General features: G+C 51.4%; 2 protein-coding genes across 8 annotated transcripts; one reads left to right on the forward strand and one right to left on the reverse strand.

Annotated features, from left to right (window-relative positions):
• Positions 1 to 36,459: 36,459 nt before the first annotated feature.
• GRIP2 (glutamate receptor interacting protein 2) lies at positions 36,460 to 128,578 on the forward strand. Of its 5 annotated transcripts, none has more exons than XM_059161839.1 (24): positions 36,460 to 36,558; positions 100,214 to 100,294; positions 100,553 to 100,688; positions 101,588 to 101,733; positions 102,352 to 102,438; positions 102,958 to 103,033; positions 104,207 to 104,352; positions 105,216 to 105,363; positions 105,480 to 105,649; positions 107,815 to 107,940; positions 108,276 to 108,425; positions 110,803 to 110,989; positions 111,481 to 111,626; positions 112,426 to 112,506; positions 113,924 to 113,990; positions 114,083 to 114,228; positions 115,078 to 115,222; positions 116,712 to 116,851; positions 117,525 to 117,704; positions 118,720 to 118,891; positions 120,579 to 120,684; positions 124,310 to 124,453; positions 124,896 to 125,042; positions 126,071 to 128,578. In XM_059161839.1, exons 1-24 carry the CDS (start codon positions 36,504 to 36,506, stop codon positions 126,227 to 126,229), a joined length of 3,141 nt encoding a protein of 1,046 aa, XP_059017822.1. In that variant the 5' UTR covers positions 36,460 to 36,503; the 3' UTR covers positions 126,230 to 128,578. The 5 variants fall into 5 exon arrangements, with proteins under 5 accessions (XP_059017822.1, XP_059017825.1, XP_059017827.1 ...); XM_059161840.1 differs by lacking the exon at positions 36,460 to 36,558 and adding an exon at positions 87,937 to 88,040; XM_059161842.1 differs by lacking the exon at positions 107,815 to 107,940.
• Positions 128,579 to 130,117: 1,539 nt separating this feature from the next.
• SLC6A6 (solute carrier family 6 member 6) lies at positions 130,118 to 213,050 on the reverse strand. Of its 3 annotated transcripts, XM_059161845.1 has the most exons (15): positions 212,777 to 212,914; positions 200,082 to 200,118; positions 172,172 to 172,414; positions 170,113 to 170,247; positions 168,883 to 169,117; positions 158,962 to 159,094; positions 151,470 to 151,604; positions 150,157 to 150,260; positions 149,902 to 150,026; positions 146,083 to 146,195; positions 142,349 to 142,486; positions 140,997 to 141,099; positions 140,319 to 140,419; positions 137,518 to 137,688; positions 130,118 to 134,675 (listed from the first exon to the last, which is right to left on the reverse strand). In XM_059161845.1, exons 3-15 carry the CDS (start codon positions 172,398 to 172,400, stop codon positions 134,535 to 134,537), a joined length of 1,863 nt encoding a protein of 620 aa, XP_059017828.1. In that variant the 5' UTR covers positions 172,401 to 172,414; positions 200,082 to 200,118; positions 212,777 to 212,914; the 3' UTR covers positions 130,118 to 134,534. The 3 variants fall into 3 exon arrangements, with proteins under 3 accessions (XP_059017828.1, XP_059017829.1, XP_059017830.1); XM_059161846.1 differs by lacking the exon at positions 200,082 to 200,118 and having other exon boundaries at positions 212,777 to 213,050; XM_059161847.1 differs by lacking the exons at positions 130,118 to 134,675; positions 137,518 to 137,688; positions 140,319 to 140,419; ... (5 more) ...; positions 151,470 to 151,604; positions 158,962 to 159,094 and having other exon boundaries at positions 168,879 to 169,117.
• Between the last annotated feature and the right edge of the window lie 71,990 nt (positions 213,051 to 285,040).

A 285,040-nucleotide genomic window follows, 5' to 3' on the forward strand; every position in this document is an offset into this window, starting at 1 on the left:
ATAATAGGTAACATGAATATAGTACTTACTATGTGCCACTTTACATATTTCAGCTGGTAAGAACATGAACTCCAGAGGCGAGTTTCCTGGTTTCCAATTGCACTTACTGGCTATGTGACTTTGGGAAAGTTACTTAACTTTTCTGTGCCTCAATTTCCAAATGGGAATAAAACAGTATCTACTTCATGGGACTTAATGAGAATGAAATAAGTTAAATGAGCTAGTGTTGGTAAAAATATTAATGATTGTATTAGACAGCCTAATGACCCCTGGTCAAAGGTGTCCATCTTCTAATGTCCAAAACCTCTGAATATGTTACCTCTGTGGCAAAAGGGAATTTGCAGCCATGATTAAATTAAATATCTTAGGATAGGGAGATTATCTGGATGGGCCCAATGTAATCAAAAGGGTCCTTATAAAGGAGGCAGAAGGATCAAAGACCACATGCTAGGGAAAACAGGCAGCCTCTAGAAGGAAAAGAAGTCCTCTTCCAGAACTTCTAGGAGTATAGCACCATGACCCCTAGGTTCTAGCCTTGCAGCGATTCCGCACCCCAGTTCAATGTGTGCAGGTCTTCCCACCACCAAGCAATTCTCCAGTGGCATCTTGTGTCCTACAATTCAACTCAATTCTGACATTATCTAACTGGAGATAGCCTCAGATCCTATAGGTTAAGGGCTCAGTCCTACAAGGGTGCCTTCACTTCAGATACTGATTCCATGTCCTGGCTGTCACCTATGCTTCTAAATTGGAGGTTCCAATGAACCCCTCCTTGGGTTTGATTGATTTATTAGAGCAGCACACAGGGCTCAGAGAAACATTACTAGATTACTGGTTTGTATTATAAAAGGATGTAATTCAAGAACAGCCAGATGGAAAAGATAAACTAAGGCAAGGTATGTGGGAAGGGGGATGGAGATCCCTTGCCCTCTTTGAGAAAGCTACAAATCTCCACAAATCTTTACATGCTCACAAACCTGGAAGCTCTCCGAAATTTGTCTTTTTTAGAGGATTTTATGGAGGCTTCGTTACATAGGCATGACTGATTAAATCATTGGCCATTAGTGATTGAACTCAATCTCTACATTTTACTGTAGAGACCTACATTTTACTGTAGAGACCTCCACCGAGGTCAGAGGTGGGACTGAGCATCCCAACCCTCTAATCATACCTGGGTTATGATTCTCCAAGCAACCAGCCCCTGTCTTTCAGTGCTTTCCAAAAGTCACTCATCAACAAAACAAGACTCCTTTATTGCTGTCTTCCCTTAGGAAATTCCAAGGGTTTAGGAGATCTGGGTCAGGAAGTGGGCTGAAGACCAAATGTAGATTTATTATAATTCATAATATCACACTTTGTAAGGCTCATTTCAGACTTCCGACCTCCAGAACCATAGGAGAATTTATGTTGTTTTAAGCCACTAAATCTGTGGTAATTCATTATGAAATGGTTTAAAAGCACAAAATTGAACAAAAATCAAAATAGCTGCACTAATGCTTCAGCCAGGCTTAATTTTAAACTAAACAACCTTTTTTCTCTTCCCCAAACCTCCCCTCCTCCCTTCTTAGCTTTTTTCTTTCAGGAACTCCATATCACCCCCAAAGACATGACAAATGAGGCTGGCGGCACATACACAATTCCTGTCAAAACCAGCTAGATCCTGATTTCCCTAGAAAACACCTCAGCCCAGATCCTTTGGGAGGGCTTGCAGTTTTGAAGGCCTTAGCCTGCTGCAGCCTCCTTTGCCTGGCAAAGCAATAAAGCTGTCGTTCCTCTTAACCCCAAACTCTCCATGCGTTCTATTTTGGCTCTGAGGCACTGAGGTCAGTTTTTGACAACAGCTACCATAGGAATCTGATAGAAATGATGAGTTTAGCAGTAGCACTAGTGGATGTCAGGCATGTGTGTAACTCTTTTCATGCGTTATCTATCTGGCTTAATCCTTAGAATAACCCCAGAGATGGTAGCTATTATCCCCATTTTACAGTGGAGAAAAACAAGACCCAAGAGGTTAAGTGACATGCCAGAGGGCCTTTGCCAGCTAGCTTGTGCTGGAGCCTAGAGTCAAAGAATAACTCAAAGACACTGGATTAATTTTGTGCACATTACTCCTTGTCAAGAGGGGAACCATCTGAAAATGGCTAGAAAGGAATTACATAAAAGAAAGAGGGAAAGGGGGAGAAGGAGAAGACAAAGACGGACTGGAAATCATGAACTTTAATTTTCTTGCCCAGCTGACCGCTGGCAATGATGCCATTCAAGGGGTTCTGATCTTGGACAGCTGGAAAGAAAGTTTAGTTGTTTATGGATGCCCAGAAGACCCCAAGGGTTTAGCTTTCTCTGTGTAATGCCTGTCATGGTCCTTTGCTGTCATCCTCATGCTCGTTAGGCAGGTTTATACCATCACCTTTACCAGAAGTTCTCACCAGAGTGGCATCCAGCTGACTTTAATTCCTACCAAGCCACTGAAATTACTAAGAAAAAAAACAAGGAACCTCCGTTATTTCCCTCAGCCTCACACACTTCAAGGTCTGGAGAAGCAGAGAAAGCTTCATCTTGGACTGATCGAAATGCCCTCTGAACACACCCGTGATTTTTCCCATATCCTGTTTCCTCAAATTCTTCCTTCGATGCTTTCCAAACGTCTGGGTCCATCTGGAATTGCCTTCTGCTACCAAATATGAAAATTGAGGCCACAGCCCCTTATGTTCTTTACCAGGTCATTCTCTTCCTAGGGTGTCATCTTCTCAACTGGATGCCAGACCACACACCACAGACCTGGGTTTGTTCTAGAGGAAAAGAGGTACTCCAGCCTGGTGAGAGAGAGCACAGGTTGTCCTCCAAGGAGCCTGGGATTGGTCCCAGCTGCACCCCTTCAGTTACCTCGAGAACGTCGCCTCACCCCTCTGTGCCTCAGCTCTTGCACCCGGCTGGACCCAAAGGATGTTGGAGATCCAGGGTACAGAAACGGTTTGCCAGCTGACGGGCGCTGTGCATGCATCACTTGGAGAATACAGAAGTTTTTGCACAGTGCTGGTTTTCTCACAGCAGAAGGCACACACTTGAAGACAGTCTGTGTTATGACGCTGCATATTTTGCAGCGTTCTGAGGTCCATTTTGTCCCCCTGCTGGGTCCCCAGGGGGTGGGACTGGGTGGGAGACCAATTATCTTCTTCCTGCTCATCTCTTAAGTGGATTTTGTCAAATCTCCTAGGTGCTTTAAAGAAGGGAGAGAGAGGATACTTTCTGAAACACACAGCAGCTAGTTCCCTGTGGACACGGCCACCAAACCACGCTCTTCTTTTTAAAGGGGGTCCTGGAGTCATTTTTTCCAACACAAAGTCTCAGAGCCGCTTAGTTGCAGGCTGCCACCTGTGTTGCTATCTGAGGCTTTAATGGGCAGTTAAGAGGTTCTTCATCCCAGCCCCCTTTTGGCATGTGTACCATTTTTCTACATATCCGTTTCCTCAGACTAAAAATGTGCCTCTCCCCCATGAGTCTAGCCCATAGCATCTTAACCTTTGGTCTGTCTCCAGAGCACTGCCTGTGATAATAAATTACTCAGCACTGGATGAATTAGCTGAACCCAGTGGGTGGAAAAAGATTAGGCTGGACCTAAGGAAATTAGGTTCTAAGCACAGACACAGGATGAGGCAGAAAGATACCGAGACTTGGGCCCTGGATGACGAAGAAGCTAACCTTTATTGGCATCAGGCCCCAAATCGGTTGTTGGCAAGATCTCACTGAATCCCCACAATGACTTCAAGAGTATGTATTGTTATTATCCTTATTTTGTAGATGAGGAAACTGAGAGCCAGAGATGTTAAGTAACTTGACTAAGGTCACACAGCTAGTCTTGGTCCCAGGATTCGAACCCAGGCAGTCTAATTCCGGAACATCACACTGTCTTCCCGCAGTGCATTTCCATTCATTCATTTATTCATTCATCCATTTAACTCTACTGAGGAAGGGAGAAAATGTTATATAAGAGCAGACCCCAGAATATTTCTGAAGGAGGCACCTGTCGTTAGGTCACTGTGGGTGCAAGGGGCCCAGCAGGTGAATACCAGCAGAAGCCTGAAGGTACAGCTGGGGTGGGACAAGGATTATCTGGTGGTCTGGAAAACCCACCTGAGCTTGCAAATCTGGGGTAAAGGGATGGTGAGTGGGGCTTGTCCTGCCACCTGGGAAATTGGTGCTTGAGGCCACAGTTGAACACAAAGGGTACAAAGAATTCTATACCTGGAGAAAAAGGCCCATCATGGGATCCCGAGTGTTGCCCCCTACCTCAACCAGTGCCTCTGAGGAGAAGAGCAGGGGAAGATGCTTTACCACACTCAACCCCACCCCCACACCATCCCCACTGGTGGGAGGGAACAGGGAGGCCTGAAGCCAAATGAGGGGCTCCAGAGAGGGGGCACAGAAGGCAAGTCAGGGACCTGGCAATGTTTGGATCGGGGTATACCTCTGAGGATGGTAAAGGCCATGAAGTGGGGCAAAGCAGACCCTTCCTTCTGGCCCCATGGTAGTTTCCCAGGCCCAGACTTGGTGGCTTAAAACAACAGATACTGTCTCACAGTTCTGGGGGATGGAAGTCTGAAATCAAGGTGACAGCAGGGCTACAGCCCTACGGTCTGTTGGGGAGTCATTCCTTACCTCCTCTTAGCTTCTGGTGGTTTGCTGGCAATCTTTGGTGTCCCTTGGCTTGTGGAAGCATCACTCCAATCCTCCATCTTTGGTTGGTCTTCTCCCCGTGTCTGTCTTCACAAGGCCTTTGTAAGCCTTTGTAAGTCTGCTACGCATATTGGATTAGGGGGCCCAGCTTCTTCCATATGACTTCATTTTAACTAATTACATATGTTAATGACCATATTTCCAAATAAGGCCACATTTGGAGATAATGGGGTTCAGACTTCAATACACCATTTGATGGAGGAGACAGATTTCAACCCAGAACAGGCTCCATGGCCAGTCTGGAAAAGGACAGCTGATGGAGCCAAGGTGCTGGTTGGGAGGAGAGACTGTAAAATCTCCACCCCAGAGAGCCTGGGGTTGTAAACTGCCTGGGGCTTCATTAAGAAGTGCCAAAGGAGGGCCGGAGAGCCTGGCTGCAGAGATGGGACAAGAGAAAGCTTGTTTGTGTGTATCCCCCCGTCCAGCTCAGGCTGCTCAGAGGCCAGCTTGTGAAGCCTGCTGGGGACTGCTGAAGTCACTCATCACTGAGGTTAACTTTGTTCACCTGGCTTGAGGCTCGATTTGCAGGTTTCTCTACTAATAAGGCATCTTTAACCCTTGGCACACCTACTCTTTGGAAGCAAGTCACCCGGGTCAGCCCACAGTCAAATGGAGCTATGCAAGTTTTACCTCATTTGATTTTCACAATAACCTAACCTGGCAGGGCCTATTGCCATTTCATTTTACAGCTGAGGGCAATAAGGCTCAGAGAGGTTCCATGTCCACGCTGAGACCATGTGGGAGCTCCTAACCTCACACGCCTGTCTGTCTCACAAGGTGGGGTTCCTGCACCCACCTCTCCAATTCACCCCTTCTCTGCATCCTGCCTGCTGTCCTCACTCTTCAGAATTCCTTTATGGCCCCAAGTTTGCTATGAAACTGTACTTGAAAGAAAGAGGCCCCGAATCACATTCCTTTTTGCAGACATCACAGGGTGTTATGGAGCTCTTTATTGCAAAGGATGGCTGCCTACTTTCATTTCCTGCATGGTCTAGATGGATGCAGATAGAGGCAGGGACTGGGAGGTACCCACAGGGAGGGGCTGTGACTCTCACTAGAGGGACCCTAGTGTTGGCTGCCTTGCTCCTGGATCTTGCAAAGGAGAGGCAGACTGCAGGGAAACCGGGCTTCAGGCTGGGTCCTGTGACTTTGGGCAGACTAGGATGAGGGTCATGGTCTTACAGGAAGGGGTGGGGTACAGAATAGGGTCATTGAGGAAGAGAGAAGCAGAAGCCGCTGGATAAACTGGGCTCTGGCATTCCAACTCCATTTCCTTCCTCCCTTCCCAGTGTTCATCCTCAAAATGAGAGCACACAGGGAAGTGTGTTTATCCATGTACCTGATATTCACTGCACATCTTACAAGTGTCTGTTCTGTGCTGGGAATCATGCCGGCACTCTGCATACACTGTTCTCCTATATCCTCATAGCAGCCTGGGAGATGGGATTCTTAATGTCCATTTTACAGATGAGCAGATGGGAGGTTTGGAGATGGAAGATGACTCACAGCTGGTGGAAGAGCCAGAATTCAATCCAGGGGTGGCTGACTGCAAAGACTCTGCTCTCTCTACCCATTACTCATCTACTCATTCATTCAACACATTTATTTTTTACCTTGCACGGGCACCAGCTGTTGTGCCAGAAATAATTGACACAGGCATGGCACTCTCCTCGTGTCCTCACGTTCCACAGGGAAAACAAATCCGTCCCCTCCCGGGTAACCAGCACGTTCCTGCACTGTAGATCGGGTTTGTCGTGATCACCAATAATGGTGATATGGTGGGATAATGGAGAATCATGAGGTGGTGGAAGGGAATCTCAAACAGACTGTGTGATCAGGGAAGGTGTCTCTGAATAGGTGACCTGTAACTTGTACCTGCATAATTGGAAGAGCAGGGGGAAATGCATTTAAGACAGAGGGAACAGCAGGTACAAAGGCCTTGAGGTCTAAAAGAGGTCAGGTCAGATGAAGCAAAGGTGCTTGGCATCGAGTGAGGGATGGGGAGAGGACAGGATGTGAGGTAGGAGGGTCGGGGCAGGATCCCAGACCTACAGGGCCTTATAGATCAAGGTAGGGAGGGTCCAGAATTGTTCCTGGGTGTGATAGAAGCTGTTAGAGGGTTCTAAATAGGGCCATAACAAATCTTTTCTCTCAAGGTGTCCATATTTTAAGGCAGGGTTTCTTAACCCTGGTGCTATTGACATTTGGGGCCAAGTAATTCTCTGCGGTGGCCTGTCCTGGGTACTGTAGGGTGTTTAGCAGCATCCCTGACCTCTACCCACTAGATGCCATTTCCTCACCCCACCCCACTTCTCAACAGAGACCAAAATGTCTCCAGATATTATCAAATGCCCCCCCCCCACTTGGAGAACTACTGATGTAACATATCAAAGGTTTGGTTGTTGCTTTCACAAAGTCCCATGTACCTGGGGCCAGTTCATCTCCTGGGGGGGGCTTGCCTCCACACAGTGACTGAGGTATTAGTGCTGGTTCGGAAGGCAGCTTCAGTTTCTGGTGGAGCACTTTGCTTCCACCAGATGGGCAGTGGAGAGAGGCAGCATGGAAGGCAGCCAGGCCTGGACATGAGTATGTATGCCATTCCCACCGACAGCCCATTGGCCAGAACTCAGCCCCAAGGCCCCGATCTCCCTGCAGGGAGGCAGAGACGTTCTTTCCTCCTGCATCCCAGAGATGGAAATAACCTTGGTGGCATAAAGCACTGCCTCCAAACAATGAGCTAAGTAAGCATTTAATTACATAACCCCATTGATCACTCACAACACCCAAGCCGGTACTTTAATTTCATTTTCCCAACACTTTCTGAGCCATGGACCTGTGGTCAGAGCAGGGACACTGGGTCCCAGGGGAGTGCACCAATGAGAAGGCTCAATGCTGAGCCCCTTGGACCACAGCTTCAGGCTGAAACAGGTAGTAGATGGTTGCAGTGTGTCTTGCCAGCATCCTACGCTCCTTGACGAGCAAGAACCCTCAAGTTTTCTTTGGGGAGGTAACTTTGCACACTGTCTTCCTGCCCGGTGTCATCAGCCTGTGAGTGGGATGCATTCCTTGGACACGGTGCCTAGTTCCTTCTCTCCTCATCTTGCTTGGTCAAAGTATGTCTCGAGATTTTGCTAAGAATGCTGGGACAGAGACTTACATTTTTCAGGCTAAGTATGAACCAATGTTGCCGGCAGCCATCTTGTGGCCATGAGGAAAATCTTGAGAATGAAGCCAACCTGGAGAAAGTGGAGAAGACAGAGACAGGGTAAAATCAAGTTCAGATGGCGTGTTTGTGCCTCGTGTCTAACCTCAGGAAGTCGGATAGACCCTTGAACTTTCTCATTACACAAATCAGTAAGTTCCCATTTTCCATCACTTGCAACCAGCAAAGTACTGAGCAACATAATACATTTTCCCTTCAAGGCCTGGGAAGGGGCTGGATCTGCAGGGGAGTGGACCTGTGGAACCACCCCCACGACACACAGGAATGCGAGAGCTGGGGACAGGAAGCTGAGAACCAGAGCCAACTAGAAAAGGTTCATAGTATCTCTAGTATCAGGACAAAGTTGCCCTGACATGCCACTCTTAACTTAGCAGCTCAAATAAAGAAAATAATATCCAGCATTGCATCCAGCTTATGAATCACTAACCTAGTGGCCTTGACCACAATCCTGAGGGGTAAATACCTTTAAGAGATCAGGTGAGGAGGCTCAGAGAAGCTAAACAACTGACCTAAGCTCACCCATTAAGTTAAATGGTAGAGTTGGAACTCAAAGTCAGGGTTCTCTGACTCCACAGCCCATGTGTTGTTTGGGTCCCCCCCCCCCTATAATAAACTCTAACATCTCCCTGAGCTTGTTTTAAAAAAATAAAACCAGGATAGCCTTTTGTTTTTATCCAAGCCTGGGATTTAACAGGCTACCCACCCAGGTCACTCAGACATAGACTTGGGGAAGCCAGAGCAATGCCCCCCGGCAGCTCCTCCTCCCTCTGGTCCTGTGTTTGGATAACAAACGCCTTCGTTACAGTACATATTTAAGCATTCCCAGGGCACACAACATCTGCTCCAAGCACGCTCGTGCTCCCTTCTGCAGGTGCATGGTTCAGTGTGGGCGAGACGAAGCGCAGAGAAGACGCGCTAGAAATGTCAGACGATATTCACACCCCGCCATCTAAGAATTAACAAGCCTTTGCAGAAAGGCTTCTGTCGGCAGCCCCAGGCGTGGGGGACACACCCACTTCAAGCATGGCGTGTTTTTGCCCCTAGCAGGTGTTTGTGTGCATGTGTGTGTGCGTGTGTGTGTGTGTGCCCGTGGTTTGTGAGCGTGCACACACACTGGCATGCGCACCACCCCTAACCAGAACTGAGTGGCAGCGCCTCCTGGAGCCAAGCAAGTGAGTCAACCACCCAGGAAAGAGAGGCATCATGATGATTTTTTTCAGATGGAATGATGCTTCCTGCCACTTAAAGAAAAAAAAGTCTTCCTGGTAATTTAGAACAAACAAAAAGCCAAATCAAACCCCAATTTGTAAAGACTCTAGGGAGACTCATTAGTGTGAGAGGTATTTTATCATAAAGAAATTGGGTTTCTCTTCATGTAAGCAAGTCAACACAGAAGCTAGTTTATTTTTTCACAACCAGTTCTGGACAAAGCCAAAGTGAGTTGCAGGAAGGCTTCTGGTTATTCTTCCCCTGGACCCATAGGAGGGCCAACTCTTCACTTCTGTTCACTGCCCTCACCTGAAGCGTCTGGCCAGTTGTGCTTGACCCTAACTGGCCAGTCCTAACTGGTAGAATCTCATGGTTGATTAGTAATGTCTGCCTTGGGTGCTGAGCAGTGAGCAGAGTCTTAAGTCAGATACTTCCCATTCCTGCCTAAGAGTTTAAGACACTGAACATGTCTTATGATTAACATTCTTTGGTTTTTTAAGATTTTATTTATTTGAGAGAGAGAGAGAAAGAGAGAGCGTGAGCATGAGCACCTGGGGAGAGGGCAGAGGAAGAAGATGGCTCCCATGGGGCTCAATCCCAGGACTCTGGGATCATGACTTGGGCCAAAGACAGACTCATGATCAACTGAGCCACCCAGGTGCCCCTCATGACTAATATTCTTAAAGCAATGAGACTATTACTTATCAATCCATTAATAAACATTTATTGAGCCCATACACACCCCCAGTCCTATGCTAGGTGCTAGGGGGCCATAACATGAGAAGGGTGAACAGAGTTAGCATGGAGCACCTTCCACAGTCTGGTTGCTTTCTGTCCATGTTCTCAAATTTCATTTCACCATAAAAATGCCAGGGCTGAAAGATTTTATTATCCCCATTTTATCAATATTGAATTGAGGATCAGAGCTAGTCAGGGACACATCCTGGATTCAAATCCAAACCTTAGGTCTTTGATCTGAGCCTTTTCCCACCACATCACTCGCTCATTCTGTATAAGTTGATTCTGGTTACTTGCAACATAACACCATGACCAATAACGGTGGCAAATGCTTACACAGTCTTTACTACATGTCAGGTAGGGCTTTGCATAGTTAATTCACTTTCCACTTCCTTTGTTAAATAGAAGGGCAGAATAATAAATGAATAAAATGTGTATCCTGATCACAAGAAGCTTGTAGTTCTGCCAATGAGACAAAGACTTAGGTGAGTAATTAATAATTTTATGTTCATGTTCACACTCTCAACCCAATAAAGGTCAAGACTCAGCTCAAACATCATCTGCTCCACGAGGTCTCCCCTGGGAGCCCGTAGCCTCTAGGTGCTTAAGAGCCCATCTGGTCCATCTCTGACATCTGGTTTCCAGCAGAAGACTTTCCTAGGGTATGTGTGGGGGAGTATTTGCTTCGTGCATGTGCACATGGAAGTCTCCGGGGATGTATGGATGGGGGAACTCATCCAAGAGGATGCTGCCTCTTCTGGGTCAATGAAAATAAATCTTTGGGGCCTCTCAGAGCCAACGGACTCTGGGCCATTTCCATGTTCGGGGGCTCCTATAGAGCAAATAATGAAGAAATGGTGTCACAAAGTGGTATATTTTAAATGGCACAAATCAACAAATGAATGCATTGAACAAGACAACAAGGGGTATGTGAGGGAAGTGTTCCTAAAGACCTTGCATAATTCAACACTCAGAATTAGAGGCCAACAAGGACAGGAAAGAGGCAACTTCTGTCTGTGGCTGGCGTGGCGCCATCGTGTGGCAGCAGCGCAGGGCAACTTAAAATTCTTTTGGCCTGCCCTCTATGAAAGTGTTTGACTCTTGAATTTCCTTCCACTTACTGGTGTGTGTGTGTGTAAAGGGAAATATTTGTATTATTTCCAGTTTTGCATTTAAAATTAGACTTCATTAATGCTTTTACAAAGCACTGACTAAAAATTCACACAGAATGTGACCTTCCTGGACTGTCTCAATTCTGAATGTGAGAGGCCCTTGGTGAGGATGGGACGAATTGCCACTCCCCAACCTGTGACAGGTCCTATGAGTCGCCATGTTCACTTGTTCACACCCCTCTCTCATTGGGTCCCATCCCGGGGACAGGGAGGAGGCATGAAGCCAGGGTGGCTGTGTTTGACCATTCAAGCAGGGTGCCCCCCAACCCTAGGGGGCGCCATCCACACTGTAGCAATGAGTTCCTGCAGAGGCAAGCCCTTTGCTCCCACGCTCTGGAGAGGCCCCACACCAGTGTTTAGTTTGGGATCCAAGACATCTCAGACCATCGAATCACACATGAATAAATACTTAGTGAGCATTTACAACATGTGTAGAGCTCCCTCCCTCCCACTATCCAGGGGGCTGCTTTTCCACCTGATCCCTTTCTTGACATGCTGTATCTCGCGCCAGGTATTCATACAACCCATTTGGGCAGTATTAAGGCAATTCTAAGGTTTTGCACTTTCTAGGAAGTGAAGAGACAGCATTCAACGTTGAACAATATTGCGTGAGCACCTCCCAGGTGCTGGGCAGTGCCCTGTGTGCCAAGGACCCAGCACTGAACAAAACAGGCAAAGATCCTCTGTCATTCAGTGAGGAGAACAGAAAAGAAACCACCTAAATAAGTAAAATACATCATATTTCATCAATTCTATGACAGGGATTTTTTCCTCACATTTAACATGTCTGAAATCAGAGTATATCCTGCCTTCAATGGTGTCTTCGCATTGTTCTACGGTTTAATTGGTGGTATTTTTTTCTCCTATGTGGTACAAAACTAATGGCTCCTTTTGCTTTTGACGATGTGTGAATGTGATGAACTGTGGAGTAAATTATACAGTGCTAAGTAATGAGGAGAAAAATCAAGCAGGGAAGCTGGATGGGGAGTGTCGCAAAGTTCTCTAGACAGACCTGGCAGACAGGGAGAAGGTGAGTTTCAGCAAAGGCAGGAAGGGTGTGAGGGAGAGAGTCATGTGGCTGTCTTGGGGGAATGGCATGTTTAAGAGCCCCCAGGAAGCAGCCTGCCTGGAAGAGCAAGGAGGCTCATGTAGCCAGAGGAAAATGAGTGAGAGGTTGCTGAATAGCGGAAGAGTTCAGGGAGGGAACAGGGGCCAGATTATTCAACCTTTGCCATCTTTGACTCTGAGTGAACCTCTTTTACTCTGAGTGAACCTCACCAGCAATCTGGATCATCTAATGCCCATTTTCCAGATGAGAAAGCTGAGTTTCAGTGAGGTTTTTAAAAATGTCCCGAAGCAACTCAGAAGAACAGTGGAGCCCAGATTTGGAGCCAAATCTAACTCCCAGGGCTGCTGTCACCCAAGTCAGGCAGACAAGTGATTGGCATGGGGGATGACAACGGACGGTTGAGTGCCCAGCCAGGGACAAGGCAGAAGCTGGTGGGGAAGCTGGCATGGAGGAGACTCTGAAGTCCACAGGATGGTCAGTGAGACTGGAGGGATACCGCCTTTAAATCCCTCTGATGGAGTCCCCTAAAGCTCAGGCACCCCGAATTAAGACAAGGAACACCCTTTAACATACGGTTCTTGAAAGAGGGATTAATGAACATGATCATCATGGCAGCAATGACAGTGGAACAGACTGCATGTGTTTATCTTGTTGCTTAAAGACGTGGGTAAATATGCTAAACAATTAGTTGCTAGTTTATGCACCAGTAATGCCCTATTAAACCAACTTACAGCACTGTCTCAGGGATTCACTAAGTATTAGGAACTCCAAATTGGATGCCTGGAACACTCAGTGCCAGAGTGAATCCCTCCCAGACCCTTGGCTGTTGGCGAGGATGGGGAGGGGACATAGTGTTACCAAGATCCCAGTCCTCTCTTCCTTCTTCCCTCCTTCCCTCCCTTCTTCCCTGGAGCAAGGCTGAACCTGCCAATTTGAAGACCCACATGCCTCAGCTGTGGGTAGTGGCAAAGGAGATAGGCTGACCATTCCAGAACGCTTCCCTTTTGTAGTAGGTTCTTTGTTTTAATGGCCTCCCTGTCCTCATGTCCCTTTGCAATATGACTTTGCAGCCCTTCTCATTGAGAGATGAGTCTATTTCTCTACCACTTTGAAAGTGAGCTGAACTCATGACTTGTTCTGGCCAGAATGTGGCAGAAATGATGGTGTGAGTGGTGTAAATTGTGAGTACTTGCACACTTCCTCTCTCTCTCATACCATGTGAACAAAGGAGGTTAGTCTGCTGGATGTAAAAGCACTTGGAGACGAGCCCTGATGTCCCAGCTTACATCCTGGACCAGCTTCCAGCCATCTGACCCCCAAAAGTACAAGAGGGCCCAGAGCAGATCAAAAAGCTCCTTACAGGACTCTCAGTTGACCTCAGACATGTGAGTGAGCCCAGCTGAGACTAGAAGTATCACCCAGCTTTAACCTGTAGTCTCAGGAGCAACAGTGTTCATTGTTTTAAGCCATTGAGACTGTAGTGTTTGTTACACAGCAGTAGCTAACTGATGCCCCTCTGTTCTGAAGTTGTTCTTGAAGGGCCCGGGGTGTGTGACTTAGAATGTAAGGTCTTTTTATCTCTTTTTTCTTGGCAGTAAGAAGAAAATAAAAACTGGAGGATTTTTGAAGGGATGTCAGGATATTTGGATATTACTATAACAGGATAAAAATGACCCAAAATTAGCCATGACAGGAAAAAAATGTAACCAGATAAAAGTGTGTCAGGGGACAGTATCCACTGACACGAAGTTCATGCACATGTTTTGCCCCCCACACGCACACCTGCATAAGCAAATAAGTGAATATTTACTGGAACAGACCCATACTCACTCATGAGCTAACCTATGTGACCCCCTCCTAGAATAGCAAAAAGTATATATATCCTTGTACTTGCTTGCTGACAAGACTTGAGAAATGGCCAGCCTTGCCTATACTCATTTTTCACTAAGAACTCTATTGTGCTACCAACATCATGAGTGAAGATTGCAGCCATTGAAGAAGGAAAAAAGATGAAGACTTCTCAGGCTTATCAAGAAATCAATGAAACATTTCACCAGAACAAAAGGCACCGACTGCCTATGTTTCCTCATTAGCTTGTTCTCCCCTTAAGGTAGGTTCTGCCATGATCCCCATTTCATAGAAAAGGAAACTGAGACTCAATGAAATGAACCTGTAAGACCACAGCCGAGAAGGGCAGAGTGGAGCCTGGAAGCTCGGGCTCCTGCCTCCACCCCTCTAATGGTGGTTCTTGAAAAGATGGAATCAACTTGAAATGGTCTAGCTCTAAAGCTTGTGGGTGGGTACATGGGTTTCTGCGACGTTTCTGTTCTTCCACTTTGTCTAAAATATTTGATCATTTTTTTCTTAGAAGAAATGAAAAAGAATCAACCTGTGTTGTTTACCGAACCCCAGGACCACATTTCAAACCCTCCAGACACTCTTCAGGAGGCTCTTTGTGTGACACTCATTAAAACTTGAGGGAAACAGTAAGAAAAGTGAAGGGAGAACAGGAAGAAGCAACAGCCTAGGGGAAACACTGGTTCTTCCAGCACCTCCCCCTCAGGCTTTCCCAGGCTCTGGGGGATGAGGTGAGCGCCTGATGTGCTCCACTGTTGGGGGACTGGAGCAGCCCCGATTTAAAATATCTTGGTCTGTTTTTCTGTTGAAGAGCCACTTCCAGCTTGGGAGGACGAGGGTGGCAGCAGCTTCTGTCAGTGCCCCCCGTGAGGCCCCTGGCCTGTCCATCTGGTGTGGCGAGGCCTTTTTCTAGCCTTGGGCAGCCTGGCAAAGCATTGTCCCAGGGAGCAGCCCCAACCAATGGCTGAAGAGAGTCAGGGTAAAACAGGCCAGATCCCTTGCCCCTGGGGTGGGACAGCTCTGAGCTCTTCCCTGGCCCTCAGCTGGTCTCCACGGCCTTCCGCTCCAGTTTTTCACAGCGGTGTCCATGCCTGGCACTTGCACCACTGGCTGCCTTCCCCTCTCGGGTTCCCTCAAACACTCTCGAACACTCTTCTCAGCAGCGTACCCTGGATCCCCTCCCAAGTGAAGCACGGACACTTCAATCTTCATCTCGGGGTTTGCCTCTGAGGGAACCCAAACGAAGGGAAATATTTCCAAAAAGCCCCAGAAGGTGCTTCTGAGATCTTTCTCTCTCTGTGTCCCCCTGAATTGATAACCCCTTCAGCAAGCCGTCAGCCAGGCCTGGAAAGTCAGCCTGGGTGGGATTAACTCCCACCAATTCCACTGTGTTACCTCAGATAATCTACTTAGTGATTTGGGCCCCTCAGTTTTCGCGCCTGTTGAGGACAGAGGGTGCCCTGCTTTCTCCAGCATCCGGAGGATTCCACGAGAGACCCACGGACTCGCCCAGTATGGGCACTGACACTGAGCAAAAAACTCACTTTATAATTTTAAAAAATTGTCAGGAAGCATTATCTTAATATACATATCACAAAACTCGTTGTCAAAACCTGTTCTGATTTACTTGCTATGTAGGTCACACCACAAGGCAATGTCTAAAATGACAATTTAATAGCCATTTATTAAGCTCCTTGCCCCTTAGGCTGGAATGCTGTTCCGGAATTAGAAATTAGAAAGACCCTCATTCCCAACTAGCTGGAGGAGAGAGGTATAAACAAATAATACAATGTGAAAAGTGCTCTAAGACATCCAAGGTGGGCACTTAACGGGTTTGGGCTGCCTGGCGCCTACTTGGCCTCTGGTTCCAGAGCTCCGATTTCCCTCCAAAAACGGCCCCTCCCTATTCTAGTACCTATTGCTTCGGGGATGGCTACGTCACTCAGGCTGGGCCAATGAGAGCCCTTGATTCCCCCGGCCACAGTGATTGGTTCAAGGATCAGCACGTGACCAAGCCAGACACTGAGACTTGATTCTGGGGCTTTTGCAGGGCTACTGGGAGAGTGAAGTCTTTCCCGGAACTTAGAGGTAAGAGGCGGTGTGTGCGATTGTGAGAGACTTCGTGAGGAAGAAACCCACACAAAGGAAGGCAGAGCCAATCCACAGCTAGAAGCAGGGTTCCAGGGGCACAGTTTAATCCTTTGTCTCAGCTGTGTCTGAAACCAGCTCTACCACCAGGACTTTTCCCATAGGCAAACCAATGAATCCTCCCCCTCGTTTTTTCCTAAGCCACCTGGTATCAAGAGTTGTGCCCCGTGTCAGGTCCGTGCACGAAGACACGTCACGAAGGTCAAGACACGGCACGAAGGAGGCTCGGGGCAAGAGGTCAGCCACTGCATGAGAGGTTCTGGAAGGCTTCTAAAGGAGACTTGTGACAGGTTCCGAGGGATAAACTGAAGCTCGTTCTTCGATGATCAAGGTAGGGAAGGGCATTTGATGCAGAGGAAGTAACACGGCAGTGGCATGGAAGTTGGGCTTGGGAACCTTTCAGTGTGGCTAGAGTGTGGGGCAGAAGAAAATGAGGCAGGAAAGCTACAAGGGATCAGATCATAGACCGTCAAGCGCCAGGCTATGAGGGGGCGCTTTTCTGCTGTGGGATGCTGGGGAGAGGAGCAGATGTTGTGTGTGGTAGGCATAAGGGAGATGATCAGCTCTCCCTAGAACTGTGGAGACTTAACACACATCTCTTGTTGAAAGTGGCCCCCTCCCAACCAGACACCTTAGGGTTTAATAAACTAAGATTTTAGCTGGGAACACATCCAGTGGACAGGGGCAAGGCTGAGACTGAAATCATCTGTCTCACTTCAGCAGCCAAGATTAATGAAATCTGTGTGACCTTCGTGTGGCAGAGGGGCGGGCATGGTAGGAGGATGGAGAATGGGAGATGTGGGTGGCAGCTTCTGCCTCCGCTCCACACCCTGAGCAGTTCCACTCTGGCCCCAGTAAGACAGAGCCCTGAAGTTACTGGTTCACCCTCCTTAGAGCTTCCCTCTGGAGTGGGCTCCTCAGGAATCTCATTCCTACCTCAGTGGCTCCTCAAACCCACATAGTCCTCCCAGTGACATTTTGGCAGTGCTTAGTCATGGGTGCCTTGGACGTCTCTTACCGTCAATGGCAGACCCCCCCCCCCCCCAAGAACCAGGACTTAGGAACTGGAGCTGAAAGGCTGAGTGGGTTGCCTAAAACCACACAGCCTGGGGTTTACCCCAGCTCTGTGTGATTCAGCGTGTGGTCCAGGACCAGCAGTGACATCACCTGTGAGTTTATTAAAATTCCCTGGCCCTGCCTCTGACCTACTGAGTCAGAATTGGCATTTTAACAAATCCTTAGGTGATCTGCTGGTATATCAGAGTTTGAAAAGCGCTGGGCTACACACTACATGGAACTAGTCAAACAAAAGGAAGAAAAACACCAAAGAAACTAACTTTGGTTGAGTGGAAATGAGGGGATTATAAAGAATTGGGTTTTTTTTCTCTTCTGCATATCCCAAAATGTGGTTATATTACTTTCATAATGAAAAAAACTAACACTTAAAAATTTAAAAAATCTGAAACACAAAATTACACTGTGTTATAAAACTGGCAAATTAAGAAATGGTTATTTGCATTTGAAACAGGCCCCATTTTCGGTCTGTTATTACTTTTTATTTTAATTTCCTCCTCCCTTTAAAAAAATACTTCCTGCCTCCAAAGCCAGAAGGAGAGAAGCTTCAAAGGCATGCCTGGGCTTTGCCCTCTTGGGAATGGCCAGTGCAGGGAAGGGCATCTTTCTGTCTGCAAAAGGAACTCGTTGTTATAACGTAGGTAGGTCTTATCAAAAGTGAATAGAGATGAGCATTTCTGTCCCTATTGGAACAAAAGACAATGTGTTATTGAAGCGTTAGGTGTGATTTGTGATTTGCCTTTTCCCCACGATGATCTCCCTTTGTGAATGCCTTTTCTGCACACAGGATGAGGGCCCTCCCCTTTCCTGTATTTCTTAAGGTCTTCAAGGTCCAAAACTCCTGATTTCAGACTTGGCCTCTTTGCCTAGTTTACTCTTACTTGTCCTTCAGCACTCAGTCTGAATGTCACTTTTCAGGGAAGTCTTCCAAGATCCTTTGGTCCTGTACTAGGCAGAGCTCTCAATTGCAAGTGGTGGAAAGGCAAACTTAAATTGACTTAAGCCAAAAACAGTGACTGTTGGTTCAGTTAACAGAAAAGCCTAGGGATAATGGCTTCAGATAGAGCTGGACCTCGGGTCTCAGATGACACGGGAAGCTGCCTAATGACAAATCTCTCAACTTTCTTTTGTGGGACTCCACGCTTAGGTAGTCTGTCCCGGGGGCGTGGGGTTCCCATGGCAGACCCAGATTTTCTACCTTTCTAAATTTAGAAACCCCAGTACAGAGAGAACTTACTTTCCCTAATTGTCCTTTAAAAAGTCCCAGAGTTTAATCTCATTGGCCAGACTTAGGTCACATGCAAATCTTTGACCAATCATTGAAGTGGTGAGGAAGTGGAATGTTCTGACTGGTTGGCATTATGTGTCTACTTTCAGCTCATACCCATCTGAATCACATGGGCTGATGAGAGAGAAACATGGGTCCCCAAATGAAAATTGAGAAAATGAGGGAATGAGGCTGGTGGGTAATAACAACAGCAGTTTACAACAGATGTCCTGTTACAAATTTTTGTAGTACCCTGCAATTTGCCTTTGCAACATTTGCTAGAGTTGAAAAAATATACATTAATTTGAGTGGTTACTTGATCAATGTCTGTTTTCCTAACCAGACTGAAACTCTAAGGGCAAGGATTATGCATGCTCATAGAAAATGGTATTCACAATGCCTGACATGTGGCAGGTGTTCATCAAATATTTATTGAACGAATGGACTCTCTCTAACTGCTTTAATGACAGCTATGTTTACTCACATTTGCCAGAGGTGATTCTGGAATGCTGGCAATCAGGGTCCCCATTTTAAATCAGATTTGGCTATTGACACAGCCAGGACCTCTGTTCTAGCTGTGATCTGGGATAATCTGTGCCTTGGAAACATTGCTCTGCAGAACTGGGGACATCTGCCATGCAGCCAATGGCAACTACAGACTGTTGCTAGATAGTAGAGCCCTGGGGTGGGTTGGCATCAGACAGGATGATGATAGAGGGGGGAGATTTTAAATTCTGCTGCACTTAGCACTTGACATTGAAAAGTGGACTTTCTCAAGCCTCATGGCCTCCTTGTATGGTAGTGTAATTACATCCACTTATTTCTAGGGAGAGACTGAGGTTCACAATAGCCCACAAGACCTGCCAGCTTGTACCCAACAGATCAGCACTTAATTTTTTTTAAAGATTTTTATTTATGTATTTATTTTTTTGACAGACAGAGGTCACAAGTAGGCAGAGAGGCAGGCAGAGAGAGAGGTGGAAGCAGGCTCCCCGCTGAGCAGAGAGCCCGACGTAGAGCTTGATCCCAGGACCCCGAGATCACAACCTGAGCCAAAGGCAGAGGCCTCAACCCACTGAGCCACCCAGGCACCCCAAGAGATCAGCACTTAAATCTGATGTTAGCTCTGCCATTTGTTTTCTGCATGGCCTTCAGCAAGTCTCTACCTCTGGGAGTCTCAGTCTCCTAATCTATAAAACAAGCATGATTATCCTCACCTGAATGGAGTGATGTGAGATGATATGAAGTCTTATACAGTATGTTGAAGTCCTAAGCCAGTAGTGAGCATTGCCTTCCCCTCCTTTAGATGTTGCTCTAGCTAAGTTAACTATTCCAAGTGCTTCGCTAGCTGTAACTGAAGCAGAGACATGAGCTAACGGAGGAAGTCTATGGGGGGAGGCGTCTTCTTTGAATTCATGGAAACAATGAAATTCATACCTGACCATAGGACCTGCCTGTTGCAGTCCAAGAATAGCCTGCTTAAGGGTAGCATCAGGACTTTCCTATTCCCAGGAGTCTCCACAGCAGTCCAAGAGCTAGTCATGTTTGGTCCCCAGGTGACGACTTTGGCCCAGGAAATGAGATGTACATTGGGCCAGTGTGGGTATCCAGACTCATGCCATAGTAGCCTATGTCTCTTGTAACAGCAGCTCCATATCAAAGCTTCTAGGGTGCCTGCAAGGACACACCCAGTTCTAGGAGTCTTTGTACACAAGAAAGCTCAACATTATGGCATCCCTCTTAGGCACTTATAATTCATTCATTCATTGTCCTTCTAGTCTAGATGTAATTCACCGGTCAAGAGCCATTTTTAACATAAGCAATGTTGCCTGGCAACACAGCCAACATTCCACCTTTTTTTCTGGTTTCTAGGGTTGACAGAGCTAGTACGTTAACCCAAGGTCAAATCTATTTTTAAGAGAAGGAAAAGGTTTTGTTAACCTTTCATCCACAAATATTTACTGATGTTTCCCCCATACATGTGAACACACACACACACATACACACACACACACACACCCTACCCTATCCCTGAATCCTTGGTCCTCTCCCTGTCTCCCAGCACCACCCATTCCATTTTGAAAGCCTAGACTTTGGAGTTTCAAATGCCAGGAACTCTCAATTCCAAGGCGAGGATTGGTAAGTTTCAAATGCCATTTTGATTTTTCTGAGTCTGGCCTTTTGGGTTTGAAACCCTGAGTCAGAGCATAGGTTCATGTTCTAATCAATAGACTTGGGAAGAACAGTCAAAGAGCCAGGTGTCCTGGGCCTCAGAATATTGAACAGTTTTCTGAATTGAGGAAGAGGGGAAGTGAGGCCATGATGAGGGATGAGGTCAGCAGAGTCTACACAAGGAGCCGGAGGCTGAAAGGGTCTGGTTGTTTTCACTGGTACCCTATGAGGACCATTGCTTGACAGAGAAGCAGGAAGGACACTGTCTGAGCCCTGAGGCATCTCTTGGCTCTGACTTAGTGGGTACACAGCCCCCTACTTGCCCACTCCATCTGTGGTGGTGAAAGTGCCCGGAGCCTGCAATCTGCTCATGTCCTGAAGGGAAGCCAGCAGCCTTGCACTTGGGTGGTTCTGAGCAGAATCCACCTGTGGTCCAGAGGGAGCAGTGGGGAAACCTAACCCCCCCACCCCCGAAGTCCATACCCCACAAAGATGACAGCAGAGGAAGCCTGCCACTGTTGTATGAAGGAGGGGGATGGGAGGTCCTAGTGAGGAACACAGTTTTTCTGTGTGTCAGGGGCAGGGTCATTGATTCATTCAATAAATTGTCTTACTGCTCTGAGCCCAGGTTCTGGAGCCAGACTGCCTGGGATCACCAGTTCCGCTACTTCTTAGGCAGGCTATTTCATCTCTTCGTGCTCAGCTTCCTCACCTGTAAAACAGGGACAAAACAATATCCACTTCCTGGAGTCATGTTGAAGTCTAAGAGAAGTAAGACATGCAAAGCATTTACCAAAGTGCCAGGCAGCTAGGAACCACCCCGCAAATGCTAAGTGCTGTTCTTATTCCACATCAGACGTTTCTCGATGCACGAGGGGTGCAGGAGTGAACAAAGGATCAGCTTCGTGGAATTCTAGTGAGGAGATGGAGGATACCAGATGCAAAACCAGTATATTCCTTTGAAAGAAAGCTAAAGCTTGGATGCCACTTCTTCTCTCTGAGCGCTGGCCCCTTTGGGATAAATAATGGTTCCTACACAAAGGCAAGTGCCTCAGCACAGGCCTGGCATCCAGTCAGTGCTCACTGAAAGGGACTCCGTTCCCCTCTGCCAGCTCTCCTCTCTGCTGCCCGCAGGACTGGCCGTGAGCCGCCACGCTGCCTCGTTGGAGAACCCTGGAGCACCGGGAGAATCAATAGAGTCACAGATACAAAGGAGATTCCCAGAAGCACTGTTCCCACCAACCAGATGTTCCCACGCCTTTCTCAAAGAGATTAGTGTCCTAGCAACTGGAAAAGGGAGGATATGGTCTGTTTCTCTCCGGGAACAAAATGGACAAAAGACATTTGTTGAAGTTCAGCCTTCTGGGAAAGTCCCACAGCAGGGAAGGCATTTAGTGAAGAGAGCATCCCCTTCGTCACTGTCACCAGGTCACTGTCCTGCCTGGAGAGCCCTCAATGACTCTCTGTTGTCAGAGCAAATAGAATGGGACTTTTGATCTTCTCCATCAGACCTGTGCTCTTGCTAGCCTCCTGGACTCTTTCTTCCTTGTTGAGATTTAGGGGACCCTGTACACCCAGAAACCTTGGGGTCCTCCTTGACCTCTCCCCAACTCTCACTCTCACAAGCAAACCATCAGCATCCTCTGTTGACTCTGCCTTCAGTGTACTCCAACCTATTTCCTTCTGTATCAGCTTCCTTGTATAGTGATACTGCTGTGTAACTCCCCACCTTCTCTGTCCCTAATGCCACTGCTTTGCCCCAGGCCACTAGCTCAGTTCTAGACCTCAACCCGGCCTCCATCTGCCACCCCACTTTCATCCCTCTTGAAGTCTACTCCCTTGCAGAATGGAGCCCACCCAAAACCTCAAAGGAACTTCTAGAAATATAAATCTGACCATACCTCTCCCCTGCCTAAACCCCCTTTGTGGTTTCCAGTTGCCCTTAGAGTGAAATCTAAATGCCTTATGGGGGCCTCCAGAGCCTGTGGGATCAGGTTCTGCCATTTTTTCTGACCTCATTGTTGACTGCCATCTCTTGCCTCCCGATCTTCCAGTTGCTGGGGCCGTTCCTCAGGGCTCCATGTGTCCCATGATGGCCTTCTCACCACTCAAATCTCTCCTTAAACACTAGCCCCGCATTGTCCCCCCCCCCCCCGATTTATGTTCTCCTCATCACTCATTGTATCTCATATATATTTTAACTTTTCTCCCATTTTTTTCTCCCTTTCCAGCTAGAATGTAAGCTCCACAAGGGCAGGGACTATGTCTCTCTTGTTGACTTTTTATGCCCTGAGCCAACACATAGTAGATGGGGGCTGTGGACTGAATTGTGTCCCCCCCAGCCTCTCTCCACAATTCTCAAGCTGAAGCCCTAACCCCAGTGTGATGGTATTTGGAGGTGGGGACTTAGAGAGGTGATTAGAGTTGGATGAGGTCATGAGGATGGGTCCTCATGATGAGAAGAGGTAGAGACAGCAGAGCACTCTCTCTTCAGGGGAGCCATTAAGGATGGCCATTAAGGATGCGTGAGAAGGTAGCCATCTGCACACCAGGCAGAGAGCTCTTGCCAGACACTGACCCTGATGGCACCTTCATCCTGGACTTCCGGTCTTCAGAACTGTGAGAAAATAAATTTTGGTGGTTTAAGTCACCTAGTCTTTGGCATTCTGTTGAGGCAGCCCCAGCTGACAAAGATAATGATTACAGTGGATGAAGAACCAAAGTAACATTTTTTTATCCTGTTCCTGCAAAGACATGAGGAAGAGGATGGGGAGTGGAGAGCAGCTGGGTTCTGGCAATAGGCCTGTCCACTGGAGTGGGGGCCACAGACAGTTGGGCAGCTCTGGGGTCTGAACAGACACGTTCAACTCAACATCCAGCTTAGCCAGGACAGATGAGTGATCAGAAAGCATAGTAAGTTCTGAGCCCCAAACCAACCCCAGGGACAGCCGTTCTACAGATTTCCTTGAGCAGACTACTCCATGCCAGGGACTGAGCCAGTCCTTGGGGACCTCTTCTCCTTCATTCAGTGAACACCTAGCATCTGTTCTGCTCAAGAGAAATTTGAGCACGGGGCCAAGTGCAGGGGACGCCTTTGGGGGCATTTCTCCACCAGTTTGTCTTGTGGTGACCCACTTACCTAGCTGTCTGTGTCCCTCACTGGCTCCCCAGCTCCTTGGGAACTCGTGTGAGAGATTCTGGCACCTGTGGGCCTGTCATATAGCGTGGAGCTGGAGAAAGGAGCATTGACTGAAAGTGAAATAGACCCAAAGTTGCCCTCAAGAGGTCACAGTTGAGGCCGTGAGAGTCTGATCCTTAACATACAGTATGACAAGGCTAGCCTAGGGACAAAATGAGCTCAGATGTGTGGAGAGCACTTATCTCACAGTAGGTATCAATACTGAGGAGTTCCCACTCTTAGAAAACTCTGGCTTATCTTTCATGACCCTGGTCCTCTGCTCTCTGCGGTAGAAGCTTTTTCTCTCTCTCCTGTTGCTGTAGACGCTGCTGGTGCTCCACCCAGATCCCCATCACCAAAGTGGCGCACCGCCTCCCGGCTTCTGCAAATGTTGGCTGCGAACAGCTCCCAGCTGCACCTTTCCATGGAGAATGGCTTTCAGCCAACAGGAGCGTCCCTGGGGAATTTCTGGGATGCTACACTCTTCCTGTGGGACGATAAAACATCCCCTCTAGTATTGCTCATGTTCCAGGGCAACTTGTGGGACCAGGCTGAGGCTAGACCTTTCCAGAAACCACTTCTTTGTGTGATTTCTTTCCTGCCTCATCCTGCTGCCCTACCCCCTCCCCCAAACACACTCTTTCTAGTGACAATCGAACTCTCCATAAGTAAATACATGCATAACAGTCTGACTAAGGTTTTGTCTTGAGGAAACCTAACCTAAGACCATGCATTGTCTCTCTACATATATACACTTCATGGGACGGAAGGAAGCCTCTTCCAGGCCTGGGCTCCAAAGCCCTTTGAGACCTTCCTGCCTCCCATTTTCCTTCTCACCAGCATAATGTAGATGACCATGGTGAAATGGTGGGGTCACAACATGGAAGAAACTCCATTTCTGAATCACTGCTTAGAGGAGGTGATTTTGAACTTCACATGAGTGGGAAATTAACAGAGATCATATTTGATAAAGCAGGAGATGTTACTGTAACTAACACATGTGGGTTTCAGTCATTTGTATGCCCTGGCAGATGCTGTGGAAGGAATGTGAGCTTTGGAGTTAGACAAACTTTGAGTTCCAGCTCTGCTACACTTTACATCTCTGAGACTCAGTTCCCTCATCTCTAAAGGGAAAAAAAAAATGTAGACCCTCATCTGAGGACGATTTTTGATCATTAACTAAGATCATGCTTTAGCCCTGTGTTTAGCCTGGCACAAACTTGCCAAGGATTGATACATGCTAGTTCCTTTTCCCAGGAGGTTCACAAGATCATCATCCCAAGCTCTAGGGGGTGCTTTCACACTGCATGTTCTAGGCCTAGGCCAGGGCCTCTCCCTGAGCATGTTGGCTAGAGGTCCTATAGCTAACATGGCATGATGGCTAATGTCATCCATCAACATGATTGGCCATGGGGTGTCCACATATGAGGGTGTTTCTGAATGAGATTAACATTTGAATCAGTAGACTCAGTAAAGCAGCTTGTCTTCCCCAATGTAGTGGGCCTCATCTAACCTGTTGAAGGTCTAAATAGAATAATAGGCTGAGTAAGAAAGAATTCTTTTTCTCTGCCTGTCTTTGATCTGGGACATTGCTCTTTGGTCTCAGACTGGAATTCACATCATTGGCTCTCCTTGGTCTGGACTTAGGCTTCATAACCACATGAGTCAATTTCTTATTCATATGTATATATAATCACACACACACACACACACACACACACACACACACACACACACACACACATCCTCTTTGTTCTGTTTCTCTGGAGAACCCTGACTCACATACATGGAGTTTTTTAGCCAGCCTTCATTGCTGGAGCACAGCTACATCACACAATGTCACCCCTATGAGCCTACAGCTCTCTCTCTCTCTGGTCATTGCCCCAGGACAGGACTTCTTTTGCGCACTAGGACCATCACACAAACCTCCTCGTTGGTCTCCCCATTTCTGATCTTGCCTCTCCAATCCATCCTCACCAAAGGCCACAAGAATGTGGTTTCTAAAACCCACATCAGTCCATGTTATGCATGTACTAAAAAAGTTTCTTTAGCTTACAAGTCCCAATTTTCTCATCCATATAATGGGAGCATTGAGACTATGACTCCTTCTAGATATTTGCTTTTGTGATACGGAATATGATCTTCATTCCTTGGGTTAGCAGCAAAGGGATGATTCTCCTCTGGCCCAACAGACCTCCATTATTCTTCTCCTGTGACTTGTATGTGCCAATATTCTGTTCCATTTAAACTGCTGTGCTCTCCTGACCTCTGGCCATTTGGTTATATTGCCCATATCCTCCTAGCAGGCCAGTTCCACCTCCTGTGAAAATCTTTCCCATTCTTAAGGGTCTGGCTCAAATATTACTCCCTCATGAAGCCTCACTTGAATTTCAATAGGATATAACAAGATTTCTCCCTCTCCTTCAAATCCCTACTAAATGATAAGGTACAAGGGACTGTGACCCCCTTATATGTATATTATGCATTAAGCATTTTCTCTGCACTTAGTAGGGAGTTTAAAAATATTTACTGAATTGGGGGCCCTGGGTGGCTCAGTCGGTTAAGCGACTGCCTTTGGCTTGGGTCATGATTCCTTGCTCCTGGGATCGAGCCCCGCGTCGGGCTCCCGGCTCAGCAGAGAGCCTGATTTTCCCTCCCCTCCTTTCCCTGCCTGCCTATCTACCTACTTGTGCTCTCTCTGTCAAAAAAATAAATAAATAAATCTTTAAAAAAATTTATTGAATTGATTCCATTTTATATTTACAAACTTATTCTTTGTTTCCCATCTGTACCAAGTTATATATTCTGTTTCCTGTTCTCTTTCCTTTTTATTATTTCATTTCCCCCTCTGCTAGTTTATTAGTTTTACTCTCTGATAATTTAGTGGTTACTTAATATTACAACATGCTTTTATCACATGACAGACAATGCTAGGACCTTATACTCCTTTAACTCCTTATCTGTACTTCCCTTGTTGTCATGCATTTTAATGATATATAATTTTGAATCCCCAGAAGACATCACTATTGTTTTTTGTAGGATCAAGGTTCATTTCAGTTTATTCCAAATATACCCTTCATTCCTTCCTGCATGTTCATATTTCCTTCCAGGGTTAACCTGCTGGAGAACTCTTTATAGAATATCTTTTTATGTGGTCTGTTGGCCATGTTTCTCTAAGTTGTCTGTAAACATCTTTATTTTACCTTCACAGTTGGAGGATTTCTTTTCCCCTTGGTCCAGTATTTGGGATTGGCAGTTGTTTTCTTTCAGTACTTTAAAAGATGCTGTCTGTTGTTTTCCACCTTACAGTGTTTCTACCAAGAAGTTCACTGTCTGTATGAATGTTGTTCCTTTGAAGGTCAAGTATCTTTTTTCCTCTGACTGCTTTTAAGTTATTTATTTATTTGCCTTTGGATTTTAGCAGTTTTACTCTTACAGGCATATGGGTGTGGTTTTCTTTATATTTCTCCTGCTTCAGGTTTATGTGAACTGTGGTTTGATGTGTTTTTACCGATTTTGGGAGATTCATGGTTGTTATCAGAATTACTGCTTCTGTTCCATGCTGCCTCTTCACTACACCCCATGCGTCTCTTTCCTGTATTTTCCATTATTTCTCCTCTTTATTTTGGAGATGTTTTTCTGCATAAATTTTACTGACCTAACTTCCAGTTCACAGATCTCTCTTCAGATGTGCAAAGTCACCTGTAAACCCACTGATTGAGCTCTCAATTTCAGTGATGGTATTTTTCAGCTCTTGAATTTCCAATTGGTTATTTCTTACAGATCCCAGGTCTCTGATAAAATTCTTCATTTGGTGCATCTTCTTGGACATATAAATCCCAGTTGTCTTAAAGTCCACATCTGATAACACTCATATTTGGGTCATCTTTGGATCTATTTCTATCAGGGTTTTTTTTTTTTTTTTTTTTTTTTTTTTTGATACTGTTTATTTATGTGTTTGGTGAAAAAAGTTTTTTTTTTTTTTTTTTCTAAATTGAATGCCAGATATTGTACATGAGAAGTAGAAAGGGATCTTTCTGTTGTTACCTTTCTCCAGATAAGACTTTGCCCTTTCATTTGACATAGCTGCAGTTGGGGCCTAACATCTTAATCCAATCAGAAGCTGAGCTGATTCAAGTGTGGGTTGCAACTTTTGTTAAGTCTAGGTTTGCCTGTGGGGTCCCCCTTATTTCTGGGCTATAACCCACAGTCATCTGAACTAAAAGCTTGGGATATATCCCAAGACTCTTGGGAGTAGAGACCCCTGTGGATTCAATGAAATCATCCTTTGGTGAGCCCCTGTAGCTGGAGGAAGGGTGAGACTTCTCCCAGTGTGCCTACTAAATGGTCTTTTAACAAAAGGGTGGGGCAGGGATCAGGGTTTTCCTTTGCTGCGTGAGATGTGCAGGCTTGTAGCTAGAGACAAGCTTCTGGAGATAAGAAAAGGAAGACTGGGGGCGCCTGGGTGGCTCAGTGGGTTAAAGCCTCTGCCTTCGGTCCAGGTCATGATCCTGGGGTCCTGGGGTCCTGGGATTGAGCCCCACATCGAGCTCTCTGCTCAGCAGGAATCCTGCTTCCCTTCCTCTCTCTCTGCCTACCTCTCTGCCTAATTGTGATTTCTGTCAAATAAATAAATAAAATCTTAAAAAAAAAAAGAAAAGGAAGACTGATTCTTGCCCCTGCTTGCTTCTCCTCACCCTTTCCCCATGTTGTGCTGGGCCTTTCCCTGAATGTCTGTGACCAAACTGGATAGGTATTTAAAGAAGAGTCATTTATACTGGACTCAGATGCTGGGCTGACTGGGCCTCCAGGCATGAGACTGGACTCTAGCCCAGACTCTAGATGCTGCTGTTCCTTTCTTTTTTTCTTTTATTATTATGTTATTTTTATTTTGTTTATCATGTTGGTCACCATATAGTACCTCATTAGTTTTTTTTTTTAAGATTTTATTTATTTATTTGATAGAGATTACAAGTAGGCAGAGAGGCAGGCAGAGAGAGGGGGAAGCAGGCTTCCTGCTGAGCAGAGAGCCTGATGCAGGGCTCAGTCCCAGGATCCTGAGATCATGACCCAAGCCGAAGGCAGAGATTTAACCCACTGAGCCACCCAGGCGCCCCAATACATCATTAGTTTTTGATGTAGTGTTCCATCATTAGTTTTTGATGTCAGTGCTCCATGCAATACATGTTTTCTTTAATACCCATCACCAGACTCACCCATCCTCCCACTCCCCTCTCCTCTAAAACCCTCAGTTTGTTTCCCGGAGTCCATAGTCTTTCATGGTTCGTCTCCCCCTCTGACTCCCCCCCCTTCATTTTTTCTTCCTTCTCCTAATGTCCTCTGTGCTATTCCTTATGATCCACAAGTAAGTGAAACCATATCATAACTGACTTTCTCTGCTTGACTTATTTCACTTAGCACATTCCCCTCCAGTTCCGTCCATGTGGATGCAAAAGTTGGGTATTCATTCTTTCTGATGGCTGAGTCATATTCCATTATATATATGGACCACATCTTCTTTATCCATTAATCTCTTGAAGGGTATCTTGGCTCTTTCCATGGTTTGGCTGTTGTGGCCATTGCTGCTATGAACATTGGGATGCATGTGGCCCTTCTTTTCACTACATCTGTGCCTTATGAGGTAACTACCCAGTAGTGCAATTGCAGGGTCATAGGGTAGCTCTATTTTTAATTTTTTGAGGAATCTTCACACTACTTTCCAAAGTGGCTGCACCAACTTTTTCATGTGTCCATTGGCCATTTGTATGTCTTCTTTGGAGAAGTGTCTGTTCATGTCTTCTGCCCATCTTTTGACTTATTTGTTTTTTGGGTGTTGAGGGTTTTTTTTTTTTTTTAAGATTTTATTTTTATTTATTTATTTGACAGAGAGAGTGAGAGAGCACAAGAAAGGGGAGCAGAGGGGGAGTGAGAAGCAGACTCCCCACTGAGCAGAGAGCCTGATGCAGAACTCAATCCTAGGACCCTGGAATCATGACCTGAACTGAAGGCAGACGCTTAACTGTCTGAGCTACCCAGGCACCCTTGGGTGTTGAGTTTGAAGAGTTCTTTATAGATCTTGGATATCAGCCCTTTGTCTATAGCGACATTTGCAAATATCTTCTCCTATTCTGTGGGTTACCTGTTTTGACTGTTTCATTTGCTGTGCAGAAGCTTATTATCCTGATGAAGTCCTGAAAGTTCATTTTCACTTTTGTTTCCCTTGCCTTTGGAGATGTATCTTGAAAGAAGTTGCTGTGGCCGATGTTGAAGAGGTTACTGCCTATGTTCTCCTCTAGGACTCTAAATGGATAAAAGACTTCAGTGTGATACAGGAATCCATGAAAGTCCTAGAGGAGACTACAGATACTGCTGTTTCTCAAAGGGAACTGGGGATGTTTCCCCGCAATGACCACTTGGTGGTGAAGTGAGGGGGAAAGGTTGGCTTCGGATTTTGAAGGCTGGCACAAGGTGAAAGCTGTCTCTGGACCACAGAGACAGCTTCAGACTCAGAGAAAGAGGAACAAGAGAAGATCTCTGGACTCCAGCTCTTGCTCTGCCCCACCTTGGATGAGTGACCTTGGACAAGTCTTTGCCCCTCTCTCGACTCCGTTTGTCAAGAGCTGCAGAATAAGGGGGTTGGGCTGAGGTCCCTTCCAGGAACCCAGGCACCTGGGATGCCTCCCATCAAATGCCCCAGGCCCCAGACCTCCTCTCATCACAGCTGTCCTGCAAGGTTGGAGGTTATGAGCCCCGCTTCACAGATAGGTAAATGACACTCAGAGAGGTACACTGACCCCCTGAGGTCATGCAGCAAATAAGCTGTCCCCATAGGATATAAGCTGCATAAGAGCAAGGAATTTGTGTCATGCCTCACATGTAGTAGATGCTGAACAAATAACCAGTGAGTGGATGAAGGCAGCAGCGCAGCAGAGACTTGAAGCTAGGCCTGAGGGACTGTGAAGCTGTCCTCCTTTCCAGTGCTCAATGCTGCTTCCGCACAGTCTCTTTGGGATTATTTGGATAATGTTCTTGGAGGGGCAAGGACGTATTAAAAACGAGGATTACCGGTTGTTTGATAACAATAATCAGGGGAGGAGTGGAATAAAAGCTCAGGGATGATATGGAAGCCAGTCCCAGACTCAAATTTGAAAAAGAGAAGCAGAGTTGTGAGGTCCTGTTCAGGAGTCAAACCAGAACACACTGGCTTTCTGGAGCCCTGGTGGGGTCCTGCAGTCATTACAGCGCAATTGTTAGTGGGTGATTGCACGTAACCTTCCCCTGACAGGCTGGATTGCACAGTGTGATTATCTTTGCCAGGGTTCTCTGAACTTCTGTGGTCTCACACACTTTTGGGAAAACAGTTGGGGAGCGTGTACCCCCAAAATGTGCACATACTTACAAATGAAATATATGTATGACACTCAAATCATATATTAAATACCAGTAAAGCTTGCTTTCTTTATTAACAGGGAGAAATAGAAGTCTTATTTGTTCCTTTCTGCACCCCAGTGGTTTGCTCAGCTCCCACATGTCATCAGATTGGGTTGTGCTTGCTGCCCTCCCAACCAAAGGCTGTGAGGTTCCCATGAAATGCAGTCAGAGTTGGGAGTCAAGAAGGTTCTAGTGTGGGGCGCCTGGATGGCTCAGTGGGTTAAGCCGCTGCCTTCGGCTCAGGTCATGATCTCAGGGTCCTGGGATCGAGTCCTGCATCGGGCTCTCTGCTCAGCAGGGAGCCTGCTTCCCTCTCTCTCTCTCTCTGCCTGCCTCTCCATCTACTTGTGATTTCTCTCTGTCAAATAAATAAATAAAATCTTTAAAAGAAAAAAAAAAAAAAGAAGGTTCTAGTGTACCAGCCCTGACCACCTGGAACCAAGCACACAGGTGCCCTTTCTCCTCTGAGGGCCTTGGGAGGGGGAGCCTGGAAGCCTGGGTGCACCCCGGGTCCTGCCATGCCTTGGTGAGTGACCTTGGCTGAGTTCTATCCCTGCTTTGGTTCTTGGTTCCTGCCTACGGCAGGGTTTACAGTCCTCCCCCTACCTCCTGCCCCGGGAGCTGCTCAGAGGCCATGGGGTGGGGGCACCATGAACCAAGTGTGCTGGGTGGCACCTTGAAACAAGTGTGCTGGGTGGCGAGCTAGGCTGTTGAGGAGGGGCCATACCCTGGTCATCAGAGATTCAGCAACAGGCCAGGTAGGCCTTTGAGTCAGCAGGACTTACTTCGCCAACAGGCAGCCCCTGCTGCTTCTGTTGCTCAGGGAACCTCTCCCATTTCTAGGGTATTAATAGAACTAGGAATGGCATCTAATGCTTACATTGGCCCCACTCTGAGTCAGGCACTAAATGCTTCAAACTCACCGTCCCTTGTGACAACCTTATCAGGGAGCTATGATTGGGATTGCCATCCCCATTTTACAGATACGAAGACCGAGACACAGCTCAGAAACTCACCAGAGATGCAGCTTGGGATGGATTTGAAAGCAGGTACAAGGTTCTGGAGTGTTCCAGGTCCTAAACCACTCTGCCACATACCCTCCTATTACTCCAATTCCCGCTCTCATTCATTAATTCACATCTCCCCCATTCTTGCTCCTTTTCCTTTTTCTGTTCCTCTGATTACATCCCCCTGCTGCTCACTTGCTAACATTTTTACTTTTTACTTCCTGTTATTCCCCAAATACTGTTCTTCATATTTGCACACTGTCTCTCTCTCCTCTCCCTACTGTAGAAGGGCCTCTCCCATTCCTACTGCCCTTCTTCCTGGCCAGGCTGCTGTTAATGTTTCTTGCTACTATTCTTTTTTTTTTATGATTTTATTTATTTATTTGTCAGAGAAACAGAGAGATCAAGAGAGCAAGCACAAACTGGGAGAACAGTAGGCAGAGGCCGAAGCAGGCACCCTGCTGAGCAGGGAGCCCAATGTGGGACTCTATCCCAGGACCCTGGGATCATGACGAGAGCCGAAGGCAGACACTTAACTGACTGAGCCACCCAGGGACCCCTCTTGCTACTATTCTTATGTTACCTCCCCACCCATCGAATCACAGCTTGGCTTTGCTTCCCTTCCGCTTTCCCCTTCCCTTCCCGTTCCTTCCTTCCCTTCCCTTCCCTTTTCTTCCTACTACTATGACTCCTTTCATCTCTCCTCCCAGTAAGGGATTTCATCTCTTCCACATGACCATTTTCTCTTACTTCTTCTCCAGTGGACAGGGCTTGCTCTGTTATCCTCCCTCCTCTTCTTTCCTCTCACATATCCTCCCTTCTGTAGGTTTCAAAAATACTTGGATCCTTCAACTTTCCTCCCACAAGAGATGGTCCATGTCAACTCCCTGGAATTTGGGAGGCTTGTGACTGCCTCAAGGAGAACAGGTGGTGATGCTCGATGATTTCCGAGGCTAGCCTATGAACGGGAACGAGGCTTCCCCCTTGAGCAGCGGCACACCTGCTCTGGTATACCTTGCTGTGAGCCCCTAGGTTGCCATGCTGTGAGGAAGCCCAGACCACATGGAGAGGCCATTGGCAGACCCTTGGGGCGACCATCTCCGTGGAGCTCAGCCTTTGAGCCATTCCCGCTCAGGCACCAGAGAGTGTGAAGCAATAGATGATTCCATCCCCGGCCTTTGCATCTTCCCAGCTGAGGCCCCGATATCATGGAGCTGAGACAGCCCCTCTGCCATGCCCAAATTCCTGACCCTTAGAGTTTATGGCCATTGTACAATGGTTGTTTTACGTCCCTGATGTTTAGAGTGGCCTGGTTTGCAACAATGGATAACTGGAACACCCTCCTCTCAATCACGCTGTCCATCCTCCTCATGCCCCTTCTTACTCTCTCCTGCCACCGCAGCACCTCTCCTGTGCCCTGCCCTTCTCATTGCCCTCCTCTGCCGGCATCTCTTGACCTTGGTGCTGGTATGTTTACCTCCCTCTCTTCAGCCATCCCTGCCCTGTCATCCTCTGAGCAGCAGGCCGCGAGGCTGTGGAGCTCATCAATCTGGGTGCAGACAGCAGTGATTCACAATTCTGCTGCCGGGGAGGCTCACTCCCTTGTCAGATTCTCACAGCCATTAAGACAAGTTCTGGAGTCAGCACTCCGCAGACTGGGGCCTGAGTGCAGATCTGCCCCTCCCTTGCCCTAACCCCCGGGCCTGCGCCGTACTTAGTGAAGTGATTAATAATTGAGAATTCATACGGGGCTGGGATATGACCCATCTGAGGGTATTAGGGGCACAAACAGGGGATAAATATATCCCCTGTCTCTGTGGGCAGCGCTGTCTGTGGGTGCTTGGAGCTGGGCAGATCTCGGTTTAAATGCCAGTTCTGACAATTCCTGGCTGTGTGACCTTGGGTAAGACAGTTAACCTCTTTGAACCCCAGTGCCCTCCTTTGTAAAATAGGGCTAATTATACCAACACTGCTGAAGTATTAGGGATCTAAGATCACATAAAAATCTTACCCTTGGGGCGCCTGGGTGGCTCAGTGAGTTAAAGCCTCTGCCTTCGGTTCAGGTCATGATCTCAGGGTCCTGGGATTGAGCCCCGCATCAGGCTCTCTGCTCAGCAGGGAGCCTGCTTCTCTCTCTCTCACTGCCTGCCTCTCTGCCTACTTGTGATCTCTGTCTGTCAAATAAATTAAAAAAAAAAAAAAAAAAAAAGCTTACCCTGGGTGGCTCAGTCAGTTAAGCGTCTGCCTTCAGCTCAGGTCATGATCCCAGTGTCCTAGGATAGAGCCCCACATCAGGCTGCCTGCTCAGTGGGGAGTCTCCTTCTCTCTTTCCCTCTGCTCCTCCCTTCTGCTCCTGCTCACTCTCTCTCTCTCAAATAAATAAAATCTTAAAAAAAAAAAAGGTTACCCTCACCTTACAAAAGGGGTACCTCTGAAGGCCAAAGGTTAGGTGGCTTTACTGATAGGGTCAAGGTGCCTGGGGTTGCATCATTGAACTACCTTTTGGAATACAAGTACCTGACCCCAGCCTTACCAGACTCTAGAAGAATAATATGATGGCCTCTGGTTTGCAGGTGGGGAATGTGAGGTTCAAAAAAAAAGAGGTAAGTTGCCCAAAGATACATAGCTAAAAACTGACAAACCCAGAATTCAAATAGAGGATGTTTGTTTTCCTCCCAACATTCACAAAGGGTAGAAGGTGCTCTGCACTGACCACCATATTCATATTTGGCTCTGCTGATGACCATGAAGGCCCTCTCCCTCTCTGAGCTAGATGTGGGAGAAAGGATATCCAGGCAAATAGGCTGACTTGTTTGGCCAGGGAGGAAACAGCTTTTACTGAGGGATAGATATTTTAAAAAATATTGTTGTGAAACTTTATTTAAAAATTTAGCTTATTTTTTGGCTACATAATGCATTTCCAGGGTTCAAAATTTCAAGAGGCACAGTGAAAAGTGAGTCTCTCCCACCTGCTCTTGGTCATGTGATTCCCATTCTGGAAGGGACCACTGTTTCCACTAGAGATAATTTTCCCCATACTTGAGCAAGTATGAGTGTAGAGCCTTCCTTCTTGTTTTCTGCACATATTATAAATACTGTTCTTCATTTTGTCATCTTTGAAAGAATGTTCTCCTTTTTATGGCAGTGTAGTACTCCTTTGCCTGGATTGCACACCCACCTTTCCCTTCCCCTCCTCCCCATTCCCATACAGGAAGCAAATCTGACTTCTGAGGATAGGACCCTCTTGTGCCCCTTCCCTGGCTGTTCTTTCCAGAATCTCTGAGACCTGGTGAGCTCAACGGCTGCCAGGTAGATGGAGGGCAACTGTAATTGTGTCCAGTAGACAAAGCCTGCACACAGACTGACCTTCCTGTTGGCCTCAGCCTTTGCTCTGAGTCCAGGGACAGGCCCTGCCCTCACGGGGCCTCCTCTGCCTCCTTTGCAAGATGCCACCCAAAGGCCTCCCTCCCAGGGCAGGGGTGAGGCCTTCTGTGAAGCGTCTCACCGGTTTGACGCCAAGATGCACTCAGTCACTCATTGATTCACTGATTCATTCATTTATTCCCTTAGTCACTTATTTACATATTCCTTCACCCATTTATTTGGTCATTAATTTTCTCATTCATCAGTGCACTAACTCATTCATTCATTCAGGCACTCATTTTCTTGCTCATCTATACACCCGATTCTTCACTCATCCACGCACTTTTCCATTTATTTAACGCATTCATTGTTTCACTCATTTATTCATCGGCTAATTGGCGGTGATTAGCGTTGTTAGGCTGTGACTTGGAGAGCGCAGGGGTGGGGAGCCTGGAAATGCTGGCGGTGGGACCCGTGGGAGGGGAGCGGCGGGGGCGAGAGCGCTCGCGCCCCGCCGGGTCCCCCTCCAGCCTGGTTCTCCGCTCCCGCCTCCGCCCCCCGCCCCCCGTCCGCCGCCAACCCGCCCGTCGCCCGCCGCCCCGCCCCCCAGCGCCGAGGAAAGCGCGCGCTCTCGGGGAGCGTCGCTGCTCAGCCGCGGGCTAGCGAGCCGAGCGGAGCGCCTGGCGGCCGCCTGGGCACCCCCCGACCCTCGGCGGCCGCCCATGCCCGCCGCGCCCCGGGCCCGCGGCCCTCCCCAGCGCTGCGCTGCGCCGCCTGGCCCGGCGGGGGCGGGGCCGGGGCCGGGGCCGGGGCCGGGGCCGGGCTGGCGAGGCCGGGCCGGGCCGCAGGGCGGCCGCGGGGATGCGAGGCTGGCGGAGGAACCTTGCGCTCTGCCTGCAGCGGCTGCCGGACGAAGGTAGGACGCGGCCGCTGCCCAGGCCGGTGACCACCGGCGCGGCGCGAGGCAAGGAGGGCGGGCCGAGCGCCAAGCTGGCCGGGGGCGGAGGGGCGCCGGCTGAGGGTCTCCGCGGGAGGCGAAGGGCAGGCGGCCGCGTTCGAGGCGCCGAGCTTGCGGGGTCACCGCAGGACACGAGGTGCGGAGCGGAGCCCGGCCGGGGAAACCTGCGGGGGCGCTCCGCAGGGCGCGCGGAGGTGGGACCCGGGGCAGGGCGGCCGCTTGAGACTGGAGCGCAGACTCTGAACCCTCGAGGGCGCAGCCCCGGACCCACTCGCGAGTCCGGTTTCCGGAGCGAGCCCTGACTGGCGCGGCCACCACGTGCCTTCCTGCGCCCGGCGAGTTTGCCGGGGTCGGAATGTGCGGGTGCTCTCGGCGGGGGACACTTCGGATCCCATCGCTGCAGTCGCCGGGACCCAACTTTCCTTCATACCCCCGGCAGGACCCCCGCGCCGACCCCATGGTCTGCAGTTCGTCAAAGTTGCAAAGAGGCGAGAGGCTGGAAAGGGTGCGGGGGTTGGGGGTAGATCTGGCCGCACTGACCCGAACCCCGGCCCCGGCCTGGCCCTGCCGCAGCGCTGCGGCGCAGCCCCCTCCGCCAGGGCGCCTCCGGGGCTGCTCCAACCCTGTACCTGTTGTCGGAACCGCGGTGGTGGAGCGAGGAGGAAGGACCCGCGCCCAAGCCCTGGCACTGCTGAGGAAAGTTCGGATTCGGTGCTAGTTAGGAATTGCTAGTACTGTGAGTCAGGGTTAGAGTGAGGTGGGAACGGCAGCCGCCCACCCTCTGCTCACTTAGGGGGGCATAATGGCGGATCTGCTGGCACCCTGGAGCGCATCTGCTCCCGTGTTTAACCTTCACAGCCACCCCCTCAGGAGGGCGCTGTCATTCTTTCCACTTTCCAGGTGAGGACACTGAGCCTCAGAGGGACGAAGCCTCCTGCCCAAGGTCACAGGGCCAGTAGGTGGTGAAGCTGGGATATGAACCTAGGTCTTTGTTACCAACAAGATTTTGGTGGTGTCCGATACGCCCCTCCCCCCAAATCGCTTTCTGTCTGCCCCCTAAGTTGGGCCCTGCTCAGTTCATAGGAAAGGATCCATTTCCAGCCCAGGTCAGAAGCTCCTGTGTGGGGTCTGGGGGAGGGGAAGAGGAGGGTGACAGCAATGTCATGTTCACAGAGTTAAGTCAGGTCTGTAACCTCTACTCCACGTGGCCCTAGGTTCAGAGGACTTGAAAGCAGAGCCGGTGGAGTCTTGTTTAGACCCTCCTCAGGCCTTAGCTGGTGCCCGCAAGACCCTGGCAGGCTGCTACCTCTGCCCAGCAAAGGGGCAGACCTTCCTCTCCTCCTCCAACCTGAGTCAGTACTGATGGGACAGCTGTAGGGCACAGAGGGTTCCCGGGTTTCCTTCCCTGGGGCTGAGGGAAGAGGAAGATGGAAAAGGCTACCTTGCAAAGCCAGATGCCCATGACCAATGTTTAGTCTGAGCTTGGCCCTTCAGAAAACCACAGGCATGGTCTGTGATCTTGGACAAGTCATTCTTTCTCTCTGTATCTGTAAGGGGAGAGCCTAACACTTGTCCTGTGGGGTTCCTAGGGGGATGAAACGAGGTCTTGGGCCTGGCCTTGCTCATAGCCCAGAGTAGGCTCTGAAGTGGGAGCTGTGATGTCCTGGGACAGAGGATGTTCCTTTTTTGCTCCTGGTTCACACTCCCCACCCCCACCACATGTGTATATGTTGTGTGGGGGGGCATGGGTGAGGCATGTGGGTGGTATGTGTGTGTGAGGGAGGTGGGTGTCATGTTTGAGATGCATTCGGGTATCCATGAGGCTCACATAGGACATGTGAGAGGCATGTGGGTCTTGGGATATCTACAATCATTTTGCCTGTTACTGACCACATCTTATGAGAGGAGGCTACTTCTCCCTTCGTCAGTGCCAGAAGGTACCCAGCATTTGAGTTTTCCTTGGAAAATCTTAATGAGATTGATCCTTGAGCTCAGCACTAAATCAAAGGGTGGCTGGTGCACCCACCCGCGCTGGCAGGAAATTACTATTTTAAAAAGACAAAATCCCTGGCTTTCTCTGGGCCACAGGAACACTGGTTCCTGTGGGCTGGATCTCAAATGAGAAGCTTTGATATGTGTGTCCAGCTTGATAAGAGGCTCATGGTGGGAGGTCAGTAAAGCCTAAGTGTGACAGAGAGAGAGAGACTCAGAGACAGGGATACGGACTTGGTATCCTCAGCGAAGAGTCAGTGGGAGGGACATTTCAGATAAAAGCCGCTTACCTGCTTATTCTGTGGTATCATTTAAGGCCCTGGGTAAAGAAGACCAGACTCCTATCCTGGACTTAGGCCTCTCCACTTGCCAGCTTTGTGACCTTAGGCATACTACTTAATTCTTCTGGGCTTCAGTCCTCCCCACCCCCATCTAGTCCATAAAGTGGGAAGCATAACCTTGCAGGGAGGTCTTGAGGAATCAGTGTTAACAGATTTTAGTATAAAGCCTAGTACATAGTAGATACTCAAGAAACGGGAATCCTGCTGTTCCTTTCTTGATCTTTACATCTGCTTTAACTTTATATTTGAGGAAATGAGCTGGTGCATTGGTCATTGGAGTAACTCTGGACTCAGGGTGGATTTCTGGGTTATGAGCAGCCACCTTCAGGATCTCCCAAGCTAGGGTTGGGGGATCCAATCGGGTATGTGGCTTCTTGAATCCACCATCCGGCCTTCCCCAAGGAGGCTGACCCCAAGTGTGGTTTTGCTCCCCATTGTGCTCCCTGCACACTTGCACAGCACACGTGTCCAGATCACTCTGCAGTTTTTGGAACCTGAAGTAGTCATGTCCATTGAAGAGTGACTCAGGCAGCCAGTGGGATTGGGGAACTCTGATTCTAGCTTCATGATGTTTCTGAGTTTGTGTGTGTGTACATGTGCAACTTGTGTTCTAATGACATTCCACCTTGATGTTTGTGGTCCTGTAGACGGTGACACATTTTTTTCCCTCTCTTCACTGCAGTAAATGCTTCCAGAGGACTCCCCCGCACCCCCCCCCCCCAATTCCCAGGCTCTTGCTGGTTCCTGTGTGGGATCCAAAAAATGAAATCCAGTCCTCAGCTTTGAGTTGCCCCCAGTCCCTCAGATAGCAGAAGTTCAAGGTGCCCAGTGCTTGAAGAATGTGAAGTCAAAGGCACCGACAATTCTGAGTGGGCAGGCTGCTCAGAGGAGGGGGCTGTGGCAGCACGGGGCAGGTCAGCTCTCCACTGGCAGATCCTTCCCGTGGTGTGGCCTGATTAATTTTCCTCCTTATGCCAGTCCTTTCTGCTCTCTAATGGACTCTTGGAATGTGAGCCAGGAGGGTTAATAGAAGTCATTTCGTCTTATTAGAGAGATGGGGAAATACAGGAGCAGTGAGGAGGAAATCACTTTTTATTCATTCAACAAATATTTATTGGGCCCTGTTCTGGGGCCTGGGGATATGGCCATGAACAAGACAAAGACAGTGCTGTAACAGACTACACATTCTAGGGAGGGGAGTCAGAGGACAAGAAAATATAAATAGGAATGGGACAGTTCTAGAGTCTCAGGTGAGATGAGGGTTACAGAAGAGCAAAGGGTAGATCATGAAAGGCCTGATCTCTGTAGGGGAAGGAGTGTAGATTTTATTCTGTGTTGGGAACCTTTGGAATTCTTGACCAAGGACTTGGGCTGGCTCTGAAGAAGAGCAAGGTTTTGACTGATGGAGATGGCAGTGGGGAGAGGCACGCCAGGCAGAGGAATGGCACGAGTAAAGGAGCGGAGGTGGGAAAGCTGTAGGGGCTGAGGCTGCCAGACAGGCAGGGACCAAAGGCATTGAATGCCGCTCTGGGGAGCTGTCTAGGGTTCTGACAGGCACATCCGGTGTCCCTGCAATTATGGACTTGTGCGTGCGTGCGTGTGTGTGTGTGTGTGTGTGTGTGTGTCTGTGGTACCCAGCTAGCTAATGTGTCCCTGTGCCGGTTACCTAGGAGACAACAGAAAGACGATGGGGCAGGATCTGATTGGCTACTCACTCCCGCTGCTCCTCTCTCTGTCAGAACTGCAGGCAGAGGTTACAAATGGTCCATGCGGGCATGCCAAGTGCTGGAAGGGGAGCTTGTGAATGTTTGTTGCCCTGAGTACTATGTGTGTGTGTGCACGCGTGCGTGTGTGTGTGTGTTTGTTTGCCAGTGCATTTGTGTGCCCGTCTTGAACAAAGCGGCGGCATCTGGAGCTAATGGACTTCCTGCTGTGAAACATCTGCTCATTGCCTTAAATCAGGTAGTGAGGGCCTGGATAAATTTAAGAAGAAACAGCCAGACTTGGGAAAGTCTCTTTTGTTTGGTTTTAATAACTGCAATGTCAACCTTGGAGCCGATTGCCAACGTTTCCCTGTATCTCTAAAAATGCAAATAAAGCTTTGAGTGGCGGAAGTTCTGTCCCGTGACATGGGCTGTGATGTCGGTTGGCAGAATTGCCTCCCCCACCCCAGTCCAGAAGGTTGGTAGAAGACTGTGGGTCTGTTTTTCCCTCGCCTTTCCTTCTTTAGAGCAATAATGCCCTCCTTTTCTTCTACTCTGTGGGTAAAGAGACAAGGAATCGACACTTTAATTTTGCTTAGGAAGGGGACAACAAGGAAAACCCACCAAAGTGTTTCCTTTGCAGTTGACTTTCTAAAGCAGCAGCCCAGGTTGGCTTGGGGAAAAAAACAAAATACGGCAGTAACAACAACAACAACAACAACCAGCTTCAGGATTGTGGAAGCTTGAGCATTCTTATTCTTTCTCCCCCAACTCTGGCCTCTCACTGTGCGGGACTTGGCCAATGAGGCAGCTGGTGAAGAAGGAAATGAGGATTTCCCTGCTCCTACCCTTGGTTTCTCTGTCCTGTGCTCAGGTTTTAATGTTTCATGTATGAAGCAAATTGCCTTCCTATTGGAGACAAATCAAACCATGTCTTCCATTCATTGTCTCTATTTCCTCTGTCTCTCTCACCACTGGTCAGAGGTATTTTATCTGAAACGTGTATTGGGGGTAGTTGCCATTTGTTTATACATTTCTCATGTGCTCCATTGCTTACAGGAGGGGTCTTACACTTACATGCCCAAAGGGGCAAGGCAAGTAACCCGAAGGATGAGTGAAGAAGGCCCCAGGGCCTTTGCCCTTGCTGTTCCTTCTGCTGGATCTTGCCTGTGCACGACTCACTCACTTCATTTAGATCTATGCAATGGTCTCCTCCTCAGAGAGGCCTTCCCTGACCCTCCCATCTGAAATGGCAGTTTTTTAGCCCCATAACTTTCTTTTCCTTTCTAGCATTTTGCACTGCCTGATCTTATGTTCTATCCTTGTGTGTTGCCCTTCTCTCTCACTACTATGCAAGTGCCATGAGGGCTGTGGCTGTGTCTTTCTTATTCTCCATTTTATCCCCAGTAACCAGTACATTGCCTAACACATAGTAGTTGCTCAGTAAATATTTATGGATGAAGGGAGTGAAATGAGTCTGGGGAACAGAGAATGTAGACTTTATAGGCGCTCTGGATCAGCATCCCAGATCTGATTTTTCTAGAGAAGCTAAAAACCCAGAGTTTTACATGCTACCTCCCAACTCCAGAATGTTAAACACTGATCCAAACAAAGATCCCAAGGGTCAAGCAGTGTTTCTTTTGGAGTTGGAGGCCTCTGGTATTCAAGGCCTTTTGCCATCTGGTTCTAATAACCTTTCTTCCCTCCTCAGTCATTTGCTCAGGGTGCCACTCTGCCTGGGGTGCCTCTCCTCCACCCTCCCCTCCATCTGGCAAAATATTGTTTCCTTTTGTTCCAACCCCAGGCCAGGCCAAGGGCCAGCTTCCTCTTGTCTCCCTCCCCTCAACATAGCAGAATTAGGATCTCCCACCATGTTTCTGTCCTGGCCCCTTCCCTTCTGGAGCACAACTATGTCCACTCATCTGTCTCCTCTGCTACACAGAGCTCCAAGGGCAAGAGCCTTGTCTAGGCCATCTGTCGGTCAGCAACACCCAGCTTATGGGCCAGTATACAGTAGGTGCCCACTAAGTGAGTGGTGCATGAAATAGAGAAAGGAAGGGGAAGGAAGAACACAACTTTCTGAGCATCTCCTGTGAACGGGCTCTGGGCTGACCGTGTTCACAGCCTTCACTCACAGTGGCCTAGTGGCGAGGATGTTGGGGCTCAGATGGCTGTGACTTGGCCTGAGATCTTGGTGTGCACAGGGTTCCCCGTGGAGTGGAACAGCATCTCCCTGCCTACTGGGCAGTCCCCACTTCATTCCATTCTTTTTTTCTTAAAGATTTTATTTATTTATTCGAGGGAGAGAGAAAGGCTGAGCTGGGTGTCTGTGACATGGACCCCAAGACCCCAAGATCACAACCTGAGCTGAAGGCAGATGCTTAGCCGACTGAGCCACCCAGGAGTCCTCATTCTATTCTCTAAACAAACCTCTATGCTTTGCCCTTCTGAGCTTCACTTTTCTTCTCTATCAAATGGGAGTATTACCTTTCTCCAGGAGAGCTGTCATGAGGCTCCAGAGATGACAGATGGGGAAGGGCTTTGCCAGCTGTGCAGTAGGCTGTGCTTGTGGGACGGCGACGGGCATGGTGGGGGCAGTGCCTCATTACTCACTGAGCAGGACCATGCCTCACCGGTGTGTTCAAGCATTCTGAGGAAATATTTATACTTTTCATTCATTCCTTCATCCTTCAATTTCATTATTAAGCCCCATACTACATGCTAGCTACTTCTCTTATACCCTTTCAGTTTATATTCCTGGAAACCTGATCTGCATGTAGGTCTTGTTATCTCCATCTCACATTTGGGAACCTGAGGCACAGAGGTTAACTCACTTGCCCAAGGATGCACTCCTAGGAAGTGGCAAAGCAGGATTTTTACCCCAGGAGTGCCTTTCTCCCAAACTAGGGTTCCTTCTGTGACGCCTGGCTGCTTCTTTTGGAATTCTGGTTCCAGGAGTCATAGGCAATGGGGCACTCAGGGAAGGGGTGTGGAATTCTGCCTGGGGTTGGGGAATTGGTGATAACCTGTGACCTGAGTTTAAAAGAGCAAGTGTGAGTGGCCAGGAAGAGAAGGGCACTTAAGGCCAAGACATCAGTGTGTGCAAAAGCGCAGAGTTGGGAAGAACCTGGTGTGGACACAGTTGTACAATGTGGCTGGCATGTCGGCTGCATGCTCTGTGTGTGTGTGGGGGCGGTGGGGGGTGATGGGCACGATTCAGGCTGCAGACACATTGTGAGGGGAGAGATGGCCACACCCTGGTCACACATGGGTCTTGCTTGACGTGACAGTGGCATAAAGAAATTGGTTGTCTTTAAATTTTGAGTGTCTGTGTGTTGGGCGGTGTTGGGGGGGTGGGATTTGATATTAAAAAAATGAATAGATCTGCAGCTTTCTTCAGAGGATCTGGTAACCCTGGACTTGTATTTTTGCTATCGCCTGCAGGCTGAGGGTATGTTTGTGGCTCTCCCTGTCTAGCCACTGATGCCTTCACTCACTTGCTCAACCTTAGTGGTGTTTGTGTTTACGACCTTGAACTCAGCCCCTAAAGGAGTCTGAACTTCGTCCTCTTTAGGAAGCTGAAGTGTTTTTAAGCAGGAGCGGGGCGTGTTCTGTAAGCTACTTCTGGTTGTTAGGGTATGGAAGGCAAGGTGAGGCAGGGAGACCCCCAAAGTGACCAGATTAGGAGGGTCTGCTCCATACTGTGGGGTACCTTATTCACACTGTCTCCACTCCCCCTAACAATCCTGCAAGGTTGGGTTATCAGCCTTATCAGAGGACCTTGAAACTATAAAAGTAGATACTATGAAAGAAAGGATTGAAAAATTGAACTACATAAAAATGTAGAAGTTATATATGACCAAAGGCACTGTTCCTAAGATTCCAAGACAAGCCACAGATCAGGAGGGAAAGTATTTACAGCATACATCACAGGTAAAGATTAATGTTGAGTGTATATATCAGGATCTCCTGTAAGTCAGTAAGAAAAGATAACACAGTCTAGGAGGAATGTCATGGATTCAAGCAGGAAGTTACTAGAAGATACACAAATGGCCAGAAAGTGAATGGAAAGATAGCCAACCTCGACATTTTAGGGGATTATTCTGTTAGCATGAGGAAAATCCTCAGAGAAACAACAGCACAGTATCCATTTTAAGAGGGAGTTAAAAAATCCATAGCGTCTAGTGTTGGTGAGATCACGGGGGACGGAGAAACTGACCTTCAGGAAGGGGAGGCAAATAGGAGGACAGTTTGACAAATTATCTAGCAATTTGAAAAGCCCTTACCCCCTTTGACCCAGCTATTCCTTTTCTAAGTGTGATGAGTATTTTCTAGTCTAGAGAAACAAATCTAGCACAGATGCATAAAGCATCATGGACAGGGACATTTCGCTGTGGTGGTCATGGAGGGAGAAGGAAATAAAACCAACTGTCCATCAGGGGCAGACTGGCATGAGGACTCAGGGGTCACGTGGCTCAGATGAAAAACTTATGACCACATCAGTGGTCTTTCTCAAACCTCTGCTCCCATTTGCTGAACCCCCACCCCTTCGGCCAAAGGGAACTCGGTCACCTGTTCCTAGCACTTTGCCTACATACCCTTTTCCTTCTTTATGCACAAATAGCGGCATACCATCACATACTTCTGCACCTTGCTCTTTTATCATGAGATCTGCTGTCCCTAACGAGGAGGGATTAAAACATTCGTAATTATTTTTTTTAGATTTTATTTATTTATTTGACACAGAGAGAGATCACAAGTAGGCAGAGAGGCAGGCAGAGAGAGGGGGAAGCAGGCTCCCTGCAGAGCAGAGCCTGATGTGGGGCTTGAACCCAGGATCCCAGGATCATGACCTGAGCCGAAGGCAGAGGCTTTAACTCACTGAGCCATCCAGGCGCCCCCAAAACATTTGTACTTTTTGAAGAGGAACTTAAGGCCCCAAGACCCCGGGGTTGAGAAACAAACGGTTCTCAGCACCCGGTGCCACCCAGCTCTCCAAAATGGCTGTTCAGATTTGTACTGCCCTTTGGGATTCGTGTAATTTTGCAAAAGAGGAAAACAAAATTTGAGGTGGGTTGGCATTTTCAAGGTCCCAGGGCTAGATGGTGGCTTTCGTTTGGCCTGTGGCCTGCTGCTCCACAGAGGGGAGACTGCAAGCCCAGAGCAGAGGGACATATGTGGCAGAATGGATGTGGCAGTGGACAGATGTGGAAGCCTGGGCCTCAATGGCACTCAGAGTTTCCTGGCTGGGGTTCTGCCTGGCCTGGGGGGTTATGCTGGTGCCCTTCCCTGAGCTAGGGAGCTGGCAGGGGTGGATTGTAGGGGGATGAGTATGAGAGATCTGCTGAGAGGTGTCTGTGCTGGAGACCCCTGGATGGATAGCCCTGGGAGCTGGCAGCCCAGCTGGGGAACCCATATAGGGGTGCTCTTCAAACAACCATTTTTCAACTATATGAACAAAATGCTTCCCCTCTCTAGTCCAGCAAGGATAATTTATCCTAGGGTGAAAGATGTATTCTCCCAGGAAGCTTCACTGTCAGAGACCCGGGGGCCTCAAATTTACTGCTTGCCTTTTGTGCTGATGGAACTGGGCCTCAAGGTTTATGTGTGGGGGTTCATGGGCAGCTGGCTGTGGTTGGCAGGAGTCCTAGGGGACAAGCAGGGTGGGGACAGCTGTATTTTATAGTGAGGCTTGGCCCTGGGAGGGTATAAATCACTGTGGCCTCCCAGCCTCCTGGGAGAGGCTGCCTCCCTCATGTGGGTGGGAAGGGGCTCTAGGGGCTAATGCCTAAGGACAGCAGAGAGAAGCCTCCCTGAGCAGCCAGTTGGTCCAGCTCCCTCAGATTCTAGGTGGGGAGACTGTCCAGAGAGAGGGAGAGCGCAGAGTCCCACAGGAGGTCAGGGTTCCTCAGACCCGAGCGGTCAGACTCTGGTTTGAGTGGTTTTCCTTTGACTGTTTTGTTTCTTGAGGAGTTAAACCAGCCTGAACCACAGACGTCCCTCAGAAACTCTTGACTAAGTGCTGGCGGTTTGTGGACACTATATGCTAACAGAGACCTCAAGGGTCTCTGCCATCCAGGGGCTCAGCTGGTGGTCTCCAGAGTGGGCTGGGGGTTCCTCACCCAGGACGGTCTCTTGGGGAAAGAGATGGAAAAAATTAATAAGAGCTTCAGTTTACATTTGTTTTCTAACACATTTTAGTTTTTTTCTAGTTTTGTCTGTGTTTATAATGTGAGTGATACATAGACATGGTAACACATGGGTAAGTCATAAATAATGTGTATTTTATTGCAGAAGAATGCACAGGCATTTTGATACACATAGGATACGAGATCAAAAGGATTTGAGGACTAGTCTCTGCCCGCCTGTTAAGCTAAAGTAGTTGGAAGGACCCTGGGACCCTGGGTTGGGATCTCCCTTACTTGGAGGGCAGAAGGCACCATTTACTGAGCATCTACTAAGTGCTGGGCACAGGTGCACCCTTTTCTATCGAGGCTTGGGTTCTACAACAACAATGGGGTAGTTGATGCCATCTTACAGTCTGGGAGACCTAGGCCCAGAGAGAAGAGCTTTGCCCCACTCAATGCCTGAGCTAGCACTCATTTCTTAGCCCTCCTGTTGACCAGTTTCAGGGTTCATCCTTCTTCTGTCTCCAGTTAAAAGAGATAACACTTATAAAATGTTCACTGGGTGTTTGAACTAGTTTAAATAATTAAACACAGCAATATCAGTTAAAAAACAATTTTGCAAAGCCCCTCCTTCTCCATACAGCACTAATATGTACACATTTCTCTAGCTTCTTGCTATCATTAAAAAGAGTATCATTTTTTTTTAAGGTTTTATTTTATTTATTTGAGAGAGAAAGAGAGCTAGCACAAGCAGGGGGAGGGGCAGAGGGAGAGGGAGAGGGACTCTCGAGTACATTCCATATCCAGCGTAGAGCCTGATAGGGGGCTAGATCTCACTGCCCCGAAGTCATGACCTGAGCTGAAATCAAGAGTCAGACACCTAACCTACTGAGCCACCCAGGCACACACCGAGAGTATCCTTTTAGAGTAAGTTATTTTCTCTCTGATTAAATATGCAATTATTTTTAAATGTAAGCTATTTTGGAAAGAAAAACCAAGAAGAAAATGAAAATCATCCTCCATCGGCCCGCTGTCCAGGGATAACTTGGGTGTATTTCCTTCCAGTCTTTTTTCCCACTATTTTTGTTGAGATCATCTGACATACACCATTTTATGGTTGTTTGTTTGGTTGGTTTTTGCTTTGCTTAGTTTTATAGGATCAGTTGCAGAATGTCCCCTGGGATGTCTGTACCAGGCAGTTTATTTACCTGCTCCCCATGGCTGGGTAGCCAGGTTGTTTCTACTGTTGTATCAGTGAGGCTGCGGTAAGACTCCGCTTTCCTGTGGTTGTCATCAGCCTTGATGTAATTCTGCGTGGGCTTTTCCCCCCTGCAGATGTTGTTTCTTACACTTGTCATTTTTAATGGCTGTGTAGTCTCCTGGAGGGTTGCTGTTCCTTCCGTTCCAGGCCATTTCTCCCTTTCCGTATCCCACCAGGCTTCCCCACTCCCTCTGGGAATCCACCTTCTCCCGTAACCCCTCTCCCCCAGCACTTTCCATGGAGGAAACCAACTTCTGGTGGGGAGGGGAGGGCTGTCATCCTCTTGCCCAAACCACAGGCACTTGCTGCCTCCCTCCTGCCCTTGTCTTGGCCCTGGCATTCAGACCCCGTGTAGCGTGATTCCTTCCTTTCTCCTTTCATTCTGTGGTTGTTTAACTATGACCTACCATGTGCCAGCCAGTGTTCTGAGTGTCGGGATACAGTAGTAAATAAGACAGGTTTTGTCCTAATGGAACAGGGGAGAAAGCTGTGAGCTTGTAGAGAAATAAATAAGAGATAAATCAGAGTCCCTGGGGAAAAGAGCTACCCCTGTGACAAGAAGAGGGACTGAGATGAAAGAGGGTGATGGGTGGTCACGGAGGGCCTTCTGGAGGAGATAACCTGTGTTGGGACCAGTTAAGGGAGGAGCTGGGAGAGGAAGATTCCAGGTGGAAGGAACAGTGAGGGCAAAGGCCTTGGGCACGCTCTGCATGTTTGAGGGCTGGAGGCCAGTGTGGCGGCATTGCAGGGGGAGAGCGGGAGAGTGGAATGGGGTGAGGCCAGCAGTCCTGGCACGTGGAGGGGAGATGTTTGGATCTCTTGAGAGTCATGGGAAGCCTTTGCAGTGCCTGGCACACAGTAGGTGCCTGGTTGAACTAGCTGCTCTGACTGCTGCTCCCCCTTATGAAGAAAGTCAAAAGGTGAGATTTGCTTGTTCTAGAATGCCCCGGAGCTGCTGCCTGGCAACCTGTCTCCTTTCTGGGGCTCCCACCTGTTCCCTCTGACAGCGGCCCTAGGACAGGCTGAGTCTACACATCACCAGTTCCCCCCACCACACTCGGCCCCAGATTTGGGGGTCTGATGGGCCCGTGTTTGCTCTGAACTATCCTTCTGTGTGACGTGGGCTGATTCTGCCTCCTGGGGCTATTTGGAGGTTTTGCTGGCACCTAGTAGGGGCTTACTAGTCAGCTCTGAAGATAGAAAATCAGCTTAAAAAATAGTATTTTATCTAGAAATCTCTATGACGTTTGTATGGGGGTGTGTGCGAGCACCCTGCAGCAGCTCTGGCCCCATAGGCTCCCTGGAGGGAGGTGGCCAGTGGCCCCTCAGGGAAAATCAAAAGCAATTGTGTCGGATTCTGCACTTAATTTAATGAAAAGTCCCTGCAGGGAGGCAGAGGCAGTGAGGCAGGGCTTGCGGGCTTGGGCAGGAGCGATTCCAGGAGATTTATGAGGCTTCATAAAAGATTCAGATCTAGGCTGAGCTTGGGAGATGCAGAGCTCAGTGCTCTGGGCTCTGTCTCCGTGACGTGGGAGACGGATGGTCTGAGGCTCATGAGGGCCATGACTGCTGTGCTGTGACCCTGGGCAACAACCCCTCTCTGGGCTTTGTAGCACCATTTGGCATTCTGGGTTCCTTCCTCCCCAGGGTCCCTGACCCTAGCCCACTGCCTACCTCCCACCAGACCTGCATTTTACAAGCCTTTCCACACCTGTGAGATCCTCTTCCTCACAGCCTGCACCCTTCCCTGCCCAGTGGTTTTTCCATTTTGCGGAGGAGAAGGCCAAGGCTCTGAGAGTTCCTTGGTGTTCCCAGAGTCACATGGCAGACTGGGGCAGGGGTAGGGTCTGTCTGAGCCCCTCAGCAGGGGAGTCGGAGCTTCCATGGTGGGCACGAAGGCCCCTCAGGTTGGGTGGCAATTTGATCCTCCACACAGCCCTGTGTTTTACTTTCTGTTTGTCCTATTGTATTTTACTTTCCCATCTGACAGAGAAGGGTCAGGAAAGTGAAGGGACCAGTGTGAGTCCTGGGGCAACTGTCTCCAGAGCCGGGAACGTAGTCACCTCCTGCTCTGGCCTTTCTCCCCTGCACACTGTGGAACTCTTTGGAGCTCCCTGGCTTGAGCTCAGCCTCTCCACTCACTTGCTCTGTAACCCTAGGCAAGTGACCTAATGTCTCTGAGTTTCCTTGTCTTCATCTATAAAATGAGGATGAAAATATGCCCACCTCCCAGGCTTGCTGGGGTCAGGGGGTGTGTGGAGATCAGCTATTGGGAAATGGCCTACAGTAGTACCCTGTGTCCATTTTCTCAGAAAAATTGTAATTCCAGGGTGGCTCCAACCCTGGAGAAAATCATTCTGAGAAAGGAGCCCATTTTTTGCCAGGACCAGGGCTTTGCTGGTATGGCCCCTCCCAAGGTGGCAGAGGAGGGAAGAAACTTAGCGTAGGCTGGTGGTTGCAGATGGCAGGGTGCTAATTTATTTACCTCTCCTTAATAAATATGCACGACATATAAATAAAATATTGCCCTTGTACTGTTCCACCTGGATCCAGGCAGGCAGTGACAGTCGGCTATGTAGCTCTGAAGCAGGCTGTGTGTGTGTGTGTGTGTGTGGAGTCTGGTGAGCAGGTTCATGAGCTGACGATTCCTTCTTGAACCTAATTTCTTGTCCCAGATCCAGCAACACTGAGTTCCCTGTTCTGGAGGTGCTGGGCTTCCCCCTTTAGACCTGCCAGCCAGGCCCTAGGATCTTTGTCTTCCCTTGAAGCCAGGCAAGACTGGACTGAACTGGACTGTCCCAGGAGGTATTGAGCTCCCCATCAAGGCTGCTGTCAAAAGGGTTCCTGCTCAAAAAAAAAAAAAAAAAAAAAAAAAAAAAAAAAAAAGGGTTCCTGCTCTGCGGGAGTGTTTGGACTTGGGGACTCTCAGGACATCTCTGAAGATGGGCTGACCATGGTGGGGGGCCATGGTGGGGGGCCTCGTGTTTTCCGGTTTGTGCGCTGGCAACTTGGCAAGGGTCCCAGCCTCCACACCATCCCTTCCGCAGTCCGTTCTCCCCAGCGCCTCTGACCTGGCTCATCTGGTTCTAAGACAGAATTCCGATTCATGGAACTACCACACCCCCCAAGCTGCAGGAAAACCTAGAGTGGGGCAGGAGGGCAGGGCCAGCCTTCCGTGCAGTGAGAAGCACCAGGTTCCACTCCTGCTCTGTCACGTTTTTGAAGCCCATGGCCAAGTTACCTCACTTCTTTGAGTCTTATCTGTGAAATGGAAAAGTGTTGATGTTTACTTGTTGGGGTTATTGTGAGGCTCATTCATTCATTCATTTGATAAATGTTTACTGAGCCACTGCTAGGTGACAGGCACTGCCTTGGGCCCTGGGGATATGGTGGTGAACAAGACAGACTAGTACATTGTCCTGACAGATGTTATATTCTATGTGCGGTTCAGCAAAGCACCATGCCAGCAGGTAGATGTGCGCTCTAACAACAGTCCATTGGAAGAAAATCAGTGACGCAGAGTCGGGTCACAGAGATGGTGGAGATGCTTTCTCAGTTGCAGTGCTCAGGGAAGCCTTCTCTAGGGAGGTGACATTTGAGCATGCACTTGAATGAAAAGAAGGAGGCAGTTCTGCAAAGAACTGCACAGGCAGAGGGGATGGCACACACAATGGCCCTGAGGTGCCGACAAGTCTGGCATGTTCCGGGAAGGCCAGGACAGCAGGAGGAGTGAGATGAAGCAAGTGACGCATCTGGCACAGGTCTTGGCGTATGGCAAATCCTTGTTGGCTCTGTCATCCTCCTTCCCACTTCCTTCCTGCTTCTTTGCTGTCGCCGGCTTGCGCTTGAATACTCCATGTAATCTAGAAGTGAGGGTCAGAGATTCCTAGAGCATCCAAGCCGGAAAAACTTCATGACCTGTCCAAAGATCTCTTTTAGACCCATCCCAGATAAACCTAAGTCCCACGAGTACCCTATGGTCTCTGTGTCCAACCTGTAGCCAGATTTAGCATATATGTCCTATCAGCAAAGGGTTTATATCCTAAATATATAAAGAGCTCCTATAAATCAATAAAAAAAAAAAACCCAGACAACCCAATAGCAAATTGAACAAGAGACTTGAATAGGTGATTTACAAAGTAGATCTCAATGACCAGTAAACATGTGAAAAGGTACTCAACAGCATTTCACAAAGGGAAATGGAAGTTAAAACCACAGGAAGATACCCACCAGAAGGGCTGACATTAAAAAGACTGACAATACTGAGTGTTCGTGTGGAGGTGGAATAGCAGGACTTTCATGCACTGAGAGTGGGAGTGTAAATGTCACTTTACTAAAGATTCCCTGGAGGGACAAGGAGCAGCTTACATGACACCCCATAGAGCAACATGACGTCACATTCACCCGACCATCCTTTCTTCTCTCTTCCAGCCTGTGCCCTGGCAGCCCTGGTGCTCAGTCCCTTCTCCCACTCTTTCTCCCTCCCTTTCACAGCCTTTCCTCTGTTGCCCTGCTCATCAACTTTGCTTCTAAGCTTGCACACGAGTGTCCAAAACAGAAGCTAGGTTCAAGCTTGCTGCAGGAGGTGGTACCAGGTTTTAAAGTTCAGAAACCCAATCCCAACAGGCCCAAGCCAGGGAGAAACCTTAAATACTCACATCAACTTCAAGGAGGGTTGAATCCAGGGACTCAAAGGATGACCTCACGGCTTGATCTTTCCATTCCTTGCCTCTCTTTCTCTGTTCTGCTGGCTTTGCTCCAGATACTGTCATTTTACATTCCTTTTTTTTTTTTTTTTAAGATTTTATTTATTTATTTGTCAGAGAGAGAGAGAGCACAAGCAGGCAGAGTGTCAGGCGAGGAAGAGAGAGAAGCAGGCTCCCTGCTGAGCAAAGAACCCAATGCATGACTCGATCCCAGCACCCTGGAATCGACCTGAGCTGAAGGCAGCCACTTAACTGACTGAGCCACCCAGGTATCCCATCATTTTACATTCTGATGGGGGAAAGAATGCACAGAGAGCTCCAACTAAAGTCCAGGGGCTGTGTCCCATTGAACAGTATTGGGTCATGTATTCTATTCCTTAGCGAGTCACTGTGGCTTAGAGAATGGACTGCTCTGATTGACTAAACCTGGCTATACCCACCTCAGAAGCAAGGTCAGCCCCATGAAGTATATGGACCGAGGGTGGAGGAGGGCTTCTCTCCACCCAGAGCAAAATCGAGGGGTTGTTACCGGAAGAAGGACACCTGGATTTTAGATGGGTAGAAAAACTGATGTCCACAATGGACACCTCCATTCACTTGGATGAGGAAAGTGGATTCAGAGTTTATCAGTCAGGGTTCTCTAGAGAAACAGAATCAGTAGGAGTTCTATATCTTTATGTATCTATCTAGTGAAGGAGATTTTATTTTAAAGAATTGGTTCATGTGATTGTTGAACTGGCAGACAGGAATCTGTAGTGCAGCTTAGGTAGGCCAGAAACTCAAGTAGGGTTTCCATTCTGAAGTCTTGAGGCAGAATTCTCTTTCTTCTTGGGGGAACCTGTCTTTGCTCTTAAGACCTTCAACTGATCAGATGAGGCCCACCCACAACATGGAGAATAATCTGTTTCACCCAAAGTCAACTGATCGTTAGTGTTAATCATATCTACAAAAATACCTTCACAGCAACTTCTAGAGTGGTATTTGACAAAACAACTGGGTCCCATAGTCTAACCAACTTGGCACATAAAATGAATAGTCACAGAGCAACGAAAGTGTGTATTTAAGTATTATAGGATAATGTAAAAGTGTGTTTGTCCCCTTCCCAGCTAAGGCTAGGAGAACCACTCAGGGAAGGACAAGAGAGGCCACATGGCCTCAGCACTGGGAGAGGGGAGGAGAACCTCTGGGGCTACCAGGACCTCGATGTGGTTTTCACTCACTATCATAGAGTGTTGGCTCAGCATCTGCTCTAGGAGGTGGAGCTCAGGGGTGGCCAGAACAAGCCTCTGTCCTGCAAGGTCTTCAGGCTGTTGAGTTTGGCACTGGTCTCCCCATCAGTGGGATTCTGGAGAAGTCCACATTTGATGAGGGCCGATTGCATGCCTGGTGTTCAGCCCAGAGCTGGGAGTTTTGCTGACTTTGAATGAGAGGAATAATCTGAAAGCTGAGACTCTGGAAGGGAAACCATTCCTTTGCCCCAGGTTGCATAGTGGGTTACGGAAGGGGGGAGGCTGAGTTCCAGTCCTGGTCAGCCTGGCTCCAGAGCCATGATATTCTTACATTTGTGGAGGAAGGAATCCCAATGGAAGGTGCATTGCTGGGCTCTTGTTTTTGGTACCACCCATAGAAATAACCACAATTTTGGTAGTGCCCATAGAAATAACCACTTGTAAAGTACTCTCCAGTCTGATAGAGTTCCTGCATGTCTATTGCTGTGTGAGATCTCATCCCAGACCAGCTCTGGGAAGTTTGCAGCACCCCACCCCAGCCCAAAAAACTATCAAGGTGTAACTTATGCACAATAAAGTGCGTGCATTTTCAGTGTAGAGTCTGATCTGTTTTTGACAGAGATATATACCTGTGTAACCACTGCTACAATCCATGTATCATTAGAACATTCCCATCACCCCCCAGAGTTCTCCTGTGCCCTTCTCAAATAGTTCCTGCCACCCTCTGTTCCTGCCAGACCCAGGCAACTACTCATCTGCTTTTTGTCCATTTTTCTTAGATTTGTCTTTTTTGGAGTTTCATATAAATGGACTCCTGCAGCATTTAGTTTTTGTCTCTGCCAAGTTCAGCACATTCAGTGTGTTTTAAGATTGATCTAGGCTGTTGCATGTGTCAGCACCTTGTTCTTTTTCCTGCTGAGTGTATCCAGGGAGTGGGTACAGCTCAGTGTCTTTATCTGGTCTCTTGTTCCTGGACATTTGGGTGGATTCTAGTTTGGGGCCCCTGTGAGTAAAGCTGCTGTGAACACCCACATACAAGTGTTTACATGAACACATTTCCATTTCTCTGGGATAATTCCCCAGGAGTGGGACACTGCGTTTGCATGCTAAATATATGCTCAACATTTTGTAAGAAGTAGGCCCATTTTATGGATAAGGAAAATAAATCGAGATTAAAGGAAAGTAGCTGGCCTGGGTCACCTAATACAAAAAAACAATCCAGTCCGGAGCTCTTTTACTTCACTTTTGACTCACCTAATAAGGAAGAATGGAAAAAACCTCATTCGTTCATAAAATGTTATCACTACCTACAAATACACCATTTCACTTCATCCTCACAACAGTCCTGTGAGACGAATCACAATATTCTCCCCATTTCTCCAGTGAAAGACTGAGGCTCAAGGAGTTAACTGGATTTGTCCAAGGTCACCAGCATGCAGTGGTGTAGCTGAATCTCAAACCCAGTCATTTGTGCCCTGTGTCTTTGCTCTGCACCAGCTAAAGATGAAGAAAACAAAAAGTCAGGCTCTCCAACCCAAGGCCGAGGCGGATATTACTAATTGATTGCCGCGCTGTCTCCTGCTGACTCAGCCTCAGAGGCTTTTTTAACACCTAGCCTCATGCAAGCAACCACTCGTGATGGACTGGAGACAGCAGGCAAGAGAAGAGCAGTCAACACCAGCACAGGGTCCAGCTCACCCTGCAGCAGGGCCGCTCACCAGCCTGAAGGTGCGCCTGAAGAGGGGGAGGGATCCCCCAAGCTCAGATCCTCTTCACCCCACAGGTCCAGGGGTGAGGATCGGGCCTTTGCTCTGTTGCAAGTAGTTAGCGCTGAGAGCCAGAGTGCCATCCTTAGCCAGCCCAGTGGCGTGGGGACCACAGATGCCATTGGGACACAGGGACCTGTTAGGTGCTTCTCACGTGGAACCCCAGCCTCACATGCACCCTTGCAAGCTGGCTGTTTTCCCCCAGTTCTCAGATGAGGAAGCTGAGATCTGATGTGGACAAACTGACAGAGCTAGAACTTGAACCCAGCCTGCCCGGCCCCAGTCCCCACGCTCCCTCTGCCGCGTCGGCTGTTCTCCTTTCACTGGGATTTCCCTGGCTCTAGGCTGAGGGCTGGAACTGGTCTGACTGGGGCTTGGGATAGTGGTAGCTGGTCAGTATCTGTCCAGAGGCCCTGTCTCCCAGGACACAATCTGAGTGACTTTTTTTTTTTTTCTTATTTTGGTAAACCTTTCCTGAGTAATGGAATGAGCAAACCCCCAGCTGAATGTCAAGAAGGGAAGGGGCTTCTGGGCCAGGAGGTGGGAACATTTAGACTTCCACTGGAGAGGAGGCAGGGCCCACCAGTTTGGACATTGATCTTTGACTCCTGAGTGGTTGGGAGTTCATGGGGCTCCTTCCTCCCCACCCATATGTCTCTTTGTCTCTGTTTCTGTGTTTTCCTATCTCTCCCTGTCAGTCTGTCTCTGTATCTCGCTAACTTATTTTTTTAAGATTTTATTTATTTATTTGAGAGACAGTGAGAGAGAGCATGAGAGGGGAGAAGGTCAGAGGGAGAAGCAGAGTCCCTGTGGAGCTGGGAGCCCGATGTGGGACTCCATCCCAGGAATCCGGGATCATGACCTGAGCTGAAGGCAGTCGCTCAACCAACTGAGCCACCAGGCGCCCTGGATCTCGCTATCTTTAGTAGTCTTTTATTTTTCTGCTCACAAACATGTTTCAATTTTTCATGGATTTCCTAAGAAAGAAACACAAACCATTTGTCTCTGATCCAATCTGTCATGAGCATCGCTGGTAGAAATAATCAACACAAAATAAAACTGACATTGGATAAAACTGTGCACAGTAAGAATAGTTATTGACCTAAAAATTGACAGGAGAAGCAAATCTCCATGCCGACAGGAAGTTCTGCAAGAATCTGACCCAAGAGAATTGGGGTTGACAGGAGTCCGGGCTGGAATGGGACATCCCTGGTGGAGGTTGTCCCCAGTTGGTAGTACGTGCGGTGTGCAAAGAAAGTGATTGATCAGTGAACTCTTCATTACACATTTTAATTAGGAAGGACTTGATCGCAATGAAATCGACCTCAATAAAGCAAAAATGGGAACGAAACAACGTGGAAGTGATTTGGCAGTCTTTTGCAGGGAAGTCATTCGTGGTTTAAGTGGGGGTCTTTGGGCACATGCCAGAAAGTGCTTTCTCCCGTTCAAAGTCAGTAGAGCTCTTGTGCTTATATTGGAGATGTCCTTGCCATCAACTGGGGAGTCCAAATGGACCTCACAGAATATTGTGGTGCTTGAGCTGCTCAGTAAAAGCTGAGTAACTGAGGGGGTGCTTGAGCTGCTCAGTAAAAGCTGAGTAACTGAGGGGGTGCTTTTTTTTGGTAGTCCTGTATTGCTCGACTCCTCACCCAGGCCAGACAGCATCTTTAAAAGACCTATCTGATGATACAACTTCCCCCTACCAATTGGTCCTCCAGGACCAATTCATCATCCTCCTGGGTGGCCTGACGCTGCTGGCCCTCCGCTTCTTCCCTCTCGGGTCTCCCCTGTGCTGTTTGGGCTCCAGCCACACTGGCCTCCTTTCCTTCCTTGGGGGAAAACAAGCTGAATGAGAGGCAGTGTAGTGCGGTGGGTTCACATCCCATCTCTGCTACTTAGGAGCTGTGTGACCTTGTACAGGTTACTTAACCTCTCTAAAGCTTGGTTTCTTCATCTGTAAAATGGGAATAATAGCACCCGTGTCATCTGAGGATAAACTGAGTTAGTGCTGGAAAACCTGCTGTGTGGGAGCCCTCAGGGCTGTTCAGTCTTTTTCCTGCCTCAGGACCCTTGCCCATGCTGCTCTTTTAACCTTGGCTGGTTAACTCCCACTCATCCTGCAGACCTCGTCCCAAGCATTTTTCCTTCAGGGAAGCCTCTCAGAGCTCCCTGTTATATAGATCAGGGGTTGCTGGGGGGTAGCACCCTCCCTCCCATGATGACCTGTGGGTTCAAGATACTGTGCCAGCCTGTCCTGGCCATGACATCCACACAGCTCCCTGTCTTTTATGGCTTGTCACATACAGGGTGGTCCTGATGGCTCCCCAGTCCCGTTTCCCCCGCCTGGGCTGTGGGGAGACAGAACAGTCTTAGCAGATGCCTGAGCAGGTGCCAGCTGGCTCCCTGATGACAGACCCTTAATTGCTTCCTCAGATTCTTTTCGTTTTCCTTAAGGGGCTGTCGGCCTGGCCTGGCATCCAGGGTGGGCACAGTGAGCCGCCCTCCCTGCTACGATGGGAATTCAGGGACCCAGGAACTCCAACTCCCCCTCCCTCCCAGTTTCCCTTGAGATGCAGGACCTGCGTCAGTTGGGGGCTGGCTGTCTGGGCTCCTTAGTCCAACGTGTACTAAGCTCCTGTGGCCCCAGAGCCTTAGAAATCAGAATCTCCTGGGAATGGATATGGGGGCATGTTTAAGATGCTCATTCCAAGACCTCAACCGAGGCTGGAGGTTCAGCATTGCTGGGAGTGACAGAGACCCCCTTTCCCCCCCTTTTATTTAAAATCATTAAATATACATGTGGGTATAACCTGGAGGTGTACTATAATGAATGATGAAAAGTGAACACCCTTTAGCCCCCCTGGTTAAGAAATAGAATGTTCCCCTTGGGTTCATCTCAAATTGTGTCCTCCTCTCTCCTCTACCGAGAGGGACCATCTTGACTACTTGATCCTTCTCTTTGTTGTCTTTATGGTGATACCACCTTGTATCTATCACTACACAATGAAGTTGGTTTTCATCTGTTCTTGAACTTAATGTAAATGAACTCTTATAGTGTTCATTTTTTCTGTCCAGCTTTTGTCACTCAGTGTCAAGTTTCTGAGTCCCATCCATTGTGTTGTGTGTAGTGACGGTTTATCCTTTTCCACTGCTGTGTGGTATTCCATTTCAGGAATATGCCACCATCTTTATTCATCTCTTCTATTGTGGATGGACTACCAGGTTGTTTCCAATTTTGACTCTTAGGGGGAATGCTGCTGTGGATATTTTGGAACGTGTCTTTTGGTAACCATGTGTACCTGTTCCTGTTGGGTACATACCTTCAAATGCAGTTGCTGGGCCATAGCACAGACATGTGTTTTTTTGCTAAGATTTTTTTTTTTAAGATTTTATTTATTTATTTGACAGACAGAGATCACAAGTAGGCAGAGAGGTAGGCAGAGCGAGAGGAGGAAGCAGGCTCCCTGTCGAACAGAGGCTCGATCCCAGGACCCTGGGATCATGACCTGAGAAGGCAGAGGCTTTAACCCACTCAGCCACCCAGGTGCCCCCCACCCTTTTAAAAGATTTTTTTTTTAAGATTTTATTTATTTATTTGACAGAGAGAAATCACAAGTAGATGGAGAGGCAGGTAGAGAGAGAGAGAGGGAAGCAGGCCCCCTGCCAAGCAGAGAGCCTGATGCGGGACTCGATCCCAGGACCCTGAGATCATGACCCGAGCCCAAGGCAGCAGCTTAACCCACCAAGCCACCCAGGCGCCCCTAAAAGATTTTTTTAAAAAGAGAAAGAGATCACAAGTAGGCAGAAAAGCAAGCAGAGAAAGTGGAGGAAGCAGGCTCCCCACTGAGCAAAGAGTCTGACCCTGGGCACTTGGGTGGCTTAGTTGTTAGGCGTCTGCCTTTGGCTCAAGTCGTGATTCTAGGGTCCTGGGGTCAAGCTCTGCATTGGGCTCCCTGCTCAGCGGGAAGCCTGCTTCTCCCTCTCCCACTCCCGCTGCTTGTGTTCCCTCTTTTGTTGTCCCACTGGCTGTCAAATAAATAAAATCTTAAGAAAAAAAATCCAGACCCTGAGGCCCTGCCAGGTCATTCTGAATCAGCATCCTCCCAGCACTGGGGTGCAAATACCTGGTGGTTTGAACAAGCTCAGTGCCCCCTGGTGTCTCCTATTTGGAGCTTCAGCACCACCCTCCTCCTCACCAACTCTGTTGACCTGAGGTTCTCTGTCAGGCACTGAGCCCCTTTCTTCTGGCTGGCCACTGTGGTTTCTGTCCACCTGCTGATCTTGTCTACTGCTCCTGGTGCTCTGGGAGTTGGAGGTGGGAGGTAGGTAGGAGGCATTGAAGGCAGCTTCACCCCTGCATGGACTGCAGCTCTGAGAGCCCTGGTTCCCATGGCAACCTCCTTAGACTCATCCTCAGTGTTAGCTTTGTCCCTTCTCTGGGCCAGCTTTAGGGAGGGGAAATCCAGCAGGCACCTCTGAAGAGTAATGAATGACACCAGAGTTTGCAAACTACAGATGTCTGGCCATGTGAGTGAGAAAGGTGGGTAAGGGATAACACACACACACACACACACACACACACACCACCACCCCCCCCCCCCCCCCCAGTCAGACCATCGAAGCCAGCAGTTCTCAACTGGGGGTGATTTCGCCCCCTAGAGGCAAATGGGGACACTTCTGGTTGTCACCACTGGGGAGGGGACCTGCTGGCATCTAGTGGCAGAGTACAGGGGTGCTGTCAAATATCCCCCGTAGCAAAGTATTTTCCAAAGTCCAGAATGTCAGTAGTGCTGGAGGCCAAGAAACCGTCTGCTAAAAAAAGTGATTTCCGCTTCCGCACACATAAAAATGTAGTGTCCTTTTGGAAGCTCAGCTTTTACATCCCAGCTTTTTTTTTGTTTTGTTTTTTGTTTTTTAAAGATTTTATTTATTTACTGGACAGACAGAGGTCACAGTAGGCAAAGAGGCAGGCAGAGAGAGAGAGGAAGGGGAGCAGGCTCCCCGCTGAGCAGAGAGCCCGACGTGGGGCTTGATCTCAGGACCCTGAGATCGAGCAGAGAGCCCGACGTGGGGCTCGATCTCAGGACCCTGAGATTATGACCCGAGCTGAAGGCAGAGGCTTTTTTAATCCACTGAGCCACCCAGGTGCGTTCCAGCTTTATTTTACATTGACCTGCATATTGGGCCAGGTACAGCTTCCAGTCACCAGTTAGCTCCTCTAAAGCAGGGCTTCTCAGACTTTCTGGTGCGAGGCCAGTATTCTCTGTTTAGTTTCAGTCTCTTGGAGACAGATACGTGTGGGAACTACACTGGCAATATTGCAAAATGAAATAAAATGACAGAGGCATGAAAAACAGAAGCCATGGGCTGGACGCTTGGATGCTGTAGCAAAGTAAAATTGCTGTACCCATTGCTAACCGTTTATTCTGAGTCTGAGTTTACCTATTGCTGTCCATTGAAAAATGGCTCCAGAAAGGCACAGGTCCACAGGTTGCCACGTTGTGTAGCTCTGCTCTTCATATGGCTGAGGCTGTAATTGCCTCACACTCCCTAATCCAGGCCCCAAGCAGCTCAGGACCCCCACCCCCGCAATGTCAGCATTTCTTTGTACCCCAGGGGTGGCCCCCACACCCTCTGACTTTTTCAGCCAGCCCCCCCCCCCTCGCTGCCATCACATGCTCCCTGCAGGGGACGTCTGCTCCCTGTGGGGACATCTGGAGCCACCTGTTAGGCTGGGCTGATTTTGCTCCCCAAACATGTAGAGGAAGAGCCTGCCACCTGGGAGGCAGTGCTCTGGAGAGGGAGGCCCTAACGTAAAGGCTAGAGCAGCAAGAGGTCAGGCTTTGCTGTCAGACAGTCCTGGGCTCAGCTTTCAGCTCTGCCGCTTACAGGCTATGGACCTTGTGCAGGTCACTTCTCTGGGACTGAGGGTCATTTCCTTAATACTGTCTTCTTCCAACCTCACAGGGTAGTTGTGAGGATCTGGAGGGACTATGCATGTAAAGGTTGCATCTTGGAGCCAGATTCTAGGAAGGAACTTCACACATGGAGGAGGAGGAAGGGGGAGAGGAAGCCCCCCAGGCCTTGCCGGAGTATGGCTGGGTATGAAAATGATGAAGTATTTCCACATTGATCTGGGAACAGCTGCTTCCCCAAGCCCTCCTCCCTCAGGGTGTCTCAAGGCCTCTCCCCCAAGACCGCTGGTTCTTCCCTGATCACGCAAACAGACGGTGAATGCGTGGCCCCACAGGGTCCTGTCTGTCCTTACCAGCCACCACCATCACCCTGCCCAGACGGTGAATGCGTGGCCCCACAGGGTCCTGTCTGTCCTTACCAGCCACCACCATCACCCTGCCTGGGTCCCCTGTGTCTCTGGGAGTTTGGTGGCTCAGGAAACATCCCCTCCCTCCTAGGCCTCAGTCTTCCTTGTGTAAAATGGGTGGAGTGCAGTTTGGACCAGGAGTTCTCTCTGGCACAGGATGATGCCAAGAATCCGAACTTCGCCTATGTCATTTAGTCAATCTCCTCATTTCAGAAAAGGCGTTCATCTTTTTCTTCTCCAGAAGTCATAATCCTGGGCAAGCAGGCATGACACGGTCATGGCTGTCACTCCTGAGTTAGTGGCAGGGGATGGGCCTGAGTCACTCTAAAGGATGGAAGAAGGTGTGAGGCAAAGCTCCAAAGGAGGCAGCAGTGGGGACAGCCAGCGGTGGGATGAAGAGGCTCTTTTGTGTCCCCTCCCTGGGATCCTGAGGGCCTCTTTGCTGTCTGAGCACTTACCATGTGTTTCCCCCACAGCAGCCCCATTTAGTAGGTGAGGCGCTGAGGCACAGAGAGGCTTAGTGATAGGCTGCAGGTCCCACAGCTAGTGAAGGCAGAGTTGGGATGGGAACCCGGGTCCTCTGATTGTACCCTGCCTCTCGGGAGGTGTTTCAGGAGTACTCCCCAGATGTCCCGTGCTGTGCTCCCCTTGTCCTTCACAAACAGACCTGGGGAGCTGGAGATTTATCCCAGGCTGCCTCTTCTCTTACTCACCTGTCTGATCTCCCCCCTCTCTCCCTCCCTCCCGCATAAATGTCCCTCTGATCCTCTTCCCAACTATGCTTTGCAGTGGACCTGGGAGCTAGTGATGATATAGGGATGCTTCTCTTCTGATCTCAGACCTGGGACCTCTTGCTGTGTGAGTCAACCATGGGCCCTGAGAAGAATCGTCAGTCATGATGGAAAAAGCACAGGCTTTGGAGCCAGAGGGCTGAGTTATAATCCCAGCTCTGACACTTCCTCACCGTACGACGCTGGGCAAGGGACTTAACCTCTCTGAGCCTTGGTTTACTTTCCTGTAAAGAGGATGTATGTCTCCTGGCTCAAGGATTATGTGTGTTTGTAATGAGTTAGCTGTTTTCTTTAAAAATACTGTGGTCTTAAAAAGTAAAAAAAAAAAATTTTTAATTTTAAAAATTAAAAAAAAAACCAAACATACCTTGGGTTCCCCACATCTCACCGCCCCCCCAACCCCATCCCAAGCCCCAGCGTCTCTTCCCTGTCTGGTTGCAGTGGCCTCCTTACTGGTTTCCCTGCCTCCGTCCTCACCACCCAGCATCTATTCTTCCCCAGCAGCCAGAGGGATCCTGTTAAAACCTGAGTCGGATCATAGTCCTCTGTTCGACATCCTCCCATAGTTCCCACCTCCCTCAGAGGGAAAGCCCAGGTCCTCACTGCACGCAGTCTGGTCCTCTGTCCTCTGCCTCTGTAAACCCTTTGACATTCTCTGAGACATCTACTCACTCAGCTCCAGCCACAATGGCTTCCTTGATCATCTCCAAATAGGCTAGGCATATTCCTGCCTCAGGGCCTTTGCTTTGGCTGCATCTTCTGCCTGGCTTGGAGCTTTGCAGGGCTGGATCCCCCAGTTCTTCCATTTGTCTAAAGACTTGCTCAAAGAAGTCTCCCCCACACACAATTCTCCCAGCCCACTTTATTTTTCTTCATTGTGCTTTATTTCAATGTATATTCTGTTGCATATTCTGTTTATTGTCTGTTTCTGCTAGTAGAATGTAAGTGTTACACGTTTTATTCTCTTCTGGAGCACAAAAGCTGCTCAGAAACTATTTGGTCGGGAGTGAATGAATAATGGGGTATAGTTGAATGTGTGGGGTCTGGAAATAAATGGTACCAGACTGTCACTGCTCTCATCATTATTATATTTGTCTCAGTGCCTCTGCTGCCCAAGCCCCAGGCAGACCCTGGTTTGGGGACAAGAAGATCCCCTTCCCCTGACAAGCATAGTGACCCCACTCTGACCCCAAGTTTTCCTTTTTTCTGGAGTGGCATCAGCCTGAAACTCTTGGTGTCTCTCAATCCCTGGATGCCACGTGACACAGCAGCCCAGAGGCCTGCAGTGTCCCCAGGGAAGGTGGTGGCACTTAATAAACTCGTTTAATCTAGCCATGATGGATGGTTGGCCTTACTCCACGGGAGCACACGTGGTGGCCAGGACTTCAGATGACTTGTGGTCAGGAATCCTTATGGGGGCCTGCCGCCTTCTTCCCTGTAAATATTTTGTCAGGGTCCCGGAACAGATCAAAAGCGTACTTGGAACCAAAGGTCCTGGGTTCTAATCCCAGCCCTGTCTCGTTGCTGCGTGACTTTGAGCACATATCTGCCCCACGTGGAGGGGGCATCAAGAGGAATGAATCTCCCATCCTAAAGTGTGCAGCTGGCCTCAGGCGGGCCCAACAGCCAGCAAAGAGCAGGAGAATGCCTCACTGAACAAATCATTGTCGAGCACCTGCTCTGTGCTGGGACCGAGCCCACAATGGAGGTGGTCTCTGGTGTGGGAGAGAAAGGCAATAAATAAATACAAGGGAAAGAGGTTTGTCACATGAGAAATGCTAAGGCAAAAACAAACAAACAAACAAATAAATAAATAAAACAGGGAGGGGTGCTGAGGACTGGGGTCTGTACCTTTCCCTAGTCACAGAGAAGGAACTTTCTGGGGCCTCTTTTTTAAGGACACTAATCCCATTCATGGGGGCTCCACCCTTCTGACCTAATCACTGCCCAGAGGCCCCATCTCCTAATACCATCTCCTTGGGCCTTAGATTTTCAACACAAGAATTTTGGGAGGACCCAAACATTCCATCTATAGTCACTGCTGATAGCCAGCCATGTGCCCCCAGGTCCCCTCCTTTCTCTCCCTCTGCTTGAAGTCTGGCTTTGGAGCAGGAACTGCCTGGCATGATAAGGTTTGTGCTGGTGATGAGGTCAGGTGCGGGGGCTAGTTCCCCATCGTGTGTACACCCAGTCTTCTCTTCGCCAGGATGGGGGACATAGACCTGCTGACCTCTGGGGACATCACTCCCTCCCCGGGCCTCATACCTACCTGCTCTCTCTCCCAGGGCACTGCCATGATATCATCCACTTATAGCCCAGGATATGAGGCCCAGAGCAGCTAAGCGTTACATGGCCCCTTCTGTGTGGGGGCCGTGACCTTGAAGTTGTTCCTTCCCCACTGTGGGCCTCAGTTTCCTCACATGCCAAATGGAGACAAGAGCCCCTCGTGTGGCACTGTGTATCCCCAAGGATGGACCCAATCTTTGCCCCCTTCCTTTGATTCTTGCCTCAGTTTCCCAGGTGTGTGTTTCACTGGCTGGTGCCAAGGAAAGAGAGTGGATGTTATACCAGCTCCCACATCTGACCCGGATGAACCTTAGCAACCCCCTGATATGCCAGGAGGATGCCGCCACAGAGGGAGAGCCGAGGGTCAGGGAGGGGTCCCGCCCCATCTGCCTCTAAGTCCAGGCACCTTGGCTGTTCGGCCCGCAGGGACAGCCACGCGGTAGGAAACAAGGTGGAGGGGCCCACAGGCCAGCATTGCCAGAAGCTTGCTGGAACTCGGCCGTGGGCGGGTGCTGTGCCCCCAGTGCTCATTTCGCCACATTTGCTGTATTTAATCACACCCACCCACAGGCTCGCGCGGAGACCGTAACAGAGGAGTCTGTGTTTAGAAAGAACAGCAGAGTGGTTTGGAGGGTGGGCTTGGGGCCAGCCTGCCTGGGTTCAGGCTCTGAGCTGTGTGACCTTGGCCCTTTGTCCCACTCCATGCGCCTTGGTCTTCGCGGTCATAACATGAGGCTGATCACAGTCCCCACCTCGTGGGGTGACAGAGGGGGTTATTGTTGCAAAAGCTGGAACAGTGTCTACCACAGAGTAATACTTAATAAATGCTAGTTATTTTTATCCCCATTTTTCAGACAGGAAACTGTAATCTGAAAGCAAACGCCCAGCACATAATTAGAAGATAGGTCTTGTGCACACAGAGCCCTCCCAGGCCTCAGATTTGCATTATAGCATGAAGCTGGCTCATCCACCAGGTGTACCCCCTTTCTGGACACACAAGCGCCGGGGCCAAGCAGTGCAGGATTAGAACCCAGTGCTGTTGGACTCTAAACCTCCCCACCAGGCCATCCTCTCCCTAGGACTTCGTGGGCAGGTGTGGGGAGTGAGGCCCAGGAATCAGGATGGGAAGGGGTAGCTGGTGCTGGCACAGCCTGACACAAGGACCCCCTATAGGGCCAAGATGGCGGCATTTCTGTAACCTCTCCCCGAGTGCCCCACGGCTTAATCTGTAGCCTTGTTAATGGTGCCTGCCCAAGCATTTGCTCCTAATTATTGTGCTGTGAAGGCAGAGCCAGGAATATTAACAGGCAAGCCACCTGTTTCCTGGCAGGTGGCCCTGTTGGTGCACCTGTCAGCCAGCCGCCCTGGCCCATGCCGAAAATGCTTGGTGGCGTTTTATGTCTTGGCTCGGGGATGTCTCAGAACTCTCAGACAGATGAACCACTTCCCCTGGCAAGCTTTGAGCCTCCTGTGGGGTTGCATTCTGGCTCTTGGCCTTGGAGGGGGGTCTGGTGAAAGTGAGGGGGTCTGGAGAAGGGAAGGGGAGCTGGGCTCTGTTGGAAATCTTTCCTCTGCCACTTGGAGAGGCTGTGTGACGCTGGAGCAGTCACTTTGCCTCTCTGAACGTCAGTGCCCCATCTGTTGCAGAGCAGCAAGGAAACAGTGATTCCCCACCCTCATACCCGCAAAGCTTCTGATTCAGCCGTAGTTGTTTTAAGCTCCCCAGGGGATATCACCTGTGGTAGGGTAAGACTTGATGCCTATAGAACCCTGAGCTCTGCACCTGAGCTAAGCAGCCCGTAAAGGCTGTTTCCCTCTTGTGACACAAGCCCAGCCCTTACCAGTTTGTGGGACATTCTCCTCTCTGTTGTCTCCACAGAGCAGCCTGATGATTGTCCGAGTTCTTAATCATTATCCTCATTTTACCAATGGGGAAACTGAGGCCCAGAGTGGGGAAGGGACACACAGAGAGCAGGGGCCAGCATCTCAGCTAGCCTAGGCTTTCTCGATCCCAAGGCTCTTGCTCCTGACCAAAGAAAAGTCTGTCTGCCATTCTGCCAACATTTAACCTTGGCAGAGGAAGGGGGCTGGACCTTTAGGAGGAACTGGGTTCTGCCTGTGTCATCACTGCTTATATCCCCCACCCCCCACCCTGGTCCAGTGGCCATTGTTGCTCCTGGGCCTCCAGTAGTGGTTTCCTCCCTGTCTCCCCGCCTCTCCCCTCCCCCGCCAGCAGCCAGAGTACGGTGCTAAATCACAGTTAGACGTCCTCCCCCTCTGCTCCAAATGCTGCATTGGCTCCCACCTCCCTCAGAGGAAAGCCAGAGACCTTAGGAGACCCTTCATTCTACCCCCTCTCCCACCCCTCACACCCCTCCCCTTACTCCAGGCCTGTTCTGCCCTCTCTGTCCTGGAGCAGTCCCTCCATGGCTCCCTCCTTTTCAGACTTTTTTCAAATGCCACCTTCTCAATGAGCCCTTTTATGCCCCCCCATTTATTTTTATTTGATTTGAAATAATTGACAATTTTACTTCATTTGTAAATGGCACATATAACACAGGAATACTCCTGGGGCATTTTTAAGGCACAATCTCAGTCTTTTTTTGTTCCAACTGTATCTTCAGCAGATAGACTTTTCCCTAAATAAAATTACAAGAACAGGATCAAGCCAGCAGAATTAAGCAGGATTGGCCCCTATCAGTTGATACTCCATCCTTGCGCACTTTCCCCCCATCGGCTCCCAAACGTCTTGTCAAACTTGCTATTCAGATCAGGGTCCAGCTAAGCTCCCCGGATTGTATTTGGTTGATGGATTTCTTAATTCTCCCTTAATCTGTAGCAACCACATCCACGCCCCACCACCTACTTTGTTGTTGTTGTTGTTATTGTTCTTGTAGTTGTTTTGTTTTTACCCTAATTACTTGTTAAGGAAACCGGGTTGTTTGTCTTGTAGAAAGGCCTCGTGGTGTCATTTCATACATTCTTCTGTCCCCTGTACTCGCTTGTCAGCTGGTATTTGAGTCTAAAGCTGGATTTAATTCAGGTCTAATTTTGTAGGCAGGAATATGTCACGGATGGTTTTGTGGGCTTCCTTCCACATCCTATCAGGAGGCACATAATGCCAGAATGTTCCACTTTTGGTGATGCTAAGATTGGTCCAGGGGTTCAAGGGCTGTCTGTTTGGCTTTCTGTAATAGGATCTCTTTCAGCCTTCCACTGATGGTCAGTGCTACATCCTTTATCTCCTTCGGATTGCAAAGAGGCAGTTTTCTAATTCTCTTACTTCTTCTACACTTATTTGCTGTGGTTTTTCTGCAAAGAATGACTTTTCCTTAGTAGGTTCCCCCCTATACTCTTCATACAAGAGGACAGAATAAATGCTTCATTTTTTACCTTCATTTTTTGTGTTATAGAATAAGGATCTGGTGCCATCAATACCTCCAAAGGGGCAGATTGTTTTTTCCTTCTGAGAATCATGAGCACTTGGATTTTTACAGTTTTGCAGTCGTTATTTTTTCCGATGCTCAAAGTGACCCAGAGTTGACCAGTGGGAGCCCCTCAAGCTGGTTTCTGTGTCCTGTCAACCTTTCCCCATCAGTTTAAGCATTTCCTTACTTTCCTGGTGGTTCAAAGATGTTCCAGGATCATCTTGTCACTTTTCCTGCCCCAGTCCTGGAATCAGCTGCTTCTCTGAGGAGTCCTGGGGGCCCTTTTAGTGGGACAAGGTGTTTAGAGACTACAGTCTGGGCTCTAGGGAGACCACCCCTTTATGATCAGCAGCATCTCCTCTCTACTCGGATACTCCCCCCCTTCTCTATTTATTTCTAGCATGTTTCAGCTCTAACATGTTGCAGCATTTACCTAATTATTACATTGGTCATTTCTTCTCTGCCTCCCTCACTAGAATATCCTTGATTTTGTTCATGGCTGTACCTCTCGGCCTGACACACAGAAGGTGCTTAATAGATGTCCATTGAATGAGTGAACGTGTGGATAGATGGCCCTCATCCTCTCCCTCCCCTAGCCTGGAGAAGTGATGAAGAGGGGTCTCCCCCACCACACACACCCCGTCCCCTGCATGCAGGACCTGGGGGCCTCTGTCTTACTTAGATCCGCAGAGCTGGGTGGCAGAAATGTCACCACTTGGCCCACAGGGTAGAAAGGGCCGGCCCTGAGAAGATTAAAGGCATGTCTGATGAGATGCTAATTTGTTTCTGGAAGCAGGGAGGGGTGGTAGCAACCCCAGCTTCTGGGGCTTTGTGAGGCTGAGGCAGGAATGGGTAAAGCAGAATCTGAGGACTAGAGGCTGATCTCCATCCCTCTGTGATGGGTGTCCTTCTCTTAGCCCATCCTTGGGTTTTGTCAGCTCATTTTTGAGAGGAGTCCAATGACCCTGTGTTTGAATCCCAACCTGGCTGGCTCAGCGGCAGCCATAGGAGGAACCTCTCTGGGCCTTGGGAACGAGGAAGCAAGATGGCACCTGTAGGGTGAGCACAGCAGGGGTTCTGGAGTATAACCCAGGGTGGGGCTAGAAGACAACAGAGACTTGCCCAGGGCCACAGTGTAGTCTAGGGCTGGGCTGGACCTGAACTCAGGCCTCCTGGCTCTTCCTCTGGGCTGAGCTGCTGTTCACCCCGGTCACATTTCCTTTAAGAGGTTCTGTGCTCTCCCACCCTCTCCCTGGGGCTGCCATTTTTGTAAAAGGAGCCCTGTGAAAATCTGGGGACCACGGAAGGGCGGCACGTGGCAGGCTGTGGCCAAGATAACAGACGAGCGGTATGTGCCTGGAAACCAGAAACCCCACATCTCCATTCCTGTCTGCTGACTCTGTTGTCTGGCCGGGCCTGCCAGGCAGATCGCTCAGGGGCATCTAGGAATTCATCATCCAGCTGTGGCCTCTTTTGTCTGAGGTGCAGGGCCCAGAGGCTTCCGCAGAAGGCCACCTGGGGAGTGTGTCCATCTGTGTTCTGTTCATCATTCATTAATTCATTCATTGTGCACTTGCTGAAGCTCTGGTTTGTGCTGGAATCTGGGGCTCTGAGATGAGGAAGGCACTGGACGAGCCAGAACTCTTCGGGGTCCAAGTTACCAAAAATCCAACCCAAACTGGCTTAAGCACAGAAAGGAATTTATTGGCTAAAGCAGCTGGAAAGGAATGTTACCGACTTCAGGTGTGGTGGGTTCCAGGTGCCAGGAGGACCTGCTCATCAGGGCCCTTGATGAGGAGAGCCTCAATCCTCCCTCTCCTCTTTCTCCACCACGAGTGGCTCCAGACTGACACCGTTTCTCTGCATTTCTGCCCTCCCTCCCCCAGAGGAAGGAGTTTCCCCGAGTCTCAGAATAGCCTCTCATTGGATTGACTTGGGTCATGTGCTCATCCCTGAGCCAGTCACTGTGGGCGACGTGGGAGGCTTCTCTCAGCAAGCTCTGGGTCAAGGACTCTTCCTGGAGCTGGGGGGCAAGTTCTACCCAGACTGAGCACGGGAGGGGAGCAGCTCCCCAGGGATAACAGGAGGGAAGAGGAACAGAATGTCGAACAACAACCCCCTCCAGGGATCTGTGCAGAGGCCAGCTGTCAGAGAGCTCACCACCTGGAGAAGTTGGCCTGCACTGGGGAAGGAGGTACATATTGAGCACCTACTGCATACAGATGCTCTGACATGTGGGATCGTCTGTCTCCCTGCAGCCCCGTGAGGTGCAGAATGGGGAAAGAGACTCGGGGAGAAGCAGCATCTTCGGTTAGGAGCTCTTAGAGCCCAGGGATCATGTCCTCCAGGCATCCAGCCCAGTGCCAGGGAGCTGCTCAGCAGGACCTGGGTCTTCTGGGCCCCATGGAGCCACCTTCCAAATTAGCTCCGAGGAGCTGGGCCTGCATGACTTCTCGGTGTCTCCTGTGCCTCTAGGCGGGGGCGACCCATTACGCCTCGAACTTGGGGAGAGAGCAGTAAACCTCCTCCTTTCCACAGTCCTCCCTCTAGAGCCCCCACCACGCGCAGGGGCCTACTCATTGGGACTCTGGGGTTGTGCCCATCTCCCTTGATTCCTTTGAAGGATCAGTTCTTTCCCGGGACACCTGGGCAGCTCAGTGGGCCTGCTCATTCGCCTGAGGCACCAAGGTCTGCCTGAATTCCACTAAACCAAAGTTGGAGACTCCCTGCCCCTCCCAACAGCCCTCTTAATAATAGCGCCTACTGAGAGCCTGGTACTGTGCCAGGAGCTTTATCTTTGTGTTCGCCCATTTCATCCTCACGATGTGTAAGGTACGCGTCATAATTATCTCCATTTTATAGGTAAGGAAACTGAGGCTCAGGAAGGTTAAGTGACCCACCCAGTTATGCAGCCTGAAAGTGGGGGAGCTGGGATTTGAACCCGGGTGGGCTGGTTCCACAGTGCATGGCCTTCAGCACCCCCGTGACTGTGCTCTGTGGCATTTGCTGCCCTCAGGCCCTCTGTCTGTGCCAGGTGTCATGGATAGCCCCCATCGCCCTTTGAGGCTCCCTTTCTTCATTTGACCTAGGACAGTCCTGGGGGAGAGTGAAGCGAATTACTGTGTCCATTTCACTGCTGAGGAAACCAAAGGAAACTTCCCAAAGGCCACACGGTGGGGAGTGTCCGAGCTGGGTTCCATCCCCAGGTGTGTGTGTGTGTGTGTGACCCAAGTCTCAAGGCTCCAGCTGTGGGCCCTTCAGCCTGTGAGGGGGCTTTGGGGTGAGCAGAGTGGGACCTCTAGCTGGGCCGACCCACCTCTTTTTTTTTTTTTCGACCCACCTCTTTATCCATGTGTGAATCTGGCCTGAGACATCCTCCCCTGTGGGGCCTGTGACATTTGCTAAGCATCCTTCAGGAGATACTGGGGACTGGAACCCCTCCCGGGCCAGGCCACTGGATCTCTCCCCACCCTGGGGCCCAGTGCCACCTCTCTGCACATCCTTATTTATTGCTATCCTTTCCTCGTGTCCATCTCAACTGGTCCCGGAGACTGCTGGGGCCATTTGCCTTCTCACCAAAGGCAGGGATGCAGGCGGGAAGCAGCCTTGTTCTTGGCTAGAGTTCTTGCTCTGGGCTCAGACCATGTGGGCTCCTGCCCCAGCTCCGCTGCTCAACAGTGTGCATGACTCCGGCCTGAGACCTCACTCCCTGGGCTGAGCTGGCAGGGGGCTCCACACAGAGCCTGGCACACAGCAGGGGCTTAACAAGAGATTTGTTATGGCCTGGAGGTGGAGGTGGCGTAGTCTGGTGTCTGGTCTCAGACCCTGCTTTGCCCCTTGCCTGCTGGGTGAGCCCAGGGCTATCTTCTACCTCTCTCAGCCTCAGTTTCCTCATCTGGAAAATGCAGACGACCCTAGGACCACCCTGGTGCACTGTGATGTTCGTGGAAAGCACTGGATTCCTGACTTCCTTGTCTGACTTCAGCCAGGCCATCTCCTCCATGGATTTCCCATCTGTACTGGGGACTCCATGCAGAATTATTACAATATTAATAGCCGCTACTTATTATTTATTAAGCACCTACTGTGTGCCAGACTCAACTAAGTGCTCTTTGCACAGGATTTCATAAGGTCCCACCAGATCAGAGACGGACTGTTAGCCCCATTAGATGAGCAAACAGGCTTCGTGGGGCACATGGAGTCAGGATTCAAACTCGGGTGTGCCCATCTCCAAAAACTTGCGTTCTGTGAGGCTTCCCCTCACTCTCTGTTTGGTAGATTGGCACTTTTCTGTCCAGTAAGAGGAAGGGATGCCAGATGCATTTACAGTTCTCGCTGAATGCCTGGAGCACTCACCAGTCCTGCCCTCTCCACGCAGTCAGCTGGGTGGATTTTCTCCTTATCCCATGTTTCCAACAAGAGTCCCTGGTGATTAAAGGAGTGAAGAGGCAGGGCCTCGGTCTCATCATTGTACACTGATGACCCCAGTAAATGTCTGTGCTGACTGTAGGGAAGACCGGAGAAGTGGACCCTGTCCTTGTTTCTGGGAGCTCCAGGTTTCAGGAGCGATGGACAACCTCCAGGGGGTCTGAAAAGCATTATCAAGACCCAGCAGGCTAGGGCTTCCAGCGAGGAGGGATCTCTGAAGGCAGAGCAGACATTCCCAGGCAGAGAATTCCAATGGAGCCAAGCCAGACAGGACAAGTGTCCCAGGTGGAGGGCCTTGCAAATGCAAAGGCGTGGGGGCATCAAATAGCACAGCCTGGGGAGGGCAGGATCGAGTATTGGCAGATTTGGGTGGAAGAAGGGGTGGACGGGGTGAGCGCTGGGAAGGAAGAGGCTGTGGCGGGTTGGGGGAGGTGCTGGGGAGTGGGGGGCGGTGGCGAGTGCCCCAGGAAGGTTTGTCGCAGTGTTTGGAACATCCTGGTGCTTCACTCCCCAGGCTGGGGCTGTGGTTGGAGGAAAGAACTTGCTGCCACAGATGCCACCGCCGATGCCACCACTGCTGGCTCTGGGGAGGATTATCTATTTTAACAACTCAGGAGGGTGGAGGCTGGGAGCGCCCAGCTTCTGCCAGTTAGCACAAGCGGCTCACAAGCGAGCGCACAGAGAAGCGCACAGAGGAGCGCTGGGCTCCCGGAGAGCAGCCGGCTTGGGCGGGTCACGTCCCTGGCCCTGGGCCCCAAGGGCCTGAGGGGGCAATGCTGGCTGTGTCGCTCAAGTGGCGGCTGGGCGTGGTGAGGCGGCGTCCCAAAGGTACGGGGGTGGGTGGGGCACGGAGCAGCCCTGCTGCCTGCCCAGGGGCTGGGTGGCTAGATCTGGATCTGGTTGGGAGGCAGAGGCTGGGCACCCCCCACCTGGGGATCTGGGGCTTCCTGCCCTGCCCTGTCTCTGCCTCCTGCCCCATCTCTTCTGGTGCCGTTTGGGTTTTGCTTCAGTTCTAGGGCTCTTACTGAATCTGTATGTGTGTCTGGCCTCTTTCTGCCACCTTCCACATCTCTCAATCTCTCTCTGCTTTGTGCTCTCTGCCCCCCCACCATCTCTTTGTCTCCCTGAGTCTCTCTAACTCTCTGTCCATCTTTTTTTTTTCCCCCCAATCGTTCATCTAATTTAATGGACTCTTGTTTTCTGATTGTGCCCTCTGTCTCTCCATCTTTCTCTTTGCCTCTGTCTCTTTCTCCGTCTCTCTTTGTTTGGTTCTCTCTCTCATATCTGGTTCTCTCTGCCCCAACCTGTTTTTCCCTGTCTTTCTCTCCCGCTCTGTGTTGCTCTTGTCTGTCCCTCTCCCTCTTTGTCTCTGTCATGGTCCCTCTCTGCATCTGAGTGTCCCCTTCTCTCTCTGCCTTCCTGTGCCACAGTACCCTTCGTCGCCCCTCTCACATGGCATGTCCCTAATAGCCTCTCCTTTCCCCTCCGTTTGGGCCGTGAAGTTGTCCTGGTCAAGCTGGGCGGGCAGGGGTGCTCTGTGTATGCGTTTAGGGCCAACTGGCTGTGTGCAGGCATTCAGGATAGGAGGGTCATGGATAAAGGCAGGACATGACCCTGGGTGAGATGGAGTGTAGGCGGAGCCCCTTTGTATTCAAGATCCCACCCTGCACAGGCAGCCCTGGGAGGAGACTAAGGATGGGGGAAAGGCTGGGGTGGGAGTCAGGGCAGGAGGAGCATCGAGCTGGGAATCAAGCTGCCCAGGCTGGAAGACCCTGTGTTTCATCGATGGGTTCCGTGGGCGGCCATTTCTCCATCTACAACAGGGAGGGGAGGTGGGAGATGGTGGGTTCACACTTCTATGCTGCAGCCTAGAGCTAAGAATAATCATGCTGTTCATATGAACAACAGTGACTGACTTTAATTCAGCGCCACTGTGTGCCAGGCAGTACGTTCACTTATTAAGTCCTTGCGGCAACTCTGCAAAGTTGGTGATTGTGCAGATGGGGAAACAGGCACAGGGAGGTTAAGTAACTTTCCCAAGGCTACACACACAGGTGACACACAGAGGCTCTCTCGAGCCGGCTCTCATAACTGCCATGAGCATTTTCTAGACTCAGGAACCTGCATAAGGAGGAGCTGCCCCAGGAATGGTCAAGGGGTAGCAGCATCCTTGGGGGCCACAGAAGCCCGTTAGGCTCCGCCCTGGTGGTCTGACACCCTAGAGGTCTTCGAAAGCCCCTTCCACACAATGGAGCAATTGAAACTTCCCAGGGACTCCGGTGTTGGGATCACCTCCAGGGGACAAGCCCCTCCCGCTTTGAGGCTATTGTCCTCTTGAGGTCCACAGACCCTGAGAACCTGGTGGGATCCTCCCAGGCTGGAGGGATAGACAGATACATCAAGGGCTGCTCCAGATCTGAGCTTCCCCAGGATTATTATTTAGCCAACTGAATTCTGTGGCTCAGGTTCTGTGCCTTTGGAGAGGAACTATTGTATTGTCTCCAGCAGACCTGGATTCACATCCTACCCCGGCTCTTACTTCCTGTGTGGCCCACTCAGGACCTCCGTTTCCTCATCTGTATGTGTCACTGACCCCAGGGTGGTGGTGTCTGGGACCAGCGAACCTCTAACAAAACAGAGGGGAGTATACCCTGATGGGGGGGCACACCGTGCCTGGCGTGTGCCCGGCTCCTGTCTGGCATCTCCACTTCCTTATGGGGTAAAGGGGAGGGGCTCTGTTGGCGGCACAGGGAACTTGTTTGTCCTTGCAGTGAGGCTTTGCATCCATTTGTGAAAATATAAAAGCTTAAGGGAGAAGGATTTAAGAGATTGGGGGAAGGGGAGGTGTTTCTTCAGTCTTCATTTCCAAAATAGTGTTGTGTTGTGTTTTGTTTTTTTAAGATTTATTTATTTATTTCAGAGAGAGAGAGAGAAAGCACAAAAGCAGTGGGGAGAGACAGAGGGAGAGGGAGAGGGCGAAAGAGTCTCTAGCAGACTCCATCCTGAGTGCAGAGCCTGACATAGGGCTCAATCCCAGAACCCTGAGATCATGACTGAGCCGAAACCAAGAGTCTGACACTCAACCGACTGAGCCACCCAGGTGCCCCAAATATTGTTTTGGATGTCTGAGGACATAGCTTCCCATTTCCAGCCCATATTTTCAGCCCATATTTTCTAACAGGCCTTTCTGTTTCCCATTTTTTTCTGGGTAAGACCCTTATGTTCCTTTCCCTGTGATTGCTTAAGAGGGGGTCCCTGGGCCATCTGGCCAGATGAGACCCCTCCTGGGTCCCTCCAACTGGGATTTGAGGTTTTACTCAAACTTGGGAGCTGTACTCCCCACCCGGGCTGGGGTTGGGAGAAGGAGGTGTTCAGTCCTGACTCAGCTTCCCTGATTTCAGTCAGAGAGGAGGGGAAATAGCTACTGTGGATACGTGGATAGGAGCACACCCCTGCATGGTCTTAGACACTCCCAATAGTGTCAGTGTGCCCACATCTGGACCATGAGGAAACTGAGGCCTGGGAAGGGTAGGGGCCTGTAGTGCTGGCCTGACTCTGATGTGCGTGTGCTGGACTTCAGTGCCCACAGAGAACACAGATATTCCTAGGCCATTGTGCCCTCCTTCCTAGCCTGGGCAGAATGACAGCCCCCACCCAGGAGAATTCTGGGAGATCAGATCAGCGAGATTTCCTTTGGGGCTCTGCTTGGGCCTCTGGGAGCATAAAATGGGCTGTTCAATTTTAAAGAATGAGGGATTTAATTTGATGTGTGTTGATGTGAGGGAGGCAGGATATACAGAGCACAGGCCTTGGGGCCAACTGCCAGGTATAAATCTAACTGCAGCTGGGACAAGTGCCTTCATCTTTCTGAGCCTCACTTTTCTCATCTGTAAAATGGAGTTTATATTAGAACCTTCCTTGCTGGATGGCTGCAAGGACAACTGAGATGAAACTTTCAAAGTGCTAAGTGTTAGGGACCCAGAAGGGGATTACTTGCGGTTTCTGACCCAGGGGGCTTGTGAGGAGGGGGAAATGATATGTAGATGATGTCAGCACTTCCGGTGGTGGGGGTGTGGTTGGGTCCACTTGGTACGTGGAGAAGAAAACAATGCTTGTGCTTGAGGGAGGTCAAGGAAATCTCCCAGAAGGTTTTTGTTTTTGTTTTTGTTTTCTTTTGACAGAAAGAGATCACAGGGAGGCAGAGAGGCAGGCAGAGAAAGGGGGGGAAGCAGGCTCCCTGCTCAGCAGGGAACCCAATGCGGGGCTCCACCCCAGGACCCTGAGATCATGACCTGAGCAGAAGGCAGAGGCTTAACCCACTGAGCCACCCAGGTGCCCTCCAGAGTGGGGGTTTTTGAGGATGAGTAGGAGTTGGCTAGGCAAAGGGACTAGCTTGTACAATACCTCGAAACTTCAAAGATCTGCCTCAGGGAACTGAGAGCTTTAGTCAGTGTGAAAAGTATAAAGAGAGAAGAGAGGCAGGGCGGAGGAGGCAGGAGACTGTGGAGCTCAGACTCTGTCCTGAGGTCAGTGGGAGCCATGGGAGGTCCCTGAGCAGGAGAGAGGGGAGGACAGCTTTGAGTGTTAGCACAGGCTCTGGCTACTGTGCAGACTGCAAGGGAGGATGCAGGGAGGAGGCTGGGGTAGGGTCCAGGTGAGAGGCAAGGGGCTAGGGCTACAGAGGGCAGAATCAATGGATGTTGAGGCAGCAGAATATCCTTTGCCATTCTCTCATTCAGCAGATATCTATTAGCACCTGTAATGGGCTGGGTACTATTCTAGGCCCTGGGGTGACTGTAGGGAACAAAACTAACCAAGTCCCTGCCCTTGTGGAGCTAACATTCTAAGAGTGATAGCAGGGGAACAAGATAAATGTATGACAGTGATGCATGCTGTGGGGAAAAATAAAGCAGAAAGAGGGGATGGGGTGTGTGGATAGTAGCGTGCAGTTTTAAGTGGGGTATTCAGGGAAGACCACACTGAGAAAGTGACATTAGAGCAAAGTCCTTATGGAATGAGGGAGATCATGTGGCTACCCAGTGGAAGAATGTGGCTGGCAGAAGCCACAGCCAGTGCAAAGGTCCTGAGGTATGAACATGTTGGGTGTTCATACCCAGGTGGGCAAAGCTAGAGCAGAAGGGCTGAAGGGGGAGGATGGAGGAGATGCACTCAGCGAGGTTCTGGGCAAGGCTGTGTCATCTGGCCTCCCAGGCCAGTGGATGTATTAGAGGAAAAATGGGCAATTTTAGGGATAATAAGGTTATCCCAAGGTTAAGGATAGTAGTCTGCTGACTAGAGGGCACCTCCTGAACAAAGGGCGGGGCTGTGCCATGCCCTCCTGAGCTTTGACTGCCTGTGCCCTCTCCATGGTGCACATCTGTGATTAATTATTTACCCCTTCCTTCCCCTCTGTGATGAGGCTCTCTAGCTTGCCTCCACATCTGGCTCCGGGCATTTCTCACAGCGCAGCAGCTGCACTGGGGTCTCACATCTGACTCCTGGAAATCAGCCCCCACCCCCCAGTGCCTGAATAGCAACCGGCTCCTAGGCCTCTGGCATTCTCCGTTTCTGGGTGGGAGAGGGCACCAGAGGTTCAGATCAACTACGCTGTCTCAGAGACCATGGGGTTTCTTTTTTTATCAGGAAGATAAGGGATAAACTTCTGGACCTGTTCTTTGTTCCCCAAACATTTATTGAGCACTTACTGTACGCCATGCCACCTATTTCACATGTGCTTTCTTATCCTCACAACAGCCCTGTGAGTAGTGAACTAGGTTGCCCCATTTTGCAGGTGAGGAAACTGAGGCCCAAAGAAGTGACTTTCCAAGGTTGCTTCGCTAGGAAGGAAATGGAATATGTGGCCTCCCGCCCCCTGCCTCCCCTTGTAGTCTGACTTCCAATCCCGTTTCTGGAGCATTTCTAAGTGGTCAGTTCTCTGGTGGCCCTGCTGGCATCAGGGGACCCTTCTGTTGCATGCCCAGCATGTGGCTGCTGGTCTGTCTTCCCCAGGCTCCCTCAGGGTTTCTCCACCCTCCCTCTGCTCCCCTCCCTCAAGACAGCCCTGCAGAGACAGCAGTGGAGCCCCCAAATTGCCTCTCCCAGCTGAGCAGACCCCTTTCTCAGGGTGTCACCAACTCTGTCCATGGGTCCCTCTCACAGGGAAGAGCCCAGAGTTGAGCCAAGGGTCTGGGGAAGTCTGAGTTGGCAGAATAGCTGGGCCCCTCCCTGACTCTGGGCAGTGGACAGTCCCGATGGCACATTCGCCTTGCCGTGTCACCCATCCGCCGGAACTAGTGCTGATCTTGTCAGCTAACGTCCCAGCATTGTCTCCGTTTGTCAGCTTGAATGTTCGGTCCAGCGGGACCATCTGCCTGTCTTAATTGCCTGGATAATTGTGAAAGCTGTGGGCCCTGCCTTCTTCCCTGAGGAAATGGCCCGATGAAGCAGAATGAACGTCCATTAGACAGGAGACTGAGGCTGCCCCCACTTTCTGTGGTCCTTGAGTGGGTGGCTGCTCCTTCTGGCCTCAGTTTCCCTTCTGCGCCCCCCACTGTGCTCCCCAGCAGCTGGAAGCCTCCCCTCATTCACCCATTTGCTCTCCTTGGGCTGACTTTCTCTCTGTAGCCCCCGCATTTTGCTGTCTTGGCCGAGGTGACGGTGACTCATAAGCAGATGTGTGGGCAGGTGGGCGGGCCGGGGAGGGGGCACATTCTCGGCAACCTCTCATTGCCACACAGCTGGGGCAGCTAAGGGTCCCTGCCTCTCTCTGTGGCTTGGTGCCCTGTTTGCAGAATGGATCTGTCAAGGAGGGTTTTTGGAAAAGGCTGAGGATCATTTAGAGCCTCAGTCAGAGACAAGGTGAGGGGCCGCAGATTAGTTGAGGTTGGAGCTGAATGGCCCCCCAGAGACCACAGGTCTGACTCTGGCTCCAGCCCACACGTGTACCCCTATTTTATATCAGAGAAGGTTGAGGCCCCTTTTGCTCAAGGTCACCCAACCAGTCGGAGGTAGAGTCAGGACTTGAACCCAGGGCTCCACTAAGGGTCCCATGGCATTGCTTACTGCAGGAGGAGGTGTTAACAGGCTGGGAGGGGACAGTCTAGAATGTTCCTCACCACTCTGGCGTCAGGCTTATCTGTAGGCAGATGGGCAAAGAAGAGGATAGGATGTCTGGTGAGTTGACATAACTGGGACTGAGAGGCGCCCAAAGATGTTGGGGACCAGATGAGGCATCAGCCAGCCAAAGGATCAGGGAAGGCTTCCTGGGGGAAGAGATAGTGGGGACTTGCTGGATTTGGCCAGGCAGGCAAGGGATGAGGGAGGGGTGTTCCTGTGGGACCATGAGGAGGTGGAAATGGCTCCAGAGTACCTGGTGCTGGGGATTGGGGTAGAGGAGGCGACACTGGAGAGGGGGGTAGCCAGTTCCGGACACGGGTTGGCAACTTCCCAATGGTTCTTCCCAAACAGTGCTGAGGGGCTGTGGGACATGGGAGGCCTCAGCTGGCAGGCAGCAGGCACTGGCCCAGAAATCTCAGGGTCAAATCTCATCCTCAAACAAGTGTCCTCTGCCAGGTCCCATCCCCAACCCTGCAGCCCCCCACCCCCACCCCACAGCTCCAACTGTGGGAGACCCGCCCCCTGGCTTTCTTGGTATACCTCATGGGCTGTGCGGGACCCTTGGGTGGACCTTCCCAAATTACCACCCTTCCTGAGGTTCCACATCCGCCCCTGACTCTTGGGATTCTCCTCTAGTATTCAGGTCTCCCAGGAGGGCACGGAAGAGAATGAAGCTCTCACACAAAGCCCTTTTGAGAACATGTGTCTGTCTACTGGACTGTGATTAAGGCTTTGGAGCCAGACCCCTGAGTTCCTCTTTCTCTTGCCCCTCTGGACTCCAGTTTTCCTATCTGTAAAAAGACATGATTATCCCAGCCTCATGGGCCTGGTCTGGATACCCTGGAGGTGAAAGCATGCTGAAATCCACTGGGATTAAAGACACATGTGTGAGCATGGCCCCAGACTCCTGAGGTGCCTAGCCCCCCACCCCTTCTTCCAGCCATACTTCCAGGAGAGGCCCTCGGAATGAGAGGGGAACTGGCAGGACCCATGGTGGAGGCCACGTCCAGACTCTGGGCTCTTCTCCTGGGGCTCAGAGGCCATCACCTGGGTCCAGACATGGCATCTAACTCTAGGCAGGGCAGTCCTGGGGCAGGGGGTCCTGGGGCCCTGGGGCCCTGGGGTGGTGAGCTCCCCATTTGTGGAGGTATACTAGCCATGTCCGAAAGCAGCAAGGTTTTCTATGTTTGATTGAAGTGTTAGAGGGGATAAATTATGGGTTTCTTTCCAACATAGCAACCTAGAGATTATGTGTATCTATTATCATTCATTTCCCATTCATTCATCCTCACATCTACTGTCTACAAGGCCGCCCCTGGATATAGGGTTGAAATCAATGAGCAAGATAGTCAAGGGTCCCCTGTTTAGTGGAAAAGAACAGGTGAGCAAATGCATTAACGGAAAGACAGGAAAGAGGTGTGGTCAGGGTGGGCTTCTTGGTAGAGACAGCATTTAGCTTGGGCTCTACGGATTTTTATCCGTAGATGGGGCAGGGTGGGGGAGAGTTCCAGAAGGAGGGAAAAGGACCCAAGGAGGGGTGCCTGTGTAGCTCAGTTGGTTAAGAGTCTGCCTTCGGCTCAGATCTTGGGGTCCTGAGATCGAGTCCTGCATTGGCCTCCCTGCTCAGGGAGGAGCCTACTTCTCCCTCTGCCTGCTACTCCCCTTTCTTGTGCTCATGCTCTCTCTCCCTCTCTCTGACAAACCAATAAATAAAATCTTTAAAAAAATAAAAAAAAAAAAGGCCCAAGGAGGGAACACCTGATTCTGAAATCTGACCCTTGGCCAAGTTTCTTCTCCGCTCCAGACTGTCAGTTTCTCCTTGTGAAATGGGGAGCAGCAGGACTTGAAAGATCCAGGAGACACTAAACATCAAGTCCTAGGGACCCAGCAGGCACTTCAGACACGTGAGCCCTTTCTCTTTCTCTGGGACATATGTATTTGGACAAAGGTAATTCCTGACCTAGAGGCTAGAAGGTGGGGCTCCAGGCATAGTGTTTGCCCCAAGGCTGAACCTGGAACCCAAGGCCTGTCTCTTGTTCCACTGAGTCCCTCGAGGGCACAGCTTGAGGACTGTGCCTATCCTTCCCAAAACCTCATCCACTGCCAGCTGCACTGGGGCGTCGTCGTAATCAGGCTCCACTGTGCAGAGGCTCCAGCTGCCGCTCTTGACTGCTTGGTCCTGGGTGGCTGCCCTCTGTGTCCATCCCCTGAAGCATCTCGTTGAAGGGAGCTCAGGAGAGCCCACTCTAATCTCATGTCATGCACATGGTGGCCACAGTGCCAGAATTGCCCCCTTCTGTGCATTTCCTCCTCCAGAACAGGTCCTGACTCCTCCTCTGAGCAGCCCTGACTCTTTGGCCCCCTTTGTTGTGTTTGGGCTTACAGCAGATCCTCTTTGGGTATGGTTCCTTCTGCAATAGATGCTGATGTTCTGACATCATATGTGATGTTCTTGGCATGGAGGAGGTCCTGGGTAAGCAGTTGCTGGGCATTGAACCTGGTCTCTGGACACTCAGCCCAGGGTTCTCTCCGGGGCAGGATAGGGAGGGGCTGCTGCCAGTGGGGGCACTGACATCCTGAGATTGGAATGCATAGTGCTGCTCTTTCCCAGGGCTGAGCCCTGACAACTTGCCCATTTATTTTCATGTTTTGCTCTTTTCGTTTGAAAGGCAGTGAGAAGGCAGGTGGGCAGAGCCTGAGCAGCAGACCCCTCCCCCCGCCCCCTGCACACACCCCGGAGAAGCATGGCTAAGGGTTGACTGAGGTTTGCTGGAGCCCTTGCCTCCATGGAGGGACTCTCTTAGCACCCACTCAAGTTAATTTTCTAGAGCACTTATCCCTCTCTCCCTCTAATCTCTTCCATAGTTCCCCAGTGTCCTCAGGAGAGAGCTCCAACTGCTTAACGTGCCACTTGAGGTACCTGTTAAATTTTTTGTTTTTACGCGAGTCCAGCACCTACTCTGGCTCTGTTTTATCCAGTTTTTTTTTCTCCTTCGTGTCCTGTCCCCATGCCCAATCACTCTGTGAGACAGGTTTTTACACACGTGTACACCCTCACAGTGCTTTCTGTGAGAAAAAGCTACAGAGATGAAGTGACAGGTTTCCTTCCCTCTCCCTCCCCACTTCTCCCCTTCCTCCTTCTTCCTCCCCCTTTTCCGAAGCCTTCCTTCCTTTCTTTAACTGGACGGTTCACTTCCTAAATCCATCCTCTGTGTTCCTAACTGCTGTGTCATACTCTGTGGGGAGTGGCTGCCATGTGTTACCTGTCCCCTCCCGCCGGATGGAGACAGGGCAGCTTCACCAACAACATTCCCATTCCCGTTCCTGTGAGCAGTGGCGGAGATGGGGTACTCTTGAATAACCACCAGGAGTGAAGGTGCTGGGTGACTGCATTCACCCACGCCTCATCTCTCTGTGGCTGCCTCAGCAGCTGCCTCTCATCCCTTTCCAGTCATAAGATTCCCAGAGACTCCCGAGGAGCAGCAGCTTGGCCCTCCCCCTCCCCCCATAGACCTTTTGTCCTTTCTGAATCTGCAGGTTTCTGAGAGGGCTTCTGAGTGTGCCTTTCTCAGGGGGTGTTAGTGTGGATGGTATTAGGAGGACCTGGATTCAAATCGCAGTTCAATCCTCACCCCCTGTGTGGCTAAGAGCAAGTGGCTTCACCTCTCTGGGCTCTTGTTTTTTCATCTCTGAAATGGGGTTATTGTGGGATGAAATGAGGGAATAAGTATAAAATGTTGAACGTCAGGCCCAGGACACAGGCATTCTTCGCCTGGTTCTAAAGAACAGTCAGCTGAGGTTCCTCTCACATCCTAAAGCCTTCCTCCTTGGTCAGAGCACACAGCCTATCACCTGAGTCTCTTTGGATGGCATGCCCCTGTGCCCTCCAGGGCTGGAGGGGGGAAGGCTGCCATGGAGGGCTCTGGGAACTGGTAGGTGTCTGGGACCACAGCCCACTGACGTGGCACAGCCCGCCCTGAAGTCAGGTGAGGGACAATGGGGCGTGTGTGGAACAGCTTCACCAGAGAGGAGGCTGCAGCCAAACAGCACCCTAAGAGGGGGTCAGCTAGTGCCTCCCCTGTGGGTGCTGGAATCACAGACCGGGTCTCAGTTTCCTGATCTGTAAAATGGGGACCCACCTTGTGGAAATGTTTACCAACCAGGCAGGGGCAGCCATTGTCCTGGCCTGGCCTCTGGGGTGGTGTGAGGAGAGAAGGAGGAAGAAGCAATGGAACAGCAGTAACGAGTTCCTCTGTCTTGCCTTTAGATCACCATCTCTGCCTCCTTCCTACCCAGACTTCATTTCCGGCTGTCAGTCAGGAGCAGAGGGGCAGTGGTGGGGTGGGCAGCGGGCTCGCACAGCTCTCCTGGGCTTATGGTGGACTCAGCCCCTGGGTCTGAGAGAAAAGGTGGAGGCTGAGGTCCAGGACCCCCCTCTGCTTGGGTGGGGGCCCCCAGACACAGCCCCACCTGGATCTTGGTTTTCCTGTCTGTGTGGCGTGGGGTCAGTTCAGTCCCAGTTGCAGCCATCCCTGCCGCTGGGTAGGGTGGGGGGGTAGCAGGGATGTCAGGAGTCCTGTGGTGTGTCCTGTCAGGACAGCCTGGCACACCAGAACATGATGCCTATGGAGCTCCATTAAGAGACACCAAGAAGGGCCCCACAGGCCGGGCGCTGCGTAGGGAGGAAGTCACAGTCTGCAAAGCCCTTCCAGCAAAGTCAACAGTCTATGAAGGCCTTCCAAGTCTCTGCCCCTCATTCCTCATGGGTGGGAAGCAGAGGCTCGTGCAGAAGTGACTTGCCCAGAGTCACATAGTTCAAAGGGGGCCGAGCTGGGATTTGAACGCTAGTGCCCCTGACCTATGCATTCAGCCACCGTAAAGGTCTGCTTTCTGGTCTGTTTTACAGTTTTGGTTTTGGAGTCTTGACAGGAAGGTGGATGGAGAAGTGCTTTCTGACTTAAGAGTATATAGTCTTCCCAACTCTAGGGTGCTTTTAATTATCCCATTGTACAGCGAGGAAGCTGAGGTCCAGAGAGGGCTGGACACATGCCGCCGGTCACACAGCAGTCTGTCCTCCAGATGTCTCAAAACCTGAAGACATGCGGGTGTCAGGGCCTCTGCTGATCATGGAGGGTGTGCCCGCCAGGCTGGCCTCCAGCCACCTTGCACACCCAGCAATCCGTCCCCCTCTTCCTCTGCTTCCCTGAAGTTTGGCAGTGTGCACTGGATGAGAGGGTCGTCTTTGGAGCAGGACCAAGCAGCTTCGCCTGCTCTCAGCTCCCAGAAGGGACCCTTGCAGCTCATTGCCAGGCCTTCCTCCCTTCTCCCTCAGGGGGTGCTGCAGTCTGTGGTCCTTACAGAGCCTTCTTAGGCTCTGGCTCTACAACCGTCCATTCCAGGACTCTTGTAGCCTGCAGGATGAAAACCAAACTCCAGACAGAGTACTTCTCCAACTTCTGTGTGTCCCCTGGGGAGCTTGTTCAAATGCAGATTCTGATTCTGTGGGCCTGGGTGGGGCTTGAGAGTCTGCAAGCTGAGGAGCTCCTGTGAGGCTACTACTTGTCTGCTACTCCTCCAAGGAGTGAGACCTTACTAGACCCTTGGTGACCTGACTTTGTGTCCCACCTGGTGTCCTCACTGCTCACACAAGACGGCGTGCCTGAGTGCGCACCAACCACACGGTTTCCCTTCTTTGACTCATTCCTTATCATTCTTCAAAGTCATGCTCAAAATCCCTCCAAGTGGACCCCTGACAGAGCTAACTGCTCCCCTTCGGCACTTCCAGACCCCTTTAAAGCCCCTGAAATCCTGAGAGGCACACAGCAGCGCCCTCTAAAAGAGACGCCTTAGGTGTGAACCTGGCTCCACCCCTGGGTGACCTTGGGCAAGTCGCTTAACCTTTGTACCTGATGTTTATTTAAACCCTGCCTTGTTCCAAAATGGACCAATAGTTGCTTCCAAATCTACTCTTGGATAAAAATCAAGTGAAAATGTGCTCCATGGGGGTGACAGGGATGCAGGGCAGGGGAAGACCCTGTTTCCCATGTGTCTCCTGGTCTCTTGGTCCCCAGGGCCTGGCACGGCAGGCATTCAGAGAAACACTGCCTGGAAGCTCTCCCATAACCCACAGTGTGACCTTTCCAGGAGCTTCTCATTCGCAAGAGTAAATTCCAAAGGAGCAGGAAGAGACAGATTATCTTAATCGCTCATTGAAATGCATCTGTAGGGCGAGCAAATATTTTCTTAGAAGAGGGGATGGTGTCGCTCTCAAGTCTTGTGCCTTGTGCAGCCGCCCACCCTGAGGGGGCTGTAAATATGGGGTGGAGGGCTGTGTGGCACTAAAGCCCTTAGGGGAAAAGGGTGAGGGTCTATTAAGAGCAGTTTACAGGCGGAGAATGGCCATGTCCCTTCCTGCGCAGTATGGAGCTGGGATTACCCCAGAGTGGCCCTTTGTGTCCTGCTGATACACAGGGTCCTCACTGAACGCCTTGTCCTGACTATTTCTGGGTACTATAGACCACGCTGAGAGCCTGTGCCTTCTTCCCTGCCTGCCCCCATTCTCCCAGCAAATTCCTCCCCATTCAGGGCTCCTTTCTCTGACTTAGTATTCACCACCCCTTCCGTGGCTGAGACCTTGACCTCACTGCTGGCCCAACAACTCTGCCTGGAACGTGGAGCCTGGCCCCCCCCCCCCCGGGACATACATGAAGTCACCCAAAGAAGCAGGTGCCCTTTGGAAGTGGGCAATGGGAGGGGACCTTGAGGAAGCACCCAGTCCCTAACCACAGTGCTGTACATTTCCATTCGCTATAGGACACAGAACAAACTTGAGCCCCATTTGTTCCCACATAGCCATGGGGGCTAGGACGTCATCTCTTGCTCTTTGCTGCATCCAGCAGGAGGAGAAATGTCGTCAGACCTACAGGCTGTTGACCCTGTGTCGCTCTTAGCCCCCCTTTGTCCCAGCACCTATGTGGTGCCCAGCCCTTAGCTGGTGCCCACACACATTAGTGGGATGGGGAGCATGAGCAGCTGGAGGAGGGGCCCTGTGTGTCCATTGGGGTTGTCAGGGTCAGTCCTGAGCTGGTGTGGTGGAATCTAGGAGTGTGCAGGACTGAGGCCCAGCTGGGGCTGGAGTTGTGGACAGCTGCCCCTGCCGGTCAAGCCCAAGGCAGGCGGATTCTCTGCCCAGCTCACTCCGTGTTCCCCAAAGGCTGGGGGGTGGGGGTGTTCCACGTGGGAGGCTGCTAGGCTTATCCTCCCCACACCACGTCTGCCAGAAAAGGAAACTGAGGACCGGAAGAGGTAGTTGGAATGTCCGTGAAAGAGTACCAGGGGACTCTGAGCGCAGGGGTTTCTAACCTGAGACCTGCAGACACTCTCTGGCATATGGTTGCCCTTTATCTGGCCCAGGTTCTGGCATTCCGTGCAAGATTCTACTGGAATCTGCTACAAAAAAGTTTGGAAGGCACTGTTCCTCTTTTCTAGATGGGAAAACTGCGGCCTGGGAGAGCAGTCATTTATCAAAGTCCCAGGGCCAGTTCAGAGCAGAACTAGGCCCCCCCCCCCCCCCCCCGGGGTCTGTCTAACTAGGGCCCTAGTGGGAGGACCCTGGTATGCCCTCTCCAGAGCTCCCCACCCAGACTCAGACTGTGGGCATAGCAGGGGTGGTGTGGGGGTGGGGTGTGGGAGGATTCCAACAGCCAGCCAGCCAGTGGCTGTGTCTCCTTTAAGCAGAGAGCCGCCCGCTGCTGTGGATGGACTGGTGCCCAGCCAGTGGGAGCTGTGAGCTTCTCTCCCACAGCCCCTCCCTGGGGGAGGGGGAGGAAGGGTGAGGGAGGGCTGAGCAGCGTGGCTCCCGAGGGGAGGGAGTTGGTGGGCAGCGGAGGAGACAATAGCGGACATGCTGTGTGGGCTCAGCCGGGAGACCCCTGGAGAGGCTGGTAAGTCTTGGGGACCAACAGGCAGAGTGATGGGGCTGAGCCCTCTGGAGCTCCCTGGGAGGAGACTGGGACTGCCACTCCCCAGAGACCCAAAGCCTGGAGAGAGTGCAAGGCAGGGACCCCCTGGACCCCAGAGCGGGGGCAGCCCACCCAGGACTCTGTCTGACCCTGACTGCCATCCTGAGATTGGGGTCTGAGCTCACCAGGCTGTCCGCTGTCCACATGGCACGGGCAGCAGGTAGGTCTGGAGTTGTAGAGGGCAGCGCTTAGCCCCTCAGAGGTGCCTCAGGGAGGCATGTCCTGCCCTGGCATGGGCATGAGCTAGGGGGAGTGAGCTCCCTGCCCAGTGATGTGAGAGCAAAGGCCGAGCTCAGGGTGGTGTGGAGGGCGTTCCTGGAGCAGGCGGGAAGCTGGACCTGTTGGCGGCTGGCCGAAGCCCTGGCCCCGGGGTCTGGTTGGTGAGCCCTGGGACTCTGGGAGTACCATGGGGCAGGTGTCATACAGCAGCCACATTTCTAGGTGGGGCCAGGATTGGCCCCATGGGAGGGGCTCTGGAGCAAACACCATTGCTCCATCCTTCTGTCTGGCTGCCTGTCTCTCCAGCCTCACCTGGCTGGGCTGCCTTCTTCCCCTGACCACCCCCTCCCCCAGCTTGTCAAGAGCCAGGAGCAGGTCATCCTTTCCTGTCAGTCCCTTCCCACACTTAACATACTTTTGATGGTACCCCCTTGAAATAGTTCCAAGGGCAAGGGCTGAGGTCCTAACGGAGAGATGAGGAAATAGTCTCAGGGTGGGGGAGGTGGCCCACCCAAGGCCCCACAGCTACCAGTGAAATGGCCAAGCCAGGACTGGCACCCAGATGACTTTTATAACCCAGGTCCCTCTGCTCAGTGAACTTAGTCTCCCACCCCTAACCCAATGCAAGGAACAGAGACAGGATCACGCCCAGGTCCCCAGATAATAAAAAATAATAGTACCTGACAGCTCTTGAGATCTGACTTTGTGCCAGGCACTGTTCTAAGCTCTTTCTGTGTGTTTTCTCATTTAATTTTCACAAGATTGTGAGTTTGGTACTACTCTTCTCTCCATTTCATAGCTGGGGAAACTGAGGCATGGAGGTATTAAGTGACTTGTCCAAGGCCACACGGCCAGAAGTAGCAAAGCTGGAATTTGACCTCACCTATTCTGTCTCTGCTCCCTCCCAGGGACTACACTATAAACGGAGGCATTGCCTTCCTGGCCTGGGTATATCTGTCCTCTTGACCTAAGGCTCAGGTGAGTGGGATGGTCTTGTCCTGCAGTGGTCAGAGCCACAGGTCAGTAGTGCCCTGGAGACTTCCCATGGAAGACTACCGGGGAGGCATCTTCCCCTACCTCATGGGCTTATGGCCTCCACCTGGGCTTAGACCTCAGCATTGCCTGCCTGGACCTTTGCGCCTGTCTCTTCCTCAGCCTTCTAGCCTCTATCCCACCTCTCCGTGCTGTCGTGGGAGGGAGTTTGCTAAAATTCAAATCTGATCACAACTCCTTATCCTGGTGTTTAAGGCCCTTCTTGATCTCCCTGGCTTTTTCTCTTTCTGTTGACTTAACTGACCCCCACCCTCACCACTGCCATCCTTACCCTCACCTCTTCTCCACAGAACTTCATAATTACCACATGAACTTCATGATTACCTGCCACAGCTGATGTCAGCACTGAGACTTTCTTTTTTTTTCTTCAGAAAGGTCCAAAGATGGAGCTTAAGCACAGTGGGATCCAGGCACTCAGTTAACATCGTTAGGACTCTGGGTCTCTGCTTCTTTTTAGGGAGGTACACAGAGGTCCCTATAACCTTTGAGTTTAAGGTCAACCAGGTCAGTCATCTCTAAGAAAAGAGAACCTGTTTCTAATAGTTCCAGCAAACCTCCCAGGGCCACCTTTTGTTGGCCCAACTTAGATCAAATGCTCCCTCCTGACCAATCTCTGGTCTGACTGACCTCTGACTGAGGCCTCTGACTGACCAGCCAGGCCTGGTCATGTGGTCTCCCCAGGAGCAGGGGGGACAAGGTATCCAACAAGTAGCTACTCCATATACCCCCCACATTTCGCAGGGCAGGCTGAGGCCCTGAGAAATCAGGCCACAATGCAGAGCTCTTCAGTGAGAGCCATGCTTAGGGTTGGGGTCTGTGGAACACACTGCTCAGTGCCCTTTCTCTGCCCCTGATGGACTCCTGCCTGCATATGTCCAGTCTTGCTTCTGGGAGCCTTGGTTCACCATACATCAACCCTAAGCCCCTGTGGAAAGGGATGTGCCCAGACTTGGGTGCACAGTAGGCCTAAATACAGATTTTGGCAGGAAGTTGTACCCCCCACGCCCTCAGTGTTCATTCTCTCACTCCCTGCCACAAAGTGGTCTTTGTTCCCAGGGCCTACTGGGCCTCAGTGAGCCCTGGCCACCCAGTGGGGCCTGGAAAGGCTCAGGCAGGATGTGTGTGTGTGTGTGTGTGTGTCATGGGGATAAGGGAGAGTAGTCCTTCTGCTGTGGCCTGGGCCGCGCATCCTCTGAGGGACTCTGACGATAACCATCTGGATGGTCAGGGGGGCCTGACCTCCTACTGCACAGGAGGGCCTGTGGCCATGGGGGGACCCCAGGCCCTTGACCGCAGAGGCCACAATGTAGAACCAGGAGGTCCAGCTTTGCATCTTGGCTCTGGCTCTTCCTGATTCCGTGACCTTGAACAACTCATTTCACCTCTTCAATCCCCATTCTCCTCTGTAAGTAGGAATTGAATTCCAGATTATTTACTGAGTACTTACCGTACGCCATACTTTCCATGCTGGACATGGTAGTGACAGACAGACATAACCCAGCCTTCCGGACCTGATATCCTAGTGGGCAGAGGCAGATAGTAAATGAGATCATGACTTTTTTTTTTTTTTAAGTGGGGTCTGTTACATGGTGTTGAGTGCATGAAAAAGGTAAAGCAGGGAAGGAAGGTATGAGAGAAGACCTACCTTCCTGAGAAGGTGATATTTCCACAAATTCCTGAAGGATGTGACAGGGGTAGTTTGTGGAAGAATCTTCTGGGCAGAGGGAATAGCCAGTGCAAAGGCCCTGGGGTGGGCACAAGTTTGGTGTGGGCAACAGTGGGAAGACCAGGAAACTGGAGTGGAGCTGGTGAAGGGGAGAGTATTAGGAGGTAAAGTCAGGGAGGATGAGGGACTGTCAGCTGTGGTGAGAATTTTTTTTTTTTTTTAAAGATTTTGTTTATTTATTTGACAGAGGGAGAGAGATCACAAGTAGGCAGAGAAGCAGGCAGAGAGAGAGGAGGAAGCAGGCTCCCTGCTGAGCAGAGAGCCGGACGTGGGGCTCCATCCCAGGACCATGGGATCATGACCTGAGCTGAAGGCAGAGGCTTAACCCTCTGAGCCACCCAGGTGCCCCGTGGTGAGAAATTTTGCTTTTACTCTTCACAGAGTGAATTGAATCTTTTTACAGCCCCATGCAACCACAGTCAAGAAATTAAACAGTTCCACTGGTAGCCCAGGTTTAAGGTCATGCTCCTTAATATTGCTGGTTCCAGGGTGAGGTGGGAGAGCCTAGGCCCAGAAGAGGCAGACGGAGGCCTGACTTGAGGCTGCACCCTCATCCCACGTGTTATCGGGGCCACTTCGGGCTCTAGAACCCCCTACGGGTCCCTTAGCCTTGTGTTTAGAGGGAGAAGACACAGTCGAGGAGTAAGGCTGTGGCCTGCTGGGAGGCCAGGAAGTTCTGGATTCCAGTCCTTCCTCTGCAGTTCACCAGCTGAGTGCCCTCTCTGGGCTTTAGTCTCTGCATTTGTAAACGAGGAAGTCCCGAAGCCTCCCTCCCCATGCTTTCAGCAGAGTTAAATGAGTTAGCACATGCAGAGTGTGGGCCTGGCACTCCTTTTCCGTGTTCTTTTTTTCCCAATCCTTGGCAGCAAGTGAATTGGGCATCTACTTTTAAAATCTCTTGGTATGTTTCCTGCTTCCCTTATAAACATGCATTGAATAGAAAGAGGGGTCATCCTGTTGCCAAGTTGATCTTTCCCTGCTACTCTGTCTGTGGGAGGCTGGCCTCTGGGGAGACTTGTCAGCTGTCGGGAGTCGGGATCGGGGTGTCACTCTGAGGTCAACCTGTACCCCATATATGCTCTGGTCCAGCCTGCGATGGCCAGAGGGGCATCCTTCTGTGGGCAGTGCCCAAAGGGGCTGGGCTGCTGCCTGGAGCAGAGGTGACTGCAGAACCATAGGCATTATCCGAGTCTCCCCAGGACTGTCATGGGGTGGGAGGAGGAGGCCAGAGGGGGCCCGTGGCTCTGCCACTTAGGAGCTGTGTGGCGCTGGAAGTTCCCTTGACTTCTCTGTGCCTCAGTTTCCTCCTCTGTAACATGGGGATGATAATGGCACCCACCACATAGGAGTCTTGTGAGGATAAAGTGGTAATCATTTTAAAGGCCACAGAACATGGCTTGGGTTCAAATCTTGACCTTGCTCTTTACCATTGGAAGTTGGTTAACCTCTGTGCCTCAGTTTCCCCACACCATTGCAGAAGATAGGATGAAACGAGACAATGCTTATGAAGCACCCAGGACAACTCACAGGGCTTAATCGGAAAGAGTTGCCATTATTAATCGACGAAAACCTTTTTAACAGGGTCAGTGACAGGGGCAGGGAGACTACTACCAAGTTTCATGGCTTCTGTGTAAACTCCATCATCTCGCTGCTCACACTGCCCCTGGAGGTGAGCCCTCGCAATGCACAGAGGAGAAGCCTGAGGCTCAGAGAGAGGTGACTTGTCCCGGTTTCCTAGCCAGCAGGCAATAAGGTTTAGAATCAGAATCTGAAGTTGGCCTAAGGCCAAAGTCCATCCTTCCTTTTGCAGCACTGCCTGCCCAGGTGGCAGCAGCCAAGCTGGAACTGGCAGAGCCCTCGGGGGTGTGCTGGAACGACGAGCAGCCGCTGCCCGTGGGGGCAGCCATGGGCCACTGGGACAGTTAAGGTTGGACCCAGGAGTCCCCTTCTCCTCCTCAGGGGAGATGGGGCTGGGCTGGACCTGCTGGTGGCTGGTCCTCATTTCCTCTTCTGCTCAGGCTGAGCCCCTGGGTCTTGTTTTCTCAGTAAACGAGAAATGTGCTGAATGCTGCCTCCTGGAGGTCCGGAGAACCAGGCTCAGTCATGGCTGAGTCTGTGGCACTGCCTTCCGGTGCCCCTTTCTTGCTGAGGCGGGATCCTGGCAAAGGCATCCTGGCCAGGGGCTGACTTCCTTTTCCCTTTGTCAAAGCTCAATAGCTCCCTGGGGCCCCAGAGAAACGGGGATAATGAAGGCAAATTAGCAAAGCTTTCAAGAGAAATAAAATAAGAAAGAAAGGCACCCAACCACCCCTGGCTGTAGTGCGAGGCGCGGGACCAGGTGTACTTAAGCTCTGTTCTTAAGCACTGCCTCGCTCCCTTCTGCTCTCCCGATGGGGCCAGCCCGCATCCGGGCGGGACAGGCTGGCATTGCTGTGGAAATGCATTTCCCTCGGAAGCGAGTTCTTATAGGACGAATTGACTGAAGGCAAAAGATCGTAATTGCCCATTGCTGGAAGGAGGAGACGGGGGAAAAAAGAAACACGCGGATAAAAATATCTCTGTTTTTATGCACATTTCCAGCTGAAAATTGGTGGGAAAGATGTTTTTGAAAAGCCTTCATCTCTAAGCATGTAATTACCAAGTCCCAGAACAAAAAAGAGAGCGGGAGAGAGCGAGCAGGTTCTGTGAGGGAGGAGGACTGGGGTCTGAACCCCCATGGGGTTTTCTATAAATAATATAATTCCTTCACATTCTCAAGCCTGGGCTGGCTGGAGCCAGCAATGGGTGGGGGGATACACTTCCATTTTATAGATAGAGAAATAGAGACTTAAGTCATACAGCTGATTGGAAATTCTGACTCTGCCTTGATTCTTGGTTTGAATGCTGCCTTAGTTTCCTCACACCATGGGATGCTTGTGAAAGTGGAGCAGTGTTGCTGAACAGGCATCAACATAAATATTGTGGCGTTCCTCCTGAGTGCCTTCCTGAATATAGAAGGGGGTCTTAGATATCCAGAAGCCTCTTAACTAGCAATTAGCTGTCCAGAGGGGCCTTAGTCTCCCAAGAGAGATCATCAGAGCCACAGACTAAAATGCATGTCCCTTCCCCAGAGAGCAGTCTCTCAAGTTCCCATATATTGCCCACCAACTCTGTCTGCACACACTTATATGAATTCTGGTTTGCAGCCCATAGTCATGCCTGCCTGATAGCCAGGATGAGAGATGCTCACAGCTGGCTCCCTCAAAGCCAGCAAAAAATTGTAGAGAGGAGGGAGTTGGGGTCACTCAGTTAAGATGAACAGACCGGACACCTCTGTCCCAAGGGAGTCACTGCAGCCCAACTTGGCACCGTGCACTTCAGTGGAGCAAAATCTGAATATTGGGATGTAGAAAGGGAGGAGAGGCTGTCTGGAAGACAAATGTGGAGGACACTTCAGAGACACCCCAGAACATGGGCCCTCACTTTCAGAGCCAACATCTTGCAGCCTTTGGGGAACCACATTTGGGGATCCCACCGTTCCTCACTCTAGGTTTCTAGATTTTTTTGTTTTTAGTATCTGGGCTCAAAACACCACATTTAACCCACTGTTGTTTCATGCTCCATTCTTTGGGATCCTACTGCTCTGAATTTGGTGAACTTGACCCTCTGCTTTCTTGTCCTCTTCTTAGGAGCTAATCTTCCCACTCCCCCATCCCCAGACTCAAATCTGGAGCCAGCAAGCTTATCTCTGGTCTTCCCAGGACAGCCCAAGAGAGGGATTTTCCAGTGGCAGAATCTCATTTGCAGGGGATAAGACAGATTTTTAATTCCAGAATTGCCTGCATGAAATACCAGAGACCTTCGCTGTCACATAGTTGATAGAACCCAGTCTTTTTAATTTTATTAGCTCAGAAACATCTTGTTGAATCTAAATGAAGTGCAAATTAGGGAACCGTAATGGGAGGCATTATACTTAATGACGTGTTGCCTGAATTGGTGGTGGCTGGTGTGAATAATGGGCCTGGGGAGCGAGGTGGGGGTGGGGGCTAGTGAGGGAAGCTGCTGGGGGCCCAACTCCGGAGGCCCTGGAAATGATTCTGGGCTTAACTGCTGTCTGATTTGTTATTTACTACCTTCTGGCAAGCAAAGGGAGCCTAGGCTTGGTCTGTAGATGCAGAGTGCTGGGGAGCTGGGTGGTTTCTCAGCCGTTAGAGCTGCAGGTGTGAAGGGTCTCACTTTCTTGAGATCCTGGCTGGGCCATGACCCTGACCTCGTGCTGAACCTGTCCCAGTCCCAGCCTGAGCCCCACACAGACTCTAGAGCAGTGATTTTCAATGGGGGTTCAGGTGGGCTAATATTGTTTCCTTACAGGACGTTTGGCGATGTCTGGAGTTATTATTGGTTGTCATGATGGGGTGGGGTGCTATTGGCATCTAGCAATTAGAGGGCAGGGATGCTGCTGACCATTGTACGATGCAGAAGAGAGCCCCCCCCCCACCACCACATGGAATTATCTAGCAAAAAAAAGATGTTAGTAGTGCAGACATTGAGCAACGTGCTGTAGTTTGAACCCTGTCCCTGATTCCGACTGAGCCCTGACCCTGAACTCAAGCTGAGCCCTGACCTTGATCCAGACTGACCCCCACTGAACCCTAATGTCAGATTAGGGATGGGATGGGATGGGATACTCAGCTTCTGCCCCTTGCCAGGACTGATTCTTCTCTATAACCATGCTTCCTGAGTTAGGTCTCGCCATGGCCAGAGGCTTAGGGAAAAGGAGTGGCCTTCCACAGCTGGTGAATCACTGAGCCAGGGTCTGCCCTCAGGCAGGGCTGAACCCTGAGCCCAGCCTTAATACCTGGCCAAGCCAGGGTGGAGCTGCAGGGATGACGGCAGCTGGAGAGCTCTTCTTCCAGAGTGGAGGTTTGAGGGGAGGGCATGTGCAGTCTCAAGTGAGGCCCAAGGAATCTGTGGAAGCCCAAGGGGCATACCTGGTGCTGGGAGGGGTGGTCCCCTGGGGCAGCACGGGAGAGCCTGCCAGCTTGATGGGTTGTCAACTTGTCTTTGCCCAGCTCAATCTGGTGCTGAGAAAGGACCTGGAGAAGGAGTGTGAAAAAAATAACCTGGTCCAGGGAGCCTGCAACATGGGGTGGCATGGGCAAGGAGCCTGGGGTTAGGTCCTGGCTTTTTGCAGAAGCTGCCTTGGCTAAGGACTTTGGCCCTCTGTGTTGCAAGTTTTCTCCTCTGTCAAGTGGAAGTGATGATAGCATCTGCCTCCCACCAGGGCTGCTGTGACAAGTGCACGAGATAGAAGGGGATAGTGTGGATGGTTGGTGCATGACGCATTTAGCCCCCTTCCCCTCACCTATCAGGACATAGAAGAGAACCAGAGTATGAACAAGGCCTAAGACAAGGGGGTGCTGAGGGTTAGCATGGGCTCTGGGATTCTCCCGGAGCAGGTAACCTGAAACCTTCCAGCTTCAAACTCCTTTGAGATGCATAGATGAATTCATAGGAAATGAAGAGGACTAGCAGCAGAGGAGATAAGCATGGTCTGTATAACGACTTCTAATTTTGTACTGGGTGTCTGGCCAGTGCAAAAAGGCAAATAACATAAATAAAAAAGTATGAAGCTTAGAAAGTAAGAAATAAAATTGTCACTTTTCACAGATGACAGAAAAATCCTAAAGACCCTACAGATAAACTACTAGAATTAATATGGGGATTTTAAAGGTCAGAATACAACATCAACTGTATTATTATATGCCAGCAACAAATGATTAGAAAATTAAATTTGAAAAGTGATCCAATTTACAATAACATTAAAAAACACTAAAGATATCTAGGAATATATTTAAAGAAAGATGTGCAAGATTTTTGCCCATGAGTGTATATAACATTCTTGGTAGAGATTAAAGAAGACAAAAATAAATCAAAGACTAGACCATGTTCATTGATTGGAAGACCCAGTATTATAAAGATGTCACTTGTCCACAGATTAATCTATAAATTCTATACATTCCTAATCAAAAACAAAGAGAAAACTGAAAAACAGTAGGATGAGTGCTGGCTGATGCTGAGACTTTTGGGGTGGTAGCAGGAATGAGGATGTTAGCTGGTCTGCTAACCAAGGGCTTGGGTTTTGATAGCTTAAGGATACAGGAGATGATGCCCTCATCCCTTCCCTAGTTGGAATTCACACCCCAGCAGAAAGCCAAGACCTTTTCACCCTCAGTGAAAGTGGGGATTTAGAAAAAATCCACACATCTACCAAAGAGATAGCATGTCTGTCTCAACTAGGTCTTGGGTGGTCTCCTTTGAGAATTCGTGATCTGAGATGTGCCCCTTGTTTCTGTTGGAGGTTGCATTTCACAGTACATCCCTGATTCCAGAATCCTTGAACCAGGGTGTGGGTAATGATGCCTTGGCAGGCGCTGAGGGGAAGGAATTGCAAATTCTCTCTGGACCCTGGAGGGACTGGCTTGCAACCAGGCTTAATAAGAGTCCCGCAGATAAATCCCCACCAAAGATGAGCTCACAGTCCAACAATTACCAAACTCAGGAAGAAATAGTTCCCTGGGAGGGAGAGTCATCAAATGTCCCAAATAGCAGAAACAGCTCTTAAGGGTCTGAGAAATAGAATACTGAATAGCAGATGAACACTGAAAAGATTTAAAATTATTAGAGACCTGTAAGACACAACGGAAAAAGACAGGACAACATATGAAAGCAGAATGAGGATATAAGCAAAAGGACCAAACAAAGCTTTCCAAAACCAAAAATGTACTTGTTGAAATTAAAAACTCATTGGAATTAGGAAAATTTGAATATGGAGTGGGTATTAAATTAATAATTAAGGAATCATTTTAATTTTATAAGGTGTGATAATGGTATTTTTGCTGGATAATAAATATGTTCCTATTTTTTTAATGCATACTGAAATATTTAGAGGGGTAATTTCCTCATTTCTGGGGTTTGTTTTAAAATATTTCAATATAGAGGGAAGCCTGGGAGGCTCAGTGGGTCAAGCGACCAACTCTTGGTTTCTGCTCAGGTCATGATCTCAGGGTCATGAGATGGAGCCCTGCCTTGGGCTCTGTACTTACCCTAGAGTCTGCTTGAGATTCTCTCTCCTTCTCTGTCTGCCCCTCCTCTCTGCTCTCACACACACACACACACACACACACACACTCTCTCTCTCTCTCTCTCTCTCTCTCTCACAAATAAATAAATAACCTTTAAAAAATAATAAATGTGGGGCACCTGGGTGGCTCAGTCATTAAGCATCTGCCTTCAGGTCAGGTCATGATCCCATAGTCCTGGGATCAAGCCCTGCATCAGACTCCCTGCTCTGCAAGAAGCCTGCTTCTCCCTCTCCCACTCCCCCTGCTTGGGTTCCCTCTCTCACTGTGTCTCTGTCAAGTGAATAAATAAAATCTTAAAAAAAAAAAAAATTACCCTAACTAATGTTGCCAAATGCTGGCGAGAGTGTGAAACAGCCGGACCCGCTTGGTAGTTTTTAACAAAATTAACCTCATTCTTACCATATGTCCCAGAATTCCACTCCTGGATATTTACCCAGGTGGGATGGAATGTGATGTTCAAATCAAAACTTGTATGTAGATATTTATTAACGCTTCCTGAGAGATCACCCCAAACTGGAAAGAGTGGAAATGTCTTTCAGCCGGTGTATAGCTAACCACACAGTACATCTTCCCTGCTATCGAGCACCAGTCAGCAATAAAAAGCAACAGACTACTGATCCATGAAAAAACATGTGTGAATCTCAAATGATGCTAAATAAAAGACACTAGACTCCGAAGCCCACACACTGTAGGATTCTATTTATATGGCATTCTAGGGAAGCCAGAATTATATAGAGAGAAAACAGACCAGTGATAGTTGGGAGGTGAGGGGTGCAGGGGGAGGGTGCAGGGACTGGCTATAGAGGGGCAGCAACAGAGAATTTGGGGGGTGATGGAAATGTTCTAAATCCTGATTGCGGTAGTGGTCAAGACACATTTCCCAAAACCCAGAGAAAAGCATGCCACAAAGAATTAATTTGGATGTCTATAATAAATAGATGAAAATATAAATTGGGGTAATGCACTAAAACACACACCCATGCAGACTGCTGAACTCCACCGTCCGAGTTTCTAATTTACTCTGTGGTAAGTGGGGCCCGAGAATTTGCATTTCTGATGAGTGCCCAGGTGATACTGGTAGGGCTGGGCTAGGGACCCTCCTTTGAGAACCTCTGCGTTGTACTAGTCTATTTTCCTAGTGTTTGAAATCTATGAAGAACTTCTCCAAGCATTAAAAAGGCAGATGTTACTATAGATGAGACATCCCTGAGAGATACTAAAGTAGGAAATGTGATGGAGAGAGGTGATGGGTCATGGGAGAGAAAAACGCAGTCCCAAGGAATTTCCTTTAAGCATTTCCTAAGAGAGAGGGGAAGAAAACAACACTTGAAAAATAACAGGGGAGTGTTTTCTAGAATTAAAGGAGACAGACTTAACTCTGGCTGCCTAGAGTGTCTGACACTATGAATTGCAGACCCTCATGTGCGGTCCTCACGAAGACGTGTTAATTGGGTCCATTCAAGATTGAGTTTGCTCATGGTTGGCACTGTCTCTCCTGCGTGGAGGTGCCCGCGTGTGAGTGAGCTGCCAGTCCCAGCGGGTGTGCAAGCCCAGTCCTGGGTGGTGGAGTCTGCAGACCCACAATCTAATCCAAATCGCCCAGCTCCCCAGTGGTGTGCCTGGGGGCCTGCGTTGTCCTGCTGGGATCCTGAGCTCCTGTATCTGTATGGTGGAATAATCTTGTCCATAATTAATGTTTTGGGGATGGTTAACCACGGAACGACTGGGAAGCTCCCTGTATAGCATTGCTGTTCAGAAGGTTGTTCAGCCCAAGGGCAGAGATGGAGCCTCTGGGTTGGGGGGCACCATGAGGATGCCCCAGCAGAGACTTGGTGAGAGCAGAGAGCTAGTGGCAGGAAGGAACCCCCTCTTCCAGGCCACATCCACGAAGCAGAAGATTCCCAAGGCTGAAAGTGTTCTCCTGCACGGAAATGAAAGTGCAACTCGGGGCTTTTTCTCCTTCTTGCTTGTAGACGATGGGCCTTACTCCAAAGGAGGCAAGGATGCAGGAGGGACCGATGTGGCCCTGGCGTGCCGCAGACAGAGCATTCCAGGTAATGAGCCTCCTCCCTCTTTGTCCTGGAGGCATGGAGAGCTCAGAGTCAGGATCAGATGGCATTGGCTCTGCTGCTTACTCACTCTATGACCTTAGACCAGTCCCTCAACCTCTCTGATCCTTGATGTAAAAAGGAGATGATACCCAGAATTTTGTGGTCAGATGCCCCGTTTACCAAGTGTCGGTCTCACTTTTACTGGAGCTGGGGGTCTGGAATTGCCCTGTGCTGACTGCTCACTCCCTCATCTGTTGACAGAGGAGTTCCGTGGGGTCACCATGGTGGAGCTGATCAAGAAGGAAGGCAGTACACTGGGCCTGACCATCTCAGGTGGCACCGACAAGGATGGGAAGCCCAGGGTCTCCAACCTGAGACCCGGGGGGCTCGCTGCCAGGTGAGGACGGGGCTTGGCAGGGTAGTAGGAAGGGGCTAGAGGCCAGTGGAAAATGTACCAGAGTTACAGGCAAAGCGATCAGGCAGGTTTTTCTAGGAGCAGCCAAATGCTTCTCAGAGCAAAGCTTCCAAGGCAGGCTGTAATTCTAGACCCAGTTACTTCTCTTCTCTTTATAAGACTAGTGCTCTAACCCCTGAGCCATGGAGCCACTTCTCTTCTCTTTACACAAGGGGCTTACTCGGCCACAGAATCCCACTCTTACCAGGCCCTCTGGGCCTTTGCACATGCAGTTACCTTCTTGGAAGGCCTGTTCCTCACTGGCAGACTCCTGCTCACCCCTTGGTACTGCTTCTGGGAGGCCCCCCATCCCAGGGCAAGACAGCTGCCCTGATCTGCTCCATGGCCCTGGGTGCCACCTGTGGATACCTTGCTCTGGATTTTCCTGTCCTCTTACCTGTGTCGCTCCCTTGGATCATGAGCTCCATAGACCTAGGGCTTGGCCTTTCTGGGCCTGTCTGGGCCTCGTACAGAGCAGATGCTGGTAAGTGTCCAGTGGAACAGAATGTATTAGCCGTCAGAACCCAGGGTGAGTGCTTAAGAACTAGCAAAGAGGGAGATGATTCGGCCACTCTGCAGGCTCCTCAGGGTTGGTCAGAACCTTCCTCAGGAGGGCTGATTCCCCCCAGCAGGGGACAATGCCAGGGCTGGGTATCAGACAGGTCTAGGTTAGAATTTGCGCTCTTTTACTAACGTGCTGTGTGACCCTGGACAAGGTCTGACCTCTTTGAGCCACAGCTTCAGATCATAAGGGATTCAGAGATCGTAAGGATTCAACAAAAGAGGGGCTGTGAGTACTGGCACCTGTCACCATGCATGTGCTCTTGCCTCCTTGCTCCCAGGAGTGATCTGCTGAACGTGGGTGACTATATTCGGTCAGTGAATGGGATCCATCTGACCAGGCTCCGCCATGATGAGATCATCACCCTGCTCAAGAATGTGGGCGAGCGCGTGGTGCTGGAGGTGGAGTATGAGCTGCCCCCGCCCGGTGGGTGCCCTTGGACGGGGAACTTTCTCCACTGCCTCAGTCGTGGGTAGACACAGCTATCTCCCCACCAGCACCTGGGTGGTGGGGACCAAGCCAGCTAAGGACCTGAGTGGGTGGGACCTGAAGATTGGCCACAGACATCTAAGTCACATCTTGGGACTTTGCCTACCACTGCAGTATGCTGTCACCAGGAGGTGACAGGGCCCTGTTTATAAACCAGTGTCATTTTGTGTATTTAGTGTTCAGATGCTTTTCCTTAAGGGGGAAAGGTTTGGGGAATGTTGGCTAAAAAGATTGTTCCCTGTCCTACTGCACTCTCCATCCTACCAGCCTGCAGAGTACGGTGGCCGAGGGTTTAGCCTACTTCTGAATTTTCAAAGTTGGTCGAAAGTCTTAAGATTTGAATAATTAGAATTCAACCCTGGCCTGAGCCCATAGCCATGGATTCAAGTGTGAGTTCGGCAGAACTCTTGCAGTCTTACTTGTCCTACCTGTAAATGGGCAGAGGTGGGGGGGAGTTTACCCTCCCTGTAAAGCTCTCCTGAAATGAGTTTTGGGGATGTCTTTGGCTTGGCCATGTGACTGAGGGACTCAAAGGAGCCTTCCTTTTCTCTCCAGCCCCTGAGAACAGCCCAGGGATCATCACAAAGACCGTGGACGTCTCCCTGTACAAGGAGGGCAGTAGCTTTGGCTTTGTCCTCAGAGGTCAGTCTAAGAGTCACACTTGGGGGTCAAGGGGCGGGAAGGAGGCTAATGTTGATTCCATACGTGTTCTGTTTTGCTTTAGTAAGGTTATAGATTCAGATATATAGTACATGGATAGATAGATTAATAGATAGATGGTTTCTCACTTTAAAGAACCGAGGACCATTAAGTCAAATGTTAAATGGAAAAATTGTCAAACAATGATATGTGCATGATTGCTGGGAGTGAGATTGAGAACAAAGTTTGGAGCTGCCTTGAAACCAGGGCAGAGAGGGGAATAAGATGAGGTCATAGGAAGAGAAGCAAATAATTTAAGAGGGAGAGAGGATTTTGGTCATGTCACTACTTTCTGTCCTCCCCTGTGGGGATTTATAGTTGGAATCTTGAAAGAGGGCCTGTGAATTGCAAGGACAGGCCCTCAAACAGGTTTAATGAAGGGTGCCGGCTTAGGGGCTGAGTCTGGGCCTCTAGGTATTGAGGTAGGCAGATGACTGCCACCTCCTGTTGAATTCTGTCCAGGGGGTGCCCATGAAGACCTACACAAGACCCGTCCACTCGTTCTGACCTACGTCCGGCCCGGCGGCCCCGCTGACAGGTGAGCCTGAGCCGGAGGGAGCCTTTTCTTGCCCTGGCTATGCCCAGATCCCCCATGAAGAAGGCAGACTAGAAGCCATTGTGCCCATTCTCCAGATGAGCAAACTGAGGCCCAGAGAGACGCTGCCCCCTGCTGCAGAGTCACCCGGGATTGTTGGTGGAGCCAGGACTCCATCCCAAATGACAGAGACCAAGTTCTTTCCTTCCTGGTGTGCTACTGTCTCAGGGGTGGGGAGGGAAGCCTTGGCATTATGGTGTTCTTCCCTTTCCTGGCTTTTCATTTCCCCCATCTGTGGAATGGGGCTGGTACTACAGCTCCTGGGAGTTGCCTTGAGAGATTTTGGGGCACCTTGAGCAGCACCACTATGGCCTCTGTCATGCACCCTCTGGGTTGTGGCCATGTCATCCTGCCCGTGGTGCAGCCCAGAAGGGCCAGGCGGGCGGGGCCAGGAGGAGAGAACGTGGGAGAAGAACATGCCCAGTTTCCAGCACCCGACCCCCTGACCTCCCCAGTGGGAGATTCTTGGCCATTTTAAGAGAAGCCTGGAACAGCCTTGTCAGAAGTCTAAACCCGTTCTTGGGATGGGGCCTTGTGACGAGCTATTCATAGTACCTCCCAGAATAGCTTTGGCCACCTGTTGGGACAAGCATTCCAGGGTGGGGATTTGACCCAAACCGAGGTGAACCCCAACTTGGGCCCTTCTCCTGGGGGCCCCTGCCAAATTCGTTCCTAGGCGCATTTGTCACCAGGCTAGAACCGCTGCTGAGAAACCAGAGTGGGGGCAGGGAGAAGGGACCTGAAGATGGGCACCTCGAAGCCTCCAGGCTGCCCCACCCCTGATGCTGTGGGGCCCTGGCAGGGCCAGTGTCCCTTCTGGGCCCTGGCAATCTCCTGTATCCCTGGGGCATCCCTGCACAGGGGTTGAGCCGGGGCTCTGGACGTGTTAAGCACCAAGCAGGGTGGAACATGTCAGAGCTGGTCCCAGCTCTCTTTACCTCCCAGCTTCATGGGTGCAGCTGCTCCCTTAGAGCCTCCCCCATGCGTTCCCCCACTGTGCCGTCGCTTCCTCCTTCACCCGCTGCCTGGCCCCCGAGACCCCTCCTTTCCCAGCAGCCTCTCGGCTTGTTGGCGCTCGTACGGAGCTGGGCTGGCTGACCGGGCCCTTCCCTGCAGGGAGGGCTCCTTGAAGGTGGGGGACAGGCTGCTCAGCGTTGATGGGATCCCGCTGCACGGGGCCAGCCATGCTTCTGCCCTTGCCACACTGCGGCAATGCAGCCACGAGGCGCTCTTCCAGGTGGAGTATGATGTGGTCATCCCAGGTGAGTCCGGGGCCTGAGGACTTGGCTGGGGCAGGACGAGACCCAGGGGCTGAGGGGACACAGGCATAGATCCTCCAAACAGCAAAGGCGGTGTGACCTTGGGCCAGTCACCCAGCCTCTCTGCACCTCTCTGGGCAATAAATGCTATGTGCCAGGCATTGTTGGAGGCCCCAGGGATTCAGGTGAGAGCGACACAGATGAGGTCTCAGTTCTCGCGGAGCTCATAGGGAGGGAGAGGGACAATAAACAGAATAAATCAAATACAGAGGGTGTCTGATGGCAGTAAGTTCTGTTGGAACAAAAAAATCAGGGAGGGATGGGAAAGGCTGTGGAAGAGAGAGGAGCTTGTGGCCCGACCAGGCTGGTTGCTGAGGAAGCATAGAAGGGTCACATTCAGGAAATATGAAAGTTGAATGGGTCTGATTTGCTGACGTTTGGACCCGGTGGCAGGGGTTGGGGTTGGGGGCAGGTGAGAGCAAAAGGAGCTAGGATTTGCTTTCAAGCCACTGGGTGGGTTCCTGGGGGTGTCCTTTCTGAGTGCAGAAAAGTGGTTGTGAACACACAGCTTGGGGCCGGTGAACCGCAGGCCCTACATAACTGTGAGCACCTTAGTTAGTGTTGTCCGGCAGAGCCCTGGGGTCAAGAGTCCCTCAGAGCCGAATCCCTGTCCTGCCTTGGCTGCTGAGGGCTTGTGTGAACTTGGACAAGGCCTTTGCCTCCACATGCGTCCGTTTTCTGATCTGTGAAATGGATGCAGTAATCCCTACCCAGCAGTGAGGATTACACCGAGACTGCAGAGTAAGGCTGGGAAGGCAGGTGCTCAGTATTTGCATTTCAAACTCTTCTTTCCTTCCTGGTGCCAGATACTGTGGCCAATGCTTCGGGGCCCTTGATAGTGGAGATAACCAAGACGCCTGGGTCAGCCCTGGGGATCTCGCTTACCACTGGCTCCCACCGGAACAAGCCAGTCATCACCATTGACCGCATCAAGCCGGCCAGCGTGGTGGACAGGTGAGGCACATACTGGGGGCTGCCACCATAGGGGGCTGGGATGCAGGGGGAGAGACCGTGGTCCAGAGCGCCCTTGGGCCGGACCAGCCTCCCCCTTCCCTCTCCCGCCTGGCCAGGAGTGGGGCCCTGCATGCCGGAGACCACATCCTGTCCATCGACGGCACCAGCACGGAACACTGCTCGCTGCTTGAGGCCACCAAGCTCCTGGCCAGTGTGGTGGAGAGAGTGCGGCTGGAGATCCTGCCTGCACCCCAAAGTCGGCGGCCCCTGAAGCCCTCAGAGGCAGGTGGGTCCCTGTGGAGGGTCTCCAGACCCAAACCTGACAGCTGATGGGGAAGGGTGCATGAGGTCCCAGATGCCTGGGCAGGCTACAATGTACTGAAGCAAATGTCCATTCCTGTTGGGAAGCTCAGGTGGTCAAGGGCAGCAGCTGAGTGAGGGGGGAGGGGGGCAGAGGAACACCCTGAATGTTTGAGTTGACAGTCCACTGGCTTGGGTGGCCCTAAGCAAGTTCCATCACTCTTGCCTAAGTTAATAGGAGTATAAGGGCTAGCCTAAGGGAGAGGACGGTCCTTCTGTGCTCTGTGCTGCTCAGATCTTAAATCTGGGGCTCAACACTGGGGTCCTCGGCAGGCCCAGAGGAGATAGCTAGTGAGTCAGGAGGGTCTAGAGTTCCCCCCCAACTTTTGAGGAGTTGGGTCTCCAGCAGGGAGCTGGGGGCTAGGCACTCAAGGGCAGAGGAAGTGGGTGGTCTAAGAGATCAAAGGGCTGAGCCGAACCCGGGGCAGGATGATCACAAGGAGGCAGCTTTGCACCCAGAGCCTGGAAGTGCCTCCACCATTCCAAACCTTGGGCTTTGGGTACCAGTGCCAGCACTGCTCCAGCGGAACAGGTGCTTTATATCTCTGAGCCTCAGTTGTCTCATCTGTAGGTGGGAGTGCAGGCTTAGGAGGGGTCAAACAAGGTAGAGGGGCACAACCCAGTACTGTGGTCTGGGGGGTCAGGCTGTGAATTCCAGGCCTGACACAGTGTATGGGCAAGGATGGAGTCAGCCCACCCCATCCCTCGCAAGCCTAATTGATCATCTGGGAGAGAAAGAAATCCCGCAAATAAAATGTGGGGAGATAGGCGGTGGGGAGGGTCCATTTCTGTGGCTCTGTGCAGACACATCTCTGCCAGGGTCTGCAAAGGCCCTGTGAAGCCACAGTGAGAGCCACTACTGGAGGCTTTGGGGCTTGAACCAGAGTGACTCATTCCCACTCCATTTACAATATACCTGCTGTGGGCTGGGCTCAGCACTGGGGCTTCCCGTGGGTCATCTTTTTTCCTCCTGTGACAAGTCTGTGAGGGCGGTAGTGCTGTTATCCCACTTTACAAAGGCGGCTGATGCTCAGAGAACCACAGGGCACAGGGCTGCTGACATCTCTCCTGGCCCTCATTAACTGGGCCTCAGCTACATGCCAGGCACTGCTGGAGGCACATCCTAGTCTTAACTCATTCAGATCCTTCCCATTATCGGGGGGGGGGGGGGGGAGGGAAGGTGGGGGGGGGCAGCCACTCTCTTAGTCCCATTATACAGATCATGACTATGAGGCACAGAGTTGCCAAAGTGACTTATCTCAGGGACCTGGCTGCTGGCCCGAGGGTTGGCCACGCCCCTGTGTGAGGATTGGAGACGCTGCACAGGGGGCGGAGTCAATTGGATACCCTGCACCAGGCTGGACCACAGCCCCCTCCAAGCCCTGAAGTGGAAGGAAGAGCTAAGAAAGACAGGACCTGGGGAGTCTGGGAGGAGGTGTTTCACAGCAGGTGGCTTGGAGGATCAGGTGGGGCAGGGCAGGTGGGAGAGGCATGATCTCTGGGGTCCCCTGGGAAGTGGATGGAGAAGGAGCACGGAGACTTCATCTGGGGGGAAGCTGTGTGAAAGTTTGGAGAGGAGGAAGCCAGAGTAGCCTGTCTGAAGCATAGGTCTGAGCCAAACTTGGCCAACCCCACAGGGGCCCTGGGGCACATGTTGTCCCTGAGAGCCCAGCAGGGGGCAGAAATGGCCCAGCCCAGTGCCCACGGCTGCTCGGTCCCTGGCCCCTGTGGCCAAGACTGCCCAGGCCACAGCACCGCAGGAGATCCTGAAAGTGCGGGGGCCTGATGCCGTCTGCCAGCTGCACTGCTCAAAGCTGATGGGCCAGGTCTCGGGCTGGGACCGCTTTCCCTCCCATCCCTGCTGTTGCTTGGCTGGATGCTGAGCACGGTGACTGGCACATAGTGGGCATCCGGGACATGCGAGCAGCATCTGAATGCCTGGCTTGGCTTGGCTTGGGGGGAACTCAGGCTGTCTGGTCCTGCTTATCCTCACTTCATCTTGCAGATGGGAGTGTGGCTCCAGGGGGTCATGGTGAGTCCAGACTCAGTCTCTAATGCCTGTACCTCTCTCTCCTCTTCCTTGGGCCACAGTGAAGGTGCAGAGGAGTGAGCAGCCACACCGCTGGGACCCCTGCGTGCTCTCCTGTCATAGCCCCCGGCCCGGCCACTGCAGGACGCCCACCTGGGCCACACCTGCTGGCCAGGACCAGAGCCGATGTAATGTGCCCACCTCACTGGGGCTTGTGCATGTTTCATAGGGGAGGAAACCAAGACTCTGAGAAATTAGGAGGTCTGCCTGGCATCACGTAGCATATTAGTGATGAGATGGCCCCCTATCCCTGGCAGCTGGGTTTCACCCAGCTGTGAAAACCCTGCAGTCTTTGAGGCCCAGAGTGGGCGAGACCTGCCTGAGGTCACATAAGCAGTGTTTGAGGTGAAAGGGGAAAGGTGTCCCAGTGTCTCTCCGTGATGGGGTGGTTGCCTGGCACCTACTGTGTGGCAGGGCGGAGGGCCCTTCCAGGGTTCACAGGGATGTGCTCTCATCTCCTCAGCCTTGTCCTCGACTCCCTTTTCCTCGCCGACCATGAATCATGCCTTTCCCTGCACCAACCCCAGCACTCTTCCCCGTGGATCCCACCCCATGAGCCCTCGGACCACAATGGGAAGGAGGAGGCAGCGAAGAAGGGAACACAAGAGCTCGTGTAAGTAAGCCATGGTCTCCTCCCTCCACTTTGGGCTGCCTGTATAGCTGAGAGCTTTGCCAAACGATGGGGATATTTGGGATAGGGTCCCAGGTGTGTGTGTAGAGTCATTAAAAAGCATGAGTGGCCCACCAGGCTGCCATGGATGCTGTGCAGGTTGTACACAACACAAGGATGCACCTGAGGGATGTCAGTCACTTTGTATATTTTAGTTTTGTATTTTGATTTTAGAAAATTCCCAGATGGTGATGGCAGAGTGTCTCAAGGAAAGGATACCTTTTCAGATGTGCATAAAGCTCTCACAGTAACTCCATTTCATTTTCTTTTATTCCGTGATTCATTCATTCAAGGAGAAAGTCTGAGTGTGGTGTGGTTGTATCTATACCGCCCCTCTGACATTTTTTAATTTTCCCTAAGACAAAGACGTGTCGGCCTGAGACTAGCCATCCAGGATGTAATAGTTTGTAATAATTTTCATTTTTATTATATGTGTGTGTGTATACACATACACACATATGTATACACACAAACATATATTTCTACTTCCCTTTTGTATATATAAGGCATTTCTCTTTATTTACAATCACTATGTATACAGTTACCTTTTGAAATGAAGGTATTTAAGTATTTTAAAAAGTGAATAAATGGAAGACAAATAATAGTGAATGATAATGCAGGAGACCTGTGGAGGTAGCAAAAATCACAAAAATGCCAAGATTTTTGAAGTCTTTCCTGGGAAAAGTCCTTCCTTCGCTGATGTAGAAAGTTTATCCAGCCTCATGCCAGGTGAGCTGCGGAGACCCCCAGGAAGGATGAAAGGCCAAACTGGGCCATTTGGAAGTGAGCCAAAAGAAGGAAAAGAGGAGTATAAATCACCTGGCATCTGAAATATGGTTTTGAGCTTCCTGGAAGCCAGGGTGAAAAGGGAAACCGATTTCAGACTCAGATGAGAGGTAAAATATGCCTTTACTAACCACTTTTGTCAACCACCAAAGCTGGGAGTGTATAGGTGAAAAGATTCAGAAATGCTGTTCATAGGCAGGGGCATAGCGAGGCTAGGGGCTCTTGGGACCACTTATCTGTCCTTTTCCTAGGATAAATGAGTAATAAAATGTTATCATTATTATTATTGATGATAATTATTTAATTAAACAATCTGAACACCTCCTATGTACCAGGCACCATTCTTATTATTAGGGATGTAACAGTGAAAATATAATAAATACAAATATAATAATACAACATATGCAACAACCTATAGTATATTACACATATTGTAATGTGTAATATAAAGTATAACAAAATAGTAATAAAGATATAATAGTATAATATAATTAGAAGTAGAATTAATATGATAAATTATATTTAATAAATGATATCTAATGTCCATGTTAATAATACAAATGTATTTCATATACAGAATGTAAAACAATATACATTAAGTAACATAATATATCAAATAGAAAGTTTTCATACAACCCAGCAATTCCATATCTAGGTATATGCCCAGAAATGAAGACATATGTCATGTTCAACCAAAAACTTACACATGAATATTCATAGCAGCATTATTCATTTTCACCAAAAGGTGCAAACAACCCAGATGTCCATTAAGAGATGAATGCATAAACAAAATGTGGTGTATTTATTACAATGGGATATTATTGGGCCATAAAAAAAGCACGAATTCCAGATACATGCTACAATATGGATAAACCTTGAAAACATGCTTCATGAAAGAAGCCAGACACAAAAGGCCACAGATGATAGGATTCCATTTACGTGGAATGTCCAGAAGAGGCGAATCTATACAGGAGCAAATAGGTTAGTGGTTGCTTAGGGCTGGGAGAGATGGGAGGATTTGGGCCAGTAACCGACAGGGTTTCTTTTTGAGGTGATGCAAGTGTTCTCCAAATGTGCTGGTGGTGGCACAACATTGTTCATATACTTTAAAAAAAAAAACACTGAAGTGTACACTTTAAAATGGTGAATACTAGGCTGGGTGAATTATATCTCGATAAAGCTGTCTTCAAAATTAACGTACCATGGGCTGTGGTATTAGGAGAGCGTTACAACGAAGCTAACAGCACGAGCCAGTGCACCCCTCAGAAACTCTGTTTTACGACGTGGCAGTCCCAGGAGCTGGTGTCCTTCCTTCATCCTTGTCACGGGCCTGCTGGGTGGGACTGGCCCAGGGCAGAGCGTGCGTCAGGATACACTGTGACTCTGCTGGCCAAGGGAGACAGGGCCCGCACTCACTCGCCCCTCTGACTCCAGGTCCTTAAGCCTGGGCATGGGTTGGTGCTGGCAGGAGGCGCTCTCTCAGCAGTCTCAGGTGGGACTGCCCATCTGAGAGCCATGCCCGCCTGTCCCACAGTGTCACTGGCCTCCAGTACAGTAGGGCCTGGGGGACAGATCGTGCACACGGAGACCACGGAGGTCGTGCTCTGCGGAGACCCCCTCAGCGGCTTTGGCCTCCAGCTCCAGGGAGGCATCTTCGCCACCGAGACCCTGTCATCCCCTCCCCTTGTGCGCTTCATCGAGCCTGACAGCCCTGCAGAGAGGTGAGCCAGCGGCCCTTGCCCCGCTGGGCCTGCCACCCTCCGATTCAGGAGGCTCACAGACAGCCAGGGCAACTGAGTCCCATGGCAAGCCTGGCTTCACGGGGGTCCTCCACTTAATCATCCCACCCATTCCATCACCAGCCCCACTTTATAGCTGAGGAAACCGAGGTGCTGAGATGCTGATTCATTTGCCGAGGGTCACACAACTCGTGAGTGACCCAGGACTTGAACCCCTGTCTGTCTCTAGTCAGGATCCCCTATATACGTATCTCATAAGGCACATGTCCTCCCCCTTGGACAGACAACTGAGGCCCACCGATTTCACTCTCTTAGCCAGAGTCATCAGGTAGATTGCCTGGGGCTCTATAATGGGACCTCAGCGGAGCTGTGAGTCAGACCCCAGCCCCGCCCCCACATGGCATTCCCGTGCCCCAGGATTGGCAGTGATGGTAACAGAGTGGCTTCTCTCTGTGGGGCTGCCCGGGGTTCAGGTGTGGGCTGCTGCAGGTGGGGGATCGGGTCCTGTCCATCAACGGTATTGCCACCGAGGACGGGACAATGGAGGAAGCCAACCAGCTGCTGCGGAACGCGGCGCTGGCCCACAAGGTCGTGTTGGAGGTCGAGTTTGATGTGGCAGGTGAGTGAGGGCCCCTACCTTCCTCCTCACGCTTTGGGATCCTGTGCGCCCTCCTCCCTTTATCCTGCTCCTGCCTGGGGATGTCCATGCTCTTCCAGCCCCATCCCTCTCCGACCTGGTGACCTTCTCCAAGAGCATTTGTGGCATGTGCCTGAACACCAGTGGTGGCAGGGAAGAAGGGGAGGCAGGAATCCCACATGCCAGCCTGAGGGCTGGTGAGGGATTTTTGTGCCAAAACACGACCTAAGGGAGGGCAGAGAGGAGCTGAAAATATTCCATGTCCCTTGGCAGGCCTTAGGCAAAGAACCCCAAACACACTCAGGTTAGAACTCTGGTCTTGTGATATGGACATTTTGTGACTTTGGAGAGGACTCTCTTGCCCCCCCCCCCTCAGTTTATCCAACTGTGAAACTGAGACTAGTCCTACTAGTCACTACAGTGAATATTGTTTGGATTAGATGAGCTCAATCATGTAAAAATACCCTGCCTGGTACATGGTAGGTGCTCAGTAAATTGTTGGGGATGTGAACTGGGTTGGGTTTCACTCTGGGGAAACCCCTGGCTGGCATTCCTGGGGTCTAAGCGCCAGCCCCAAATCTGCTCTGATCGGATAGGTTGTCTGAGACAAAGGTCAGCTCACCATGCCTCAGTTCCCTCCACTGTCAGGTGGAAGAAGCAGGATGGGGTTGGGGCAGTGACTTTGCAGTCTCTCCCAGCTGGCCTAGAATGGGTGGGAAGCTGAGACTCCCTGCACCTCCTTCCTTGGGTCTCACACACATCCACATGTGTTTGCACGCAGAGTCCGTCATCCCGAGCAGTGGCACCTTCCACGTGAAGCTGCCCAAGAGGCGTGGTGTGGAGCTGGGCATCACCATCGGCTGTGAGTCCCTCCCCACCATTCAGTCCCTGCCCCAAGTGAGCCGTCTGCTGGGGGAAATTGCACATCTCCAGCTCAGAGGAGAAGGGGATGCTCCTGGTGGGAAGGCTGGCTTGAGTTCCCTCTGCCTGCAGTGTTCCACTCTGTGTTCTCGGGTGACACCCCCTAGTTGCTGGAAGCCTCAGTTTCCTATTCTGCACAATGGGAGTCTCCTGACCAGCTGGGACTTCTGGTGGGATTAAGTGGTTTATAAGGCACCAACCATGTGGGTCAGGTCTGTGAAATGATCCTCGGTCCCCACCATGGGCTTGACAGAGAGCAGCTATCTAAAAGGGCTGCTGCTGCAGCTCCTTCCTACCCCAAACTCCACTCAATGGAGATGGGAGTTTAAACTCTGGATAGGGCTGCCAGATACAGTTGCACAGGTTGTACATGACACAAGGGTACCCATTTGAGGTGGGCTTAACAATTTTATTACATTATTTCCTCAATGGATAATTAGAAGGGATGTGCTTGTCTCATCTGCAAAGATGCCACATGGGCTAGAAGGGGCTCCTACCATCTGTTCACTAATGGGAAAATTAGCCCAGATGGATTTTTTTTTTTTTTTCTCAAGAAAACGTAGTTACTCATGTAAGAACCCATTGTCTTAGGTCACATTCCCCCAGAAAGAGCTTCTTAAAGAGTTTCATTCAGAGGGGTTATCAAGAAGGGCTCTTGGAATCAGCACCTGTGTGAGGTGAGGGATGGGGATTGGGCGGACGGAGATGGTGGTTGTAATGCCACCAGTCCCATGGAGAGCTCTAGGGCCAGGAAGGCTTTGGAGGTTGTCCTGAATGAGGCTGGGAGCCAGGCCTTTGCACCACCGTGTGGACCAGGCCACACCCAGGAGCTGTACAACCTTGGCTGAGGCCGCTCTCGGCCAAAGGCAATACCTGGAGAGGGAGCCCTGTGGGAGCCGTTCAACCAGCAATTCCTGCCGCTGGGAGAAGGGAAGACTCAACTGTGGATGGGTCACCCAGTTCTGGGGCCCACCCTGTGCTAGGTGGGAGTGCCAGCCACACATTGCCCCTAAAGGGGCTTACAGTTTGCTGGGAGATGGCCTGAACAGAAGGGAAAAGGGCTGATGTGGAACCAGCAGCTTCTATGTGGCGGGATCCACGTTAGGTTTTGCCTCTCTGGTTTAATCTCATGACATCTCCATGAGTTCTTTGGCATCATCCCCGTTTGTGGAGGGGGAACTGAGGCAGAAAGGGGGCTGATTAGCTCACGGTCACCAGGCAGGAAGCAGTGGGACATGGCACATGGTTTAGTATTCGGGCCCCAACTCCTGGGCCCTCCCAACTCCACTCCTCAAGGCTGAGGCCATCAAAGGTTGGATTCATGGCTTCTTTTCCCCCCTGCCACTCCCCCGTCCCAGCGACCAGCAGGAAGCGAGGAGAGCCCCTGATCATCTCTGACATCAAGAAGGGCAGTGTGGCACACAGGTAGGAATGGCCCTGGGTACAGGGTAAGGGGAACAGTCCAGGGGGAGTGCCACGTGCCAGGCTCTTTGCGTCTCCCACTCCTGTTCCAACAGGACCGGCACCCTTGAGCCGGGTGACAAGCTGCTGGCCATCGACAACATCCGCTTGGACAACTGCCCCATGGAGGATGCTGTGCAAATCTTGCGGCAGTGCGAGGACCTGGTGAAACTGAAGATCCGGAAGGACGAGGACAACTCTGGTATGGCCACCACCTGGCCCTGCCACCTCGCTCGGTCCCTACACCAGAGCAGTGGGCTCCAGCTTTCAGTTCGGGGCTCCCTCTGGCCGAGGAGGTGGTTGCCAGGCTGCTGGGGGAGACTCCTTGAATGAGCAGATGCAAGGAGGGAGCCCCGCACCAACATCTCAGGGTCCCTGGGGCAGCCTGGACCCTCTGCAGCCAGCACAAAGCCTAGCAGAGGAGGCCCACAGGGGGGCAGCAGTGAGCCAAGGGGGTGGGTGGGGCAGGGATGGGGAGGGAGTGTGGGGGCCATGTGTGAGTGAAGAAGTAAAGGCTGTCGACTCTGACACCTCTGAGATCAGGCAGTTGACAGGAGTGAGTGGCCTGGACAGGGGTAAGAAAAAAATGATGCAGTCTGGGCAGGCAGTAGGGAGGGATGAGGCTGTGGCCCCTGGAGAGCCAGTCCGTTATTCAGAGGTTCAGTTGCCAACTCCTGCCCTGGGAAGGATGGTCTTTTGTGGGCAGATTCTTCTTCTTCATCATCTTTTTTTAAAGAAAAGCCAAAGTCTGTTTTCTTCTTATTCTCATGATTATTATTTTGTGTCCGGGGTGAAGTGTATAGTTTAGAATGTTGGCTTCATGATCCTTTTCTTCTTTTTTCCATGGGGTTTGGGTGCAAGAAAACATCTGTGGAGGCAGAGGTGGCCTCAGGGTCCCTGGGCAGTGCCATCTGAAGTCATGGCATGAGTAGATAGATGAGTGAATGGATGAATTTGAGGGACTAATTTCACCAGGGTACTGGGGGCTGGGGGCGTCGAGCTCCAGGGTCCTGCCCCGCTGCACCCCACCTGATGGGTGCCGCCTTTGCAGATGAGCAAGAGACCACAGGTGCCATCAGCTACACAGTGGAGCTGAAACGCTACGGGGGTCCCCTGGGCATCACCATCTCGGGCACAGAGGAGCCTTTTGACCCCATTGTCATCTCAGGCCTCACCAAACGTGGTCTAGCTGAGAGGTGAGCTGGGGTCCTGTGGGATACATGCGGACCGTCACAGGGCAGGGGTTGGACTCTGGGAACAGCCGAAGTGGATTCTGACAGTCAGTTCCAAAGTCGAAGTCCTGGGTGGCATCAGGCCTGTCCTTTCTCTCTCTGAGCCTCAGTTCCACAGAGGCAGACCAGCCCCCCTCTGGCAGAACTGCCTCCCATTCTGGAGATTCAGCATTTCTGGAAAGTCAGCATGGTGAGCCTTTTTAGAGCCCCTGCTGTGTGCCTTCAATCCTGGCACAGCCTGGAGCTTTTCTGGAGGCGTTAGGGGCCTCCCTGCTGTCCTCTCCTCTGGGGAAGCTGTGAGAAGAGGGTGTCGCAGGCTGTCCAGACTGGGGGTAGCAGGTGAATCTGGGCCCCAGAGGTGGAACAGGGCCCCACAGGGATTATAGGGAGGCCAGACCTGGGGTGGGGAGACAGGCTGGGCCCCTGGAGAAGGACAGAAGGCTGGCTGCAGCAAGAGGATTGAGCAGGGCAGGGAGTGGGGAGGAACACTGAGCATCCGTGGAGGGCTCCCTGTTCCTCGAACGCCCCCTGCTGGTCCACTGCAGCAACCAGTGTGGTTGGTTCCTATCTCAAGTGCACTCATCCACTCCACCTTGCCTGGGTACCTCCCATGTGCCAACCGGTTCTGGGTCCCCAGGACGCGACAGACAGTCTCTCCTCGCCGGGCTGATCTAGCTCAGTGCTGACCAATTGCAATGTAATGCGATCCCCACATTTCGTATAAACTTTCTGGTGGCCATATTAGAAAAATAAAAGGAAACAAATAAAATGAATCCTAAATACATATTTATTTCAACACGTGTAGTCAATATATAAATTATTAATGAGAGTTCTATATTCTTTTTTTTTTTTTCATGTTTTGTCTTCAGAACCCATTGTGTATTTTATATAGTCAAGTCATCTCAGTTTGGGCTAGCCACGTTTCGGGACCCAGTAGCCACATGGGACAGACAGCTCTGACCTCCCTCACTCAGCCCACCATCGCCCCCAACTTACGCTCCCGGGCTCCTGGGGATCTGGGTGGGCAAAGCCAGGCACAGTTCCAGAACCTAAATTTAGAGTCAGGCAAATCATCCCCTCCCTCCCAAATTCTAGACTTAATTTTTTTTTATAATTTTTTATTTTTTAGAGAGGGAGAGAGTGGGGAGAGGGGCAGAGGGAGAGAGAGAATCTTAAGCAGGCTGCCCAGCATGGAGCCCAATGCGGGGTTCAATCTCACAACCCTGAGATCATGAGCTGAGTTGAAATCGATAATCGAATGCTTTGCTGGCTGAGCCACCCCTATATCCCCCAAATTCTAGACTTTGTACCTCTATGAATGCTACCCTAGATGACACTTGCTTTTTGTTACAGCTGGGTTTAACTGAGGTCCATCAGGCTTGTGCCTGGGGGTTCCTGAGTTCCCCGAAGCCTTGAATGTCTCTCATTCTCTGTCCTGTGCCCCCCTCCCCAGGACTGGCGCTATCCACGTTGGGGATCGTATCCTGGCCATCAACAGTGTTAGCCTCAAGGGCCGGCCTCTTAGTGAGGCCATCCATCTCCTGCAGGTGGCTGGCGAGACTGTCACCCTGAAGATCAAGAAGCAGCTAGACCGTGAGCCTCCCCCTCCTGCCTCTGGGGCCATTCACCCTTTTAGGAAGGGAAATCTCTCTGTACCAGGTTCATGTGCCCAACCTCATGGCATCCTCACCAGATCCTGTGGAGCTGGGAAGACACCTGGGACAGCTGAGGAGACCAGACTCAGAGAGGGGAGGGGTGGTCCCAAGGTCACAGCTTGTGTAGGGCAGAGTCTGGGTCTGAACCACCCTCTCCATCACTGCCTGCCTCTCAAGGCTGCTTGTTCTGCCTTAGGGTTGTAGCATGTACATTCCTCAGTTTCCCCTGAATTTGAGCCCTGTGCCTTGGCAGGGAGGCCACCAGCTGCAGTGGAAGGAGCCTGAGATTTCGGGCCTGCCTTCTAATCTGGGCTCCACTGTTGTTCACCATGTGACCTTGGGTGTGTTGTGCAGACCCAGAGCCTCAGAGGTTCCCCAGGGCCAAGTGCAGAGAACTCAGCCTCAGTTTTCCTATCTGTGAAATGGGTTTGCCCATTAGAGTGCCCCTTCCCTTCTATCAGATTGCTCAGCAGTAGGCTCGGGGCTGGGGGTAGGGGGGCTCGGTGCCTGTGAGACAAACCAGACAGAAATGGGGAAACTGAAGCTCACGGAGTGTCTCTGTGTCTCTGAGGTCAGAGGCCAGTGGTGGTGACACCCCCTTTTTGTCCTAGGGCCCCTCCCACGACGCAAGTCGGGCAGCCTCAGCGAGGCCAGTGATGCAGATGAGGATCCACCCGAGGCACTCAAAGGAGGCCTGCTGGCAGCCCGGTTCTCACCCGCTGTCCCCAGCATGGACAGCGCTGTGGAGTCCTGGGACAGCTCGGCCACAGAGGGTGGATTTGGGGGCCCAGGTAATGCCTTGGGGCCCCAGGACCAGTGACATGCTCTCTCTGGACACCCCAGCTGCCACACATTGGCAGGGGCTGTTCTCTCTGCCTCATTCTCTCTCCTCCTCTCCCTGCTTCATCCTTCAGGGCCACTTCCAGAAGGCAGACCCCACCCCCACCAAGACCCCAGTGGCCATTCTCAGGGCCCCTCACTGCTCAGAGCATGGAACTCAGGCCTTTGCACATCTTTTGATTGATACCCATAGCCCCGTGGAGTTCCCCACCTTGAGGTTAAGGACCAAGTTGGCCTTACTTTCGTCTTTCTCATTCCTAGCCCCAGTGCTCTGTACACAGCAGGTGCCCAAGCAATGTTTATTGCACCCAGTTGAAGATGGGAAGCTTGAAAGCCCCTTCCCACCCTGTCCCACAAGACCAGCCTTAAGATGGACACATCCAGGCTGCCCTGTGAGGCCATAAGCCCCTCCCCCATGCATGTGGAGACCCATGGGTGGCCTTGAGGTTTGGGGGGCATTTGACCCCAGCAGCTGGCCTTCTGGCCTCTCTAAGGCTCAGCTCAGAGAACTAGTGGAGCAAGGCCTCTAAGTGGCCTTGGGTGGCTCCCAGCACTGGGCCTCACTGGTAGTATATTTGCCTTCCCTGGGTCTCTGCTTCCCCATGTCTTGTCCTTGATCAGCATCTCTTAGCTTACTTCTGGGGCAGGGTCTTGAGAGCTCCCAAAGGCAGGCAGAGAGGAATGGTTTAAATAGTGAACCTCCTCCCCAGGCAGGAGGCAGCCAGGCTAAGCCCAGTGGAGCCGGGACAGGGACTTACTTGGAACCCTGGCCATTAACTCTTCTGCTGGGTAATCAGGAGTTCCAGGGGATTCTGGGGGTAGGGACTAGGTGGCAAGGCACTCAGGGGACTCTGGGTAGTCACGTCAGGCAAGAGTGGGCAAAGACCTATCCAGGGTCATCCAGCACAGCTGGAAAAGGGGCGGGAAGGAAGGTAAGTTACAGACATCTCCCTCTCCACCTGGCAGGCTCCTACACTCCACAGACAGTGGCTCGGGGCGTGACCCCCCAGGAGTGGCGGCCCAGCCGGCTGAGAAGCAGCCCCCCACCCACTGAACCCCGGAGGACGAGCTATACCCCGGCCCCCACGGATGAGAGCTTCCCCGAGGAGGAGGAAGAGGACTGGGAGCCACCAACTAGGTCTGTGGTGGGAAGGCCATGAGGGATGAGGCAGTCATGGTCTCCTGGCTCAGTTGGGTTGACGGTCCCTTTGCCACAGTGGTGGGGACAGCAGAGAGTCTTGTCTGGCTCCCGAGGAGGGGCACCTCTCAGGAGAGCAGAGGGGACATCAGGCAGTGTTGCCTTGGCCAGGCTGAGATGGGGATGAGGGTGCCCTAGGGAGAGGGCACAGCAGTGGCAAAGGCATGGAAGGTGTTTGCCTTTCCAGAGTCTGGTGATCTCCTATTCTCAGATGAGCAGCTCAGAACTTGAACCCGACCCTTTAGACTTAGCCCAGATGGCTTGATGGCCTCCTGCAAAGGCCCTTGGGTTCCAAACACTCGCCCTGGCCATGGATGTGGTTTGGTAGCATTGGCTTTGAGGGACACCGCATGACCCCCAGAGGTGACTCCTGCCAAGAGCAGGCCCTATGGAGAAACATTGTTTCTCATCCAGCCCCAGCCACCCGTCCTGTGCCTGTGCTTTGGATCGGGTACTTCCTTCAGCCTCTAGTGACTTTCCCTTTCTCTTCCTGGCCAAGGCCTCTGCAGCCTTGGAAACCCAGCTTATGTTCCCCTGCCTGCAGGAGGCTCCCCTCACTTTCCCAAGCACAAGGCATCCCTCCCTCCGTTGGCCCCCAACCGCTCCTGTGAGCCTCCTCCTGGCACTGGCTGCCTTGTGTGCACCTGGTTAATGACCTGGCTGTTGTCCCTTCTGGGTAGGGCTCCTAGCTGGGTGCCTGGCCCCCAGTGGGTACGGCTGCACGCTTTGTGACCGAATTGCCCGCATCTTGAAAACGGGAGAACAGGGGCTACACCTTATTCACCGCTGTAGCCCTGGGCCCTGCAGAACCCTGGCCCAGGGAATGTTTGTGGGATTGGTTTGAATGGAGAGAATAGCCTTCAGCCTTTGTCTTCTCATTTTTAAAATGGGAAGGACGGGAGGCAACCATGGTACCTCATCCTCCCTGAGTCCCCTTAGGAGAGAAAAGCTCACGGGCCTTAATAAGAAAGTGCTTTGTAAACCCATCCTTTATAAGTGGCTGGGACTTTGTAAGTGGCAAGTGGTTTTGTGAACTAGGAAGCATGCCAGTGTGACTTGTTACCATTCTAACAAGCCTCGATTTTAGAGCTGATGATGGGCTTGTAACAGTGGAAGTCGTGGGGTGGCCTGGACCCTTCCCCAAGCCCAGATACACCATCCTCTCCATCCATCTGTGTCCTCGCTGGTTCCAGCTCTGTCCCTGTCACTGTGCTATAATGCCGTGTGTCTGGGTGGGGCCAGGGCCCGTCCTCTGGGGCTACACCATGGATCTCCTCTCTGTCTGTCTGTCTGTCTGTCCGTCCGTCTGTCTCTCTTCCCAGGCGTCCTGTGTCACCGCTCTCCACCCCGTCTCATCTGCCCCTGTTCTAACTGGCCACCGACAGTCCTGGTCGCCCCTAACTGCGTCTTCTTCCCCCCATCCCGTGTCACCAACCACTGCCCTGGGGCCCCAGCACTGCCACCGAGGACGCCTGCCCGCCTGCCTGCCCGCCCGCCCGCCCGCCCACCCTAAGGCCCTTCGAGCCCAACGCTGGGCCCCGGGGCCCCGAAGACTCCTCAGGCCCCAACCCGCCTGCTCGCCCACCTGCCCACCGGGAGTTGACCCTCTCTGGTTCCTACGTTACAGCCCAGCCCCCGGCCCTGCCCGTGAGGAGGGCTTCTGGCGCATGTTTGGGGAAGCGCTCGAAGACCTGGAGTCATGTGGTCAGTCAGAGCTGCTGAGGGAACTGGAGGTAGGGCCACCTACCCCGCAGACGTTCCTGGGGAACCCCCGTGCATGGACACTACTGATGCGCGTGCCTTTGGAAACAAGCATGTTGATGGGATCCTGCCCGTGCGTGGTGTGCACCACACACTCACTTCGCGCCCTCCGTGTACAGGTGTCTTCACACACATGCAGGCTGTGCATGGACACATACAGAGGTGTGATGGAGAGCACTGGCATGGCGCATGGAGGTGTGTGCACATGCAGACGCGTGTGCAGCAGGGGCATGCGTGTGTGCGTGCATGTGAGCATGCTCGTGTATGCACAGATGCGGAGGGTATTTTCACAGCAGATGTGTGTGAGCGCACGTTTGGATGCCGAGGGGCGGTTTTCGAGTCTGTGTGCAGGTACGGCCTGGGGATGTGGTGGTGGGCATGCCCTGTGGGAGCACGTGGATGTCAGCGTCAGGGACAGCATAGGGGATGAGGGCTTGGGGGAACTGAGAAGTGAATACAGCTTTGTGCGGGGTCAGCACGGCCCATGGTGGAACAGGCTGCCCGGGAAGGTCTAGGAAGGATCCCGCTGGGTCATTTCAGAAACTCCTTCATGCTCTGAGAACATTAATTTAAACTTTCACTTTATCTGTACTTTTGCCCCTTTAATCGTTGATTTTTTTCCTCCATTGGTCTTACAAATCACTATGCTCCTCGAAGAACTGATTTTGGGCTTTGTTAATTCTCTCATGAGTTTCGTAGTTTTCTGTCTTACTCATTTCTGTGTTTAGCTTCTTCTTCATTTGTGTTTACTATGTTTTCTACCATTGTGCATCCTAAGCTATGATTTTACCCACAGACACTGCTTTGGCTGGATTCCACAAATTTTGATTGTGATGCTTTTATGGATCATTCAATTCCAAATATTTCAAAAAAATTTTATTATGATTTTAGTTAAGCCCTTGAATGACACAGAAGTGGAGTGTTTTGTTTTTTATTTTTTATTTTATTTATTTTTTAAAAAAGATTTTATTTATTTATTTAACAGACAGATCACAAGTAGGCAGAGAGGCAGGCAGAGAGAGGAAGGGAAGCAGGCTCCCCGCTGATCAGAAAGCCCCATGCGGGGCTTGATCCCAGGACCCTAGGACCACGACCCGAGCCCAAAGGCAGAAGCTTTAACCCACTGAGCCACCCAGGCACCCCGAGTTTTGTTTTTTAAATCCAAATTTTAAAACCAATTCATATTGGGTTTTAGTTCATATGTACTATGGCCAGAGAATGTGTTCCATATGCTTTGAATTCTTTGGCATTTGTTGAGACTTATTTGTGGCCCAGTATGTGATCAGTTTTAGTAAACATTTCATGTATGCCTACAAAACAATGCAAATTCCCTTTTGTTGGGTGTAGGGTTTTCTGTAGATCAAGATTGTTCATAGACTTGTTCAAATCACCATTCTTATGAAATGTTATATGGTTTATTTATCTTTTTTTTATTGTTGTTGATGGCATTATAAAATTATCATGAGTGGAGATTCAGCAAGTTCTTGACATTTTGTCATTTTTGTTTTCTGTCCTTTGAGGTTATATTGCTAGTTTCATATAAATTAATGCTTGCTGGAACTTTTTGGTGAATTTTTCTCTTTATTATTCATCAGTATCTCTATCCCTATGTACTTTCCACTTTAAATTCCATTTTCCCCCATAACAATATGGTTCCACCAGATTTATTTTATTAATATTTCCTGTCTTTTTTCCAATTTGTTTTCAAAATTACTGTTACTAAGTATGTACATTTATCATTTTAAACATATCTGTTTCATGCTGTATGTAGCTGATTTTTCCCCCAATCCAAGAACCTTTCTTTTTTTAAAGGTTAGTTCATTTATATTTATTATGATTACTAATATAATTAAACTTAATTCCAGCATCCAATTTATTCTTTCTATGTATCCCACTTTCTCTGTATTTCTAATCTACTATTTTTCCTTTTCTAGCATTGATAAATTTCTTATTCCTCTTTACTCTCTCCACCACCAAAACAGTCATTTTTATAATTTTTATTCTTTTAGTGATTATCCTTAATTCATTTATTTTAATAATCAATTTTTAAATTTAAAATATTTTATTATTACAGAAGCCATATATGTGGATGGTGCAAAATTAGATAAATGAGATAAAATCAAAACTAAAATAAGCAAAATAAAATATAAGAACACAACGTTCCCACCACACATAGATCGTGACTGTTAATGCTTCAGTGAGAGTCTGTGTATTTTTAGAATAGTGAAACCATGATGTACACACTACAGCTACTCCATTTCTTTCCATACAGAGAAATAACTATCTAATATGTTTTCATCTCTTTTAATACCAAGGTCATATGTAGATTTTCACAGTTGACCCCAAATTTCCCTTTATACCTGGTCTGGCTAAACCAGCGCCCAGTCCATGCTTGGCACCTTGTTATTATGCCTTTTCAGTCTCTCTTAATTTTAGTCCAGCACCTTCTTAATGATGCTAATTTGAAAATTTTGTTTATTAAGATAAAATTCACATAACTTAAAATTTACCATGTTAAAGTGTAAATTGAATATTAAAAGTAAAAAGAATGAATTAAGAAGAATCACGAATACCGGCTATTCACGATGTTGCATTTACACAACCAGAACATTTCTGACATCCCCAAAAGAAACCCCACATGTCCCAGCCACTGTCTGCTTTTTTGTCTCTATGGATTTGCCTGTTCTGGATATTTCTTATAAATGAGGTCATGCAGTATGTGGCCTTTCATGTCTGACTTTTTTCATTTAGCTTGATGTTGTAGAACATATAAGTTCTTCATGCTTTTTATGGCCAAATAATATTCCATTCTATGGACAGACTAACTTTTTGGAAAGATCAGGTGCATTTGACTTTTTCTAGCGAAGTCGAGTCAATGCCTTTGCGCCCTCTCCTTAATGAGACAGGGCCTGTAGAATGCTCCCCTTTCCCTCTAAACTCTCTCCTCTTGTCTCCCTGCTTGTTTATAAATTGCTCACCTAGTTCATGTGGGGTTCTAGTCAGTACTCATTCCGGTTGAAGGCAATTAACTTCTTTGCTCACTGTTGCTTCTTGCATTCTTCTTGCTTCTGAGTTCATCCTTTAAGATCTTTAAATGAGACTCTTGGAGTGGTAAACTCTTTGCGGTTTCATATGTGATTTTATCTTATTTATTTTTGTGATGAGCAAGGTAACAGAGTGGTTAAGATCCTTGACTTTGAAACCAGATTCTGATTTCAAATCATAATATCTCTTAGCCTGGGTTTTCTTACCTATACAATGGACCCCCGCCCCCCTGCTACCGCCGCCAAAATGGTATTTGCCTGTCTGGTAGTATCGCAGAGAACAAAATGGGTTCTGTGTGTATAGTGAGTAGAACTGAGCTCAGAAGAGAGTAAGCGTTACTCATTCAGGGCCAACAATTAGTATTCTGATTGTGGGTGTGATCGAGGATCCCCTCCCCCGCCCATGCTCAGACCAAGAGCCCAGGAGACCATAGACCCTGTCTATGCTGTGCACCGCTGGGACTTTGAAGGCCGACACAGAGTAGTTGTCCACAGATTCTGACTGCAAACAGCAGGCAAACAGGCATCGCCATGAAGGATTGTGTATCCGCAGGCATCCATCATGACGGGCACGGTGCAGAGTGTGGCCCTCGAGGGCAGACCCAGCCACCAGCCCTGGCGGAGGGGCCAGGAGGTACAAGCGTCCCCTGAAGAGATGCAGGAGCTGTTGCTGCCGACACCCTTAGAGATGCACAAGGTGGGCGCTGGGGCTGGGCACGGGGTGTACATATATACACCACTTCCTTAAAGGAGAAGCCGGCCTCCCTTGCCATCTGTAGGTTACTACATAGAAAAATGGAGAAGAAACCTCTCCACCGGTAGCCCTTAGAAGGCTCAGAGCTTCTTGGTAAATTTGAGAGATGAGCAAGTGTTAGAGGGGTGGAAACCTGTCAATACCCCACGGAGACATTCTCCTGAGGGAAGGGAGAGGACTGAAGAAGAACTGAGAAGGAACCCCTTCCCCAGGTTACCCACTGTGACTGGTGCCGGGAACTGAAGGGTGTGTGCCATGGAGAACGGCAGGGAGCGCAGCTGGGCTGGGGGCTTGGTGTGGGTTCCACTCCAAGGGATTTGGGCTGCTGTGGGGAGCTGGGGCAAAGGTCAGATCTCCAGGGAATTCCTCTTCCTTCTGCTCCCAGGTGACCCTACACAAGGACCCCTTGCGGAATGACTTTGGTTTTAGCGTCTCTGATGGCCTCCTGGAGAAGGGTGTCTATGTCCACACTGTGCGCCCTGATGGGCCAGCCCAACGTGGTGGCCTCCGGCCCTTTGACAGGGTCCTTCAGGTAATGCTGGGCTGAGGGCACCATAGATAGTGTGACCTTTCCTTGCCTCCAGTGGAAGGAGCCCCACTTCTACCCTGGCTGAGTGGCCTTAGGCAGGTCACCTTTTCTCCCTGAGCCCCAGCTTCCTCCTACGTGAAGGGAATGACAACACTCCTATAGTCAGGTCAGGCTCTGTTACACTGCAATAACAGCCAGCCCCGAATCTTAGTGTCTTAACACACAAACATTTATTTGTCCACTGGGGGCCGGCATGGGCTTGCTCCACCAGGCTGGTGGGGGGCTCTGCCCTCTGGCAAATGCCTTCCACCACCTGACATGGTAATGGAGACTGGAAAATCACCCGTGGGTTTTTTTCCTGCCTTCACCTAGAAGCAACACCCACCACTCCCTTTCACAGCCTATTGGCCAGAACCGGTCACATGGCCCTGCTAATGGCAAGGGAGCCTGGGAAATGCACGTGAGCAGAAGGAAAGCTCTGGAACTGCACTGGTCCCACCACCCGGCGGTGTTTTTCCTATGCTCCAGCTGCTTTTGTTCCCCTGGTGTGATTTCTGCTGTGTTGGTGCTACATTTACCGAATATGGTTCCTTTATGGTGGCAGAGGCTTTCCGACTTGGATTTATTTTGAAAGGAAGCTTTTCGTGTCATTAGGAATGAAAAACCAGCACTCCTTGCTTGACATAGAAGGTCACTGTGAAATAAAAAGTCAAAGAAGCAAAGCAACGTCACCAGTTCTAGGCAGGAAGCTGAGTGTGTGTTCTGCTCTTCCATGTTGAAAAAGGGAGAGGAGTGGTGTTAGAGGAGTAGGAAGGATGTCCTGGCGCCCCCTTTGGGGTTTCTCTTTGATAAAACCTAACCAGAGGGATTGAGAGAGTGCTCAATGAAGGAGGACTTCTCTCTGTGTGTTCTAGATGGACCCTGTATCTGGGCTGGGCCCAGGCCCACCCTTGAGGACACCTCATGATTCCTACCTACTTCAGCCTGGGCTCCGCTGATGCCATCTGTCCCCTTGGCTGTGTTCCCCACAGGTCAACCACGTTCGCACGCGGGACTTTGACTGCTGCCTGGCTGTGCCGCTCCTGGCGGAGGCAGGCGACGTCCTAGCACTGGTCATCAGCCGCAACCCTCTGGCACAGAGCAGCCGAGCCCCACGAGCACCGGGCCCCAGCAGCCCCCGGATGCTCTGAAGTCAGCACATGGTCTGGACACCCCAGGGGCTGCTGGAGTAGATCCTGGCCGCCAGACCTGTAACTGGGCTGGAGACCTGGCCGCTCACTCATCCATCTGTTCATCTGGCAGGCTCTGAGCCACGGACGGAATCTGTCTCTCTTCTCCGGTTCTGCGGTCCCTGCCCCAGTTGGAGTGACATCTAGGTCTTTCTCCATGTTGGGACTCCCAGGATGCCCAGAGGAGCCCCACTCAGTAGGAGTTGAAAAAGGCTGCTCAGCTGGGAGAAGAGGAGCCTAGGAGCTAGGGAGCCCAGCTCATTGGGAGTGTTTTCTCCCAGCAGAGCTGTATAGTTGCAGAGGAGGAGTGAGCTCCCTGTCACAGAGGTGAGCAAGTTGGAACTTGATATCCCCGGTGCAATCACGGACTGAGGTGTGAGGCGTCTGGGCAATGGGTCCACACATGCTCAGGTAGTTAGTTGCCCCACAGGGGGAGCATTTAGGGTGTGGCTGGGGGGGCAATTTTTCTGGACAGCCTCCCACCAAGAGGGATGCCACTCAGAGTGGGAGCCTAGCCCCTTCCCTTCTCCAGAATTCTGGTGTTTGGGGTTTGCTGGCTTCCCCACTTAAGAGGCTCTTGAGCTGGGGTGACTGAATTCCAGGAATCATCAGCTTATTGATTCTGAAAGTGAGTGATTCATTTCCACCTCTCTGGTCTGAAGCCTCCAGGATTTGAGACCTGCAGTTCTTCGCCCTTTGGGCCAGCTTGGTGTCAGGCTTTGGGCTCTCAGCCCCTCCTGCTTTTGTTGGAGGTGTAGGCACAGATCTATATAAATATACCCCTCTCAGGCCAGGCCCCTCGCGATCTGAGGGAGTCATCTGGGACAAAAGACCTAGGAGTTTTTATTCACCTGCCATTTCAGTGGAGATGGGAAGACCATAGAGGTATCACATGGAAGATGACATATGTCCTCTCCAATCTTCAATCCCATGAAGGAGGAGAGACGCAGAGAGGGAGGCCCAGAGGCAAAGGTAGGCAGGTAGGAGAGAGGTGAGCCATTCTCACGCCCAAAGGTGACAGTGTCCAAAGGGGCCATTTAAGAAGTTTATTCCCACTTGAAATCTGGAACACCAGCATTCCTTAAAGTCATTGTCCTCCTTTTCCACAGACCAGAAACCTTTTTGATTTTGAGAAGGGCAGAGGCCTGCACCTGGTGGTCTGGGCTGCAGCCCCAGAGATGGAAGTGGGCAGTCTGGATCCCCAGGTCAGGTCTGGGGATTTGCTTTGCTCTGAATGGGGGTCTCAGGAAAATGGGGCATCAACTCCCATCTGCATCCTCCATGCTGTGGAGTCAAGAGGCTTGTTCTTTTTGCTCTGGGTTGCAGCTTGCTCGCTCTGTGACCCCTCCCCCTTGGTATGACCCTCTCTGGACAATCTAGGGGAGGATAGTCTCTGAGCAGGTACGGGCCTCCCTGTCACGGCCGGAACCATGCCCACAGGGCACCCTGCCCACTCTCTGCCCAAGGGCCTGCATTCCCTTGTCTTCTCCCTCCACTTCCCCGCTCCCTGCCTTCCCTGGGGAGCCTTCCATGCCAGGGCTGGACTGCCCATTGCCTCTGCTATTGTGGATTCCTGTGTAAACACCCGCCCCGGGGTGAAAGGGCACTGCCTTCCTCCCCAGCATAGGGGCACCGAACAAAAGCCAAGGGCCCTCAGCTTGGGGGCCACAGAGACATGGCCACTGGAAGCTGCAGCTGTGTGAGCTTGGGCAAGTTGCCCAGCCTCTCTGGGCCTCTGGCAAGGGATGGGGCTGGACAGTCCACACTCCCAGGGCCTCTCAGCTCAGGAGAACTGCGTTCGACTGCGGGTGAGGGAAGCAGTAGCCCCCCCCCCCCCCGACTGGTGGCCCCCTGCCTCCTCGGGCTGAGGCCTCTGCCATCCCCCCTGATGTATGCAACCAGGCCACCAGTGGCCCCTGGCGTGGCCAGCCTTCTCATATGCAATATTTCCTCTGGCTTCTCATGGGGACCATTGATCCCAGACTTGACATGCCCCGATGCCCGTCCCCGTTGAGCATCCTGCCTGCCTATGCATTTTGGGTACAGCTCCTGTGACCTTCCCCTTCCACCCCCAAAAGCTGTATTTTTCTCTGGCTGAGATTAGAGCATATTCCTTGTAAAGTATTTTTCTACATGGGGTTTTCTTAGGGCTCTCGGGAAGCACATGCCAAGGGGCTGCATTGCCAAGGCCATTTGGGGTCTGGGGCCCGTGTATAAATCTGTTCTGCAGGGGCTGCAGGGACTTAGGAGCTGGGGGTGGGTGAGGTGCTGTTGGAATGGTTTTTTTTTTAATAAAATTATTTAAATGCAACTAGATTGTGGTGTCTGTTTTTGTTTGTTTTGTTTTTTTAAAATCATAGGCTGGCCATAGTCAGCTTTGGTTTAGAGGTGATGACATCTTCCCTGCTTTTAATTCATTCATCCATTCTGTAGGTCTCCTTGGGCTCTGCATCATTCCAGCCCCTGGGAAAACGAAAACAACATGAACACGGCAGATGAGGCCCTGTCCACATGGGGCTTAGATTTTAATGGCAGACAGTGAACGAGGCAGCAAATTGTAAAGGATTATTTCAGGAGGTAGAGAGTGCAGTGAAGAAAAAAACAACCCAAAAAACCCAGTCATGGGCATAGAGAAGAGGGTGGGGGTTGGCGAGAGCTGTAGCTCAGGGGTCAGGAAGGACTTTTCTGAGTGATATTTGGGGTGAGACCTTAATGACAGGAGTCTCCTGTGGAGACCAGGAAGAACTGTCCCAGGCAGAGGGCACAGCCACGTGCAAGGGCTCTGAGGTGGGAATGAACTTGGTGGGTTCCAGAAGAGAAAGGGGACCCAGAAGCAGAGTGGGGAGACCAGGTGGGAGGTGTGCAGGGCCCAATGGGAAGGGTTTCGGTGGGGACTGTGGGTTTTATTCTGTCTGCAGGGCGAAGCCAAGGAGGCAAGTGGGTGGCAGGTCTGCTATACGCAGCCCCTTTGGCTTGGGTATGGCCCTGTCTTCATAGGACAGCTGGGGCATGATAAACCCTGAGGTCACGGCCAGACCTCATCCGGGAACCACAGCTGAGTGTGGACTGAGGAAGAGCTTCTTCCCATCAACTATGCAGGATGAAGTGAGCGCCCCATCTCCAGAGGTGTGCTAGGTTAGCTGAACCACACTGAGTGCAATGATGCCTTTGGGCTAGGGAAGCCAAAATCGATTTGCACACAGGGCACGGCTCCTCCTCCTAGAGCTGGGCGATAGCTTCAGGCCCTTTCAAAACAGGAGGGAGGTGTGGTCAGGTGGTTCCCTGGAGAGACGGTCTGGCCCTACACACCAGCTGCATGCAGGCATGTTCCTGCATGCTTTTTTGAGAATACTCTGGACCCTCCGCCTTTGGAGGTGGCTCTGTTATCATCCCAATGTTCCAGGTGATGAGAGTAGGCACAGAGGTTAAGTAACTTGCCGTGAGTCACAGGGAGTCAAGGATGGAGCTACAGTTTGACAAAATTTTTAAGGCCAAGGCACATCAGGAGGAGGAAGGTGGACAGAGTCCATCAGAAAGGCCAACAGCCAGCAAAAGAGCTGGGGGAGGGGTATATTATTCTAACACCATCTATAAATAATGAGTTACTGGGAGATCTTTTTTTTGGTCATTCAGGAAGTTGGGGAAAGGACCCAGCAGGCTTCCCTGAAGGTGCCCACACTCATCAGTAAAATCACCTGCCCTCTGACCCCCCTGAGGCTGAGCCCTAGTCTGTAACAATGGGCTGGGTACATGATTCCCAAAGCAGAGGACATCTGAGCCAACCACTTATTTTCTGGGGTCCTGAGTGTCCTCCCTCCTGACAGCCTCATCAAAAGGAATGCACACGTGTTGGATTTTAAAAAGGAAATGTTTATTTTCATGTTATAAGGTGATTACAAACTCCTCTAAAAAAAAGCAAAGATGAATTTAAAATATCGATATACATATTTATCTGAAAAGCAAAAGAGGAAAAAGGAAAGCCCTGCAAAATACAGGGATTCATATCATAAAACATTTATACACAAAAGCTTGTATACTGCAAGACTGAATTACACATCAAGGATCTTATTCAGATACAAATGTTCCTCCTCAGAAGAGTCTCGTTGGTTGTTTTTTTTTTATTTTTTTTTACAAAAGTTTAAAATATCTTAAAAATATTTTGAAGTTTTAAAAAAAAGTCCTGATGAGCCAGACGTATTTCTGGAAGGAGGCAAGACCCACGTTCTCAGCTTTCTCTTGTGCTAAATACAGAGTCACAGTTGCTAGGGATTCGAAAATTAATTGGGGGTGGGGAGGAGGAGAAAGAAAGAAATGGAGCCAACATCTCAGTTTGAAGCCGGATATATAATAAGATGCTCCATCCCTCGGGGAACTGTCAGAACATGTCTGTAGTGACACCCACAGAAGAACAATGAAGCACAGCTTCCTATTAAAACAAGAGCATTCTGAGGGCCAGGCATTAACAGGGTACTGGGGGTGAGGGAAATGTGGTTCTCTGGCTTCCAGGGTGTTCCCGCCCCTCTCTGAGTTTGGTATTTGGGATGTGGTTTGGTTCATGCTTGTTGAATTTGTGCACAGTGCTATTTACAGGATCCACATGGACAGCCCAGCCTGGGGCTGCCTGACACTGGGTCTCAGGGGCAGATGCAAGCTCATGGGACCTCGGTGGTTCTCTCGGATCCTTCCTGGCCTGTGTCTGAGGCTTGGGGGAAGGGAGGCACCTCTGCCTTAAGCACTGGCTGCCCAGAGCATTGCCCCATTCAGAAGAGCAGTGTTGGGGAGATGCTGGTTGGGCTCTGGACCTCTGTGTGGTGGCAGCTGGGAAACACAGATCACCCCGTGCTAGGCTGAGGTTGGCTAACTCCCCTCGTGCTTCAGCACCTTCTCTGAGGGGGGTGCACTGGGCATCTGGAGTGAGAATGAGGGCACAGAGGTCCAGAGGGGACTGTGTATCGCCCAGAAATCCTCCAGGACCACTTCTTGCTGCCTGGGAATGTCATGCATGGCCTCAGGCTCAATCTTGCCTAAGGGATTCTGCCTCCTGTACACCCACTGGGTGGCTTCACTGGGTCTCCGTTTCCTCACATGCAATCGGGATCTCAATTCCTAGCTTCAAGGGCTGTTGGGTGCAGAGCCAGGGTGAAAGGGTGCTGCCTCTCCTGCTGGATGGCGGGCGGCCACCTCTCCCACAGAGCCACAGTGGGAGGTCTGGGTGGCCCGAGGATGGTGAGAGGGTGGGGGGTGCTGCTCTCCTCGTCCCTGAATGCTGGGGGACAGAGCTCTTTCCTTTTTCATAAAGGCTCGTCTTTGGTCTTCAGGGAGAACACTGGGGAGCTGCACTCACCACTCGCCACACCTCCCCCTCCTTGGAGAACCTGCCACTGGAACTGACTGCAGACAGTCTGGTTCCAGTCCCTACTCACTGTGCCTTGTCTCTTGCTCACTCTGGGCCTCATTTCCCCCATTTTACAAGGGTGCCAACTGGGGTGACACTGCTCACGCAGGGCGGTCCACTGGAGGGACCGACACGGCCCCTGCCAGGCTCAATGAACCACCTCCCTGGGTGAGATTTATCCAGAGCCCCTTCCCCATTCCTGCATCCTCAAAAAGGCCTTTAACCATCTCCCTTGCATCGCCTTCTCAGAGCAGGCCAAGACTGCGCTACATGGGGGCACCGGGATTTCTGACCCATCCCAAGGCAGAGAGTGGGCGGAACACCTGTTCTCCAGAGACAGGAGGACCAGAGTCATGAGCTCCAATGACAAGTTTCCTTTATGTGGAGACATATAAAAGTCACGCATCATTACACCTTGTACTCACAGAGCCAAGTTCTGCAGATACACAAGGGCTAGGGGAGTAGACAAGAGGGGCCAATTGGAGACAGGTGCACTGGGAGATTGTCAAGGAACGGGCTTGGGGAAAGTGGCTGACCTTCCTTCCAGGCGGGGCCTGGGGACTTGGTCTGTATGTATCTTTGGTCTAGAATTTGGTCTTCGAATCTTGGAAGAGGCCTTTCTCAGGCCATTTCCAGAATGTTGCAATTTGCCTACCAACCCAAAATACTGGAGCTTTTCACCGGAGGAGAGATGTTGTAGCCTGAAATGACCACAAATGCCTGGGCAGCCAGAGCTTGCCAAGCCCCCCAGATCCCCACACATCACCTGTCCCCAATCGTCGACAGTGGTTAGTTTACTAAGTTCCATGAGACAAAGGAAAAAAGGTCACATTGCTACTCAGTAAAATTAGGAAACAACAACAAAAATCAAATCAGACACAGCGGCAACCATAAATACATAGAAAAACAGGAACACAGAATTGTTAACAGTTTGGAATAGAACTGGGTGTTGTTTGGCAGAGTATATGCTTTGGAAACAGTGAAATGTGAATGCTTGCCAAAGAGAAAAGGTTCAGGACTTCCTCTGCCCCTTGGGACGGGGGACACTGGAGGCTCCTCCCCTCCCGAATCTGGGGAGAGGGTTCCGGGAGTCAGAGAACCCAAACCTGAGCTGGACTTCACTCCCCACACTCCACGAGGCAGTCACCGTAGTTTGTGCGTGACAATGTTTCGGTTTAAGTTTAGACTCTGAACTTGAAAGTGACAGTTCAAATGGCACAGTTTAGGTCCAAATGGGGGCTTCAGGGGAGACGTGTCCGTCTCAGCATTTTAAAGGTGCAGTACCTCCTCTCCTGGTTCAGAGAGGGATGCCACTCTCAATAGGGCTCTTGGTCAAACCAGATCTGGGGTGCTGGCCCCCCGAACAATCCCGTCTTTCTAGAAAATGCTCCCTCACCTCCTCTCCTCGCTGCCCCCAGAGTGCGCTTCTAACACGGGCTACTGCAGGAGTCATGATGTGAAGAGCTGTGCCATCTCCCAAGTCAACACCAAGGGCCGCTCTTGTGCCTGAATGCGGAGGAGGGTTTGGGAGCACTTTGCCCGGATCCAAGATTCAGGGAGTCTCCAAAAGCACTCTTGGCACTCCCAGCTAGGAGATGGGGCAGCCCTGGGCGGGCTGCTTGTCAGGAGTCTCCCAGCCTCTGGGAGATGAGGACTGAGCTGAGGGGGGAGAGATGAGGAAAGAAAAGCAGCCCTCCCTGACACCAGGCCTCTCTGAATGCCTGGGTCCACACCCTTTGGTCCACTGGCTCACCCCTCGTCCCTCACCGAATACATCATGCTTCTCTCCTACACGCAGCTGCGAAAGGTGTCAGCTGGGGAACGGCCAGAACCTGAAAGAACCCCATTAAAATGCAACAGACCCATCAGTGTGAGGTCTGGAGCCCCGAGACCGCTGGCTCCCGCTGGGCTGGTCTTAGACCTCTACCAGGATGCTCTGGGCAGCAGCCGAGCGGTCAGCCTCCTGAAGGCTCCTGAATGTCCGGGTGTCAGCCTCACCAGCCCTCTTGGGGGCTCTGGCCGCTCCCCATTGGACAAATGGTCCTGACACTCCCTCTGACAGTCCTTCTGAGTATCCACTCTCGATCTCAAAGTATTAGGTGGGATTTTGCTCCTGGTGCAGCAGTTTCTAGAGAATCTGACTCTCTGTATGGCCCCATCTGTCTGCTTTAAGTCAGTTCCTTCATCTGAGGGGTTGATTCATTATTTTAGCATCTCTCTTCTTCGCTAAGACAAACGTAATGAAGCATCTTCTTGTGGCCCTTCTTCCTCTAGCCCCTCTGGGTCTGGCCAGCTCAAGGGGCCTCCCCCTCCCCAGCTGTATGCTTCTATTTGAACCAGCTCAGGAATTTACTACACCTTTAAAAATGGGGCTACTGTCCAGGAAAATTCCACCCTGTGTTTCTGGGGGCAGAACTTTCTGCCAGCTACGCAAGCACCGAAGAATTGCTTTTGAAAACGAGATCTATTGCTGGCAAGAAGATCAATTCAAGTGGTAAAAGAGTGTGACAATCTCTAAATGTATATATAATTATATGTTAAAAAAAAATACAAAGAAAAATTTACCAAGTTCCCATAAAATACATCTAATTCAGTATGAAAGCTCTGCCTCGCCCCGGACATCTGCTGGTGGGTTTTCTTTTTGTACAAAATATCTCCAAATCAAAACAAAAATACGCACACGCACAATACCACACCCACACCCACACCCATATGCACACACGCGCGCGCACACATACACACACACAGAGTAACATTTTCTGTGACAATTAAAAAAAACAATCCTAGTGCAAATAGAAAGCTCTGTAAACCTGGTCCTATGAGAATCTAATGTTAGTAAACAGCAGGGAAGCAGCCCGGCCGCCCAATAGCTCACATCATGGTCTCTACTATGATGTGGGTGGGCTTCATGAGAGCGCCATTCACGGCCAGGCGGGAGCTGTAGGGCGTAGCCCCCTCGCGCTCGACGGCCCAGCGGTTGGGTTCCCTTGGGGTCAGCAGGTACTTGAGTCTCTGGAGAAGGAAGGAGACAGAAGCAGAGAGGAAAGTCAGGCAGCCGGCTTCCCCTCTCTGCCCCCTCCCACCTCGGAGTCCCACCTGTGGGTTGTTTGGCCTTGGACAAACTAGTAGACAAACCCTCTCTGGACCCCCCACAACATCCACCGGCAAATGAAGGAGTTGAGCTAAGGTGCTTCTAAGGTCCCTCCGGGCCTTGAATCAGGGCAGAATCCTGTCAGCAGTTTCCTTGGCCAACCCCCTGCTTGCACACCTCAGGGACAGGGACCTCACACCTCCCAGCTCTGACTTCTTTCTCCCATGAAGTTGAAATATGCCTCCTTGTAATTCCCATCCCCTGACTTCTCTGACTTGCAAGGCAGCCCGAGTTTTTGCCATTCGTAGGCCAGAGGCTGGATAGCTGTTTTGAGCCTCATATGGCTCCCACCTTCCCCAAGGAGAAACTCTAAACTCCTTGGCCGCCTGCCAACTGCATTTCCGGCCTTCTTTCACTCGGGTTCCCCCCGCTGCCACCCCCGTGGGTACCCGGTTCTCCCTACTGGGAGCTGGGAGACCACTGCCCATGTCAGAGCTGCATCTTCTGACAAAGACGCAGGAGCCAGAGATCAGACTGTGTGACAATCATCCCATCATTTCTGGGCATGGTGAGTTTTGTCCTCCTCGGCTCATTGCCTGATCATGGACTCAGGGAGGCCAAGACCTTCCCAGGATACTCAGGAAGCCAACAGTGGAATCGGGACTGGAACTCAGAACTCCTGACTCCCAGCTCCTCTCCTGGCAAGTGTCCATTCAGAGACTTTCAGCTGGAAGCAGTTGTGAAGAAGGAGCCGCCTTACTTCCTACTAGGCATTTACATTCCATTTAAGTATATTACCATTTTTTAAGCTGCTTATTAAAAGCTACTGTTATCTACTTGGAAAATCCAGATTGCCATCTGCTCTTAAAAACTTGGAAGATCTGGAAAGCCCAGGGTCACATATTCCCTCTTCCTAACAACAGGCCACAGTGGAGGCCTGGCTGTCTGCCGCAGCTCTGAAATCACCTTCTCCAGGTCCCTCCCAGCCCTGCCTGAGGGCTTCCCTCGCCTGGGTTCCCTGACTGGAAGTCGGGGAACTGGCCTGGAGGTCGCCCAGAAAAAGGGCAAAGGGTGGAAAGGGCAGCCAGAGAGCCGGTTCGGCTTCCTTCCATCACACCGCCTCTCTGCACAGGTGCATGCCCAGAAGACGGGACAAGAAGCAGATGGACCTGGAGTCATCCCAGGACAGAGCTCTGGGTTTGCACCCCCAGCCCAGAGAGACGCTCATGGCGGGAAGCACAGATGGGAGACAGGTCGAGTGGCCCATCGCAAACAGATTGACGGTGGCTCCTATGCCTTTAGGGCAGGGGGCTAGGGTTGTCCACCTGGTTTGTAGGTGCAAGTTTGGGTGGCGGCCTCACCCTCACCCTCCTCCTTCCCCTGCACAAACCCCACTCTCATCAAACCTCTAAACTTGGGATGGGACACTATTTTAAAACTAGGCTTTGAAGGGACACAAGTAAGCGTCAGGTGTCCCCCCTCATCACCCCACGGTTGAAATAATGCGACTGCTGTGGGCACTGATCAATCAGAACAGACATCCAAGACCCTCTGCTGTGCCCCATCACCTCTTTAGTTTCTGGGTAGTAGGGACATTCTGGAAATTCCCACCGAGTGGAGGGCTCAGGGCCATCCCCCAGACCCAGTAGTTCAGGATTTTAACAAATCACAGGGCCTACCAGTATTCTGGCTGAACACTGTGGTCCTTTCTTGTGTCCTCTGAGAAATTACAACGGGTGGATGCTGCAGGAACCCCCCAAGGGCCCCAGAGCTATCCTGGCTCAGACAGATCCCAGCTTCATGGCCTGTTTTCCTCCCAGGCACACCCCCGCCTACTTCCTCTGTCTAGGGCCAGCAGCTCGCAGTCTGCCTGGGCCACCCCTCTCCCCCCCCCCCCCCACCACCTCCAGGCCATTCCCCTGCCCACAAGGAAACTGGCCCAGCCCAAGGGGAGCCAGGGCCCCAGGACATCCTGGCTCCAGATTTTTAAGAGAATAACAATAAAAACAGCCCAGAGCAAAACAGTGTAGTCCTGGAGCTGGCCCAAACCCAAAGGTTAAGGGAGATTCTAAGAAAAGGATTTCTTGGAAAGAGCCCCAGCTTTTGCCATAGGCTGGAATCTGCAGTATTGTTGGGAGACACTTCTGAGGGGTTGGTGGTAACGAGGGGAACTTGGGGTGGGAGATTGGCAGGCACAGGGACCTGGGGGCCTGAGGCTCCATCTCTGGCAGCAGACAGGGCCACAGATGGGGGGAAGGGGACACCAGCATGAGTTGGCTTCAGAGTAAGAGAAGGCCTCTGGGTGGAGGTTCCTTCCTGGCTCCTTGTCTCCTACCATGGCTTTAGTGACATGGCCCTAGGATGAAGCCTGAGCTCCAAGCCTGGCACGCAAACCCATGGTCACCTGTCCAGTGCCATCGCCCACCCCCACCCCCAGAACACGTCACTGCGGCCCAAGGCTGTTACGTGGCATTGCGGCCTTCCACATCTCATTCTCTGCCTGGCAAATTCCTCCTCCTGCCCACAGCCCTGCTCTGAACATCACTGCAGATGTGAACTGCAGATGTGAACTGCTCTTTGGCCCGTCCCACCAATCGCAATCGCTCCGTGGGGCAGGCAAGGGGTGCAGGACCCAGAGAGGGCAGCAATGTGCCCAAGGTCACACAGCAAACCGACAGCCAACAGCCATTAGCTGGCTTTCACCCTCCCAACCGCCCTGCCCTCCCACACCTCCCACATCCGGCCTCGGCCCTTGGGGCTCACCACAAGAAATGGCCCTTCCGTCTGGCAGAGGCGGATGACCATGACCAAGGGGACACACATCATGGAGGACAGAGCCAGACTCCAGCCTAGCCCGATGGCCCAGGTGGGGTACACATAGACTTTGTTGTAGGTCAGGGGGATGTACTTGACGAGGGAGAAGATGAAACATCCCTGTGGAGAGAGAGCACAGTCAGGAGGGATCCGGGGGCAGGGAGCGTCGAGAACCAGGGCAGGCTCCACCAGAGGGTCCTCACACCCTTCTCTACTCTGCTGAGGACCCTCCCCCCACCCCCACCCAGGGCAAATCTGATCGAGTCGCTTCCCTGCTCAGGACCCTTCTGGGACTTCCCAGTGCCTTCAGGATGCTGTCCAAACTCCTCAGCCTGGCCAGCAACATCAGCCAAGAGCCGTGTCCCTTCACCCCTTACCTACCCACTGCCCCTTCCTCCCGTATCCATACTCCAACTGCCCTGAAATCCTTCCAGCTCCTTAAGCCAGGGCCTTAGAACAGGCTGTTCTCGGACTAGATCCCTTCACCCGTCCCCCTCAATTCCTAATTTAGCTCTCGTGGTCCTGCCTTACTTGCCAAGGCCCTGCCCAGAAGTAGTCAGGTGCCCACTCTCTCCCTTCCCAGGAAGGATGTGGTTATTACCTCTTCAGCACACACTCCCCCACCCAACTGAGTCAGTCGTCTTCTCTTACACCTGGGGCAGCTCTAGGCGCTCAATAAATGCTAGCTGCATGGCTCTGAGTCTTTCCTTCCCTCCCCTGCCACCACCCACCACCCACCCATGTCCATCCCTGACCTCCAGACCTAGCCTCCTAGGACCAGGTGGGGATCTGGGCCTTGCCTAGTTGGGTGTCGAGCCCCAAGCCCATGCCAAAGGCCGATGGCTCTCAGCATCCATGAATGGTGGGGTAGAGTGAGCTCTGAGCCCAAAAGCCAAGTCCACATTTCCCTGACAAGAGCACATAAGGCTGGCTGGGAAGGCCCAGGACTTCTGCTTCTAGTCAGAATTCCAGCATCTCCGTGCATAACCCAGGGTTGTCTTAGAGTTATCCACAGTGTAAACACGACTTGAATCTTTACTAGTATCTATTATCTATGGGTTAGATACTAGTATCTATTATCTATGGGTTATCGGGAAAACAATCTAGAGAAATCAGAATTAGCGAGGCGGGAAGGGAGAGCATTAGACTGCAGATGTCTTCCACTAGGCCTCTACTGTATGCCTGGCCCTGTTGTTCCTGTCCCTAAGGGTAAGGTGTAGGTTAGACAAGGAACAGGGTCAGAAAAGCCTGCTCTAGGCTCTCCCAGCACCAGGAAGCTTGGTGCCTGCCCATTCATATTCCTCTTTCCACCAGGGTGACCTTATCCTACCACCTGGGGATGCAGGCTACCTCTGATCTATCCAACTCCTTGGGGAGGAAAAGAGAAGAAACTGATGGTCAGAGTGGTTGAGAGGAGTTTCTCACAAATCAGTGTCAAGTGAGGATAAGAACACGGGCTTTGGGGGCGCCTGGGTGGCTCAGTGGGTTAAAGCCTTTGCCTTCGGCCCAGGTCATGATCCCAGGGACCTGGGATCGAGCCCCACGTCTGGCTCTCTGCTTGGCCGGGAGCCTGCTTCCTCCTCTCTCTCTGTCTGCCTCTCTGCCTACTTGTGATTGCTATCTATCAAATGAATAAATAAAATCTTAAAAAAAAAAAAAAAGAAGAACACAGGCTTTGAACTCAACTCATCTATATCAGTAACTCGCCCATTGTGGTTCCTGGCTGCTATGGTTTCCTGAATTTCGTGGGGAAGATACACACCTCGGATAAGAAGACCACAGCAGCCACTCACCTCCCACTGCAGAGTCCTTGCTTTATGACGTGGTAAACCGGGGCCCTGAGAAGTAAGGGACTTGCTTAAGGTCCACACGGTGAGTTAAGGGCAGTGTGGATTTATTCTGGCCTGGGAGTGGGGTCACTGAGAGGAGGATCCATTCACCTCTCAGCACCTAGTTCCTAAATGCAAGGACCATTTCTGCCATTTGCACTCCCCACGGTATGAGCCAAGAATGGCATGGGAGATGTCTTCCCCTGAGGTTTGCTCCAAAGCTCATGACTAGTTTCAAATAATGACTGGGAAGTAGAGGGCTTCTCTTTGGCCAGAGCCTGAGTGGGAGTTTGAAGCGGGGTGCCTGCATAAGCTCTAAGCTACATTCCAAGACGGCGGGCAACAGAACCCTGGTGGGAAGAGGAACGCGGCATATCACTGCCTTTGGGCCCGGGGCCAGTACGAAGCTTCCTTGTTCTTGGGATAGTCCACAGCATCTCTCGGATGGAACTTCCTCTGACCCCCACCCCACTGTGGAAATACCCCATTTTCAACATCTATGACCTGTCCCCATTTGATACCCCCAAAGGCCCCTCGACTTAATCAGTGACCCAAACTGCGCTCACGGAGTTCTAGAAGGGCTTGGGCAAAGGTTATGTGCTCTCTTGTGGACCCCCTGAATTTCTCAACACGAGCCCATACACCTTCCTCCTTCAGAATGCCTCGCCTTTGCATGTGCTGGTTCCTCTGCCAGGAATGCCCTTCCTTTCTTCTCTTCCTCACCAAGTCTTACTTATCCTTCAAAACTCATCTCAGCGTAGCTTTTGGGAACAGCCTGCGGCCCCACCTCTCCCAGGCAGAGGCATCGCTGGGCTTGTTCTAGGCCAGCACTTAGCAGGTGCTGAGATGGGTTAGCAGGTGAGAACAGCAAGCCCCAAGGAGAAAAGGCTAGCACCCACAGCCGGGCAGGGCAGAACTCACAACACAGAGAACTGGAGTGACCACGGCCCAGCTGTACTTCATCCAGGGACCAGGCCGATAGCCAATCATATCCTCAATACCGTCATAAAGGTTATCGCTGCCTAGGAGAGACAGAGGTAGACAAATGATGACACCAAGTCCAATACTAGCATCTGAATTGCACAGCAAGGGCTCAAGGGCCATTGAGGGGAGGGGAGGTGTCCCTGGGGTCTGCTCTAGGTCCCTGCTACTCGATGCCATGAAGACCCAAGAGTGGCAGACAGACGTTTATCTAAAATTATCTGAAATTCAAATGTAACCAGGCATCCTCTATTTTTCTGGCAAACCTAGACAAACCCCAAATCCTGGTGTGGCCAATTCAAGGTCTCAAGAGGGTTGAAGTGGACCACGCCTGGATCCCAGAGCAGTAAATCATAGGGAGACCCTTGCTAAGCCAAATTCTGTGCTTGTCAAAACATACAGTCACAGCCTGCATCTCCGGCATGGGGAGAATACATATGCGGCTACAATGGTTTTATTTCTGCAGGAAAGGGGCAGCCTGGAGGGGGAAAGGTCCAGACAGGGCCTTCCTGTTCAACTCCAAATGAATTCCCCTGAGAAGTCTCTGTTTTGGCAGCTTCTAAATACAGAGACCCAAAGCAGAGACTTGAGAAAGGATACACAGCAATCTGTACTCACCATATATCCAGGCAATAACAAAACATTCAAAGAATGCAACCCACAGAAGGCATACACCGCTAGCTGCATAGTAGTCAAAGAGTTGAAACACATACATGCCACCCTGGAAGAAAACAACCAGAGAACGTTGTTTTGCTACTTGGTATCCAACTCTCTTAATATATAGAGAGCTTTGGCATATCATTAAGAAATAAAAAACCCAAGAGAAAAATGGGCACAGACCACAATGACCAGATACATATGTACGAAGATGCTCAACTTCATGTTTGACAAGTTTAATTAAAAACACATACTCAGGGGTGCCTGGCTGACTCAGTGGGTTAAGCCTCTGCCTTCAGCTAAGGTCATGATCTCAGGGCCCCACATCAGGCTCTCTGCTCAGCAAGGAGCCTGCTTCTCCCTCTGCCTGCCTCTCTGCCTACCTGAGATCTCTCTCTGTGCCAAATAAATAAATAAAATCTTAAAAAAAAAAAAAAAAAAAAAAAGAAAATTATTTATTTAAACACACACACACACACTTAAAGGCACTTTCAGAAAAAAAAAATATTTGTATTTCAGGTAGGAAAAAGTGGTGATGTGAAACCCAAATTGAGTTATGGTGCAAATGCAGTGATTTGCTGGAGACTGGGGGGAGATTGGTAGGGAAGGGTGTATGGGCCAGCCGGCTAGGCCAGGCCTTCATGCTTCTGTTATTCAGCACAAGAATCTTTCTGGCCTGCCTCTTCTTAGGGGATCCACTATTGCCTTGGACACTCCCTGCCTCCTTTCATGCAGCTTCTTTTTTCCCATTTGGATGGATCCTCCTCCTGGCCGGGGCCCACCCTCTGCACAGAGCACCCTCCCAGTCACCCAGATAGGCCCGGGCACTGCCCGAAGTTTTTTACCAGGTCTGCATTTACCTCCCCTAATGTCTCCACCTCCCTCCAGGCCTGAGAAGGGCCACTGCAGGGTCATGGATGAAAAAAGCTGCTATTAAAATAGATTTCAGCTCAAGTATCCCTCCCCCAGGCCTCCTGGGTGGGAGGGAGGGACAGAGGGCAGGGCGTGGGCATGGTGTTGCCATGGAAACAAGAGAAAGAGCTAGGGAGTTTGGGTCAATTGCTAGATCCTGAGCTGCCTCCTGCTGCCCACAAAGTAGGCCAAGGTACACCCCCCCAACCCCGCTCCTGCCAGCAGAGTGGGATCCCTGAGCAGGGTGGGGCCAGGAGATCCTCTGCCCCTGGGGCTCATACCCAGCCACTGCCTCTACTGACAGGCTTCAGCCCAGCCCTGACCTGGTCTTTGAAGTGCATGTAGGTCGCCAAGAGCCCCACAATGAGGAGGTCCCCTGTGCCAGTGAGAAAGCCACCTACCTCCGTCACCATCGCCAGCCCCAGCAAGTAGCTGATGCTGCACACGAAGGCGATGAAGATTTCCCGACGGAAACCCTTCCTTAGGAAGGATGGGTAAAGATCGACCAAGGACGTGACCTGTCCTTCGACTTCAACAAACTGCAGAAGAGAAGACAGTGGTTGAGCCCCGGGTGCCCAGCACCTTTCCTGTGCTCAGCAGAGTCCCCAGCACACACAGAGTAGCCTGGAGGTTGGGGGGTCAAGTCCAAACGTAGTAACCTGATCTGGTGGGCTCTGCCTGGGGAGTCCCGCCTGCTGGTCCCACCTTCCCCAACATTCACACAGTGGTTTTAGCTCCACGGGGACTACGGTCCATTGAAGAATCCCAGTGCCCACCTGTGCGAGCCAAGTGCTCACTGTGCCCCCCGCCAGGAACCCAACCCTGCGTTCCCAAAGGGCAAGCAGCCCATTTGAAGGGGACTTTCCTTGGGTATGTGCTAGGATGTTCTGAATCTGTCTAGATCTTTCCATCTTTGCGACTAAAACTGTAACCTGGAGACTGATCTGTACCATTACACGGAAAGCTGTCTGTTTTAAACAGCAACATGAAATGGTCCTGCAGTCCCTTATCGCCATGGGTCTGACCGATGCCTGGTGGATGGGTTCCGGGCTTCTACGGCTGCTGACCTGGGCAAGTACTCTTCCTTTCCCTCTATCTTTGGGGACGCTTCAGGGCTGAAGGGTGCACAGAAACACTTTACGTTTTGGTGACTAGAACCGAAACTCCCTGCCAACCAACATACCCTCCCAGGCCTGTCCCTTGGATTTCTTTAAAAGCTGCAAGCTAAAACCTTGACCCTTCTGTTCTTTCATCTGCGCGAGGCATCTGGGAAGGAAGGATGTTTCCCCAGCATTCCTACAAGAAAAATCCAACCACTTAACTCCTCTGGGATGTATCACAGGAGGATCAAGGACTACAAACAGGGAGCAAATCCCTTTCATGGCTGAAAGGGTCTGGAAAAAGGATTCTTTGTTGCCAGGAATTCAGGGAAAAGATGAGCAAGAGGCTCTTGAAAGGGGCCCAAAGAGAAGTGGCTGATGGTTTGACCTCTGTGATTGATGTGTCCGCCAACGGGGTTTTGACTCTATATTGCCACCAAATTACAGCGAGCCAGCTCCAAGATCCATCTTCAAAAGGAGTCTCGAAACAAAGGTTCCTTCCTTTTTGAGTTGGGGAAATTAAAGACCGGAAGGTGCAGTGTCAACTGTGAGTCAGGGTCAAGACCAGCAGAAGCCCCTCATTTCCAAGTTCCCTGCCTTTCTGGAGAAGGCCGTGCCCAGCCCTCAGCCCTGCTCCGCCGGTTTCTTCAGACCTCCCTCACTTAACAGTCATGGGACCCCGATTTCTCCAAGCATCAGTCGTCTCCCCTGTATAATCGGGGGAATCTTGCCTACTCAGCAGGGATGTTGAGAAAGATCTGAAATCACGAGAGGAAAAACTGCCAATTGCATGATTGCTGTGAACCCAAGTCAGGGGCTGAGTGAGCTCCGGGGAAGATGGACCAGCTTTCTCCTCCCCCGCTGTGCTGGTTGCTCTCTTGTGCAAACGTCTGCCTCCAGGCTCACAACAACCCTCCTCCATCTCACGGAGAAAGAACACAACGCACAAAGAACACAACGCACGGTGGATGCTAAGCCCAAGAGGGCTCCCCCAAGAGGGTGTTTCCTTCACGTGCAAGGGTCCCACTCCATCAGCAAGAGGCCCCTACCTGAGGGCGCCTGGGGATCTCTGCACTTCCATGGAGGAAGCTATTCTGGGGGATCTCCAAGGAAGGCCGGTGGCACGGGAGTGAATGAGACCAGGGAAGCCCAATGGGCAAGCCCATTCCTTAAACCAGCTCTGTGTGGCTTTGACCAAACTCTTCTTTCCTCAGACTTGGTTTTCTGGGCTCAACAGGGCAACAGCTGTGTCCAGCGACAGGACAGAGCTTTGGCTCGGGAAGGCGTTCTGAGTGGAAAACGTCCCAGCCACCCCCCACCGTGGCTGGCTTTGAGAGCTGGCCTCGATGCCCCGAGCTTGCTGGCCACCATGAGGCCTAACTGAGAGGTGCAGATCCCCAGCCAGGCTCCCCCTGCTTCCCAAGGAGAAAACCTAATGAATAAACTGCCTCTCACACTCAGGAAGCAGCTCCCACAGACCAAGAGGCCCACTGGGGGCCCATGGAGATGTCATGCTTTGTCACTTATTAACCTCTGTTTTTGCTTTTTGTTTTCTCGCTAAGAGCTTTGGAAGAAGTTACAAAAGCCATTTGCTTGGGGCCTCTGAAGGCCAAACTCATTAACGAGCGATGATTAATGGAGTCCTCCTGCTGTTCATACAGCTCAGGCCTACCACCAGCTGCACAAGTATTTTGTTTTCAGGCTCCCGAATGTTTCCACTCTGTTCTCTCTGCTAATCCTGAGTCCCCTTCCTGCCAAATCCTTCACTCTGTTCTTGACCTTGCTGGCAGACTGCCTCCTCTCCTCAGTCTGACCTTCTAAGATGGTCCTCCTACCTGGTTCTGAGTCCACAGGGACCCATCCCTGGGCCCTGGTGCAGAGGCTGCTGCCCAGGGGTGGGCAGTCACGCCCTCTCCTGAACTGGCAGCGGGCCTCACCTCTCACGTGGTCCCAGCTAACCAGTGATTTCCCAGGCAGTGGCCAGAGACCCAGACCACCCAGGAGACTAAAAAAGGCCTGCTTTTCAGATGCTGGCCCACCGCTTGCAGGGTTCCGGTCTGGGCATACTACCGGCCTGCCCTGCACATCCTAACTCCCCCGTCCTGGAGCCATGCCTGTGCTCTGAACTGTCCTCTTGAGACAACCCCAAGGAGAACACACGTATCTCCACAGGAAGGTATCCAGGAGTTCACTGTCTGTGCCTCACACTTCATACAAGGCAGTGGAGATACAATCACGTCTATTTACCAGATGAGAAACCAAGTCTCAGAGAGGGGAGGAAAGGTGCCCAATGCCACACAGCAGCATGGAGGTTTATGACTGTGACTCCAAAGCCAGACTTGGCCTCTCGCTGGCTCTCCCTGACATTCCCCCGAGGCCTGAGCCCCAGACGGATGGAATGGAGGAGATAAGACATGCAGGGAACAGACACATGTGGGGTAGTTGGTATAGATGGATTCCTCCCGTGGGAGGGTAGAAGCCGGGTGGCCAGAGGAGAGTGTGGGTCTGAGCGAGGCTCCCCAGTATTTAGTTGTTCACTAAGCCCTGGAGGATCACGGTTTCCCCACGTGGGGAACAACTCGTGGGCTCCAGGCCTCACCGAACAGTAGGTGCTCTGGCTGCACTGGGAGAACCAGGGATGGCCTGGGCCCTAACTATTGTCCCTGCCCCGGACTGCCTGTCTGCAGCGTCACTCACGGCCCCCCGTGGGACCCTCCGTGGGAACACATTATCACCATGCGGTCTTGTCCTTCTCCTTCCCATCCAGGGCTTCATTTTAACCACACCCTTCAAGTGTCCGTTTCCTCCTGGCTGGGGTCAGACACTCGAGCTCTAGGCCAGAGGTCCTCCTCCTGCTGCCCTGAAGCTCTTCCCCGGCAGCCCCTCCAGCCCCCGCAACCGTGGTCCTAGAGGAAGCCTCGTGGGCTTCAGATAGTTTAAGTCTGATGTGAGGGCTGGAAGGGGAAGGGGCTTTCCCAGAACACCGGTCCCCATGGGCCAGCCCTCCACAGGGCGTCCCCTCGACCCGTACCCACCTGGCTATCCAGTCCAAGCAAGAGAAGCATAATAAAAAAGAGAATGGACCAAAACGTGGGCAGCGGCATCATGGTCACAGCTTTGGGGTATGCAATGAAGGCCAGGCCAGGACCTAGAGGGAAGAGAAAATGGGAGGGGCAGAGGGGGAGGAACATCAGTGACCGGGCCACCCTGGTGCCAGAGCTCACACAAAGACACTCGGGATTGAGGCGATGTCCCAAACCCCAAATGCAGGGAGGAGCCGGGTCTGAATTCTGCCTGGGAGGGGAAGAGCCCAGGCCTGCCTCTCTTTCAGATGGGGTGCACTGGGGCTCAGGTGGGGCCCCGTTTTATCATCTGTCTCCTAGGCAGCAGCACCAATGGCTTCAAAGAATCTGGCAGACACTGGTCATTTGCAGGCGAGAAACGGGACTGAGCCTGGAACTCAGTCTACTGGCTTGAAAAAGGAGCCCCGCCATCCCCCACCCCACCAGAGCAACCACACCAACATTTGCTAGAAGGAAGCCAAGGGGGAAAGACCTGGTTATCTGAACTACTGAAGCCCCCGTTTGTAAAGAGACGGTTTCGACTTCTGAGTTAATGGATAAAACACTGTAGAAGAGCCAAAATCTCCTCAGGGGTGCATGTGAGCACCCCACCTGAGCAGAGCCAAGGCCCAAAACTGAAGGGAGGTGTGCTTGGGGCCAGGCCCCGGGCTCAGGAGACCCTCCGCCACCTCCTCTTTACATCACCACATGCCCCTGCAGGGCCCTCAGTTTACCCACCTGGGAAGTGAGGGACAGGACCCCAGAAATGCCTCCCCAAGGTGCCTTCTTGTGCTCAGATTCTCAGATGCTAAGACCACTACCCTAGGAAAGGGCTTCTGGTTTCTAAAGAGGGGCCTCTGGCAGATCTGAAGGCAGGGTGTGGGAGACAGGAGCCCCGGCAGCTCAGGGGGCACCTTTCTGACTGGAAACATTCCAGAGTCATAGGGAAAGGTCTCCTCCTGTCTCCAGTGGGCCTGAGGGGAGAAGCCAAGGGGAGGGACCACAACTGAGGCCTGCAGGCGCAAAAGACAGTAGGAAGCAGCAAAAGAAAGGAGGCCTAAAAGGGCCTGGGCTGAAAAAATAAAGTAAAATCCACAACTTTAAAAAAATAAATAAATAAATAAAAGCAATAATAATTTTAAGAAGTCAAGAAACGTGAAGACAAAAAAGGCCTGGAGGGCGGGATATTTAGAGCAGACATCAGAAACCCAAGGACTGGTTTAAGAATGGAAACAACAAAAACAAAAACAAAAACTTGAAAATAAACTGGACCCAGAGACCACACCGTCGGGCGTCAACCACAACTGTGGCAGCAGGGGCTAGCCCTCCCTACCGGCCAGAGTCTAGCCGACTCCGGAAAACCCGACCATGACCTGGCGTCCGCAGGCTGCGGCCGTAGAAAATCCCGTGAGAAGTGAGGGAAGGGGCGCCAGTACCAACCCCAAAGCCCCAGTTGGCAGGAGCCGCATGGGTACCTCGGGGGCCCCTACAGGGCAGCTCTGGCCCACCGGCAGGCTTCAGTGTGTGGGGATTCTTGTCCAGCCGACTGCGAGACAGATGTAAAATGGGGCCCCCCCCCACCCCCTTGCCGCCCGCCTGGGCCTGGTGGAGGTTTTCTCAACGCGCTCGTTTCTGTATTTCAGTTTTGCCTTTGTCAAGCCAGCCTCTGGGAGAGGGTCTGAGCATCTTTCTCTAAAAGCACACGGTGAACTATAGAGAGAGAAGTCCATTGAAGGAACGCAGCCGCTCCGAGCACCAACGCATGCCTCTCAGCGAGCAGAGAACGCGCCCCTGCCCGCGCCGCGTGCACTTTGTTCGGCTAAATAAGGATCTGGTTCAAATGCACTTCGCTCAATATGGTGCTCGTTAAAAAGCTTATTAGAGAAAATAATCACCCTTGATGTGTCAGCTGCTCAGACATCACCGTGGGGAATAAACGACAAGGTCTTTGAAGTGGACAGGAGGAAGCAAACCACTTAGGGCGATGATGTAGACATATACAAAAATACCTAGTTGTCCACAGAAAAAGATCTATTTTATATATCGAGAGAGAGATATAAATATCCCACCACCAGATTCACTCCATGCTCCTGGCAATTGCAACTGGTTGGTCGGCCCTCGACTGGAAAAAGCCATGCAAAGGAGCTGCAAATTGTCTCCCCCTCATCACTGGAACGGCCACACTCCCAAGTAGGTGTGGATCTTTCTAGAATTACTCTTGTGTCCTCAGTCTCCGGCCTGCTTCTTGGGGGCTCCTGGGGTTGGAAAGCTGCTGTCTGGGACTGGGGGCAACGGAGAGATGTGTGGGGCTGAGCTGGGGACTTGCCCCCCTTGTCCTGCAACACTGGGGTACGTGTAAGGATGGCAGAGAAGGTCAGAGGAGCTCAGATGCTTTCTCACATAGGTGAAGACCAGAGCTGTCATGGGCATCCAGGGTTGGTGGGGAGGCAGGAGGTGGGGGCAGTCCTCAAGGCACAGAGGCCTGATCCTCACCAGCCCAAGCAAGCCTCCTGCTCTCAAGCCATGGGTCTCCTCAACTGCACAGCGTGTAGATGTCTAAATGCACAAGGCTGAGGTATCCCTGAGCCCCAATGCTAGGGTTCTATGGCTGAAGGAGAAGGACACCGCCCAGTCTCCCATGAGGGTAAGGGCAATGCCAAGGCAAGGGCTCCAGCTGTGCCTGACTCTGGTCCACACTGGTCCCTGGAGTTAGGACATTAGTCTCTTCTCTGGGCCTGAGAGAAGCCTCTACCCCAGACCCTCACTTGCTTCCGTGTAGTCCCAGAGAGGTCCTGAGAAATCGGAAGGTCAGGTGCAGCACAGAGCGTGTACAAAATAACCAAAACCTTCCAGGCAGCTGATGATCACGCGCCAAATGAATGGGCAGGATAGGAGTGAGGTGGAAAAGGGGCAAGGGTAGACTGTGGGGATCCTGGGAGCCTATGGTTCTTAATCCCATATCCAAACCACTGCACTTTATAGCTGCGATTCTAGGACTTAGAATATCCAGGGGCAAGTCCTAGAATACTGTGGTACTGAGGCTCTAGGATTCTAGCAACTGAAGACCTCACCATTTTCAGGTTCCAGACCCACCCTGTTGGAGCTCCAGGATCCCAGCCTAGGATCCCAGGCTCGGCAGAGTCCATAATTCTAAGATTCTTTCCTCTACTTCCGGAAGGAGCACCCCACCAACAGATCCCACACCCTGAGGGGGTGACACTGTCCCCCCAACCTACGCCCAACTTGGATCTGTCACCGTCCCAGAGGGTGGCCAGCAGGCCCACTGTCTCTCCCTCTCCCGCTGCCTACGGTGGTGCCTGACACAGGGCAGACTCTGCCAGTAACATCGTGGAATGAATGAACGGGTTTGCTAGAGGGAGTGTGCTGGGAGCAAAGTGCAAAATACAGAAACCAAAGCTGAGAAGGTGGTGATGGAATGCCGGCTGGTGGCTGGCTTGGGCCTGAGTTAGGAAAGTGGTTTCTGCTGCTGAAACCAGGAGTTTGCTGGGGAAGGAGAGGGAGGGAAGACCACACAAAAGTAGCTAAATATTCCCCAACTTACCCAACCCCCTCGTTTCTGCTAACCCTTGAGCCGAATTGCAACGCAAGTGCTTAAAATTTAGCTTAAAATAACTCTTTGATACTTGGGGGGCATCTTGGTGGGGGGGGTCCGTTTCGGAAACCAGGCTCGTCCCCCCCCCAAGCCCCCTGGGGTCTGGCTTCATGCCTGCAGTACTCGGCTTACACACTAGGTGGCAGTGCCCACCACCACTGCCACCAATACCACCATACCTGACTCAGCCACATCAGCAATGTCCACCCCTTGCTCTTGTGCCATGAAGCCCAGGATGGAAAAAATTGCGAAGCCAGACACAAAACTGGTACCACTGTTCAGGCATCCCAGCAGCATACAGTCCCTAAGTTACACATATGTCAGGGAGCAAGTTAATTCACAACACAAGGAAGCCACGCTCCCTACTTCTTCTCTTTTTTTCTTTAAACATCATTATTTCTAAGGTCCACCAGGCCCGCTGGCGCGACACTTGCCTGTACGAGTTGTACTTGTACTTGTTGTAGCTCCCCAGAGAGGTCATGGCTCCCAGGCAGATGGCATAGGAGAAGAATATTTGGGTCCCAGCATCAATCCATACCTGTGAGGGTTTGGGTGGGGGTGGCCAAGAAGAGAGAGAAGGGGCTGTTAGAGCCAGCTTCCTGGAGGAGACGGTACAGGTTCCCGGCCACCTGAAGGACTGCACCTCAAAATGTGCAGATTCTTGACTGCAGTCAAAGCATTTATGCTAGAATGTAAGGTGTCTTTCAAGGCAATATTGAGCTGCAAGGAAGCCCAGAAGTCGAAGAAAAACCCAGTCACTCAGCATCAGGACTACGAGGAAGGGCTTTTGGAGCAGATGGACAGGAATTCCAACTACGAAATGAATGCAAGCAAGAGGGCTCCCGCCTGGAGCCTCAGTTTTCACATCCATAAAATGGGCTCTGCTGCACTACTACACAGGTTCTAAGAATAAAGATTAAGCCCAGTGCAAATACATGCTAAGACTGTTAAGTCAAGGCTGCTATTATTACTGTAATTCCTATCGTCTGGGAACCCACAAGTTGGAGCGGGGAGGAACTCCTTAATGGATTATGCAGGCGAAGCCGCTCTCCAGAACCTTCATCCAGCAGCTCTTGATGGCCACAAAGCTGCCTTCCCAACTGTCCTCTGATGTTGGCCAACCCATCCCCTGCCCGCCCCTATTCTGCCCAGGGCAAGAGGGCAGTGGGAAGTGAGCCAAAGCAGCACAGGACCTCAAAGGCCACCTGAAGGCTGAGGATCCTGGTGGCAAAAGGCCCTCAAATGGGCCAATCAGACATCCCAGGGCTTTCTCCAACCCCCTGTGGTCACGCAGCTGAGCGCCAAGAGGTGGACACTCAGTATCTGCCCCTAGACCCTGAGCTCAGCACCAACTCTGAATTCCAACCTCAGCCAAGGAAGCCAGCAGCGCTCGTGGGCCAACTCTCCCCACAATGCCGCCCTCTAGGCCACTGAGGGCAGAGGCCAGGGCCAAGGAAGAGACGAGCTCATCAAAAGACCCCCCCCAACCCTGCCCCTTTCCCTGGCACAGGGCTGGAAGGAGACCATACTTGGCCGGCCTCAGCAGTTCTCCACATGAAAAGATACACACACAGCTGGAAAGGCCTGCGAGCATGGTGGACAACATGCCACAGCACAGCCGGAAAAGTACTGGGGGCTGATGGCCCAACTCGAACTGCGCCCCCAAGACTGGAAGAAACTGCGCGTCAGCTTAGCTTTCCCACACCCTGCCCGGCCCTGGGTGGGAGGACAGGCTGCCCTGCGGTACCTGTGGGTCCTCGAGACGGCTGATGTCAGGGTACAGATAGAACTTGATGCCTGCGCCTGCACCGGGGAGCGTCAGTCCACGGACCAGCAGCACCAGGAGCATAGCGAACGGGAAAGTGGCTGTGAAGTAGACAACCTGTGGGGGTGGGCGGGAGAGAGTAATTCAGGTGTGCCCGTGGCATCAACCACTGCTGTCGAATTCACGCATCCTCTCCGAGGCCAGGGGTCTGGAACCGAAGCTTGCTGTTTGATCCTGTGTGTGCTGCTTAGCCTCTCTGGGCCTCAGCTGCCTCCCCTGGAACTTGTGTATAATACCAGTCACCTACCTCATAGATGTACTGAGAATCAGTGAAAACAATACTGAGTATCTAAGCCTTGGAAGTATGAGTGGTGGCCAAAACAGACTCTCTGCCCTCATGCAATAGACATGAAGAAAGAATTTTCTTAATGCAAATTAAGAAAAAAAATGCAGGGTCACCTGGGTGGCTCAGTTGGTTAAACAGCTGCTTTCAGCTCAGGCATGACCTGATCCCAGCATCCTGGGATCAAGTCCCACATCGGGCTCCTTGCTTGGCAGGGAGCCTGCTTCTCCCTCTGCCTGCCACTCTGTCTGTCTGTGCTTGCTCTCGCTCCTCTCTCTCTGACAAATAAATAAAATCTTAAAAAAAGAAAAAAATGCAAAATAAAACTGTCTAGTCTATGTAAAAGGCTTAGCCCAGTGGTCAGCCTGTGCCAGGATGTATCAGCTAACATTAGAACTGTCAGTAGGACTCTTTGAGTGAAGAACCAGTTAGGGGAGGGTTCAAACCCCAGTTCTGTCCCCTTGCTTGCTGTGTGACCTTGGGCATGATGCTTCACCTCTCTGGGCCAGTTCCCTTATGTGTAAATGGAGACTACAGTAATAGAAGACCTCCATCCAGAGGTGAGGCAAGGGTTCAGGGAGCTGTCTGTACCACCACCTGGCATGTAGATGCTCAAGAAATGGGGCTTATTGTCGACAGTGACTTTGCAAGCAGCACAGGGAACTTCTGGGAGGAAATGAAGCTCTAATGCCCGTTGGCCAGGAAACCTGGAAGGCCCCCCGACTTCTTTGGAGCCGCAAGAGGCCCCACAGCCTTCCCCAGATAACACAGCACATCCCAGGCTGCCCAAGGTCAACTGGAGATGGACACCAGAGATGGACACCAAGGTCAACTGGAGATGGACACCAGAGATGCCTGGACTGTTCCATGGCCAAGGTACCACCCTACTTCCTCTCCTCCACCTGGTCTCCAAACACCCTATGCCCTCAGTTCTCTTGGATGGATCCTTCCCTATTTGTTCCTTCAACGGAGGCGTTTCCAGGCAGGGTTCACGCTTGGGAGGGACTCAGAGATGCGTGGCTCTGAACTGACGGTGAGATCCTGGTGTTTCCAGCAGGGTGCCAGCAGAGCAAGGGCTCCCCGGGCACAAGGACCCTTGATGCTCGCTCCGCCCTGCCCCACAAACTGGCGTGCCAGCCACTGTGCTGACAGAGGAGGGACGGGGAGCTCAGCAGGGCTTGAAGACTCGCCTGGGTCATGCCCAGAGCACAGGAGCCGCAGCCAGAGCCCGTGGAGGTGGACCACCTCACTCTGAGCAAAGGCATGAGGCATTTGACTTCACCGATGCAGCACATACAGTAAGTTCCTGTTGACCAACTGAAATGCTAAGACTGGGTCGCAGAGACCCTGACTCCCTCAGGGTCTTAGGGGACCAGGGGACTAGAAAGGGATGACTACACAGCAAGTGTACCCATTTTGTAGGTGAGGAAACTGACACCCAGAGAGCGGGTGAACATGTCAATGGTGTGGGGAGCTGGGGGCGGAGCTGGGTTACTGCAGGGCACTTCTGGGGCCCACATAAGTACCAGACACTTATGGAGGGTGACCGAGCCTTGAACCCCACCTATCTGGCACAGGAATCCTTGATGGAGCACAATTCTTGGGACAGCCGACATCCCTGTGAGTAGAAACAACCACAAAGGGCCTTTGGAAGAGGGCAGGAGGAAAGCTCTCATGGCCTGCCTGGCTCAGCTGCCCTTGGCCAGCCACCACCAAGCAGCATTTACCGAGTGCTTACTGTATGCCTGGCACTATTCTAGGTGTAGTAGTTACTTTGTTGTACTTAGTTGGTCCCATCCTAACCCTTTGAGGCAAGTTTCATTAAGAACCTCATCTTGAAGGTGAGGACACCAAAGCCCCGAGTGTCCACTGCTTGCCCTCAGGTCACACAGCACTAAAGTGCCCCAGAGCCTGCTGCCCGCAGACAACTGTGGCAGAGCAGGAAAACCCCTTTCATGTCTGGTGCTTTATTCCACTCAACCTTCCCAATGACCAGAGGAAGCCTGGACTCCCCAAGGGCACAGGTTGGAATTCAAGCTCTGTGACTGGCTTGCTGTGAGACCTTGAGCAAGCTACTGTCTCTCTGGGCTTCATTTCCCCTCCTGTGAAGTAGGAGGCTCAGACCAGATGAGGTCTGACGTTCCATCCAGCTCTGCCACTCCAGGGGGAGAGAGAGTGTCAGGGAAGACCCGCTAGGGGTGCCCCAGGCTGGGGTTTGGATCCCACCTCTGCCACCTCCCAGCTGGCGGTTTGGCCTCAGCTCCCATCTGTCTGAGGAGGAAAATAAAGGTGCTACCTTCACCTGCCAGCCTCAAGACACCTTAGCAGGGAGGATTCTCCTGCCGCTCCCATTAGGCTAAAGGGCGGGCCCTACGTCTACCTCTGCTGCTCCTCCCCCATCCCTGACGACTTTTCTCCATCTGGGCCTCAGTTTCCCCAGCCCCCCAATCTTCTCCTGAGGCAGAGAACCCTCCCAACTTCCCAAGGGCAAGGTGGCAGGCGTGGAGGGTGGGAACAGGTCAGGAAGCCACAGAAAGGGTGAAAGAAAGAAAAATCAGCATGCCCCCCCACAAGCTGCTCCTCCCTTCCTGCAGACAGGCCCCCCACCGGTTCCCACCTCTGGGCCTTGCTGCAAACCACACCCAGAGGCCCACAAACAATTAACTGCTGACAGCAGGCTGTCCCCAGAGGGCGGCCACTTCAAAGCCAGCCAGGCCCCACTGGGCTGGGCAACCGGGCTCTGGCCAGAGGGCTTTGTGTCAGGGACACAGGAAACCACCCGGGATGGGGGTGGCTTCCCTTGTTTTCATGTATCAAATCTGTTTAACAAGCACTTAAGGAGCACTTGCTGTGTGCCAGGTATAGGCTATGAGCTTTAGGTGTAGTAACTCATTTAACTGCATTTTCCATGGAGAAAACAGGCCCCCAGAGGTGACATCAGGGGCCCTGGGGTCACAGAGCGAATAGGTGATCGAGGTGGGATATGTCTTCGGCCAGCTGGCTTCGGAGTCCTGTGTCTTTGGTGTGTGTGTGTGTGTTACCGCAGTCCATCCCCTGATCCAGGACAGGACAGCCCCTCCTGCTCACATAGCCTTGCCTAGTCACACCACCTCATCCGCCTCTTTGGAAAGACACCCTTGTTTTGCAAACTCTGCTGCTCTGAGGACAAGCCCCTGAGAGCCATTCTCAACTTTTCCGTGACTCCCCCGGGATCCTCCTGGGAGAGGCTGGTGCCAGCCGCCGCCAGTGGGCCTCTGGTGGTGGCCCAGCAGGCCTTGCCACGGGACGTGGTATTTTTCCATTCTTACTGGCAAGCCTCTGTGGTTCCTCTGAGCCCATGACCCAAAAGCCCTGTGGCCCAACTGCCCTGGAAACTTGCAAGGACAATTCTTCCTCGTTCCCCTCAGGATGGCCCAGAAGGCAGGAGGGAGACGAGTTAGTCTCCCGCTGCCCTGAACTTCCTTTTGGGGATAAAGGCCTGGGCAGTAGGGGTCACTGCCAGAGATGGAGGCTCCTAGAGGTGGGGCCACGTATCTGTGCCCAGCATCTAGGCAGGGCCCAAGGGTCTTCATGGCAGCCCTGTGTGTGTCAGAGGGGGAATCACCAACTCCTTTCACATAAGGGGAAACCAAAGCTTAGAGAAGGAAGGGTACATTCCTAAACTCATGCAGCTGGTGGGAGCAAAACTGAGATCCCAAACCAGGTCCGACTCTGACTGGCCACCCCTACCCCGGGTTTGTTTTCACATATGGGGCAGAAGAGTTGGGGGTGCAGCCTCAGGGCACGTCTGTGGTCACATCAGCGAGGGTACTCCCCTTTGGGTCCCCAGCACTTAACTTCCCATGTGATGGTCTGGACTTGGCACCATCCTGGCTTCATACCCTACCGTCTGGCTAGATGAGGGAGAGGGCAGGCAGCAAGGGATGATTAGGAGGGGAAAGAATGCAGGATGCAGGACACCCAGGTGGGGAGTTGGGTCTGCCTGGGTTCAAATCCCAGCCTGGCCACGGACACCTCTGGATGTGAGGCTGATGGAACCAGCGGTGATCGATAGCCCCAAGAACGGGGCATGGCGCGCATGCGCAACATAGCCTTTGCTGCCATTCTCGCTCTTTGTTGAATGAATGAAGCCCTGGCATATTCAGACCGTTGGAATGATAACAATTACAAAAAAAGGGAACCGAGGCTCAGAAAGGCCAAGTGACTTGAACTTGGGTCCTGAGCTGTCCAGACTCTTCCTCCATTCACCCCCCGCTGGACCAGCATCAGCCACTGAAGCGGGGCCAGGGCCAGGGCCAGGATGAGGTCTGTCCTGCTGCCCGTGGACCCAGCCCCCACGGCGGCCGTGAACCTGGTCTGCGGCCAGGGCTGAAAGCCATGGCTGGCAGCGGGCGGCAGGCGGGCGGGCAGGCCGGCCATGGAGCTCAAGGAAGTCCACAGAGCCTTTCTGTGTTTGTCTTGGCTTCTCTGGGCTGGCCCGTGCTCTGCTATTGTTCTGGGAGCCATGCCTGCCCCTCAGGGGCCTGGAGCGTGAGGAGGAGATTGTCTCCAGGGGCGGGGTTGGGTAGGGGGACCTCTGTCAAGTCACGTCTTCAACTGGCCACAGTTGCAGCCCAGTACCCTCTACATTTTCATTTGATTCTAAACTCCTGCCCCACCCCCTCGCACCACTGTATCTTAAAGGTTGCCCGCTCTTTCTCGGAAACCACAGCTTCCTCCATCAGACTGGGGGCTCCCCCAAAGGTCTGATATACCTCAGGGCCTTTGCATTGGCTGTTCTCCCTGGAATATTTTCTCCTCCAGATAGCCACATGGCTTACCCTTTACTTCCTTCAACTCTGTGTCCCAAAGTTACCCTCCTTGGTGAGCCTGCCTGGTCACCCCATTTAAAAGTGCATCCCAGGGCACTTGGGTGGCTCAGTGGGTTAAGCCTCTGCCTTCGGCTCAGGTCATGATCTCAGGGTCCTCGGATCGAGTCCCACATCCGGCTCTCTGCTTGGCAGGGAGCCTGCTTCCTCCTCCCTCTCTCTCTGCCTGTCTCTCTGCCTATTTGTGATCTCTCTCTGTCAAATAAATAAGTAAAATCTTTTAAAAAAATTTTTAAAAAAAGCGTACCCCAGAACTTTCTGTTCTCCCTCACCACGTTACTCTTCAGTCCCCACTGACTCCCATGTATTTTACACATTCACCTTGTCGCAACCAACAAATCTCTCAGCTCCCGGATCACAGAGACTTCTGTCTGTCTGTGGACACCCAGCGTATCCCCTGGCTCTATTCCTACAACAGTACCTGACAGGAAGTAGAGGCTCAAAATGTATGAGTACATCAGGAAACGATCATGTCTCCAGCACGGCTGGGGATAAGTGCTCCATAGAAACTTCCAGAAAAACTCACCTCCATGTGGGGAAATAGGAGAGCACAGTGAAGACACGATGGGTGTTTACAACACTGTTTGTGCCAAGCACTGGTGTTGGGGGCACCACATACCTTATTAGAGTCTTCACCTCCACCCATTCTGCACAAGAGAAAGCCAGGGTTTTGAGGGGAGGGAGTGCCCTTGAATAAGCCACTTCACCTCTCCCAGATCAGCTCCCTCCTCATTTGAACAAAGGTGGTAAGGAAATGCTTTGCACATAAGATGGAGGAGGAGTGAAGGGGGTAAAGGGGTGAAGGAGCACCCCAAGGCGCCTGTGGGGATTGCTCGAGGGGCCCTGTTCCTGCCTGAACCAGTGCAATAACGTCACCCTGACCTGATTCCTTTCCAGACTGGGTTTTAGGGCCCTGCTCCAGAATTGTCCCCATTCTGCTTCTGCTCTCCTGGGAACCCAGATCTTGCCCTTAAGTAAATGCTGGGATCTGTTCTGATCTACAACTTCACTTCAAGGGGCTCTTCATCTGGGGAGAGCACGGTCCTTAATGTAAATTCCAGGGCAGCAAAAAGGCCCCTTCTCCGGGAGATGTCACCCCCTGCCCACCACAGTACCTCAAATGCCACCTTAACTTACTCTTTAGACCTTTGGGGACTTCTAGACCTTAAAGGGATGTTCCCCTGTCAAGATGCAAGTGATAGGAGGGAAATGATAGGTGGGGTTCATATAAAGGCAGGTAAGCCAACTCCTTCTCTGGCCTAGAGCCCCACTGCAGTGATTCCCCCAGACCCCTCCGCACTGCCTTGTCATCACAGTGACCATGACCACGATACTGGCTAGCGTCCTGGTTATCGGGTAACTGTTCAGCTCTAACTTGCCAGTCTTTTAGTTACAGGCTGTCCTTTTCATTATTGGAAATATACCAGTTACACTTACAACCTCAACTGTAAGCTAACATTTTAATAATCAGCTACCACCCGGGTTAATAGCTAACGTTCTGGTCTTCATGTAACCTATTAAATCAGCTGCAAATGTTTCAGCAATGGCTAACGGTCTGGTTAACAACTAACATCTTGGTTTTGAGCAAGTAACTTAATCAGCAGTGAGAAGTTTTCCTTAATAACTGTCATCTTCATTTCCAGCCGAAGTGTTAGTTGTACGATAATTTGGTTAACCAGACTTTGCAACCAAACTCCAACTCTGTGCTTCTCAAACCTCCACGTGCATTTGGATTATCTGGGGATACCGTTCGGACGTGGGTTTTGATTCTCCAAGTGTGGGGCAAGCCCATGGGTCTGCATTTCTAACAAGTCTGTGGGGGATGCTGAAGCTGCCAGTCAGGGCACACTTTGCAAAGCAAGGGTCTGTGTTTGGGGTGAACTGCTGGTAATTAACAATAAACTCACCTTGCTACCTGCTAACTTATCAACACCCCTGTTTGTTATTTGCTAAATCTGCACTGGCAACACCTGGATATGGGAACCAGGAGTGTAGGGAGCTTACGCAGACCCCAGAGAGCCCACCATCTGACTTTCAGGAATTCTGTGAACTAGTTAAACTACCGGGAATGTGAAATCAGACATGGTGGGAGTATATACACCAGGATGTGGGCAAATGCCACAGATCAGGGCCTTACTTCCTTTCAGAGGACTGCTTTAGCAACATACTTGGGCTCTTTGGGCTGGGCTGGTTTCAAGCAGGAGGGTCTGGGGGGTGGGGAGACTCTCTGCTGAGGCAGGGGAGGGATGGACGCACAACTCACCTTCCCTGTGGACTTGACGCCCTTCCAGATGCAGAAGAAGCAGACCAGCCAGACTAGGAGGAGGCAGAGAGCAAGGTCCCACTTTAAGGAGCCAGGGTCGTCGATTCCAGAAGACAAGCTCAGCACGTTGCGCCTTCAAGCAAACAGAGCCACAAGTCAGGTTGCGCCCAGGGACACAGAGAGCTGAGGCCAGGGCTCCCAATAGGCTAGGGTTGAAACCCTGGCTTGGGTGTGTTTCCACAAGCCCCCTCGCCTTTCCAAGCCCTGGAATCCCCAGGGGTCTCTGAAACGGCAATCACCCAGGTCACAGGGGTATGGAGAAGTCAACAAAGGGGACAGATTGAGAGTCCTATGTCAGGTGAACCTGGGTTCAACCCAGTCGGACCTCGGGCAAGTTAAGCACATCTCTATGCCTCAGTTTCCTCATCTGTTAAATGCGTACTAATTCCCATGTGATCGATTCTCAGCAGACCCTTCTTCAGTGTCCACTGTGGGCCAAACACCGGGTTCAAACTTAGCGCTACCATGTGAAAGTTTATGACTTTGGGTTAGTTACCCGACTTCCTGGACCTGAATCTCCTTGTTTGTGAAATGGGGATAACTACCCGACTCTCTGTCCCACCCCTCTTTTGTTATTATTCACCCCTGTTTCATATCTGAATATCCATGAAAATGTAAGCCTCAAGAGGGCAAAGTGTTTGTTCTGTATGTGGCTGCAGAGCACCTACCCACCTCTTTACAGGGATCGCTGTTAAGAGAAAACCCACACGAAGTACCAACGACAAGGTCTGGGATGCAGCCAGCATTGGGTAACCCTTAGCACTCACTCCCGTCCTGGCCTCGAGATGCCCAGATCAGCATCTAGCACCTGAGCAGTGAGGCTCCTCGCCCCAACTCTGCAGGGTTATGAAGGTCTTGAGAAGAGGCAGGGAGACAGTGAGAAGGCTCGCTGGCCTGGCCCAGCATCACACAGCAGAGGCTGGGTCTGTGGAGTCCGAGAACCTCACTGACCTGCAGAAGATGTGTGAGAGCACCTACTCACACACGTCCCTGAGGGGCTGATGCCATCTGAAGTCGAGGTGGGGTTGCACTGGGTGCTAATAGCCAGAAGCCGCAAAACTCGGTGCCAAGACACTGTCCCCATTGTCCCAGAGCGGATACTGCAGCAGTGACTAAGGACAGAGGCATCCAGCCTCAGGGACATCAGGGTGCCCCGTTCCCCTGGCTCCCCAGGCTGCTGAACATGGGAGACAGGGAGCTTGTGCTCCCTGTGTATGAAAAGCCGGGATTCCTTCTAACCAAAGTCAGCTCCTGGTTTGGAGGCCACACACCAGCAAGAGAGGCAGAGAGGGGGCGTGACTTTGTACGCCCTGTAAAACACAGATACACAGATAACAGCTCCTGCCCCCAGGCCACTGCCTAGGAATGCATTCCAGACCATTCCCTAGCTTCCAGCCAGTTGTGGTCAGGGCTCTGGATGTCAGAAGGTCTGCTGGGCGAGGATACTTCATTGTTTTGCCTTTCCCCACTCCACCCCAGCCCCACCCCGTAGAAGCTTCAACATAAGGACCTCGAATAAATCCAAGATCCCCATCTCAAGTGGCATCCAAAGCGAGGCCATTTCTTTGGGCCACTGTTGTGCTCTCAGCACCTAGAACAGCGCACAGCACACAGTAGGGTCTCAAAAGATACCTGCTGAGTGAATGAACCAAGGACTCAACTGAGGATACCAGCAAGTTCACACAGCACTCAGAACCAAGTCATGAAGTATTTCCGTTCACCTCAAAAAGGGCCAGTATTCCTGTCCTTGTTTTTGGTGAGAACCCGGACATTAAGGAGCTCCCCTTGGACACCTCTGATGGTGTGTGCTCAGAAGGTCCACAAGGCCTTTCCAACTTATCATCTGATCCAAGGACTAGAGCTCATTTGCCCCATGTTACAGATGGGGAAAACCGAGGCAAGAAAGCTTCAACTGCCCACAGACACGCAGCCAGCGGGTGGCAAGGCTGCCACCCTACACCCAAGCCTGTCAGACTCCGAAAGCCTGTGCTCTACAGACTGCCCCGCACTGCTCCTCCAATAAGCAGACAGAATAACACTGAAACCTTAAAAAGAATCTGCCCAGGCCCCTGCTATGGGCCAGGGTCCCCTGAAGCCTCAAGCCAGGGGGCATCCCCTGAGGCAGGCTGTCAGCCAACCGCATCCCGGCTGGGGCCCTGCCAAGCACGTGGATCTGGCGGCTGCAGCTGCTTTAGAACAAAAAGCCCTTCCCTGCGCAGTCTACCGAGCTCAGCGCCTTCAATGAAGGCCCAGGGCATGCTGGGCAGCGGCCCAAGGCTTCCTTGTGAATGGGCAGCGTCAGGGAGAGTACTTTGCACCTCCACACCTTTGGGCCCGCTGCAATGCCAGCTACACGGTCCTCATGCTGCCAGGGAAGCCTTTCCCGCTGCTCTGCACACAACTGACTGGAGTCCCCGTCTGTCTCCCCAGCCGTCCCCTCACACCAGATGTCACCTTCAGGTGAAAACGTCTGGCCTGCCTACCAGTCTCCAGACAGCCTGAGAACAAGGATCTCACAGACAGGCACACAGTAGATGCTCAGCTCATGCTGAGAAGGTCCCCAGCCTTTTCTTGTCTCCTCTGGGCAAGTCAGCTGAGAAGCTTGAAACCCCAGAGCCTGAGCTCCTCCCTTCCCTGTGTGACCACACCAAGCAAGGTCGGTTCACGGACACTCTTTCTAAAGCTCCTCCTACCCCTGTGCAGGGTAAACCAGTGGTGCCTATGACAGATGGCAGGCTGGCTCTGGGCAGCCGACCAGCTCCGGAAGCTGGGAAACCAAGTCTCCAAGGCCGGTGGTCATCTTCTTGTAGGAGTTCATGATGCCTCTTGGTGGCACCATAAGGAATGTTCTCTTTGACCCAGCCATACTCCATGCCCGAGCCTCTCTCCCATAATTACTCTTGCACCTGTGGCCAACGACAGGGACCACCCCAAGCTATTCAATACAGCACTGTCTATAGGAGCAACAGATTGGAAACCACCCAAGTGGCCATCAGTAGGGGCTCAGCAGCACAGAGAAGACACAAGGTGAACTCCAATGCCGCAGGGCCTGCGAGACAGTGGGAAAGCTCCCAGTGAGCAGATAAGAAACGATATATCCTGCAGATAAAGTGAAGAAAGCAAGGTGAACGGGGCTTATGGCATGTGCCCTATTGTGTTAAAAAGGGAAGGGGGTGGATGTACATTTGTGCTTGAATGCGCACAGACTATTTTTGGCAGGACACACTAGACGCTGCTGCTCATGGGGCGGGGGACCTGGTGGTGGGACGCGGGGGAGGGGAATGCACTTGGCCTTGGGTATCGTTTTTTTGTACTTGAATGTTTTTCTCTTTGGATGTTTGATGTTTTTAGATGAATGATTCAATGTTTTTAATAGCACCTTTATAAAAATTATTTAAAAGTCTTGAAAATGTTTGTAATGGGCCATACAGACGTTCTAGGAATGGAATGAATGTGTCTCATCAGTCAGGGGTTGTCAAAATAGAGCCCAATGTGGGCTTGGGGCCAAAATGACGGACATCCTTTCCAAAGATAGCTCTGGGTAGCCGTGGAGGTTGGAGAGTGTGGGGGCCATCCAAATCCTTTTTTGAAAGGACCCCGCATGAAAGACCCTCCACAGGTCCCTGCTGGTGGGACTCCCAGGGCCTCAGCCACAGAGTGGCGGAGAGGGATCTGCTGGGCCTTCCCGTGGTGGTGAGAGGGCTCAATAAACTGTAGAGTGTTGTGCCCCAGAGAACAGCCATAGTGCACTGCCCCTCAGCGGTCTCTTAACCACCCCAGGAGATGGCATGGTACCCCAAATTCAGCCACATGTCCCCAGCACTGCCACCATTCCTCTATGGACCCTTCTGCTTCCCAGAGCTTTTTCAGTGGCCTTCCCACTTGTCTTCCTGCCTCCACGGTCACCCTCCCCCCAGGTCTGTTCTCATCAAGAGAGAATCTGTCCAGACCCAAGTCAGGTGGACACCACTCCACCATTCCACATCCTCCCATGGCTCCTACCTACCTGGCTAAGAGGCCCTCCTAACCTGCCCTATCCCTTCTGGCCTCCTTGAATAAGGCGACCAAATACTCTTACCATTCAGACCTATTAATGACACTGGGACCACAGGTTATCAACGGGACAAGTTCATGGGTGCTGGTCCCATCTCCAACCTCATCCCCCATATGGCCCCTTTAGCCACAGTGTCTTCTAAAGAGACTGAGCACATTCCTGCCTCAGGACCTTTGAAAAGTTTGTCAGTCACTTGTTATATGACATGACGACCACCTCCCTGCGTCATTTCAGGTCCCTGTTCAAATGTTACTTCGCCAGGACAGCCTTTCCTGGCCATCATTACAGTCACTCTCCTTCCCCTGCCCTGGCTTTGCTTTTCATTATTTATCACTGCTTTTCTATTACAATTTTATTTGGGCCATCCATTTAATGTCCATTGGTCTTACTAGAATGCCATCTCCTTTGGAGGCTGGGCCCGTGTCTGATCACTGCTGGATCCAGAACAGTGGCTGGCGCAGAGGAGTTGTTCAACAGACATTAACGGAGTAAATGAATCATACCCATTTGGTTGATGGGGAAACTGAGGCCAGAGAGGTTCAGGAATTCACCTGAAATGACCCAGACTAAAACAAAAACAAAAACAAAAACAAAACAACCCTGGGCCTGAATCCCTTTTTCTGATGCCACCCTGGGGACCAGCCACCCGTGTGCCTGGTCCTATGCTGCCCTTCACGAGGGCCCCCAGCATCCCAGGCTTCCTGACACTGCTCATCCAGAGGGAGGAGACCCAGAGGTGAGCTGCATTCTTGTCCAAGAATAGTAATGATTCATTCCAGGGTGGGATCCAAAAAAGAGTCGCCTGGACGTCTGTTGTGAGTCGGCCGCCCCGCTGCCGTCCAGCCAGCACTCAGAGATGTAAATACGTCCTCCGAGTGGGCCAAATCGTTTCCTTTTGACTGCCGGCCAGCCATTTATTGGCCCTGGCTCTTCCCTGGAGACTGGCGGAGGCAACAATTATAAAAGAGCCCGTCCGCCCTGAGCATGGGGCCACACAAGGCTTTCTCCACCGCCTCCTCCTTCCGACAGCTGCAGGGGAAGATTGGCTGAGCACGGCTTGTTTGCAAATATGACTCATTTCTTTGATTCTAATAAAGTCTAATGATACGTGCTGAGCTCCCGGGGGGGCTCGGGAGGAACCAGGGAGGAAGGCATGGCTCCGGCCTGATGGAGGGCATGGGGCCAGATTTGGCCCTGCCTGCTTTCCAGGGCTGGGGTGAAGCAGGGCCCTTAGGATAGAGTGAGGACCCCAGAGGAGGGACCAGCAGGATGAGGTTAACCAGGGGCACAAGCTCTGTTTTCCATCAGAGCAACTCTGAGTCGAATTATAAAGCCAGTGTGAAATGACTATCTCCGGGGGCCTGGTGGCTTTCACAGGGCTCTGGAAGAGGTCATCTCACTGGCTCCTGCTGACAATGGTGCTTTAGCATTACAGATGGGGTGGGTGTTGTGGGGGGGGACCATGCCAAGAGGGGACCCCCTGTGACCTGAGAGTAGGTCGCACACACATGGCACAGTGTTACCTGTGACCGTGGACCTGTGGCTGGTGGGGACACAGACCCCAATGTCAGAGATGAGGGCTGGCAGCCCTCTTCCATCTAGCTGCTTGTGTAACCTTGGGCAAGTCACTTAACTTCTCTGGCCCTCAGTGTCATACCCAATAAGCCATGACTGGAGGCCCTATCCTTAGCATGTCACTCTTTAACTTGTGCCAGACTGTGACCTCAAGGTTCAGAGAGGAGGTGACTGCCCTGAGGCCATGCAGTGGGGACTTGTGGGGGCCAGAGGCAGTGTCCCTGCTCTAAGGGAACTGGACATCACCCATACTCTCTCTCAGCTAGTAAAATGAGAGAGGGGGAGGGCAGCTGGCAGGGATGATCAGCAAATTCCTTCCCTGTCCACTGGGCCATAAGGAAGTCTCAGCTTTCATAGCACCTTGCTATTCTGATTCCCAAGGAGTTCCCAAACACCCGTCGGCCATTGGTCCACCTTAAGGACTTACACGTCTGCTACAGGTGAGAAGTGGACAGAAACAATGGCTGGGGCTGGGCTCTGGCTTGAGGGATGTAGAGAGTTTTGCAAGTATCCTCACTGCTCTGCTGCCTAACCTGGTACTAGTCAATGACACCTCAATAATGTCCTGGCAAGCCTCTCCTAATGGAAACCCCAGAGCTAGGCACTAGAGGGTCAGTGGCTACTCTGGGGGGAAATCCTGTAAGCTGTTTCACCTCAAAGGGAACCCAGACCCATTGATGGTTGAACCCTCTGAGGCCCTGTATATTGCTGGTGCTTAATGTATGTCCTATTCTCTCTCCCACTAGTGTGTTCCTTGAGCAGTAGCAAGAAAGCAGATTGTCATGTCACTCACCTTCCTGTCTACCTTCCATGGCTCCCCCTCTGGAGAACAAAGCTCAAACTTACCAGGCTAACATTCAAGGCCTCAAACCTTCTCCTGGCCCCATGTGTCTTATCCTCTGGCCAGACTCATGACTTACGGTCCCCAAACACTTGCATGTGTTCAGAATGCCATACCTCTGTGTGGGCTGTTCTTCCTCCCACAATGTCTTTTTGCTCTCCTTTTCAGCCTAGTGAGCTCCTATTAATGCCTCAAAGCCCAGCTCCTATGGCCCTTCCATTTGCAGATGAGGAAACTAGGCCACAGAGGGTAGTTAACTTGCTGCACCAGGCTACACAGCCATGTGGATGTGGACACAGAATTCATAAGAAGAATCAGCATCCAGTGAGCACTCACTGAATCCCCACTGGCTGAGTGAGATCATAGTATGGGGAAAGCCACAAGAGGGTTCTGAGCTGAAAAATGCCATGTTTGGATTCAGCTGCAAGGGCAAGGCAGGGGAGAAGAGTCCAGTGCTGGGGCCTGGGGGAGTGATGCTGGGGAGGGGGGCTGTAGTGTAAGTGGGGAGAGGAGTCAAACTTTGGGTGTACTTGAAAGGGAGAGCCCAGAGCATCTGGGAACTGGATGTGAGATTTGAGGTAGGCAGGAGTTTGGGAGGATTCCCATGTACTTCCCTACTTGAAGGGCCCCTGGAAAAATGAAATGCCAATGAGAAGCATCAGTCCCAGGCACAACGCTCATGGGAGCTGGTTATTCCATGTTAGTTCTCTTTCCTTCTCCCTTTTTCATGTCTAAGAGAAGGGAAGGTTCTAGAAGGCCAGGGACCAGGCCCTTCTCACCTGCAGCACCTGGCCCAGGGCTGCCCCACATTGAAGACCCTGGCCCACTCACTGGCCTCAGCCTCTGCTCATGCAGGTGACGCGCCTGGTCTCCTCAACTAAGCCTGCATTCCAGGCTCCTACTCTGTGGACCCTGGTCTTCCTCAGGGTTCCAAAAAGATGGCAAGTTATTTGTGGATGTTCAGGTGGGCTTACAAAACTTGGCTAAGACCCAAAGGTTGGAGTAGGAGGCAGGCAGGCGGCCAGCATTCTGTGGGCTGAGAAGCCCTTCTGGATCCTGTGGGCCCTGGGAAGCTGCCTGTAGGCCCAGGATGTTTTCAAAGATAAATCCTGTCTTCAGGGCATTCAGGCCAGGAACGGTAGCCTGGGAGCTCAGAATGGGGATTCTGGAAGGCAGGAGCTGGAGGATCCCCAGGAGGGCTGAATGTAGGGGACAGGTAGGCGAGAAGGCAGGGAGAAAAACCGGATCGCCTGAGATCTCGTGGTTCATGGGAACCCCTTCCCTAGAGCCCTCAGGCCTGTGAGACCAGAGATGAGCCAGGACAGCCCCATTTGCAATGGCGGGGGTGGAGCGGGTGGGCAAGGGCATTTCCAAGGGGCCACTCCTTAGTCTCTCTGAAGGTCAGGTGACCTGAATTAAATGTCCCTAGAGGGCAGTTGGATCCACTATGAGGGCACTTAACAGTAACAATGGCCCACATTTCTCAAGCAGCTTCTCAGGGTTGGCCATGCTCAGTCTTGTTCAGGTAGGGCAGCACCACAAGGCCAGGCGGGCAGTGTGCAGATCTCCCCAAGCACAGGTGAGGTCACCAGGGCCCAGAGGGGCAACAGCGCCCGGTGAAGTTAGAAGTGAGGGCCCAAGGTTTCAAGCCCAGGCAAGCCCACCCAGGCCCGAGGCAGTAAGGCCTCAGGAAGGACCCAAGTGGCTGGTTGGGTGCCGTGTCCTGGGCAGGGTGGGCCGAGGGTGATCAGGCCGTGCCAGGAACAGCCTAGGACAGACAGGGCTGTGGTTTCAGGACCCATTCAAGTGAGAAGAATGAGGTGCCCACACTTCTTTGTCTGTAAACTCAGCTCTCCAGAGGGTGTGGCACGGAGAGGGTAATGAATGTTCTTGTACGTGCTCTTTGTCTGCGGGTGGAAAATATGTACACACCAAGAACAAGCCCCTGTTCAAGCAGACCCAGGGACTTGTGAGCATTGACCTCAGGCTCAATGACAGGGACAGAAACCCCCTAGATTGAACCCCCACCTGACCCTTGCTTGCCTACAATTTCCCGGCCCTGGGCCCTCAAGCATGGCTAGGACCAGGGGGCAGGCCACCCCCTCTCCCGTGGGTCCATTTCCGGGCCGGGTTCTTGGAGGTGGGGAAGAACCTCGGGAGCTGCAAAGCTGACCCAAATGACGATGAGGGGACCACTCCCTCCCATCCTTAATACTGTTTCCTGCCCCTGGCTCTCGACCTCATCACTGGGATCATCGGGGCCATACCCAGGTGCTGAACCCCAAGTTCAGCTCATGACGAGCAAGAAAAAGTAACGCACAAATGCTTTTCGATTGGCCTCTACGCACTATGTTCGATGGACTCCTCCGTATGTCAGCTAAGAGTTACCCAAACATCAGGTTTCCACATTCCGCCTTCCTGATGTCTGTCCTACATCTATACTGACATCATCATGGTCAACTGTAGAAAGACCTATAGTTCTCCATTCCTCTCCTAAGAGACAGAGCCTCTCCCCCCAACCTCCTAAATCTGGGTTAGTCTGTGGCTTTCTTTGGCTGATGAGACATGAGCGAAAATGATGCTAACAAAGGTTTGAAAAGAACTCTTTACTGCACAGAGGCTCCCCCATTTGTGGTGTGTGGAATGCTGAGCCGTCTGTGAACAAGCCAGGCTAGCCTGCTGGGTGATGGGCCCCATGGACCAGTTTGCCCCTGGTCCTCCAGCCAACAGCCAGCTAATCCCCAGAAGAGCTATCCTGATGTCCTACAGCTGTCTGACCCACACAGGAGCCCCACAAAGAAGGAAAGAACTGCTTAGTGGAGCTCAGCCTAAACTGCCAATCAGCAGAACCAGGAACCAAATAAATGGTCGTTGTTGAAAGCCAAGTTTGGGGGCTACTGTTACACAGCAAAAGCTAACTGATACGTATTTTTCATTCTATTGACTCACCTTTTCACTTGAGTAACTACGTCAGCTTCGTATACCCATTTTTCCTCTGGGCAATAGGTTTGATGGGTTAACTGTATTTTTTCTAAAATACACTAAGAAAACTCTATCATATGCAGCAACAGAAGTACATATACCTGCATACAGGTGTAGAAATGATTCATTCCCCTCAACAGTTAACAGTTAAAGAAACTGAGGCTTAGAAAGGGGCAGTGACTTGCTAAAGGTCAAACAGCCAGTAAAATGGCAGCACTGGGATTTGGTTCCAGGCCTGTCTGAGACCAAAGGCATGGATTTATCTCCAGATCCGCACCCTCCTTCCCCCACCCCACCACCCATGCCAAGATAGTGACAAACACATTCCTGGGGAGAAGCTGAGGGAGTGGGCTATCTTCTCTGCCCCCCCCCACATCCTCCCCTCTGCCTTCCACGAGGCTGGCCTTACTCCCAGAACTCGGTGACAGGCGAGGTGAAGTTGCTGGCGCTCAGCGTGACCCACAGGCTCTTGTTCTTGCGCATAGTGTCTTCCATACACTGGGGTGTGTTCCAGCTGTGGTTGCAGTGTGCCCAGGGCAGCTCTGACTGGAAGGACTGGAACAAGTAGTAAGTGGCCCAGGCCAGGATGATGACATAGTAGATGTTCAGGAGGGACACAATCACAATGGAGGCATAGCCGATGCCTGTGGGTATGGGCAAGCAAAAGGAGCATCAGGAGGGAGGCCAGACCCACTGTGGCCATATAGACAAACCCAGTATCCCTAGGCCTGGAGCTAGAAGGGGCCAGAGGGCCAGAAGGACGAGCAAGTATTGGTAGATGAATGGATGACTGGATGGATGGATGGATGGATGGATGGATGGATGGATGGGTGAAAAAATGGATGGTCCGTTAAGCTGGGTGAGTGGAAGGATGTATAGAGGAAGAGGAGCTCAATGACTGGATGGTCAGGTGCACAGATGAGTAGATGGATGGTTTTTGGTTGGTTGGTTGGTTGGAGAGACAGCCAAATGGATGGATGCTGGATGGATGGATGGATATCCAATTTGTTGATGGATGTATGGATGGTGGTTGGTTGAAAGGTTAGGTAGATGAATGTATGGATGAATGAGTAGATGGGTATAGCTGGAAAGACGGATGGCTGGTCTATCCATTGACTAATGGGAAAAGTGTACTGGATGGATGGATGGATTTATACAGATGAATGAATGAACAAACCACACATCCTCCCATCCTTGCCAATTATAAGCATAATAGTGATTATTTTATGGGTGCATACTAGATATCAGGCACAGGACTAAATGTTGTAATAATAAAGCTACCAATTCGTTTGGAGCTTACAGCGTGTATGAAGCTACTTTTATGTAGCTCTGTCATTTTGTCTTCATAGCAACCCTATGAAGTAATAAGCACACAAGGGGAGTAAGTGGGACTTGAAACCATCCAGACTCCTGATTATGAGCCCTTCTCTTCTACACTACATGGCTGAGCAGCTGCAAGCTCATCAAACCAACAGAGAGGTGGAACAGCCAAGACAGACTGAGCAGCTCCTGTGGGCAGCTGCATCACGGAAATAAAAAAGTGGACTTGCATGAAGCTCCAATGTACCAAAGAGCAGGTGCTCAATAAAAATGTGCTGGATGAACACCAGGCCCCAAGTAACCTCTGTCCCATACTCACCAGAGAACAAGGGGCAGATCTTTTCCCAGCAGGTGATGCCGCCTTCAGAGGTGTACTGGCCTATGATTACCTCTAGGAAAAACACAGGCAAGCCGCCGCCAAACAGGAAAATAAAATATGGTATAAGAAATGCACCTGCAAAGAGAGCAGAGTGGGGTGAAGGTCAGGTTGTGTCTATTACGGGGGCCACTCCCAAGCCCTCCTGGCCAATGAGATCCAAGAGAATGAGCGAGGGACAGGAGGGATGGAGGCCAAAGTCTTGGACCCGCTGGAAAATTCTCCAGGCCTTGCCCATCTGTCTAGCTGACATCACCCTTCCAATGGGCCTTCTCAACCTCCCTCAGATGCACCAGGTGATTTTTAAGCCTCTGAGCCTTTGCTTCTGCTGTTCCAACTACCTGCCTGCCTTCCCCGCATCCATCCATCTCAAATACGGCTTCCTCATTGAAGCCTTCACCTGTCCTTCCCAGGCCCGCCCAGGGCAGGAAGAGAAGAACTAGTGAGGAAGGGTGCAGTGATGAGAAGCACGAGGGGGGCATCTCCAGCTTAGGGTGGGAGCCAGGGGCAGGAGTGAGGGCCAAGAACTGGAGTGAGCGCCCTACCTAATGTCTGCTAATGGTTTTGGCGGGTCCATAAACCCTTTGAAACTGTGGGCAACTTGGGTCTATGGCTATGTGCTTTGTTCTGGGGAGCTTTGGGACTCATCAGAGTCCCAAAGGTGCCTGAGACCTACGAAAGGTTAAGAAATCAGGCTCTATGGGTGCCTGAGTCATTAAGTGTCTGCCTTTGGCTCAGGTCATGATCCCGGGGTCTCGGATCAAGCCCTGTATTGGGCTCCCGGCTTGGCGGGAGGCCAGCTTCTCCCTCTCCCTCTCCCCTTCCGCTTGCTTGTGTTCCCTCTCTCGCTATGTCTCTAATAAATAAAAAACATCTTTTAAGATTAAAAAAAAGGAAAGAAAGAAATCAGGCTCTAAGGCAGAATTTCCCCAAAACTGGTTCTCCTAACTTGGGCTGCTACAGCACGCCACCTGCGGCCGTTCGACCCTCTGACTGCGGCCATCATGAGCACTGAGCCATTCCTCCCTACCCAGGTCTCTTGGAGCCCTCTCCTGCACCAGGGAGAAGGTCTCGCCCAGTCACGTGCTGCTGGACTCTGACGCCTCCAAAAGGAAGAAGATTCTAGATCACAACCCTCAGCAGGCATAAAAAGCAACAAAACAAAACCCAAACCCAAACTGGCCAACTCACCAAACACCCAGACAGAGTCCTTACGTTTTTTAACAATCATCTTCAAAGGTGGTCAAAAAGAGACAAACTTCAAGGTGTAAGTTCTGGGGACATGACGTACAGCATGGCGACCATAGCTCATAGTGCTGTTACTACGTATCTGAAAGCTGCTATGGGCGTAAACCTCAAGCTCTCATCACAAGAAAAAAATGTCAGAAGTATGTGAGGTGATGGGTGTAACTAATAACTATGGTGATCATTTAGCAATATACATTGTCTATCTACCCGTTACACTGTACACCTTCAACTAGCGTGTGTTACACGTCAATTATATCTCAGTCCAAGGGGAGAAAATTTTAAATTAAAAAGAACTAAAAATATCTCGACTGTATTTTTTTTTCCCCTGGGTATCTTTCTATCATGGCAAATGATACTGGTTTTCCATTTACCGAGTTGGTGGGGGGGGGGGGCTGGGGGAACAAAGCTTACTTTTGAAGCACCTTCAGATTAAGTTAGAAAAAGCCCAAGCAAAGGCACATGGATCTGGGGCAATCTGTGGGAAACATGGTCGTGGCCTCACTGCCTCTTGTCCGAGGGGATCAACCAGCTGGTCAGGGAGAATCAGGGACCTAACCAAGGTTGCACAGTAAGACCTTGAGGAGAATGTCACCTGGTTCTCAATCGTGCTCACATCTGGCCTCTTAGGTGGTGTGGGATAGGGTGGGCACGCAGAGGTCCAGGTGGGGGCCTGGGAAAGCGGGGCATGGAGAGGCCCCTGTGGTCTGGCCCCTCCGTCTCCTCGATGGCCGCTCTCTGCCCAGTCCAGCCTTACCTCCACCATTTTTGTAGCAGAGGTACGGGAAACGCCAGACGTTGCCCAAGCCGACGAAGCCGCCAGCCACGGAGAGCACAAAGTCGATCTTGCTGGACCACTTCTCCCTCTGAGGCGGCTTCCCCTCAGCCTCATCTTCTGGCCGCGTGCCTGGGCTCTTCCCCGGGGAAGGCTTCAGGATGTCTTTGTGAAAGTCTTTCAGACACTGCAGCTTCTCCTTGGTGGCCATGTCCTCCTCGCTTTCTGTGGGGAACAGAACAGAGGCCAACGTGCACTCAGTAAGGGACGGCCTGCTCATCTCTGGCGCATCTCTTCACCCGCCCACGGGCTGGTGGGCTCTGACCAGCCCAGGCCTGTGGCAAGGGTCCTGGTCCTGTCTGTCCACTGCTCTGACAACAACGTGATTCAGACCCCTCTGGGTGACCAGGGACCTCAAGAGTCAGAATTGACAGGTTCCATTCCCCAGGCACCTGCTCAATAGAAGCACAGGGACCCAATGCTGGTCATCTCCAAATGTCACACCTTATTCTCACACCTTATTCCACACCTGAAGGCAGAGAAGTGTGACACCTCCCCCACTCCCCGAACCCTGGCATCTTCTCTACGAAGTATGACACACTCCGGGCAATTCTAAGGTAACTTCCCCAAAACAGCCTGCCTGAATTTTCTAGCAATGAGCAGATACTGTCTCTGCATCTCACATTTGCCTAGGAAATGATGGCTCCCATTTCACTCCAGACTCAGCACAGTGCCTGGCCACGGGAGGCACTGGTTCTGAGCTTCTAAAGAATGGATAAACATAAAACGAGTAAGGGATGGGGTTTCAGGCTGGAATGGGAACCATATTTGAAAAGGAGGCTTCCATCAAAGTATGGAAAATGGGTATTTCTGAAATATATTTGCAATTCATTAACCAGTGACATCTCCACATTTATGGGAAAATGCAGGTCAATCTGTCTGTCCATCCCTCTCTACCCATTCTCTGGAGCTTGCTCTAACTCCTATACCATCCAGGCACCCTTGCCCTCTAACTCCCTATTGGGTTCAGCCCCCAAGAGCTGTTCAGGCCCTTAGCCCACCCCTGAGCACGGTGAGTCCCAGCCCTGGGGAAAAGGCTGCCTTTGGGGCTTTACCCCCACATGGCAGAGGGCCATGGGAGACAGCTAAACTGTGGGAGCCACAGCTAGTGGGCCTACCCACCTCTCTCTGAGCCTCAGCTTCTTCATCTGCAGAATAAAAAGCCTGCAAACAAAGGTGACCAACTCATAGCCAAACAGCCTGGGGTCCCACTTGTCTTCATAACCCACACTAGAGGCCGACACTGATGTAACAGAGCAAAGTGGAAATTCCTAGGTTGTCTCAAAACATGTGAAGGGCATTGGGACACCCTACCTAGGTTCACACTCCTTACAGGAAACCATCAGCTGGACCCATCACCCAGGCACACCCGGGCCAGCTTACCACCCAGCTCACAGGACAACTCCAGTGGGGATCTGAGTCTGCCTTATCAAAGGCTTAGCACCACCCAATCATGTCTTGTTTGAATCCTTGCTTCTCTGCTAACAGTCTCCCAGGCCCGACAAGAACAGAGGCTCTGTGGGACTAGGACCTGTCTTATCTACTGCTGCGCCCAGAACCTGAGGCACAGGAGGAAAACCAATGTTGGGGGGGGGTGGGGGATGGTGCCCAGCGTGGGGTCCACAAGCAGCAGCGGCTAAGCACAAACTCCAATGCGCCAGCCTCCGCGCCCTGCCCTGCGGAGGTGGCGGTTGGGGCAGGGCGCAGCGGGGGCTGCCTGCGGACCTGGGGTGTGCAGAGGGAGGATGGGCTGGCCTGGCCCCAGCAGCCGGGCCCATGGGGGCCTTGCTCGGAGGAGCAGACGCACAAAAGCTCAACAGAATCCCCATTTCCCCCACGCCTCCTTCCTCTCCGTGGCTCGGGGTGGGGGACCCCGATTGTTTTGCTATCTGGCCATGAGCAGACCAAGAAAAGGCTTCCTGGAGCCGCCGGGTGCTCGCTGAGCCCTTCCTCTGTCTCCTGGAGCTCAGACTGGCGGCGGCATCCGCATAGCCTTTCTTTGCCCTGCTCCCTCGAGGCGACGTGGGGGTTCGGCCAGGCGTAGGGCTACTGTAAAAATAGCCCCAGCGGCCAGCATTGTTCCAGCATTAATCTGTGCAGCCCCCGATGGTTATCTGAGCGGCCCATTGTGGGCCGGCTGGATGGGAGCATAATTGGAGGATGTGGGACTCAAGTCCCTCCTGATGAAGATGTTTTTCAGGGAATGACCCCTGAACCTCCTCACCAAGCGGGTCGGTTCCGCTCTTTCAGGCTCCCCTTGGATCTTGGGGCTACAAGGCACTTCACAAGGTCAGCCAGGAGGAGGGGGGAAGTGGCCGGCTTCTGCTCACACAGGCAGCTGGGAATGGCGAAAATCCTTCCCCGATAGGACACGAGGAGCTGGGGTCTGCGTCCCTGAGGCTACCCTGAAAGCCCTCAGCCTGACTGGCGCTCAGAAAACCCTGCAGAAGCCCGGGTATGGGGCTAGCAAGTTCCCTAAGACCCTCTGCTCTGGGCTCTGGTTTCCCATGAGGAGACACCTCCAGCCCCCTCTCCACTCGGGACCCCATCTTCCCAATGTCTGTGGCTGAGCCAGGACGGGATGTGGGACAGGACTCAAATGGGGCAGAACTGGGGCCTGTCGCATGTCTGGCATTATGGGGGTGTCACATGCAGGTGTGCATCCAGGGATGGGTCCTTCTGTCACATCACCGGTCTCATCCATCTCTGCCACAAATTCACCCCCCCAAATTCTTCGGGGAACACACAGCTGGCAACAGCCCTGCCTCTGGCTCCTTCCTTACCCAAGACTCACTCATGCCTCGATGAGGCCAGATCCAGGCGCAGGCATCCCACCTCCCTCTCAAGGAGAACTTACTCCAAGCCTTTCTGGGGTGTCTACCCAGCCTCATGCCGGTGTAAGCCCACTGCAGAAAGCCTCTTGGCTTCTGTCTCTTGCCTCCTGTACATTCCCAGCATCCACCTGTGTCTCTCTGTCGCCAGGGGAACCATCAAGGGGTCCCTGACGGCTCTTGCCTGGGTATCCATAGCAGCCTCCTCCTAGTCTCCCCACTGCTACACCGTTACCACCCGCCCCCCACCTACCCCCCACCAACACTGTTCTCAGCACAGCAGCTGAGGGCAATATCTAGAGCATAATCAGACCAGAATGCACTCCCCCCCCCAACCTTCCACCACTCTGGAAGGAAACACAAACTCCTCAATGCAACCTAGCCCCCAATCTCCCCATTCTCCCTTCTCCTTGGGACACCGGCTCCACAGAACTGCTTCCGTTCATCCCACACCTTAGGCTCCCTACACAGTGCTCTAGGCCTTCCAGTGGCAGCCTGACCCCTGTAGAAATAAGAGTGTGAGCCCTGGGCTAGAAGCTGACAGCCACTTCCTGGCTAGGTGTCCTCAAGCAAGTTACCCAACCTCTCTGGTCCTTAGTGTCCCCGTCTATAAATTGGGCATAATCATGCCCATCTCATGGGACTGAATGGGGGCCCGGAATGTATGGAAAGTACTTAGAACAGCATCTGGCAAGCAACAAGCACTCTTTAAATGGTAGCTGCTGTTACTGTGAATTGTGTAAACCTGGTGATTCACAGACCTGTACCCTTGGGGCTTATAATACATTATATGTTTATTAAAAAACTTTAAAAAAACGGTAGCTGCTATATTGCTGTTGTTATTGCTGTAATTACTGGGGCCCACCTTGACCTTGGGGTGCATGAGGCCTCAGTTCTACTCAGGGTGAGATCAGCAAGGCCCAGGAAGGCCAGCGACAGTCCTGAGGTCATACAGCTGGTAGTGACAGTAACGGTCATGTGCCTGAACCTTCAGCTCTGTCACCTACCTCTCTGCCAGCACGTCCCCATCTCAGACGCCACCTTCCCTGGAGTAATTCCACCCATCTCCATGAACTGACGAAGAAGCCCCCCGAATCCCCCGTCACCCCACCCCACTATGCAGTAAGTGCTTAGGAACAAGACCCCCCTTCCCCCACGGCGTTCCAGCAGCCCGCTGCCTTGTCGGCCACCGCCAAGGGCTGTTTTCCTTGGCGCCAGTCCCAGGGCTATTTTGTAGCGACCGTGATACATAATTCCCCATTTTAAGAGCTTCCTCTTTGGTTATTACAGCGAGAAGCGATTAGAATCGGCATTAGAATCCGCTCTGACACAGAGGCTCCAGGATAAAGGCTCCCTCCTTGCCCAGCTGAAATTCTCTCCTTGTCTCTCTGCTCCAGGGGTCACGGCCAGAACTGGCTGTGCCTGAGGACCAACCTGCAGGTCACCTGGTCAGCTCTGGCACGTCTGGGCACAGATCTCACCTGGTGCCTGCGATGTGAGCCAACACCACCGTGGATCTATCGGATGTTCCTTTGCTCTGCCCCGATCTACAACCACCAGATTTTTTGGTTATTGACTTTGTGCGGAGCTGTCAATAGTCTTCTATTTACTCCTCAAGCAGCCTTCTTGTGGAAAGGATTTTTTTTGGTACTGTTTCACCCATGAAGGAAGTTGATGCTCAGGCAGAGAAGCGGGAGGCCTGCCTGAGGCTAGGGACCCAGGAAGGCTGAAGTCAGAACCACCCAGCATGATCTGCCCAATGCCTGGGGCACAGAGCAAAGTTTAGAAAAGGAGGAGCCCTCTGCACTATTTGCAGGTGGGGATGCTAAGGCCAGAGGGAAAAGGACGCAGAGGTGGAGGGTAGAGCCAGAGACTGGGCACCCTGCCCACATCCCACGCCTTCCCAAGCCCTCAGGCCCCAGGTGCCCACACCACCACAGCCAGTTGCATTCTGAACCAAGCTGTAGACCCTGCTGTGGCTGTCTTCCCCTCAGTCCCAGACCAGGGTGGTGGTGGGGGGGGTTAGCCAAGCCCTTGCGTCTTTTTTCCTGGAGGAGCTGCCCAAGAAGCTGGGAACTTCTCACCCTCCCCTGCAGAACTCAAACCTTCTTGAGTAAAAACAATCGGCTTCCCACAAGGCTCTCTCTGGAAAAGAATGAGGATTTCAATCTCTCATGGTCACTGACTTACCCACTCAGGACCTTCTACAAGGTTTTCAAAAGAAGGCGGCAGGTACTCTGCTATTTCCTCTTTAGAATACCTGCCATCCCATTAAGTGCCCAGCACACAGTCAGCCTCTGAGATCCACCTCTGGGCCTCCCTAGCCAGCATTTCTCCATAAAACTCTGGGGGTTAGGCAAGTGGCTCCTAGAATCCCCAGGGGAGATCTGGAGGATCCAGCCACTTTACAGCTGGGGAAACCACAGGCCCCGCCAGCCCTGTCCTGTTGGGTTCTCTATGCAATCAAGCATTCCAGAGCAGGTCTTTATCCTCGCCTTTCCTCGTTTCTCTGTCCACTCCAGAGCTAGAGGCCTGGGCTCACTGAGGCCACGACCCAGCCATGTGACCCAGAGCAAGTAACCACCTCTCTGGGCCTCACTGGTTAAAACTCACCTCATAGGGATTAAACAGGGGGCTGCCTATAAAACGTCCCGCACAGGGCCTGATACATACGAAGTGATTAATAAATATTAGCAATTATTGAAGAAAACAGCTGACCACATGGGAATTTTATAATACTGTGTGGCAGACATCATATCCTCAGTGTTTTGAAAAGGAAGAAAAAGACAAGCTATATCGGTTAAGCGACGACTACAGGCACGTTTATTTAGCACTGGGCTAAGTGCTTTGCAAGCATTTTCTCAGTTAACCACCTCTCTGGGGGCCATTACCATCCCTGTACTACTGACAAGGCCTGGAGAGGTGAAGTCACTTGGCCAGAATCACACAGCAAGTGCAAGTCCTGTGAAGTTTCAAATGGCTCCCAGGTTTGTTTCAGCCTCAATCCCGCGTTCTCAAGCACTCGGCTGGTTTGGATTTAGCATGCTGACAGAGTGACATCAGGCCTGGTCACTAAGAGTGAAGCTTTTAACTCAGCTTCAAGCTGCTGGACTGGACACATCAGAAAAGAAGGTGATGGTGGACAGGGAAGTGAGGAGCCATGAGACACAGAGGGGACAGGACCCGGGGCCTTAGGGACGACTGGGTAGGCTGAGGAAGTGGCATCAATCGATAGCCGGGACGCAGGGCGCTCTGGACCAGAGGCTTCCTTCAGCAGCCAAGGAGAGCCTCCAGACTTCTGATAGATCCAAAGGGGCTCCTTCCAGTCCTGTGTCCATAGACTCCAGGCAAGGGACAGGCTCAGTGAGTAGGAGGGCTGGGATCAATTAGTAACGTCTGCCGAAGGCTCCTTAGGTACTATCCTGGCCCTAGGAAGGGCTCATTTAGAACTGAATACAAGAATAAGTATGTAAGCGCCAAAAAACTCAACCAACCAACCAAAAACACGAGGCATGGGTAAGAGCGGTATTTTAGCCTGTGCCGAGGGAGCTATTTTTGAAGAGAAAGTAGAAATGAATCCAAAAAAGGCTTTCTGTCTTTTTCATAAAAAGGTACACCTTCAAAAGATTTAATCACTGGCTTGAATCGTGGGGTCTGTAACCTTCTGTTTTGTTTATCTGTTTGTATCTCGGGATCACTCATGTCTGAAAATCTCAACGGCCCTACAGGCTTGGCAGGTGAAAGACAGGTACAGCGGGGAGACCTTGGGGAAGAGTAGGGTCTGTGGCAAATAGGAGCTTAGGTTCCAGCCACCGGTGGCTCTCCTCAGCTCCCATTGCCTTACCTAAGTTTTCTAACACACTGCATGGCCCAGACACAAATGGTGTGCCTTCTTTGGTCACACCATCACCCCAGGTCACCCAAGGTGGCCACAGCAAAGGGCAGGGCAGGCTTGCCTGGAGATGCTGACCAGCCCAGCCTCACGGGCCTAAGAGCTCGCCCCAGTGAGGTCATCCAGGAAGCCTGGCATTGTTTTGTCCGGAACAAAGCCAAACAATGAGCAACCACATTCTGGTCCTAGTGAAAGTGAAATCTGTTTGGGGAATTGTTTTTAGCATGTCATCTCTGGGGACAGAGCTTGTGAGCTACCTGGGGTTCAGCATCTGTGGGTAAGGCCTTCCCCTTCCCTCATCTAACTGCAAAGCCCCCACCTCACAAAAACTCAGGTCTATCCTCAGAGACCTCTCATGTAACACCTTACCTGTCACATGATCGGCCCTGAACCCCGTCTAAGTGTCTACTTCTCCCCAAGCCTCACAGAGCCCCCCTTTCCATAGGTCAAGATGCTTAAGTGTATAGAAGGGGAAGGTCTGGCCCAGGTCACATAGCCACGAGGCCATAGGTCAGGATTTGCACCCAGATCCTGCCTCCATGTCCCCGGAAGGAATGTAACCTCTGGACAGGGACCTACCAGAACGAGTCCTACTCCTCAGTCTGCGGTTTACAGAGGAAAAGGTGGGGGAAAGTGAAGAGGTTTTGCATAGAACTGGCCTCTGGGACAAACTGGTGGCGGGCAGGATGTGGGCCCAATGTGCTGCCACTTTATCCTCTTCTCACAAAAACATTTACAGGTAAAAGGTCTTGGGGACTGGGTCCAAATATTTCTCTTATCTCCTTGGAGCTGGCAGGCACTGACCCAAAGCCCAGAGAACCACAGGCAGTCAACAGATGAAACAAAAAAAAGAGGACATGCAAATAGCATGGGGGCGGGGAGGAAGAAAGCACCAGGCTGGGCTGCGGAAGGGGCAGAGCAGAGAGGACAGGAGAGCGGGGTGTGGCCCCCGGGGGTGAAGGTGAGCAGGGCACCCACCATGCGTACCATAGAGGAGACCCGGGCACTGGCCAAGCAGGACACTGAGTCAGGGGAAAGGGCAATGGACTAGGGGTCAAAAGGCTATGCCTAGTTCTGGTTCCACTGGGTCACGTGGGCCTAGTACTGCCCCTTAGCATGTCGGATGTCCAGGGTTGAAAACAGAGCAAGGGTAGCTCTGGCAAGCAGGGACTACTGAATAAACATTTACCAAGAAGCTTACCCGATGAGGTGCCAGGAACCGGTCTAGGAACCGGGGGCATGGAGGTGAGCCCCCACGAGCTGATGTTCTAGAAGGGGAGGTAAATATTTACGAGACAGGACCAGCATGCAGAAGACAACGAAGGATGAGATGTAGGTGACAGGGACCCAGGAGTCAGTGAGGCCCCTCTGAGGAGGTAAGGTTTCATGGAGGAGGCAGGCCTGGCCCTGGGGCAGCAATTCATTTATTCTTCTCAGCAGCCTGAATGAAGGAATAAGGTCCAGAGAAGGGAAGTCCTTTGCCCAAAGTCACACAGCTGGGATCTGAGCCCAGGCAAGGGGCTTCAGGGTCCGTGCTCTCAACCACACTGGAACTGAGGTCTGTGTGGCAACCATCTGGGGGAATGCCGTTCTCAGAGCAGGGAATAGTGTGTACCAAAAGGGCCACAATGGACACGGTAAAGGACCGGGGAGAGGCGGCCAGCGTGGGACATAGAGCAAAATGAAACAGGGCATGGAGTGACGCATAGAGGAGGCCAGGTCTGGAGGCCAGGATTAAAAGCTGGGTTTAGCCAGAGGCTAGTGGGAGCCCCTGGAGAGTTCTGTGCTCAGTAAGGACTCCACCATGTGGCTACAGCCCCTGATTTTTCCTGACTGCCCAACTTCTCCCTTCCACCCTGGAAGGGGATTTAAGGACCCATGCTTGGCTCTTCCCTGTAAGCTGCTGCTCATGGGGACTCGTTAGTGGGGGGACTGAGGAAACTGAGTCCTTACTCCCAACACCCCAGAGCCACCCAGCTCCCCCATCATGAGCTGACTACCTGTAGGACTGGCTGAATCAAGAGGGAAAAGCCAAGGATGGTGGCGGGACCTCCTTCCCCTTGGCTAAGGGCCACAACACTGGTGCCACAAAGGAAAAAAATACCCTCGTGCACTGAGTCGGGCCCCTCATCTCTCCATGGGGGAAGCCCATGGGTTTGGAAAGAACAACAGGGTGAGCGCGTCTGCTACTACAGGATGTCAGGGGTTCACTCACCTCGGGGAGTGGGTAGGAAAGGCCCCAACCATCCCGTGGTAACCACACACTTACTACCCTGGTGGCCCAGGGCCACCGCAGGGGGATCTGAGGTCACCTTCCCACCCCCGAGGTACTAACGTCCAGAGACAGAGGGGAGGGGCTTGTTCTGTCCAAGTAACACAGAAATTATTCTACAAGTTCAGGAGGAGAACAGGAATTATACATCTGGTCAAGGGCGAAGGAGAGGAGCATTACGGAGCAGGGCCCTGACACTCTCCAGGCTGGGCCTCACCGCCTGGCTGGATCTGGACTCCGGGAGGACGCCAGAGTTCAGGAACAGACCGGCCTCATGGATTCTGTTTGAGCAGGCTCAGGAACCAAGTGCTGCGTGGTAGATTTCCAGCGTGTGCCGCCACACCAAAAGCTTCACAAAAGGAGAGGAAGTTAAGGAGAGCGGGCAGGGCCGCCATGATGGCTAACGGGGACGCTCAGGGGCCTGTGTTGGTGCACGGGGCAGTGAGTCAGCAGGCAACGGTCTCCTGGCACTGACTCACCAGCCACAGCCTGTCACTCTCCTCCCGTCTGTGTCCCCATCACCCCAGCCCTCAGCCTGGTTTGGCCGGAAGTGGGGGTGGGGTAGGGTCTACCATGGTCCTGGGGCAGGCTCTGTAGAACCCAGGATTATTTCTGGAGGTCACAAAAAAAGACATGAGAAAAAAAAAAAAAAAAAAAGAAAAGAAAAGCTCAGTTTCCATTTCCTCAGACTTCCCCTTTTAAGCTGTTAAGAACCCTAAAGCCGCCCTCCTCTCACTGGAGGTGAAAAGCAAACAGGGCAGCCCCTCCCTGGCTCTATAGAAACTGGAGAAAGATAGGCCCTCAGTGACAAGGCCAGAGAAGGGCACGCCTGTGGCCCAACACCCACTCAGAGTCAGTCACCTCCAACTCTGTCACCAGGGTTCTGCCGGAAGTCACATCTCCATAGAAACAGCCAAAGCACTCTTTGCTAAACGGCCTAGAGAAGGCGCCTCTTTCAGCCTCAGTGTTACCGCCTGTACGATGGGCACAATCTCCCATCTACAGTGTGTGCAGGCTCCTTGCTCATTAAATGTATATAAAAAACAAGGTCCCTATTATGGTTCCTCTTTTAAACATGTCTCTACTCAATGAGGAAGGACCTTCTTCCTTCCTGGCTGCACTCATACCTCACATCCACTTAGAAATTTAGCTCAGGGGTAGTCTGGTGCCTGTGGAACAATGGTGGTCTTCAGCTCGTCATGTCTGCTGCCAGTGCTCTGTTTCAGAGCAAAGGGGTGTGTTGCCTGAATTTCCTCCATTTACCTGGCAGTCAAGTCTCAAGTGTCCTCCACCACCCAAAGCCCACCTGAGATCCCCAGGGGCTAGGGAACCACACCCCCCCAGGCTTTCTCATGCCTCCATGCCTTGGCTCATTCTGTTCCCCTAGCCTGGCACACTGTTCCCCAAGTAATGCATAGGCAATCCTCAAGTGATTCCCCAGGATAATGGCCCTGAGGATGCCCCCGTGCCTTCCTTGGGCTCTGTGGTTCACATCACCTCTGTCCCCAGGCTCACCAGCCCATCTTGTAATTGTTTGCTTACTGTCACCCAGGGCCAGCTTCCTGACACCTGGTAGAAGGCCCAGCACTATCAATATTTGTCAGACCTTCAGGGCTCACAACCTTGGCACACTCAACATAGGAGTAAATATGTAATACCTCAGAGCTGCGAAGGTTCCTCAGCTCGGTGGAGAGCGCACAGGACAGCAGCAGCACTAAGGACTGGGCAGGGCTGCCAATAGAATTAAGCGTGAGCCAGACAGAGAGGAGATGTGTCCCCCGCATCTGAGCACAGTTCCCCTGAAACAGTCAAGTCTGTACAAAGCTTTGCCCTTTCTTTTTTTTATTTGACACAGAGAGAGAGAGATCACAAGTAGGCAGAGAGGCAGGCAGAGAGTGTAGGGGGGGAAGCAGGCTCTCCGCCGAGCAGAGAGCCTGATGCAAACTCGATCTCAGGACCCTGAGATCATGACCTGAGCTGAAGGTAGAGGCTTAACCCACTGAGCCACCCAGGCGTCCTGCTTTGCCCTCTTTTGATAGAGGAGTTCTCAATCTTCAGGAAATCACTTTTCATGAAACAACATGTTCCCCAAGAATGTTCCCAAACTGACTTTGAAGTGAATTCTTGGTTTCCTAAAGGTTTGCCAAATCCTATTGGCAGGCTCCTTGTGGATCCACTGGAGACTTCTTGTGGATCCCACACAAAAACCGCAAGGTGCAAAAATAGGGGCCTTAGGATACTGGCAGGTGCACATGCAAGCCCACTTTCCAGATAAGCAAACCGAGGCCCCGGACCCATAGCCAATGAACAAGAGCCACCAGCCTCTTTCAGAGCTGGGCCATTGGAGCTGAAGAAAACTCATTTCAGAGGGAAAAGCAAGGTTGGAAGGAGATGAGGGAGGGCAGGGAGGCTCCCAGCATCCCCGACCAGCGGAACACAGTGGGTGCCAGAGGCTGAAGGCAAAGCTGAAGGCAAACCCAACCTGGCTGGACCCGTCGGGTTGGCGGATAGTGGCGTGGCCGCAGGGGCAACACCCAGGCTACAAGACAGTGCCTAACAGCAGCTACTGCCCGGCTAGATGAAAATTCAGCATTAAAATCCGTATCGGGGGTGGGGTGGGCTCAAGGGAAGGACATTTCTACATGGTGCAGACCATCTCCCAGGACAACCCTCAGACGGCCTCCACTTCCCTCCACCTCCCACTGTAATTCCACCTGTGGCCCGATTATGTTTGCAATGAGCATGGTGCCTCCCTATGGCCAGACACCCATGCAGCGACACAAAATGAGGCCACCTCAACCACTGGGAATTCCCCAGAGGCGTGCCCCCTAGCTCAGCCAAGCTTCTTTTTAGCTCATCCCACTGCCTACCATGTCACCTTCCCCTCAAGAATTATCGGTGGCTCCCAGCTGCTTGGAGAATCATCTATTTCCTCACCTGGAATCCAAAGCTCCTGATCCTTTGACACTGTCACTGGCCCCAATCTCTGCCACCTTACCTATCCCTCCGGTCCTGCCCCAGTCTCGGGACCTCCTTGTTTTTTCTCACTAGCCCATTCAGTACTGTGCTTTGTGGATTCCCTTATATTTAGGAGGATCCCACCCACCTTTAAGACCTGGCCCAAGTGTCACCCCTCCACGAAACCATTCCCGCCCGTCCCATTTTTTCCCCCTTGCCGCCTCTAGCCTTGTCACCTCACCATTCACTGGGGGCTGGGCTCTTGCTCAGACTTCAACCATGGACAAAGGTCAAAGTTCTCCTTGGGAAAGCTCAGTTTCTTCATATGTAAAGTGGTCCCCATAACCTGTGAAAGACTTCCTTGCCGAAGTCTCTGGGCTGAGCTGCTGGATAAACCCAGCTGCCTGAACATCGCCATTGCCCGTGACTCTGGCTGAAAATCCAGATGCCTGGACCTGCCCCAGACCTCCTGACTCTGAATCTTCAAGGTCATTAAACCCTCATTAAGCCCTAGAATCAGGTGAGGCTGGGAGAGTGGTGCTATTGAACTGGGAGATGATTGGTAACATGTACAACAAAACCAACCAGTGAAGGAGACTCTCACTGCCTGATGGTAAGACACGCAAACAGGCAATGGCTGTGTGCACACACTGTCTGCGTAGCCCCTGCCAGGACTGGGAACAGCTGGGGCTGGGCTGGCTGGGGTTCATTTCTGCCAGCCCCAAGTCTGAGTCCCAGGACGACCCCAGAACCATGTGCCCAGATTTGACAATCCGCCAGAGGTTCCCCTATTCCCTTTCACCACTGCACCTTTACAGTAGCCCATTTTACAGGTAAGAAAACCGAGGCTCAGAGAGGAAACAGGACCTGGCCAAAGTCACCCAGTGAGCAAGTGACAGAATCTGAACCAGGGACAAGGCAATGCTTCCTCTATGCTGGCTGAAATTAAAAAGAATTTGAGAAATCAAGGTTGGGGCTGGCAGATTGATGACCTGTGACTTCTGGGGCAGGGAGCTGAGTGGGGTATGTGATCCTGGGGGGACAAGCATCAGAGACTCCCCACTCCACCCAGGGGGCAAACCCAGCAAAGCAGACCTTGGGCAGCATGTCCAAAGAGACACGAAGTACTGGGCAAATTGCCTGGAACTTGGGGGCCCCTAGCTGTTACCCCAGCACAGTGGAAGTCCTTTTTTCCCTGAAGTAGAGGCAACAGGTGGGGCCTTCTGAAACGGAGAAGCAGGCACCTGTCGCTGAAGTGTCAGCTCCCCAAACCCAAGGACAATAGCAGGAAGGACCCAGGAGGCCCAGGTGAGGCCCCAACTCTGCCAGTGACCACTGCTTGACCAAGGCAGCACCAGGCCTTCCCTGGGCCGTGGTTTCAACCAGCTGACCGGCAGACCTTAACAGCACACACCTACAGGATCCCATAACCATCCCTCCCACACACATGTGCACATAGGTGTACATGTGCACACACATGTCTCTCTACAAAGGCTACCTCTCCAGCAGAAGAAAACGCACACCACAGATACACCTGTCTGTGACTTAGTTTCCTCAAATACAGAATGAGGACAGAAGTAGCACCTACTTCTTAGGGTTGCTGAGGGGTGCATGAGCTAACAGACTACTTAGTACCTGAACAAAGTGTGAGCTATCAACATGAGGATCCTGAGACCAGTGACAGCTTGGGTGCCCTACTGGGCACCTTCCAGATCCCCTCTAGAACCAGAACCATTTGACCACGGTTCGAATGCCGGTCAGCTGGTTCTGAGACATGGGACAGCCCCCACCACCCCAAACACTCCTGCCTCTTCCCAGCTGCCCCTTCCCTTCTATCCAGCCTCCTCTTCCATGGTGGGGTACCCTCCCAGAATACCTGCTGACTATGGGACTATGTAGGTCCTATGGGCTGGTGGCGCCCTGGAGGATCTGGGCACGGATGTGGGCCTTCCAAGCACGGATGTGGCTTGCCTCAGCGTGGGGTCAGGAGAAGAGCTCAGGCAGCTGCCCCCAGTCGGAGAGCTAGACCAAGGCCTGCAGCCCCAGACCACCTGTCCATGCCCCATGGCCGTGGTGCTGGCCAAGCAGGAGAGGCGGAAGTTACAAGGCCTGGGGCCTGGTTCGTGCCAAGTTCGTGCCACAAACACTGCTGGGAAGTGCGCTGCAGAGCGTCACCATGGGGGGGGGTGCCGACAGGCCACTTGGAGCAGAGTGGCCCAGCAGCCTCCCAGCTTCCTTGCATGGCTGTGAAAATGACCTCTGGGAGGAGCAGCAGCCTAGTGGTATCCCCCAGATTGGCTGCAGCTACGGAAATCAGATTCTGGGACCCCTCAACTCGCAGCAGCCTCAAAACCACAAAGGTCCTAGTTGGAGGTCCCTGGGTGCCTGAGACCCCTCAACTGGCCATCATTAACGAATGACAAATCAGCTCCAAACCCCCAAAGCCCAGAGTTTAGAGATAAGCAGGCTGAGGCTTGAAAAGAGGAGGGAGGGGGCTTTCCAGGAAGACCCGAGTTGGGCCCTGCTGTGGGGCTCTGGGCAGCCTACTGTGCCTGTTTCCCCATCCCTAAACTGTGGCTGATAACGGCACCACCCCCTCAGGGCGCAGGGGTGATTACACAAGCTGATGCATGTAAACCACCCAGTACTGGGCCAGGCGCACAGATGGGTCATGCTAAGATGTCTCGCGTGAAGGCAAACACGGTTCATGAGGGAGCCACTCTCAGGGAACTGCCAGCTAGCAGAAAGGCAAGACAAAAGCAATTATGGTAAAAGGTCTGCCAGCCCGAGGGTGGACTAGACCCATATTAAACCCCAATTTCTTCTGTGGATGTGTACGAATTCAGAAAATTAGACACCGTGATCGGGATCTCATGGGCCCGTTTTACAGGTGGGAAAATTGAGGCCTAGGTGTCAAAGCTTTGGTCCCCAGTGTTTCAACTCAGGTTCTAGGCCTCCAGTTTCCCTGCCTGCTCCTACTGTTTTGGATGCCTAGGGCCAGCTCAACTCCTTATTGATTTGGGGAGCTCCTTCCCAGGCCCACGCCACACAGAGGTCTTTGACCCCAAGGGAATGCCCTGCCTGTTTACCCGGCAACCTACCTCGGGTCAGCTCAGGGGCTGAGAGGCTCTACCAAGCCAGGATTTGGTCGGAGGCAGTGAGTAAACAGAAGACCCCACTGGTGGTCTGGGGTGGGCGGCTTGGGTGAACAGTTCTTGGCAAGGGGAGCCATGGCCCACTCCAAGCTGGACGCCCTCGGGAAAGACCTTGTTCCCACCAGGCCTCCAGCTAGACCACTCAGATTGGAGCAGTGAAGGGCTCTCACATTTGCCCTCTGCTCCCTCTCTCCTGAGTGGACTCCCTGGACACTGTTTCCTAGGTAACTGAAGCTGTTGGGGACCTCCCAAGCTTGAAATCACAGAAAGGCAACCCAGTTAAGGTTCTGTAAGGGGATGGAGGCTCTGTGAGCAGATGGGACACAGGTGGACATGCAAACATGACTTACCCCAGGCACTGGGAAACTGGGGACATCGGAAGCCCTAGAGAGTATAAAAGATGCCCAGCACGTTGGTTATGGGCCTCAGAATATCTGCTCACGAGGTCACAATGTCCCTTCCAACACAGCCCACGTGCCCAGAGATGGAGTACTCCAGAAAAACGCCAGCAATAAGGAGGGTCCTTTAGCAGAACTAAAGCGAGGGGAGATTCTTTGGTCATAGAACTTACTGTCTCTATACATCATTGCCTGGGAGACCCTGTGCTTTCACAGCTTGGTGCATTCTTACAGGCCATTTCAGGCCCCCAGAATGCACATCCTTGCTCCTCTCCATTCTCAAATGACACCTCCCCCAGGAAGCCTTCCCTGACCATCCCCCATCCATCTCCCCAAAGAACAAGTTGCTCATTCCTCAGCTGTAGTCCTAGTTTCTTCCTCCTACGCCCAGGGGATGCTCCAGGGCAGAGGGTGGGCCTCCTCCCTAGAGACAGCGAATGAGAAGGACCCTAGTGTACCATCGTCATAGCAACCTTCTGTTCCAATTCCAACTGTTCTTACATCCTGGAAACAAAAATAGTTACAGCTAACATTATGTGCCTGGCACTCTGTTGGGCATTTGATAATATTCTAGCTGGTAGTAATTTTTTAATCATGCTAAATATTTTTCTTACTGCATTTTAAACCACTTTTCACTGATTCTACCTGATTGCTTTTCTCCTATTATCAATCCAAAAGTAATGAGACTTCATGACATTTTTCAGAGACTCTCACGGAACAAAAAAGCACTCTAAATGTGAGCATGGCAGAGTCAGTTCTGGAGAGCTCCCTGGTTTGAGCGACTCTGTGTGCCCAGCTCAGTGCCTGACACTTGGATGCCGAATATTTACCCAGTCCTTACCAACTCTCCTGTGAGATGAAGAATCTTACCCCGTATGAGGCTCAGAGGGGTTGAGTGACTTGACCGAAGGTGCACAGCCAGGAAGAGGCAGGGTTCCAGAACCGTGGGTCCTCAACCACTGGGCTCTGGGACATCTCTTGGCTCTGGCCTTTGACACCAGGAAGTCCCCCTCTTCACTTGACTTAACACAGGAGGAAACTGAGGCCAGCAGTAGGGTGTCATTTTGCACGTTAACCAGATAGGATCGGAATCCAGGTCTCTTGAGCAGGCCCAGATCACAGGTCCCACGCCAGCCTAGACTTCACAACAGCTGGACAAAAAAATCCACCTCTGGGAGGCAGCTTTGTACAAGGACCTTCCTATTTCATTTTGTATACCTGCAGGGATTACTAAATACTGGCCTCTCAGGCTAGAAAGAATGTTAACCATTTCAATTCAGGCTACCTAGAGCAATTAAGAAGCTAATAACGAATTCGAATTTGTGAAGGGAAGAGACTGAGCCCTGGGCACATTCCCCGCCCAGACCTCCTCTGAGCTCCTCTCAGCCTGACCCTCCTGCATTGTCCCATCCTCAGGGGCAGCCCGGGGACTTAATCAGCTTATTCACCCTCTAGACAGCCCAGCAGATCAGAAAAGTCTCCTTTTACTCCTTGGGGACAAGGATACCTGAGATTCAGGCCACAACTATAAATAGTCAAGAAATCCGTCCTTTTAAACTGACTCATCTATTTATTTGGTCAGTTGGTTCCCGCTGACCCCCCTATGGTAGAATTCTACATAATTCCTCCCCAGCGTGATCAGTGGAGAGGAGGGGCCCTCCTGTCCTCTCCAGCCTTGTTGTCTGAATTCCACACCCCCTGTGAGACACTGTTCCCCAAATCCCCTTTGCTGAGTTCCACTTTTGCCTCTGCTGCGTCATGTTAAAAGGTTTCAGCTGGAGCCTGACTCTGTTACTTGTCCGTGGCAAGCAGTGACCTCAGGAATGTCACTTCCCCTTGGGGCCTCAGTTGCATCATCTGTAAAATGGGCCACCCCAAATTACACAAGGGAAGGTAGGAGGAAGTGCCTCAGTACAGGCGTGGATCTGCTCTCAGGAGAAACAGGGCACCCGTGGACAGCCTCCTTTCATTTCACGCAGTTAATCAACGACAACAATGACTGGGGGCAGGAACAAGCACCCGGGGCTCTTCAGTCCCAAAGGGAAATGTCAAATGAACAGTTCCTGTATCCGGGGTTCCGTGACACACAAGTGGCCCGGTCTGCTGGCACTGCCACCCCCTCCCAAGGCATTTCACATGCTCCTCAAACCACGTGAGTCATCAAAACTAGGTTAGACATCTCATTAGAGTGGGTTTCCTCCCAGGACCTCTGGCAGCGCCTGCAAAGCTCCTGCAAGCCTGTTGGGGTGAGGGCTGGGCTGGGCTGTTTCTCCTCCAGAGCAGAAGCCAGTTGTCAAGACAACCAAACAACAGTCACTACCTTTAAGGGGGCACCTGCAGCACTCACTAAGGACTTCGGGTTCCAGACTAGCTCCTCGAAGTGAATCAAGACCCCAGCACTCACCAGGGCGTTTGGGGTCACCAGCCAAGACCTCCCACCCACCTCCTCTCCTCCCCCCTGCTCCCCGCAGAGCGAGACACTATAGCCCTGCACTACACTCTCTGCCTTCCCTTTTCCGGGGTGCTTCCCTCTACCCGTAAATGCCCTCCCCTGCTTGGGTCTGCCTGGCAGGCTTTTGTCCTTCAAGGCCTCTGAGAACATTCTGTGAACTCTATGTGCCCAAAGCTCCTTCAAGCGACCCCACCAATGCACAGCTACTCTGTCCCCTCACTGGCCAGACAGAGAAAGGCTCAACTCTGGGTCCCTAGGGCGTGGCCTGGAATCTGGGCCACAAGAAAAGCCCTCAAGTCTCTGCTGACTGAATGAACAGACTTTCAATTCTCGGTTTTCAGATGCTTACAGGTTTTCCCCAAACTTCCCCAGGCATCAGAGTTTCTTGCCTGGGCCTTCCCCCACTCAGCAGGGCTGGAAGGGGTTTGAAAATACAGATGATTCTCAAATGAAACATAAAAGCCAGAGGGAAAACAAAAGGTCTGCCCTCCCCACCCCCACGACCTTACGGAGGTGGGAGTGTCTGTCTATGAGAAGACAGATGTGAACACAATCTGTTGTGGTCATCACTCCACGAGGTACTACAACAAACCATCACGCCACACATCTTAAGCTCACACAGTGATGTATGACCATCGTTTCTCATTAAGACAGGAAAAAAAAAGGCTCACACTAAATTGTAGTATAACTTGTACATTCACCTATGTCTCCCTCACTAGGCAGTACGATTCTTAAAAATTGACACTGTGTCCTTTCTATCACCAGCACCTGTCATCATGTTTACGAATGTAAAATAAAATTAATTTCTTTTAAAAAGGTGGGAGTGGCCCTTCTCCCCCTTAGCCACGAAGCTTTGAGGCCTGGCCACAGGGGACCCAGCTGACCCCAGGCAAGGCCAGAGACTTGGACAGGAATCGGTTGCCTCGAAGCAGCTCCTGCCCCCAGGGAACCTTCCAGAGCAGGGGCTGTTCTAGTTAATTTCTTTTAGGCTGAAGAGTTTACTCGATATCTGGACTTTTTAATGTGACTAAATCACCCCTAATATGTAAGCAACAGGACAAAAAGGGAGGTTATGGTAGGAGTGGAGGCTTACGGTGTCTTAAGGTGATGTGTGACCTTGGGCATGTCAATGCACGTCTCTGAGCCTCAGAATGCTCCTCAGGATGAAGGATGGAGAGGACAGGATGGTGGAGGCAGACAGGCTCATGAGGAGAAGCGCTCATGTTCCCAGACTGCTTCCCTCCTCTACCCTGAGACAAGCCCTGACTTCCTGGTTGTTCACATCAATTGCACTTGGGGGTGTGGGTCGGGGGGGGGGGGGTCTGGTTCCATTTTGCAACCGAATAATGGTTTGTGCCATCTTTCCCTTCCTGCCTCGTTCCTCACTCTATCCCCACTGCTCAGCAGTGGGCCTCTATACAGCAGGCACTCTGCAAGTACTCACCACCTGAGGGAATGGACACATTGAATGCTGAGTAAATGCCTCAATTCATTCAGCTGTGAGCTCCTCACAGGACAGAAGTCTGGAGGGAATAATCCAAAAAGAGCAGCAGGGCCCCACGGAGCAGCCCCTCCACCCCATGGAAGGATGACAGGGTGGGGAGCCTGGGCCTAGAAGCCCATCTGTCTCCTGGTCTGCGTGGCCGCAGCAGTGTCACAGGGCACCTTCCTGAGCCTGGCTTCTTCAACCATGAGGCAGAGAACATCACAACTTTGTCTGCCCCAGGCCCAGCACACGGCAGAGATGAGGACAGGACCCTCAAGTTCTCGGGCATCACAGGTGCTCAATAGACATCTCCAGGTCAAAATCATACCTCGTACTAAGTCAACTAGGCTGACCCTTCTGGTTACCTGGAGGAGAACACAGATGCCCAAGGAGACAACACCTCCAGGACTCCTATCGAGGAGGACCTGGGCTGGGAAAGGCGCTGCTGCAACAGGTTCACGGGGACCCGCCACAACCTCAAGTGGCCTGTGGGCACGGCCTCCGAGGCAGCTGGGTAAGTGACATGGAGGAGGTAAGCTTGTCGCAGATACGCATACCTGCGAAGGACATCCTTAAAACTCAAAACATGACTCAGTTTATCTGAAATTCTAATTGAACTAGAATGCTCTGTATTTCACCTAGCAACCTTATTCAGAGCGTCTGGAAGGATCCTTGTTATACACACACAAGGACAAAGTATGTAGCCAGCACAAAGTATGACATCCATGCCATGAGAGGCATCAAGTAGCTCTGGCCTCCTGGTCTGAAAACTTCAACTTGAGTACAAATTAAAGATTCTGGGACTTTGGCGTCACACTCTCCCACAAGCATGCTCTAAGCTGCTTGCCCTGTAGCTGCACAGATCTTTTGAGGTCCTCTGAGCTCCTCCGTTTCCAATTTTTGCAGAGCAGATGTCCACTCCCAAGGCCGTCCTGAAGTCCTCACCTCATCCCGTCCCGGATTGCTGCCTTCACCCATCCTGCTTCCCTGACAGACACTGCTCATCGATCGTGGCATCCTTCCCATAGATCATGAGTCCCTATCAAAACATGGTCTGTCTCTTTCTGGGCCTGACCTCATCCAATCTCAGAAGCCAAGCAGGGACGGGCCTGTTTAGTACTTAGATGGGAGGCCTCTAACTTAATAACTTAATGGGTCAGAGAAAGCTCTCAGGTCAGGGACACAGTGGGGGCAGGCAGGAGTCCCAGAGAAGGCTGGGAAGCAACCAGACAGAAGGCCAGAGCACCACTCAACCTGAAAACAGAAATGAGAACCATGTCCCCCTCACTGAGGCAGGACAGAGGGAGGGAGGCATGCACCCTTCACAACCTGGCAACTCTGATGGGACCCACAGAGCAAGAGTTCAGGGGTGATGACAGGAACAAGGATGGGGGAATCTGGGGATGCAAGGCAATGCGGGATTGGGGTCAGGCTGGGGATGAGGGTCAGAGGGGCCAGTGACTGGAAAGTGCCTCCGCTACTCCTAGGGATGAAGGCCATAGGTTGAGGGGTGAGACTCCATTATGGGAAGACGTGTCCAAGTATACAGCCCCACAGAGACACCCAACCCAGAGAGGGAGGACCATCACTGTAGGCAGACCTGAGATTCATGTCCAAAGCTGAGACCCCAGAAAATCCCCTGGGGAAATGATTCCAGACCCTTGTTCTATGCGTGAGGAAAATGAGGGCCCAGAAAAGGGAAATGACTCATCCAAGGTCCCCCAGCAAGTTGGTGGGAAGTGGGTAGATAAAGGCAGTGCTGCTGGTGGTGCTGGGGGCAGCTGGGTCTGAATACTGACCCAGGGCACCCTCCCTGGGACAGCCAATCCCTCCAAACCCAGAGGTATCTCTAGCCTTAGGACCCAGGAGGCTCCTGTTTTGGGGAACATGGGTTTCTGGACTTAATACTATCTGCTGGCTGAGAACAGACTTCCCTTAAACCCCTCTCAGGTTTCACCTGGGCAGGCAGCTCTCGTCTTTGAAATGCCCTGCCGGTTTCTGGAAACAGCAACAACAACAACAACAAACTTCGATATGGTGATTTAGAATCAATGTAACTACGTATGTGGTCTTTGTCCCAGTTGCTGGCAGAGCTCCTGAAACTCTCACAAATTTCCTAGGTGATGAGAAGGGTGCCTGGGTGGCTCAGATGGTCAAGCGCCTGCCTTTGGCTCAGGTCACGATCCTGGAGTCCTGGGATGGAGCCCTATTCTCCCTCTTCCTTCCCCCAAATCCTGCTAGAGCCTGCACTCTTCGGTGTGATCTTTAAAAAAAAAAAAAAAAAAAAAAAAAAAAATTCCTAAGTGGTGAGAGTGAGAAAGGTGTCTTTTGTTATGTTAACGATGACTTTTAGAAGGCACCTAAGGCTAGGGGCTAGTTGCTAGGAGAAGCAACCCTGTGATTAGAAGGTTGGAACGTGCAGTCCCACCCCCTGACCTTCATGGAAAGGAGGGGGGCTGGAGATGGAGTTCAATCACCAAAGGCCAATGATTTCATCAATGGTGCTCAAGTAATGAAGCCTCCGTAAAAATTTAAAGGAGAGCTTCCAGACTGGGGAACACAAGGAGATTTGAAGAGAGTAGCACCTGGAGAGGGCAGAGAAGCCCCACGCCCCTTCCCCACACTCCTTGCCCTGTATATCTCTTCCTTGTGGTGGTACTGAGTTACGGCCTTTACTAACAGACCACTGATCTAGTCAATAAAACGTTTCTCTGAGTTCTGCGAGCTGCTCTAGGAAATGAATCAAACCCAAGGAGAAGGTCGTGTGAACTTCTGATTTCTAGCCAGTGGGCCGAAAAGCACACGTGGCAATCTGAAACTTACAACAGGTAGTGGGAGTTGGGGTCAGCCTTGGAGGGCTGAATCATTAACCCGCAGATCCAGGTAAAGTGTCAGAAGTGAGTTAAAAGGTAGGACATCCAGCTATTGTCCCACCAGCGGGACAATCGCATGGTGGTGTGTGTGTCGGGGGTGGGGTGGGGGACACCCATTAGTATTGTAACCTCTCTCCTTGGGGGGTGGGGGGAAAAGCAAACCCATGTGCCCACTGTTGGGGCTAAGAGCCAAGACAGGAAAATAAACCAAAGAAATCTTCTCTCCACCGAAGGCCCAAGCTTTCCCACCTAGGTGAGGCCAGAAGAGGCAGCTCCCACTAGCCCTGGTCGTCCAGAAGTCCCAGCGTCCAGCAGCTGCTGTGTGGAACGGACGATAAGCCAAAGGTGTGGACTAAAGCCCGGGCTCCCTGTCCTGACACATAGCTGACCTCGAGCTGGCCGCTGACCTCGTGAGCCTCAAATTTCTCACCTGTTACACAGGGACAGTAATAACTATGCTACAAAATATTGCAAGTATTAAGATGGAAAACCTCTCTTGAGAACTGCAAAGGGCTGCACATGCTAGTACTGTCTCTTTGTTCAGACCACCCTAACAGAGCTGTTAAAAGTAATCCTAACAGCAGCAGTAAGAACAGCTATCACAGCCACCAGGTACTGGTACGGGCAACGTGCTGGCCACTGTGTGAGGAAATTTTGTAGACCTTATTTCCTGATCCTCAACCAGAGAGGAGAGATTCTACCTAATGTCTATTTTTACAGAGAATTTGAGGGCCCAGAGAGGTTAAGTCACCTGCCTGGGTCACACAGCAAGGTAGAGGCCAAACACCACTGACACCCAGACTCATTGGACAGCTGAGTTGGTCTTAACAACATCTCTCCTCTCTCTAAAGGGTCTATCTAGATGATCAACCTCCAAGAACGGTCCAGTATTCCTAACACATTTTGTTTATTGACTTTTTAGTTTCTTCCCCAAAAGAGGAAGGTTGGCAGACTGGCTACTGCTTCTCTGGCATGGGTTGTTTTAAATCTGCTGTTCCCTGAAGCCCTGAAGGCAGGGGCTCCCCAGGGAAGTGGCCAGCTCCACTCCCTCTTGTGGCCTACGGGCTGTCACCGAAGATCAGCAGAGGCTTCAATTAGGGCAATTTCTGAGGGTCAGTGATTTGGCAACAGGCGCCCAGCACCTTCAAAATGCACACTCCCTCCAGGCTAGCAATTCCAATTTTCTGAACCAGACCGATGCATAAAGATACCCCAAGATAGTCACTGCATTTGGTTTTGCAACATGAGAAAGTTCTGGAGATTGGCTGCATGACAATGTGAATATACTTAACACTCTTATACTACAGACCTAAAAATGGTCGAGATGGTTAATTTTGTGTTATGTGTATTTTACCACAATTAAAAACAGAAAGGAAATAAGAATGTTCACAGCACAGTGGTTTACATGAAAGAAACTACCAGTGGCCAATCTCTCATCACTAGGGATTAATTAAATAAATGATGGTCTACCCAAACAAATCAAAACTAATTAAGAACGGGAGTGGGGGGTGGGGGGGGTGGGGGCGGAGGCTCAGCAAACTTCAGCTCCTGAACCAAATCTGGCAGGTTGTTTTTGTAAATGAAGTTTTTTTAATGGCATGAAACAACAGCCACTCATTTGCATTTTGTCTGTGGCCGCATTCTGGCTATAATAGTAGAGGTAAGACTGAGATCAGTGGAGGCAAAACCATAGGCCCCTAAGCCCAAAATACATCCTATCCAGGCCTTTAAAAAAGAATCTGCTGACCCTGACTTACAAGATGTAAGACCCAGAAAAAACACTAAGAAACATGTTGGGGGGTGGCGTGGGAAGTTGGCCCCCAACATGGCCACACTTTGAGTTCAACTTTATTTTTATTTAATTTTTTAGAAGTTTTTTGGATATATATTTGAGGGACAGAGAGAGAAAGAACAAGCAGAGGGGAGAAACAGAGGCAGAGAGAGAAGCAGACTCCCTCCTGAGCAGGAAGCCTGATGCAGGGCTTGGTCCCAAGACCCTGAGATCCTGACCTGAGCGGAGGGCGGACACTTAACCACCTGAGCCCTTCCAGGCAAGCGCCCCTCAACTTTAAAAGGAAATGTGTATTTACCCACGTGTTTATAAATTCACTGTGAGATGGTTATGTCTGCATGGCAGGAACAGAGATGAATTTTATTTTCTTCTTTTGACTTTTCTGTGCTCTCCAAATTTTCTGTATTAAAAATACATTACTTCCCAACACTACAAGAAATGAGAATCTGTGGCCCAACAAAAACGTTAGCTAAGGCTACAGTGACAATCACATGTGGGTATAAATGTATCAGATCTCAATGTTTTTTTAACACCTTAAACTTACAAAATGTTGTAGGTCAAATAGATCTCAGTTTTTTAAAATGCATCACTTTTATGATCAGGGCAGACCAACAGTAAATACCATTTTCTCACTGCCTTGGCCCCTCCAGGGAGCGAGCAAAGAGGGTGATGCTTGCGGAGGGGTCACAGATCCGTCGTCGTATGAACGCCCCCCTCCCCTGCTGGAGTTTACAAGCCTGGGTCCAGGAGGGGGCGGGGCTTAGAAGCCACGTGGGCATTCTTGTAACAAGCCCAGAGAGGCTCCCCTCCAGCTAAAAGGACCACAGCCACCAAAGGGTGGATGTGATCTTCAGGTGAGGTGAGTAAGGTGGGTTGCTCTAGGGGATCCCAGCCAGGGAGGTGAAATTAGAACATGTACTCGGGTGCTGGGTACAGATTTTGTTAGGCCTGTTAAACGCTTCAAAACTCCATCGTGACAGAGACCATTACCCCTGATCCCATACTCGCTGTCTAAGACTCCTGGGTGCTCTCACTGCTCCATCTTACAGGTGGGAAAGCTGAGGCTTGGAGGAGTTCAGGGACTCTCCTCTTCAGGTCACAGAGTTGGCAAAGGATGGAGACAGGATTTGAATCCAGGACTGACTCTCCAGTTCCACGGACTTTCCACAACATGGGTTGTCCCCACCAGGAATTCGTCTTTTGGCTGATTCCTTAGTAACTCAGAGACGGCTAACAACCGAGCAACATCCTTGTCTCAGCTACCTTCCAGCTGTGCACGCCCTGGGAGGGGCTAGAGTGACTGATTGCCATCCCTTTTTTCAGATAGGAACCTGGAGGCCTCAGTGAGGATGGCCACACAGCGACATGCCTGGTAGAGCTCCAGCTTCAGAGGGGACAGCTTGGGTTCCCTAAAGACCACCCCCTCCAAATCCTGCTGCCTGCCATACCGAATGGCCACGGTGCCCTTTCAGAGTTAGCCACGAGGGCCATGTGGAGGAGGCATCACACAGGCCTGAGAGCAAACCCACTTCTCAGCCTCCAGGGATCTCCTGTGAAGTGCGGATGGATCAGCAGACCTCAGAGAAGAGGAACAGTGGCTGGCTTCTATCTGGGCATAGCCTCTAAAGCTGCCCGCCCCAATGGGGGCTGGGCACCTTGCAAAAGACTTTATCTGGAAGTAGAACCTACACTCCAGCTTCATAGTAGCCGGCATCTGGCTTCCTGGACTGCTCAGGCTACTCATTAACAAGTACAAGGCCTTGGGAATAGGCCTGCCCAGGAGTCTGCTCCCAGTCTGGGGGGAAGGGAGAGCAGTACTGGCTGGTATGCACACCAGGGTCAGAACAGGGGCGGGTTCAAATCCTTCCTTGCTGTGACTTTGGTGGGGGTGGGGGGGAGAGAGTCAATTCACCTCTTTGTGCCTTAGTTTCCCCATCTGTACAATGGAGATAATGTCAGTGTCTAACTCCTAGGACTACTCTGAGGACATAGGTCTGTGAAGTACCTAGCAGTATCTGATACACAATAGGTGCCCAATATATGTACCTGCCGTTTTTACAAGAAGAACCAGCACCCATCCTAAGATTGTTGTGGGCGAAAATGAGCCACTACACAGTAAATCTCTCTGACAGAGAATCAAGGGTGCTGCTAGAGAGTTTAGTTAAGTGTTTGGGATTATTCTTAGTGACATTTGTGACCAGTATGGCAATGCCTCTGGAGCCTGACATGGACGAGAACTCCATGTCCCCTTAGCAGCTAGCCAGGGAGGTGTCCTGAGCCACCATTGATACACCTGCCTCATGTCATAGCATAAAGAACAGGAGGTCCCCACAGGGTCACGGGGCCTGGAGAGGAGGGATGCTTGATTTTAGGGATGGGGTCAGGTCCACCATGGGTTGCAATGGGCCAGGGTCTTCATGGCCTTTCTCCTAGTCCTGGCTTGTTAGGTGACCCCCCAATCAACCGAACTCTTGAGTTTGGACCAGGAGGAGCTTGGTCAGGGCACTACCTTCCCTCCTGAGAGAAATTTCTGCCCAAGAAGCTATGGTTTTCCCATTCCAGAGCAGAGTCTATGGTGGGTCATGGAATCAACTCAACGGGTCAGAACTATCATTTTTATAAAAGAGAATAGAACAGAGCCCTAAAGATGTTGAAAATGTGAGTTATCATTTTGTGGGATTGGTTTCACTTTCAAGCATGTGTGTATGGGTAAGCACGGGTGGCATCCTGTCGTAAAATCTATTTCTTACCAAAGCCATAACGAAAAGAATTCCAAAAACCCCGCTAGTAAGGATGTTTTAGATCAAGGTGAAGAAGTCATCTGCAGAAAAGTCAGGTTCCCGCCCCCATTAAACCCCTTTTAAAAACACTGTGATCCTGAACCTGGAGGGCAGGGGGCAGGGAGCTTCTGTAAATATGAGACAAATCAGCAAAACGTCATTTAGGTCTGTAGATTAGGTAACAGAATTGTGTCAATGTTAAACGTTCTGGGGTTGATAACTGCATGTGCTTATATAAGAGAATGAAGGGCCTTGGCTCTTACGAAACACATACGAAGGATTAGGAGGGTAAAGGGGCACTGCCTATAATTTACTCACCAATGAGTCAACAGAAAAAAAGGAGTTTTAATGGGGTATTTTTATAACGTACACAGAGAAATGAAGCAAATGTAGCAAATGTTAACAAGGGGAAGGAAAATCTCAGTGAAAGTTACATAGGAGTTCACTGTATCCTCCTTTCTACTCTTCCAAAGGTTTTCAGTTTTTTAAAAAGAAAAAGTTTAGGAGCGCCTGGGTAGCTCAGCTGATTGAGTCACCCACTCTTGGTGCTGATCCCTTGGGTGGTGGGAGTGGGATCAGCCGGCAGGGAGGGGCTCTGCATTCAGCAGGGAGTCTGCTTCAAGTTTTTCTCCCTGTCCCGCCCCTCCTGCACGCGCGTGCGCCTGTGCGAGGGCTCTCCCCATCACTGTTCAGTGGCAGAGCCAGGATGGGGTCTGGGCTAGACTCCGACATCAGTGCTCAGCATCAGTAGGGCTGTCTCCCTGGCACAGGCAGGCAGAGGGGGCCAACTTGGGCCATGAATCCACCACCCAGAGGTGACCTGTGGATGAGGTCCTGGAGCCCTGGGGGTTCTGCTTCCTCTTCAAGCCTGGAGGGAACACTGGGGCCTGAGGACCCCACACGGTGAGACACCAACACCATGGAGAGGTCAAATGTCACTTACTTTTGGAGGCTCCTCAGCAAGGGCTGTTGGTCTGGACCTAAAACAACGAGAGGAAGCAAAGAAGGAAAGACAAGATCTGGTCATCTTGGGACTGTATGCAGGACCCAGAGTCATTTTCAAGTGCGACTGCACACCGGGAGGGGCCAAGTCAACACTGGGGTGTCCCCGCATCCCTGCACACATACATGCTCACATGCACAACTGCAGACACTGCGCACACACAGTCACACACCCAGATCCTCAAACTGTCAGCAGTTAAGAACTAGTGGCAGCAACCGTTAAGCCCCTGCCCCGCCCTGTCCTGCCCCAGAAGCGTGCACTCCCGGGAACCCCAGAGAAGCCTAGCCATGGGCCCAGGACTGTGAAAGACTATTCCCTGTGAGCACAAGGATACACGATAGCCAGACAGAGGGGCTGATGGAGGACCTGAGGGCCCCAGATTCTTGGAAAAGATGATAACTCATTGACTGGTTAAAGGCTCCAAGATCACCATGCCAAAGGAAATCTGTTGAACTCTGCTGAGCCAAGCAGTCCCCAAATGTGAATGACCCCAGAAGCCTTGTTTTTTCTGTTGTTGTTGCTTTTTTTTTTTTTTAAAATAGAACACCTCCTGTTCTTTGCACTCAGTTTGGGAAAAAAATGTGAGTTGGGGAAGATCCCAGCTGCTTCAACCTCCACCAGCAGAGCTGTGCTGGAAGGCTCCCCTGGTTTCCTAGAATATAAAAATTCAGAAAACCAGGAAATGGCTTCTTATCAACTAAGATCACACATTTCAATGAACAGGTATATGGATCAGCAGAGCAGGGAAGGCCATTATCCCCTGGTGGGAGGGCAGAAAGATGCCTGAAGGTACATAAGTCTTTCCTTAATGTACCTGAGACCCTGCCCTCCCTTGGAGCCCCTTCCTCAGACTCAGAAACATGGCCCTAGCAGTCTGCAGAGCTCCTGGTCCCCCAAATCAGACAGCCTCTTTGCAATGGCAGCGCCCCCACATTCAACGGTCTCACCTAGATGCCCAGCGTTCAAGGCACCGTAGGGTAGGAATATTCAGTCAGTAATTCGGTAAGGGGCACCTGGCTGCCTGTCAGGAGAGCAGGCAGCTATTGGTCTTGCGGTTCTAAGTCCGAGCCCCATGTTGGGGAGACAGATTACTTAAAAATAAAATATATATATATTTTTTAAAATTTCTTGAGCACCTTCTATGTGCCAGGCACTGTTTTAGGCCCTGGGAACCCAGCAATGAACAAGACAGCTGAGGGCCCTGCTTTCACGGAGCCCAGAACCCCATGGTAAAGGCCAACATGTAACACGGACGTCATAGAGGCTTCGTTTTCTGGGGGAACACATGGCGCTGTGAAGGCAGGTGTGGATTAGTAACGTCCACAACAGGTGTGGGTGCCAGGGGACCGTGTAACTTGCTATCCCTGACTACATCAAGGGAAGAGGGACAAAGGGAAAAGATGAAGGTAGCATGTCTAATGCACATTTATAAGCAAAATGTTGAAGGACCCAGGAAAAGGAGGGTAATTATATCTGGTGCGAGACCTTAGCAGTTGCATGAGGGCGACCCAGCTCAAAGAGGAGGGTAAGAACGGCACTAAGTCCCCGTGTGTACGACCTGCTGGCACCCATCCTCCTTCTTCTGGGAGGAGCCTCATATTCCCAGCCTCCTATCCAGCTGGACACCCATTCACACCCACTCTCAGCCCATGGGGTTCTGGGTGGGCATGCGAGCTTGGCCTAGCCAATCAGAGGGGCTGTGACCATTGGCGCAAGGACAAGCACCTGGCCAAGCATGGGCATTGAGAGTGATTAACATGGGCTCATTCTAAGAATACTGGGAAAAAAGAACGCTCATTCTAGGCTGAGATGGCTATGCTGGGTGGGGATGCATCCTATGCAGCTGAAAGTACCCAGAGGAGAATAAAACCAACACAGGAGTCCAGGAATGGACAGAAAGATAAAGTCCTGATGACATATCTCAGCACTTGTATCTAACCATGCCTGAAGTATGACCCTGGGGCTTTTCAATTAAGAGTCAGTAAATGTTCTTTTTCTTTTTTCTTTCCTTCCTTCCTTCCCTTCCTTCCTTCCTCTCTCCCTCCCTTCTTTTTTTAGTTTGAACCAACTTCTACCACTTGCAGCTCTAAGAATCCAGACCTATGCTCTACCTCAGATATGCTGTGTTAACTTCATGCATGCCCCATTAACTGATATTCAGGCCACCAGAAAAGTGGAGCATAGATGAAATGACACCTGAGGTCCCCCTGCAGCCCAGGAACCCTCGGCCTAAAGCAAAGGTTAGGAATGACCCTCCTGGGCCCCTGGGCACCTGGGAGCAGATGGAAAAATCAGCCCTTCTCAAAGATAAGCCTGGAGGGCTTCTTAAAACTTGCGGAGTCCCACCCCCAGGGTCTGAGTCAGCAGGTCTGGGGTGGGGCTCCTGATTCTACATTCTAACAAGCTCCTAGGTGATTACCGGACCTCACATCCCGTGACCACATTTCCAGAACCTAGACTCTAAATCTGTTCTGCTCTTTCCAGTTGCTTGGTGCAGATGCCCTGTGTAAAAACAAAGTCCTAGCCAAGCAGAAGATCTCAGCAACCTCAGTCCTCAATGAGATCCGGGCTGCAAGAATGTGCCAGCATTTAAAGAACTCCCGTACTAGGTCCCAGCTTCTACCCATCCCACTGCCGATGCTTCCAGGCAGCCCTCTGCCCTGGGATTCTGTGTAAGAGTGAGAAGGAGCCTTCCTGGGTTCCAGCAGATCCACAATTATGTTCTAGGAGCTCTGAGCATCCCTCAATGGCTCCCCACACCAGGCAGCAATGCCAGTACCCAGTAAGTCCCACTTTAGACTTGATCCTGACATGGCCTCGGGCTGCCCTGCTGTCAGCTCAGCAGGGCTGGCCCTGGACTCTCCCTGACTTACATCCGACTTGACTGCCCTAAAATGTTCCTGTGGCTTTTGGACCGTGGATACTGTTCAGCAGAAAACGGCTTCCCCAAGCATCCTTTCCAAAGTGGTGCTGGCCCAGAGGGCCCGGGCTCAGCGGCCTCTCAGGTGTGTGGCCTTAGGCAAGTTACCCGCAGTCTCTGGGGTTTCAACTTTTCACATGCAACATGGGAATAATGGTATCTCTTGGGATGGGTGGGGAGAATATCTAGACCAGGCACCTGGCCTGGTTTAGGGAAGGGCCATAGGCGTCCAAGAGCTGGGATGGACTTCCTTTATTCAAAGTGTGGTCCCCAGACCAGCAGCCTTGACAACTACCTGGGAAAGTACAGAATCTCCGGGCTCCGTTCCGTCGTCCCACATAGAAAGGGGCATCTTAACAAGCTCTCTCAGCATATTTATGGCTTTCAAGTCTGAAGAGCACAGGTACATGTCTTTATCACTGCTATTGTCCCCATACCCCAGCACTGAGCCAAGGTATAGCAACCACCCCCAGGCTGGGGGATCCACAAGCAGGGGTCAGAGGCAATGAAATGTGGGAAAGGGCAGAAAGCTTCTCCCGTGCCTCTGAGCCCTCCAACTACGGAGGACCCCTCCGAGATCCCGCAGTGAGACTTAGAGAATAGGTACTGATCCCCGGAATTCATTCTTGGGCTCAGCCAAGGAAACAAGATACACTGAAAACATCCCAGGTCTCAGATTTGGGGCTTCTTTCTGGCAGAGTATGCCTGCCACTGAGCTTCTCGGCCCAAGGCTGGTGATGTTTAGCATTCAAGGGGGCAAACTACCCTCTCTGCCCGGAGCCCACTACCCAGAACTCACAGCAGAGGCTGGCGGTGGAGGGGCTGCCCAGGAAGGTGTGGGTCTCAGCCTGACGTGGGGGTGCACTGAGACCTACATGGAGCATTGTGGGAGCCGCCTGGACTTCCCCAGCTCCAGCCTGTGACTCCACCCCTTACCCAGGAAAGCAAAAGGGTCCCCCCTGGAGGGCTAGAAACAGAGAGCCCTCTGCTACACCTCCAGCTGCCAGCCCTGGTGAATGAACGGAGCAGAATGCCTCCACCTGCCCAGGAGCCACTGGCAACACATTTCTATGCCTCCGGAGCCCCACAGAAGAAACAGCCGGTGGGGGGACTGGTGTGGGGAGCACTGGGGCATGCCAGAGAGTCCGAGGGGGGCTGCCAGGTGGTTATGTCCAGATGTTCAGAGACACCAGACAATGACCAGAAGCAGATGCAAAAAAAAAAAAAAAAAAAGAAAGAAAGAAAAAGAAAGAAAAGAAAAAGAAAAACCACACTGAAAAACACTGGCTTGAATTAGAAAATTCTAGAACTCTGGTCTATATGGGCAACACAAAACATGTCTGTGGTCCAGAACTGCCCCGGAAGACCATTTTGCAGCAACTGGTATTCTTTTTTCAAACCTGGAACTTGATCCTACACTGAAACCCTGGTGCCCCAGGCTGCTGGGATAATTCATTCTCAACTATTTTATGATCAGCTCCATGAGGGTATGGCCAGGATTTGGTCTTGTCTGGTTCACCTGCCATATCCCCAGGCCCTAGAACCAATACATATGGATGGAGATATGGGTGAACGTAATTTCCAAGCCCGTACCCATTCGGATGTTTAAACTACAGGCTCTTATTTCAGGGTAAGAGGAGATCAGAGAGCCTTTGCGTTCTGAGCACCTACTGTGTGCCAGGCTGGACACTGAAGCATCTATCCCTCCTGATGTGAACTCAGTCAGGTGAACAAATAAAAGGCAAGACCACAAAGACCTAACTGTGTGCTACAGAGGCTCTGAGCAAGTTGGGGTGATGGACATAATACTTCGTCTCATCTGCTCCTTTCTGAGTCCTTACTATGTGCCAGGCACAGTTAAGGGGCTGAAGGACAGCTTCATGAAGCAGGTAACTTCAAGCCGACCTGAAGAGGGGGAATAAGAAGAGAAGGGAGAGGGGTGCCTGGCTGGCTCAGTCAGTAGAGCATGAGCCTCTTGATCTCAGGGTCTTGAGTTTGAGCCCCATGGTGGCATGGAGCCTACTTTAAAAAAAATAATAGTAATTGAAAAAAATAAAAAGAAGAAAGAGGAGAAGGAAGGGCCTTGTGGCATGAGCACGGGCAGAACCAAGGGAGCCCGAGGCTCGGTTTTGGAGCAGAAACCAGCCAAATCACGAGGAGGTGGGGAGAAGTGGTAGCAGATGAGGATGAACACTGGCCACAGGCCAAATCCTGCAGGGCTTCTCATGTCAGGCCAAGGAGTGTGAACCTGATTTCACAAAGCACTAGGGAGCCACTGAAGACCTCTGAGCACTAGAGTAACATGCACACGGACTGTACGGAGAGGGACCTAGAAGGCATAGAGGCTGGCAAGGAGCCTATTGTCTCAAGCTGTAGGGATATTACCCCTAGAGAGGAGAAACCAAGTGCCATCTGGTGAAAGCATGAATGTCCTTGAAATCATGGCCTGGGTCTTCCCTGAGATCTCAGCAGCCATCACCTCCAGGTGCCAATTGGCTATGGGGCAAGAGGGCAGAGCCCTCAGGACCGCCCACTTCCAGTGCTCTTCACCCACCAAGCATGACTTTGCTGAAATCCACTTCACCCCTCCACCCTGCACCCGGCAACAGGCAGGCAACCTGGCTTGGGTTAAACACTTTCTGCTGGAAAGGGGATGGTGGGACCTGGCAGCAAGTGATTAGCATTTCTACTGTGTGCAAAGAAGAGCAGTGGGGGAAGGGCAGGTCTCTCCAAATGTCCACCCTAGGAACCCCTCAGAAATGTGGTCCAAGCTTCTGCTTAATGGGGAGGACCCAAGTGAGCAAAACCAGAAGAACTCAACTCTCCTGCCCTCCAGCCCTCTTACAAATTGCCTGGGTGTTATCCCACACCATGGCCAGGAGCCAGAGCTGCCCACAGGAGCCAGGAGGTCCAGCTGCCCAAGACCACCCCCCCACCCCAGTGTCTGCAGGTGTCTCCCGGGCAGTCCAGTCCTAAGGAATCTCACTCCACCTTCCCATTAGCTGTGTTAAAATTAGGATGTGAATTGTGAACGTGGTCATCAGGAGTTGAGGCACAAGTAAAAACACTGCCTCTGATTTACCGGTTTAACAGAATCTCTGACTGGAGGCAAGTTTGGGAACAATGGCCCTTTTGATAGCTTATCAGCCTAGCTTGGACCTCAGTCTCCAGGTCCATAAAGTGGATGGCGGTGAGCCTTCTCTCGCAGGTCCTGAAGTCTCCATACTCCCTGGCCAGAGGACCACTCTTCCTCAGACCTTCCCCACTTCTCCCTGCCCGGACCACTGCCTGCCCTTAGCTAAGACGCCTGGAATTGTTCATGAACCTCTTCCTGATATAGCTCTTCTTCCTTCCCCTGAGACTGAGCCACCTGAGCACGGCGGCTGTCTTACTTATCCTTGCCCTCCTGGCCTTGGCCTCCTGCCTGACACCCCGGAGGTGCTCAGCGTGCCCCTGCTGTGCTGCCAGGGGATAAGGACAGGTTCTATCTAGTTCCCCTTCCCATTCAAACCCAGCCATGTGAGCAGCAGCAAGTCACTTTTGTGAGACTGGGCGAACTCATCCAGAAGATGGGCATAAGAACCCTGAAGTCAGGCACAGGCCTTAAATGCAGTAAGGAGATTAGGCATCTATGGTGCTCGATGAGCACCACTTCCCTCCCAACTCAGAATGCCCAGCAGCCCTGGCCTGTTTCTTTGCCCACCTTCAGGGAAGTTCAAAGTCACAGGGCAGGGGCGGCGGGGGTGGGGGGGGTGCTTTGCATTCACTGGGCTGGCAGCGCTTGCTGTGATTTAACACGGGCCGGAATGGGTCAGTGACTCCCAAATGCAGACCAGCCATTCAGGGTGGCCTAGCAGATTTATTTGTACGTTCCAACAAGCAGCAGTTCCACAATGGCCCGTTGTTTGAAGACTGAGTGACAAAGCAAGAACACTATGATGCCATTTTTGATAACACCAAAACAAAACTACAGCTAGCTTGCTCAACACATCTTGAACAGCCGTAGATCAACAAGGAAATCAAAACTGAAATGAAAACTGATCTAGCAAGTAATAAAAAAGGATCATCTATGTTCCTGTAGACAGCTGAGGTACACGGTTAAAGCTGTATGCAGAGGAAAATGTATAATCTTACGGGCCTTTACTGTTATTAGAGAAAAAGACAGAATGAAGATTAGAGTGTACTTTTTTTTAATCATCTCTGAGGATCACTTTTAGTTTAAACAGTTTTGTATTGCTTAAGGTGTATTATTATTATTATTTTTTAAAGATTTTGGGGCACCCGGGGGACTTAGTCATTAAGCATCTGCCTTCAGCTCAGGTCATGACCTCAGGGTCCAGGGATAGAGCCCTGCATTGGGCTCCTAGCTTGGTGGGGAGTCAGCTGCTCCCTCTCCCTCTGCCCCTTCTTGTATTCCCTCTCTCGCTGTCTCTGTCAAATAGATATATAAAATCTTTTTAAGGGGCGCCTGGGTGGCTCAGTGGGTTAAAGCCTCTGCCTTCGGCTCAGGTCATGATCCCAGGGTCCTGGGATCGAGCCCCACATCGGGCTCTCTGCTCTGCAGGGAGCCTGCTTCCTCCTCTCTCTCTCTCTCTCTCTCTGCCTGCCTCTCTGCCTACTTGTGATCTCTGTCTGTCAAATAAATAAATAAATATCTTTAAAATTAAAAAAAAAATCATTTATTAAAAAAAAAAAATCTTTTTAAAAAGAAAAAAAGATTTTATTTATTTATTTGAGAAAGAGAGAGGAAGCAATCATGAGCCAGGGAGAGGGAGAGGGAGAAGTAGGCTCCTCCCCTAAGCTGGGAGCCCAATGCAGGGTTCGATCCCAGTACCCTGGGATCATGATCTGAGCCAAAGGCAGATGCTTAACCACCTGAGCCACCCAGGTGCCCCGAGGCGTATATTTATATAACTAAAAGAATTCTTTGACAATCTCTCATGAAGTTAACATCTGTGGACCCTAGGACCCAGCAGTCCCACTCCTAGAAAAATGGACAATATAAGCTCACTGAAAGACTTGTACAGGAATGCTCAGAGCAGGTTTATTCATAATTACTGCAAACTGGAACCACCCCAATAGCCATCAATAGGTGAATCCATACAATGGAATACTATTTAGCAATAAAAGGAATCACCTCATGATAAATTCCATGATAAAATCCATAGCACAGATGGATCTCAAAAACATAAACAGAAAAGCAGCCAGACACTAAAGAGCTATCCACCACACAAGTCCATTTACATGAAGTTCTAGGCTTGCCAAAACTAATTTAGGGTGACAAAAATCAGAAACTCGTCACCTCCAGGAGGGGAACTAACCTCACAGCTGGAAATATTCTCTATCTTGATCTGGGCAGCAGTTACACAAGTGTATATATATTTGTCAAAATTCATCAAACTGTAACAGAATCTTTGCATTTCATGATATGTAAATTGTATCACAATTAAAAAAAATTCTTTTAATTAAAAAGAAAGACAAAATTTAAAAATACAGATTCCCAGGTTCCACCCCGTAGGGACTGAGTCCGTGTGTCCATGCTAGACCTGGAAATTTTAATTTGGAAAAAAAAATAATAATAACAACTCGAGTCATTCTTTGCCTGGCCCCCTACACTCCCCTTCCCTTTTATTGTTTTGGGTGATTTGTTGTTTGTACATTGATTTTTACAAGGGAGTTGGTTGACTCACAGAGCTTCAGAAACAGCACAGCAATTTCCATTCTCTCTGCCCTTTCTCTCAGCCACCCATAACCCCTGTGCCTCAGCTCAGGTTTTCCAAATGAAGCCTCTGACTAGGTAAGGTGGGAGGGGAAACCCCAAAGCCCTGTCCAGGGCAGACATAATTCACCCTAAAGACTCCTGGGCTTCATGCTCCCAGGGAGGTCAAAGCCAGTAAGTTAATGGCCTGTGTACCTATTAAACAGCATGTCCAGGCCTTCACCCTGTGTTTACAAAAAGAGCTCAGGGCAAGATTCACTGGCACGGAAAATGCTTTGTGCCCTGACCAGCGGTGGCCTGGCCACCCTCGGTTTCCTGGACCCTAGCCTAGTTCCCCACTCATCATCAGGGGGTCTCCTGGGCTCCTGGGTTTAACTAGCTTTTCCACTGCTGTCCCCAAACACAGTCTGGTGCCATTCTATCCCTGCTGCCCTCAGAATCAAGTTCAAGCCCATTTACCCAATGCTCAGACCCTCCCACCCCCGGGTCCCCGTTTTCTTGGGCAGGAACCCTGCAAGGCCTATTCTACAAAAACACCTGGCTATTTCATGCCACTGTTCCTTTGCACCTGCTATGGCTCCTGCCCAAAACGCCAGCCCATACTGTTCCTCCACCCATCCACTCACAGAAGATGCCAGCTCTGACATCACCTCTTTTAAGAGGCTGAAGTGCCCTGTGCCTATGACCTTGCCATCAGTACATACCTGGTCACTTGAGTCCTCATAGCATGCCTTGGATGGCATGGTCATTGTCCTATCTCGCTCTGGGCTTTGAGCACCTGGAAAGCCAATATTCTACCCCAAATCCAGGGCCAGGCCAGAGCTGACCTTAGCAAGATTTATTAAACAGCGGAGCACCTGGGTGGCTCAGTGGGTTAAAGCCTCTGCCTTCGGCTCAGGTCATGAGCCCAGGGTCCTGGGATGGAGCCCCGCATCAGGCTCCTTGCTGAGCAGAGAGCCTGCTTCGTTCTCTCTGACTGCCTCTCTGCCTACTTGTAATCTGTCAAATAAATAAATAAAATTTAAAAAAAAAAGATTTATTAAACAGCTAGTGAGGGACATTTAAGAAGAGCTCTCTTTCACACTCGAAGGTCCCCCTGGGCATTTCCACAGCCACAACTCCTCTCCAGAGCCCATACATTTAAACACACACTTGGGCCAAGATAAGCTGACCATTGCAGAGGACAGAAGACCCAAAGAATCTGACTCTCGCTTCTGACTTTCTGCAGAGGTGAGTCGATCAGCCTGCACTGCCAGGGTGCCCCTGGACTTCCAAGGCCAGCCCTCTATTCCTGCCCCTCTAAGCTGCATTCTGCTTCTTATAATTAATTTGTCAGCTCTTTCCTATACACACGAATGCGTTTAATGACTCACAAGTGTCTTATCATTTCAGGACCTTTGGAAAGACTCTCAGAGAAGTTCAGCTCCCAAGTCCTCTGACAGGTTGACAGGCAAACAAGCTGGGAGTTAGAAAATACCGTCATCAGTGTCCAAAGCCTCCTGTGGACTGACACTTGTGTAGGAAGAGTGGAAGAACTCCCCCAGAAAGCACTCGGAAGGGAGCATGAATAACGAGGGACAGAATCACGGGGTGAGGTGAGTGGATCCCACGCACTCTCTCTCCAATCCTGAGGACTGGGGCATCTTTTGTCTCTTGTTTTCCCCCGGTCTCAACGGCAGTTGTCCAAGTTCAACTCCTCAGCACATCAGTGATTAAAGCTCCTTGGGGCCAAAACTCACAGCTGGCCGAGGAAAGACCTTTGAGGCCCACTTCATCCACAGTACGATCAAGGCACAGCCCCCTGGGCAGCTCTCAGTTTGTGCATCTCTAAAATGGGCACTTCCACCAGGCCTCCTGACTCTGAAGCAGATGTGACCCGATCACTGCAGGACAAGAGGAAAGAACTGGGCAGAAGACATCTACTGCCACTGCACTATGAGCCAGCACAAGGGTATCCCCGAAAGACAAAAGCTCAAGAGTGCACCTTGGCCCTGCCATATACCAGTGACCTGAGACCTCGTGACACCCTCTAATCGGCAGCTACGAAGCCGAGGCCGGCTTTACAGCTTACCGCAGGCTTATTCATCCTCATCTCCCTCAATCCCCTCAAGGACACAGCGAGGCCGGCACTGGCGTCCTTGCTGCCCAGACAGCCAAGCTGAGGTTCAAAGAGGCCAAGAGAATCACCCAAGGTCACCTACTGATGAAGGCACAGTAATTGAGGCACAGTAACTGAACAGAGCTCCCTGGGGACTGAGAGGCTCCTGCCTCTCAGTGCCTATTTATCCCATAACCAGTCTACTCCACCCATTTTATAGATGAGGAAACTGAGGCAAAAAAAAAAAAAAAAAAAAAAAGGCTGCACAAGGTCAAGTAGGTAGGGCCTGAGCCAGGCCTAAGACCTCTAGTCACTCTGCCGATCCCACCCTATGGTGGTTCTTAGCCAGGGCCCTCGGGCATCCCTCTAGTCTCCCCAACACCATCCTGATGCAATTCCTTCCCCCACCCACCCCCGCACCTTCTCATGCCCACCCCACACTCCCAGGATGACTCCCTGGTCGAGAGTGAGGCAGGCGGTTGCTAAGCACTCACCCGCTCTTTCTCACAAAAATAAACTCCTTCTGGCTGGGAGACTCTGGATGAGATCCCCTCCCTTCTAGCCAAGAAAAAATTAAAAAGAAATTTAAAAAAGATCTCCTCCATGACATTTATTTAAACGCCAGCAGTGCTAAAGCGTGGGCCAATTTACCGAAGTCCAAATTCGTGGAGCCACGCGAAGCCAGCCACGCGCCACTAAACCTCAGCCCTAAGACCCCCATTCAAGTGTCTGGGCAGTTACTGAGCTGATTTATTTCTCCAGGCAGGAAATGGGGGCCCAGGCTGACTCCCAAGCTGTGAGGCTGGTCCTAGGGGACGCCAGGATCTGGCAGGGGCCACGCAGTGACCAAAATAGCCAGGCTGGTGGCCCTGCCCAGCACACACCTCCCTATGGACGCCGGGGCAGGGGGTGGCCCACAGGTCTCCCCTCCAGTTTAGGCTAAAGCTTTGGGGCTATCGCAGAAGGTTCCTAAGATTCTCTACTTGGCTTCCCTGATGGGAGGGGGAACGAGAGAACCTCTTGTTTAAAAGAGGAACCCTCAGAAGGAAGGAGAAAAAGCCAGAGAAGGATGTGTCCTGCCGTCCCTGCCTGCTGCCCATTTGGCCCCCAGCTGGCCCTCGGGGCCTCCTTCCTGCCACTCAAGACGGCTGGACATTGGCACTGCCACCTGCACGCCACACACGGGCAGCACCCTTGGAGCCATGCCCCCCTATCACCTCATCCGAATCAGTGCCGGCCCTGGAGAATCAGCTCTGGCTGTTCGGCCCTCGAGGCACTGGGGACACTCCCTCAGGTATGCCGAGGACACACAAGCGCCTGCAACCAGGGGCCCGGAGACACAGCCACAATCAGGGACACACACGTGCACAGCCAGGTACTGGGTGACAGAGTCACATACAAACAGGTTCACACCAGACACACACCGGGACAGACATCCTAAGACACACAGTCACAGCCACACTCAGGTATCACAGACACGCCAGAATACACAGACACGCACAACCCAAGAAGGCACAGAACAGCAGGCATACACTGGGACACACGAGTGCATATTGCTGGAGAAATGAAGGAACAGCCACCCTCGGAAACACACAGACACACATGGACATGGAGATACATACAGACACCCAGTGAGACAGAGACATCGGCACCAGCGCGCGCGCACACACACACACACACACACACACACACCTGCCGCCTGCACGAAAAGCCCAAGCCCTTTCGCTGGGGAAACAATAACAGCCCCGCCAGCGGGTCTGAGAGGGCGACCCTCCGTCCGTCCTTCGGTGGCGAGAGGGACGCCGGAGTGGGGGTCAATCGGCAGTGAGGTCGGGGCTGGCTGGAGCGCGGGGAGAGAGAGGGGGCTCCGCGCGCCCAGCTCCCTGTCCCTCGGGTACCTGGGGCGGCCGCGGCGCTGCGCTCGGCTGCACTCGGTTCCACCGGCCGGGGGCTGCCCTCCTGCTCGGAATCCGGCCCGCGGGGTCCGCGCTCCTCGCTCCTTCTCCGCGTGGCTGGGTGTCTGGGCTCGCGGTCCTCGGGGCTCGGAGCTGGCAGGCGAGCGGGGCTGCGGCCAGGGCCCGGAGCTCGGCGCTGGCGGCGGCGCGGAGGAAGCGGTAATTTATAAGCGGCTTCTTCCTGACCTCGCGTGTCTGTTGTCTGAGCAGGCAGCTCTCAGCATCACCCATCCTGCTGGGTGGAAAAATACCAGCTTGGCCGGGCCGGGGGCGGGGCCGGGGCGGGGCCGGACGCCCAGCCCCGCCCCCCATGCGGACACACACATACACACACGCGCGCACACATACACTCGCACACACCGCACACGCACGCGCGCACGGGCTCGGACAAAGAGCCCGGGCTCGCCGAGCGCGCGCGCACACACCCTCGTGCCGCGCGGCCAACACTCGGCCCACTGCTTTTCCCCCATTAGAGCGCACTTTTCGAGGAAACCCTTTCCCTGCAAACGCTGGTGCCAAGTGATACAGCCGGTTCTCAGCCCTCAGCCTCCTCCTGACTCCGGATGAAGAGCAGGGGAGCCCCCGGCCTCGATTCACCCCCTCCCCTAACAGCAGCCGCCAGCCCCCACCACTCGCCCATCCACCTGGCTCATGGGAGGGGCCTGCGGCTCCGCGAGTGGTCAGGGCCAAACTGCTCCGCCGCTTCCTCTCGGGCGATCATCCAGGTTCCCCGGAAGCTCGGTTTGCTCCTCTGAAAAGTGGGCACAGTAACCCCGCCCCCGCTGCCTTCCCGGAGGAACTAAGGGTGACCTGAGACTGTGATGTGAAGCGGTCAACAGCCCCCACCCCCCACCCCCGATTCTTGGCTTTGCTCCTGCTGGGTTACTCAGGCTCTCTGTGCCTCAGTTTCCTCATTTGTAAAATGGAAATAAATGTAATAGAACCTATCTCCTCTGGTTGTTCTGAAGATCCCAGGTTAACAGTGTAAAAAGCTCAGAACAGCACCCAGCACTTAAGAAGAGCCAAGTGTCACTAGCGTGCCTATTTTTAAATGAAAATGGGGAATGTGCCATTATTCTTGTTATTTGCATGAGCGGCTCCTCTGAATCCATTTTCCACACTCATGCCCTGTGACCTCTGGCAACGCTTGTCCCCTCTCTGAAAACTCTCCAGTTTCTCCTCTCACTCCCTCCCTCTCTGCACCTGGAAGCCTGTGTGGAGAACACATGCCTCCTTCCACCGTTTAGACTGAAAGTCAAGGAAGAAATACGGGCTCCACAGAGAGCCATCCCGCACATTGTACCTGGCCCAGTCTGGATCCACTGCCTGAAGGAGATTCCTAACAGCCCCAGAGGGAGCACTAGGGATGCTAAGGAGTGGAGAGGTGACACTTATTCTCTGCGTGGTTTCCTCATTGAGGCCCCCTGCTGTCCACCTCCATCTTGACCTTCCAGCAGGCTACCTCACCCCTAGCTGCAGCTGAGCCAGATGTCGGCCCCTCGTGCCTTCCTCCAGGGCGTCCCCCTGCCCTTCTCCACTGTCCTCTGCTGCCCCTTCCTCTAGGAAGCACCCAGCCACCCCAGGTGACATCCATCTCTAGGCTGCTCAATTCGGTCCTTCGAGTTCATGGTGACTGCTCCTCTTTTATGGGTGAGAAAAGCAAAGCTGGAGAGAAGCAAACTTGTTCTCACATTTCTCTCCCTTCCTTCCTGATAAGACTGAGGCTCTTCCATGAGCTGGAGGAGCAGATGGCAAGCAACAACTCCCCCAGCCTCCCTGCGTGTGTCACTGCACGCAGTGCAAAGTGGCAGGTCGTAATGCGGTTAAGTGACTCTGGAGAGGCAGCTTTGCCTAAGCCAAGGGGTTGAGGGGAAGGGAGGGAAAAGCAGAGGAAGCCACTGTGCCAAAGCTTGTTGGCAAGAGTGGCTAGGCCCTAGGCAGAGGTGATATGGGCCAGCTGAGGGTCACAGAGAGTGAGCAAAGGCAGTAGACGCCACAGGAGCAGTGAGGGGGAGTGGCCCATCCAGGGCAGCAATCTGGAAAGGCCCATTGCAGATTGTGCTGGCATGGGATGTGCAGATGAGGCTCATCAAGCCCTGTGTCTTCCTCCTCTAGAGTGTAAGTTCTGTGAGGGGTGGGGCCTTGTCCTTGGTGCCCCCATTGAGTCTTGGGTTTCATCAGAGGGCCTGGAACACAGTAGACACTCAAGAAATGTTTATCACACTTATTCTATTTAGCAGACCCCTAGAGAGAGAGAACTTAGTTGCATGCCAGGCACGGCCCAAGGCCCTTGTGTATTTCAACTCACTGACTCCTTACAGCAACCCTAGGAGGGTTGTACTATTAATGTCCCCCATTTACAGAAGGGAAAACTGAGCCACAGAGAAATTAAATAACTTGTCCAAAGTCCTTCAGCGGGTGAGTCATAGAGCTAGAATTTAAACCCAAGCCAAGAAGGAGAACAAGCAGGGGAAAGGGGAAGGAAGAGGGGAAGGGGAAGAGAAGCCAGAAAGGGCTCCAACCTCAACCCCAAGGAAAGCTGGCTGGTCCAAGAGTTGGAGAAGGGCTGGGGGACGGGGGACCTGGGGCAGTATAGGGTGGACTGGAGAGAGCTGCCCGTGGAGGTCAGAGACCCCCCCAGTCTGCATTTCCCCCTCTGCTGCTGCCCAGTTGTGTGACTTGGGCCTGTGTGTCCACTCTCTGGGGGTCAGCTTCCCTATAACCGACATGCGACAGTGAGTCTTGCTTTGCTAAGCCATCGTGAGGAATGGTCTCAAACTTCGGGGCCCTTCACTGAACCCAGATGTGCTTTTTTTGGCTTTAAAATATTTTTTAAACATTTTAATATTCATGAAGTAAACCTTGGAAGCTTTCACGATTTAGAAATCTGAAGGTCTGGGGGCGCCTGGGTGGCTCAGTGGGTTAGAGCCTCTGCCTTTAGTTCTAGTCGTGATCCCGGGGTTCTGGGATCAAGCCCCACATCAGACTCTCTGCTCAGCAGGGAGCCTGCTTCCTCCTCTCTCTCTCTCTGCTTGCCTCTCTGCCTGCTTGTGATCTCTGTTTGTCAAATAAATAAATAAAATCTTTAAAAGAAATCTGAAGGTCTGGCTGGGAGATTCCCCATTTAGATAATGGCAAGATGGAGCCCCCTTGGGCCCTTTATCTACCTGTCCACCATCCCTTGGAGCTGAGGGACATCAGCCAGGCCCTCACATGGGGATATGAGACCCCCAGGGTGCCAGAGTCCCCACCTGGATCGTTCTTTCATTTAGGCCACACACCCGGGGTGTACTTCGTGCGCTGGTCCTGCCCCTGTAGCTGGCAGCTCTGGGAAGAGATTGTGAGCACCAAGTAGCGGAAAGTGCTGGCGGCCAGAAGGGAACTTCAAGGAAACCCGGGCAGAGATTTCCTTCAGAAGCCACACATTAGCCTGAAATCCCGTTGGGACTAACTCCTGCCATTTCAAGAATGAAAATCGATGGCCGGAAAGAGATCACGGAGGGCATGTGAGGAAAGACAGCCAAGTTTCAGGCTGCATTCCACCGTCCTTAACTTAAAGGCAGTGAATGTGATTTTGAGAAGTTCCTGATAATGCTGTTTTTTCAGCCACTGGCAATAATAAAATAAAATCGATCCAGGACTTTGGACAAAAACCTTTAGTCCCTTGCCAGAGAATCATTTGTTTCATCTATCAGGCGACCAACAAGAGTTGTCGAGATGCTTGCTGCAAGTCAGGCCAGCCCAGGGCAGCCCCTCCACACCCAGCCCTGTCGAAGGTCATCCGCTCAGCATTTCAGAATGTCATTCCCTAGAGAGACAAAGGACCACGATGGGACTGTTGAGCAGTCCCCTTCCTGGGCACCTTCTAGGCACACCCATTTGCCTACACTGCTGAATGCGTACATATGGACCCGTGTACCATGGAGGCTTTATCAGAGCATTCAAACCTTCAGGAATCTGCTTCCCCCCTACCTATCCTCTTCTTGCCCATTTGCACTCCCCAGTTTCATCTCTCACGGGCTGTGTGACCTAGATTGAATCATGGTGGGGAAATCTCTCTGTGCCTCAGTTTCGTAATTTGTTAAGCTAGGCTAACCCTCATCTCTATGTCCTAGAGGGTTGTGAGAATGAAGTGGAGAAGATTCATATGAACCGCTGAGCCTGGTGCCTGACACTGGGATAACCAGAATGCTCACAGACTTTCCCCCCTGTGTGTGCTCCGAGCATTCCCACCTTCCAGCCTTCCTCCATGCTGTTACCTTCCCCAGAGCACTTTGCTCGTTGCCCTCCTGCACGCCGGGCTTCAGCCACACTTGGAGCCCTGAACCGGTAGCACCCATAATAAGCCAGGCATCCCCAACAGCACCGAGCACAGGGCCTAGAGCACGGAAGATCCCAGGAAATGCTTGCCAGATGTGGCCTGTAGGTGGCAAGCCTCCAAGGACTCACTTCCTCCTCTCCCTTGACAGGAAAGGCAAATCTGTTCCCAGGGACAAGGGACTTGTGAGGGCAGGGCACAGCCATTCAGGGTAGGGGGTCCCACGTGCCTGTTTATTCAGTCACCAATGCAATGCTTCGGCTCCACCCCAAGCCAGGTTACCGTGGTCTCCCCTCTGGGAACTGCAAGGGCCTCCTTCCTGCCTTCCTGGCTTCCTCTCCTGCCCACCCCCACCCCCTGCCGCCCCTGACCCCGGCCCATCTCCATGCAGGGGCCAGAGGGATGCTGGATCTGTCCTCCATGGCTGGTGGGGGAGTGGAATGGCCCAGCTGCCACCAGGAAAAACAGTTCAGCGATTTCTTATAAGGTTAAAATCCACTTGGCCTACAGCCACCAGTTCTATGCCTAGGCATTGACCGAAGAGAAATGAAAACTTACGTCTGTACCAAGATTTGGGGAAGATTGTGAATGGCAGCACTATTCATAATTAACAACAACAACAAAAAGGAAACAGTCTTGGTTGCATAACACCCACAGGAGAATGGAAAAACAGACACACAGATGAAGGACTCCTGAGATGTGTAAAACCATAGGGGGTTCTCGAAAACTCCAGCCCTGGTGAGAGAACCTCACAGACCACATGGATGACTCCTCAGGCCAAGTGTGTCTCTAGTCTTGGACAAGGGCGCTGGGATTACCCCTGGGGGTGAGGGAGGGGCTGGCCAGATGGCTTTATCCTGAGCCCTGGTGTGAACGCACACCCCAGAGCTGTGTCTTTTTGCCAGGTGCATTCCACTCAATGCAGTGTATACCTCAGTAAAAAAAATCAGAAGAAAGATCCTCAGACTCACTCCCTTCTCTTTCCTCCTTCAAACCACTCGACACTCCACAACCCCCACCAAGCTGACACCAAGCCCACACTCCTCACAGCCTCTGAGACCTGCCCATCCCAACTCCCCACACTCCTCCCCACCCCCACTGCCCGCTCTCACCACCCTGGTTTCCCAGGCTTTTCCTCAAACCTAAGCTCCTTCTGCTGCTGGGCCTTGGCTTTGCCTGCCCCCCGCCTCCCAGAATACTTTCCCCTCAAACCTTCCCAGGGCTGCCTCCTTCCCATTCTTCAGGCCTTAACGTCAGTGTCTCTTCCCTCAAGACCTTCCCTGACCACTGGGCCTCATACAGCCACCGGCGCCTCCCTCCGGGCATGATGCCGTGGCCTGGTTTTATTTCCATCATAAGCTGTGAATGTACCTTGATCATTTCTATGTTGGCTTGTTTAGCTCTGTTTCCACATCGAGGCTGCCCACTTCACACAGGCAGGGCTGTAGGCCAGGTCCATTGCCATATTCCCAGGACCCAGAGTGAAGCCTGGCCTGCAGTAGGTGCCCAAGAAACGTCTGCTGAACGAATGAATGGAGCTGTAGCTATCTACAGTTGTTGGACACATCCACAGAAGGGATCACCCCCTCCTACGCACGCGCACACACACACACACGCACACACACACACACACACACACACACACGCATGCACCCTGCAAAACGAACCGTTTGTGTAGCTGGGGCTAATGGGGCCAGCCCACGAAACTGAATTTAGTTCCACCCACAGGAGCTCCCTTCCCTCCCCTTTCGCCCTGGAGACACCTGGATCCAAGTCCTAGGACATCCTTAATGGTTCTACAACCCCCCAGAGGCCTTCACTTTTGAGTGCCTCAGTCTCTCCATCTATAGTTGGAAAGGTTAGCCGAGGTGACCTTGCCTGGCCCTCCTCCAGCGGCAAAGTGCTTGGAGTCACCTGGGTCTGTCGTTCACTTGCAGACTGATTCCACAGCACAGCACAGCACGGGCTGGGGTGGGGCCCAAGATCCTGAATGTCTGACTAGCTCCAGGCAAATGCCCCCAGGCCACTGACAACATCTTGAGTCCTGAGAGTGTGGAGGAGAGGGTCTCAAAGTGGGGCCAGCAGGCCAGTAGCAGCAGCACCTGGGAACTAGTGAGAAAGGCACAGTCCTAGGCTAGGCCCAGATGTCCTGATTCAGGAACTCCCGGCTGGAGGCCCAGCAATCACGGTCCTTAAGCCCTTCAGAGGCTTCCGATTTGCTGCTGTGGGGAGCACTCGCCCTTAAACTTGGGGATGCTGGTTATGGTCACCCAGAAAGCTTACAAAACCCTGCTGTCTGAGCCCCATCCTTAGAAACCCTAATGTAACTGGGCATGAAGCTTTAAAAAAAATTAACTTCTCCAGGCACTGTGAATGGTTCATCAGAGATGAGAATCCTTGACCTAGTGGGTGTGGGGGCCTCTGGGGGCATCACCATCTCCCAGACATACCCAGGCAGGCCTAATTCCTCTGCATTCCTGCCCGGGCCTCTCACTGGCTGCCTTCTTATATTTGGTTATTTTTCCCTCCCTCCCCAAACACAACAATTCAAAATATTCCCAGCTCCCAGACAATAAACAAAGCCAGAGAGGCGAGCTCCCTGACTGTTTTGTTCCCACTTATGGCCTGATCCAAGGCTGGCCTGATTGGGCCCTCGGGACTGGTCATCTGAGCCAGCCAGGGTGGGCCCCAGCTCACAGGCCACCCCAGCTCCACTCCTGGAATCCTAGAATCCCTCAGCTCTGAGTGGCCCTAGGCGCCCTCTGAGGCTCCCCAGGGAAGTGGAGGCTCAGAAAGGGTGAGTGACTGGTCCCAGGGCACACAGCAGTGCCGAGAAGACCTCTCTCATCTCTTGCAGTCTTGGCAGGGGGAGGGAATGAGCATTTTCTAAGCTCCTAAGCTCACAAGCACTGTCTTCTTGACTCTTCCCAGTAACCTGGGCAGAGGGAACCCATTTCACAGATGAGGAAACTGACGCTCAGAGATGATAAGCCACTGATTCCAGGCCACACAGCAGAGCTGGGATTCGAATCTGACCATATCAGACTCTAAGTTTTGAGCCCTGCTCCTTCTCATAGGCCCGAGCAGGCAATGGAAGTTAGTTAAGAGAAGAGGGAGAGGCAAAGGGAGAAGGAAGAAAATGATCTCAGGGTCAGAACAATGGTGAAGGAGATACCTGATTTGGGAGATATGCCCCATGACCTCAGTTGCTTAGCATGTGACCATATGTGACAGGATGTGGGACAGCTACCTGCATGGACCCTGATTTTCAGTATAGGTGATCCAATGGCGCAAGAAGAGAAAAATCTGATTTATATTTATCTGTTGGGTTAACCCTTGGTGTGAGCCAATGTTTATCCAGGTCCAGGCACTCGAAGCATACCCTTCACTTGGTTATAACTTCTATGGGATTAGAACACATAGGCTGTGTCTATGTGCTTGGCCTTCAGAGTTTCCTGCCCCACTCTGCTCCATGTGCTCAACTCTTAGCCACCCAGACACGACCTGGGGTGGCTGGGTGGAAACAAGAAGTCATTTCCTAGAAAAGCACATAGGGATGCAGCACAAATCCAGACTTGGCCACCGATGCTGTGTGACCTTAGGCAAGTTACTGAGCCTTCCTGGGCTCTGTGGCCGCAAACATAAACGGAAGATGTCAGAATTCTTTATCCTTAGAGGTGTCTCAGAATGTGACATTTTCAGGTAACAGGCAGGTTTTCTTTTTTCAATTCTCCTTTTTCTCTCTCTGATAAATCAAGAAGTCTCAGTGAGGTAGGCACCTGTGTGTCTTCAACACCCTTTGCCACTTTCTCATGTCCTTTTTCCACAAAGGCATCCCCAGATCAGAGTCACCATTGCCTGGTTTTCATTGTCTTTATTTTTAAGGCGCCTTCTATTTATGGAAAGGACTGTGGCCTTCCATTTATAGCAGTGATGGGAGATTTACTTTTGAGCAAAACGTATGCACGTTGTTTAAAAATGAGCCCTTTCGAAGGGAAAGAAATTAAACGAAGAATGACTTACAGGGCGTCTCAATTTCCTAGGGTTGCCTTCACAAAGTACCACACTCTGCTGGCTTAAAACAGCAGAAGCCTGCTCTGTCACAGTTCTGGAGGCCAGAGGTTCAAGATAAAGGTGTCAGCAGGGTCCTGCTCCCTCTGAGGTTCTGGGTAGATAGTATCTGTCCTTCCCTGCCCCTTTCTAGCTTCTGGTGGTTTCCACCAATCGCGGGTTTGTGTCTGCATCATTCCAATCTCTATCTCTGCTGTCACAAAGCCTTCTCCCTGCGTGTCCCTGATTTCCCATGGCCATTACCCTGTGTCCTAAATTTCTTCCGCTGCTGCGGCTTCTTCTTTTACTTAAAAAACATTCATTGTAGTTGGAGCACCTGGGTGACTCAGTTGGTTAAGTGTCTGATTCTTGATTTTGGCTCAGGTCATGATCACAGGGTTGTGAGATCGAGCCTCACATCAGGCCCCAGTGCTATGCTCTGCACATGGGGTCTGCTTAGGATTCTCTCTCTCTCTCTCTTCCCCCACTAGAACTCTGTACCCATTAAACAATAATTGCCCCTTCCCCACTCCCAACCAGCCTCTGGCAACCACCCTTCCACTCCTAGACTACTCTGAGACTCAGTTTCTCTTTCGCGTAATAAAAGAGAGGGTCCATGGCTAGCTGTGAGGTTGCTTCTGTATATGCAGCCCTGCTTGCATATCTGTGCTTGGTTTATTATAAGATGTAAAAGAAAATGGGGCTGGAGAAAGGAAGGAGATAGCTGCACAGGGATTTCATACCGGACCTGCTGTCCACAGGCCTCAGCAGTTCTGTCATGGATCTGCCCACTTCCTTCCCATCAAGTTGGCCTTGCGCGCTGTCTCCGGTTATAGGTCCACTGGGAGCATTCATAGTTCCCTGTCGGCGACAGCAAGGCTTTTCATATAGTAGCATAATGTCTCAGTGAGACGTCCATGGGAGAACTCTGTTTAGGGTCCTGGTTACACCTTCTGCATTTCTCTCCCATACCATCACAATCCTGGCCGCAAACTTCTTATGTTTTGCCATCAAAACTTAAAACTTAGGACTTAAATCTTCACTCTGCGGGACCCCATGTCCTTGGGGACCAGTCACCAAGAACCTAAATTCCCTCTTTTTAAAAAATACCAGTCATATTGGATTAGGGCCACCCTAATGACCTCATCTTGCCTTGGTTACATCTGCACAGACCCTATTTCTAAATAAAGTCACATTCACAGGTTCTGGGAGGTGGGACTTGAAATGTATCCCTTTGGTGGGGAACGGGGGGTGCAGTTCAACCCATACCTAACAGGTGAGATGTGGCCAAAGAAACACTTGTACAGGGAGATCTAAGGGACAAAGTTTTGGGGAACTCCATCCAGGCCAGAAGAGCACAGAAAAGAGAGTCGGGGATTGGGATCCTGCCCCAGCCTTGCCCTCATGACAGGAACTCCCTGGGCTACCTTGCTGTCCCCCTCTCTGAGCCTTGATTCCCTGGAGTTTTTGAGCTGAGTCCCACAGAGTCCCAAGGGAATGTGGAGAGACTTGGGGGAGGTTGAGGGAGGACAGGACTCCAGACCCCCCAGTGTTACCAGCTCTTTGCTCCATCCATTACTGGGACAGTGGGAAAATATTTTGTTTGACAAAAAGGTACCGAAATAACTTACAAAATAAAAACATTTGAAAACCGCTGTGTTGATGGGTCTGAGCAGCTCCTTGCACCCACTCTGATTTTAACTTTATCCCCTCCCTGGGCTGAGAAGGGAAGAACAGTTGCTGCTCGCTTTCCTCTGGGAATAGAGCGTCCATATGCTCAGATTTCAGCCTCAGGAAAGACCCTGGTCTGGAAGCTCCCCTCAGAACCCCACCAGAAAGGAAGCAGAGGAGACAGCTCAGCCTTGGGGCCCTTCCCTCATAGGCTCCAGCCGCCTTAGGCACCTTGCAGTTCCCATGGTTTGGTTGGTTGCTAAGGGTCCCCCTGTCATGGGTTGGAGGTAGGGGGCATCTGTGCATCCTAGTCCCTCTGCTGGGGAAGTTCTTCCTCCCTTTCCTCTGTCTGCTCTGCTCAAGCTTGGTCCCACCCTTAGGGGAGTCTCTCCTGATCTTCCTAAACCAGTAAAGCCCCACTCTCCCCACCATGCTGTTTTACAATCTCTAAGATACATTTCATCCCTGGCTTGGCATCAGACTCACCTTGGCAACTTTTAAAAAAAATACTCATTCTGGGGGCGCCTGGTTGTGGGCTGAGCGTCCAACTCTTGGTTTCTGCTCAGGTTGTGATGTCAGGGTTGTGAGATCAAGCCCTGCATTGGGATCCAAGCTCATCGCAGAGTCTGCCTAAAATTCTTTCTCCCTTTCCCTCTGCCCCTCCTTCCCCCAAGATAAATAAATACATCTTTAAAAAAAAAAAAAAAGAAAGAAAAGAAAAGAAAAAAAGAAAAGAAAAGGTACCCATTCTGGCGCACCTGGCTGGCTCAGTTGTTGGAGCATGCAACTCAGGATCTTAGGATTGTGTATATGATCCCCACACTGGGTGTAGATATTACTTAAAGAAAAAAATTAAAAAAAATATATATGCCCGTTCCCTGGAGCCTACCTCCGGTGCTTCTGATTCCTTTGGTCTGGCGTGAGGCCAAGAACCTGCATTTTAACCAGCTCATTGTAATATGTGGCTGTGGTTGAGAATCGCAACTAATAATTATAACCATCCAAATAATCCTTAATTCCCATAGCCAGCAACTTTTTGAAAAACAAAAATCAGAAAATGAATTTGGTGGCTACCTGGTAACTTTGTTTCGCCCGTATACCCCTCACAGGCATAGGCTTCCCAGTAGAATTGGCAATTGGGTGGGCTAGAGCGGCGGCTCCCGTGAGTCCGGGCTGATAGGTACTATGTGGATTAGGTGCTGTGTTGTTCTCGTAGCCCCCATCACATTTGCACTCCAGGATTTGTGGACGGGACCGCAGACGCGAGACCATAATTGAAGATGGCTGCCCTCTCCAGACAATGTCACATTTATCCGGTCTGGAGAGAAGTCCTTTACATGCTTGTTTTCTCCAATCCGCATCATGTCCCTGTGAGGAAAGCATACTCTTCAATCCTGTTTTACAGAGGAGGAAACTGAGGCTCAGCAAGGGAGTGCAGTAACCTACCCAAGGTCTCAAAACCAACCTGGCACATGGGAAGGATGGCTTTCCGTCCAGGCTGGCTCAGGAGCCCCAGCCCTATGACAACCACGGAAAACATTATTGAGGGTGTGAGTGTGTGGTACCCCTGTGTCCTGACAGCGTGGGCAAGGACTGTGGTCAGCCATCAGAGCCCCGGGTGGGCTGGGTGTCCCCGCAGGACAGGCTGGTGAAGCTAGAGCCAGGCAGCCTGGTGGCGGGTGGTGGGGGCCCCTGGGCTCGTCTCCCTCAGAGGCCTGCCCTTGGAACAGTGCCCTGCTACTTTGGCCAGGCTTCAAGCCTGAGGGATGGATTTAGTGTCCTTAATCCTCCTCTTGAGTCAAGCCCCTGCTTGTCACCGGCCAGCCTGGGACCCCTCAAAGTAGCCTCTTTGGTGAGGCCCCCCTCTCTGTGCTCCGAGGTGCACAGGCCTGGACTGGTGGGAGGGGACGCTGGACCTGCAGTCCAGCCATCCCTTTTGTAAGACAGACATCATCCATGTGATAGCTTGGGAAAATGGCCATGACACTTTACAGCAATCCTCACAAGAGGTGGAGTCTGTTCCTGCTGCCCTTGCTTTGAGGCCAGCCCGGGGACTTGCTTAGGCTAATCAAATATGGCGGAAGTGACCCTGTGCAAGCTGTAAGCCTGGGCCTGAAGAGTCCTTGCAGGTTTTGTTTTTGTTGTCATGTGCAAAAGTCAGGGTGGCCCACCGGGGGACAAGACACCATGAGGACTCATGAGGGAGCCCTGCCGAGCCAGGAGAAGAACCTCTTGGTGAGGGAAGTCCAAATCTCCAACCCACAGAACTGTGAGCCAAATATGTCATGATTGTTTAAGCCCCTTAGTTTGGGGATGTTTGTTATACAGCTGAGGCTAACTAACACCTTCCGCTGCAACCATCTCTGGGCTGGTGAGTAAATAAGATTACACTCTGGACAGTGGCTGCCATGGAGATAATGCCTTGTAAATGCCCCTCAGCACAGCACTGGGAGCCAGTACAAAGGCTCTGTGTAGGACACCCCCAGCACTCTTAATGCAAGCTGTGTGACCTTGGGCAAGTAACCTCATCTCTCTGGGCTTTGGGATCTTCACCTGGACCATGGAGCTCTGATTGCTGCCTTCACACCTGGCTGTTCAGTGAGAAAGAGCAGCGAGATCCTGTGGAGAGGGACCTTGGTGGACAGCAGTGGGGGTGTGAGAGGCTCCCCTCAGCTGGCAGATCTCCCAGGGAACTGTGAGTTTCATCTTTTCTGTTTTCATAAAACACACCTGACTAGGTGGACACCTATTTTTTTACGGAAGGGAAAACCAAAATTGGGGAAAGGGTTGCATGTGGGAGTGAGGGTAGGAAGGAAGAGAAGGGGAGGGGGGAAGAGGAAGGATGACAGTGGCTGGAATGTCCCTGAAAACTTGCTGTGTGCCAGCCCTGACCCTTTGCTCTTTTACCCCATCAATTCACTGGATCTTCACGGCAGTTCAATGAAGCTCTGCTCATCCTCACTTTGCCAACAGAGAAATGGAGTGATCTCCCTACTTGTGACAGAACCTGGGGAGAAGAAGCAAGATTGGAATCCTAATCCTGGCAGGCTGACTCCATAGAGGGCTGGGAAGGGGGTGTCCATCCAGGTAGACAGAGCCCAAGGTCAGGAGCCCCCAGCCTTGGGTTGGGGCCTAGCACCGCCATAGACTTGTGTGTGGGTCTTTCCTCTTTGGGCCTTAGGTGCCCCATCTGCACAGAAAAGGGCTAAGTCCTGCTCTCTTGGGTCACCGAGAAGCTGCTCTCTCCTGCTTCTTCCTGCCCTTCACTGGGGCTTAAATATCCCACCTGGTCAGCCGTAAGTCAGTCACTGCCAGAAGGCCCAGGGTACTCAAGGAGACTCTCACCTAAAAAGGGGAGCCCAAGGCCCTGTCCCTGACTTGGGCTCTGCCCCTCTGCCCCACCTCTGACAGAACCCTCCTCTGCCACCACTTGAGTCCCTGGGGAAAAGCCAATTCACATGTCACTCCTGCTAAAGAATCTTTGGTGGCTCCCTATTGTCTTCCAAGCAATCAAGCCCCTCAGCCCAGCCTTCAGAGGCTCCTAATGCTTTCTTTCCAGCTCAGCTCCCTTCCACCTCCCATAAATTCATCTGACTGGCCATAGGTAAGGAGACTTTTCCTTTTGGATTTTCCCACTGTGTGTCTGTGTAAATAGTCCTTCTGGGGGGCCACATTCCTGTCCCCCAGGCAGAGCTAACGGCTCCTCCTTACCTAGGGAGCAGAGCTCTTTAAACCATCTGGCCATCATGGGTTTTGTGTGATTACTCCTGAGCTCCTTGAACCAGGGGGCTAGCCGTCTCTGTAACTGAGCCTCCTACCACCTCCCCAGCCTTAAGGGGAGCATCCCAAGGCAGCAGGAACCCTCAGTCCAACAAATGACAGCAGATGAAAGTCGGAGGAAGCCCCATGTCCTAATGGGGGGACATCAGGCAGTGGAGACTCAAGATCTAGGCCCCTTAGGCCTCCACATCTGAACAAATTTGAGAGGCAGTGTGTCTTCCCTCTCCCACACGGAGAATAGCCCAGAAGACATCAGCTGGGAGGCTTTTGAAACCCAGCATGCCCAGAGTTGTTGTCCATTCTGCTATAGCGAGCTGCCTCCCTGTGTCCATCCCAGTGATGCCCAGAATCATTTCTGTCCACAGTAGAGGAGAACCTCTGCTCACCACAGACCTCCCTGGGGCTCCTCAGGAGGACTCTTAGTGCTTCTTCCCAGTGTGAGGGTTCCTGGAGACCAAAACTGTGCCCACATCTCGGCTGTGCCCTGGGCATGGCTGGAGGTGCCTGGTGTTGGGCCTGTTCTTTTGGCCTCTCTGAGGCTCTGCTCCCTCTGCCCAGCCTGCGGCACCGTCAGAGGAAAGTGGGAATCTGAGGGAGGTGGGGGTCCGAGGGATAGAGCCAGTGCTGGGGCCAAGGCAGGGACGGGGAATGTAGGCGTGGCCTTGGGAATAGGCTGGACATGAGATAGAGTCATCTGAGGTAGGCCACTGTGGGTCCCGGGAGCCCTTGAGCCAGGCTGGCCTGACATGTGAGGCTTTAGGTCAGGAAGACATAGGGCGGCTGGGGCCCAGGCCCTCGATTTCCAGGACACTGTGGCCAGAGCCTTCCCTAGCTGTTTGTCGTGGACAAGGCTCTTCAAAAATGCCATCCTCCCAGGGGGCTGCGGGAATTTGGTATGATGTGAAGTAAGTGTGGTTCTCAGCATGAGGCCACTACCCAGGGAGTGTTCTGACACAGCAGTAAATGGCAGTACCCCAAAAGGCAGGAGGGAAGGGGGGCCCCTTATGAACAGGTGGGATGTGATTTCCTTGCCTCTCCAGGTCTTTCTCAGTTCACTCTGCAATGCTCCCTAGAACCTTCAGTGGCTCCCACCTGCCTGTAGGTCAAAGAACAGGCCCTCCTTTGACCTTCCAGGTGACCTTGAAATCTGGACAGCCTCTCTTTGCATTGCTCTCCTCCATTCTCACGGCCCAAGTGTATCGTATACCCCACCCCTCCTGGCCCTATGCTCACACATTTCCCCTCACTCCTGACGCTCTGTCCAGCCTTGGTGGAAATCCCCTGCACTCTCCGGACACCACCGAGGGCTTCACTCTCCTTGAAGCCTTGCTGTACTTCCCGGTATGATGGAACTGCTCCCTTCCTGGAGCTCTATGACATTTTGCCCATGCTGCCCTTGTAGCCTCTCCACTTAGGATTTGGTGTTGGACCAGCCAGGGCTGGGTACGTCCTGCCTCTCTAATCCAGTATTTGCCCACTAAAAGAAGGTACAGATAACGAGCCTTCTCATCTCCAAGTTCCAGAAACAGGCAAAGGACCTTCTCTGGCATTGTCTCCCCAATGGGCATTGGCCTTCCCCCCGGCCGAGAAAACTCTGCTTTTGGGGGACGGAATAACATGCTCCTACCTCCACCGCCCCCAGGGGACAAAATGGAGTGGAATATGCAACCCCAGCCATCCCATTTTGCATAGTCTGTGACAGGCCTGGAGTGGCCATGGAACCAGGTTCTGGTCAATGAGGCATAGGAGAAAGGCTACTAGGGGCTTTATGAGAAGGTTTTCCTTCTGGAGAAAAGAAAGGGACATGCCATTGTTCAGCAAGGCAGCTATTGGCTCGTTCTCCCAGCTCCGGGCGCTGGATAGCATGTCCACCATCCGGGTCCCCGAGGGAAGGTATCACTGACACGCTGAGGACGGCCTTGCAGAAAGTCACAAAGTGCTGTGGTTTCCCGGGATGGCACTGTGCTCCTGAGTCCCCTGGGAGCAGAGCTGAGAGCTGAGTGACAAGAGCCAGTCGTGTGGCAGTCTAGGGAAAGGGTGCTCCAGGCAGAGGGACTAGTGAGGGCAATGACTGCAGGCAGGAGGGAGCTTGGTGTGCTCAGGTCCCAAGGGAGGAAGCTCTGTGTGTGTGTGTGTGTGTGTGTGTGTGTGTGTGTGTGTGCGCGCGTGCGCGCCTGTGTGAGCACATATGCTTGTAGGGAGGGGGGAGTGTGCAGAAGATGAGATCGGGGTGGCAGGGTCTGGGTGACATAGAACCTCACAGAACTTTATTTTTTATTTTTGTCTTGCTTCTGTTTTTTAAATTTAATTTTTTATTTAAATTCTAGTTAGTTAACAGAGAGTGTATGATTAGTTTCAGGGATAGAAATTAGTGATTCATCAGTTACATAGAACACCCAGTGCTCCTTCCATCACGTACTCACCTTAATGCCCATCACCCAGTGACCCCAGCCCCCCACCTCCCTCCCCTCCACCAACCCTCAGTTTGTGTCCTGTAGTTAAGAGCCTCTTATGGTTTGCCTCCCTCTCTGTTTTTATCTTACTTTATTTTCCCTCCCCTTCCCCTATGTTTCGTTTCTTAAATTCCACAGATGAGTGAAATCATATGGTATTTGTGTTTCTCTGAGTGACTTATTTCGTTTAGCATAATGCACTCTAATTCCATCCACGTTGACGCAAATGGCAAGAATTCATCTCCCAGAACTCTAGATTTTATTCATTGTACCCCCAACTTTCTATTATAAAAATGTCCTAAAACATAGAACAATTAGAAGAATATAGTCCATCCCAGTTCAGCCGCTGTGCATATTTTGTCATATTTGCCTTCTTCTCTTTCTTAAGATTTTTTCTGTTTATTTATTAAAGATTTTTATTTTTTGAAAGTGAGAGAGAAATAGAAGAATGGTGGCAGGGGGAGGAGCAGAGGGTAGAAGGAGAGGTAGATTTCCCACTGAGCAGGGAGCCTGACACGGGGCTCCATCCCAGGACCCTGGGATCATGACCTGAGCCGAAGGCAGATGCTTAGCCCACTGAGCCACCCAGATGCCCCAAATTTTATTTATTTATTTGAGAAAGAGAGCATGAGCAGGGGGAGGAGGAGCAGAAGGAAAGGGAGAAGCAGATTCCCCTGGTGAGCAGGAAGCACTACACGGGACTAGATCCCAGAGTCCTGAGATCACGACCTGAGTGGAAGGCAGACGCTTAACCTGCTAAGCCACCCAGGCGGCCCTCCCCTGACACTGACTTTTTAAAAAGTTTATTCATTTGATTAGTTTATTAAATGGAGGCATTTCACGCCCACAGTGAACAAGTCTTAAGTCTGCAGCTTGGTGAATATGAGCATATATAATCACACCCAGAATATACAGAATATTTCCAACTTTTTCCAGGGGACCCCTGTCCCTGCCTGAGGCAAGAACAGTTCTAGCTGCCATCACTGCAGATCGGTTAAGGCGGTCTTAGAACTTGCTGTGGATGGAACCCTAGAGGCCATTCTTTCAGGTAAGCCTTCTGTCACCAGCTTGACGTCTGAGAGAGTCCCTGCGTTGCTGTGGATGAACCGCACATTCAGTTGTCCCTTTGAGGGGTGTTTGGGGTATATTGGTTACAGTGGACAAGATATAGGTTTGCATGAAGACTCTGGGACCGTTGTGGTGACTGCTGGTTTGTGTGGTATGGCTAACCCGTACTTCTCTCCCCTGATAGGACGTGAACTCAAACACCTTGGAGAAGTCGAGGCAAGACTTCACAGGCGGAGCTGTGAAGCTCCAAAGGCCCAAATTTTGGGTAGTCTCACTGTCCATGATTTTGGAGTGGTCACGTGGTGACCCCAGATCCTTCCATTATTAAAGTAAGTTTCAGTTTTTATGGCGGGGTCAGTGCAGGGTTTTGAGCAGGAAAGTGACAGATGATGGGATTTACTGTTTGTCAAGACCACGTTGAGTTCCATCCGGAGAACAGCCCACAGGGGGTCAAGGGCAGCATTGGGGCAGCCAGGGAGGGGGCCCTTGAAGTGGTCCAGGTGAGTGGTGGAGGTGGTGAGAAGTGGGTTCTGAGGAGAATCGTACTGGCCTTAGCACCTATAGGTGGAGGCACTTGATCAAGGTTAGTTGCCTACGCTGAGCTTCGAGAAGCCAGAAAGAATGGCTGGTTCACTTCTGAGTGCCCGGCCTGGGACCTGGCAGAGAGAGTGTCCCAGTCATACCTGGGCGTGCCTGAACTCAGAGAGGCTCAGACTTTTGGGGGTTGATGCTGCAACAAAAACAAAAAACAGAACAAGAGTCTGATCTGGTTTCCCAGCAGTCCCTGCGGCAGCTTCTGATTAATCACACGCTCACTCTCCGCGAACACTGCGAATCACCAGGGAAGCCCTTCTGCTTTTGGAGAGCACCGTTCACATTGCCCCAGAGTGACCATGTTGAGAACAGCAAGATCTGCCTCCAAAGGACAGAAAGTTACCAGCCTGGAGCCTAGGTCAGTGAGGTCTCTCTTCCTCCCCAAGGCTTGGGTCTGGGGGTGAGGGTCAGGCCCCTGCACCTGCTGCAAGCTGTCTGGCAGCAACCCAGAGGCAGCTCCCCCCTGAAATTCCACTTACTCCAAGGAATGTGGTGGGGGCCTCGGCTATCTGTATCGTTATCCATCACTGTGTAACAAATCGCCCCAAAGAACAATAGATGTTGGTTACATCTCATGTTTTCTGTGACTCCGGAATCCCAGAGAGGCTTTGCTGGATGCTTCTCATCAGGAGTCTAGCCCGGGGCAGATGCTTGGCTTTCGAGGTGGCCCCCTCGCAAGGCTGGCTAGTCAGTGCTGGCTGTTGGTGGGAAACCATGGTCCTTCTGCACAGGCTGCTGCCTCCGTGGTGGCGGGCTTTCCTCAGAGGAAGTGGTCCCAGAGCAGGGTGGAAGCTGTAATACTGTATGACTTAACCTCGGAAGTCACACGCCATCGTTTCTGCAATATCCTATCGGTTACACAGGTCAGCCCTGTTTGGCATGAGTTAGGGGTACGATGCAAGGGTGTGCTTACCGGGAAAGAGAATCACCGGGGCCCATTTGGAGGCACACAGGCAGTGAACAGGGAAGAATATCACCGACCTGGGGGTTACTTGCCCACACGCTAGTCATTATGGGACACAGGATGCCTGACCTCGGCTGTGTGGCAGGGAGGGGGCCCGGGGCTGGGGTGGGGGCAGTAAGCAGGCCCCGTCACAGGTAAGCAGAGAAAGAACTCCATCCATGCAATAGGTCGTTTGGGGAGCTCCAAAACCCTGTGGGCCACAGATGGATGAACAAAGTCACTGAATCCTGGGGGAGCCTCCTTAGCAAGGGTATCACACATCACCCAGAGCCTCAAATGATACATGGCCAAACATGCCAGGGGCACTGAGGTGGAGGACAACAGTTCCTAGAAGGAGAAAAATAGTTCCTTGGCCTGGAAGCAATCACGGAGGGCCATAAGGAGGTGGCATTTGAGCTGGTTTTGATGGCCAAGAGAAGAAGAAGGTGAGGGATAGTGTCCACCCAAGATTAGGTCCGATATGGGACTCAGGCCCATGACAGAGACCTCCTGAGATAATCCTTCCACATTTACTTGACACAAAGCAATTGATCACACACTATATTGTGTGCCACAGCCTATGCTGGCCATGGGATTCAGCGGTGGATGAAAGAGACCTTGTGGTGCTTAAAACTATGGTCCTGTTTCAAGGAGGGTCTAGAGATGACCTTTTTGATTGATACTAAGGGCAAAGTTACCTCCATCCCAGCCAAACAATGTCCATGTGACATCTGATTACAGTGGGCACCATTGTGTCCCCATTTGACAGACGAGAAAACCAAGGCTCACAGCTGGAAGCACTGGCCATGGTCACAGAGCCAAACCTAATCCCAGGCCTTGTAAGTGGGTGCTGGGAGACCGGACAGACACAATGCACCAGTCTTCAACGTGGCTCTCTAGAATGCTCTGGACTTCTGGAGCTGGCATCTCTTTCCCACTGGGAGGAGACCCCCCTTCCAGCCTAGGGCTTTACGACAGTAAGAGGAGGTCGGTACTGAGTTGTGTGTCTCAGTCTCTATGCTCAAATTCAACCATATGACCGATTAGTGAGGCCCGTGAGTTACATGGGGAGGGATTTTCAGGGATTGCTGGGGAGCGAAGTGTCTCTGGGCCTGACCTCCTGCCTGGAGGGAGCTTCAGAGGCCCCGAACTGCTGATGCATTAGTATGGGGTTGGGGGTGCCCTAGCTTAGGGGCCTTGAGCCCCAGAGCCCTCACACAGCTTCTCCCCTCTTTTGTGGCCCCCCCCCATTAGTGGTCAAGGCCCTTTATCTCTGGAGGAGAACCTGAGTGAGCCAGGCATGTGCTGAGCACTTCGTGGACATTAGCGCCCCGAGTCCTCATAGCCCTGTATAACAGAGGGGTTCCCCATTTTGCAGATGAGGCAACTGAGTTCAGTGAGATCAAGTCAGTTGCCCAAAGGCAGATGCAACCCCAGGGCAAGACTATGAAAATACCTCTTCAAGTCAGATCTGCGCCTCCTGGGCCACCGTATGGGTCTTGTCCACCTTGATCACCCTCATGGACAAGGCACAGATGGGACATACGATGAGCAGAAACATGACACCTTAACACAACTGTACCCTGGATAAGTTCAACGCTGAATACTTCCTCTTAGAACTTGCCTTTCCTCCCTCTGAAGTGGGTTTCTGAGGTTCACCAAGCTGGTATGAGTAGCTCCTGCTCACTCATGTTTCCCTGCCGTACAGTACTCCCAGAAAAGGCTTCAGCTCAAACTTACGTTGCTAATATTACTTTCACCAGTGCAGGTGGGTGTGATTTGGGTTCCCATACTACATACAGATGGAAGACAGATGGACAGACTCCCAGAGGTTAAAGAGCTCATGTGGGATTAGCCACCTCCTAAGTGGCAAAAAAAAACACAACAAAAAACAAAAAACCCCTATTGAGCACTGAAGGCGGTGGCTCCCGAGCTCCTTTATCTCTGGTGTGAGCAGAGAGGGAAAGAGACCATGCAGCTGGGCTAGCCCCCGGGCTGTCTCAGCTCTCACGGGTGGCCCAGAGAGGGACCCTGAAATGGCACTGAGTGGGAAGGTGGTCCAGTGGGGACAAACCACTCCAGCCCCAAATCCATCGGTGGCCTCTCTCCACTGCATGGGTAGCGTGGAAACACCATGCACAAGTCACAGGGCAGACTGTGGTTCCGTGAGGCAGCTCCTGGCCGTGAGACAAGCAATGCTGAATAAGAGGGCCAGACTCGTCTCTAGACCTCAATTTTCTTATCTGGAATTCGGAGGTAACCATTATACCTGCTCAGAGGCAGTACTGACTACTGTTCCAGAGCATCTGAGATTTAATTCTGGTTTTGTTTGGATTCATTCATTCATTCATTCATTTGGCAAGCACGTGCTGGATACATGCCATGCCAAGGTCTGAATGGGGCCCTAAGGATCCCACAGTGATGAAGTATGAAGAATCGGGGTGAAACAGAGGACGTGGCAGCAGCTGTGGCAGGTGAGGTCTAATGACCGATGGGAAGTGGGCTTTGTGAGGTGCTGGGAATCTCACTTGGCTACAGGGAGGTAAGTCGTGTCTTCCCTCCCTGGTCAGAGCAGAGCACAACCCCCAGATGGAGGCCAGCTGACCCAGGGCCACTAGGGAGCATCCTGGAGTCCCGAGCAGGGGCTGGGTAGGCTTTGGGATGTGGGTGTGGACGCAATCAGTGGGTCAGCTCGTGCCCCAGACAGGCAGGCATGTCCTCCCCAAGGACAAGGGCTTGAGGAAGCCATCCCCTCCCCTCCCCCTGTGTCCTCCACCCTTCTCTTCTCACCTCCTCCCTCCCCTTCCCGGGGGAGAGGCAGCTGCTTCCCTCAGAGTTTCCACACCACCCCTGCCTGCCTACCCACCAGGGATCCTCGGCCCTGGGCACTGGCACAGGCCCCCGCCCATCCTGCCAGGGGCGGCTCCTTCCCCCAGGCACGTCTTCACTCAGGCACGAGGCACTGGCTTGACACAGCTGTGAACCCTGCAGGAAGAGCCAATTCAGGTCACCCTCAGAGAGAGCTCAGGGCAGGCCCCGCTGGGAAATCTTATCTCGGTGTTGCCAAGTACCAAGGGCCCTGTTGGTCCCTCCCTTCCCTACCCCCAGTGGTTTCTCTGTCTCAGTCTTCATCTTTCTCTGCCTCCCATGGCCCCCACTGCCTTTGGAGAGACCTGCTGTGAGTGGATTCTGGCCGAACAAGGGTCCCACTCTATATGGAGATATGGTGGGGTGATTCAGGAGCTGGGAAGGTGGGTCAGACGGCCTGGGTCTGATCTTGGCACTGCCACTCTCAGGCTGTGTGACCCCGAGGCAGGCCGTGTGCCCTGTCAGAGCCCTGATGTGGGATTCAATTGGCGGGAGGGTGGCGCGGAGGAGCAAGGCTTGTAGAGGGGCTGGCGCTGAGGTCTGGAAAGAGGAGGTGAGTGAGTCCTAGCCCATGGCTGGGGGGCTCACACCCATGACTTCAAGGCAAATGCTGAAAGCCAGAGAAGAGAGAGCCAGGGGGATTGTGTGCTGAGTTTGATCTGGCTGGTCAGTGCTTGAGGGAGCTGCAAAGACAGGGAGCCAGAGAGGTATGGGAACAAAGAGAGAGGAGAGAGAGAGAGAGAGACAGACAGACAGACAAGGAATGAGAAAGAAGGAATCAGCCAGAGAACCAGAGAGAGAGGAAGGAGGGAGGGACAAGGAGAAAGGATGATAGCCTTTGGGTGAGGAACCTTCCTGGAAGGAGAAGTCTTCCTGGAAGGAGAGGCATTTGAGCTGAGCCTGGAGGGTGCTGCAAAAGAGTTAGACTTGGGGGCCTGGAGAGGGCCAGTGAGAGGTTGCTCCAGCCAAGAATACAGAGGTGAGGAGTCCCATCAGCTGGTGTCCCTCAGTGTCAGCAAGCAGGCCACTTCAGGAGGGCTCTGGCATCTGGGCCCACTAATTCATCCCCAAGAGCTCAGGCTGCTTTTCCTTTTCTCTCTGTCTCTACTGGTGGGGGTAGGGGAGAGCATTTTGCACTTAGATAGCTGGGCTGAGATTTTTGCCAAAATTTCCCACATTTGAATCATGTCAGAGCTGGAAGGGCTCTGGGGTAAAATAATTTCCCAGGGAAATTATTTTCCTAGGGAAACCGAGGCACAGGGAAAGTCAGGGACTTGCCTGGGATCCCCCAGCAATGGTGGGTGAGGGTCTAGACCTCCCATCCTCTGGATGGCATTGTTAGCAAGATCACAACATCAGCTGGTCAGAACTTCTTAAGCTCTTTCTCCGGAGTGAATGCAACAGAATCAGTCAGAGAAACAAGAGGCTAAAGCCAGGGTTGAAATCCCGGAACCAGGCCCCAGCCTCCGAGGACTGGAGGCATCACTGAGGCAGAGACAGAGGTGGAGAAACTGAGGCACGCAGGTGCCATCTGCCCCCCCCCTCCAGCCACCTCATCCTGGATGCCCCATGACATTCAGTTGCCCCGAAACTTCCAAGGAGCTCATTCTTCACCAAGTAGTGTTCTCGGCCCTCAGCCACGGGCCCCTCCTGCGAGCCTGGGGTTTTACTGCCGCTTCAAGCTTCTGCTGCTATTCTGAGGGTTTAGTTGTGGGAGCTGCAGAGAAAGTAGGGTCCTGGACACTGGGAGCTCCAAGGATGGCCTGCACGGAGTCCGTGGAGGTGGACAGCACTCCTTACCCCCTTCCACCTGCTAAGCCATCTTGGGTAAGACTCAAGGGCCTTAGGGCGCCTGGGTGGCTCAGTTAGTGAAGTGTCTGCCTTCTGCTCAGGTCATGATCCCAAGGTCCTGGGTTCAAGTCCCGCATCGGGCTCCCTGCTTGGCAGGGAGTCTGCTTCTCCCTCTGCCTGCTGCTCCCCCTACTTGTGCTCTCGCTCTCGCTCTCTCTCTGTCTCTCTGACAAATAAAATAAATAAATAAATAAAATCTTTTTAAAAAGAAAAACTCAAAGGCTTCAGTGATCCCGGCTATTGGACAAGGTGGTTTCTGAGATGTTTCCAGCTGGATGGTCTTTGTGTTTGGGATACTTGAATGTCTGGGTGGCAAAAAGCCATTGATGTGTGCCTCATTTATCTGGGAGATGAAAAGAGAGAGAGAGTGACCCACATGGAGAACCGGTACCACACAGGCAGAGAGAGAGAACAAAAAAGAGAGAGGTGTTGTGGGGGGCGGGGGGAGAAGCAGCTACAGCCGGAGACAGAAGGGCAGAGAACAGAGAAGGCAAACAGAGACATGGGGGTGGGGTGAGAAGAATCAGAGTGAGGGGGTGGGGAGCACAAGGGAAGCCAGCCCAGCCTGCCCCTCCCTGATAGCTGGGACAAGGTCCCTAACCCAGGGGCAGCTGGAGGCAGCAGCTGAAGCGGCCTGGGCCTGCCAGGCCCTCTTCCCTGCCCACCACATCCGGCTTGGGCCTGGCAGGGCCCCCAAAGAAGGGGAAGGGGAAGGGATAGGCAATGTCAGCTGTGAACCAGCCCATTTCCCCCAAATCTGTCTGAGAAGTGAGAATTCAGCATATGCCCCCTGCTGTGTGTCAGACAGAGTCACCCACTCACGGCTCTTGCCGGCCCCTCTTCCTGTCCACATTCTCTGTCCTTGGTGGACTGCTCACTGTCCCACAGCCACGTCCCACCCCTGGACCAAGGCAAGGAATGTTTCCATTGCCTAGAAAGGTCTGAACCCCTGTTCTTCTTCTCACATAAGCTGCCATCACGGTTAATTTTATGTGTCAGCTTGGCTGGGTCACAGTGCCCCAGTATATGGCCAGATATTAGTCTAGATGTTTCTGTGAGAGGGTTTTGGGATGAGATTAACATTTGAAAAGGTGGACTTTGAGTAGATTGTCCCCCAAATGGGGGTGGGTCTTATTTAATCAGTTGAAGGCCTGAATAGAACAAAAAAGTAACCTCTCAAAGCAGATGCTTTTCAGACTTGAACCACAGCATCAGCTCTTCATCAGCAGGATCCAGACCCTGGGTCTCCAGGCTGCTGGCCCACTCTGCAGATTTTGGACTTGCCAGCTTCCATAATCACAAAAGACAATTCCTTAAACTAAATCTCTTTTATATGTACTTTCTATTGGTTCTGCTTCTCTGGAGAGCCCGGACCAGTACTGATGTCCTTCAAAGGGTACCTCCTTCTTTGACTCCTAGGTGGAGTCCTCCACTTTCTCTGGTCTATTACAGCCCTTCACGCTGCCTCAGTTACATAGCATTTGTCACATCATGTCCCACTAAATTATAAGTTGGTCTCCCTTACTGGGGAGTAAGTTCTAGACATTAGGGATGGGGGACAATTGACCTGAGTCTTCAGCACAGTCCAGCACAGAGCCTAGCATGGGAAAGATGCTGGCTGACTGGATAGATGGAAAGGTGGATGGATGGATGGATGGATGGATGCAGGATTGAAGAAAGGTAGGAAAGTGAGAAGGGTAGGGGAAGGAAGGGAGAGTAGATGAGTGCATGGATAGATGGGCATATGGATAGAAAGTAGAGTGATGGCTAGGTGGATGGATATTTGGGTGGAGATGGGTGGATGGGTGGGTGGGGGTGTGTGAATGGATGGAGGGGTGGGTGGGTATGGATGGATGAGGGGGGTGTGTGCCGATGGGTAAAAGGATGGATGGGTGGGTAGGTAGATGGATGAATGAAGCAAAGCCCCTTTCATCGAGGAGACTCCAGGTAGGTTAGGAGAGTTACCTCATTCCCTGCTTAGGCAGAAAGGCTTAGAGGTCCCAAAGTGGAGCCCATAGATTCCTAGGGAGAGCGATCTTCCTTTAGACAGTGGCAGCCCCATTCAACCCTCCCTGCAGAGGCTCTGCTAAGTACCTGGCTGGCCTTGTGCCAGGCACAGAATAGGACAGTGGGTGTGCATTTTGGAACAATCCAGCCTGGGACTCAGTTCTGTTATGCCCTAGCCACTGGACTTGGACAAATCACTTTCCCTCTCTGGGTCTCAGTTTCCTTATTTGAAATGGGTATATGTAGATATCACATCACTAAGTGGTTAGTACATCTAACCAGATGTACCAGACTGCCCCATTCTATCATTTGTTGGGATGTGACCTTGGGCTGGTCACTTCACCATCCCATGACTTAATTTCTGCTATGTAAAATGGAGAGAGAGAGAGAGAGAGAGAGAGAGAGACACTCTGGCTTTGTTTTACAGATTACATGAATGAATAGATATGAAACGCTTGGACCAGGGCTTGACACAGAGTCATTGCTCTTAAATGACAGTCATCACCCACGTCAGGGTGCAGCTGGAAAGAGAAAATGAAATCATGCTGGTGAAATGTTTGGCTGGGTGCCTGGAGCATCAAAACCACTTGATAAATTGTGTTATCCTTAATCTCCAGCTGGAGAAACTGAGGCTCTAGGAAGAAAGGTGACTTAGCCAAGATCAGGCAGCACATCAGAGGTGGAAACCATGATTCAGGGGCAGGCCTGGCTGACCTGGGGCCCCTAGCTCTGTCCAGGAAGGTGGCGAGTCCAAGGCCTTGAAGTATAAGTAAGAATTCAGCAGGTGACAGGACAGGGCTGGCCCAAGAGGCCTCTGGGCCGGAGGCCCAGCTGGGAAAGCACGAGGCATATGTGGGGAATCAGACGTCATGGGGCCTGGCCCTGGCTCCGGTGGGGGCAGAGGGTGAGTGGCCGGGAGAGGTGAGGACAGTGAGGTGCAGTGAGAGGGCAGGAGTGGGGTGGGGGGAGCAGGTCAGATGTAGGGTCCGGAAGTTATGGGGACAGGTGGGGGCCGTGGAGATGGTTGGGTGAGGAGCGCTGGCCACCCTGCCAAGGGAGCTGTGTGCGGAGACGATGCGGTAGGGTCAATTTTTCCGTGTGTGCTAAGAGCAAAGACAGTGCCAGAAACCACCCCACAGAAGGCAGGATTTCCTCCCCGTTTCGGACTCACATAGATGCATGAGACCAGTGAACACAGTGAGAGGCTGAGTGTGTCTGCCAGGCACATGGCAAATGAGGTTACCCGGATAACCTCACGAGGAGGCGATGGTTACCCATGTGGTCGGTGCAGGTGTGGAATGCCCTTCCCCAGCCCCCCGGCAGTCGGTAACAGGGTCTGACTGGTCTCTGCGCAGCCCACCTGTCAGGGGGCAGGTCGTGCCCTTGGTCCCCACACCGTGGTATGTTCACAGTGCTGGGGAAGCTGAGCGGACGAAGAATGGGAAGGGCCTTCTGGGTGAGGGTCCCAGCTCAGGAACAGGCTGAGAGGTGAGTAAGTGCAGTAGAGGGCATGGGCCTGGGGCCCCGCAGCGGGTGTCTAAGGCAGCCAAAGCACGGCAACAACGCGTGAGAGAGTGGCAGCTCCGTTTCTCATCACCGCTTACAAGGTCAGAGCAGTGTTGTGCCCATTGAGTGGGTGAGAGGTAGGTCTCACTGCCCATTTCACAGATGAGAAAACTGAGGCAGAGGTCCGTGGCTGAGGGAATCTGGGGCTTTTGGAGTCAGGCTGGTGGGGAGGACCGTTGGGAGGAGGGCGCAGGGCCTGAGAAGCTCTCCAAGTAACAGGACAAAGCCTGGGAAATCTGATCGCATGTTTACCAGCCTAGGGATTAAAGGTGACGCTGCTGCCAGGGGGCTTACCAGGGAGGCAGGTAACAGCAGGCAGAGCAAGCAGAGCGGGTGGCCTGGGCCAGTGCTTCCCAGGCCATGATTTCTGCAAGTCACCAGCTTTACCCAACACATTCGCTCTGTGTCAACTCCCTTGGTAAAATGTTTTCTGCGGCAGAAGGTAACCTGACTGCCCTAGGCCCAGCTCTAATAAGCACTTTGCACGCATCAACCCTCAGAACAGCTCTCAGGCCAGACAGGGGTCCCGGGGCTGTCCTTGTGCTGTACAGGCGAGGGGGCAGAGGCGAGAACTGTCTGGGAGCATGTGGCAATGAACACGCAGAGCTGGGATTTGAACCGGGACCCCCTGGCCCCACACTCCCTGGGCTTGAACTCCTAGCTGCTACTTGACACCGTTGCTTAGGTCAGCAGATTTAAAAAGAAAAAACTCTGTCACATGTGAGAAATGGCTGCTATAAACAGAAGGTGCCAGAAAGACAACTACGATACAAGACAGACTGTGATTTTATCCTTTTCTCTAGATGCTGATACGTTGGGAGATTTCCAGGCCAGAGACTTGCCTCTGGTCTGCTACAGGACAGAGTACCAAGTGGCTGAGAGGCATCCAGGACACCCAGCGCTGCTCCGAGTTCCAGGGGACCAAAGACATTAGCAAAGGGAAGAGCTCCCTCTCCTTAGAGCCATGCAAGGCTCTCTGTCTGTAACTCTGTCCATCCCTGAGATGATGCTGAGCGTCCCCTTGTAACAGGTGACAGAATGGAGGCTCTGAGGTGTTGGTCACTTTCTGCGGTTGCCCAGCCAGGGTGGGAGAGGCAGGGGCTACCCAGCCTGCCTGGATTTCTCCTCGGCCTCTTGCAGACACTTTGCTGGAACCAGCTGGTTCCACAGGCCACTGCAGGGCTCTTAACCCTCGCTTAGCACAGGAGGCTGGACGGGTGCGGAGCTAGCCTGACGACAGGAAGCTGAGCCCGGGAGGCAGCGTGGGTTGGGGGGAGCCCATGACTGGTGGGGAGCACACGGAAACTCACTCAGCACAGAGCCTTCAGTACCACACCCACGCTGTCTCCAGGACTGCAGGGGACCAGGCTTTGGCGTGGGCCTGCGTGAGAGGCAGTAAGAATTGGCTTCTTTGGGCAGATAAGGAAACAGAGACTCAGTGTGGGAGTCTGCCCAGATGGCACAAGGCAGAGCCAGGGTTTCGATCTGGATCCTTGGGCCTCCTCATTTTCGGCCCATTTCTCAGCACCGTCCACCCCATAAGGTGGTGTCAAAGATCCCTTCCTTCTGAGGTGGGAGCCTTAGGCGGCCTCCGCTCATTCATCCACCATTCGTCAAGGGTTCCCCAACCCTGCTGTGGCCAGTCCTCTGCGAGGACCCAGGTTGTGGCAATGGGCCAGCCACGGCCCCCACCTACCAAGATAGCTGTCTGTGAGGGAGATGGACCCCAAACCTGACCAGCTTGTGGAAGGGAGAAGCATGGGCCCTGAGGAGGCCCAGGAAGGCAGCTAACTGAGCCTGAGTCAAGGAAGGCTTCCTGGAGGAAGAGAAACCCAACCTGAGACTAGAAGGTGGAGGAGGAGCAGGCCTGGTACTGAGGCTTGGGCCTTGCCGGGCACTGAGAGAGAGCATGGTTCAGCCTTGGAACGTACAGACCAGTGGGAGGTAGGAAGCACATGCATGGGGTGGCAGAAACCCAAAGACGAGACCCTGTCCTCCTCCTTGGAAAACAAGCACCCCTCTGAGACTGGGAGGCCCAGGTATCCCAAGCCTCCCTCTAACTCTGATATCAAGGCCTTACCAAGTGCCTGGCCCTGGGCTGGGCCTACAGTAGGTGCCCAAAAAAAGTCTAGTCACAGAGTTGCCAAGCCAGGAGGGCTGTCATGTATGAATCTAGAAGGGGCACTAGACTTGCCCAAGGTCATACAGCAAGGCCGTTGCTGACATGGGCTTTTTACCTAGCTCCCTCCTCCTTCCCTTCTCTTCTTCGTGACCCTCTAGCTGAGTACCACCTCAGGGAGGCTGGCTGCACTTTTTCTCCACAGACTGACTGGGTGCCTGCCCAGAGCCATATGAACCTTGAAGAGTCAGGAATGAGTAATAATAATAATGATAATGATAATGATAATAATAATAATAATAATGTGTTAATGTTTCATGTGCATGGCCGCTCACCACACTCACAAAATTCTCATCAGGTAGATACTATTACTATCTCCTTTTTACATAGAAAGAGTCCCAGAGAGGGAAAGTAACTAGCCCAAGGCTGCACAGCAGGTAAGTGACAGAGCAGTAGCCCAGTTCAGGCTCTGGAGGCCCCTATGAAATCCTGAGCCTCTTTGTCCTCCTAAGTCATCACAGCCTCTTAGAGACCCCACTGTCCATCGGGACAGACAGACATATCGACTTTCTAATTATGTGGAAGATGCCCCAGCAGAAGGAGTGTGGCTCAGGTGACAGGGAACGACCCCATTGCCAGGCACCAATGATGCCATGTCCTCAGCTCTACTCTTTACATAATAACTTTTGACTCTGAACTTGTATGTGCGTCAGAGGGGAGAAGAAACCGAGGACCTTGGCCTCACTTAGCCCTCAGCCCCTGGGCTGGGCTGGGCCAGACCCCAGTCAGCGCCTGGCTCCTGACACTGGAGCATGCACCCCTTCGTGCCATCCTGCCTGGCCTGAGGGTTGGCAGGAGGCATTCTCAGCCTCCAGGTGTGCTTTGCCCACACCTGCCTCTACCAACCTGTTGGAACATAGAGTCCTGGCAGGGCCAGGAAGCCCAGGCATGGGAGTGAGGCCTGAGTGGGGTGGGGAAGGGTGTCTCTGGTGGGGACCTGAGGCTGGCACGGGGATCAATGACAACCGTGTTTGGGTTCTGATGCTAAATTTCCTAACAAGAGAGTTCCGGGGCCAGTCTCTGGACCTCCCGGAGCCTCCATTTCCTCATCTGTGAAATGGGGATACTAACACCAACACCCCAGTTTCTGATGTGGACCTTAAAATGAGAGAATTTGAAAAAGCAACTACCATATGTCAGTTACAACCTCAGTAAAGCTGAATATAATAATAATAAATTAATTTCGGAAAAGGCAACTAGCCCGTGGGAGATACCCACAAATAATGGTTTCCATCCCTGTGTGAGCCAAGACTGCCTTCCAACCTCACTGGGTCTTCGACTCTGATTGGTGGGAGTGATAGCCTGTAGGTTTGGGCTGAGGAGGAGTCTGAAGATCAGTCTGGGATCGAGGGGGAAAAGGTTACAGTTAATGAGGCCTGTCAGGAATCCAGGAGTGAACAGGTATGTGTACCATGGCTTTGCCGCTCTCTCCTCCTCTCCCCTCCCCCCTCCTCTCCATCTTGTCTTCTCTCTCTCTCTGGCTTTCTTTTTTCTTTAAGAATTTTAATGTATTTATTTGACAGAGAGAGCACAAGCAAGCAGAGTAGTAGGTAGAAGGAGAGGGGGAAGCAGGTTCCCCGCAGAGCAAGGAGACTGATGCGGGGCTTGATCCCAGGACCCTGGGAACATGACCTGAGCCAAAGGCAGATGCTTAACCAACTGAGCCACCCAGGCACCCCTCTCTCTCTCTCCGATTTCTAATGACTTCACTTTCCCAGCATACCCAGAACCCAATCCCCTCTTACCATACCCACTGGTACCATGTGGTTGAGCTACCAGAATCTCTCTTGCTTCCTCTCTTGCCCTTCGGCCTCTTCTCACAGGACCAGAGGGATCCAGTTCAAACCTAGTCAACTCTTGCCTTCCTCTGCTCAACAGTCCCACCATTCCCATGGGGAAAAGGCCGAAGTCCTCTCAGTAGCCCACACAGCCTGGACAGTCTGTGCCCCATTATGCCGGAGACTCCCTCCCCTCCTCTGCGCTCCCACTGCACTGGCCTCCTGGTTATTCCTCCCAGGTATAGGAACCCCTGCCTCAGGACCTTTGCACTTACTTCCCCTGGCCTGGAATACTCTTCCCCATATACACATGAATCCATCTCACTTCTTTGGCCTCTACTCAAAGGTCCTCTTATTAGTACAGCCTTTCCCCTATTTAAGATAGCAGTGCTCGTCCCTACCCCAACACACCCAGTCCCTTTCCTGCTTTAGTTTTCTTTTCAACAATTACCACTTCTTAACATTTTTGCATATTTTCTTTGTTTTTGTTATTATTTATTCCCTGTCTAGCTCTGCCTCTGGGCTCAAGCTCTGTGCTCCAGAAATCTCTGTATCCCTGATTCCAGGGCCCTCGTGCATTCTGTTCCCTCTACATGGAAGACCATATCTCCCCATTCTCTGGCTAATTCTTCATCTTGCAGGTGTCTACTTAGACACCCCCTGTTTCTGGAACCATCCAGATTGTGAGCCCTCAAGTGCGGGGGCCGCACCCATTGTGTGTGTCATTGTGCCCACTCTACTGCCTGGGGCACAGCATACCATGGGTACTGGATAAGTCCTCAGTGAAAGGTTTGCTCACTCTTGGAAGCAGAAGAGCTCATGCTTTCTGATCCTGAAACCCTTTGTTTTTCCACACTCCTGCTCTGGTCTTGGCACTGGGGCTGCATTACTGACACTGAGCACTGACCACACAGCTGGTTCCGGTTCCGATGCGAAGCACTTTTGTGTTGTTAGTCCCTAACAGCCCGGTAAGACTAGCGGCTCAGGGGCTGCTGTTAAGGAGTGGTTCGGAGAGGTGAGAGGACATGCTCTGAGTAACATAGCTTTGCCTTTCCTGGGCAAGGAGACAACAGATGTCAATGCTGGAGGCCTAGGAGACCCACATGGGCAACCAAACGCCTGAGGGTGAGTGGGGGTTCTCCATAGAAAACAGCCACAATCTGGGTCAGGGACCAAACCATGGGGTCCTGAAGAATTCCTCACAGTCTGGAAATCTGGATGCTTTGGGTTCAACCGGGAGGAGGAAAAAAGAGGCGAGGCCCATGGTGAGAAAGAAGATAGGACATCTGGGCTCGTCCCGCCCCTGCCGGCACCCTACCCTGCCAAGCCTGTAATTCCCTTCTGTAAGCTCTGCATGGAATGTGTGCACACCCAAACCCACTGGAGGAGCAACCCAGAACCCAGGCCCCTTCCGTGTTCCGAAGGGTAGATGCCAGGCGGACCCTTTTCTCCTGATAACCTCAGAGGACGCAATCCTTAGCTGGCCTGGTGTAGTTGCGGCATAATTGCAAAGTTTCCCATCTTTCCTGCCTCTTTGCAGTCACTTGTGGCCCACGTCCTGCTGTCAGCTTTTAAGATCACTAATGTTTTCCAACTCAAAACCTGCTACATTGCAAATGTTCCCCCACACGTCCTCCATTTTGCAGACAGGCCTAACAGCCAAGTTTCCCCAACAGAGCCAGGCCACACCATCCACCAAGGCATTAGTTGTAAGACAGTGAGGGTCCCAGACATTTGTCCCCACACAGAGGGTCCCCAGTTGCTGTGCTTATGTGGTTGTGACACTTACCTTCCCCCCGTGCCATTTTGTATTTTCCAAGAATGGCCACCACCAGCTCCCCATTGCACAGTCTCGTCTTGTGATGGGACTTATGGACCCTCCTCACTTGGACAGGTGAGGGCCACATATTCTCTCCCCTTAAGTCTGGGTGGGCCTGTGATAAAGACAGTGATGCCATGTGACTTCAAGGCCATAAGGGCAGTATATCCTCTCTCTGGTTTGCTGGGGACACTCGCACTTGGAATTCAACCACTATGCTGTGAGGAAGCCCAGGTGATCTGTGGAGGCCCATAAAGGAAAGATTTGAGGCCCCAGCCTCCTGAGCTGAAGGATGGACAGGAGTTGGTCAGCGGAGGAGAGAGGGAATAGGGATTCCAGGAGACAGAAGAAACAGCATATACAAAGGCTCAGGGGCAAGAGAAAGCTTGACACATTTGGGCAGCTCCAAGAGGTGTGGGATGCATGGAACACATAGCAGAGGCCAGGGACCATGGAGAGGTCGGGTCACAAGAAGCCTCTAGAGGCTGGCTGAGATGGAAGGACTGGGGAACCATGGAAAATTGTAACCAGATGATCACAGGGTTTTAAAATGATTTATGTGGCTTCAGCTGGGTCGAGAAAGCACTCGTGGGCCTGAGGCTCGAGGCAGGGTGGGAATAAGAACTAGGGTAGTGGCAGTGGGGAATGGAACAAGAAAGCCATAGCAGTCTTGTGAGGGCTGGTGGCTCCTGGTGGGTTTCTCAGGACTCAGGTTCATTCTATTCATTATTATAGCCAGTGCAGAGAGAAGGTGGGCAGTGTATCCGGAGGAGCCGGCCAGCCTCTGATCCAGACAATGACTGCCAGGGATCCATCTCCAGCAGCAGGACAATGACACAGACTCACAGCTGTGGGCCACATAGGCTAGGAATCCCCAGGACCATTGCAGACCTGTGGGACTCTGGGTTTGCTATCCCTCTCTTATTACAATCAAGCTAGTAACAGTTGTCTTTATTGAGCGCTTCCTGCATGCCGGCCACTGGCTAAGAACGTTACATTACTATCTCATTGAATCCTGGTCATCTTTGTCTGAGTATGAGGTAAGTGCCCATTTTACAGATGATGAAACTGAGATGCAGAGAAGTTAAGCAACCAGCCCATGGCCACTCAGTTCAAAAGTGGCAGAACCAGGATTAGAACTTAAATTCTTCGAGGGGCTGTGGACTGCATTTCATTGGGACGTCAAAATGAATGGGCTCCAGTCAAAGTCTGGAGAAACCAAATTGCTGAGATTTCCTTTGAAGCGATGATCCCATGCTAATAAAGGACTAAAAGATGAGAAAGCTGTGCCCAAGCTGAACCATGAGAGTGGACAGATGCCCAGGCCAGATCAGGGGACCACATGCTAAGCCTCCAGCCCAGGTGAGAGTGGGGGGTCAGTAGGGGCTCCTAGAACAAATTCTGCCCCAAGACATGCTTCCTTCTTGCTGACTCTTGGCAGAGTTGCAGCTTTCTGGAAGTTCTAGACCTGTGTCTGGATGGGGTCTGGTCTTTAATGATGAAATTGTCACTGGCAGGCTGGGTCGAGCTGTCTCACCAAGGCACAGGGGGTCATCCCGTCTTTGCTGGGGGAGGGATTAGAGCCACGCGGATTGTGTATCTTCTCCCCCCACCTTTTTAAAGATTTTATTTGTTTATTTGAGAGAGAGGGAGGAGAACTCAAGTGGGGGAAACAGGGAGAGGGAGAAGCAGACTCCCCACTGAGCAGGGATCCTGATGTGGGACTCGATCCCAGGACTCTGGGATCATGACCCGAGCCGAAGGCAGACACTTAACTGACTGAACCACTCATGTGCCCTGTAGATTTTGCATCTTGTGTTGGATGCGTTTCCCCTGGTCATGCTCCTCTGTCCCCTGGACCTCTCCTGCCAGCCTGGCTACCTGGTGGATCTCCTGGAGAGCTTTCTAAAACCAGCTGTCCAGGCCGTACCCCACAGCCAGCATTTGCAAAGCTCCCCAGCTGATGCCAGTGTGTAGCCAGTGCTGAGAACCAGTGCTGAAAGCACTGCCTTCGGAGTCAGACACTCACTCTCAGATTCAATTCCTACCACTGCGCTAGCTGGGCAACCTTTCTGAGCCTCGATCTCCTCCTGTGCCCACTGGGAATGATACTCTTGTCATGGACTAAAGGGATTAAGTCATAATTGGAGCAAATGATCCGGTATTTAGAGCACAAACAACAGCACACAACAAAGCTGTCGTGCTTGCAGCAATATCAGCCTTGCAGAGTAGAAGGGAGCACTTGGATCTGGAATTCAAAAGGAGCACATTGAAGAGAGCTTTCGGAGCTCAAACCCATTAAGGCAGAAACCCATTAAGCCGGAGTTCCCTCTGAGCATGACCTGTACCTCCCTTCTCCGCGGAAACCTGGGAACCGAGCACCATTACTGTTGCTATGGGGGGCTTGCTCCATGTCTGCGTGTGATCTCTGTTTGGAAAAACAGCAGATCCCTCTGCGTTTAGCTCCCTGATGTTTCTGTAGGCTGGGGCTGTAGCTATGAGGCTATGACGATTCATGAGAAGCCCCTCTCCCCTGCAGCACAGGGAAGAGGTGGGGGGTGAGAGAGCCAGCACACTCACCCGTGTCAAGCCCATAGCCTGTGTCAGGTGCTTCACGGACAAGCTTAGGAAACAAGTGTGTGCCTGGCTCTCAACACTGGCCTCATTCTGTTGTAAGCATGTTACATGCATTTCCTCTTTTGATCCTCCAGATAACCCTAGGAGGTCAGCACTGTTATTCTCCGGTAGGGGAAACCGAGGCAGTCAAGTAATTTGTTCAAGCTCACACAGCTGGTAAGTGGCGGAGGCAAATAGGGCGGCTGACATCATGGAGCATGCTTTCCAGGGCCCGGCTGTGCTGGTGTGTGACTTAATGTGTTCTTTAGGCTGCACAGTGAGGTTGATTGCCCTCAATGTATGGGAGGGGAAACTAAGGCTCAGAGGGCCAAAGGGAGAGTGGGGATCTGGCTTCAAAACCTGTATTTGACCATTTGTGCTTTTGGAGTGTAAGCACTGAGACATTCCTTCATCTACTTACTCGTGCCTTCATTCATCTCTCTCTAATCAGCCACAGTAGGCATTTACTGAGTACTTGCTCTATACCTGGTCTTGTTCTGGATGCTAAGGAGGCAGAGATGAGACAGGTCCCTAAGGCCTTTCCTGGTGGTGGGGCAGATGAACAAGCAACCTCCCTAGGATCTGGACCAGAGAGAGAGGATTCTGTCTGTAGCAGTGTGAGAGGGCAGACTGAGGAGGTGGTTTTTAGCTGGGTATCAAGGGATGAATAGGAGTTCACCAGGAAACGTGAACTAGCGAGAGAGAACAGCAAGTACAAAGTCATGGCCATATTGAAGTGCATGCTCTTCATGCTGTTGGGCAACAGTTTGGTGTCACTAAGGTGGTAGAGTGCAGGGGAGTCAATGGTGCATTGCTTGGGAGAAAGTTGCTCTGTTGTTCAGGTGAGTAATGATGGGGGCCTAAATTAGGACGGGGCTGGAGAGGGAAGGGCAAATTTAAGTTGGTTGAAAGCAAGGAGGCTGACCCCTGAACTTCTCAAAATGGACCCCACCAAAGAGTAGAAGGGGAGAAACAGACCATGCAGGAGAATGGGGCTCACTTCAGGGGTGGTGGGAGCCAGGGCCTTGGAGGGAACGGGGGTACAGATGTGCCCCCTCTGGCCAGGGCCCTGGCTGGAGATGTGAATCACCTCCGAAATCCCAGGCACAGGTGGTAAAGGAGGCTGCTTGAGAGACAAACCATGCTGGACTTGGAGTCTACAGTGCTCCATCACTCCCTGGACAAGTGACCTTGGGCAAGTCTCTTTTTTCTAAGCCTCCGTGTTCTGTTCTGTAAAACCAGGGCCCTAATACACATGTCTGCCAGTCTCATGACCAGCTGATGGCACCATGCTGCCGATCTCATCTTTTGGAGGGGCCCTCACCTGGCTTGGTTTGGGCCCTCACTCTACTTTCCTCCCTGATTTCCTGGATGCTGCACTCCCACCTGTGTAATCCACCCCCGTGGCCCCCCGCCCAAGGGTGCTCTCAGGGACACATTTCTGACCTTGGCACTCCCTGCTTAACTTCTATGGCTCCCTGAGGCTGTAAGATAAAACACAGGTCCTCAGTGCTCTGGGCCTTCAGCAAGCCAGCCCACGCCTGCCCGGTCTCATCACCCACACCTCCTCGCTGGCCAGGAGCCTCTTACTTTAGCTACAGAGCTCACGTGCCTTCTCCAAGGAAGCTGCACCCTTGCAGCCTCGTCACACCTCTGGGCTGCAGCACATGCTGTTCCCCTGCCTGGAATGCTTATTCTCACTGTGTCTGGTGAAACTCCAATGACCGAAGTTAGCATCTATGGAGATGAGATCTGAGGGGAGGGAATAGTGGCATCTGGAAGGACAGGTAAAGGACAGGCAGTTGGAAATTGCCAGCACCTTTTGCCCCAAGTAGCCAAACCCCATCCGAGCTGGCAGCCAAACCCCAGGGCCCTGGGGGTGGGCATGAGGCCACCAGGAGGAGGAGAAGTGACCAGGCAGGACCCACAGTACAGTTTCCCAAGCTGCCAGAAATCTGGAATGTGCAGTCCCATCTTGTCTGTGGTTGGGGGAAATATTTAGCTGAAAACAAACACTCTCATTCCTGATTAAGGGCAACATCAAGGATCCTCTGACCCACATGAGAGGGCCTGGGCTGGGGGGTTGAGCCCGGACACACCCCTTCTCCAGGAGACCCACCTGGACTGTGCTACGAGATGCCTGGTCAGTCGCTGCCCTTCTCTGTGCTACTGAGTGCCTCCAGCTCAGCGAGGAGACTGAACCCACAGAGAGGGCTCCATAAGCTAAGGACTTTTTTTTTCAGCTTCTACTCGGGTGCTGTTTTCAAGGAGGGAAACCCTCTGAAAGCCAACAGATCCCTCGGGCAGGCCTTGCTCCTTCCAAGAGCTTCATTTGATGACATCCTTCAATTGCCGAACACCAGGGATGGCTTTCCCCAGGAGAAGCAGGGGCTCCTGAGAACCTGATATGCAGATGCAGAGGGACCCACCCAGAAATGCCTTCTCCTGCTTCTCTGTCCATGCCTGGCCTAGATAGCTTCTTGGGTGGGATGCTGACTTCCTGGTCGAGGAGCTCATAGTTGAACTGGACTGCCCCACCCCCACCCCGCACCCACCGCCCTGGGTCTTGTGCCCCCAGACTTCTCTGCTTCTTCACCCTGCAGACAGCCCTGTAGAGGCTTGGGTTCCACAACCAGCTCCCTGCTACTACCCTGCTCCTGCGCTGTTGGTCCCATTGTTCCTCCTCTTTTCCTGGCTATCCTGATGGCTTTCCACCCAGGGCCAAAGGCATCTTGTGCCTTGGCACCCAGGCTGAGCAGAATTGGGAAGCTTGGGAAAGTGCTGGAGGAGGAGAGGTGCAGGAAAGCAGGAAATAAACGTGTTTAAGGAAGCAATTTTGAACGCAATAGATGTGGGTTCAAATCCCAACTACACCACTTTCTGGCTGTGTTGCTTTGTACAAATGTCTAAAATCACTTGAGCTTCAGTTTATTCATCTGTCAGATGGGACCAATGAAAGCATGTAGCTCATGGGGCCATGTGAGATTAAATAAGAGAACTTTCTGTGGCTGTGTGTGCGGCTCTTTGCCACCCCGCCTCAGCTTCCTCCTCCAGCCCTGCCCTTGAGTAAGCGCTCAGTCTGATGGGATGACCCCTTCCTCTCATCATGCCGTGTTCTTTCCAGCCACCATGCCTTTGCATTTGCTGTTTCCTCTGCCTGGTATGCCACTCCTCTTCTAAGCCTGACCAGCTGTAACTCCTCCTTAAAGGAAGCCTTCCAGAGCTCTGCTCCTCGGAATGAGTCTCCCCTTCCCCTGGTTGTCCACAGTTCCACAGTGGAGAGGCTTTAAGGCAACACAACAGGGTTCTGGGGCTTGATGGTCCCCATCACATAACTCTGAAAAGAGCTTTTGCTCCCTGAGCCTCACTTTGCCTCATCTGAGAAATGGGGAGAAGAACTAAGTTCTTGCTCTGTGCTCTTCCACGTCCTGTGACCACAGAGCTGACCCTGGTGTGCAGGTGCAGCTTTGCAGTGTGTGCATTTCCTGGAAAAGAAAAACAATTTGGGCCTCACCCTTGGGGCCCAAGCAGTGGGGTTACGTAAGTTCTGAAACTTATTTTTCCCTATAATTATGACAAACTCCTGGAGCCTTCGGCGAATGGACCCTGGCCCCGGCCCTTGCTTCTGCGCTTGTTGGGACATATACCAGAATTAATTTAATTGCCATCTTGGGCCTCCTTCCAGGTGGGCCCTGCCAGGGCCCCTCCCTCTGGATTTCTTTAAGTCTCCTATCAACATCACCGGCTCAGGGCTGCTGCTTTCCCTCGGAGTCAGCTGGTGGAGCCACAGGAGGAACGGGCGCCTGCCCCAGCCCCGCGTGACGGATTTTGTTTACCCTCTTCTTCCCACAGATTCCTTCCTTAATAACCCTGGAGCCAGGAGGCTCCTTGGCAGGGATGGGGGAGACAGGGTCTGGGCGGGGACATTGAGACAGCTCCCCTCGTGGCATGGGGAGTACCAGGATAGTGCCTGCTAGAAAGAAGCTAGGTTTCTAAGGAATAGAAGAAACATTCAGTTGGCTCCTGAGGGGTCCACATTTTGGGAGAGAGCTAAGTTGTTCTGGAAGCTGCATTCACTCTTTGATGTCATTAGAAATCCATCGAGGAGCTTCTTTCTAAACACTGATGTAGGCTGAGTCCTGATCACGGTTTCAGACAGACTTGTTGTGCCAATCATAGCTTGGTTATAAACATAGCCTCAGATACAAACTGAGCCCTGATCTGGATATAACTTGGGCCTTGATCCTGGTCACAGATTGAGCTCTGGCTCTGGCCCTGGTTCCACACTGAACCCCAGTCCTAGCTATAATAGGCCTAAGGCCTGAATTTTTCCCTCCGATAAGGCCTATTTTGTTCATAATTTTTCCATTGATCCTCATCACAGACTGAAGCCTGACCCTAGTCATGGCCTGGGCCCTCACCCTAAAAATAGACTGTGTCCTGACCTTTAGGGATGAGCCCTGTTTCTGATCATAACCTGGGCCTTGACTTTGGTCATAGAAGGACTTGGGTTTGAGGTCGCAGACTGAGCCCTAGTTCTGGCCATAGAATTAGGCCTGACCTTGGTCTTACACAGAGCTCTGATGTTAACTTTAGACTAATCCTTAATCATGGTTCATGGAATGAACTGAGCCCTGATCACAACTGTATACTCAAACCTGATCTTTTTCCTCATCTGATCCCAAACATTAACCCAGCTGAAGCCTAATGCAAGTTATAGACTATCTTCAGCTCTGATCATGATCCCTAGATGACCTCTAATCTCAGTTCCTAAATGAACCCCAACTCTGGTCAAAAACTGAGCCTTGTTCCTGGTTAAAGACTGAGCACTAACTTCATCCCTGGATGACACATTATTCTAGATTCAGCTGAGCCTTTTCCCTGGTTACACAATGAGCTTTAAGCCCAGCCCCAGACTGAGCCCCAATCCTGGATGCTGCCAGACCATACACCAAGTCCTCAGATTCAGGTGTCTCAAGACTGCCCCCTTTGAAGTGTGAACCTACCCTCTAGAAAGGAACCAAGATAGCCCATCTATGCTCCTTCCTCAGTCAAGAAATGTCCTTGAAGGAATGGATCATGGAACTAGCTTTGAGAGGCAAGGGACAGAGGGAGGCAGAAACAATAACTGCCAAAGCAGAAACAGAGGTGAGCAGGTGGCTCTGCCAGAGAAATAAGAAGGGAAAGAGAGAACACATGGTGCTGGGGGCAGGGAAGCAGACTGCTCCAGGCCTCCTGTCTAAGGTCAGAGGCTAGGAGCCTTTAAGGAATCCTCTTGACAATCATCCACCCACCCACACACACATCCATCCATGCATGCATCCATCCATCCATGCATGCATCCATCCATCCATCTACCTACCCATCCATCCATTCACCCATCCATCCATTCACCCATCCATCCACCCACCCATCTGTCCACCCATCCATGTATGTATTTATTCATCCAACCATCCATCCATCCACTCTCCCATCCATCCACCCACCCATCTACCCAGCTATCTGTGCATGCATGCATCCATCCAACCACCCATCCATCCACTCACTCAGTAAGTGGAGTGAGTGCTTGCAGAGCGCTACCAGCGAGCCTGACATTCATCCATTCCACCTTACATTCAACAGGCATATATCATGTGCACTAGAGCCCACATTCTGTTGGTGGCGGGTGAAGGGCTTCTCAGTGGATGTCTCTAGAGATAAACTGCCCCCCCTCCTCCCACCACCACTCCTCTTATGAGTTCTTATGGCATTGGGAAATGAATCTGAGAGTCAGGCAGAGGTGGCAAGTCACTTTCCCTCTCAGAGCTCAGATGGGCACTTGTGCAGAGTGAAGGAGATGACTGTTGAGAACTTACCTATATACCACTCAGAATGGCTAGTATCAAAAAGACAAGAAATAAGCATTGGTGGGGATGTAGAGAGAAAGGAACGCTTGTGCACTGCTGGTGGGAAGAAAAATTGGTGAAGTCACTGTGGGAAACAGTATGGAGGTGCCTCAAATTTTAAAAATAGAAATGCCCTACAATCCAGTAATTCCACTACTGGGTATTTACCCAAAGAAAATGAAAACTCTAATTGAAAAAGACATATGCACCCCAAAGTTCATTGCAGCATCATTTACAACAGTCAAGGTATGGAAGAAGCCCAAGTGTCTGCAGATAGATGAATGGATAAACATGATGTGAGATATACATATACATATGTTATATGTTATAGAACATATATATGTTATATATATAATATGTATATATATATCTCATATCGTGTATATATATATATATATAATTTCTAAATATACACATAGGAATATTACTCAGCCATAAAAAAGAATGAGCTCTTGCCATTTACAACAACATATATGGACCCAGAGGGTATTATGCTAAGTGAAATAAGAGAAAGACAAATACCATGTGATTTCATTTATATGTGGAATCTAGAAGAACAATAAACAAGCAAGAAAATGGAAACAGACTCATAAATACAGAGAACAAACTGGTGGTTGCCAGGGGTGGGGGAAATAGGTGAAGGGTATTAAGAAGTACGAACTTGGGGCACCTGGGTGATTCAGTGGGTTAAAGCCTCTGCCTTCGGCTCGGGTCATGGTCTCAGGGTCCCGGGATCGAGCCCCGCAGCGGGCTTTCTGCTCAGCGGGGGGCCTGCTTCCCCCTCTCTCTCTCTTTTTTTTTTCCCCCTCTCTTTCTGCCTGCCTCTCTGCCTACTTGTGCTCTGTCTGTGTCAAATAAATAAATAAAATCTTAAAAAAAAAAAAAAAAAAAGAAGTACGAACTTCCAGTTTAAAACAAATAAGTCACAGAGATGAAAAATACAACATTGGGAGTATTGTCAATAATATTGCAATAATAGATGGTGACACACGGTGGTGAGTTTTGTGTAACATATAGAATTGTTGAATTGCTATGTTGTGCACCTGAAATTAATATAATGTTGTATGTCAACCATACTACAAAATAAAAACAAACCCTCTCCATCCCACTGCTGCAAATGAGGATAAGTATACAGTTGGCACTTAATAAATGCTGTCCCTTCCTTGACTGCTGTGTTGTTGGGAGTATGTAGTCACTAATATCACACATAAAATAACGGTGCAGAGCCTCAGGGCCACGTCCTGTGCTGTGTGTGGCGCCACAGGGCTGGATGAAGTGGGCACCCTGCCCTCAAGGATCTCCCAGTCCCAAAGGGGAGGTTGGCTAATCCTGCCCAGTGTAAGGGACTAGGTAGACATTCCATAACATCTAAGGAGGAAGGCAGATTACCTTATCCATTCTGGGGGATGGATACAGACACCCCCATTCATTCCCCAGGAAGATCCAAGGGGGATCAGAGGGGGGGCCTCTGGGAGGGGGGCCAGAAGAGACCCCCGATTTGGTCTAATGAGAGAGACAAACAAATCCATACATTCTTGGGGAGGACACACCCTGAATCCCAAGGCAGCAGAAATGTAGTGTTACCACAGTGACTCAGAGAACAGAATGGGGACATGAGAACCTGCGCATCCTCTATCATTTGACTATTTGTAGAGCAACTACTATATGCCTGGACTCATGCTGGGTGCTAGATAAATAGGGGAGCCAACAGCCTTTGAGGATACCAAGGTACTTTGGAAATAGTGATGCGGGAGGCTAGGCTTCTTTTTGCGGTCCGGAGTTTGGAGGAGGGGGCAAATCCTTGATACCTCCTTAGGGGGCTACAGATGTCAGCGAACCAGAGCCCCAGAATTCCCCAGTTAAGCCTTTTCTTCCCATGATGCTCCCCAGGGCAGGACACCTTATAGTCATCTGCTATGTCACCTTGTACCACATTGCCTGTCTCTTGCCATTGAAACACCAGACACTTAGAAGTTTGTCTTAATGATCTATGGATGCATTAAAACTGTCCCTAAACTTAGAAACTTAAAATAGCAACCACTTACTAGCCCCGCCATCTGATCTGGGTGCAGCTGGTCACTTCTGCGGCTTTGTTTGGGCTCACTCAGGCAGCTGTAGACACCTTGGGGCCAGAGGGTAAAAGACGTCATCCCTTAGGTCTGGCGGTGGGACTGGTGGCTGAGTCACACGTCTCCAACAGGCTAACCTGAGCTTCTCCATTGGATCCGGCATTTCCCAGCGCAAGTCTTCATGGGCCTTGGGCATCCCTCTTTCCAAACATCTGTGGACATCCCATTTGCTGCTGTTCCACTGACCAAGGCAAGTCACCAGGCTGAGCCGGGAGTCTGCGGGGGAGGGGGCTATACCAGGGCAAAAATACAGGAAGGTGTGATCTGTGGGGAAACAATGCTATGTCAACCTACCACCAGCACTCCATGCACTGGTCTGTGTCTTATCTCTGCACCTTCCTCTAGGCTGTCCCCTTAGCTTGCAAAGCCCTACTTTGGTGAACTCCTACTTGGGCAAATTATGTAGCTTCTCTGGGCTTTGGCCTTCCTGTAAATTGGGCTCATGAGAGGGACGAAATTCAAGGGTATTTTGAGTTTCAAATAAGTGCATCTGTGAAAAGCACTTAGAACAGTTGCTAGCACAGAGCATGGCCTCAAGAAATGCCTGCCCTTATGATCATTAGGATGATTCTTAGTACGACTCCTCCCAGTGGTGGTCTTCAAAGACCTGCTCAGGGAATGTCCTCCTCCCTGAAGCCCACTGAGACTCTGCTGGAGAGAGTCCCCAGGCCTTCCTGGTCCACCGTCTCCATCCACGGGGCCTCTGTAATCCACGTCCAGTCATCTGCAGTCAGAGAGTCAGGACCATCCTGGGTGGCCCCATTTGACAGAAGTGGAAACGGAGGCCTCCAAACGATGTGGTGATTTGTTGGGGTCCCACGGTAAGTAGGTACGTGAGCTGAGAGCTGATGACAGGTCTGACTCTAGCTCTTGTGTTTGTCCCCCTCCCTGTCCAGCCTCCCTGTAACTGTGGCTGTCATGGGGGCGCTCACTGGGAAGGCCCGAGCTGGCTCGGAGCTCACGGTCTGCGGGGACAAGAAAGGTCTACACATAGTTGAAAGCAGGAGGTTCAGTGAGCAGCCCATAAGCAGCCCAGGGGGACCCCCTCCGACCTGCTGGGGTCAGGGCCAGCTGCCCAGAAGACATGACATGAAGTAAGGAAAAGGAGGCCTGAGAGGAATGCCCAAGGTCACAGCCTTCTCCAGGGCGGCCACGTCTCCATGGGTCTCAGGGATGTGACCACCCTCCCCCACAACAACCAGGATGCATCCCCTGGGCTTCCAGTTACTAAACCTCTTCCTCCCCATCTGCACCCCCCACCCCCACTTCATGCTCTTTCTCAAATAAATAAATAAATAAATAAAATCTTCAAATAAAGAAAACAACTGCCTCATGGGGTTTGCAAACCACTGTGTCCTTTTGACCATTATTGCACATTAATCTGGCATGTAGTAAGTATTGCTCTGGACTGGAGAAGCTTTTTTTCCTTCAATATTGAAAATCATGGTAAAATACACATAACATATAAGGTGCCGTCTTAGCCATTTTTAAGGGTACAGTTTGGTGGTATTAAACACATTCATCATGTTGTTTGCAGCTGTCTCCACCATCCGTCTCCATAATTCTTTCCCTCTTGCCAAACTGAAACTCCGCACCCCCTAGATGCTAAGTCCTTACTCCCCCGCCCCTCCAGCCCCTCCAACCCCCCCTCCCCCCGCCAACCACAATTCTGCTTCCTGTTCCTACTGGGGAGGATTTTTAAAAATCCCAGAATCTTTTGGAGAAGGGAAGGGAGCACCTCCATTATCACTTAATACTTCAGGCACCTTGGGGACTTTAAGTTAGCATTTTTTGCATTTACGGAAGGCTTGCTAGGAATGGAGCCGAGTGCCAGGGTGTCCCAGCCCTGAAGAGTTACCATATAATCAATCCAGCTATCTCCCAACCTTGCTCTTCTTTTTCTTTTCCTTTAATTTTATTTTATAGAGCTGTAACTTATATACATTAAAATGTATATAACCCTGGATTAGCTTACTAGAGCTGCTATAACAAATACCATAGATTAGGGGGGCTTCAGCTCCTGAAATTTATTTTCTCACTGTTCTGGAGGCTGGCAAGTTCAAAGACCAAGGTGTTTGCAGGGTTGGTTTCTTCTCAGGCCTATGTCCTTCTCCTTGTGTCCTCCTGTGGTCATCCATCCCTCCCATCCATGCCTCTGGGTCCCAATCTCCTCTTTTCATAAAGACGCAGTCCTGTTAGATCAGGGCACACCCATTCAACCTCATTTTAACTTCTCTCCCTCTGCGGCTTTATTGAGTTATAACTGACAAATAAAACTGTAGAAGTTGAAGGTATACAACATAATGATTTGATATATGTATATGTTGTGCAATGATCACCACAATAAAATCAGTCAACACATCCATCACCTCGCATACTTACCTCTTTTTTGTGGTGAGAACATTTAAGATCTACCGTCTCAGCAAATTTCAGGTACACGATACAGGATTGTTAATTACAGTCACCACGCTCTACGTTGGATCCTCAGCCGGACTCATGTTACGATGGAAAGTTTGTGACCTCGACTAACATTTCCCCTTTCCCTGACCTTCTGGCCCCCCACAACCCCTCTTCGACTCTCCAGTGCTGTGAGTCTGACTTCTTAAAACAGCACAGGTAATTGGGGCGCCTGGGTGGCTCAGTGGATTAAGCCGCTGCCTTCGGCTCAGGTCATGATCTCAGTGTCCTGGGATCGAGCCCCGCATCGGGCTCTTTGCTCAGCGGGAGCCTGCTTCCTCCTCTCTCTCTGCCTGACTCTCCGCCTACTTGTGATCTTTCTCTCTGTCAAATAAATTAATAAAATCTTTTAAAAAAAAAAAAAAACAGCACAGGTAAGTGAGATCATATGGTATTTGCCTTTCTCTGATTTATTTCACTTAACATCATGCCCTCCAGGTCCATCCACAGTGTGGCAGAGGGCAGGATTTCCTTTTTTATGGCTCAATAATATTCCACTGTATTTATGCACAGTGGACATTTTTTGGTCCATTCATCCACTGAAGGAAACGTAGATTGTTTTGTGCCTCAAATCTAAGGAAACTTTGACTGTTTTTGTGCTATTGTGAATAATGCTACAGTGAGCCCTAGGACGCAGATGTCTCTTGGAGATAGTGATTTCATTTCCTTTGGATATATACCCAGAAGTGGGGTTGCTGGCTCATATGATAATTCTATTTTTAACTTTTTGAGGGACTGCCATACCATTTTCCATAGAGGCTGCACCAATCTGCATTCCCACCTATGGTGCACAATGGTTCCCTTTTCTATACATCCTTGCCAAAACTTGTTTCTTTTTTTGTTTGTTTGTTTTGTTTTGTTTTTGATACTAGCCATTCTAACAGGTGTGAGGTAATATCCCATTGTGGTAGTAATTTGCTTTTCCCTGATGATTAGGGAAGATGAGCAACTTATCATGTCCCCGTGGGCCATCTGTATGTCTTCTTTGGAAGAATGTCGATACAGAACTCATTTTAACTTAATCACCTTTTCCCCCCTTCTTTTTAATATTTTATTTACTTGTCAGAGAGAAAGAGAGAGTACAAGCAGGGGGAGCATCAGGCAGAGGGAGAAGCAGGCTCCCTGCTGAGCAAGTAGCCCAATGTAGGACTTGAACCCAGGACCTTAGGATCATGACCTGAGCCAAAGTCAGATGCTTAATGGACTGAACCACCCAGGCATCTCTTAATCACTTCTTTAAAGTCCCTACCTCCAGACAGAGTCACATTCTAAGAGGCTGAGGTTTAGGACTGCAACATATGAATTCAGTCGGGTGGAGACATAGTACATAACCCTTTCACATCTATGCTCTGCTGAGTTTTGACAAAGGTATACACCAGAGGAGCAAATGGCACAATCAAGATGCAAGTCATCACTTCAAAAACATTACCCTCATGTCTCTTTGTGGACCATTCCTACCTCTACCCCTCATGTCACTATCAATTCGATTAGTCCTTTCTAGACTTCCACATAAATGGAATAACTCAGTGTGTAGTATTTGGGGTCTAGCCTCCCCCGCTCAACAAAATGATTTCAGGGTTCTTCCGTGTTGTGCCCATGAGCCGTTTGTTCCCTTTTGTTGTCAGTAGTGATCCTTGTGAGGGACGTTTAGGTGGTTTCCAGGTTGGGGGTTAATAAGATAAAAGTTCTAGAAACATTTGGGCCTAGGTCTTTGTGTGGCCACCTGTTTCCATTTCTCTTAGGTATCCCTACCAAGGGGCTGGATCACTGGGTTGAATGGTGAGCAGATGTTTACCCTTCAAATGTTCTCCACAGTGATTGTGCCATTTCACAACCCCACCAGCTGTGCGTGAGAGTTCTGAGGGCTCCATCTCCTCATCAACCCTTGATGTGGCCAGTCTTTCTGACTCTAGCTCCAAAGGCTATGTGTGCTGGGATGGCATTGTGGCTCAACTCACATTTCCCCATTGCCTAGTAATGTTGAGCATCTTTTCCATGTGCTTATTGGCTACCATATTTCTTTCCTTTTGCCAAGTGGGTTGTCATTTTTTTTTTTCACTGTGGAAAAGAGACGTAACATAAAATTTGCCATTTTAGGTGTTTCGTTCAGGGTCATTAAGTACATTCCCAGTGTTGTGCAGCAATCCCCACTATCTGTCTCCAGAACATTTTCGTCTTCCCAAACTGAAACTCTGTCCCTACTGAACGCTAACCGCCCATTCCCCTCCTCCAACCCCTGGCAGCCACCATCCTACTTTCTGTGCATATGAATTTGACTACCTTAGTGTTTGTCCTTTTGTGACTGGCTTATTTCACTGAGCGCAATGTCCTTGAGGTTACATGTTGTAGCAGGGTCACAATTCCCTTCCTTCCTATGGTTGAAGAATACTCCATGGGACGGCTAGACCACATTGTGTTTCGCCAGGCATCCATCGATGTCGGGTTTTAACTCTTGTGAATCATGCTGAGATGAATATTGGTGTACAACTATCTCTTAGAGTTTCTGCCTCAATAATTGGGCAGTCATTCATGACTGAGTTATGAAAACCTGACCTTTTTTTTTTAAAAGTTTTTATTTATTTATTTGTTTGTTTGTTTGTTTGTTTTAGAGAGCAAGTGCGAGAAGGGGGAGGGGCAGAGGGAGAAGCAGACTCCCCGCTGAGCAGGGAGTCCGATGTGGGACTTGATCCTGGGAAATGACCCAAGCTGAAGGCTGTCCCTTAACCAACTGCGCCACCCAGGCTCCCCAAAAACCTGTCTTTTTCATTAACATCTGAGCTTCAACCTTAGTTATGGTTGACAGCTCAGTGTTTCAGCCAACATCTTGGTTATCAACTAACACTCAAGTTATTCACCAGCCCTGACTTTTAGCCAAGATCTTAAAACATGGGCTCACACCTTAGGGATGAGCTAACTTCTTGTTTTGTAGCTAATGTCTTAATTAGCAAACTTACGTCTTTACTTTCAGCAAAACACCTTACCTCTCAGTTAACACTTTGCTTATCACCTACCATCCTCTTGTTCGGCTAATGCTTTAGTGGACATTAATACCCTTGTTACTTCAACCAGGATAAGACCCTGCTGAACTGAGAAAGGAAAGTGGGGGGCTTAAGACGGAAATGTGAAGATGTTAAAGGCTCCACCTCTATGTAAATGAGGGAGGTCCTCTGAGGACCTTCCTTACCTCACTTGATTGTATATTGGGGTGGAGAATGAGCCTCATCTTGTTCTCTTGACACCACCAGTGGGCACTGAGCCCCTCAATGGGCCCGCCCCTTGTTCTGTACATGTTTAATGACTAAGGTATAGGAATGTTCTCAGCTTAGTTGCCCTTCCCAGCTTTGCTGGGGCAGGAGAGGCCAGTAGAGCTTTGAGCAACATGAGCCTTGATATCTCCTTCCAGCAAATGGGTGGCTCTAGGCCAAGCATGTGCAAGGTTATGTCTCCACAGTGAAAAAAATAACTCAAGGATGAGCAGGTTTGATTTATGGGGACTGGCCATTGGGGGGAAAAAGATAAGTGTGAGCCCAGGTTTGGAGGAAGGGAGAAGCAGAAGTGGCTGAGCTGTCAAAGGGAGCCAGGGTGCTGGGGTCCTGGGCTCAGCTCAGACGCGGCCTGGAGTTGTGGAGCCAGTAGTAGCGTTCCCTTGGTGGCTCCCCAGCATCCATGACATCAAGTCCCCCAGTCTTGTTCACACCTCCTCGTCCCCTCCTACTCTCCCACAATTCCCTGTACCCTGTGATGCAATCATGCCTGGGCCGTCCTGTTCCCAGCTACTAGAGGCTTTAACAGTTCACTGTGCCCTTGCAGTCTGTACCTGAAGCCCAGTACCGCCTGCAGCCTTTGTGCACATGTCCTCACCTCTGGGGATCCTTTCTCAGGGATAAGTCCATCTTGGGATTTTTTTTTTTTTTGGAAGAGTCTTATTGGGAGCTGAGGCACTGTGGCTAAAAATAAAGTTCTGATTCAGAGCCTGGCACTTCATTAAAGTTTTTTAAGTGAATGAATGAGTGAGTGAGTGAATCAAGTGAGTAAAAGGATAAATGAATGAATGAAGGAATGAGTAGGCGAGTACCCTCACTCTCATATCTTGCTGACATATCACATGCTATCCGGAAACACCTGGAATCTAGTCCTCTGGTCCAAAAAGTGTGGCTGGCCCTTCTCTGCCTTCTGTCCTGTATCTCCAGGGGATCTGGGATCTGCTCCTTGCTTAGGCCACCATCCTGAGGCTGTATCTGAGTCAGATCTAGGTGCCCTACCCTAGCCGAGTGGAGTGTTGGGGGATAACACCTTGTACCCTGACATTCTTTGGCACATGAGCATTAGAAAAGCATCATCCTCTGCTGGGCCCAGGCTAGCCGGGCTCTGAGGGAGGCTCTGAGGGCCCATCCCCAATCTTGCATGACTCCCACGTCAGCCTTGTACTCCTGAGCTGGATGTGTGTGACCCCAGGTGGGTCCCAGGATTTCTCTAGGCTCACATCTGTTGCACTCATTCATTTGCGTGACCTGACCCACCCTGAGCTTCCTGATCTTGTCTCCCACTCTGACCCCATTGACCTCAGCCACATCCAGCTAGTTCTAACCTCAGGGCCTTTGCACTGGCTGTTTCTTCTACCTGGAATGTACTTCCCCCAGATTTTTGTTATTCCCTTTCTTTCAGTCTCAGCCTAAATGTCACTTTCTCAAAGAGGCCTTTCCTGAGCATCCCAGGAGGCATGAGGTCAGCCCAGTCCTGCTGTACATTTAAACCCTGAGTGGTATCAGGGCCTGGGAGGGGACGTCTCTTCTATTGGACCCAGAGTTTCACATCCTAAATATGCAGGGAACATACGTCATTGGCCTACAGGATTCCAGATCCTCTCTCTGCTGTGGGCTACTGGTTAAACTTCATTATAATATGATCTGCTATTTATTAATGCCCCTACAGGTATAGTATCAAAGGCTGATTTTCCAGTTGGGGAAACGGCTCAGAAAGGGAAGTGGCCTGCCCAACTCCACACAGCAGCATCAACGGATGGAGACTTCAAATTCACGTCTAAGTCCACACCCTTGGCTTCCCCTCCTGGCTCTGTCTCTGCCCCCATGACTTCCCTAACATCTGCTTCTCTCTCTGTAAAACAAATCCCAGACCCCAGGAAGCAAAGCGTGGGGTGGGAGAGGATGGGCAGAGCCTTGTACCTGGGAGGATGCTGCGTCACCTGGACCAGGGTCTACTTGGATCACTGGACTCTCAATTGTGTTCCATTCTGGGTCTGGGCCCCCGTCCTGCTATGGGTGAGTAGGGTCTTGCTTTGGTACAGGTAGAGAGAAGTAGGGTAACTAACTCATCCCATTTGTCTGGGACAGTCCCAGCCCGGACCCTGGAAGCCATGAATTCTGGAAACCTTAGTCCTGGACTCCTTGGGCCTGTTGGTCCCTCTCAAGTGAAGGGAGAGCAAAGCAGGTGGGAGGCCCAGCCCCAGCAAAGGCTGGAAGGTGGAAATGAAAGTGTGAGTGGCAGATCTGGCTACTTGGCTTGTGGAAGCCCTTCTGGGTCTGGGGAGCAGAGAGGAGTGGGAAGAAAGAGGAGGGATTGGGTTCTAGGGACCTCGAATGCCAAGCACAAGACAAGGGCATCAGGAAGTATTGTGACTTTTTGGAAAATGCCCCTTAGAGGAAGGAGAGTTTGGGAGAGGCAAACTGAGCGCCTGGAACTCTCTCTAGCCTCAGCAACAAGCCCTGGAAGGAGGGGGGAGGAGGCTGACCCTCTTGCCCCGCCAGCCTCCAGGCGCTGCCGCCTGACACAGTGGGTCCTTTCTTCAAGAACAAGAATTCGGTAACAAAACACCGAACAACACCCCCGTGACAGCCTCTGCCTGAGGGGCTTTGCAAGGGGTGGGCAGACGGATAAGCATACCCCAGACAGCCGCTGCTCTGGGAGGTTCTGTAACTGGAAATATCCACCCTGTCCCAAAGCCAGGAGCCAGGGGTCTGCTCCTCCCCGGTGGGGGCGGCACATGCCTGTGGTTTGGGGTGTTGGGGGCCGAATCCAGCTGGATTCTTGGCCATGAGCCCCAGAAGCCAACGCAGCCGCCCAAGGATGGAGGGAGAAGGCCGACAGCCCAACTGCCGACAGGACGCCCCACAGCTCCATGGCTCTCGCACTCCCCTCCACGACCCATTCCACAGAGAGGGAAATGGAGGGCCAGGGAAGGCACAGGCTCTTTACCCAAGGTCATCTTGTAGGCAGCTGACCTTGTCTGAAGCCTGTGATGTCCCTGGGGCCCTCCCTCCGGGCTGCTGAGAACACACAACAGCGGTTAACTGTCACCCAAATGGGGGAAGGTGTCCACGCTTTCCCCCATACCCCTGCACCTCTCTTTTAGAGCTGCTTGTAGGAGTAGGGTTTCATGAAGACAGGTTATGGGGTTGAAGCAATGTCGGAAAACCCTTCCTTGAGTATGCTGGTTCTCAAGGCGGGGTCACAGGACCACTAGCAGCAGCTTCTGGAACCTGTTAGAAATGCCCCTTCCTGGCCCCTCCTCAGACCTACAGAATCAGATGCTCTGGGGGTGGGTCACAAGCCCCCAGGATCCTAGGCTCCAGCGGGGCTAAGAACCCCTGCTTCTGTCCAGGGTGAGAGAGGACACTGAGGCCCCAGTTGTCCCCTTGCTCAAGGCAAAGCATCTTCTAGCTTCAAGCTTCCCTCCTCCAGCATCCCAGTGGTGAAGTCAATGGCCTTTTTTGTCTTGAAGGTACCAGAAGCTCCTTGAGGGCAGAAGCAGCATCTGATTGTCTTGTTCTTCCCAGGGCCTTACCATGGTGCTGGGCAGTTCTGAAACACCATTTAGTCAATTAACTCATTTAAGAAGTTCTCTGTTATACTCTTGATATACTGACTACCTCGCACTTCCACCAGGATCTGGCAAGTCGCTCCCCACTTCCTTTTGGGTGCCAGTCAGCTGTGTCCTGGCATGGACATGGGGACGGGCTAGCCCACAGTCTCTCCCCAAACCGGGACATCACTCAGAACTGAATGGGACCCAGTAAACTCAGAGATCTTGGATTCCCCACCTACTGCCCTCGCCTGGTGTTCATACCCCTTCTATTGACTCACTCCCCAACCCCAGCATCTCTGCCTGTCTAGGGTGCCACTCTGTTCAGAGGGCAAACCCTTCAAACTGAGATTAGACTCTGCCCCTGCCAGGCTCCTGGAATGATCACTTACTCTCCTCTGCCCATCTCTCTCCACGCTCCCTCTTCCGATGGCCAGCCAGATCTCCAGGGTTCTCATTCTAGGAGTGGGGTTTCAAACTCAGAGCTAAATCTGGACCCTAGATCGGATGAGAAAAGCTCCGTGGTCGCCATGAGATTCAGAGGGGGCTGCATGCTCCTTGGGGCCCGAGTCATCCATCAGCGTACCATAATCCCATAGCATGGGGCTCGGCTGCCACATGACATTTAAGCACCTCATTCTAACATGTGCCAGAGAAACAGATTAGGCTGTGTGGGACCCAGCCCTGGGGCAGCTGCTGAAGGGCTCTGCTCTCCCTCCTCCTTCATGTCCTTCGGGTCTGGACAATCGTACCAGCCTCCACCAGGCTCCCTGCCCCCAGGCTTAACCCTCTCCAATCCGCCTGCCCTCGGCACAGCTGTGACCCTAGCATGCCCCTGCTAGATTCCCCTGGGAGGACTCTGCCCTCTCCAGGACACAGCCTGAATCCTTAGCCTAACCTTCAAGGCTCTTGACAGTTTGACCCCAACTTGACATTGTGCATCTTTTCCCACCAGCCCTTCACCTGCCTTCTGACCCAGGGTGTAACATTCTCCCAGACACACCAGGCTCCTGAGGCTCCCGGGCAGCCACCTCGCGGGTCTCCAGGGCCTGGGGTACACACTTCCCATTCCACCTCCCCCTGGCCACTCAATCAGCTGGTCACTCATTTCATACTACTGAGCGCCTTCTGGATGATAGGCGCTATGGACTCTGGGGACAAACAGCTAAAACCTGTCTCCTGCTCTCCTAAGCCTCCATCTGGGAGGAGAATGGATGCAGGACCCCGCAGGGGTGGGGTTACCTAGACCAGCGCTGAGTGTGTATGAGTGAATTGGGGAAGGAAGGGAGGGAAGAGCATTCCAGGCAGAGAGAGAGCAGCCCCTGCAGAGGCCAGGAAGCAGGAGGGAGCAGCACAGGCCGCCATGATGGGTACCTGCCCAGTGCAGTTGCTCGGAAGAGCCCCATACTTGGATTTTAAAGCTCCCAGTTGCTGCCTTGAGATTCATCACAATTTTTTATCTTTGAATCTGTGTTGCTGAAGTGCAACATGGAGTGTGTACTGGGGGACTTGGAGGCTCGGCGGGCATGCGGGCATGTGGTCCCACCTCCTGCCACCCCTCTAGGACACTCAAGGTCCTGCCAGGACCCCACCCCCTGGCTCCCCAGACCCCATCCCACTGATGTGTCTTCTGCCAGGGGCTTGGGTACTGGCAGAGGGAGAGTGAGGGTCCCACACCCACGGCATCTCAGTGAAGGGCAGAGCAATAGGTCTTCTGGCCCCAGGCTGACAACAGCAGAAGGCACATGGTGGGTACCTAGTGCAGAAGGATACTGCCCCAACAGCGAAGGTACAGTACCCTGTGGGTTGCCTGTCACAGTGGGTTGCGGTGGCAGGCCCAGGAAGGTGAGATGTCTGGTTTGGTCTGCCGCCCCTGTCTGGGTTCAGGCACAGTGGGAAGGGCAAGCTGGAAGTCTGTGGGCATGTGAATGCTGGGTTGTGGGGCAACGCCAGGTGCAGGTGTGGGTTCCCCATGAGCGTTTCTGCACTCAAGGGGGTGTGACACTAAGTAGCCCCATGAGAAAGAGACGGATAGAAAGAATAGAGAAAAAGAAAGATTATGGAAGAACGGAAGAAGTTTTTCTCTTAGTCCCTTTAATGATACTTTGTTCCTGCCTTTTGAATGGGAACTAGGGGGCCTCTGAATTATGCAACCAGCCCAGGAACAGAGCATGTGTGAGGAACTCAGGGCAGGCGGTGTGGCTGGACAGAGGGACACTGACAGGGAGCAAACCACTGTGCACCAGGCACAGGCTAGAGGGGCTTAGGAAACCAACCCCTCCCTGCCTGGAATGCTCAGAGAAATTAAACCCTATTTCACAGGTGGGGGAAACAGGGCGCAGAGAGAAGGGAGTGCTCTGAGACCCCACCCAAGCTGTAGCCCAGATCATAGGGCACGGAGTGTCCTCAAACCCTTGAACCCAGGGTGCTCATTGTGTTTCAGTCAGTGGAGGAGTGGCAGGCAGGAGGGGGTGGCAGGAATTACTCGGGGTCTGGAGCCTTCCAAGTCCCTGGGGCTACTGGCCTTCCAAGTCCCACCCGTACCCTGGTCCCAAGCACCCAAGCAGCCATTCTGAGCCTGCCCATCTGATAAAGGCTCATCTTACATCACATCTCTTCAGGCCCCCAGCAGCGGAGGGAGTGAGGGAGCAAGGGAGCCAATGCTTAGCCAACAGCAGGGGTGAGTTTCAGAACAACAACAACAGAGGAAGGGAGGGTGCTGGAGGGGGAGATTTGTTTCCCCCGCTGACTTTCTGACTTTCCTACCCTCTACTGCAAAGCCTCTGGCTTCTCATGTCCATGTTTTTCTGGTGTGGAGAGACCAACATGTGGGTCTTTTGGGCAGACATTCAACCTACCCCCATGAAGGCTTTAGGATCAAACACAGGAGGCCCAGTTCAATGTGAATTTCAGAAAAACAATTCTATATTTTAAGGATAAGTATAGCCCAACGATTACATGAGGACATACTTATACAAAACAAGTGTGTGACGTTTATCTGAAATTCAAACTTAATTGGGTATCCTTTATTTTTATTTGCTAAATCTGGCAACCATACTCCTGCTCAGTCTGCATGCTTCCCCTCTAGACAGTAACACCGAAACGAACTTAAGTGCTCTCACAGCTGAATCACATTTCCCCATCTGTGACCCAAGGCCCAGAGAGCAGAAGGCTTTGTTTGAGGTCACATAGACAGAGTGTCTGTCCCGGTTGCTTTGATGGCACCTGGCATTTTCATAGGCTCCTTGGGCTACCTGGTAGGTGAGAATGTTGCTGCTTCCATTTTGCAGAGAAGGAAACTGAGGCCCAGGGAGAGGCGGGGGCTTCTTGGGACTCATGAGAAGTCTAATCCTAGTCTGATGCAAGGCTTAAGTCTGACCCTAACGCAAGGCTCCAGCCTGGGCAGCCGCCGCCCTCCTCCCCAGTTTGGGGGCTAAGGATGTGGGGATCAGGGAGATAGATTTGGGTTTAAGCCTCATCACCTCCCCTCCCTGGCTGGGTGAACTTGGCCGGGTGCTTTCTTTCCCCAAACCTCAGACTTCTCATTTGTTAAGCGGGAATAATGATAGGGCCACTTCATAGTGATGATGGATGGAGGAAATCCATGAAGCCCATTGCCCACTTGGACCCTTGGCAGCTGGCTTCCAGCTCTGTCCCCAGCCTCTCTCTAACTACGTGCATTGGCCCCTTCCCCCTGGGCTGGCTCCAGAGGCCTTTCCTGGCTTTAAGGCTGTGAGGTTGCTTTGAGGCCTGGAGGGAGCGCCCCCTGCCCCGGGTCAGAGTAGACGCAAGGTGGGCACAGAGAGAACCGGGGTTTCCCAGGCTCCACAGAATCTATCTCATCTCTCATCCTTACCACATCTTCTGTGCATTCCGCCCCTGCCATCGCCCTGCCTAAGGCCCCTGGCCAAGCTGTCCCCTCCTTGTGACATCCTTTGTCTACCATTACCTGAAAGTCTTCCCCCAGATGGTCCACATCTAGCAGAACTACAAAGACAGTTGTGATGATGGCCGGCGTGTGCCTGGTCCTTAGTCGGGACAAGGCACTTTCCAGGCACTTAACATATGTGGAGTCATTTCGTTTTAACTGTATCCTTGAAACATAGATGTTATTTTCATCCCCACTCTACAGAGAGGGTCATGTAACTGGTGAGTGGCAGAGTCAGAACTTGAACCCTAGCAGTGCAGCTGGGGTCTGGGCACCCAAGTCATGGCCATGCTGCTTCTCTCGCACCATGAGGTCTCCAGCCCATAACATATGCTCAGTATCTAGTAGGTACTCAATAAACAGTCATCAAATACATGGCGAGATGTATATTGGATCCCCCATTTCTCTTTCTGGGTCTCTTTCGCTGACAGCATGTTTACTCCCAGAGGTCAGGAACTGGATTTTATTTGTCTCATGACCATCCCAGAACCTTATACACAGTAGGTGCTCAATAAATGCTTGATGAATAAACAAAAAAATGACGGAGCCAAAAAAAATGGTTTGGGGCCTAGAAAGACAAACAACAAGGACGATGGCCAAGAATTTTTCCTGCAAATGAGACCACAGGGAGCAAAGCCCGGACACCGAATTCAATCCGATGACCCTTTGTTATGCACTCAAAACATTTGGCAGGACAGGGTGGCAAGGGGCATGTTGCCCAACTCAAGAAGCAGGCTGTGGGGAGTGAAGGCAGTAACAAGCTTGCAGAAAGCCCTCTGGAGGGTGTCCTATCCAGCATGTTTCATGATCAGACACTAATTTTTAGTTGTTTTTTTTTTTTTAAAGATTTTATTTATTTGACAGACAGAGGTCACAAGTAGGCAGAGAAGCAGGCAGAGACAGAGAGAGGAGGAAGCAGGCTCCCTGCCGAGCAGAGAGCCTGATGTGGGGCTCGATCCCAGGACCCTGGGACCATGACCTGAGCCGAAGGCAGAGGCTTTAACCCACTGAGCCATCCAGGCGCCCCAATTTTTAGTTTTTTTAAAAAACAGCTTTACTGAAATAGAATCCTGTGCCATAAAATTCATCCATTTAAAATGTGCAATTCAGTGCTTTTTAGCATAGCTCCAGAATTGTGCAATTATTACTGCTATCTAATTTTAGCATATTTTCATCATGCCAAAAGAAACCTTGCATCCCTTAGCACTCACTCCCCATCCCTACCTCCCCACCGTCAGCTCTAGGCGATCATGAATCTACTTCCTCTGATTGAACTTGTCTGCATTTTCCATACAAGTGGACTCCTGCCATCTGTGGCCTTTTGTGACTGGCTTCTTTCACTTCTCATCATCTGTTCAAGGTCCACTGATGCTATGACATGGGTCAGGACCGTATTTCTTTTTATTGCCAAGTAATATTCCATTGTGTGTCTACACTGAATTTCGTTTTTTCATTAATCAATAGATATATGGTTTTGTGACTAACTTTTAGCTCTTAGGAATAATGTTCCTATAAATACCGCTATATGGACTTAGGTCTTCACTTCTCAAGTACACACCTAGGAATGAATTGCTGAAACATGATAACTCTGTCGCTAACAATCTGCTGCCTCTTAATTTGGGGGTAAATATGAACAATATCTTTTTTTAACAATTTAAAAACACATTCCAACACCTAAGCCCTCTTGTAACTTCCACAAAGCTAAGCCCCAAAGAGGGGATTCTTGAGGGGATCGGGCATACCAGCGAGTCATGTGAGTTCAAAATCCCAGCATTGTCACCTGCTCTGTGACTCTGCCTGACTGTGTCCTCTCTGGAACTCAATGTCCTTGGCTGTGACCGCGAGATTTCCATATGTAGTTTGAAGGGACTGTGTGAGAAGCAAACGGCATAACATGTCCAGACCCCGTCGCATACGAGATCGTGGATGTCATTTAGTGCAGCAGACACGTGTTTCTTTGTGCCTGACACCTGACACTTTCATTTTATAGATGGGAAGACTGAGGGTGGGGAAGGACTAGGATTTTCCCTGAATTAGGGCAGTGAGGACAAGCACAGGCACCCCGTCTGCCCTTCAGTTACCTTTTAAGCAAAGGAGAGGTCAGGTCACAGCACCCCTAAGTCATGCTGAAGGTTTTCACCTTGACCCCATCCCCTCCTGCCAGCTGCAACGATGAGCTGTGTCTGGGGAGGGGTCTTTCCCTCTCTGGGCCTCAGTTTCATCCTCGGTAAAATGGTGCTTCCCTCGTCGGGTGTCTGGGAGGCTAGAGTGAGGTAATAGACATAGGATTAAGCTCTGAATCCTGGTGGATATAGAGTGCTCAGCCGTTGCTTCCAGCTCTTAGGAGAGATGCAGGGGCTGCGTGGGGGAAAAGAGTAAAATAAAATGAGAACCGTGAAACATGATCGTTTGCAAGAATTATCATTGCAGGTGCGCCCATCACACTGGCTGTGATAAGGACAGACAGAAGCAGGTTGGTGAGGAAGTGGAGCATCTGAGACTCTCCCACACGGCCGGTGGGAGTGTAAAATGGTGCAGGCATTTGGAAACTTTGGCAGAACTACCAAAGCTGAGCGTACACGTATGGGACCTGGCAATTCCACTGCGAGCTATTTACCCAACAGAGATACACACTACAATCGCCGGAAACCTTGTTCAAGAATGTGTGGCCCCATTTGCTGGAAAGGCTCCACGCGTCCCGAACAGGAGAACAGGCAAATGCTCTGTAGTGGTTTCATGTGAGGGAAGAACACACAGCAAAGAGAACAGATGAACTGGCGTGAACTCTTCACCAACCTGCATACATCTTGCAGGCGTGCTCTTGAGCAAAAGAAGCCAGACCTGAGGGGGTATGCAGCACGCAATCCCATTGGTATAAAGTTCAAACAGCTGAGGCGATTCTATGGTGTGAGAAGTCAGGAAGGTGGCCCTTCTTTTGGGGGGTGAGGGGCACGTGGGAGCTTTGGTGACACAGCCCTTGGAGGCTGCTGCTTCCTGATCTGGGGGACATGGGTGGGTTCGGGTTGTGAGGATTCATAACCCTCTCGGGGGCGTCCTTTCTGCCCTTTTCTGTATGAATGACTTCCTCTGAACAAGCGTCCTGAAAACTGGAAGCATACACACTTTGCTAGAACACACACAAAGGGGCAGGCATTGCGCACGGGAGGATGGTGGCTTCTGCCGCAGAGGGTGACAAGTGGGGGTTGAGAGAAGATAAGGAAACAGGCATTGCACAGGACGATGGCAGAGGGGCACTGGTGCCCAAAGGCGAATATGTTTCATTTGAGGCACTAGGTCCTAGAAGGACCGACAATTACCACCTCAGAGAGAGAGAGAGAGAGATGGAATGATCCGTGTCCAGGCCACACTTCCTTGACCGATGTCTCCTTCTGGGGCTCAGGGGCATTTCTGTGCACTGCAGAGCCTGCAGTGTTTAGACCATAAACCGAGTCACGATCATAACGACAACGGCAACCGTGACGCCACCATCTCCACAATGCTTCCCTGGGTCAGGCATGACACTAACCCTTTGTACATCGGTTGGTTCGTTTGTTTGTTTGGGCCAAAGGCTGTGCAAAGGTGGGCATGTTACTCCAAAAAAGAAAAAAAAAAATCCTCCAATTTATCCCTGCCAATGGGGACAATGACAGTCCTCGACACGCCCCACAGGACCGCCTGGGTGCTCAGTGGGTGAGCATTGCAGGACGGGCACTGCTGTTATTAGTGGAACTGTCACTTTGTTATCACTCCTGTTACACACATGGAGAAACTGAGGCTTGGAGAGAGGAGCTGCTCCCGGCCCAAGGCCACATCGAAGGGGTAGCACCAGGGCTGAGGCAGGTTTGTCTGAACCAGGCGGCCAGGCCTTGTTCTTGGGACTGCAGGGAGGACCCCAGCTCCCGAACCTCCCTCCCGCCGCAGGGGGTGAGATGGCTCAGACCAAGCCATGGTTGATCCCCAGGCCCCTCTGAGGCTCCAGGCAACGGACCTCCTCAGACCAAGCCATGGTTGATCCCCAGGCCCCTCTGAGGCTCCAGACAACGGACCTCCTCAGACCAAGCCATGGTTGATCCCCAGGCCCCTCTGAGGCTCCAGGCAACGGACCTCCTCAGACCAAGCCATGGTTGATCCCCAGGCCCCTCTGAGGCTCCAGGCAACGGACCTCCTCAGACCAAGCCATGGTTGATCCCCAGGCCCCTCTGAGGCTCCAGGCAACGGACCTCCTCCTGCCACGTCCTTGAAGCCCTTTCCTCTAAGCTCTGGGGCAGGGTCATGGTCAAGATTCAGTCCTTGGCGAGGGGCAGGCTCTGCTCTGTCCACGCTCGTCATCCAGTGACGCAGGCCACCCCGGGCTTGCCAGAGAGTCTACCCAACTCACAGTGTCCCTCTGGCCTCAGTATCCCCTTCTGTAAAATGAGCTTGAGTGGTGAGAGGCACTGGCCTCTCACAGTCCCTTTGCTTTCCTCTTATGTCCTAAGAATTGCCTTGGGAGCTTAATTCTGAACTCAGCCAACAGTGGGACCCAATCTGGCCCCTGGTCTGCTTTCTGGGGACTGGATTGGACATTTTATTTTCACAGAAGAGGACCCTCACAGAGCTGGCTCTTCCATTTCTTCTCACAGGAAGCATTTCCTGGCCCCTCCTGCGAGCGACTGCAAAGAGGTATCAGACGGGCTCCACCAGCCAGCGCCAGGGAGCAGAGAGATGGACGGGCTGCCGCCCACAGACAGACAAATGGACCTACTGCATGCCAGCCCTGGGCTCGGCTCCTCTGTGTTCCCTTTTGGTCCTACCGCAGCCAGCAAAAATCCGTCCCCACCGCAGGGTGGGCTGGGGATGAGCCTTGTGAATCCAGAAAAGGGGATGTAACTCGAGATTGGGTCATTGCCACGGGAGGCCACTCCGCCTGCTGACCAAGCTGGGCTCTGTGTTCCCAGGAAGTGGGGCCACAGTTAATGCCAGTAGAAGGAACATCAGGTTTTCGCTAACAAGCCAGAAGGAGAACAAGTTAGTTGGTGGTGATGTGTGTGAGCCTGTTAGGGAATGCAGGAAGAAAATTCGTCCTCATGAAGGTGATCGTTTCTTTCATTTTAGACCTTTTAGGTTAAAATCAGCTGCTCAGCCCTTGGTCCCAGACACTGGGGCCAGCCTGTGGGGGTGCGAGCCCTGGGCTGCCTCCAGCGTCAGGATTTGGAAGGCTCACCTCACTCTCCTCCTTGCCTCCCCTGGAAAGGAGCGGCAACAGCAGCACTCACCTCCTATGGTCATGGGAGGGTCCAGTGAGAAGATGCAGGTGAGGGGCTCCGTGTGGAGTCTGCATCCTGGCAATGACTGTTATTAATTTAGGTCAAATGGTCTCCACGCCTGAATGAGCACACAGTCCCTACAGAGGAGTATTTACTTACAAGTATAGATGTGTTACTGAACTAGCCTATTAGGGACACTAGAGAGCACATACTCAAATGGAATTTTTAAAAAAGATCATGAGTAGACACAGGCATTCCCATCTTTGCTCACCCAGTGACTGCTGTTCAGCACCTCCCCCTGCCGGGCCCAGAGCTCACCCTCCACCCAAGAGATAGCTGAGTGGGGACTGGGCCAGGGGCCGATGTCTCAGATGCCCCGTCCCGTGGGCTCCACCACTTCCTCATGAACCCTCTAGGAAGGAAGGCATTGGGTCTCCCACGGTGTATGGATCAGGGAGAGGGACACAAGGTGGACATTTGGATTTTCTTTAACCGGTAAGCAGGCCTCTGGGTACTGCTCCAAGCACTTCACAAATACTAACTTACTCCACCCTCAATAAGGAGAGTTTCTGTATTAACTTTATTTTAGCAGATGGGGAAACTGAGGCCTGGAGGGGTTTAGTAATTTGCCCAATGTCACACAGCTGAGAAGGAACAAAGCCAGGCTTTGAACCAGTACGTCTCCAGGGCCCACGGTCTTTCTCATGCTCATCGTGACCATCCTCACCTCTGGCTTCCCAGAACGGGGAGTATTCCCAGACGAGGCCCAGAGGAGCCAGTGAACCTCATACCCTGGGCTTCCCCCATGGGCCGGCTGCAACAAACATTCTAACAACAATATAACGCTCATCCCTGTTTATAGATTCGGAGACTGAGGTCCGGCAAGATGAAATGAGCAGCCCAGGCCCCCTAGCTGAGACGTGGGGCAAATGGGATTCAGACTCATTGTCAGACTACCAAGCAGGGCTCTCCAGCACCAGCTGAGTTGCCTCCAGAAAGCACTATTTGGAGAAGAGCACTGGAAAGGGAGTCCTGAGGCCTCAGCTCTACTATGCCATTAGTTCGCTGTGTTATCTCCGGCGAGCCCCCAGGGAGGGTCTCAGTTCCCCCTGGGCAACATGTGGAGGGAGGGGTTGAGCTCAGGAATCTCTTAGCCTTTCCGCCCCAGTGGTTCCCAGTGTGTGGTGAGGGCAGGCACTGCCAAAGTCCAGCAGGGAGAAGCTATTTGGGTTTGAGGATCCATAAAGTCCAGGAGGACTTCCAGAAGGAGATGAGACTTTAACCTACCTTGAAAGGGGCCCCCATGGCCACGCCTGGCACAGGCTGAGTTGTCAGCCCATTTTACAGAGCATTTTACTGACCTGAGGTTACGCAGTGAGCAAAGGGTGGTCCCTGAATTCGAAGCCAGAGCTGTCAGAGCCCTGCTGTCCAACACAGAAGACTGGAAGAGAGGAGGCAATCCCCACCTCAGGAACTCTAAGAGATGGAACTAAGATATGAACACCAACATTTAGGACCCAAGACAGGGTGTACCTGGCAAACAGTAGATGCTCAATACCTGTGTAGGGAAAGAAAAGGAAGGGAGGAGGCCGCACAGGAGTCTCCAGTCTGGCAGGCCTCAGGCTTCCTACCAAGCAGGCAGGCCCAGCTGGGCCACTGTGGGACAGGAACCTCCAACATTTGGGGGCTGTCCCAGATGCGCACTGCACATAGCGCACATATTGGACTAATTAGAGCAATGTTTTCCGCTTTGCTGGCTGCCAGGCACTCCTGGGTGCCCAGCCCTGGCTCAGGGGAGGTCACTGCTTTCCAAAGGCAAGGGCAGGGCAGGACTGGGCCCTATGGGGCTTCCAGAATTTGGGGCTCACCCCTCTGGGGTGGCTGATGTGTTCTGAGACAGTCCCACTGTGCCCCCACTGGTCCCCACTTCAACAGCATAAGCCACCAGCTGGGGGGTCAAAGCGGGCTATGAAACATGGACATTTCCCCTCACACTGCACAGAATGCAAAGAGCACCTCCATCCAGACCCCATCCCACAGCATCCTTGACTTCCTCAGTTTGCATACCACCCCCACCCTGAGAAGAGGGACTAGTCACTTCTTAAGGTGGTCTTGGTGCTGCCTTCCAGGACAGCAGAATGAGTCTGAGTTGGTTGTTTCAGAACATGGGGGGCTGGGCCACTAGCTGACTCATATAGTCCAGGCTCAAGACTCAGACAGACCTGGGCTCAGACTTAACCTCTACTCCCTCTGTTTTCTGATTTGTAAAGTGGGTTGGTGGCGGGGCGCGGGGGGTGGTGGGGGTGGCGGCGCTGTGGAAGGGGAGAGTTATATTGGGAAGGCTGGCTGTGAGAATTAAAAAGGTTAGCTGCAGAGGCACCTGGGTAGCTCAGTTGGTTAAGCATCCGACTCTGACTTTCGGCTGGGATTGTGATCTCAGGGTCATGGTGTCGAGATCCGCATTAGGCTCTCAGCTTAACGTGGAGTCTGCTTCTCCTTTTCCCTCTGCCCCTGCTCCCAGCTTGTGCTCAAAAGAAGGAAGGAAGGAAGGGGGAAAGAAAGAAGGAAAGAAAGGGAGGAAAGAAGGAAAGGAAGAAAGAAAGAGAAAGAAAGAAATCAAAAAGAAAAAAAAAGTTGGCTTCATATGCAAAGCACCTAGGTCGGTCCCAGGCACAGAGTAATCACTGTGTAAGTGTTCGCTCTCATTGCTACTGCTATTACTAGAAGTGTCGTTGTCATTCTGAGTTAACCATTTACCCCTATTTCTTAACTTATGAAAACCTGAGGTAGTCACTCTATTTGGCTCACAGGGCTGCTACAAGGATCATATGTGCTAACCTCTACACGTGTAGATTCCCACACAGTACTGGGCAGATCGCTGGCACATTATATCATGACCCCAGGACCTGGGATCGGAAGAACTGAGTTCAAGCCTCCTTATTTGTTGCTGGGTGACCCTGGGCAACTCCCTTAACCTCACTGGGATACGCCAGGTGCTCCATAAACGTGATCCCTTCCCTACCTTCTTAGGCATGTTCCCCTGCCCAGCCCACTGCCCACAGGGTGGCCCCTGGAGGTCACTGAGCCTGCAGAGAGGTCACGTGATCCCCTGGGATGAGCCATCCCCCTCCCCCCGTCTCCCACAGGAAAGCCCACAGGTGCAGTATCTCAGATTCAGAGAGGAAGTCCCCTGAGTGTTGAGAGGAGGGCATTTAAATTAAATCCCAGGGCTGTCAGAGGGCAGATGGGAACATCACGGGGCCTGAGGGAGGCCTGGATACCCTGGTACCTTCCTGCATCTCAGCCCCCCATCGCCTACCTGCTTACTTGGCCCCTGCTTACTCCCTTCTATCTGCCAGGAAGGCACCCCAGTCCCTACCCGTCCACTCCTTCCTTTGGGCCTCGCAACTCCTGGCAGGACCGGCCGCCAGTGCATCAGAGCATCGACCAACTTCTTTTACACATAGGAGCGTGCTGACTTCTCCCTAATGGTGGGAACGGGGGTGTCCATCCCTTGTCTCCAGGGAGACTTCCCAAGACCATAGGGTTGGGGTTCTGACCCTGTGCCCAGTGCTCATCGGCCCCTAAGTCGTTTCTTCTCTGCCACATTTTGCTCTCACCTCTACCTCTATCCAGGAAAGAACATTAGAACATTGAACTGTCAGGCTGCAGTAACCCACTGGAATAGTTGGTAGCTGCAAACAGCCAACTGGGCCCTGTCAGGCCACCTGGCCCATGCCCCTGCCTTGCACAATGTATCTTTATGGATGATTTAGCCTTATCTCCTCAGTCCTCTCTCCCCAAGGTCTGGGCCAAGATGATGCTCTGTTTCCCCACAGGGCAGGGGTCCTGCACACAGTAGGTGCTTCACACAAAAGCTACTTATATGCCAGGCCCCACACGGGGGCGGGATGGGTCGTGCGGCACGGAACAGACTCTGACCCCGTGGTAGGGGAGGTCGCTAGCAACACGGACACAAATGATGTCAGATGATTCCAGATGGTGGAGTGCAAAGAAGGACATCCCCAGGGGGCCTTGAGGGAGGGCACCACAGGGAGTGGTTTGCTATTTAGATAAAGAGTCAGGGAGGCCTTTGTGCAAGGTGAGATTTATGCCAGACCTGGAGGCTAAGAACGAACCAGCCACAGAAAATCAGAGGAAAGGGAGATAATGAAGGGGAAAGGCATTGCACAGGACACCGAGACTGAGCTTGGAGAGTATGCGGCAAAGACAGGAGTTTGCACTGTCCATGGGATGGCAGATACAGACTGAAAGGCTCAAGCAAGGGAAGCACACCATCTGATTTATATTCGGAAAGAATCCATCTGGCTGCTGAGTGGAGAACAAGTTACAGGAGGACTACAGTGATGAAGAAGGGAATGATTTCTTCCAGTAGCTTGAAATGAATAAGGTTTAACTTAACGGCAGATTGGAACAGTATCTCATTACCCTTGTTCCTTTGAGACAGTGGGCTTCTGGAAATCTGAGCTTTCTGAATAATAAATTCAGAAGAGAAAATGGTGAGCTCCCACCAATAAAGAATGGCAATCTATAGAGCACATCAGCACTTACGCCATGGAGAGTTGAGGTCACTCTCCAAAGTTCCAGTAAGTTCCAATAGCTATAAATTAAGTGGAATTGAATTGTAATGAACTCTATCTATTAGAATAGTTAGGGTTTGGCACACACATGTACTTGGTACAATATAGTGTTTTAAACAAATCTGAAACAGTTGCTGACATTTCAAGATCAGATTTCATGTAAAAATCTGGATTTCTGGCTTCTTTGGAATATTCCAGAACTCTGGCAGCCCTGGGTTCTGCATTCCCTCCCAACCATAGTCAGGGGGCAGAGCCAAGGCCACGTCTTTCAGACAGGATGCACGTGTTCTAGTTTGCTGTAGTCCCCACCTCCCTTGCTGTGCCCCCCATCCAATCACTGGCTACTTAAGTGGCCTCCAAGGCATCTGAGTTTGAGTCTTATCCTCCTTTACAAACATTTAAAAGTCTAATAATTCCAAAGTTTGGTGAGGATGTGGAGCAGCTGGAATTTTTATACTTTGTGGTGACAGTGTAACTTACCAAGAGTTGTGTTGGGTCACTTTGGAGACTATCCGGTAATTTCTAGTGAAGTTGGAATCATTTGTAAATTGAAGACATGCATTTACCATAACCCAGGATCTCCTTCCCTGTGTTTATACACTAGACAATACATGTGCCCATGTGTACCAGAGATAACCCCATGTCCATAGACAGGGGAATGATAAACCAATTGTACTGTAGCACCACACCAGAATACTATATGGCAATGATAACGACTGAGCTGCAGCTTCATACACCAGGAATGAAGTTCGGAGATGCCATGTAAGTGAAAAAAGCAAGTGTCAGAAGAATAGAGATGGAACAATCCCTTTTATATGGTGTCCCCAAGCAGACCTGCTAAACAATAACCCATTTAAGGAACTGGGTAGAGGCATTATAATTAAGAGGAAAAGCAGAGGAATAGTGAACACAAAATTCCAGCTAGTGCTTACCTCCGAGAAAGGGAGGAAAATGTGAAGATTCCAAGAGAGTGGTGATGCTCTCTCTCTCTCTTTTTTTTTTTTTTTTAAAGATTTTATTTATTTATCTGACAGAGAGAGACACCGTGATACAGGGAACACAAGCAGGGGGAATAGGAGAGGGAGAAGCAGGCTTCCCACAGAGCAAGGAGCCCAATGTGGGGCTTGATCCCACGATCCCCGGACCAAGACCTGAGCTAAATGCAGACACTTAACGACTGAGCCACCCAAGTGCCCAGGTGGTGTTCTACCTCTTGAGCTGGGTAACAGAACTGCCCAGTTTGCTACGTTATTATTATTTAAATTTATTATGGATGATATGAGTTATCCCAATTTTTTTATTTTAATAGATATATTAAAATATATCATACATGTGCCTGGGTGGCTCAGTTGGTTGAGCATCTAACTCTTGATTTCAGCTGGGGTTGTGATCTTATCGGACTCCATACTCAGCAGGGAATCTGCCTGCATTCTTTCTCTGTTGCCCTCTGCCCCTCCCTCGCCCCCCACGATTTCTCTCTTAAAAAAAAAAGGAAAGAAAGAAAGAAAACGAAATAGCCAGGTTTTTTTTTTTTTTAAGATCTATTTTGCTGAAGCAAAATATCATCACCAGAGAATAAATTGCAGCCATCTTAAGTGCTCGTTTTGATGTGTTTTTACACTTGAACCCACCATCATAATTTTCACCTGAGCAAGACACAGAACATTTCCAGCACCTGCGGAAACTTCCCTTCTAACCACTTGGGGTCACCCCTTGCTGCCCTGGTGTCCTTCACCATAGGCTAGCTCTGCCCATCCTGGGGTTTCACATAAAAGGATTTGTGCAAGACGCATTCTTTGGGGTTTGGCTCCTTCCCCTCCGCTGGCGATGTTCGGGATTCATCCACGTTGCCCGTGGCCGTGGGTTGTTGCTGCTGGGTAGTATTCCATCGTGTGGCTGTTCCTCAGTTTATTTATCCACTTCCCTGGTGATAGACTTTGGTTTGTTTCTGTCTTGGGTAACAAGAACAGAGTTGCTGGGAGCACCTTCACCCAAGTCTCTGTGCAGGCCCGTGTTTTCATTTCTCCGGGTAAATAGCTAGCGGCAGAATGATTGAGTCATGCCACAGACGTGTGCTTCGTTTTAGGCAACTCGAAAAACTCCCTACCTGCCCAGCTTTATCGGAAACTGCCCGACAGTTTTTGTGGAGGATCTGTCCATCCTGTATTTCCTCCAGCAGAGCGGGAGAGCTGTAGTGACCCCCACCTCGACACACCGCGGTGCTCAGGGTCGTAAGCTTTACAAAAAACTCTCAGCCAGGAGATTCTCAGCCATGCTGGTATCTGGTTTTAATGGGAACTCAGATAATTTGTAGATCCTTGGGGTCTAGCCCCGTTTTCCTTACTGGCCGTTTGTATAGCTCCTTTTGTAGTATCTGTTCAAGTCTTCTGTTTTTTTACAGCTGGGCTGTGCATTTGGTTACTGTTGATTGATAGCTATTTATATGTTCTGGGAATAAGTCCTTTGTCAGACCACATACACATGCACGCAGGCACATACACACACTGACTATTTTTTCCGGTCTTTGTCTTGTCTATTAGTTTTGTTAATGGTGTCTTTTAATGAGCAGAAAATCTCAATGTGGATGAGATCCAATTTTTTTTTCTTTTTCTTTTTGGTTTAGGTTAATGCTTTGCTTCCCTAGTGTAGCAAAGATATTCGTCTCTGTGTCCTCTGGAATTTTGGTTCTGCTTTTTACATTTAAGTCTATGATCCATTTCAGATTGATTCATTTTTGACATGTACAAAGCTGTACCTATTTAATGTATACAATTCAACAAGTTAGGGGTTAAGAATACGCCCATGAAACCATCACCATCAGCAAGGCCTTAGATGTATCCATAACCCCCTGAAGTTTCTTCTTCCTCCTATAATTCTTATTATTTGCAAACTGATTTTTGTATATGGAGTGAGGTAGCAGTTGAGATTTTTTTCCCCCTGATATCCTATTTTTTCCATTGGTTGAAAGCATAATTTCTTTCCCCATTGAGTTGACTTAATGCCTTGGTTTATTATTTTAAAATTATCACTCTCTGCACTGTTATGATTCTCTTTTGTATATGTGTGTGTGTGTGTGTTGTATATATATATTTCAGATCTATCTCACTGCCTCAGAGAGCAATATTGTGCTTGGTGCTTGGGAGAATGTAGTGAGCTGACAACTCCTTCCCACCACCGTTGAACTGACAATCTAGCCGTGAGACTGGGGCTTCTGAATGAAGATAAGGGAGATGTGGTTTCTTCTATTTGCAAAGACCTAAGTGGAGGAGGAATGGATTGAAACCAATTGCCCAAATGCAGACTGGGGGACACCTGCCAGAGAACATATTCGTGTGAACAAGATCTGCTGGTCTCAGTGGGCCACAGGCTCCATCCAGGTCAACAAGGTAACTTAAGATCCCCTTCACTGCCTTCATGGTGTATATATAGTTTCTACTGTGTACAGAAGACAGGAAGAAACTGTGGGGATTTGATAGGGGTCCTTCTCCCATATGTCTCATAACCTCTCCTCCACCCCGTCCTGTTGGGGGTCTTTTGCCTATCTCTGGGAGAGGGACAGAGCAGACAGGAAAAAATGTGGAGGGGGCTACATAGCAGGGAGAGGGCTGGGGGTCCTGTCCAATGAAGGGCAGGATACAGGTAGGTCTGAGGCCCAAAGTGTAGAGTTGGGATGCTTTTATCTCTTAGGTAGGCACAGGGAGTCAGACCCCAGCCCTCAGCAAGAAAGTGTGGATTGTCCAATAGGATTCCCAGGGAGAGGGGCTTGCCCTGAATCTTGACAAGCCCCTTTCCATTGTCATATGTCATTCAAAGAGACTCCCATCTCTCCACACCAAGCTCCTCTGACATTGGACACCTTTGCCCTTGAGCTCTGTGGCCTCTGGTCAAAGCACTGAGATGAGGACTCAGCCCTTCCAGGCCATTCACTGGAAGCACGCTTGGTTCCCTTTCAGGCCTCAGAGCTCCGCAGAAGGGCCCAAGGAAGCTCTGTGGAATGTGCCACCAGCCTCCTGGCTCTGCCTGGAATTTCACGGGGACATTTTGCAGTCACTAAACTTAGCACCGGGCCCGTGGCTTCTGGGTAGACCCAGGCATGCCAGGGGCTGAGAATGAATCACAGAGTGAGTCGGCAGGAAAAAATTCAATGGGCTGGGCTCTGGGGACTCATCTCACCCTGGGTGGGGGACAGGGTCCTGAGTGGCAGTCCCTGGGACCTCTGGGATTCCTGTGGTCTGTTGTGTTCTGTTCCCCTTCATCCAGAGATGCAGTTTCTTTCCCTCCCACCGCCCCCCCCAACCCCTCCACAAGGGTCTGTGCTCTTTTTGGTCAAAGTCTTTTACTTATTGAAGGCCTACTATGTGCCAAGTACCTTGCTACACCCTGAAGATATTGTGGAGGATTTGACAGAAATAGTTTTGCCCTCTGGAATTCAGATTCTTCCAAGGCAGACAGATGGGTTCAGACAGAGGGGGCTGTGGGTGACGAAAAATGAGCCACAACCTGGGGAAAATCAAGGGGGACTTCCCAGAGGAGGAAGCATCTAAACAGAAACCAGGAGGTGGCTGAGAAGCTTAGCTGGGGAGAGGGAAGAAATGTGCACCTGTTTCAGCAGGCAGTTATGCCAGGCTGTAGGGATTTGGGGAGAACAAGGAGCAGCTCTCTCTGATCCCCAACCTAACTGCTTCCCATGACACCATGACGCCATTTCAACTCTTTGTCATACATGAGAAAGAAAACACTCTTGAGGGTTGGACAGGCTTGGTCTGGAATCTCAGTTTTCCACTGTCTGACAGTGTGACCCCAGGCAAGCCAGCCCATCTCTCCCAGCCTCAGTTTCCTTTTCTATAAAATGGGGATAATAATAGGTTCTCTTTTCTAGGGTCACGGTGAGCAATAATGGCATGTTTGTGGATGTGCCACCGTGCCTGACACACAGTAGATGCCTGATAAAGAGAGATATTCCAATTCAACCTCTAGTTACTATCTCCCATTGGTAAGTGACTGAGGATCCTGCAAGCAGAGCGAGCCCTTCTCAGCAACCCCAGCTCAGCGCCTGGTCCAGGAAGGTGGCGGTAGGTGCCTAGCGTGGACAGGAAGCTTTGTCCTCCACATAGCCCCTGGCCTGCTGTTGAGGAGGGCTGGGTTGCCTAAATGCCTGGCTTGGAGCTACTGTCCACCCACCCAGGCCTGCCCAGCTCCCAGGGGACACAGAGAGGGTCAGCCTGTCTTCTGTGGCTAGCAGCTGTCGTGGAAGGACCCAAGTGCTGCCCTTGGTTTCTCTCTGTGACGTGGATGTGGCCCTGGTGGCTGCCAGCCCTCAGATGGACAGGAACAGCTTTCTGTCGCCCTTGCCCTGGGGACTGGCATGCACCACTGACCCACATCTGCCAACCAGTCCCATGAGCTTAAGCGGGCCTGCGACAGGGTCAGAGACCCTTTGCTTGTTCCATCTGATGGCCCCAGCAGCATCTCCAGGCTGGGGGCTGGGGGTGTTGGATCCCACCCAGCGCCTGATGTCCTCCTGGGCAGCTGGTCTCAGGAGCCTCTGCCTATGACGCCATTCCCCTGGGGCCATTACAT

This window comes from Mustela lutreola, chromosome 2, assembly GCF_030435805.1.
Source record: "Mustela lutreola isolate mMusLut2 chromosome 2, mMusLut2.pri, whole genome shotgun sequence".
Classification (NCBI taxonomy): domain Eukaryota; kingdom Metazoa; phylum Chordata; class Mammalia; order Carnivora; family Mustelidae; genus Mustela; species Mustela lutreola.

Excerpts from the sequence above, each read along its gene's own strand:
- GRIP2 (XM_059161839.1), top strand. The coding sequence starts at position 36,504 with ATGCGAGGCTGGCGGAGGAACCTTGCGCTCTGCCTGCAGCGGCTGCCG. Across the intron at positions 102,439-102,957 it reads CTTTGGCTTTGTCCTCAGAG|GGGGTGCCCATGAAGACCTA; the intron begins GTCAGTCTAAGA and ends AATTCTGTCCAG. Across the intron at positions 105,650-107,814 it reads CCTGAAGCCCTCAGAGGCAG|TGAAGGTGCAGAGGAGTGAG; the intron begins GTGGGTCCCTGT and ends CTTGGGCCACAG.
- SLC6A6 (XM_059161846.1), bottom strand. The coding sequence starts at position 172,400 with ATGGCCACCAAGGAGAAGCTGCAGTGTCTGAAAGACTTTCACAAAGAC. Across the intron at positions 150,027-150,156 it reads TACAAGTACAACTCGTACAG|GGACTGTATGCTGCTGGGAT; the intron begins GCAAGTGTCGCG and ends TGTGTAACTTAG. Across the intron at positions 141,100-142,348 it reads GGCTGGCGATGGTGACGGAG|GGTGGCATGTATGTGTTTCA; the intron begins GTAGGTGGCTTT and ends GTTTTCTTCCAG.